General features: G+C 41.3%; 6 protein-coding genes and 1 pseudogene across 6 annotated transcripts; 5 read left to right on the top strand and 2 right to left on the bottom strand.

Moving 5' to 3' along the window:
* The first annotated feature begins 33406 nt into the window (after nt 1–33406).
* On the top strand, nt 33407–33738 carry LOC142456394 (protein kish-A). The gene has a single exon (XM_075557545.1). It carries the CDS (start codon nt 33471–33473, stop codon nt 33687–33689), a length of 219 nt encoding a protein of 72 aa, XP_075413660.1. The 5' UTR covers nt 33407–33470; the 3' UTR covers nt 33690–33738.
* A 15309-nt stretch (nt 33739–49047) lies between these two features.
* Nucleotides 49048–49983, top strand: LOC142456006 (putative G-protein coupled receptor 141). The gene has a single exon (XM_075557321.1). It carries the CDS (start codon nt 49048–49050, stop codon nt 49981–49983), a length of 936 nt encoding a protein of 311 aa, XP_075413436.1.
* Nucleotides 49984–109774: 59791 nt separating this feature from the next.
* Nucleotides 109775–110683, top strand: LOC142456393 (putative G-protein coupled receptor 141). The gene has a single exon (XM_075557544.1). The coding sequence runs from the start codon at nt 109796–109798 to the stop codon at nt 110681–110683; it is 888 nt and encodes a 295-aa protein (XP_075413659.1). The 5' UTR covers nt 109775–109795.
* A 36055-nt stretch (nt 110684–146738) lies between these two features.
* NME8 (NME/NM23 family member 8) lies at nt 146739–203043 on the top strand. Its single transcript, XM_075557320.1, has 15 exons — nt 146739–146771; nt 146855–146912; nt 147099–147205; nt 152284–152355; nt 155853–155969; nt 161623–161689; nt 162434–162507; nt 167479–167571; nt 168823–169010; nt 173293–173468; nt 175216–175360; nt 175964–176071; nt 182675–182826; nt 201498–201642; nt 202812–203043. The coding sequence occupies exons 1-15, from the start codon at nt 146739–146741 to the stop codon at nt 203041–203043; spliced, it is 1767 nt and encodes a 588-aa protein (XP_075413435.1).
* Nucleotides 203044–213174: 10131 nt separating this feature from the next.
* On the bottom strand, nt 213175–224222 carry SFRP4 (secreted frizzled related protein 4). The gene is made up of 6 exons (XM_075558189.1): nt 223609–224222; nt 222107–222187; nt 221947–222012; nt 219277–219475; nt 216844–216907; nt 213175–214834 (listed from the first exon to the last, which is right to left on the bottom strand). The coding sequence occupies exons 1-6, from the start codon at nt 224051–224053 to the stop codon at nt 214589–214591; spliced, it is 1101 nt and encodes a 366-aa protein (XP_075414304.1). The 5' UTR covers nt 224054–224222; the 3' UTR covers nt 213175–214588.
* Nucleotides 224223–226665: 2443 nt separating this feature from the next.
* Nucleotides 226666–228106, bottom strand: LOC142456866 (cyclin-dependent kinase 4-like; annotated as a pseudogene).
* A 3254-nt stretch (nt 228107–231360) lies between these two features.
* Nucleotides 231361–270927, top strand: EPDR1 (ependymin related 1). The gene is made up of 3 exons (XM_075558187.1): nt 231361–232090; nt 268210–268418; nt 269072–270927. Exons 1-3 carry the CDS (start codon nt 231798–231800, stop codon nt 269266–269268), a joined length of 699 nt encoding a protein of 232 aa, XP_075414302.1. The 5' UTR covers nt 231361–231797; the 3' UTR covers nt 269269–270927.
* Nucleotides 270928–288358: the final 17431 nt, after the last annotated feature.

Below are 288358 nucleotides of genomic sequence, written 5' to 3'. Positions count from 1 at the left end.
GTATTATTAGTATTTTTGTCTCTATACTAGTGTATTTTACCCTTACCACCTTAGCACAATTTTGTTTTCTATTGCTTACTGCTGGGTCTCCCAGGTGTGAAACAGGAAGAGTGGATGCATAATGACAATAACAGATAAAAAGGGAGACAGGGCATCCAGGGGTAGGGGTGGCGAAGACAGGGAAGGGAAGGGGATTATGCGAGTAACTAATGAAGACAGTAGCGGGGGCGGGCAGGGGTGGGGGGGAGGCACCAGAACAGGTTGTGACTGCACGAATCATCTTCAAGGCGATTTGACCATGGAGGAGGGGGGTGCTCTAAAATTAATTCTACAATTCTCCACGATATGATTGTAGGATTGAACTATTATATTATATGATATGTAAATTACTTGCAAATAAAACTGGGGGGACAAAAAAGAGTTACTGTCTCAGAAACCCACAGGGCACAGTTCTACCCTGTCCTATAGTATGGCTTTGAATCAGAATTAATAGATGGCAATGAGTTTGGTAGTTTTATTGTAAGCATTTTCAGCATTACTTTTTTTGCTAAAGATAATTTTTATATCGTTTTCCAACTTGTTAGCATGATTAAAAATTATTTTCTTTATTTTTGTTGCCATTGCACAGCAGAACATACACCAATTAAACCAATTTCTACAATTGCTAACATTTGTACAATTCCATGACATCGATTGCATTTTAAAAATAATTTTATGGGGGGTCAGTGAGAGGTTGGAGATAGATGACAGGGCTGCACACTGGCCAGAGGAAGGCCAGGTGGCACAGAGGCCCCTCCTGTCAGTCCCAGGTCTTTCAGCACTAAGTTGAGAGGTTGGAGACAGAGACACAGAACAGAGATAGAATTTAGCCAGGAATGTGAAGTTGAGAAAGATTTTATTGGGGTACATAAAACCCCTGGGAGGGAAGGGAGAGCAGAAAAAGGGACGGAGTGATTTTGAACCCCTGGGCAGGTTCTGAAACCCAATGAGTTAAGTCAGGGAAATCACACCTGGCAGTGAGGCAGTGGGGCATATGCAGAGCTTGAGCCAAGGATGTATGTGCTGGAAAGGAAGGCCTTCTGGTGCTGCAGTTGCAGGGTCTGAGCCAGGATGTGGTCTGAGAGTAAATCCTCCTGGAACACTGAGGGAAGGGGCTGTTCAGACCTGGCCCGGAGAGATAAGCTCCTTAGAATGCTGAACAGTCTAGCTCTAGCCTTGAGAGGTGGGGGTAAGGGACTGCACAGTCCAGCAGGCAATTTTTTGGGAGAGCTAGGGGAGGTGGCTGTATGGTCAGGGCCTGGCAGCATTTCTATACAAAGAAGATAATGAATTTAAAGACTTGGCCAACTGATTAGAAGAGATCCATATTTGCACCCATTCCAAATAAAGATGAATCAACAGAACATTTAACTTATAGAACACATTGCTAATATCACATGCAAATAAAATTTTGCTGAAGATCATCCAAAAATGGTTGCAGCATTCATTGGACCAATAGGTTATGTCATGATAAATGGAACAAAGACTGAAGTTGTGAAAACTTTTGTCTTGCTTGGGTCCACAATCAATGCTCATGGCAGCAGCAGTCAAGAGATCAAAATACCCACTGCTTTAGGTAAATATTCTGCACAAAACTTCTTTAGAGTACTAAGGTGTGCCTGACCCAACCCATGGTTTTCAATGGCTTCATGAGCATGTGAAAGTTAGACCTTCACATATGTATGTGAACAGAAGACCAAAGAATAAACAATGCATTTGAATGAATGGTGCAGGTGAGCAGTATTGAAAGTACTGCCAAAAGCACAAACAAACATGTATTAAAAGAAGTACAGCCAGGATGCTTCTTAAGAGGCAAGGATGGTGAGACTGCATCTCATGTACTTTGGGCGTGTTGTCAGGAGAGACCAGTCCCTGGAGCAGGACATCATCTTTGGTAAAGTACAGGGACAGCAAGAAAGAAGAAGGCCTTCGACGAGATGAACTAACATAGTGGGGGCAGCAATGGGCTCGAGAGTAGGAGCAATTGTGAGGATGGCACTGGGCCATGCGGTGTTTAGTTTTGGACCAATGAGGCTATTTTTTATGAGAGGGTGAGCTTCAAAATGTTCATGGGAAAATTCCATTGACTTTCAGTTCCCTTTCCCTCAAGTTTTTGAAAAGCTCCTTGAATCATTTGAATGCCATCTGATCTTGCAGTCACAGTATGATTAAGCTACTTTTTAGTAAAAAAATGTATCTTGTGCTAAATATGTATATGTGTGCCTGGTAGGTATACACACTCATCTTTCACATGGTACAGGTCAGGGGCATCAATTGTGTTCATTATGTTATGCCTCTATCACCACTATCACATTCCCAATTTTTAAAATCACCTTGCACAGAAGAAGCACCGTGTCCCCTAAGCAATGAATGTCCCTTCCTCATCCTGTCATTTCTATCTGTCCTTGGTAACCACTAAAACATTTTATCTTTGCCTACTCTATATATTTAATATAAGTTGAGTAATACCATTTTGTTCTTTTGTGTCTCATTTATTTCACTCAGCATACTGTTTTCCTTTTCTTAAAAAAAATCATTTTATTGGGGGCTTTTACAACTCTTAGAACAATTCATACATCCATTCATTGTGTCAAACACATTTGTACATTTGTTGCCATCATTGTTCTCAAAACATTTTCTTTCTTTTTGAGCCCGTGGTATCAACTCCTCATTTTCCCTCCCCCTCTCATGAACCCTTGATAATTTGTAAATTTTTTTTCATGTCTTACTCTGACCAATGTCTCCCTTCACCCACTTTTCTGTTGTCCACCCCCCAGGGAGGGGGTTATATGTAATTCATTGTGATTGGTTCCCCTAACTCCCCCACCTTCCCCTTACCCTCTCCTGGTATCTCTATGCTCATAATTGCTCCCGAGGGGTTTATCAGTCCTGGAGTCCCTGTGTTTCCAGTTCCTATCTGTACTAGTGTACATGCTCTGGTCTAGCCGGATTTGTAAGGTGTAATTGGGACCATGATAGTGGGGGGAGGAAGCATTAAAAACCTAGAGGAAAGGTGTATGTTTCAGCGGTGCTATACTGCACCCTGACTGGCTCGTTTCCTCCCCACGACCCCTCTGTAAAGTGATGTCCAGTTGGCTACAGATAGGCTTTGGGTCTCCACTCCGCACTGTCCCTCATTCACAATGATATGAGCTTTTGCCGAACACCTATTCTGAGTGAGGTTTCTGCCTTCAACGTCATTATCATCGGGCCATTAGGAAATACAGGGCAACTCCATTTGGTGGAAAATGAAGAACTAATCTTTAAAATACTGTCATGATTATGAAAATAAGATTCTTTCCATTGGTGGTGAGTCAACCTTGATTCACAATGATGCTCTAGAGTACAATAGAACTGCCCCAGATGGTTTTCAAGGTGGCAGATCTTTATGGAAGTAGACTGTCAAAACTTTTTCCCACAGCGCAGCTGGAGTATTCCTAACTACTGTACCACCACGGCTCTTATGTTATTTTTTTCTCTTTCAGAAAATTTCCAAATCATTAAAAACTATGAAAAAGAAAGAAAAGATATTCATGGTCCACCCACCCAAAGCAACTGTTTTTAGGATACAGTATTGTTATTTTCAGTAAATACATATATTTATTATATCAGTCGTAGAATATAGACATACAGTACTATCTTCACTATCACAGGATTTTTTTACTTCATTTAAAATATCTTTATAATAATAAATAAATAACAAAATAATCGGTTTAATAGTATTGTAGGCTGTATTGTAAAGTTCCCTTGACCCATAGTTAACAAAGGAGCCCAGGTGGTACACTGATTTAAGTAGCTTGCTAACTTAAAGGTCTGCAGTTGAAACTTGCCAGCTACTGGGGGGGTGGAGGAGTGGGTGGAGGAGCACGTGGCAGTCTGCTCCTATGAAGATTGACAGCTTAGGAAACCCCAGGGATTGGTTCTACTCTGTCCTGTAGAGTCAGAATTGAGTAGATGATATCAGGTGTATTGTTAGCAAATGGCTTTGCAAATGTTTTATAAGTTTTTTATATTTTACAAGAGGCTGGGGGAGAAGCAATATAGAGAGGTGGGAGAGATAGGAAGGAAATGACATCCAGCAGCCCAGGAAGGAAACATATGTTTGGAGACTGATTATGGAAGCAATTGTATAATTATATTTGATATGATTGAACTTGGGAATGATATGATATATGTATTAATTTCCAAGTTCAGCAAAAAAAAAAAGGTATAAATCCAGGAATGAGTTCTGGGCTCTCACTAAATCCTGGCTCCAGCTTAAGAACAATTAGTTCTTACAACATGACCCTGCTCAAAACTCTCCACTCTACCCAAAGGCAAGAGTCCCAAACAGTCCTACTAGCAGGCAGAGACCATTGTATCCTTGATTATGCTGGATTGAACTTGATACTTGGCCAGTTGACCTCCCTAATAGACATGACCTGAATTTGTACTGCGTGTAAGTCTCTCTGAGTTATTCCATGACAGAAATTTCTTCCCTGGCTCTTTGAATGTTGATAGGGGTCTTCTCCCATTCTAGCAATATTTGAATTTTTGTCTTTATACTAATATGATTTTATCCTTACCACCTTTGTGTGATTTGCTCTTCGTTGTTTTCTGTGGGGTTTTCCAGCTGTGTAACACAGGAGGAATGGATGTATGATGGTAATAACTGATACAAAGTGTTACAAGGAATGCAGGGGTGAGAGACTGGCAATAGGGAGGGAAAGAGGATTTCAGGAGTAAATATTGGAGGTGGTAGGTGGGAGGGAGCACTAGAACTGATCGCGATTGCACAATTCATTTTTAAGGATATTTAACCATGGGGGCGGGGGAAGCTCTAACATAGATGTGGTAGTGATTATACAATTTCCCTTGATATGATTGAATAATTAAATAATTAAACTATCCCATTATATGATATGTAAATTATGTGCCGAGAAAACTGTTGGAAAAAAGGTGTGTATATTTCCTTGATATTGTTCTTAGTAATTCTTAGAAGACAGGATGCTACTTTAGCATGATTGCCACTTATCAAATTGCCACAAATTGTTCAATTTACTTTTAGAAATGTCATACCAATTTCCACTCAGGGTGGAACAGGGTCACCTCCCTGCCAGCAACGACAATTGTCACAATATTTTAATTTAGTATCTTTAAAGGTAAAAATTATTATTGTTTTTCTAACTTCCACTTATTTGAACTCCATTGATAGGCAGGCTGCTTTACTTGTAAACACAACTCATTGAAGGCATGGATGAAACAACATGTGTGGAGAGCCGTCTAGAACTTGATGCTCCCTTCTCTGGGTAAAGACCACATCGTAGTCACTCACTTCGAATGGATGAGGTAAGTTCTTAAAGGAGAGGCAGGCTTGGGCGTTGTTGTTATCTAGTGTCATTGTATTGGAAGTTCCACAAGAGGATTGCTCTCACAAATAGACATTTATAGTCTCTGGTTCAGGGTGCCAGTGCTAGGGGAAGGCTTCTTCTCTCTGTTGGTAGTCTAGAGGCAAGTCCTCGTCTTCTCTCTGTTGGTAATCTAGAGCCAAGTCCTCATCTTCTCTCTGTTGGTAATCTAGAGCCATGTCCTTGTCTTCTCCCAGTTGGTAATCTAGAGCCAAGTCCTCGTCTTCTCTGTTGGTAATCTAGAGCCAAATCCTCGTCTTCTCTCTGTTGGTAATCTAGAGCCAAGTCCTCGTCTTCTTTCAATAGCCATAGAGTCAGTGTTCCTTGGAGAGCTCCACATGTCTTGTCATCAACCTTCCTGTGGGCCTATGAGTTTCTCAGTACAGGGACCCCAGGCACAAATGGCGCAGTCCTCTCCTGGCTCTCCTTTCTTGGTGTTAGTTGGGTTTCCCTTCTGTGTTCACTTCTCTCTCCTTTTATCTCATGTAAAATAAAAGGTAATCCAGGCCAAGCTCCCAGGGAAACCCCCTTTATCTAAGATCAGGGCTGTGACTTCAATAAGGGTATTGCATTCCACCCTCATCTCCTTACAAACAGGTGACTGATGACACCAGATCACATCGTAGGAGAAGATGATGTAATTCCATTACTGCCAAATGACATCATCACTGCCTAACCACTGATAATCATAGCTAAGTCAAGTGGCTTTATTTCGAGGGGCCAGAATTCAATCCACGACAGGCAAAGCATCACTGAACTGTAATATGTCTTTTGGTTGTCATTTTGCATCTCTTTCTTCCACGTTTGATTGTGGACACTCCTGAATGCCCACTCTGTGTTCAGCATGCGTGCACTAAGCGCTACACACTCAACATTTGTTTCTCAGTGCAAACGCTGTGCACTAGCCCCTCTGAGGAAGATAAAAAACAAGGATAAATTCAAGCAGGAAGCCCTAGAGAAGTAGGTGTTCAATGAAAAAGCCTGTAGGCAACTTTCCTGTGGAGGTGATGAATTCAATCATGCATTAGTTTTCATGACCAGGAAAAGGAGGTTTATTCTTTGTCATTGTTTAATTTAGAAAAATCTTTTCTCCCTTTATTATTTTGCTTTTAGATTGCTAAATAATTAAAAATGAATTTATGGGGAAATTTACACAATGAAATTTCAAGACACAAACCCCTCTTTGCTGTCTATCACCCAGCTGTATAGACTCAGATAAAAACTGGCCCCATCTTATTTGTCCTATCATCATCCCTAGAACTCAATCTTTTAAAAGAAAATCCCAGATATAATATCATTTCACTCATAAACACTTTATTGTGCACTCTTGAAATAACTTAACTGTACAATTACTATATCTCTAAAATATTTCTTTAATATCATCATATAGCCGATTATTATTACTATATAGCCAATGATTTTTTTCCCTCCTGATGATCAAAACTCTATACCTGCAGAAGCAAATTCTAAATATGTCTATGTTTACCTGGTGGTGATCCTGGTACTTTATGGTGAGGATGAGGATGCTTCACCACATGATCTGATGCTCATAATTGTCCTTATATTCTACGACACTCATGGATCAAACAGGAATAACATACAAACAAACAAACAGAAAAGAGGCTAGTGTTATTTGAGATAAAGGCACAGGACCGCAAGGTCTACTGTGACCATGAGAGTTGATATCTCCATTTTGTAGGCAGCTGTGCCAGAGCCAGAGAGGTAGCTCGCTCAAGTGATATAAATCAACTGTTCTTGAGTTTTAACATCATGACCAAGAATCTCCTAGAGAATGTCATCCCCAAACAGAGACTGGTGAGATTCTGATTCAGGAAGCCTGCTTGGGGCCCTGGGAAAGACAAAGCTTCACACACACTGACCACCTGTGAGTAACACAGGTCTTTTTGTTGGAAGCTGCCCTCAACCTGGCGCTGACTTATGGTAGGCATAACAGAACAAACACTATCTGGTCCTGCACAGTGAAAGAGGACTTTCACAGTTATTGACCAATTCATCGTAGTCAGTGGTTTTCAGACTGGTTGTTGCACATAGAAAACTAGGCCTTTCTTCCTAGTTCATCATAGTCCGGCAAATTAGCTGAAACCTGTTCCGCACCATAGTGTCACAAAAATCTCAACTGACAAGTGGGGTGTGTGCACATTGGGTGCATTAGCTGAGACTCAAACCCAGGCTTCCCACAAAGAAGGCACAAATTCTACTAATGAGCCAAGACTATTCCCCAAGCACCAATCTAGCTGTATTTTAATAAAACAACCAGTGTGAAGTACAGATGATCCCACTTTGTGTTACTTGTGAGGATGTGTTGGAAAAATCAAGTCATGAGCCCAGAGTGGGTACACTGTATGGGCTGATGTGGTAATTGACCTGGGGTAATTTCTGGAGAAAACTCACCTACCTCCCAGACCTCCTTGGTGTCTTTAATGTTTCACCACGGACTCATTCCTTTGGATTTACTTCTCCTTTTAAGAAAATTTAAGTCAATTCTAAAATTCTTAAGGTTGATTTAAATTTCATCATGAAACTTTATGCAACTGATGCAAACTTTCTACGACATTCCACAATCTGTTTCTCTCTTGACTTTGACTGTTCCTACTGTGTTTTCTTGAACAGAGCAGTGATCTAGCAGACCAGAGGCAAAATGTAACACCAGAGCCCACTGACTCGCCTACGAAATAGCAGCCCCAAGGTTTGATGAAATGCAGGCAGAAATGGCAGAGGTTTAGAACGCTCAGTCCTGTCTGTATGGTAAAGATAAACAACAGAGACCTCAAAAGGCATAGCAATTGAGGAACTTCAGGGCAAGTGCCACCTTTGACTCTTCCAGTTTCTAGAAGCTTTTTAACTCTCACATGAAACCTGTTCCTCATCTGCTGTCTATTACTCAAATAGTAGTAAAATCTGAAAATTCCAAGAAAATGGAATCTTCCCTAGAGAGAAAGACCAAGGAAAAGAGTGGGTCAGAACTTCCTGGGGACTGAGACACTAGTTGCAATTTGGGGAGAGGGATTGAGATCCTGCCTAAGGTTTCTCTGATACACTGAACTATTCTCAACTCTGTTCCCTAGATTTTCCCGCAGAGAGCTAGATCACGCTGCTCTCGGAAGAAGGGATCGTGGTCTAGCCCTGGCAGTTTAGGGACTCAGAGTATGATCCAGTATGTGTGCGCAGTGAAGTTGGACATAACACAGAGGATTAAGGAAGAAAAGAATATCAGGGCAATATGGTGACCAATTTTGCCTGGCTAGCATTTTACTTTTTGCTGATTCATGGAAGCTAGACTTCTAGTCATTTTCCATATCATCGGCTTCTTTTTCTCCACACAATGAACCAGATCCACTTAAATAAAAAAAAAATCATTGCTTTAAGCAAACTTTGGTGTTTAAAAAATGGCAAAGAATGGTTGCCTTTCTGGTGGAAATGTATCAGCAAATGAGGGCAGTAATTGGAAAAAAAAGATTCCTATAAAAAAGATGTAATTCAGGTAGTTCAAACTCAAAAAACTCACGTTCATCGAATCGATTTTGACTTATAACAATCCTATAGCACAGACTACAACTGTTCCTGTGGGCATCAGGGAATCAGTGTCCTGGGAGTAGAAAGCTTGGTCTCTCTCCCACAGAATAGCTGGCGGTTTCAAACTGCTACTTTGGAGTTAGCAGCCCAGTGCATAATCCACTATGCCACCAGGGCTCTACTGCCAGCGATGCAAAAAGTCATCCTGAAACTCATTTTAATAAGACAGCAATCATTTATCCTCACAGAACTGTGGATTGGTTGAGATTTGACCAACAGGTCTGGGCCCAGCTTGCTACCATGCAGCTGTAGACTGAGAGTGGGTTTTGCTGGGTGCTGCTGCTTTATTCTTAGGTCTCTTATCCTCCCCCTAGCGCTTGGAGCTGGCACAGCATCTTCTCACAGTAATAGCCGCGGGACAGAGAAAGGGTGCAATGATCATCTCTTAAGGCCCACATCTGAAGCTGGCACATGGCCCTTTCACATTATTTGAGTGGCCACAGGAAGTCACACATCATTGTCTTGCCGTTCTAGCTTCTAAGGAACAGTCTAGCTGCAATTCTGCTAAGACAGATTTGTTTGTTCTTTTTGACAGTCCATGGTACTTTCAGTATTCTTTGTCGGCACCATAATTCAAAGGCATCTGCTCGTCTTGGGTCTTCCTTTTTTGCCATCCAACTTGCACATTCATGTGAGACTATTGAACATACTAAGGATTGGATCAGGCACACCTTAGGTCAAGCACCAAGTCAAGACACCAGAAATCTATTCTGCTCCTGTGCTGGGAGGAGCTGTGTGTCAGCTTTCAGCTAAAGGAGACGATCACACGGAGATGTGAAGAGTGAGGCAAAGAATGTTCTTCAACCGCAAAATATCACATATTATCAGTGAGGATAGACATTTGATACATACAAGAAAATTCAGATGAAATACCATATTTTAATATTCTGATGCTAATTTTAACATAGTTTTATTGGCAGGTAATTCAACGTACCATACAATTCATTGGTTTGAGCATACTAAAAAGTGCAAACATCACCACAATCAGTTTTAGAACAGTTCCTTCATTTCTGTACCCATTATGATTAGCTCTGTGTTGTCCTCCACTTCCCTGCTATAACCCTAAGCATCTATCGATCTAGTGACTAACTCTATGGTGTACCCATTCTGGATTTCATATAAAGAAAATCATACCAAAAAGCCAGCAGTAACAACAACAAAATAAAACACAAGAAAACCCCTCATCCAAGAGACAACAGAATATAATAAAACCTGGAACAAATGAAAAATGAATCGAAAGAGAAAACAAATGATAAAATGTTGAATTTTAATCTAATTATACCTGCAGTAGTCCACTTTCCAATGCACTCTACCAGAAGGCAAGACTATTGATGTACCTTGTCAATGGTCTCAAGGAGCTCACTGGAGGCTTAATTTGTATAGGGAATCTGCAGATGGATTTGGGCTTTCATTGTTGTCTATAGCTTTTTGAAAATCAGGTGTCCAGAATGTAAGCTCTAGTACAATTCTCTCCTCTAATCTTGGATTTTATCATTTAGAGTCCTTGGATCACACAGGCTGGTGTGCTTCTTCTCTGTTGACTGGTTGATGCCTCATTCAGATGGCTGCTTGTTTTAAGACAAACTTTTAAAACTCCAGATGCTATTCTTTCGGACAGCTGGGCACAATTTGATTTTACCACCCCACTATAGCACTCACATCTTCAGTGATGCTAAGTTGTAATGCTTTCTTATGGACAAACTGTTAAACACTTGAGCAATGTACATAAGGATTATCTGTTTGGTCTCCCCCCCTCCCCACATTTCTGTTTCTCTTTTGGTGTCTGTTATTGTTGGTGTTAGGTACTGTTGAGTCACTTTCACCCCAGAGTAACCCCATATGCTGGAGTAGGATTGCCACCCAGGTTCTCTAAATTGACATCTTTCCAAGCTGTCCCAGGAGTTCAAACAGACAACCTTTCAGACCTAGTCAAGTGCTTACCTGTTGTACCACCTACATCAGTCTTCTCATTCTTTTTCTGTGTTCCATATGGTTTCAGTGCTGCACTGGCAGGTACTGAGCAATGCCAGATTGACCAATAAGCTACCAAGTATGGGCCTACTTGGATTTGCTTGCTAATTGGTAGTGAACAATTTTACATGTTTTTCATCACATTACAGGTTTTGCTTTTAGCCATGGCTGGCATCTATCTCTCACCCAAGCCCACTACAAATCAAATGCTCTTTTAAAATTCACAATTCCTGACACCCAAACACACTAGAAAATCAAAGGTTCTTTTCAAATTCACAATTCCTGACAGGGAGACACTAAGCAAATTAAGCATGAGCTTAATTGTGCTTATTTATATTAAACAATTTCATATGTTGTTCACCATCTCATAGCTATAAAGTGGCAGAGCTAGGACTGAGTACTCAGTATGTTTTTCTCCTATATCATTTAAATGATTGTTTAATCATAGTAAGTGAAAAATGATATTCTACAATTTTGCTGATGAAACTGATCAGTTAACTCAAACGGTGAATTTTCCTATAAGGTTTTGAAGAGTTCGGAATAGTAATAGATTGGGGTTTCTCATATTATAACAACATAAAGGATAAATTGACAGATAATGGTAACTCTGCTTTTTAGGTATAAAAAATGTGATAGGGCATCTGACCTTCTCTTATTTCATAGTCAAGGCAAATAGTTCAAGGCAAATTCCTATGAAGTAGAGGTCAAATATACCTCACCTCTCCAAACTTTTCACCAATTCTAACATCAGCCATCCCTCCCGTGGCATTCTCTACTTCTCTGCTGGGCTTTATAATGTATTGCAGTAGCGACACAAAACTCACAGACAATATCCATTATTCTAAGATCTATGTGGGAAATAATATGTTACAATTTAGGATAAGGAAAGACTTGGGATGCAATTCTGTGGTCAAGATAAGCTGGCTGTGCCCACAAGCGGTTCTCTTCTTGACCTTCATTCTTTGGGCCTTGTGGACCTGTTGAACTGGACCGGCCTGACATCTGCTGTGCTCAGGCAAGTGTTACAAAACAATTTAGGTTTACCTATAAAATCCCAGAGGTACACTGGTCTTTCAGGAAGCTTCCTGTCTAAGGCCCACAGCTCTCCCACACTCAGTGGATCCGTTCACCCACTGTAACCTGCTTGCTTCTGTGTGAAGCCAATCGCACCACTTCTTCTGGTTTGACTGACACTTTTTTTCCACCACCACTTTCCACTGTCTTGCCTTGTCTCTGGTTATATAGCTCTCTCTCTGTTTCTTGGGTCTAAAAATTTTCAGCTCAGGGACTCTGGGTCTAAAAGATATACTCTGCTGTTTTCTCTTATTCTTGATGATAATGGGATCCCCTTTGTACTTCTGGGGTGGCTCATTTTAAGCCTATTGGGATGGCAGAATTGACCAGTTCCTCATTTTAGGGTTCCATATACCTTATTTATATGGTCCCACCCTGACAAGGGTGCCAGGCGCCACATTTGCATGATTAGCAAGCAGTCCAATCTCTTTACTCAGTCACAAGCACCTGATTTTCAAAATTTTCCCTCATAATTTGGTGAGAATTTCGAGCTTGTGGTTAGAAAGATTGAGATAGTTAGTTTATTGTGCTAGCCTGGCAGATAAACACAAGTGGGATTAATTGAAGGGCAGAGAGATAAATGGCTCCACGAGCCTTGCCTTTCTTCTCTCTCACTCTTTGATCATCAGACAGTGTGTGGCTGCCTTGCTTGTTCTGTGCCTGAATTTATAGACTACACTACCTGTGGGATGCCTAGCCTGTGGACTGTATTGCTGTAAGTTGAGGTCCCTTGAAATTTGCATCTTTTGAGCTGGGGACTGACTGTTGGTGACCTGCCTTGCTATTTGCTACCTGTGCTGGGATAGCCTAGCTGTGTCTACAGAGGACTACCTGGCGGCCCTCAAGACTTGAAGGGCTGCCAATATCTCAAAACTCTCTCTCGGGAGTGAGTTGCACTGAGCCATTTGTACTGCTTTGTAATTTAACTGTTCATTTCTTGTATTATCTATCTATCTATATGTATACAATTTAACAGTTCATTTCTTGTGATATATATATAATTATTAGCAATCTGATTTTGTCTCTCTAGAGAACCCTGTCTAACACAAAGATCATGTAAAAGCAGTCTATTGTACCACATTAGACAATTCAAGTTAAAAATAGTCAAGCTCACATGAATTGATTCAAATAATCTGTATAAAGCAAATTGGAATTTCTTCCATGAAATAGCCTCATTTTCTTTTTTAAAAAGTTGAACAGTTCAGGAATCCATAATCATCAGCTCTATTCTGTCCTGAAAGGTCACTATGCATTAAACAAACAAACAAATTTAAGTAAAGTAAATAGCTGTGAGTGGGTGGGTGGATAAAGAGACCGAGACACATATACTTCTGAGAGGATGTGTTTGCAGTCATCCATTCAAGAGCTTCATTTTCACTAACTACTGTTTTTAACTGAAAGAGATGGTCTGAAAGATAAAGAATTTATTTTCCTTTATGCTTTGATATACCATTTGGGTTTTCACATACCATTTTATAGCAAGCACTGCTATGCTCTGGTTTGTTGCTCTGAAACATAGATAAAGGATGTAAACTGTTATGGATTTTGCAGGGATTTCCCATGAATCTGTCACAAGCACATGGAGCTTTAGACAACCCAATGCTTCCTGATCTGGGTTATCCATATTAAAGTTAGAAAGTGCAGTTTCTTTTATGAGCATTATGTGTCTTTGTCCTGAATTCCTCAAAACACAAGATTATAGTATATAAGCCTCATTGGCTCTGTCCCCCTTTTTAAAAGGAAACTCCTAAATGTGGACGAGAAGAAAGAGAAACACCGTCTCTATACAGCGGCCACCAGCTTCCGGCTGAATGTTTTTTATAACTTCTCTTGTTGCTGTTGTCAAATGCTGCCACATTGTTTCTGACTCACAGGGACCGATGCACGACAGAGCGCCACCCTGCGAGTCCTGCGCCATCCTGACCATCGCCACCTTCTTGCAGCCGTGGCTGCAGCCACTGCGCCATCCGTCCCGTAGAGGGGCTTCCTCTTTCTGGCTGACCCCTGTCTTACCGACATGGTGTTCTCTTCCAGGGACCGATCCCTCCTGGAAGCAGGTCCAAAGCATCTGAAATGAAGTCTCTCCATCTTTCCTTTCAAAGAGTTCTCTGGCTGTACTTTTTCCAAGACCAAGTTGTTCATTTTCTGGAAATCCATGCCATTTTCAATATTCTTTGCCAACATCATAATTCAAATGCATCATCTATTTACCCTTTCTTATTTATAGTTTAGCTTGCTCATCTGCATCAAGCAATTGAAAACACGATGGCCTGGGTCAGGCGCACTTTAGCTTCGAAATGATATTCTTATTGACACTTCAAAGAGATCCTTTGTAGCAGATATGCCTAAATGCCAGAAGCCATTTATTTATTATTTATTTAGGCTGCTGATTCTATGGACATTGAATACAAATAAGTGAAATCCAAGATAATGTTAGTATTTTCTGCATTTATCATGACGTTGCTTATTGGTCCAGTTGTGAGGATTTTCATTTTTTTGTATTGAAGTACAATCCTTACTGCAGGCTACAGTCTTTTGTGTTCATCATTAATTTCTTTAAATCCCCTTCCCTTTCAGTAAGCAAGGGTGTCAGTCCCATATGACAGATGAAGACGCAATGGCATTTTGATTAAAGTCACCCACTTAGAACTCTAGCTTTGTTTTTCATCTATCAGCATTTGATGGTTGAAAATTTGGTAATGAATTTGTCTCGTTTTCATTCATATGTAAACTGAGTTCAAATTCCAGCTTCCTATACATCACTCCGTAAGTGATATTAGTGTTATGGGCTGAGTATTGTCATTCTAATATATTGACTTTTCTTATGTCGTAAATGGTTTCAAGCATTCCTGTATCTGAAATGTATACATACTATTATGTGAAACAAGAGAATTTGCCTTTTTCCAGAGTTCTTTTTAAAAAATTCATTTTATTGGGGGCTCATGCAGCTCTTATCACATCCATACATACATTAATTGTGTAAAGTTCATTTGTACATTCATTGCCCTCATCATTCTCAAAACATTTGCTCTCCACTTAAGGCCATGGCACCAGCTCTTCATTTTTCCCCTCCCTCCCCACTACCTGCCTCTCTCATGAACCCTTGATAATTTATAAATTATTATTTTATCATATCTTACACTGTCCGATATCTCCCTTCACCCACTTTTCTGTTGTCCATCCCCCAGGGAAGGGGTCACATGCACATCCCTGTAATTGGTTGCCCCCCTCCACCCCACCCTGTCCAGTGTTCTGAGAACGACTCCTGGAATTCTCCCTAATTGGACCATCTCAATCCATGGTTCAGTCTTAACTAAGAATTAGGATTTTGACTTGCTGACGTCTCAGTTGGCAACTTAACCTGCTGTGCTGCTCTGGCTCCTTCACAGCAGGCTTTGGAGAGGACAAAAACAAAGTCCAAGGAGGCCAAGCTTGCTGCTTACAATACCATTCAAACTTTTGCATAGATCACAGTCAGACCTTGTCAAGAGCTGTGAGTCAAGCTGAAAAGAATTCTACACAGAGTTCATGTCCTCTCTATTTTATTAAGGTGCAGAGAAGCTAAGTTAAGAACTACAATCCGATTTTGAAATGATGTGACATAAAAGTGGTAAAACTCTGGAGTGGGAAAAGCATTTCTCTTTGGAAGAAATACTTCACGGAGGAGGAGAAAGTTGATTTACAGCATGAAGGTTTACTTAGGATTTTTTTCTGGTCATGCTGAGAGATGAAGATTAGAAAGAGAACTAGTGTCCAATACTTAATAGAAAACATAGGTCCCAAAAGGATGATGACAAAATCCTATTTCATGGTTTTATTGGGGCTCCATCCTTCCAGAAAGGATGGGAGGCAAAGATGAGCAAAGTGTGGACAATAGTGTCATTTTGGGGTGGCCGGAAGTGGGAACTTCTGTGTTCATTTGTAAGGTAGCTCTGTTAGCTCAGAAAATTAGTACACCATGGAAATCATTCTATTTCAGTGTCTATGGTTACCTCGTAAGAATGTCTATTTCTGAATGAAGTTCAACTATACTTATTTATATATGCCTTTTCTTATAAGAAATAGCATGTCATCCCTGAATAAGTGACCCTTAACAACAAAAGCAGTCTTATATACGTTGCTAGAAAAGATATTTGGGAGGTTCCACAACTACTGAACCTAAACTTTCCATGATGAATATGATAAAAATAAGTCAAAACCCTTGTTACCTCTGTTTGCATGTAGATGTTCTTCACTAGGTGTGTCTTGGACTCGGGTTAAGATGTGCTTCATTTCTAAGCACTTCAAAGCCATCGGTTGGAGTGTGGTCCATAAACTGTGCACGAGAAATTACAGGAAGAAGAATGAGCCTTCAAGTCAGCATGAGAGAAAGACTAGATTTCTTTCATTAGTCCAAAATGTATGGTGTCAAACGTATTTAATAAATGTAGATTACATACATCCTTTAAAATTTTTTATTGCATTGGGAGCTCTTACTGCTCTTTTCACAATCCATACATATACCCATTGTGTCAAACACATCTGCACATATGTTGCCATCTTTTTCAGAACATTTTCTTTCTATTTGAGCCCCTGACATCAGCTCCCTCCCGCCCTCCCTCCCCCACCCCATCTCCCCCATGTTCCCTTGATAATTTATCATTCTTTTTTTTCATGTCTTACATACATCCTTTTCTCTATGATCTCCCCTCCCCCTAAAAAGCTGAATTGGAGACCGCTCTGAAAGAGGTAGAGCAATCATTGCAGTATATATGGGGTTTTATAGTTGCTGCTGGGCATCTTCTGATCATACCTGTATAGACTACACTGTTCATTAATACTCCTTTCAACAACTGACATCTGTCCTCAGGGGTTCATATTGTCCCATTGTCGGACATATCTTCCTGAGCCTTATTTCCCACATTCCTCTTTTGCTTGAAAAATCCTTTCTATTCTTTAGTTCCAGTTCCAAAGCCACTTCTTTGAAGCCTTCCTGCATCCTCATGTTATCCAGTGAGGCTTGTCTTCCCATTTCTGGAGTGTTTCTGTGGCGCTATTCAAAAATTAATTACCCAACAAGCAAACTAATTCTGAGCTTACTAGTCTGTAGTGAACAATTAAAGATGTGGTGTTCATTTTTCAGTAAACACAGATTGTAAGTAAGTATAAGGAAGCCTGTGCTTATGGTGCATGCTGGAGATTCACGGATTATAATTTGAAAAGACACTGATGCTGTGGGACTGGGAGACAAACACATGTCAGCCATGTTTATAAGCAGAATCTTTGATGTAGTGGGGGGAAATGTGAACTTGCTCCCTAGGAATTAGTAAGTAAACACAATTAATCTTGTACTTACCTTGCTTATTGTGTAATCTTCCCCTCCACTATCATATTCTACTTCAATGTATTTATACTATGCGCATCAGCATTTTATTAGATTATAAGGTTCATGAGGGCAGGGACCATGTTTCTTTTTTCTTTGTCTTGTTCCTTAATACATTACTACCTTTACATATCACTTGACAAAACATATGCATATGAATATGAAGAGTTGAAATTAATACATAAATCAGGTATTTGCCATCCTGGTCTCAAAGCCTTGCAAATTCAATTTTCTTGAAATACTCCATCGTTAAAGTATTCATAACAGTACCGGAAATTAGCAAACCTTAACTTCAGCAAACATTCAACTAATTTAGGATGCTGTATGTGCCCAGCATAGAACTAGTGATGGATTAAACCCTCATGAAGATCCTAGTCTACTAAAGAAAAAGGTCAGTAAATACATACATTAACATATACATCAAGAGTGAGACCTTATTCAGAAGACTGTTGCTGTTGTTATTGTTAGGTACCATTGAGTCAGTTCCGCTGATTCAGACAAACACAGTGTCCTTCCCCAAGACTCAGATGCTTGAGCCCATTGTTGCGGCTGCTGTGTCAATCCATCTTGTTGAGGACCTTTCTCTTATTCACTGCCCTTGTACTTGACCCATCATGGCCTACTTCTCCAGGACTGGAAGGCTAGCACATGAAGATGTCAGCAATGCGACACGCCCTTGGAGAGTCGCTATTTTGAGAAAGGTCTAAGTAGCTACATGCCCTCAAGGGAAGGCTCTGTTCTTGCCTCTCCCACCTTCTCGTAGCTGTAGGTGTTGCACGATTGGAAATTGTATAACTTCAGTCTCTGCTGTCATCTTCACATGACTTTTAGGCATCTCTCCTCCGGGTATCTCAGGCACTTTATTGAATTCAGAGCCTATCCTGAAAATCCAGGATGACCTCATTATAAGATCCATGACTTAATTATACCTACAAAGATTCTGTTTCCAAGTAAAGTAACATTCACAGCTTTCATAGTTTAGGAGATGGACATACTTCTTGTGAGGACACCATTCAACCTACTCTGCCCAGAAAATAAGAGAAAGGAATTTAATTTCTACATTAATTTGACACAGTGTATTATATCTATAAATAAATGAATACAGTATATTAACAGCAATCCTGTTAATAAGGTTACTGTTGATAGTTGCTAACCTACTTTTAGTAAGCTACAACCAATAATAAAAAGATGAAGAGATACCACCCCAGGGAAAAGAGTTTGGCCAAATCAGTGATGCAGACTTGAAACCACACATGCTTTTCTCCCCATAAGCCAGTCTTTGAACTAGAAAGCTGAATTTCTGTTTTCAGTATTCTATTTTAAGGTTCCTTTAACAGGAGAGCAGAGCAAAACAAACCAAATAAAAATCGCTGTGGTCAGAATCCAAGGAAACCACTGGTGTACATGGTGCCTTGCTTTCAGCCGCAGAGGGGTTAACCTGGAGTCTCAAAAGAAATATTTTTTTATTTCTTGAGGACCAGAAACTCCCAAGGCAGTGCTCATTTGAGCTGGAGGTAAAAGAATCTGGGTGCGCTGAGAAAGGAGAAAGTTGTGCCTGAAAAGGACAGGTCTTCATCTAAGGGTAGTAATTTAGGGCTGGTCATTTTTGTGTCACCCTCAGATTTTCATCAGGCAAATCTGCTCCACCAGACCGTTTTAGAGTATTGAAAAGCTAGGATAAGACTTTGAGACTAAGCTGTGCCTAACCCAAGCCATAGTTGGTTTTGTGTTTTTTCCCCATTGTTTCATATGCATGTGACAATTGGACACTGAATAGGGAAGAGTGGAGAAGAATTGATGCACTTGAACTGTGGTGCTGGAGAAGAATATTCAAAGTACCATGGGCTGCTGAAAGGACCAACTGATCTCTCTTGGAAGAAGTAGGCCAAGAGCGCTCCTTAGAGTCAAGGATGGCAAGACTCCGTGTTTTATATAGTCTGGACATATTGTAAGGAGAGACCCGTCACTCAAAGGGATTTGATGTTTGGAGGGTCAATGAAAAGGGGGAAGGCCCTCAATGAGATGGAGTAACACGTGGTTGCAACAATGGCTCAGGTGTAGCAGCAAGTGCAAGGGTGGCGCAGGCCTGTACGGTGTAGCATTCTGTTTGCACAGGGTCGCTGTGGGTCGTAACTGACTCCATGGCACCTAATGACAACAACAACAACCATCAGATTCCGTTTTCTAAGGAGTTTTCTAGGCCATATTCGGATAGCCGAGGGCGAGGCCTCTTCTTCCGCCATGCATCCGTAGTCGCTTCTTCTAAGGAGAGGGGTGTGGAGGTCTTCTCCTATATTTATTCATAGACAAACGGTCTTCACTCTCCTATCAAGAGGGCTAACATACTTCCAGGAACTTAGCCTCTTTCCTCAATGGTTGAAACGTACCCTCAGCGACGCACATCATTGTTAGCCACGGCTACAGTGGGAACCTTGGAGGCACCTGAATCTATAAGTCATGAAAAACAGGGGCTGTGGTGAATTAGGAAACTGGAGAAATTTCTGGTACTGTTCTAGGAAGTTTTACAGCAAATCACATTAGCCTTGTATGGGGAAGGGGATACACTTTTAAAGGGAAATTATAAAGGAGGAGGAGCATGAGGCTGCATTCCAGACGCCCAGGGACTCCAGTGGAAATAAGGGAAAGGGGAGCAACACTGGAAAATAGAGGCAGGCCAGAGAGAGAAACGGGCCCCCGGGAGCACTAGCTGGAGATAAGTCAATAACCGACAGGCTGGTGGGGATTTGGGATCAAGAGTTTGTAGCAAGTAACTCTTTCAGTTCTTGTGGGGAGCCAGTGTGGGGTTCCCGGAACTGAACTGGAGGCAGTTCAGAGGGAACCAGGAGTAAACCGGGACCCAGAGGAATTGCGTGGCATGGTTTGACCTGGCGTGCCCAGCGAATGTATTTCCGAAGTGGCTCCCTGGATCCAGGGAGTCGAAACTCAGAAAGACCAGCCCCTCTGGTGTCTAGCCCACTGGCCACCAGACCCGGCCTGCTGGCCTGACCCACCTAGGCTGAACGGTTGGAAGTGAAGCAAGGAGTTCACAGAATGAAAAAGAATAAGGAAAGAGCTCAGGAGTCTGTCTTTATGTAAAAAATAAACTTAGGTAATTCAAATTGTAATGCACTTTTGCTGTTTCATACGTTGAAATCAGATGAACTACTTTTCAAATTTATGTTCGTTATTCAGATGCTAAAAAGGCCTGTTTTAGTGACTTCTTCCACACTCCTCCTGTTTTTCTTCTGCCAGTTCAATGAAAAGCATACCTCAGAGAAATTGACTCAGTTCACGACCATTGCAATAAAGGAAATGGGGCAATATAATGAGTCACGTGGAAGTTTTGCTTCTCCAATGCATATAAAATTATGCTTATAATATGTTGCAGTGTTTATGACACACTGCAGCTAAGGATGTCTGGTGGTATTGTGGGTTAAGCACTGGATTGTTAACCACAGATTATCGATTCAAACCCACCAGTGACTCCACAGGAGAAAGATGGGCCGTGTGCTCCAGCAAACGCTGATAGCCCTGAAAATCCAGAGGAGCAAGAGCTGTTGCATTCTCTCGGGTTGCTATGAGATGGAACTGTCTTGGCTACGTGCTTGTTTGTTTGAAATCTTAAATATGTGAGAACATCATGAAAAGTTTAAAATATGAGGGCTTTTCAAACATTTGGGCAAATGGATTGAGAGATAATAGAAATTACAAAGTGGTTTTATTGGCCTATATTTCACATATCATACAATTTAATCTTTCAATCATATTAAGGCGAGTTATACAATCATCGCCACAGTCCAATTTCAGTACTTTTTCTTCTTGTACGCATTGTTATTAGCGCCCCTGGTCCCACAACTTCCCCTGCCCTCCTCCCCAAATTATGAGCATTACCAAAAGGTGACAGAGATGTGAAGTAAGTACATGACTGTGGAAAAGTACACGATACAATTGTTGAGATAAGATTGCCGCAAACCTTCAATGTGTCACAAACAATATCTAGGAGGGACAATAAAGCAAAACACAAGCAAAGCACAACAAAATAAGATATGCCTATAACATTAAATATCTTGATAACTAAGCAAATAACCCCCAAAGGCGAACCTGTTGCCATCAAGTCAATTCTAACTATCTAGTCCCTCTTACAGAGTAGACTTGTCCCATTGGTCTTCATGGGAACGCTTCTACAGGCCCTTCTTCCATAGCACAGCTGAGTGCCTTAGAAACCACTAACGTTTAGGCTAGTCACTGAGCACAGACTGTGTGCAGCTCCCAGGGACCGCTCTGATAACTAACATACTGCCATGGAGTTGTATGTTACAGGAGAACATACATGTACATAATTTGATGTACATAGGAAACTAGATGTGTATAGGGTTTCTGAGGCTGTGAATATTTATGGAAACAGATAGCCGTCTCATCTTTCTCCCACAGAGAATCTTCCTGCCTTGTGGCTAGTAGTCCCAAACCGTCTCAAGGATGCCCCCTGGTCTCCTTTCTTGATCACTCACTCACTCACTCACTGCCATCCAATCGTTCCGACTTAGAGAAACCCTATATACAAGCCACGGAAACATGAACATGGTAGACAAAGAAGGACTAACAGGTTTGTTTTTTTTTCTTATAAGGATAATTGTCACTTCAGGAGAGCAGGCCTGGCCGCAGGAAGGAGATTGTCTCTTTCTGTGGCCGAAGCCCTGGGCTGTGGAAGAGAACAATTGTGCCTTAATCAGACCACAAAGCCCCCCTCCCGCCCCCGTGTTCCCATTCTCCACCCATTAAATGAGAGAAGCTGGGAAAGCTGCTTATGGTTCCTCCCTCCATGTCCCCATCTAATATTTGAGATAAAACCCCCCATGCCATAGGGGGACTCATAGGATGATTTTAAATAATGTACACGACATTTCCTCCACAGTTCCAGCCACTGAGGAGGCATTCAGGACCTGAGAACGCTTGTCATCATCATTTATGCCGGAATAGACATTATTGATGACAAAATATCCACCCACAGGTACCCGAGCATCTGAAGGAAGGAGGATGGGTGGCCACAGTAAGCGCAGGGGATCTCTCAGGAATTTGGGCTTGAGGCACGTCCTACTGCTCTGTGTGAGCTTATTTCACGGATGCCCTTGGAGGTTTGGCGCATGCCAACCAAAGATGTTGCTAAATGCCATTCCCCCCTTAGTAGCAGGGCTCAACATTTTCTGAAATTGTTTTCCGTTTCTGGTGCCCCCTCGTGTTTCATTGGATGTGGCCTCCTGACTTGTCCACAGCTTCCAGTGGGCTCTACAAGAGAGGTCAGTGACTGCCTGATCCGGTTGTGAAGGGGAGGCAAGAACTGAATAGGAAAACACATAGAATTTCTGGAAAAATCTTCTTTCTTGTTTGGCTTAGCTCACTGTGGACTATGACGCATATGGCCCATGCTTCAAAGGGAAGCAAGTCAGGGAAGGACATATTTCCTCCACATTCTCATGTCTCGCTCCTTTCAGAGGTTTGCTCAATTTTGGAACAGTCAGTAAAGGTTGTCCGCTGATTGAAGTAATCTGGATAAAAACTATTAACTGCTGGATTGGAATAGCTTAAACTAGAAAGCAGGAATAGGTTTTGGACTGTAAGTGAATTTTGTACCTGTTGATATAAAACAATCTGGCACTCAGAATCTATATCTACAAATGTTGTACTTCCATGTCTTTCAATACACTATTTTCTTGGAAATCATATACTATGAAAATAACCCAAAATGTGGAAAATTGTAATTCATTTTAAAAAAACAACAAAAAAATGTTTTTACTTATAACAACAGTAAGTTAGAAACATCCAACCACTGATATTTAGTGAAGTAAATTTGGAGACATCCACTTAACGGATGGTATGCCATCATTTGAAATGACAGAAACATCAGGGCAAAGGACTTTGCTATATTACTAGAGAAAAACGTGAATTGAAAATCAAGATGCCGTGTAGTTGTAACTACCAATACTACAGAGGAATGGAAAGACGCCACTGAAAAATAGACTAAATGTGCAAAAGAACAAAAAATTCTGTTTATCTAATTTAATTTTAATTTAGATGTCTTTTTGCAATAATAATTATTATTTAGAACAAGTAACCTTGAGAAAAGAACAGGAAATAAAAACTCAGTAAGTATTCTGAAGAGAAGATGGTAATAGTGAAGATGAATGAACCAATGGATAGTTCATTATAAAAGATTATCTTGGTGGTGAGGGATAGAAGGAATGGCATTTTCAATATTTTTGATAAAACACACTCAGAGTCACTCATAGAAAGTAAAAGTGTAAAAGCTACCTTATATTTTATGATACTCTATTCTTGCTTTATTTTGTGTTTCTGCTTCATTTGGGTTTTACATATTGAATTGAGGAAGTGACTAAAACCAAGCAGTTGCGCTGAGTTGATTCTTATTCATCGTGATTCTTTCTGTGTCAGTGTGAACTGTGCTTCCTAGAATTTGCAATGGCTGGGTTTTCCAAGTAGATCACCAGGCCTTACTTCCTACGCACATCTGGGTGGACTTGAATCCTAAACGTTTGTTGAGCGGTCAAATGTGTTTACTATTTACACCCATTGAGGGCTTACGGGAAGTGGATAGATTTGCTGTAACCTTTCCCATGTGAACCCCGCTTCCTTTATTCATCATTTTACATATTGCTCTGACTTTGGGTGTTGAGCAGACTGCAGTAGGTCAGCCCATGTGGTGAGGGTTGCAAGCAGGCCATTGCAACACTGAGCACATGGGAATTCCAGAAACACTCCCCCAGACTTCACATTTCTTGTGAACAAAGAAAGTACAATCACAGGGCAATGAGTGACTTCTTAGACACAAGATTTTCAGTCAGTGTACAGAGGACCTAGTTCAAAACACACTGTAATACTGAAAGACCTAGCCACCTTGGGAATGAAGCAATCCCCGGGCAGCTGCTTCCTGTGGAGAAAGTGGGTTGTATAATATTGTGCTAAGGCACCCCATGAAATAAGGAGTCTCTTGAGCTATGTGTCCGAAGCTTCTTAGTCTCACCCTCATGGAGCCTGGACCTCAGGTTTCACTTCCCTCAGGGCCAAGCAGAAGTTGTGTTATTACCACATATAATACCAGGAGTACTTTTTCGCTCCTCGTGCAACTGGAGAAATAATAGCTAAATCCTGGATAGGTCTTGGTGGGTTACAGCGAATATCTTGACTTGCAAGGCTACCAACCTAATTGTATTTGAAAATGCCAAAGAAAGCATATTTTAAAAACAATTGTGTTGATAGCCCAAGATATTCACTCCCAACTTCAGGTGCAGGACTTCAAAGGAAGATAACAGTGGGAGAGCACAAATATGAAAAAAAGAAGACATTTTTATTTTTGTATGCTGGTCAGGCATATCATTCTCCCAAATGGATTTTTTAAAAGTTGATATTTCTTTTAAAAATATATTATTATTGCTGTAAAAAAACATAGCTAACAAAACACTTGCCATTTCATCATTTTTCTACATGAATAACGTGGTGATATTTCATTTTTTTAATTTTCCATACTGCTCCTAATAAATCTTCAGACAGATTTTTAAAGCTGCCCTGAGGTGGTCCTTCATGTGGGAGCTGTCATTCCAGAGCCTTCTCTCACTATATTTTGGATAACCTCCTTCTTGCTTTTCCCAGAGTGATTACAGTGCCTGCTCCGGTGGTTTTCAACCAACATCAAAGAATGTCACTTGTTCTAAGGGTGTCTCAAAGGCAGGGAAGTGGGAGAGCCATTTGTAAGTCAGCAAACATTTCTGTCTGCCTCTTGCAAAGGAGGCCGCGTCTTAGTCTCCTAGGGCGATTTTAACAAAAAGCCGCACCAGGGGTGGGTGCAGATCTTTATTTTCTCACATTTCTGGGATCAAAGTCCAAGTCAGGGCCTTTGCCATGTAGATTCCCTCTGTGAGCCTCTTTCTTAGTTTCTGGTAGTTTCCAAAAATCTTGGCATTGCTTTGCTGTGTGTAGATCCACCGGCATCCTGATGGTAAGGCGTCTCTTTGCCCATGGTAAGACACCACTCAGAAGGAATTGGGACTAAGACTCTCCATCCTTTGTCCTGAGTGAAAACAGATGAAGAGCCCTGTCACATTCACAGGTAAGGTACAGGTGCATATCTTTATGGAGAATGTAATTCAGTCAATAACAGGCTGGCAATCAGCCTTCGTTTCTAACTGGTATCTACAAGAAAGACTGCATAAGGTAGATTGAAAACATGACTCTACTCAAAAAGAAAATACATTTCCTTCCACTTCATGGTGATCCCTTGTGTTACAGCGTGGAACCTCTTTGCTGGGTTTCCTTGGCAGGAAGGTTTTATTGAAACAGATGGCCAAGTCTTCCTTCCAAGATGTTACTGATGTGTTCAGCCTGCCAACCTTTTAGATGAGCAGCTAATTGCAAGATTCTCGTGCCATCCGGGAACCTTTTCTGACCCCTGTAAACTGGACCTCTTTGGACCTCAGAGGCCCCCTCTAACACTGCCATGGTGTCAGGGTGGTTTCTAGACTGGACCACGAGATCGGAGATTGAGCCTTGACTGTACAGGGACTAGGATCACTGGGTGCTTGGGGAATTATTTGTGGAGTTTTCAGCCACAATATCTTCTCTTGTAAAGCTTTCAAGTCTCAGAAACCCAAAGGGTCATTTCTATCTTGTCCTTCAGAATTGTTAGGAGTTGAAATCGCCTCGAGCGATAGGTTTTGCTTTGGCACCAGTGTCTAATTATGCTAGTGAGCACGGTCCTCTATTGGGGTGGCAGTGTCTTCTACATTTAATGGATCTGATGCAATAATCTCTACATTTTAGTCTTTATTTTTTAAGTATCTATGTTAAGTACCTATATATAACACAATATTTACCAACTCGACATTTATTGCATGTATAATTCCTGGCACTCATTTTGTTGTAACTGTCCTTTACGTCCATTACCAAATTTTCTATCACTACTAACAGTTACTCAGTGTTTCCTAATCAGCAACTTCCCCTCCCTGCCCTCGTCACCACTAATAAATGCTGGTCTCTATGAATTCGCCTGGTTCAGATAGAGTCTGTCTTTCCATCTCTGCATAGGACTTCCTTCTAACTGGGGAAATCACAGTGCTCAAGGGCCTTCCATTCTTGGGGTCAAAGGTGGGTGTGGAGAATGACAAGGAAAAGGTAAAATAGCAGTGATAAATGCTACCAAGAAAATAGTCCCGGCAGAGATGATTGGGGTGGGGAGGGTTGCCTTCCACCAGATGAGCAGTAAGGAACCTAAGCCAAGGTCCTATCCGCACAGGGTGTGGCAGGAGGAAGTGAATTCAGAGACAGAGTGGGAAGCAAAGGGAAGGGTAAGTGAGGCCACAGAGAGATCAGGTCTTTTACATGGAACGAATCTGAGACAGCCTTGGACTCCCTGTCACTGGCACCACAGTCACCAAGTTGTCTAACCAGGGAACCTGTGAGTAATATTGTACTACTCTGCTCGGTGGCATTCTGCTAGGTTATGTGTGGGACTGCTACATGCCAGGCCAATAGTTCAAAGCACCAGCTCCTCCACGGGAGGAAGATGAGGCTTTTAGAAAGACACTGGGGCAGTTCTACCCTGTCCTGTAGGGTCACTATAAGTCAGAATTGACTTGATGGCAGTGAGTTGGAGGGGTTTTGTTGTTGTTTTAACTCTGATCAGAACGCCTACTCAGCCACATGGCATCCTTGAATTCTGTCTGAGCTTTGTCGATTGTGTTTCTCTCCCACCAACAGCTTTGTTGCGATGTAATTCACACACCAGAAAATCCTGCCTACTAAAGTGTACAAATCATTCCTTCTTAGTACGTATATTCCCAGAGTTGTAAACACAATTTCTCTTTCCTGTAAGTGGAGGAAGGAACATGTACAAATCATTTATATTGATTTTGACTTCAGATAGAGCTGGACTTTTGTTGTTTTATTTTGAATTTTCCTATTTACTTTTTTCCCCTTGATTGCTTTCTGCCTTTGCTTGAATTGATTAGGTTTACTTTGTTTCATTTTCTTCTCATAGATTGTTTACAGTATATCCTATTTTTACTCATGTGATCATTCTTAAATGTTTATCAAAAGGTTAGGTTCATATGTTTTGTTTATCTACAGTTAAAACACACCTTTTATATCCTCCCTAGTAAAATAATAATCATAGCATACAACCTTTCCTTTTTCTTTCCCCCACTGCCAAAATTCACCCCAAAGTGACTATATCTTCCTAAGAGGTTCAGTGATAATTCCTTATCTTTTTATCATTATATTTAATATAAAGATGTTATCATTTGCTGATGGATGTACCTAAAGTATGCACCTTCCAGACTCATCAAATTATTTAGGCATTTAGATTTGTGTGCTGGCTAACATTCTAGATTTACTAATGTTTCAGTCACATTTGACTCACTTCATACATTTGGTGTCCTGTAGCTTCCTTTTTTCATGTTGTTGGAATATACATTGGTACGTCAGGAAGTGCCTGGGAGAGGTAAGCTTTCTGAATATTGTTAGATCTTTCTGGGGACAGACTTACTTCCGTCCTTGGCTCTGCACGAGAAAGAATTCATGCCGAAGCCTGGTTTGTGGTCCAAGTGAGTTTTATGAGAATTAGAAGAAGTTTCAGGTTTACACAGGCACCCGCAGGGCCCCTCACCCCATGCAACCTCCCTAGAAGCTGCTCAGAAAGTCACGCAGTTGGCTCTGGGCTCCTGCCTTTTTTAAGTATTCCGCAGGGAGGTGTGGTGGACCACCCTGATTGACCCCATTGACTGAATTGAATTTACCTGGCCTGGTTGGGCCCATCCAGGTGCAGCGCCCACCCAGGTGTACCTCCCCTTCCTGGCTAGAAACCTGAATCTCTGAGCATGCACACACAGTGTGTCATTCCTTCTTGGCTGTTAGCTGGGACCTCTGACCATGCGCTGCTAAGCTCCCCAGGCCCTAAGCTAAACTACCTAATGATATCAAAAAGTGTTTCCTTGTCTCTCTTTCCCAACTGCTAGGTTGATCTCAACACCATGCTAAACTCAAAATCATCTTTCAAAATCATTAAGATGCCTTTGTTCAGTATCCACTGTACTGAAACTTTGATGCCACGTTATTGATAATGATGTCAAAGATGATCTGTTTTTATCCCTCTTTACCTGGTAGTATTCATTCAACAATTACATTTTTGAGAAGACATCCAGATGCAAGAGCTTCGCATGCAGCGCCGCTGAGGTGTGTGTGCCAGACAAGCAAAGGGTCGAAAGGTCCAGTAGAATTCAACAAGGGGGAGGGATACATTGAAGTCTGGGGTACGTTGGAAATGAAAAGGATTTAGCATTGGATCTACTAAGCGGGGTGTATTTATTAACTATCCATGTGGACATATGTGTCTGTGATTTGGTATTTTGTCCTTTTGCATGTAAATGTGAGTCTTTTCCCATAAATCCCACTCAACATTGACAGAGGTCTTTCTAATAAAAAATTATATTTTACTTATATGTAGAAAGTTTTAAAGAAGATTTATTTGGGTATTCCATCTCCATGACATCTTTAATTGCTTTTTTTCTGTTTAAGTTTTATCACATGATGCTGGAGCTTCTGGATTTGCCCCTAAGAATTTTCTTTTGCTCAAGCCATCCTTGCTTTTGCCCATTTTTGTTCCACCTGGAGGAATTCTTCTGACCATTTTTCAAGCTCATTTAATGTGTGATTAGGTCAATCTTTTATTTGAAAGAGAACTGTAATTGATTCCTCTACACACCGTTCTGTTCTCTTTGAGGCAAATAATCACATTTTAAGCAAATGTCCCCTGGCCTCCCTGTGCTCTTTTAGCAAACCGGCTACTTTGTTAACGATACCTTTGGATGAAGCTTTTGGTCTCTCTCATTAGTCATTTTTGTTTTCCTGAAAATTTCAGACATCATTACTTGTTTTTATCTTTGTAGTTGCTGTGAAGATGTTATCACTTGTTGATGGATGGCCTGAAGCATGCGCCTTCCAGAATTCTGGAAATTCTGGGTGGTACCAACTGTCACTAACTCTAAGAGTATTTAACCTTGATCAATCCGATGTTGTTGGGTTAGGTGCCAGTGGGTCAGGTAGAATTCAGAATTCTCATAGATTACAGAACAAAATGTTATCTGCTCCTGGACTATTTTCATGATCATTGGTACTTTATGTATTTTTTTTAAGTTCCGGTGTCAATTCATCTCCTTGAGGGTGCCCCTCATTTTGCTGCCCCTTTACCAAATGTCATGTCCTTTCTAGTGATTCACCTTTCCTGGTGATTTTTCAAAGGAATTCAGTGCAAGTCAAAGTTGAAGGCTCACCATCCTTCTTTCTGAAGGAATGTCTTAATTATAATTCTGCTAAACTGGGTTTGTTCATATTGGGGGTCCACAGGATACCCAATACTCTCTGTCAACACTATAGTTCAAACACGTCACCTCTTCTCTACCCACGGGCCTTCATAATAGCCAACAAATAAATATCATTTTTCCTACTTTCGTCTGCCCTAATCCATTCTCCATTTTGTTTTAAAGTAAGCTTTGGAAACAAAAATATTAAAGTGTAATTTAATACTCTAAACGTCCATGTTGCTCATAATTTTCAAGATGAGATACAAAATCACCTGAGTAGTAACATGCTGAATATTCAGTGTACCCATTCAACATTGATTCAATGTTCCAGGCACATTAAACTATTGTTATTTCTCTGAGTATTTGTATATTTGCTCTAATTCTGGCCTTTACTGAGGTACAAAATTATAACCAATACATTCCTTCAGAAAAGAGGATGGTGAGCCTTAAACTTTGACTTCTACTGGAATATTTTGAAAACATCATTAGGAAAGTTGATTCACCAGGAAAGAACATAACATTTGGTAAAGGGTCAGCAAAAATGGGGGGCACTCTCAATGTGATGGGTTGACCCACTAACTACAAAAATACACTCTATCTAAGGTGTTTTCTTTGTAAGCAGCATATTGATGTAACTTGTTTTCTTATACAATCTGCTACCCTCTGTCTCTCTCCTTTTAAAAAAAATCATTTTATTAGGGGCTCATACAATGCATCACAATCCATACACACATCCATCGTGTCAAGCACATTCGTACATTTGTTGTCCTCAACATTCTCAAAATATTTGCTTTCTACTTTAGCCCTTGGTTTCAGCTCCTCATTTTTCCCCTCCCTCCTTGCTTCTCACTCCTTCATGAACCCTTGATAATTTATAAAGTATTATTATTTTGTCATATCTGACACTGTCCGACGTCTCCCTTCACTTACTTTTCTGTTGTCCATCTCCCAGAGAGGAGGTTATATGCAGATCCTTATATACCCTCTGTCTCCTGACTGGTGGATTTAACACATTAATATTTGGTGCCATTGTTGAGATGTGTAGATTTATTGCGGTCATTTTAATGTGTGTTTGTTGTTGTGTTACTGATTTCTTTGCCTTTCCAATATTTCTGTGCTGTTTTAATGACTATTGATTTCTGACTAATGACGTCTTCTGTACTGCTCCCAGTTACTGCTTTTGTTGATTACCTATGTGGAGTACTTCCCTTAGTAATTTTTATAATTATTTTTCTTTTTACAAATTGCTTTAATTTCTCTTTGTCTGGAAATACTCCTATTTCTCCCTCATATTTGAGGAATAAATTTGCTGTATATACGATAGTTGATTGGAAGTTTTGTTTGCTTTTGATTATCTCAACATTTACTATGTCATTCCATTTTCTTCTTGTCTGCATGGTTTCTGCAGAAACATATGAACTATGGTATTTCTTTTTTTCCGCCTGTCCCCCGGTATTTCTTACTGGTTTTGCTTTGATTGTTCTTTTTGTCCTAGCTGCGGCCAGGATTCTGTCCTTGCCCTTGATGTTAGTGAGCTTGAAGATGACGTATGCGTGTATGTTTTCCTCTTGGGCTTTATTCTATTCGGGGTTCTTTCAACTTCCTGGATAATCATTTCCTTCTGTTTTATGCTGTTAGGGAAATTTTTCCTCCAGGATTTCTTCTGCTGCTTCATTTGTGGATTTGATTGTTGGTGTGTTTGTTTCTTCCTGCTCAGGAATCCCAGTGTGATATTAATTGTTCCTCTTTACAGTGTCCCATGTAATTCATAGTCCTTCTTCAGACTCCTTTGCTCTTTTTGTTGCTTCTTCTCATATATTGGAGTCCAGAAATTTGTCTTTGTGCTCACTAATTCAGTTTTCCATTATTTCAGTTCTATTATTCTGGACCTTTAAAGTGTTGTCTACTTCTATTATCATATTATTCATCTTCTCGATTTATTGTTAGTGTATGGTTTCTAGTGAGTTTGTTTTTCTCTTTTGTTCTTTCAAACTCTCCATTCCTTGAAAGTTCTGAATATTCTTGTTCTGAATTCTGTTTTACTGGTAGTTGTAGGATATTGTCGTCATCAAAAACATCCTTTGGATCTGAATGTTCTTCACTACTTTGTATCTATTATTATTATTTTAAGTGGACCAAAGTTGATTACAGTCTTCATGGCATCTTGATGAAGTTAATGCAGGCTGAGTACAGGGTGGGGCAGGGCTGCTGAATCCACTACAGTAATTGACCCCATCAAGTAAGAAGGAAGAATGAAGGGGAAGGGGGGGAACTAGAATAAAAAGGAAAAAGAGAAAAGGAGAGAGAGAGAAAAAACAATTTCCAAGAAAATTAAGAATAAAGGATGAGGAGGAAGAGGAGTAGGAGGAGGAGGAAGGAGAAGAGAAGAAGAAGAAGAAGAAGAAGAAGAAGAAGAAGAAGAAGAAGAAGAAGAAGAAGAAGAAGAGGAGGAGGAGGAGGAGGAGGAGGAGGAGAATGGTAATTTGAGGGGGGAAAGGAAAGTATAAAATAGGCTATTGTTTGGAATAAAGAGATAAAGAAGACAAACAAAAGGCTCTGCTGGGTGGAAAACTTCCCATGACCCACAAGCTTGTGACAACCTGTAAACTATCCCTGCCTTGGTTGGTGTCTAGTGTCTTTTAATTCCATTTTCTTCCCCACAAACTTTTTGAAGCCCCTTATATGTATGCCCAAATGTTGCCACTCCATTTTAGTGCTTCATCACTCATTCCATCTCAAATTAATTATTCTCCTATGACATTTTTTACATCTTGAGCATCCTGAGCCATAAGATCTACATCTTAATAAGGACATGGTCTGCTCAACCCTGTTTGGTAGGACTCTAATTGCTACTTTCTGATGCTGGCTCTGTCGTGGATTCCTTATAGATTGCCAGAGACCACTTCCAAATTTCATTTCTTACATCAGGGTAGTAGTCCTTGGGCCATGAGCAATTACAACAATATAACAACAAGGTTGTTAACAAGTCATTAGAAAGAGAATTCTACACATACACACACATAGACACACACACAACTGATTTCCATCAAGTCAGTACTGACCGATAGTGACCCCTCCGTGGGTTTCAAGACTGCAATTGTTTAGGAGAATAGAAAGCCTGATTTTTTAAATTTAAAATTGCCAGTCATGTGGAATACAGCCCAGTGCATAACCACTAAGCCACCACAGCCCTGGAAAGAGAATTGTTGACTTACAAAACACAGCTTTCAGCCAAGTATCAGGAGATTTTCTGTTGTTGAGCAGGAGGTCAGAGAAAATGAATGATGAAATTATGCAGACAAGATGTGAGATTCAGTGGTTCAGTAGGAGTCACAGAACTGCATTGAAAGAGCTCTATGCCCTGTTATACTAGTTGTAATATGAATGCTAACAAGTTCAGACAGCTCCTGGAGGTGATGGAAATCCATGAATTAAAAAAAATCAAGTATGATATAATTTGAACTTCAGTATTGATGCCTAGAACTCTACATCGAGGGTCTAACACAGAGATGGAACAACTTGGAAGTTAGGAGAACATCTCTGAAATAGAAAGAAGTCGGTTTCCTTGTCCGGCCCAACCAGACAGCGGGAGGGAACAAGAAGGGCAGGAGGGGCGTGCACGCCTTTTCCGCCCGGGGCCCGGAAGGGTGATGTGGCTGGGGCTCCGCCGGCCTCACTATGTCTGCCATCTTCAATTTTCAGAGTCTGTTGACTGTAATCTTGCTGCTTATATGTACCTGTGCTTATATTCGATCCTTGGCTCCCAGCGTCCTGGATAGAAATAAAACTGGACTATTGGGTATATTTTGGAAGTGTGCCAGAATTGGTGAACGGAAGAGTCCTTATGTTGCAGTGTGCTGTATTGTGATGGCATTCAGCATCCTGTTCACACAGTAGCTTGGAAAAGTGCCAGAATTTAATTGCCATCAGATTTCAATATGAAAAAGGACTTACTTACAGAAAACAATGGAAAGAATGGTCAACCTTTTTATCTCTGAACATGGAGTGAGATCTATTTCCCGCTGCTGCTTTTCATTTCTATGGTATTGGACCAATGTTCTCTATAAATACGATGCAACCATTTCTTACTCAAAGAGTTTGCTTCTCAAAAAATGGGTATAGCTATGGAGATGTAAAATCACATTTAAGAAGACTGAAGAAGAATCAATGCATTTGAGTTCTGGTGTTGGCGAATATTCAAAGTACTATGGACTGCTAAAAGGACAACCAAATCTGTCTTGGAAGAAGTATGGCCAGAGTGCTCATTAGAGACAAGCATGGCAAGATTTCATCTCACGTACTTTGGACATGTTGTCAGGAGAGACCAGTCCCAGGAGAAGAACATCACTCTTTGTAAAGTGGCGGAGCCACAAAACACAGGAAGGCCCTCAAGGAGTTGGACTGACCCAGTGGCTGCAACAATGGGCTCAGGCATAAGAACAATTGTGAGGATGGTGCAGGACCGGGCAGTGTTTCATTCTTTGCGCACAGGGTCGAGATGGGTCAGAGCCAACTCAACGGTACCTAACAAAGTTGTACAGCTAATTAATGTAATGGCTTTCAATAAATTGCACACCTGTACAAAGTTGAAAAGGCATAAGACGTGTGATAGATATATTTAAAACAATGGCTGGGGCATCAAGAAGTTGCTGCTGCAGCTGCAGGGCTGCTGAGGCTGTCAATAGACAACCAAACACCCCGTGGGACTTAGTTTCCCCGTTTGGAGATCTAGGGTTATGGTTTCAGGAAGCATTCCAGTTACTCAGTCTAATAACCTGTCAAGAACAGAAGTTCTCTCTCCAGTTTCTGTGCAATGCCTGGGATCTGAACACTTACAAATGGCCATTCAAGCGACAATAATTTGCCCAGAGCAAAAGAAGGAGAAGAGGCAAAACTAGGAGGAGAAAACGTTGGAAACTTCCTCCCTGAATGAGTCCTCTGCAGATCAGAACTGTTCCTGAAGGTTTCAATGAACGTTTCTCTAGAAGCATCCTGACCAACTAGGGAAAATACAGATCAGAATTTCACATTCTCCTAGACTCTAGACTATCCCCCAAACTATTGCCCTGAGATCATCTTTTGACCTTAAACCAAAAAGATTCTATGGGGTCTTCTTAAAAGCAAGCAATAGTTTAGCTTACCTAGTGAAGTTTGTCGGCCTTTTGGATTCTACACTTTTGAAATCTATCTGTGTGCAATCACGCTGAGAACAGTAACTTAGAGGATAAGCGAGGAGTCGTGGAAGCAGTGAGTTTCTATTAGTCGAGGGAGGGATCACAGGAAAGGCAGGTGGGAATGGCAGCAGAATCGAACCATGCATTCAGTGTCACGGAACTGTGCGTGTAGAAAATATGAAACTGATATATGTTTTGCTGTATTTTTCAACAACAATAAAAGAAAATGCATGAAATGAAAAAAAAAAGAAATAGAAAGAAGTCTTTAATCTGGGGTATACAGGAAAAAGAAGTGGCCATCATGTCTCAAAATGAGCCTTGAAATATAAGCAGAGTCAGAGTGCAGAGTTTATATAAAATGGCAGGTATTGACACATCCTTTTTTTTTCACAAAGGAGGGTTTTAATTAAAAGACCAATAGAATTGTTTTTAAATGTCTAGGAAATTGTTTTAAATGTCTACTTTATCCATTTATTAAAGAAAACAAGTGTATCTTAAAGAAAGCAGAACTAACACATACAAGCAAATACTAAGGAAATTCAAGGAGCAATAAAATATACAAATACCACCCCACCCCCTCCACACCCTGCCAAGGAATTCACTTCAGAGGACAGCACTGAAGCTACAGCTCAGGGAAAGGGCCATGTCTGATCAGAGCACACAGGGCAAATGAAGGGGGAGGAAGAGAGAGTGGAACATATTCTAGTACACCAAGCCCTGAGAATGATATTCCTGCTAAGAGCAGCCAATGCACAGAGAGGACCACAAGGCCTGCCCCAGTATGAGACACGGCATCCCTCGCTGACCCATAGCCCTACAGGGAACACTGGAGACATAGTGTGGGAATTGCACCCAATCTGATCCCACTACACTGACGCAAAACACTAAGGGCGTGCAACAGAACACCAAGGGGAACAGAACAACAAAGTCCCCAGGGAATACCAAAAATAGACTTTTGGGGGCCAGGGCGTAGCACCACAACACACTCTACTGGAAAACACTCCTAAAGGTCAACCAACAGACCTTGAACAATTTACAGGCTTTTCTCTCTTCTTTTGTCAATGTTTTTTTTTTATTGCTGTTGTTGTTTTTTCTTTTGTTGCTTTGTTTTACTCTCTTTTTTGTGCATATTATTATCTTTGTAGTTCTGTCTAGATGAGATAGGCAGGATAGACAATCTGGAGGAGAAAACAATGGGACAGACAGTTCCAGGGGAAATGGGAGAAGGAGAGGCAGGGGAAAGGAAGTGGGTGTTAGCAAACCCAGAGACAAGAGGAGAACAAGTGATCCAAAATTAGTGGTGAGTAGGGTGTAGGAGGCCTGGTAGGGCTTGATCAAGGGCAATGAAACTGAGAGGAAGCAATGAAGCACAAATGAAGCCTGAGCATGATAGTGGGACAAGAGGAAAGGAAAAGGAACTAGAAGAAAGAACTAAGAGGTAAAGGACATTTAGACAGAGGTCTAAATACAGGTATGCACATATGTAAATATATTCATTTATGACAATGGAGAAATAGATCTATGTGCATAGGTTTAATATTAAGGTAGCAGATGGACATTGGGTCTCTACTCAAATACTCCCTCAAAACAAGAACACTTTGTTCTATTAACCTGGCATTCTATGATGCTCACCTTCCCAACATGATTGCTGAAGACAAAGGTGTGCATAAACAAATGTGGTGAAGAAAACTGATGCCTGGCTTTCAAAAGATATAGTGTCTGGGATCTTAAAGCCTTGAAGATAAACAAGCAGCCATCTAGCTGAGAAGCAACAAGTCCACATGGAGGAAGCACACAAGCCTGCACGATCACAAGGTGTCAAAAGGATCAGGTTTCAGTCATCAAAGAACAAAAAAAATCTATCATTGTGAATGAGGGGGAGTTTGGAGTGGGGATCCTAAGCCCATCTGTAGGCAACTGGACATCCCCTTACAGAAGGGTCTTGGGGAGGAAACGAGCTAGTCAGGGTGCAGTATAACACCGATGAAACATATAACTTTCCCACATGCAAGAAGCACACCAGCCTATGTGATCATGAGGTGTTCAAGGGATCAGTTATAAGTCATCAAAGAAAAAAAATCATATCATTGTGTGCGCACCTCCCCAATACGATCGCTGAAGACAAATGGGTGCATAACCAAATGTGGTGAAGAAAGCTAATGGTGCCCGACTATCAAAAGATATAGCATCTGGGGTCTTAAAGGCTTGAAGGTAAACAAGCGGCCATCTAGTAAGGAACAAAGCCCACATGGAAGAAGCACACCAGCCTGTGTGATCACGAGGTGTCAAAGAAATGAGGTATCAGGCATTAAAGAACAAAAAATCATATCATTGTGAATGAGGAGGAGTGCAGATTGGGGATCCAAAGGCAACTGGATATCCCATTATAGAAAGGTCGCGGGGAGGAGACTAGCCAGTCAGGGTGTGATATAGCAATGATGAAACATACACCTTTCCTCTAGTTCCTAAATGTTTCCTACTACCCCCACCCCCATCATGATCACAATTCTACATGACAAATCTGACTAGACCAGAGGATGTACAATGGTACCGATAGGAACTGGAAATACAGGGAACCCAGGACAGATGATCCCTTCAGGACTAGCGGTGAGAGTGGTGATACGGGGTGGGTGGAGTGAAGGTGAGGTAGACAGGGGCAACCAATTACAGGGATTTACATATAACCTCCTCTCTGGGACAACAGAAAAGTGGATGAAAGGAGATGTTGTACAGTGTAAGATATGACAAAATAATAATTTATAAATTATCAAGGGTTCATGAGAGAGACGGGAGTTGGGAGGGAGGGGAAAATGAGGAGCTGGTGCCAGGGGCTTAGGTGGAGAGCAAATGTTTTGAGAATGATGAGGGTAATGAATGTACAAATGTGCTTTACACAATTGCTGTATGTATGGATTCTGATAATGATCCCCCAATAAAATGATTTTTAAAAAGAGAAAGAAGCATACAAATTTCCTCTAGTTCTTTAATGCTTCCTCCCCATCTCCCACTATCATGATCTCAATGCTACCTTACAAATCCGGCCAGACCAGAGGATGTGCACCTTGTACAGATAAGTGCTGGACATACATGGAATCCAGGACCGATAAACCCCTCAGGACCAATCATGAGAGTAGCGATACCAGGAGGGTAAGGGCAAGGTGGGGGGAGAATGGGGCACTGATCTAAATATAACCCCCTCCCTGGGGGACAGACAACAGAAAAGTGGGTGAAGGTAGACATCAGTCCGTGTAAGACATGAAAAAATAATAATTTACAAATTACCAAGGGTAGGTGGGGGAAGGAGGGAAAAATGATGGACTGATACCAAGGGTGCAAGTAGAGAGCAAATATTTTGAGTTTTGGGTTTTCAGTGGCTGATTCCCTTGGAATGCATAGCCTATTCCTTCTTCGTAGTTTATTCTTTGTCTAAAGGCTATGCTGATTCCTGCCCACTTCAGGTGACCCTGCTGGTATTGGAAATACCATTGATATACCTTTCAATGTCACAGCAACACACAAGCCACCACAGTAGGGCAACCTTGCAAATAAGTGGTAGCAGGGACTGTTCTTAGAAGCAGGTAATTGTCCTGTAGGGAGACCCTGAAAGCACTTCTGAACAGTTCTGGAAGGTTGCGTTCTTGTTCTCTGGTGTGTGCTCAACTTATTGCAATGAGAACAAGTTTTTGGCCTTTGAGTTTTTCATCCCATCTGAAAGTTTGAGATGTCCTCCATTCTTTGCTGACTTCCAACAACAGATATCCAATAACTCAGACACTATTTTGTAGCAGGTGCAAATGAACAAGTTCAGTTTGGTTAAATGCGTGGTGCTACTAATTGCAACTGACATAAACTGCTGTCACAATAAATATGATCTGCAAGATAAACATGACATTGCTGAAATGAAAGCCCAAATAAGAAATTATCTTCAGAATGTCATTATTTTGGTTTGAAACTAGGGCCATAGTTCTTATTATTGCTAAAATAATGGTATTTGTCTCATGTGTCTATATTTTTCTTGACTATCTGAAACTGGGTTATTGGGAATGTGTATAAATGTTGCTGTCACTCACAAAGGTATGGAGATGAATGCTTAGCTCTTCTATTGTGGCAAGTTGGATCTGTCCAGTAAGGGGCTGCAAACCAGTCATATACAAGAGAAAAGTAATAATTTTACTGAATAGAATAAAGGCAAGAAAAGAAATAGAGAGATGTATAATATGTCTGGATCAAATAGATAACAAATGGAAAAGAAAGAATATATCCTAACTCATCAAACTCAGAAATCTGGGACTCCCAGTAGAAACTAGCGGGGAAGCCTGGTGATATAGTGGTTATAGGTTGGCTGCACTACATGCTTAGCAGTTCAAAACCACCAGCCATTGTACAATGATGACATTCAAAAATACATCATTTAAATTCATTTGAATCAATAAAAATAAAGCAGAAAATCCATATGGCTTTAGCTCAGGAAATCCAGGAAGAACATTTACAAGACTTCTATAAAGAGAACTATAAAATATATTGAAACAACTTAGAATTATTGAAATCATCAGTGAAAAAAAAGGGACAAATTTAGAGGCTGCAAAACATAGCATAAATATACAATAAAGTGTCACAAAATCATATAGAACACAGAAGACAAAAAAGATGGTTGAGATTTCCTTAAAAAATAGACACTACTGTACATTTAATCATTTCACTTAAAGAGTGAAAATAGAATGCACACACGGCAAAGAAATTGGAAACAACATATTGGACAAAGGACTAATGTCTAAAATCTATAGATACTTCAACATCTCTATATGAAAAAGTAAAATAATCCAATTTACAATGAGCAAAGTACATGGACAGACAGTTCACTACAGAAGATATTCAGGTGGCCAATAAACATGAAGGCAAAACAAATAACATACGAAGATATGCTTGTGATCATTAGTCATGCAAGGTATGAAAAGCCAAACAATGAGAAAGCATCACCGCTGCATTAACAGGCGTACTAAAACAAAACACAGAGATGACAATTAGTGTTGATGAGGGTATGGCGAAAATGGAACTTCCATACACCGCTTGCTGGAGTGGGGGAGGGGGCAACTGTAAAATGGTACAACCACTGTGTGAAGTTGGAAATAGACATAGCATGACCCAGTAATCCCTCTGTTTGGTATATATCCTGAGAAATAAGAACTATGACAAAAACAGATATATGTATGTGGACACTTGTGTTCATCACAATACTATTTACAATGATAAAAAGATGGAAACAACCTAAATGCCCAGCACTTGAGGAATGTGTAAGCAAACTTTGGTGCATACGCACAAGGAAATACTGTTCAAGATTAAAGAATAATTATGAATTTTGTAACACCTCATAACATGGATGACATTATGGCATTACAGGACATTATGCTGAGTAAAATTAATTAAACACAATAGAAAAAATAATGTTTGCAATTACTGTTATTTTCTTATAACGGTCAAGAAAAGGCTTTCCCACGAAAATAAACATTCTTTGCTGAGCGGGAAGGGAAATGAAAATTTGGGTGAACAGGGAGGCAGCACGGAATGACACTGGGGTTAGGAAGGAATGATGGATGCAGGGTGAGGCGCTGGGATATTTGTAAGAGTTAAAGACAATAAAGGCAAATGCTATTTATACAAACCATTGCACCAGTGGGGGCTCTATGAGCAGATGTTTGGATAGACAAACAGACTGCTCAGGTGGGAGAAAGGGGGGTTATACACACAAATAGCAGTTTGACAGAAGGCATTAGTATATGTATATCTACTTTTTCTGCAAATAAGTCTTCTTGGGCGGAAGCATGCAGGCGGTAAGGTCATGAAAACTCCTGAGACATCAGTGAGCATCTTGAAGGAGCAAGTTGCTAGGCCTGGAAGATCAGGGCTACGGTCTCTGGGGAGAGCATGGTCCATTGGCTTGTTATGGTTTACGAAGACACCAAATATGCTGTCCCTGTGTAGTGAGTAGCGATGGGGGCTTACCAGTTTATGAAACGTTATCTAATGTGCAACTATTGATCTCTCCCTGCCCAGAGGAGTGAAGAGTGACAAAAATCAAAAGACACATGGAACTATTAGTCTGATCGACTAACGGACAACACAAACATCCATCTCCACAACCCATAAACCAAGAGACCGAGAGTGGGTTGGCTCCAAATACCAAGTGCTCTGAAAAGGATTACATGAGAAGGCTCGGAATAGAGTGCAAGAAAAAGGTGCAGCAGAACTCAGAATCCTGAGACCGGGTTTACTAATTGTACAGAGATGGTGAGCCTCACCTTCCATGTCTGAAAATGAACTCACTTCTCATTAGATTAATAAGACACGTCGGATCAAAGGTGGAGTATTTACTCACAGACAGAATTCCGAGAGTTAGGAAAGGAGGAGGCCTGGACACAGGAGACACAGGGAGCAAGTGAGATAAGGGAAGCTACATTGAGGGGACGGCTACTGATGGATTGAATTATAATACGTATGAATTGTTGATTGGGACCTAATGACTTGCTCTGCACACGTTTGTCTAATGCACAACAGAAAGTTTAAAGAGATTAGTTGTTGAGACAAATTTTAAAGGACCTAAATATAGGTTGTGTGCTGCTCATACACCTACTACACAGCATAATGAAAATGAAAAAATTCCAAATATCTTTGATGTAGAGATATTGAAATGTCATCAGCCACCAGAGGGAACTCATATTGTAAAGTATTTCCAGTATTTACTAAAACTGAATATACCAATACCTATGACCATGATTAGTCAACTGCAGGTAAATAGCTGATAAGAATGCATATGGATGTTTAGCGAATATTTGCATAATAATGTCCAGAGTGTCCTAATTTGTAATTGCTTAAAACTGGAAAGAATACAAGTTAGCTGTATTGTTTCCAACAATAAAACAGAAAAATAATGTCATGTTCATACAATGATACAATATGCCACCATGAAAATGAATGAACTACAAGGCATACAAATGAATGCATCTCAAAACATAAAGTTGAATGAAAGAAGACATTCATATATATTATTAAGTGTTTTTAAAAGTTATAATAGACAAATCTACAGTGTTAGCAGACAGAATAGTGATTGCCTTTAACGAAGGGAATACTGACCTCAAAGGGCCCACAAGCTAAAGTTTCAGTTAGAATTGGTTTCTTGATCTGTGGTTGATAACAGATTTTATTACAAGTTTGTTTACTAAAACTTAATGCTTTATATTTGTAATATTTCTTTAAAGATGTTTTAATAAAATATTTACATTCATTTTAGAAACTGCACTAAGTTCTGGAGATACAAAGGAAAATTAAACCTGGGCCAAGCTGATTACAGTCTCATTTGGAAGCCAAGAGTGCCTCTAACGAGTCTACTTCTATGGGATACGAGCCATGATTTAGGTAAGTACAGTGTGTCATGGGGGCAAAAGATAAATCTTACAGAACCTGAATTCAGCCTGGAGATTAGGAAGATTTCCTGGAAGAAGGTTGACTCTAAACTTAGAAATACAAGGAAAAGTCAAAAATTAGTGCTACAAAATGACAGGAACAATCTAGAAATTGCAATTGGCAACTGCAATGAACAAAAAAATCTGCAATAAGCAAAGATATAGAAATGTGCAGCAGTTGTTTTTGACACATCGCCCATCGAGGTATCTTATCTGCACTTATGAAGGCGATGTTTGCATCTTTCTACGCCTTTTCCAAATCGTTCTGCACTCTTTGATTTTCTCCAAGTTAAACAACAATTTTAGCATCCTCAATGGACTCAAATCATGTGCCTTTAAAATATTCTTTGAGCTTTGGGAATCAAAAGCACTTTGAAGAGGTAAGAGCAGAGTGGTAGGACAAACGGAGTCATGTTTGCTAATGAACTTCTCATAGGACAACACTTGGTCCACTCAAAGAGTGAGCAAATACGTTGCCACTATGGAACAAAACCAGCCCCAGGCAGTTCTCAATTGTCCTCAGACTTCTTTCTAATAAGGTCCCTGATTGTGCTGTGCATTAAGAAAAAATATCTATCACGTATCCCTTTGGCATCCCCCCAAATAGGCACCACGATTAAACTGATTCCGCAGATTCTCCTGGAAGCCACTTTTTGGAATCCTTTTTTTCTTTGAAAGTACTGTATCTCAAAGGGACTAAGAAAATGTACAACTGGGAGAACTTGTCAGCAGCCATCTGCTGATCACAGAGACATTTAAAAACACAATGTCTTTGGAAGCAGCCTATGAATGTATGAACTGGAACCCTAGTAGCAAAAGGTTTGGTCTGACCTTCCCAGGAATGATTCAGACATCCCACAATCGTTAGCTGGAGACTAACCCCATCACTACCAAGCTATGTCTGCCTCACGACAATCCTATAGAACAAAGCAGAACCGCACATAGAGCTTCCAGGATAGCAAATCTGTATGACACGTCTTGCTCCTGCGAAGTGCTGGATGCAGCCAGCACATGGGATTTAGGTAACAGCCCATCACTGTAATCAGGGTGCCACAAAGGCGCCTTCTCTTATCAGCCACAGGACCCACTTTAGCCAGCTCGATCAGATGATGTGTATTAAAAGCTAATACAGACGATCTGAGAACATCTGAGCACCATGCTGGGTTCCCACAAATACATAGGTGGGCCTGAGAACAAAAACATCATCGTTGAGTGCCGATTGTGTCTGTGGTAGAGTCCTGCCAGAGTTGTCTGCTTTCATTACTGCCTTACCCAGTGATCCAGTCTCCCTGCCCTCTGATATCCCTTGCATGACTCAGGTTTGCATCCCAGTGCAGCACACTAGCAGAAAGTCGGTCATCTACAAGCATCCTCGCCGGGAAAGGCCTGTACAGGATGGCAGATCAGCAATGGTAAGAATGGCTAGAGAATCCATAGGACCTGCCAAACAAAGTAAAGGGAACAGAGAAAGCCAAGAAATCCTGAAGAAGGTAAAAGCCAAATCAGACTAGATTGGCATAAACCATGTGAGTAGAACCACATCTTGTCATGGGATGCCCTCCTTCTTACATAACAACATAGGCCTCCTGATGTGCTCCTGTAGGATGCAAGATGAGTCTTGGCGCATGCTCCAATTCGGGTGTGCCTTCGTTTCTACAGCTGAAATTCTTTGCAGTAATCTAGTATTCACAAGTCTTAGGACTGTTATTTGAATTAAATGAGGGGAAGATTTTTTAAATCATTTTTTAGGGGCTCATACAACTCTTATCACAACCCATACATACATCAATCTTGTAAAGCACATTTGTACATTCATTGCCCTCATCATTCTCAAAAACATTTGCTCTCCACTTAAGCCCCTGGCATCAGGTCCTCATTTTTTACCCTCCCTCCCCGCTACCCTTTCCCTCAAGAACACTTGATAATTTATAAATTATTATTTTGTCATATCTTGCCCTGTCCGATGTCACTTTTCAGTTGTCTGTCCCACAGGGAGGAGGCCACATGTAGATCCTTGTAATCAGTTCCCCCTTTCCAACCCACCTTCCCTCTACTTTCCCAGTATCGCCACTCACACGTCTGGTCCTGAAGGGATCATCCGCCCTGGATTCCCTGTGTTTCTGGTTCCTATCTGTACCAGTGTCCATCCTCTGGTCTAGCCAGACTTGCAAGATAGAATTAGGATCATGATAGTTGGGGGTTGGGGTGGAAGCATTTAGGAACTAGAGGAAAGTTGTGTTTTGCATCGCTGCTACATCACGCCCTGTCTGTCTTGTCTCCTCCCTGTGACCCTTCTGTAAGGGGATGTCCAGTGGCCTACAAATGGGCTTTGGGTCTCCACTCCACACTACCCCCCTCATTCACTATAGTAAGATTTTTTATTCTGATGATGCCTGATATCTGATCCCTTCAACACCACGTAATCGCACAGGCTGGTGTGCTTCTTCCATGTGGGCTTTGTTGTTTCTGAGCTGGCTGGCTGCTTGTTTACCTTCAAGCCTTTAAGACCCCCGATGCTATATCTTTTGATAGCCGGACACCATCAGCTTTCTTCACCACATTTGCTTATGCACACGTTTGTCTTCAGTGATCGTATCAGGAAGGTGGGCACCCAATGATATGATTTTTAGTTCTTTAATGTCTGATAACTGGTCTCTCCTACACCTTGTGGTCAGGCTGGTGTGCTTTCTCCATGTGGACTTTGATGCTTCTCAGCTAGATGGCCGCTTGTTTACCTTCATAGCTTTTAAGACCCCAGATGCTATTTCTTTTGATAGCTGGGTACCATCAGCTTTCTTCACCACATTTGCTTATGCACCCATTTGTCTTCAGTGATAGTATCATGGAGGTGAGCACACAATGATATGATTTTTTGTTCTTTGATGCCTGATAACTGATCCCTTTGGCACCTTGTGATCACACAGGCTGGTGTGCTTCTTCCATGTGGGCTTTGTTGCTTAAGGGGAAAGATATTTTAACATGTGTTTCTTGTACCTGAAAGACAGAGTTCTTGGGCATGTATAAGAAAGAAAGAAAGAGGATTTGACACAAGGGATATGCCCATTAATTTTCCTTTCCTTCTTTATAGAAGTCAGCACCACAAAGGAATGAAGAGCAGAAATTATGGTAGCACATCGATCTTCGACTCACATGTCAATACAATATAATTTCATGTCTACTTGATGGAACTACATTTCTATAGAGAAAAATAAAAGGCAAGTACAGATATCACACAGCAGATAGAATAAGAATAACCTGTTGCAGAAACTGCTCAGTTAAATGGTTCACAAATTCTTTGAAATTGTATTTCATGCTCACAAAGCAGAAGTTCTCTGGAACCAGGATATTAATATTATTTTTATTTGATATCAGCTTTACCGAGGAGGGAAGGAGCCCTGGGTGTGTAGTGGTTATACACTGAGCTGTTAACCACAAGGTCAGTACTTTGAAACCACCAGCTGGTCTTTAAGAGAAAGATGCAGCTTCTACTCCTGCAGTCCTACCCTGTGGGAATTGACTCCATGGCAGTGAAGTGCTTTCTGTTCTGTTGCTAGTTTTATTAAGGTATAATTTACATGCAAGAAAAATCACCAATTTTGAGTGAGCAATTCCACAAGTTTTGACAAATAACTATAATTATTGGCACCCTTACATAAATCAAAATGTTCCTAAATGCCTTTATAAAATTAATTAATTTATTTTAAAATCATTTTATTGGGGGCTCATACAACTCTTATAATCTATACATTCATCCATTGTGTGAGCACATTTGTACATTTATTGCCCTCATCATTCTCAAAATATTTGTTCTCCATTTAAGCCCCTGGTATCAGCTCCTCTTTTTCCCCCCTTCCTCCCTGCACCCCCTCCCTCATGAACCCTTGATAATTTATAAATTATTATTGTTTTGTCATGTCTTACACTGTCTGACATCTCCCTTCACCCACTTTTCTGTTGTCCATTCCCCAGGGAGAATCTTTAAGTGGATCCTTATAAGCGGTTCCCCCTTTCTACCCCACCTTCCCTCCACCCTCTGATCAATCCTCTCCCCTATCCCCAGAGTTCTGGGTCAACAATTGTCCATTTTTGTCACACTAGTTTTGCCTTTTCTAAACAAACCAAAAACATACAATATGTAGTATTTTCTGTCTGATGTTTTAAATTAATGGGGCAGTGGCATTCATGGGTAGGACTCTTACTTTCCAGGCAAGAGAACCAAGCTTGATTCCTAGCAAATGCACCTCATACACAGCCACCACCATCTTCCCTGTAGAAGCATGTATGTTGTTGTGATACTCAACAGATTTCAGCACAACTTCCAGAGTAAGGTAGACTAGCAACAAAGGCCTGGCTATCTACTTCTGAACAGCAGCTAATAAAAACCCTTCTGATCCCAATTAATCAAATATGCAAAAACACGGGATCCATCACCATTTCATTCCATTGTGCATGGGGCCACCTTGAATTGGGGCTCCAAATAAGGATACTTCAAAGATACTTTCTTCCATAATCATGGCCCCTTATTATCCATATTTAATACTAAAATATACTCTTTATCTGTTGTTTATGTATTATATATCTGCACTTTATATATAAAAAGAATAATATTTTTAACTCATCAAGAACCACTTTTTTAATCCCTTTGGGGATGATAATGCTGCAGTGAAAATATTATTTCCCTGGTGATTTAGTATCCTATTGTCCAAATGATTCCATATAATGCTCTTAAGAGTCAACAATATTGCTATTTGCATTCAGGATGGATTAATTTATATTGTTTGATAATTTTCCATCCTATCGATATCCATAGTGTATCCATTTAGTATGTTGTGGTTGTATGTCCTGATTTGGGCAACTAAAAGTAAAGCTGCTGTGCTAGGCTGGGTTCCCTAGAGAAGCAAAACCAGGGATGCTATTAGTCCTCTAAACTTGTTCTTGCATTTTCAAAAATAATTTGCTTATTTAAATCCCTTTGCATTCTCATATAGTGTTATAAGTTTGTAATTCTCTACTAAGTTGTATGATGGAATTTTTGGGATTGCATTGAATCTATAACTCAAACCCGTGGATAACTAATATTAAACAATATTAAGATATCAAAGGTGTTCATCCTTTCCCTTAAATTCCGGTTGTTAGAGACTCTAGATTCAACTGCATATAGACACCTGGGGGCCAGAGAAGCCTAGTCTGAGAGAACAATTCAACTGAGTGCAGATGGGATGATAACAATCAACTTGGATAAAGAGGGTCCCTATGGGATGTCTGAACAAATGCAAAGGATTAAACAATCTTTGTACTGGAAGGTTCAACTGTTTAGAGGGGCATGGCCAGGGGAAACTTGAATGAAATCCAGGCGTAAGAAGATCTATTAATAGGAACCCTTCCTAGGTCAAATTGCAAGGAGCAATATGAATAAGATCAATTTCCTAGAAAGTGAGTTGGAAGTTATCAAGTGCATTCCAGAAAACTTAACTACAGATCAGACCTTTTAGCCAATGTGGAGAGGCAGAACTACCAACAAAGAAGCAATCCCTTTCATCATAGAATTGAGGTCTAATGGAAAAGAATTCCAGTCAAGGGATGAATACAAACTGACATAAATAAAATAAAAATGAAATAATAAATGGAAAAATTACAAAGATGTTATGATCATTAAATAACGAGTGCAGAATGGCTTATCTGTTCTTCTGCACCAAAGTTTACCCTTCAGTTTCAGTAAGCAGAGTCTGACTAGGTAATTTGCCAAGGTAAATTTTTTGGAGTGATCAAGACACTTCCCTTTCCTGAATTCCCATTCCAATGTGAAGCCCACTTCTGTGCTATTTCTTAAATCTGGTCTCAAAGGAGCCAAATTTGCCGTTGTAATTCGGATCAAGCTGTTTCTCTGAAGACACACCAAGGGTGTGGATGCCTGGGGGTTGAGAGGGGGCGGTGAGTGGATGTGACAGCCATGGAAGGGATTTAAATAGAAAAGTGGTATGACCTGATTAGTATAGGACCAGGAGAAGAACTTAATTAAAGCCACACTGCTAAATGATTGAGTAGAAGAAGATGTTCAAATATATCACCTTTTAAAAGGTTGTTGCTGCTTTAACTTAATTTTCTGACAAACTAATGAGCATCCTAAATGAATTTTGTATGCACCTTCTTAGGTCATTTTTTTCAGTGAGCTGGGATGAGTTGAGGAATTATAATCATACCTGAAAGAAAAGAAAATGTTTTGTGTACTTGCTGTAGCTACGCACCTTCCCAGCCATTCTAGAACGCCCCCGTACTTACTTCAGCGCCAGTGTCCATGCTTCAGTGTCTGATGCTGGACCGTTCTCCTGAGGTTTTATGCAACATGTTTTGTCTATGTACAAATACGTATGATTCTGTGGATGCTTCAAAGGGTCTTTAACCAGTGAAATACTGGTCATCAGATTTATTGTCTTCTAGGATCCAGGGTGCACAAACATGCGCAGGGGATTGTCCTAATTCTTAAAGTGCTCCGTGTGAAATACGTAAAGAAATACATGACCTAGTCACACTATCCGTGAATTCTCCGAAGTTTCTATGAACAAAGCTCGGTGGAATGTTTGTCACTTACTCTGGTGCTTGGTGTCTTCCAGTGGCTGCAGAATCATGAGCTACCCCAGTGTTGCTGGGATCTACAATGGTTCCCGGAACGGCACGTGCAATTCGATATTTACCCCCTGTTTCACACATCTCTACTGCGCAGTGCTTGCTGGAGGACTGCTGGGGGTCATCTCCATTTTGTTCCTGTTGGCGAAAATGAACACCAGATCGGTGACGACCACAGCCGTGGTTAACCTGGTGGTGGTCCACAGTGTTTTCCTCCTGACCGTGCCCTTCCGCTTGGTCTACCTGATCAAGCGGCTTTGGATCTTTGGCTTACCATTCTGCAAGTTCGTGAGTTCCATGCTGCACATCCACATGTACCTCACCTTCTTGTTCTATGTGGTGATTCTGATCATCAGGTACCTCATCTTCTTTAAGCGCAAGGACAAAGTAGAATTCTACAGAAAACTACATGCGGTGGCGGCCAGCACTGCCATGTGGCTGCTGGTGATTGTCTTTGTTGTGCCTCTGGTTGCGTCTAAATATGGGGGTGTGAATGAATATGATGAAAATCACTGTTTTACATTCCACAGAGAACTCTCTCATAAGTCGGTGCAAATCATCAACTACATCATAATCTTCGTGGTCGTGGCCACTGCCATCATTCTCTTGAGCGTCCAGGTCTTCATCATTGCGTCCATGGTGCGGAAGATACGCCACTCCTTGCTATCCCACCAGGAGTTCTGGGCCCAATTGAAAAACCTCTTTTTTATCGGAGTCATCTTTATTTGCTTCCTCCCCTATCAGTTTTATCGGATCTATTACTTACAAGTTGTGACACAATTAAACGACTGTGGCAGTAATGCTACATTTTATAATGAACTCTTCTTGAGTATAACAGCCATTAGCTGTTTCGATTTGTTGCTCTTTGTTTTCGGCGGAAGCCACTGGTTTAAGCAAAAGATTATTAGCCTATGGAACTGTCTTTTGTGCCATTAGCCAAAAACCGGGGTGTGCATAATTACTCTGTTCATATTAGAGGTGGAGATGAAGACAGGGTAGTCAGGCATGGTTATTTCAAGACTTGATCAAGACAGCCCAACAAATGTTCCACTTCACTAACTGCATAAGGAAGCCCACTTAATTTGTTCCCTTTGAGAGAGAGAGAGACAGAGAGAGAGAGGGAGACAGAGAGAGAGAGAGAGAGAGAGAGAGAGAGAGAGAGAGAGAGAGAGAGAGAGAGAGACAGAGAGACAGAGAGACAGAGAGAGAGGGAGAAGGAAAATAATAATTATCACAAATATCATGGAAAGTCACTTATCTAGAAATCAATAGAAACAGAAATCATGGCCTTTTATCATAGCAACTAAGGTTGCTCTTTGAAAGGTTAAATTTATATATATGAGACTTGATTTTCTCAATAGCACCAATTGTACTATTTTGTTTAAAAATCACGTATTTGAATAATAGTAAAGATGTGATTCCCCAAGGGAAATGATGCCCCCCCCCCTTTTCTGTTGTCTGAGAAAAAGGTGTTCCTTGGAAATAGAATTTTATTTAAAAACCTATAGAATTACATTTTACCCTTAAAATGATATGTTAATTAAATAAAAATAACATTAATTCTTTACATATATATCAGATTCATTAATTTGACTACTAATTGACTCTATGAAAAAGTTCATCTTTGAGTACTTGAGCAATGGATGAAAAATATACTTAAAACATAAAATTATAATCTTTTTAATGTGACATAAAATTTAGATTTCCTTGCTAAGTTCTGAGAAGCATTTTTTATCTTTCAATATTTGTTTCATAACTTGTGACATTTGAATTGTTCCACAGTAATTTTCTCCCACATGTATTTCTAGTAATGACTGATGATCCAGGCTCTTCTTACTTTGTACATTCTATTTCCCTCAAAGTTTGAACTTTGTTACACTTGAAGTTTTTCAAAAGACTGATCCAAATTCATGTTTAATACATCAGAAAACCTAAAGCTATTCATGGTGAATTAAAGAACTGAATGAATAAAGGGAACTTTTAAAGTTTTCTGCAGTTGGGTAAATCTACAGTATATAAAAGGTGTTCTAAATCATTTGGTGAGTCTATCAGTTCATCAGATAAATAAGAAATTCCCTGTGAGTTTCTATGCTTATTAAAATAACCGAGTAAAAGAAGCTAAATTTGAGGAAGGTAAAGAAGCATTATATGTATATTAAAAATATGCCAACAAGTCAATTCTGACTCATAAGACCTGGGTACAGGGTTTCCAAGGCTGTCAGTATTTACAGGAGCAGGTGGGTTTGAACTAACAACCTTTCCGTTAGCAGGACAACACTTACCCAACAGTGCCTCCAGAGCTCAGACATGACTTATTTCCTAATTTTTACGACTTCTAATAATTTTATTTGTTATAACTTCTATTCCTTTTGTTAAGTTATGCTTCCTTTATTTCTTATTTGTCATCATCTCACATTTATTTTCTTACTTTTTCTTAGACTCACACCCTTTTAAAAAAGAAAAACAATGAAAGATAGTAAGCTACTTCATTTTAAAAAATTATTTGTGTGAATTTCATCAGTGTTCTCTTTTACTTATTTGCTATCATATTAGATTGTAGATTCCATTACAATCTTTTCCAGATTTCAGTTATGTTTCTTGGAATAATTTTACTTTTTTCCTGTATTATAATAGATCATGGTAACATGTCTACTCCTTGTGAGTCAGTAAGGAATATTATTCAGAATATAAAAATTAAATATTCCACAATATAAAATACCCAATTCTTTAGTAAATACAGAATAGACACCTAGACATTTCAGTTCATCTCTTCTTTGTCCATAATTGATAAGGAAGTTGTCCTTGACAGGGAGTGAGAGTGACATGGTCTCTGGGGTCATTTTGGGCATCACATGACAAGGCAATGCGAGTAGCATTTGGTGCTGGGAGCCAGAGTCCTGGAGGCTACGAGTTGGTAGAAAGGCCTGGTGAAAACTTATGGAGCAACAAAATACGGTCTGATATCCTACTGGAAGACGGATTCCATAGGCTAGAAGGCACTCAAGACACATAGCACACAATAGCTGCAATTGGACACTAATCTACATAGTCCTCTATAAAAATATTTCTACCAAATCTTAGAAACTGTTATTAGCAAGATGGCACTACTCAGATACATCCCAATATGCTAGATATGGAAGAAAAACCTGGAAAGAAAAAATAGGGGAAGAAACTTGGAGCTTTTAGCTGCCGGGGAAAAGACAGAGATGTGAACTGAATGCTACCCTCAGAGGAGAAGCAGGCCAGTGGTTTATTCAAAAGCACCTGTAGGCTCCCCACCCCTTCCCCCAAATAAGAGCTCCACCCACAGCCCAGGGCACTCTCCATCTGCTGATGAGAAAGGCCATACATCTCCTTGCTCCCAACACTCTGCGGGCAAGAGAAGTGTGACCAGTCACTGCCCTCACACACTTAGTGATCACCACTCTCCCATCCCCCTCACACCAACCCTGCACATCACTAGGGCATAGAATAGAGTCTGAGAGGCAGAACAGAGCAGTCGAGAGTGAACTGATACAAGGTATGCCATTGAAACCCACCATGCAAACGCATACTTAGTGTATCCAGTGGCTGATATAAGGGAACCAGAATCACCTCTTATTCCTCACAACTCTCAGGAAACCAGGGGAGGGGTGAACCCCTACTTTGCATCCTCAGAAGTGACTGGTTATCTATATAAAGAAGGGAGCCCTGAAAAGGAAATCAAGAGGAAAATACTATTTGTAATAACCACACAAAAGATGAAATGCTTCAAAATAAACCCTGCTTGATATGAGCCCTCATGACACGATCAGTGAAGATAGGAGTGCATAGCAAAGTGTGGTGAAGAAATCACATGGTGGCTGGCTATCTGGATGGATAGTGACTGGGATCTCGAAGGCTCATATTAATCAACCACCAACTAATTGAGATTTCAGCTAGGTCCACATAGAAGAAGCACACCAGCCTGTGAGATCAAAGCAATCAGAGGGAAGAACTGTACTAGAGCTTAAGTTCTGAGCACTCTATTTGCAGAAGGCTATGACAGTAAAAGTCCCCAATCCACTTGCCAAGCCCCTACTTAATCCAAGCCTCCATTGAACTCCATCAGAAGGACCGTTGTGGAAACCCCACTAAGTTACCTGGATTTCACCTTAAACATACATGTTCCATAGAGTTGGGAGAGATCGAGATGTCCCTTCTGAAAGAAAGATCTTTTCCCCACACCCTCAACTAGAAAATTCTGCTTTGCATTAAAATTCTTTCAATTATACATTTATAATATCCTAATCATTGTTTTCTAAAATTGATTTTCCACCACCCCTTCCATCGTCTCAATTTGTAGGGTAATCTAAAAGCTTATTACTTCTCTTTTAACATCCAGTTCCATGTAAACCATGTACTTTGAATTTTATAGATTTAACCTTTTTTTCCCTGTGAAATTCATGGAAAATGAAATTAAAAGGTGATGGGAAACTTCCAACAATTTTGTGAAGCCCCTTTGTATAAAAAATTTCCCTCGGCCTCATTCGAGGAATTCCCTGGCAGATCAGCCAGGCCTTTATTTTCCCTATCAATTGTTAGTGGCCTGTCCTCGGATGCCCTTTATTACTTGATGGAATTCTGCACTGTCACCGAGTAAATCCTGATTTATAGCAAGCCTATGGGAGAAGTAGAACTGTCTCTATGGGTTTCTTTGGATTTTACAGGAGCAGAACACCTTTTCCTTCTCTTCTGGGGCAACTAGTGGGTTCGAACTGTGGGCCTTGCAGTTAGCAGCCCATGGCTTCTTACACAGACCCACTAGGACGCCTTATGAAAATGATCAGGATCAGTAAAGCCACTAGACTGCCAGGGCTCCCATCTGAAGCTATTAGAGGCTTCAAATAAATATCACGTTAAGTCATTTGATGATCAACCCCAAGCTTCAAGAGCCTGAGTGAGGGCAGTTGAAAAGGTGTGTGGGTCATAGAACGCTCGGCCAATTTCCCTGCAGTCACTTCTGACTCATGACACCTTCTATAGGCTAGAGTAGAATTATGTTCCATGAGCTTTCCAATGCCTGTGACCCTTCAGGAGTAAGTCATCAGGCCTTTCTTCAAAGGCATTGCTGAGTTGACTTGACCCTCTAACCTTTCAGTTAGCATCCAGCACATTACCCATTTGCACTACCCAGGGATCTCATGATTACTGTCAATGAGTAAAGTGACCAAACCTATGTGCTTGGAAGGCCTTTGGGATGAATATGCTGCTATCCTTGTAGGAAAATCATTTCCATCTAATGCCAATTACCTTGCAAGTAACCTACCGGTCTACCAATGTCAGGTGCTGACCCATAGTTAAGTCCTTACTAATTCAGGGAAATGAGGAAAATAGCAATATATAGCAATACAGTGAGTTTTTCATAAAGCAAAACAATTGATACTATATTTGAAATTCATTTAAAAAAGCAATGTGCTATATCATTAAATAATATATATAACAAACTAAGAATATGATATCATTAATAAATCTCCAGGTTATGGTTATGCTAAGAATCACACCGTGATAAGAATGTTCTTGTTATTACTGGTCAGCTTCCACCCCTTGGTCATAGCTGGCCTTTGATCAATCTTGACATATGATTAAGGCAAACATGGTTCTTAATATGCTGCTGCTACCAGTAGGATCATTGATACTCTGTCTCTACTTACCCAACTTAAAAAGAGAGAGAGATTTTTATTTAAGATTAATATTTGTTGTAACCATTCAAACACTCAACACACATCAAACTGTTCTGTAAGTAGTAATTTGTGACACATTTAAAAAAATGAATTTAGTATCTTATGGACTAACCAATGCTAAACATGTCAAAGAAAAGTTGATTCCAGAGGATTTGCTGAATATTTTCCAAAACACTTGACAAAAAATTTTTTTTTGTTTCAGTGCTGGGAATAGTGTTACAGTTAAATTCACAGACAGACATGACTTGCATAGTGCTCATCTTGTAGGGAAAGTCATGCAGAGTTATCTGTAATATGAGTGTTCATATGCTCCACTCAGATTTATTGAGCTACACTAAAATGATCTGAGCAACTATAGTGCATAATACACGGATTTTTTCTTTGAAACTATAAAACATTTTAGGCTATTAAAAGAAAGACACTGATGTAAAATAAAATTTTCCACATTTTTAAGTAAAAAATGCTCCAAAATTAAGATACTGTGAATGTTGGTAGATATACATCTACTCTGTCAGTTTCTGTTTGTTTCCTGGATCCAATATCCCCATATTGGTTCATGAGCCTTGTTTACATTGGTATCTTCAGTCTACGACAGCATTATTTTATATCTTTTTACTGAACCATCCTCATCAGCATGAAACATAGTTAACAACAAGTCAAAATCACTCCCTGTACTCAATAAACCAAAAGACTCAACTTCATTGCTGTCCAGTTTCTTTGCATTCCTAGTGAATCCGTCGGGTTTTCTGACTCTGTTCTGAACAGAAACACGTTGCCACACCTTTCTTTTGTAGTCTGCTTGGTGGCTGTGAAGCACCAACCTATAGGCTAGTAGAAGCCAACGTAACCATTGGCTCCACTCAGACACCTAACCAATGGATTTACAAAGCGGGTGCAAAGGATGCTGACAGAACTAGTGAAACACCAAAATGACTATACATTTTTCTGCAGTTATCGTGGACTGAATTGTGTCCTGCCAAAGTAGATTCTTTGTGTTCCCTACCAAGTAATTGTGTCTCCTACTGACAATAAAACACTTGTGTAGAATGAGGTAGAGTACAAATCTATAAATTATCAAAGGTTCATGAGGGGGGGGGGGAGGGAGGGAAAAATGAGGAGTTGATACCCAGGGCTCAAGTAGAAAGAAAATGTTTTGAAAATGATGATGGCAACAAATGTACAATTGTGCTTGACACAATGGACGGATGTATGGATTGTGATAAGAGTGTATGAGCCCCCAATAAAATGATTTATTAAACAAACAAACACTTGTGTGCATTGAAAGACTTCATCAAGAGATTAATAAGAGAGCCCAGAGACTGGGAAAAGATATTTAGCAATGACATACCAGACAAGGGGCTTTTTACTAAACTCTACAGAATCCTGCAAGGTTACAATAAGAAAAAAAAAAAAAGAATTCTCCACTAAGAAGGTGGGAAAAAGACTTGATCAGAAGATTGACAAGGAAGGAGACCTGAATGGGGGCAATAAACATATGGGAAAATGTTCCCAATCATTAGCCGTTAAGAAACAGACCATGACCAGACATTTCCACTCCAATATTCACCACTGTGCAGTTCATAATCGCAAAGAATTGGAAACAGCCTAAATTCCCGTCAATAGATGAATGGATTAAAAACTGTGCTATATACACACAATGGAGTACTACATATCCCTGAAAAATAGTAATGAAAAAAAATGAAGCACCTCATCTTGTAGAAGGAGTTGGTGATGAAGTTAGCCAAAAGGACGAGTGCAATATGAGTCCAGTGAGGGAAGTTCAAACAGCAAAATTGGTATAGGGAAAATTCATATAACACACACTTCCCAGTTTGAAGCCCAGATAACCTGGCATGAGCCATAGCAAACCCAACAATGTATATGTCATAAAAAAGAAAAAATTATGCAGATAGAACATGTACTGAAAGACATCTTCCCCCTACCCCCCTTTCATATGACTTTAAAACCCACAGAGGTGGGGGAAGAGAAAAGGAAATGGCGTACCAGGGCAGTAATCCACCCAAGGGGAGGGTATTGTCTATGTCTCCACAGGAAAGGGAGACCAAGAGTAGACCACATTCTGGAGTACCAATCCTTAGGGGGGTCATCACTGCTTGGAGCAGCTCGTTCCCAGTGAGGAATTGCAGGGCTGGAATCAGGTCAAGACATGACATCCCTCCCTAAATAACAGTGCTGTTGAGGACAACCCTAAAGATACAGCTCAGGGAGAGTGGTTGGTCTGACCCACCCACATGGAGGCCAACCAAAAGGGGAGTGCATCAAACAAGGCATGGGAGCTGATTTCCCAAAGAGAATTGAGCTTTGTCAGGAAATTGAGACAATTTCCAGGGAGAATAAAGTATTCATTTTTAAAACCTGGTATGTTTTTCAAAAGGTTCACTTCTCCCAAGAGTAAGAATCAAATTTCTTTATCGCTTCTTTCCATATCATCTGGCAGAGTGATCTGCTAGACAGTCAATTAATATTTATAGACCATGAGGATAAGTAAATGTAAAATTAAAAAATATATAGAATTCAACATAAAACCAAACACTAAACAAAGTTTGGCTTAGCAATATCTTTAATGTTTCATAGGAAGTTATTTTATAGCACATATTAGTACATATTTTTGTGAAATCCCATCTTAAATGAAAAGGTGCTGTAGATTGAAGCATGGAAGGTTGCCTCATATTAGCATGTACAAATATGCTTGATACAATTGATGTGTGGATTGCTATAAGAGGTGTAAGAGCCCCAATAAAATGATCTCTAAAAATTTTTTAAGAGAAGTAAAAATTATATATAGGAATAAATATAGATATGTATAAATGTGAATATATAACTATACAAAGATAGGTGTATTTGTCTGTCTGTGTGTGTGTAAATACAACAAAGAAGCTGATGGACTTTAAGCCTCTACTTATATCTTAACTCAGTATAAGAATGGTTTGTTCTAATAATGTGGCACTGTGTGATCCCTTCCCTTCCCTTGTCTCCCTTCCCTTCCCTACATGATCACTGAACACAAAATGGGTTCATAAGCAAATACGGTGAGGAAAGCTGATGGTGCCTGGCTATCAGATGGTTCTGCATCTGGGGTCTTAAAGATATAGCATCTGGGGTGTTAAAGGCTTGAAATTAAACAAGTGGCCATCTAGCTCAGAAGCAACAAAGCCCATATAGAAGAAGCACACCAGCCTGTGTGATCATGAGGTGTTGACTGGAAAGGTATCAGAAGTTCAAAAACAAACCATCAAATTGATGTGAGAAGCATGGAAAAAGTGGAGACCCCAAAACCATCTGTAAGATAATTGAACAGTATTTCACAAACGGGTCACATGGAAGCAATTTTATATCCAGGTATAGCACTGATGACACACCTAACTCTCCTCTAGTTCTTCAGTATTGTCTCCCCTTACTATTACAGTCTTCGTTTTACCTCATGTATCTAGTTAGATCTGTGTATAGTAATTTGAATAATTAAGATTGTTCAATGCATGAAAGCCAAGATAGATAACCCTTCAGAAACACTAATGAGAGCAATAATTCCCCAAGGGTACGGGAAAAGATGGAAAGAGGTAAGGAGGGAAAGGGAAACAGGTAGCAATGAGGAATGTATAAACCCATGTGAGGGGAACGAGTAATAGAATTTTAGATGAATAGATACTTTGGATGGTATAAGATATGGCACAAAATAATAATAATATGATAATAAGGGCTCTGGGGGTAGGGTCAGGGAGGGAGGGGATAAAGGAGAATTGATATCAAAGATTTCAAGAAGAAAATGTTTGAAACTAATGGTGGCAGCAATTGTACAATTATGCTTGATCTAATTGAAATATGGATTGTTATAATAGCTGTAAGAGCTCCCAATAAAATGATTAATAAAAGAAGTAATCTTGTCTCCCTCTTAAAGTAAGAGCCCTAGTGATGTGATGGGTTACAGGATGGGCTGCTAACTATGAGGTCAACATCTTCTCCGGGGGGTGAAGCCCACTATGGATCAGAATCCACTGTGTGAGAAAGATGTGACTTTCTACTCTCATAAAAGCTCAGGGTAGTTAGACTTTGTCTTACAAGGTCACGATGAGTCCAACTTGCCTTAGTGGCAGTATATTTTTGATTTTGGAAAAGAATTGTCAGCTTGACTGTGCCATGATTCTCAGTGGTTTGATAGTTATATGATAATGTTAATGGGAAGTTATGTGATGAAGTAATCACCCCTCGTGATGTGATCAGTCAATAAGTTGTAAGGGGCTGTGGTAGTTACATAATCTCTTGTTCACTGGAGGGTATTAAGAGTGAAGTCTAGCCTGTCAATCAGGTCACAGCCTGATGATGCCTCCTGGTGGGCATGGCCTTCTCGTGAGGATTCTGGGAACTTCCTCTCTCTCTGCCTTGGTCTTCCTGTTGACAAGCCATGAGTGACTTGCTGAGACCAGCAAGAGCTCTCTTTCTCTGCTTCACTTCCCTGTTGACAAACCACTTCACACCACGCTGATGGCAGCCAGAGCCTGGAGGTTCATCCACTGCCATTGGATCCACAAGACTTTTCACCCACTGGCCTGTGATCTTCCTGCAATCGTTGCATGTGACTGTGCATCTGAAGAAGGACGTATGGATTAGTTTTAAGAAGGATTTATGAACTAGCAATAGATTTATGGACTAATATCAGACTTATGGACTCAGTCTGGATTGGGCCTTTCCCCCCCCTTAATATACAATTATTCTTTAATATAAAACTCGTTCTTACACATAGTGTCTCTGGACTTGTTTCTGTAGTCAGACTGAATCTAACATAGGGGCTTAGATGTCACACCCTGACTCAGGTCACAGACCTAAAACTATGTAAGGGGAGTTTTCCTGGGGGTTCCCCTATTATTTTACAAGAAAGAAGGAAGTATAGAAGTAGGACCTGTCTACCACCAAGAAAAAAGACCCAAGAGCAGAGGATGTGTTTGAACCCAGGGTCTCTGTGCTGAGAACCTCCTAGACCCAGAGGAAGACTGGTACTAAGACACATGGAGGTCTCCAAGGAATGCTAAGCCATACTTGTTGAAAGGAGGAGAGGGACCGTCTTTCAGAACTTGCAGAGAGAGAGCGCTCATCTCTGAATGGTTCTCTCAGACTTCCAGGCTCTCAGATTTCTTTATAGTAAATCTGTTTAGTTATAACATTTCTCTTACAGCAATACTAGATAATAAGGACAGTTATGCTTTGGAAGATATTTATTATTTTTATAAAAATACTTCTGTAGTTATGTATTACAATAAAAACATTTTCATAACCCAGCTTGTATATGTTCATATCCTAAAAGGTAAGAACTTTATACTAATTTACTTTTTGTACCTTCCAATGCACTCTGGCCAGAGCTATGATGATTATTTTATTACAAGGACACGGAAAATCATATGGCTTTGTCCTCGTGTGCCACTAGCAAGCTCTGCCGCTCTTGTTGCTTCTGGCACAGAGGCTTGAGTATTGGGTTCCAAACCCATCAGCTGTTCATCTCATGAGGGAAAAGGAGGCAACCTGCTTCTACACTGACGTATTAGAAATCCTAGGGACCAGATCTGCCCTAACATACAGGCTCCCGAGGTGTCAGAACAAACTCAAAGGTAGTGGGATTTTTGTTGTTGCTTGGGTGTTTCTATAGCTGTCAATTTTGGCAAATTTTCTCGTGTTGTAACTAAAATCTTGTGGAAATTAGAACTGATGAACCTATATCAATAATGTTTGGAGGGAATTAAATAGGAACCAAAGGAAAATATGTAGAAATAATATATATATATTTCCATACAATTATTACTAATACTGTAACTCATTGTAGAAAGATTTTGCAAACTAGTTTTATTGTTAGCATTTATATAACATAAGAAATATCATATTCTAGCAATTTATAACAATACATTATTATATGATTAAAATGATGAACATTATGATAATAAATATTAGTAAGGATTGGGAGCAAGTTCACACTGGGGAATGCAGGAGACATCATGATTTACTGCACTGGGTGCCACTGGACCTAACTAAAAAAGGAAGAAAAAGAGAACCAGGTGCTGTGGAGGTAATTTTGACTCCTAGGACCGTATAGGACAGACAGAATGGCCTCAGAGAGTTTCCACGTTTGTAATCTTTACCGAAGTCGACTGCCAAATCTTCCTCCAGCAGAGTAGCCAGTGGGTTTAAATTTCTACCTGTTTTGTTAACAGTCTAGCTACCACTTAACCATTAAACCACAAGTGCATTTACCCGAAGACTTACACAACAATTATACTAATATTGAATCCTTTAATTCCATAATGGTTACAGGCTCTCGATCAATACTATACCCTTATTATTTTCCAATTCCTTTTGTGTCATTTCCTTCAGCCTCTCTTATATTTCCTTCAGCCTCTCTTATATTTCCTTCAGCCTCTCTTATATTTATATTTCAGAGTTCTCTAGTCTCTTGATCTCTGAAGGTCAGACCAGGGTGCAGCTGCCTTAGCCAGTTCTCTGCTTCAGCTTGAAAGGCTCACTTTCAGCAAGACTTCCCTAAGGAGAAGCCACATGGACCTATCCTGATGCAGCCCTGGGTATGTGGAGAACCTTGCCAGCGCTGAGATGCTTACATGTTCACTGATTTGTCTTTCCTCCTGCAGTCAGCATCATTGAATGTGTTTCGTGAAATTGAAAAGGACTTTGAAGATTGGTGTCGGACATATAGGCTAATGTTGAACTTATGGGCTTGGACAGCACTGGGTTGGGATGCTTTTTTAAAAAAAAACATTTTATTAGGGGCTCACACAACTCTTATCACCATCCACACATATACATACATCAGTTGTATAAAGCACATCCGCACATTCCCTGCCCCAATCATTCTCAAAGCATTTGCTCTCCACTTAAGCCCTCTGCATCAGGTCCTCTTTTTTTTTCCCCTCCCTCCCTACTCCCCCCTCCCTCATGTGCCCTTGGTAATCTATACGTTGTTATTTTGTCATATCTTGCCCTATCCGGAGTCTCCCTTCCCCCCCTTCCCTGCCGTCCATCTCCCAGGGAGGAGGTCACCTGCGGATCCCTGTAATCAGCTCCCCATTTCCAACCACTCACCCTCCACTCTCCCAGCATCGCCTCTCACACCCTTGGTCCTAAAATTAAAAAAAAGTATTTTCATTCCTCGTACTCTCAAAATGTAATGTGGATTTCATCTTCTTAAAGTTTTTCTTTCCGTAACTCACTCTTAAGTTCCTTTTCTCCTATATTGTTACTTCATTTTATTTACACTTTTTTTTTCTTTTTTGCTCCCTTTTAGAAAGTTCGTGTTGTCTAAAATTTCTCTGAGACTCATGAAGAACTATGTGAAATCTTCCCTTGTTTAGTTGGGTAATTTCTATGTGGAATTCATGCTCTTCATTTCCATTTTGTTTATATGCCTTCCTTCTAGCTGACTACTTGGTGTTTATGCAAATACTCAGTGCTGCTTTCTTTTCAATTATTACTTATCTTTGAGTGGGGCCATTTATTCTACTGTATTTTTTGCATGCTGGACTGAGCTGAACAAGATAGGTGTCTTGATTGTTTTCCCTTGCTTGACTTCATTGCCAAAGAAGAATTCATTTGTGTTTTGCTTGCTTAAGAATGTTTAGATTTCTTGATATGCATTTGTCCTCTTATGAAATTAACTCTTTCATATTTTGAGGGTATATACCCTCTTAATTTTCAAGCTCTTAACAAAGCTCCTGAAGTCATAGTTTTTCTCTTCCTGGGTTTGTGTGATTCATTCCACAATAGTCATGTCCCCACCAGAGCATAAAATGATGTGTCAGCTTGGTTTCTCCTTCAGTCTCTCCCTCCATGTTATTCAACTGCCTCCTGATTTAAAAACAGTATGAACTGCTTATACAAATCTTTAAGAACCAAGCTCAGAAGTGGTGCTGATCACCTCTTCTCAAGTAGAACTCAGTCTTTTTTTTTTTAATTTTAACAATTTATTAGGGGCTCATACAATTCTTATCACAGTTCATACATATACATACATCAATTGTATAAAGCACATCTGTACAGTCTTTGCCCTAATCATTTTTTTCTCCTCTTTTCTTTTTTTACATTTTATTAGGGACCCATACAACTCTTATCACCATCCACACATATACATACATCAATTGTATAAAGCACATCCATACATTCCCTGCCCCAATCATTCTCAAGGCATTTGCTCTCCACTTAAGCCCCTTGCATCAGGTCCTCTTTTTTTTTCCCCTCCCTCCCCTTTCCCCCCTCCCTCATGTGCCCTTGGTAATTTATACCTCGTTATTTTGTCATATCTAGAACTCAGTCTTATGGCCATACCTAATTACAGAAAACTCTGGAAAACATAGTCCGGTTGTGATCCCAGGAGTCAGGGAGAACATGTCAATAAGTGAGCAGTAACAATCTCTGTCAACGTTTTGTGATTGTCAGGTGCTGTCGAGTCAGTTCCGACGCATCGTGAGCAGACGTCCATTAGAACAAGCATGGGCTGGTCCTGTGACATTCTCATAATTCTGCTACAGTTGAGTCCATTGTGGCCACTGTGTCGGTCCAACTGGTTGAGGGGCTTCCTCTTTTTCACTAACCCTCTACCTTTTAAATTACTGGTTTGAAATTTGTTGTCTATTATGTCTACGATTAATGAGGTGTTTTCTATTATTAAAGAACGATTATGTACTGCTTACACACACGCACACTAATGTAGAATCACAATGTAGACCTTTAAAAGTTATTCCAAATCAAAAGGAAAGTGCAAAGCACAAAAATGAAATGATTTCCCTAAGGTCCCACAGATGGAACATGACATAGATGCGCTTATGTATGGGCCTCTGTGACGGCAAGTCTATGTCCTGCTTATATATCACACAGGTGGGGAAAACGTTCTTGTTACTAAAGAAAAAAGCTCATAATAGAGCCACAAGGAAGCAGAAACCACCTTAAATGACAGTAAGCTGATTTCCCCAACAGAATTGAGCTTTGTCAGGAAATTGAGACAATTGCCAGAGAAAATAAAGTATTCATATTTAAAGCCTAGTATGGTTTCACTTCTCCCAAGAGCAGGAATCAAATTTCCTTACTCCACCTTTCCATATCATCTGCCAGAGTGGTCTGCTAGACAGTCAATTAATATTTATAGACAACGAGGATAAGTAACTGTAAAATTAAAAAATATATAGAATTCAGCATAAAACCAAAAACCAAACAAAGTTTGGCTTAGCAATATCTCTTAAGTGTTTCATAGAAAGTTATTTTATAGCACATGTTAGTACATATTTTGTGAAATCCATCTTAAATTAGATTGAAGCATGGAAGGTCACATCATATTAGTATCTTTTTTAAGGAGACCTGTCCTTGGAATGAAAAAAAGATGTACATGGAAATGACTTAAACCAGTTAAGCATCCTATCAGAAGCTAAATGATGGCAGGTGTGACCTCATTACATTCCCTGCTAAAATATGTTGATAGTTTCCAGGTAGAGGTCGCTGGTTCTTTGAAATTGCTTTCCATGGTGAGTGTGTGTGTGAGTGTGTGTGTGTTTGTATCCTAGGGTCTGGAGTTCATTGTTTTCACTAGATTTTCAGTTTCAGTGGATCAAAATAAGTTTAGAAAGCAGAAATAAATAAGATATAATTAATATTTCCTACTACAGATTTTGCAACTTATTGATCTACTTTTCTAACCTCATTTCTTTTTACTCTATAATTTATTATTGAGCACTGTGAAATTCCTTAAAAACAAGCACACCACATGCTTTGCATATTCTGCCCTCAGTCTATGATGTTACTCTTTATTCCTTGCCAGCAAATTGCTAGCAGTCCTTTAACTTCTGGAAAATAACTCATTCCTACATAAAAGGATTGATCAATTTTTTATCAGGGCAACCTTCATACTTGTTGAATTGTGCAGTACTACAAATAGTACTGTAACACTTTTAATTTAATGGGAAAGTGTCTGTGATGTATTTATTATCAAGGAATATAAATAGGACAAAATATGTACATACAAAGAGTACCTCCCAAAAATCTATGCTTTTTTTTCTTTTAGATGTGAGAGGGCTAGTGCATTTGGAGTCCATTCTATTATATCAGACTGCTAATCAAGCTTTCTATTTAGGGGTTCTGAAAAGATTGCATAATAGTGTGAGGAAAAAGAAAGGCCTGATTTGTGGCAGACGGGATTGGTTTTGCCACAACAATGCACCTGCTCACATAGCCATCTCCGTGTGGCACTTTTGGGCAAAAAAACAGCATGCCTCTCTTGCCCCACACACCTTACTCACCTGACCTCAATCTGTGTGACTTGTTTTTGTTTTCATGAATGAAGAGGGACATGCACAGACAGTGATTTAACAATGTAGACAAGGTGAAGAAAAAACGAGGGAGGTGGTGTCAGCCATCCAAACAGATGACTTTGTAAAATGTTTCCAAGAATGGAATCGCAGATTTGACAGATGTACTGTATACACTCGTGTATAAGCTGAGTTTTTTCAGCACATTTTTGATGTAGTTTTTGTGGTAAAATTAGGTGCCTCGGTTGATATTCAGGTCGGCGTATACTTGAGTATATACGGTATTAAGTGTAATGGAGAGTACTTTGAAGGTGATTGTCAGAGTAGCCAGCCCCTAACAAATCATGACCAGTCCAGTAGGCACGATTGTACAGCTATAATATGTAAAGGTTATAGTAAAGTCATAGAGAATAAAAGAGATAAGAGAAAGAGCAAAATAAAGGGTCAGACACATTTCATGGTAGCATGCTCACCTCAGGCCTTCTTGGTGGTCCATGTGGGGATGCTGGAGGTGGGAGGGCAGGAGAGAGAGGGAGAGGGAGCTGGGAAGGAGGACAGGAAGAGAGGGGACAGGGCCAGAGAGGGGATGAGGGACCAGGGGAGAGGGCGTCTTTATTGTTTTGGGGCTTTTATAGGTAGCCAATAGTCACGCATATTCAGGAGTTACATATGTCACAAGGTGGGCGGTAATCACAGTGAAGTCCCTGAGCTCACAGGTGAGGAAACCTAATACCTGCATTAGAGTAAGGCATGAGGTGGGATGGGTGCCTCTGCAGGAGGAGATGGTCAGGGAATGTCTGCCTCTATGGGGAGACAGAATCAACCATGTGCTCACTCTAAGGCAGCACAGCTGTTGGGGGAGAATCTGCGAGAATGACATTTGTTAGTTTTCTACATTTCCCCCTTTTGTTTTATGTATTAATATAAATCATTTTATTGGGGGGCTCTTACAGCTCTTATAACAATCCATACATTAATTGTATTAAGCACATTTGTACATATGTTGCCATTATAATATTTTTAAAATCATTTTATTGGGGACTCTTACAATTCTTATCGCAATCCATACATACATCCATTGTGTCAAGCACATATGTACATTTGTTGCCATCATCATTCTCAAAACATTTGTCTTCTACTTGAGCCTCTAATATTGGCTGCTCATTTTCCCCCTCCCTCCCCACTCCCCCTCCCTCATGAACCCTTCTTAATTCATAAATTATTATTATTTTGTCATATATTACACAGTCTGACACCCACCCCCGTGCCCTCTTCTCTGCTGTCCATCCCCAAGGAAGGAGGCTATACATAGATTCTTGTACTCGGTTTCCCCTTTCCACCCCACATTCCCTCCACCCTCCAGGCATCGCCACTCTAACTACTAGTCCTGAGGAATCATCTATCCTGGATTCCCTGTGCTTCCAGTTGCTATATGTACCAATGTACATCCTCTGGTCCAGCCAGTTTTGTAAGGTAGAATTAGGATCATGACAGTGTGGGGTGGGAGTGAGGAGGAAGCATTTAAGAACTAGAGGAAAGTTATATGTTTCATCGTTGCTACCCTGAACACTGACTGGCTCATCTCCTCCCCACAACCCTTCAGTAAGGGGATGTCCGGTTGCCTGTTGATGGGCTTTGAGTCTCCGCTCTGCACTCACCCACATTTGCAATGATATGATTTTTTGTTCTTTGATGGTGAGATAGTTTATTGTGCTATACTGGCCGATAAACACAAGTAGGATTAACTGAAGGGCAGAGGGATAAATGGCTCGGTGAGCCTCACCTTGCTTGTTCTGTGCCTCAGTTTAAAGGGGTACACTACATGTGGGATGCCTAGCCTGTGGACTGTGTCACTGTAAGTTTAGGTCCCTTTAAGCCCACACGATTGGAATGTTCATCTCTGGAGCTGGGGACCGACAGTTGATGACAGTTGGGGACCTGCCTTGCTGTTTGCTGCCTGGAGATATATAGCCCAGCTCTCTCTACTGTAGGGAACTGGCAACTGGCGGCTCTCAAAAGGACTGCTAGTGTCTCACTGCTTTATAATTTAACTGTTCATTTCTTATATTATCTATCTGTATATAATTTAATGGTTCATTTCTTGTATTATATATCTATCTTTATAAATATATTTATATATAATTACTAGCAATCTGGTTTGCCTCTCTAGAGAACCCTGTCCAACACAGATGGTGATACCTGATCCCTTCAACAGCTCGTGGTACACAAGCTGGTGTGCTTCTTCCATGTCGGCTTTGTTGATTCTGAGCTAGAATGCCGCTTGTTTATCTTCAAGACTTTAAGACCCCAGATGCTATATCTTTTGATAGCTGGACACCATCAGCTTTCTTCAGCACATTTGCTTATGCACACGTTTGTCTTCAGTGATCATATCAGGAAAGTGGGCACCCACTGATATGATTTTTAGTTCTTTGATGTCTGATAACTGGTACCTTCTACACCTTGTGGTCAGACAGTCTGGTTGTGCTTCTCCCATATGGGCTTTGATGCTTCTCAGCTAGATAGCTGCTTGTTTATCTTCGAGCCTTTAAGACCCCAGATGCTATATCTTTTGATAGCCAGGCACCATCAACTTTCTTCTGCACACGTTTTTCTTCAGCAATCATGTTGGGAAGGTGTGTATCATGGGATGCCAATTTAATAGAACAGCATGCTCTGGCATTGAGTAAGTGCTTGAGTCCAATGTCCATCTGCTGCCTTAATACTAAACCTCTAAATATATGCACGTAGATTTGTTTCCCCACACTCTTCTATAAATATATTTACATATGTATATTCTAGTCTTTAGACCTCTATAAATACCCTTTGCCACTTAGTTCTTTCTTCTATTTCCTTTTACTTTCCTCTTATCCAACCATCATGCTCAGTCTTCATTTGGGTTTCAGTAATTTCTCTCAGTTACATTGCCCTTGCTGAGTCCCTACCAGGTCTCTCACACCCTCCTTGCCCCTGATTTTGGGTCACTTGTTGCTCCCCTGTCCCTGGGTTGGTCAGCACCACCTCTTTACCCTCACCTCCCCCTCTCCCGTGTCCCCTCAGAACCCTTTGTTTTGGTCCCTTTGTTTTCTCCTCCAGACTATTCATCCAGTCTATCTTATCTCAATAGATCTGTAGAGATAATAATATGCACCAAGAATCAAGCCATAGCAAGATAGGCGATGAGTGAGAACACAGCGCTGACAACAAAAAAGGAAACCAATTACCCATAGAAGAATAAATTAATTAAAAGGAAAAATTTTAAAAAGAAAGAAAAACCTATAAATAGATCAAGGTCTGATTTTTTTTATCTCTAGGCATGGCCTTCAGTCAGGTTCGTCCATCATAATTTCTCAAAATTATTTTAAAAAATCATTTTATTGGGGGTTCGTACAACTCTTATCATAATCCATACATCCATCATCCATTGTGTCAAGCACATTTGTACATTTGTTGCCATCATCATTCTCAAAACATTTGCTTTCTACTTGAGCCCTTGGTGTCAACTCCTCTTTTTCCTCCCTCCCCCGCACTCACACCCTCTTGACCCCTTGATAAACTATAAATTATTATTTTTATATCTTACACTATCTGCTTCTCCCTTCACCTATGTTTCTGCGGTTTGACACCTCAAGGAGGGCAGGGGGTGTAATACGTCTATCATTGTCATTTTCAAAACCATCTGTTTGGATGGCTGACAGCACCTCCCTTGTTTTCATTCTTCACCCCCTTTCTCCCCCTTCTCTCCCTACCTTCCCCTACCCTCATGGTACTGCTACTCCCATTGCTGTTTCATGGGTAGTGGGGGTGGGGGGTGGTGGTATCTGTCCTGGATTCTGTCTGTTGAGAGCCCTTATCTGTACCAATATAAAAGCTGCAGTCTAGTTGATTTGTAAGTTAGACCTGGGGTAATGATAGTGGGTTGGGGTCGGGGAGGGTGGAAGCATTAAAGAACCAGAGGAATGTTGTGGGTTTCATGGGTGCTGTACTGCACTCTGACTGACATTCCTTCCTTGTAGCCCTTCTGTGAGGGGATGTCCAATTGTCTACAGATGGGCCTAGGGTCTCCTCTCTGATCCCCCTCATTTGCATCAATATGATTGCATTTTGTGGATCTTCTGATGACTGATCCCATCGACACCTTGTGATCACATTGGCTATTGTGCTTTTTCTATATGGGCATTGTTGCTTCCTTGCTAGATGACCTCTTGTTTAACTTAAGCCTTAAAGACTCCAGACACTATATCTTTTAATAGCTGGGAACCATCAGCTTTCTTCACCTTTGTTTATGACCCATTTTGTCTTCAGCAATCATGTTGGACAGGTGAGCATCACAGAATGCTAGGTTATTAGAACAAATAATTCTTGTGCTGAGGGAAGACTTGAGTAGAGGCCCAAAGTCTATTTGCTACCTTAATAGTTAACATAAAACGCTAGGTACCTTGGCTTATACTCAGGTCGGCTTATATTCGAGTATATATGGTATACATAGATCTATATCCCTATCAACATATATTAATATATTTAGATATATAATGTCTATATTTATACTTCTGTAGATGTTCTTTGCCTCCTAGTTCTCTCCTCTGTTTCCTTTCACTTTTATCCTGTCCCACTATCATGTTCAACCATTATTTGGTTCTCAGTCATTCCTCTTAGCCACACTGTACTTCCTCAAACCCCACCAGGTGTTCTATGCCCGCCTTACCATTAGATCCCTTCATTTCCTTGTCTCTGAGTTTGTTGACTCCCCCTTTCCTTCCCCTGCCTCCTCTTCTCCCATGTCCTCCTAGAACTGTTGGTCATGTTGTTTTCTCCTCAGGATTGCTTATCTTGCCTATCTTACATAGATAGACATAAACAAAAGAGAAGAAAAGGCCTACAAATAGTTGCAGGTCTGTCTGCTGACCCTAATGAAGGCTTTCTGATTGGGTCTGATAAGGTGTCAAGCCCTGCCCGAGTCAGAAGTCTTGTGTTCGATACTCCTCTACTCCTCGGGACTTAATTCCTTTGTTCCCCTCTCTGCTCTGTTGTGCTCCTTTCGTGTCTCACCCCGGTGTTGGTGGTTCAGACTGGGTACAATTCCTGCACGGTGTCTCCAGTAGTGTCTCCCCATTGTGCTGTGGGTCACTGAGCAGATACTGTGTCTCATGGTGGGGCCTGCCCCATGGTCCTCTCTGTGCATTGACTGCTCTGAGCAGGAATGTCATCAAGGAATGCTGTTCTTGAGGCTTGATGGGCTAGGATGCAGTTGTGCAGTTTGTTCTCTCTCTCTCTCTCTCTCTCTCTCTCTCTCTCTCTCTCTCTCTCTCTCTCTCTCTCTCTCTCCCTCCCTCTTAGTTTACTCCTATGTGGTCTGGGCAGACCCACCCCTCTCACTGGGCTCTATCTCCAGTGCTGCCTTCTGTCATGTATTCTTTTGGGGAAAAAGTCTTTGTAGCTAGGATTGGAGCTGGCCCCGCAATGATAAGGTTGTTTTGTCAAAAAAACATATAAATACATGGCTTTGAAAAAAATCCATTTCTTTATTATAGCCCCTCATATACCTTTGCATTGATTCTTACCTGGAAGAGAATGTATTGAGATTCTAGCCATCCATAGCCATAGGCAGCTCTGAAAGCACTATTTTTGTTGTTGTTGATCTTTATTTCTTGTTATTAGTTCCATCGGGTCTCTGATTCATAGTGACTCCATGTTTAACAGAGCCAAAGGCATTCCAGGCCTGTCCCATACTCGGGTCCTTGTTCTCTTTAAGGCCAGCGCTGCAGTCACTGTGTCTGTCTAACTCCTCGACTGCCCCCCTGCTCCCCTTTCACTGACTCTTCACTTCACCAACACTGACATCCTTCCCTGGGGCCTGCCCTCTCCTGATAAAATGTCTGTGTGGGGGACGAAGCCTGGCCGTGCTCAGTTCTAAGGTGCATCCTGACTGAGCTTCCTCCAAGACAGATCTGTTGGGTCTTTGGCGGTCCGGGAACCTGGCCACGTCCTTCACCAAGACCTTGATGCCAACGCATCAGTTCTTCCAGGTCCTCCTTACTGATGGTTCCACTCTCATCTGTGTGTGAGGCTGTTGAGAACACCAGGGCTTGAGTCTGGCTCACCTTCACCCTCACAGTGACAGGGTGGCTCGGTCTTCTGCGCGGGTTTTCCAATGTAGCACCCTGTTTAATTCCTTGACTCTTGCTTACATGAGTATTGATTGCGGATCCAAGCAAAATTTAATCCTTGACCTTTAATCTTTACTCCTTTTATCATTTTATTGTCTATTAGTCCTGTCATGAGAACTTTCTTTCTCTTTACAGTGACTTGCAATTAACATGCATCGTGCAAATTGGAGTTTGCAGTTCATGGTTTCCATCAGCAAGTGCTTATGAACTCTATAATACTAAGTTTCTGTTAGTTAGGTAATATTTTTAAGGTGTAAGAAAGCAAACTGTGTAATCTTTGAGAAGTTAAATTTAACGGAAAATGCCCAGCCCTGGTCAATAGTTTAGAGCAGCAGTTCTCAACCTGTGGGTCCAAACCCCTTTGGGGTTCAAATGACCCTTTCACAGGGGTTGCCTGATTCATAACAGTAGCAAAATGACAGTTATGAAGTAGCGAAAAAATAGTCTTATGGTTGAGGGGTCACCCCCGCATGAGGAACTGTATTGAAGGGTGGAAGCATTAGGAAGGTTGAGAAGTACTGGTTTAGAGTAAGTTGAACTAATACAGATCATGAGGTGATCTCCTCACTCTATTTGTGAAGAGAGATAATTTTTGTGGTTAGGCCTGAGGATGTAATAACAGATAAAGGGAGGGCATAATTTGGAGTAGGAAAATGTGGAGTCACAAGGTCACTGTTGGTGGGGCTGAGGGCAGAGAATGAAGCCTCACAGAGGTCTGAAAGTGTAACTTGATTCCATATTGTTTCTTCCTTTTGATTTTTGCTCCCTTAAATAAAATATCTCCCAAGGGCTTAATTGAGTGTTCTCAGAAAAATGGACAGTAATTGAAATTCTTAAGTTGGAATATTCACGTGAAAGCAAGATAAGAGGATAGGAAGGGAGCCCCTTGTTAGAACAAAGTTCTCTGGGTAAGGTGGCTGTGTTAGTGCGTCCCTTGCTAAGTGTGTGTGTGGGGGGTCATGTTCCCTAGTCATAAGTCTTAAAGCACATGTTCTGATATTCAATCAAAGCTTTCACAGGTGGATGATGGCTCTAAGACTAGGGATGGCAGTACCTTTGTGAAAACCAGATGCAAAGTGGTTGTAGCTATAGACTGTCCACAGTGTTGCCAGGGAACCACCTCATCACATCCTCCCTAGATCTCTGGGCTCCTAGTTGCTCCTCTTCTTTGCACTTCTTTGGAAGAACTTGGTGGACACTATTTTTCTGTTTTCATAAATATCTTCTTTTCCTGCTAGATCACGAACTTCTTAGTGACAGGGACTCTTTCTACCCCTCCCCCAATAGTGTTATTGGCATTTAATTCACATATCATAAATTCAATAGTTCAAACACCTCCAGAAGAGTTGTACAATTATCAGCACAATTGATTTTAGAACCTTTTCTTCAACCTTTCACTCATTGTTATTAGTCCACATTTCCCCCCAACATCCCCTGCCACACCCCCAAGGAACCATTAATCCACTTTCTGTCTCTATAGTTTTACCTATCCTGGATTTCACAGACAGAAAGATATTGTAGGGAAAAAAACTAACAATAACAACAAAGAAAAACAGATAAAAACCTCAATTGAAAAGAAAGCAGAAAATATTAAAAACTAGAACAAACTTAAATGTATCTTAAGGGAGATCAAATCACAGAGCACTGCATTTTAGCCTAACTGCACCTGCAGCATCCGCTTTCCAATGCACTCTGCATGACAGCAAGGCCATTCCCATCCTTAGTCCACAGTCAGAGGGATTCACCAGGGGCTTAATCCACATGCATTTCCCCACCACTTTTTTAAAAAGGGAGATAAAATGATATTGCTTTTTAACCTAAATATGTCTGCCATAATAGATTTTACAAATCTCTGTCTGGTAACATGACTATTCACATCCTTCAACTATGATTGGAGAGCCTTCACCGGAAGCCTAATCTATGTGGGGACCCTGAACGTGAATTTTGAAATTCCACTGTCATCCACAGCCCTCTGCGTGTTGTGAGTTCACAATTTAGGCTCTGATGCATGGCCTCCTTTAGATATGGATTATATTATTTACCATCCTTGGAATACAAAGACTGGTGTGCTGCTTCCATGTGGACTTAATTAATGCTTCTCTCAGATAGCTGCTTTTTGGAAAACTAGCCTTTAAAACCCCAACAATTACACTTTCTTCTTCTGGGCACCGTGTGGTTTCTTTACCACACTTTGCTTTAGCACCCATCTCCGCGGTCCTCTCTTCATGATGATGAGCATCAAATGGGGCGATGGCATAAGGTTTAGTTGTTTTTAGATCAAGGCTAAAATTATTTGCAAGCCCCCAAATCCATTCATGCATCAATGGGTTATATGTCTCTGATTCACCTTAGAGCAGTTATTGTTATGTTATGTTATGTTAGAGAACATTATCAGTTATCTTCCTATGGCATCACTTCCACTGCCATTCTGTTGATGCTGACTCATAGTGACTCTATAGGGTATGGGAGAACTGTCCCTAAGCATCTCAGAGCCTGCAAATCTTCACAGGAATAGAAAGCCTTGTTCCCTGTGGAGCTGTCTGGTTGTTTTGAGCTGCTGAACTTGGGGTTAGCGGCCCAACGTATAACTACAAAGCATGGATAGCATCATTAGTGTAGCCAAAGGTATCGAATTTAAAACACTAAAAAAGTTTTCTTTTGAATACTTGAGAAAAAGAAATGATTTGAGTGTAGGCTAGGGATGAGCTGTGGGACCTCAATCACTGGCTTGTGCAGCTTAAACTCTTATGTGACTGGACACTGTTTACACAAACAACTGGGGCTGGTAATACAGCAAATCTTCCAATACTATTCATTCACAAAAGCAAAACCATGCCTACCAGATTAATGCATGTCAAAATGAAGCAAGAAGCCCCTTAAATAGCAAGCATATCATAGTTCTGGGTCGCCATTTATTGGGTGCCCTTAATGCAAGAGATTCGAACTAAAGTCTGATGAAGACAGGGACCGTTCCCGAGCAATGCCTATTCCAAGGCCCCCAGGACCTGCTGAGCAAGGGTAACTATTAGATATTTCATTTCATTCTTGAGTTTCATAGAGGCACACAGCAGGAACCAGCCATCCAACGTTTACTTGCCTCAACAAAGCCTATGGTTTTCAAAGAAATACAAATTTCCTAACTCTCCAAAAGCCCTAATGAATTGCCCTTACTCCAGCCAAGGGGCTATAACTGTGGGTTTGCAAGTATCCTGTGGAGGGTGGGGAGACCCTGGGGTCTCTCCATTCCCTATTGGCACACTGCAGGCCACTGCGAAGAACAGCACTGGGCCTGAAAATGCACCCACTTACTGGGTGCATTTCTGTCTCCGTGTGATGAAAGTGAGCGAGTGCTCGCTGCAGCACTCCCTTTGTGAGAATAAGTGCAGAAACATGAAACACAGCTCTGATTGTGGTTCACTTCATGCAAGAATGGGTGGTCAGGAAGACAAAGGATGAAATGGGCCAGCTATTTGTAAAAGTAAACTCGTGGCCAGCTTTTTCCGAGACCATTTGACTCAACGCAAGAGCAAACACAATATCTGGCAAAATATTTATTGCAGTTATTGCCTGTGTCTTGAAAAGAATTATATCAGAATCTTAAGCAGTTGGAGTCACAAGGTGCTTGTATTTGTATTGCCGTCATTGTCTGCTCTTCCCCTTGCTAACCACCGAGAAGGGTGGCATTCGTATACCTGATAGACAATAAATATGCCACGGAAAGCTCAAAGCAGCCGTAGATGGTGGGAGTGTGTGTGTGCATTTTCAGTGGTAGTGCTTAATTCTACTCCTTCATCTTGTACAAAGGGAAACCTGTCAGAATAAACAACAAAAACAATGCCCTCTGATCATAGTGGAGGGGTGTTTTGTCTAGTCACTGTTCCCATTTTTGTTTGTTTGTGTTTTATATGACCTTCTGTATATGAAATCCAGATAAACATCTAGGGACAGTGACTGGATTGATAGTTGCTAAAGAGCATGGCCTGGGAGACCAGAGGGAGGTGGGGAGCTAGCAACTATGTGATATGAGATTAAAACATTCTGAAACTGATTGTGTTGATGATTACACAGATCTTTTTAATAGGACTGAACCATTAAATTATATGAGATATAAAGTATATGCCAATGAAACTATTTTATAATGTCAAGATAGATGTAATTAAAAACCAGCATTGAAAATCTTATCTCAAAAATAGGTTTTATGTTTTGGAGAGAGAGAGAGAGAGAGAGAGAGAGAGAGAGAGAGCTTGCTTGCTGGGTGGCTAGAGTGGAGAAGCACAGTACTAAGGGACTTGCTCTCCAACTTCCTTTCAATGGCCTCTGTCAGAGAATATGTGCCAGGTCAAGCACTGAGCCACTCTCATGGAAGAAAACTATGTCATTATCTTTGGCTTACCAAGGGTCAGGGGATTTTAAAATCTAGATGTGTAAACTTGGCTAAAGTTTGATTCTTGTATACCCATTTGAATCTGAAAAAAAAAAGTCACATTGCTTCTCTGAGAGGAAGGGAAATTGTATGTATATATTAGGTTGAACATCAAGAAATAAAAGATATTGATTGGGTTTCAGTGATCAGAAATAAAGCCCCTAAGAGAAAATCCATCATTAGAAGGGAGTTTCAAGATGAGGGAGCTGAAACCTAACACTAGGATCTATTTATTCTCAGAGGAAGAGCATGCGACCAACACATCTGTGACTGTTCTCCTGTCTTCTTCCAGAAAAGCCAAACGTATTGCTATCGAACAGATTTCCAATCTCAGGGATCCTGTAGGACAGAGTCGAACTTGGCCATAGATTTCTCATGACTCTAGTTTTTACAGAACAGAGGGCCACATTTTCTCTTGCAACATGGCTGGCAGCCTCAAACTACTGACCTTTCTGTTTGCAGCCAGGTACTCTAACCGCTCGGCCAGGGTTGTTCTCTTGTGGGAAGATGGTTGCATGTAAACAAATCCAAAGAACTGGTCTTCAAGAGCCCAGAAGAGTTGGGTGTTTTGTTTACTGTTGTTGCTCAGAGCTACCCCAGGCTGAGCATAATAGCAAAGCACCAGATACTTTTCCTTGTTAGCAGAGATAGCTGCAGGATCAGCAGCCATCAACGGCACATTGCGCAAGACTGGTGCAGTGTCCTGGTTTCTAAAAATGGCCAGGCTTTTGTTACCATGGTGATTCCCTGGGCAAGTCGAGCCCTACCCTGGGGCTGTGGGATCAGGATGGGTCTCCATAGCCAGGAAAGCCATCCCTGCCGAGGGCGGAGGCTGTGCCATGTGCCCAGGAGTCAGCCGTGGCTGAGATTTGCCGTGACGGGCACAGCTGGACTCTGTGCTCACTGGACAGGTGACAGCAGCACACAGGGGACAGAAACAACTTATTTAACACAGGGCTATAACCTACTCCAACATACTTGGCTGTTAACCAAAAAGTTGGTGGTTTGAGCCCATTGAAAGGTAGACTGAGGCTGCGGGGCTGGCCCCAATTTCAGCTGTGTGGACCCCCTCCCCAGAAGAATATACTACAGAGAACAGTATGAAAATGCAGCTCGGAGAGAGGGGCGAATTAGCTCAGAGCACGTGGGATCAAACTAAGAGGGAAGCGGGGGGTGGGAGAGGAGAGAACTGCATCCTGGCTTATCAAGCCCCAAGGATGGCATTCCTGCTCAGAGCAGCCAATGCACAGAGTGGACTGTGGGGCCAGCCCCACCATTAGACATGGCATCCCCTCTCTGACCTATAGTACTATGGGGGACACCACTGGAGACACAGTGAGGGAGCTGTGCCTGGTCTGACGCCCCCCACACAGGAGTGAAACACAAAGGCTGTACAACAGAGCAGCAAGGGGAGCAAAGCAATGAAGTCCCCGAGAAATCAGCAAAACCGAGTTCAGGGGCAGGGCTTGGCACCTCATCAGACTTGATCGGAATACATTCATAAAGGTCAACAGACAGACCTGGAACTATTTATAGGCTTCCCCCCCCCCCCCCCCCCCCGCCCCGGTCTGTTGATATAAATAAGATAGGCAGGATAATCAATCCTGAGGAGGAAACAATGGGACCAATGCTTCCGGGGGAATATGGGAGAGGGGGACTTGGGGAAAAAGAAGGGGAAAGCCAGGGACAAAGCCAGGGGCAAGGGAACAAGTGATCTAAATTTGATGGCAAGCAGGGCATAGAATGCTGGGTGGGGTTTGATCATGTGCAAATAGCTGAGACGCATTTCTGAGCTGAGTAAAGGGTCAAGCATGATAGTGGGCCAAGAGGAAAGTAAAGGGAAATAGAGGAAAGACCTAGGAGGCAAAGGACATTTATAACGGTATAAATACAAGCACATAATCATGCAAATATGTTTTTAACTAATGATAGGGACCTAGAGCTATTTACAGTAGAACCCCAGACCTGGACACTAATCCATTCTAGAAAGAGCATTGAGATGCAATGCAGTTGAATTCGGAATCAACTTTTCCCATAAGAAATAACCGAAAATGGATCAATCCACTCTCAACAGCCAAGTTTTTACCCCCACCTTGCCTTTTCAGACAAAACATTACACAAAAATTTCAAAGTGAATATGTTCAGAGTTAAATAATATAATTCGAAATAAGAAATACAGTATTAAAACCTTTTTAACAACGACAGTATGGCCCATACCTTGAGATCCAGGAGGATCTGGATCTGGGGACACAGACGTGGAGAGGAGGGGTGGAGAGAGTCAGTGTTTGGAAGGGAATCTCTTTCCATTAAATCAACTGGTAGCTGCTGCTCAGGTGGTTTTATTTTCTTTCCTTCTTTCACTAGGACCTGGCTGCTTTCTCTAAAAAACAAAAAAAAAAAACAGACAAACAACCTTTTCTAATGTGGTCTGCTGTTGGCGTTTCTGTGATAGGTGGGTTTATTGGGTCAACCTGGCCAATGAACACATGTGGGATTAATTGAAGGGCCAAGAGATAAATGACTCAGCGAGCTTTGCCTTTCTTGCCTTTTGCTTTGATGATCGGACCAGTGTGTGGCAGTCTAAGTTTTTTCTCTGACTCAATTTGCAAGCTACACTACCTGTGGGACAGCTACCCTGTGGACTGTGCCGCTGGAGTTTGAGGTTCCTTCAAGACCTGCTTTGCCACGTTACTGGAGTGTACATTGCTTGAGCTGGGGACAGTCGGACCTTGTCATCTGGCTGACTGTTGGTGTCCTGCCTTGCTGTTTGCTGCATGTGGCCAGATAGCATGAATTGCTCTACAGAGGACTACTCTCAAGACTTGAAGGTCTGTCAGTGAATTAGCTGGCTCATGGAAGTGAGTTGCACTGAGCCATTTGCACTGCACCTTAGATTAATTAACTGTTTATTTATTGTTTTATCTATATCTGTATAAATATATATATATAATCATTAGTGTCCTGGTGTTGTTTCTCTAGAGAGCCCTGTCTAACATAGTTTCCTTAACTGTTTTATAAAAGGTTTTGCCAAATTATCATCAAGAATATCGATTACACAGTTAACCAGTTCCTTATCATAATGATTCTTTTCAAAAAACACTTTTTAGGATCCATGTTTTTTTTTATCTAAAAACGGTACAAAAAGCCATAAAAACTAAGAAAAGTATAGCAATATGCTTGGAACACAGCTGTTAAAGGTTTAAACAACGTGTATTAACAATGCCAACTAATGCCATGTGACCTACTGCTTTTGTTTATAAAAATCAGATAGACATCAGCAGTACTCCCTCAACACAAGAACACTTTGTCCTAATAGCCTGGAATTCTGTGGTGCTCATCTTCCCAACATGATTGCTGAAGACAAAATGGATGTATAAGCAAATGTGGTGAAGAAAGTTGATGGTGCCTGGCTATTAAAAAATATAGCATCTGGGGTCTTAAAGGCTTGAAGATAAACAAGCGGCCATCTACCTGGGAAGTAAAAAGAGCCCACATGGAAGAAGCACGCCATTCTGTGTGTCAACAGGTGTCAACAGGATCAGCTATCAGGCATCAAAAGATCCCCAAAGAAACAATAATATTGAGGTTGTTTAAACCTTTAAGAAACAATAATATTGATGCAAATGAGGAAGGGTAGAGTGGAGGCCCAAAGTTCATCTGTAGACAATAGGACATTCCCTCACAGAAGGGTCACAAGGAAGGGATTAGCCAGGCAAGGTGCAGTATAGCACATATAACATTCCTCTACTTCTTTACTGCTTGCTCCCTGCCACTATCATGACCCCAGCTCTGCCTTATAAATCTGGCTAGACTGGAGCATGTACACAGATACAGATAAGAGCACTCAGCACATAGAATCCAAGACAGGTAAACCCCTCAGAAACAGTAATTGGAATAGCGATACCATGACGGTAGGGGATGATGGGGTGAGAAAGGGGAAACTGATTGCAATGATCAACATATAAACACCCCCCACCCAGGGTTATGAACAACAGAAACATGGGTGAAGGGAGCCAGCATTGATGCAAGATATGAAAATAATAGTAATTTATAATTTATTAAGTGTTCATGAGGATGGGAGAGTGAGAGAGGGAGGGGAAAATGAGGAGCTGATACTAAGGGCTCAAGTAGAAAATGTTTTGAAAAAGATGATGGCAACATATATTAATGTGCTTGACACAATGGATGGATGAATTATTATAAGAGCTGTAAGAGCCCACATAAAATAATTTCCTTTATAAAGGAAAGAAGTATGTACCTACTTTTGAGGGCCCCAAACACAAATCCTCTGAAGCATCGTTCTGCTCAGACACACGAGGGCACCGTGTGTCAGAGTCCGTTCAGAAGTAACTAGGTTTTTGTTGTTAGCGAGACTTAAAATTCCCTACAGAGGGTTTGTTTCAAGGACAAAATCTGGACTTCCTAATGATGTGAGTGTTTAAGGCTGTCATTATCATTTGGACAGTGAGAAAAAAATAATAGTGTCTCTTAATTCAATGAGGACATTGGTGGTCATTAAAAAAAAAGAAGTATTGCAGCATTGGATACTTAAAATTTTTATTATTTTATACAGTTCAAAGTCCAATAGAATGCTTCAGTAGAATGCACACCTGCCTCTCTATGGCTGTCTTCTGTTGCTCCATGTAATTTAGGGAATTGGGTTTGCAGATCCATGGAGCTGGAGCTGAATGTCATAGGGGGCTTACAGCAGAGGGCTATTCCCCTTGGGCATTTATTAACAGATCTGAAAGAACTTTGTGAGGTAGTTAGTTTATTGTGCCAACCTGGCTGATAAACACATGTGAGGTTAATTGAAGGGCAGAGGGATAAATGGCTCGGTGAGCATCGCCTTCGGGTCTCTTGCTTTGTGATGGTCGGACCAGGGTGCAGCTGCCTTAGCCAGTTCCCTGCTTCAGCTGGCAAGGCTTACTTCCTGCAAGACATCCCCAAGGAAAAACCACATGGACCTACCCCGATGAAGCCCTGGGTGCTGGAGCAGCCATGTAGAGACCCCTGCCAATGCTGAGATGCTTACACTTTCACTGATTTGGCTTTCCTCCTGCATTTGGCATTTTTGCGTCTGTGTTGTGAGATGGAGGAGGACTTTGTGGATTTGTATCAGATATATGGGTTAATGTTGGACTTGTGGGCTTGGGCAGCACTTGGTTGGGATGTTTTCTTGATGTCCACTTACCCTTTATATAAAACTCTCTCTCTTATACATATGAGTTTTTGTGGATTTGTTTCTCCAAAGTACCCGGACTAACACACTTTGTAATATGTACTGACAGCTAACTGAGTCCTGAGCATTTCCCACTGACATTACAGATTGTTAACTTCTTTAGTAAACCCTTTAATCATGAGTTTTATATAGCCATTAAAATGGATATTAGATCTTATAGTGGTAAAAACCAAGAACCTCAATTAAGCTCCACACTTCATCTGCAGGCAGCTCTGTGAGTCTGGAAGAGACTCCTATTAGCATCTGACCTATGGGCTTGAGTTGGACTGGGCTGGCCACTTCCTTGATTCAAGCTTCCTTCTTGGTATAAATAAAATTCTTTCTTACACATATACAAGTGTCACTGATTTTGTTTCTCTAGCAAATCCTGCCTAATGCATTAATTGTGTTTATGTAATTATAAAAATGTTGCACTAAAGTATACAATTTCTAAATTGTTTCATTTGTATCTCTATTCATTTAAATGCTTCGTACCTGAGTATTTCTAACTTGCATTACAACCTGTCAGCTTCCTTAATTAGCCCTTAATTATGAATTTGGTTTTGAATTCTGTATATTCATTATAATAGATAGGAGAACCTGGAGAGACAAAACAGAGGTTACTCCCTAAGACAACACTCCCCAACCCCCGTCCCTCACCCCCCACACATATCCCATTTGCACTTTCTTGTCTCTGTATGTAACTTGGTCTTTATGCCATAGAAATTATTTAGTTTAGTATATATCCTGCAGTGATATCCCTCATTAATATGACAAATAAACAACCACCTTCCCAAATTAGATCATATCCACAGGTATAAGGGCAGAGATTCCCACACATATTTCAGTGGGACATAGCTCAATCCATAACATACTCCATCTCTGTGCGATTGACAGTATTTTAAGGTGCTTCAGGGAACATAGCTAGCTTACTGACTAGTTCACAATAAGGTTTTAGAAGAAAAAGAAGGCAGTAATTTTATTTAGTAAGTGAGGGGAAGTTGAAGTGAAATTATCTATGTTCACATAGGTAAAAGTTCCAGAGCTGAGACTCACTCTGTATCACCTGGTTCTGGAAGTAAGGCAGGTGGAAATGGGAAATAGATATGAGGGCTTGTTTTTAATGTGGAAGTCATATTCATCTAAAACCACCTCTGATTCTTTTAAATGATAGGGATTTTGTTCCATCAGATAAAAAGCATGTATTTCCTCTCATTGTCTCCAGGGCCTTCTATGATGATCCCTTTTCAGAACACTCAGAAGTAATAGCTGGGCACTATCTACACTCTTCTGGTCTCCGGTTTGTTGGAGCTGAGCTTCACATGGCCTCTCAGTGCCCTGCATCCATTGTTTCCATGCATCTTTGATTTCCTTCACTCTTCTTTGCTCCAGATGGACCAAAAGTTGCATTGTAGATGACTCCTCGCAAGCTTTTAAAGCCCCAGTCAAATTTTCTAGTTAACAAAGATTGATGGAGCCTGAGATTATGGCCTTTTAATAACTCTTCATGCCTGGAATTGAATTCACCCAACTTTCAGTCAGCTAAAACAGTAGATAGGCTTATAGGGAGGACAATTACATCAGGGAAGTATGAATTCTTCAGAATAGTCAGCCGTACAAGTTCAAAATTACAGCATTTGCTCTGTGATAAGGCAGAAAGACAAATGGAAATGATAAAACATGGGAAGGGAGTGGGATGAGGTGCTGTTCGATCGTAAGGACTGCAATCAATGTCACAAAACAAAAGGGGTATGCATTGTTCAATGGGAAACCAATTTTGTAAAGTTTCACTCAAATTACAATGAAAAGTAAAAATAAACACCACCTCTGAACTCCAGAACAGTGAGTAATATTTTATGGCAGAAATTAAAGATAAGAAAAGGAAGTTCCATTTCTAGTTACTTACTGGCAGGAAAGACTTTAGGGTTTCGATGAATTGAGAAACGGAAATAAGGAAAACATTGTTTTCAGCATCTAGCCCAACACTGTGACTGCTGTCTTATTTCAGATCTTGAACTTATATTGAGTTTTTAATTTCTTTCCTCTGCCTCTAACTGGCCTTGTGGCTGCTTTTAGCTAAGGAGAACAACTTGCAGCAAACAAATGTTTGTTCCCAGATCTATGTGTGTGTATCCACTTACACAGTAAGAATGTTGAAAGAATAAAAGGATATGTCAACTTTATGTCAATGTGCACTGGTGGAAGGATGGAGTCCAACCTGTCCATCAGGCCATCACCTGAGGATGCCTCCGGGGCGGTGTGGCCATTTTATAAGAGAGACTCTGGAGACCCCTCGTCTCTGCCACTTTGCCGTCCTCCTGGCTGGGGCTTCACCAGGACCCTGTGTCTGCCTCCAGGGGTGGCCTACATGGAGTTGCCCACTCTGAGAGCTTCGGTGTCCAGCTCTGTTTCTGTGAACCTTGGATCCACGCAAATCTGCACCAATTGGCCTAGGATCCGCCGGCTTCCCATTGCACCCTTCATTGCCGTCGGCCTGCGGCTACGCCAACACAGAGAGGGCCCCAGCTGGCCCCGGAACGGGGACTTCAGTTGCACTCGGCTGAGATGCCTTCCTGATATAAGATGGTTTCTTGATAGAAAGCGCTTTCCCACACACATATGAGTGTCACTGTTTTTTGTTTCTCTGGACAGGTGGGTGTGGCATAGTAACTGCAACAGTGGAACATGCTGATGATTGTGAGCATAATGGTACAGCAACGTTAGTTAATTTTCTCCCCTTTTTGGTTAGATTTAAGGTAGCCATGAGTCAGAATCAACCTATTAGCATTATCCATCCCCTCCACAAATGAGGTAACTGAAGCCCCAGAGGAGTTGCCCAAGATCACACGGTATGAAGAAACTCATTGTAAATCTGTATTCCTGCTGGGTGCTTTTACACTATAGAGTATAAAATTGTCTAGAGGCATGTCTAATTCAAACAGCGGACAATACATGAAATTATAACATTTATATAAAACTGTGTATTACTTCATATGACTCTCTTAATAAAGGCAACCTACTAAATATAAAACTAAAGGCAACTTAACTGTAAACATATTTAATCATACAGATATAAATGAATCCCACAATTTAGAAACTAAATCTGTCAAGCAATGCGCTTTCTTCTTGACTCAGAAGAGTAAAGTCATTGTAAAGGGAGGTCCTGTTTGCAGAGCACTGGTAGCAGGAATATGGTGGCAACTACCTAACAACAGCTTCCTTCCTCCCATCCCCTCCAAGACACTCGCATGCATACGTCTGAGTCAACAAAGAAAAGTGGACCAATGAGAACTACTGTCTTTTCACAAACAATCTGCCAACGCAATATAATGCACACAAAGAACACATAGGGAATTAATATTAAAATAATTAATAAGAAATGAACTAGTATTAAATTGCAAAAAGCACATAAGGTTTACATAAAAATGCATTCCATCAGAAATTCACTCATTTGCGTGTAATGTGAGCAGTCGTCTTTAGCTGTGCTGAAGAAAAGTGACTGAATATTGGAAAACTATGTTCTCAAGTTTGGACTAGTCACAAACAGTAAGAAAAAGAGTAAAGACTATAGACAGAACACACTTTCAAGTTTAATCGACATGACCGACATTTTCTCTATCACTTTCCTGAAGTCTAGGCAATCAACAAAGTGATCACGCGTTGATGTGTAGGCCGCACTTACTGCCATGATGTAAAGACACTCTCTAGGCCAATTGCAGGCTATCCGCATGATGTCACCGGATCTGAGGTTGGAAAGAGGCCCGCCACTGCACGTTGTAACTCATGTTCATCCGCCGTAGAGCTGCAATCGAGGTAAATATTTCATGAGCATAGATCATACTAGAACAGAAAAGAGTTTGCAATGAGTTTGAAATATTTATTACTCTTGAATTTAATATAATTTACTGCATTGTGAAATCCCATAACTTAATTGAATGACCAGTTAATAAGGAATGTAAATCAGTTTAGTTTCTATAACAATCACACATGAGATTCCAATGAAAGAGTGGGGAGAGGGAATGGAGAAGAGGGGGGAAAGAACTGTTATTGAAATATACATGGGCACGGTATACTCCCTATCCCATCTCGTGTAATCTCTGAAGGATGCATTCTCGTTCCCACTTCAAAAACAAACAAAAGGAGGCCATGGAAGAGCAATTGGCTTTCTCAAAGTGACAGGGAGTGTATCTACCAGTGACATTTAACTCTTTCCACAGCACTGAATGGGGGTAACCAGCTGAGGTAGTGAGTTTATTTTGCCAATCTGACCGATAAACACATGTGGGGTTAATTTAAGGCTGGAGAGTTAATTTAAGGCTGGAGAGTTAAATGGCTTGGTGAACCTTGCCTTTTGAGTTCTCGGGTCTCTTGCTCTCTGATGGTCGGACAGCTGCCTTAGGAGTTCCTTGCTTCAGCTGGCAAGGCTCACTTCCTACAAGACATCCCTTTGGAGAAGCCACATGGACCTACCCAGATGCAGCCCTGGGTGCTGGAGCAGCTGTGTGGAGACCCCTGCCAGCACTGAGATGTTTACACATTCACTGCCTCAGCTTTCCTCTTGCAGTTGGCATCATTGCATGTGTTTTGTGAGATGGAAGAGGGCTTAGTGGATTGGTGTCTGGCATATGGGTTAATGTTGGACCTGTGGGCTTTGGCAGCACTAGATTGGGATGTTTTCTTGATGCATACTTAACCTTTATATAAAACTCTCTCTTATACATGAGTTTCTGTGGATTTGTTTCTTTAAAGTACCCAGACTAACACACCAGCTCCTGTTGATCATGACTGCTTATCTTGGTATTTCATGTGCTGTGTTTAGCTGAAAATTCCTCTGAAATCATCTACTTCTGTGTGGGTAAGAGATCAATTAAAGATCAATCAAATAAGATAAATGGCCAGACCCCCTTCCTCCAACCCTCCTGGAAGTAAGGGCTATGGGAGTGACCAGCAGACATGTCGGTACTTAGACATAAGAGCCAGGGACCCAAAAGCAGGGGGAGTGGTAGATTCTTCCTGGGATACGGTCCCACTACTCTGGTTTGCCAGAGGCTGAGGGGGCTACCGGGATATGGGATTTTTAGTTTGGGGCACAGGGGTACACAATGGTCACCCTGTACTAGGGTGTTGGGATGGCAGCTTCGGCCTCGGAACCCGGGGTCAGTAGGGGCTTCAGAGCAATTTGCAGTATTGGACCTTAAGGTACTGACCTCTGTGACTTCAAGATCAGGTTTTGTGTCCTGATTTTGTCTGTGGTTCTGGCTACCCTTGGTGCCTGGCTATTTTCAGAATGAGTTTTGAACCTCCCCAGGTTTCCTGTGAACAAACCAATATGTGTTTCCTGTGAAGTCTCAGTATTTTCTCTCTGGTTTCAAGTCAGACATTGTTGGCCTCTCTTGCCGGAGAGGAGCTCCTCTGGAGGAGCTCAGAGAGAGCCACCGCTGGCCTCATAATTGCTCCACTTCCTGGCAATGGCTAAGAGCATATTCTTTATCCTGCCTCCCATGCTTAAAGGTATACATGGAAAGCACTTCTTCCTGAGGCACTTCAGGTGCTATTGAACTCAGAGGGAGTTACAAAGCAATCTCTGGGTCTCAGCGGAAGGCACTCAGAGAAAAGATGAAAACTCATCCTGAGGATGTCTAACCAGCTAGATCCTTTTTACCCCCTAGTCAGATAAACCCCAAGCCCTCCATCTACAATCTTAATTAGTGCCCCTGGTCAAAGCTTTGGGTTCTGCTTCATACCCAAACCAAAACCCAAAAGGAAATAGGGGGACTAATCCATCTTAAATGGTTTGGCTTTGGATTGATTCATAAAAGCATTTCATATAGATCCAAAGGCTTAAGTCATGAAAAAAAGCAATCTGGAGCCGATTTATCCTTTTTATCCATCAGGTTGGGATTAAAGGACCCAACGAGCTGAGATTCTAAGTTTGTGTGCGTCATTAGAAATAAAATTCAAGCCACTCATAGGAATGTAGACCCTTGAACGTTAAAAAACAAAAAGGTAGAAAGAAATCAATGAAATGAATATACTTTATTCGACGCTTTAATTGTGGATTTAATATATCTCAGGGTTCCGAAATCCATTCCAATATCTGACAGAACTCGGGAAAGGGCGGACACTCTTGTGGAGGCTGGCAAGTCCCCCAAACGCACGCCAGACATCAACCTGGACCATTTGGCTCTCTCACGTGGCTGCAGGGGCTGATGAACCCAAATGAGTAGATCAGACATCAGGCTGCTGATCACAAGACTGCAGAAGTTAGCGAGTCAAGTTCAAGCAAATGGCCTGGAGGTCTCCCTGATCTTAGCATGTCTCAACAATGCAAAATGGCCCAAAGCAAAAGAAGTCGCTTGGCTGGGCAAAGAGACTCCCATCACTGGGACTTACACCCATGATCAGTATAGTCTGACGCTCTTCTTACTGAACCATTGAAATCCACTGACTATTTTTTTTAATTTGTAAATCATTTGATTGGGGGATCTTACAATCCTTATCACAATCCATGCATCAATTATATCAAGCACATTTGTACATGTGTTGCCATCAGCATTTTCAAAACATTTCTTTCTACTTGAGACCTTAGTATCAGCTCTTGTTCCCTTCCCTGTCTCTGCCCCGACCTACATGACCTCTTGATAAATTATACATTATTATTTTTGTATCTTAAACAGTCTCCTGTATCCTTCACCCACATTTCTGCTGTTTGGCCCTCTGTGTGTGTGGGGGTGGGTGGGTGGGTTATACATTGATCATTGCAATCAATTCCTCCTTTCTCCCTGTTTTCTCTCCCTTTTCTCCCTACCCTCCTGGTATTGCTACTCCCATTATTGTCCCTGAGGGGTTTATCTGGCCTGGATTCCCTGTTGAGAGCTCTTATCCGTACCAGTGTTTATGCTCCACTCTAGCTGGATTCCATCTTTCAAATTGGTCACTTTCAAGAGCTCAATAGTCACATATGCCTAGTTGCTGCTGTCATGGACAGTGCAGGTTCATGAGTGAAACTTGAAAAGTTAAGAACGGGAAGGTGGGTGAGGGGAGACGCTGGGCAGTGTAAGATAAGATAAAATAATTATTTATAAACTACTAAGGGAGCAGGGGGAAGGAGGAAGCAGGGAGGGAGAAGGAGGGGAAAAAAAGGAAATCGAGCTGATTGCAGGAACCCAAGTGGATGGCGAATTTTGAGAATGAAGAGTGCAATGAATGTATAAGGGTGCTTTGCTCAATTGATGTATGTATGGATTGTGATAAGAGTTGTATGCGCCCCAATACAAAGATTAAAAAGAAAAAGAAGAGGTGGACTAACTCTTCTCTGATTCTAATTCCTTCCTTATAGATTATTGAAATGGTTCTTCAGAAACAAATAATTTTGTGATTCTATGTTTTCCTCTCTTTCTGAATGCATTATTTTCTAGCCATCAGAAAATCTATATTTAAATATTCTAAAAGCTATAACTACTTGTTCTATCATTTTCTTATACCTAAAGACTTCTTTTTTTTTTAAATCATCTTATTGGGGGCTCGTACAACTCTTATCACAATCCATATATACATCCATTGTGTCAATCACATTTATACATTTGTTGCCATCATCATTCTCAAAACATTTTCTTTCTACTTGAGTCCTTGGTATCAGCTCCTTATTCCTGCCCCCCACGAACCCTTGATAATTTATAACTTGCTATAATTTTTCATGTCTTACACCGTCCGATGTCTCCCTTCACCCACTTTTCTGTTGTCCACCCCGCCCCCTGGGAGGGGGTTATATGTAGAACATTGTGAGCACTTCCCCTTGCTCTCCTGCTATCTCTACTCTCATTATTAGTCCCAAAGGCTTCTTCTACATTCAAGCTTAAATTTGTTTTTCTATTGACATCATGTTCTGATTTCTCTTTTAATTTTTCCAAAGGAAAGGGAAACAAGAAACATAGAAGTTAATGAAGATACTCTTACTGAATTATTTATTCTTTTAAATAACCTTTAAACATGTACCCCACACAGAAATGGAAAATTGCTGGAATTAAGCAAGGAATCTCTAGGTTTGCAAATTGCATAACTCACAGAACTCATGATGCGTAAGCATTTTCATGGGCATGCAGAAATACATCACTATTTCATTTCATGGAGCCTGTTTTTTATTTGAAGAGTTTTCCAAGAATCATTTCCTCCAAGAAGGAAATAAGTTAGAGGTGACATTTGTGAGGGAAGCCTTGCTCAAATAAAGAAATGAAAAGTGATTAGAAGAAGCATCTTCTGGTTTCAAAAATGGAAGGTGGGGGAAAAAAGCAAGTATGTTAGTCCGGGTAGACTAGAGAAACAAATTCATTGATGCTTATATTTATGTGCAAATGAGAATTTTATATAAAGAAGTCATTATCCATCAATAAAACACCCTAGCCCAGTACAGATCAAGTCTACAAGCTTAATATTATCCCATGAATTACTCTTCTGACTCAAGCAGCACATGCAATGATGCCAAATGCAGGAAAATGGCAGGCTGGTGGGTGGAAAGTCCTGTGGATTCAATGGCAGTGGCAGTATCTCCAGAGCTCTGACTGCCATCAGTGAGGCTCCATGTGGCTTGTCAACAGGAATGTGTATCAGAGAGGGAGTGAGTTCCCAGAATCCTAATGAGAAGGCCATGCCCACGTGGAAGGATCATCAGGCTGTGACCTGAATTTCAGGCTAGACTCCACCCCTTCATTCTTTTATCAAGTTGGCATGAACTTGTGTAAGCACCAGAGCAAGTTTAAAAATAAGGACAATTTTATTTCTCAACACAAGGGAAGACCTATAGGTTTTGCATAGGATGGTCTGGGTGAAGGATTTACTGTTTGGGTGAAGATGAATATAAGTAGGCTAAGCAGTTATTTGATTAATATGTAGGGTTTAGTTATTTGAGTGTAGCTTTACTTCAGTCATTTGATAATTGTAAGATCATAAAGAATTCATGCAGTAAATTCTACATTAATCACTTCTATACGTTGACACGTTCCTGAGAGGACAGGTGGAGGGGTGCATTGCTGCATGCCTATCCAAGAGATCTCCCAGATCCTTTCTGTCTGTCTCCTTCCTTACTACTTATCTAGATTGAGGGTAATAGGCTCAGGGAAGGAAGCTCTTTCTCCAGCCACAAATGTGAACCATGATTGCTCTAAGCCAACTATTATCTCTCTACTCCCCTTTGCATAGGACTGGACATTTAACTCACTCTGCTCAAAGGGATGAGGGGACAGATAGGTGGAGGGGAGGGGAGGGGTTGAGAAGTACTTCATCCCTGATAGCCAGAGACTTCAATAATAAATATATCTCTAAACTAGACCAAGGACACATATAAAAATAGATATACGAACAGAATCTAACTTAAGAACCATGAATTCTTATGAGACGATCCTGCTCTCTACTTGTCCTCATGAAGAGATCACTGAAGAGATGGGTGCTATAGCAAAGCATGGGGAGGAAATCTGATGGTTCCCAGGAATTAGAAAGCATAGTATCATAAGTTTAAAGGCTTTTCTTTAAAGAAGCCACCACCTAAATAAAGAATCAACTAAGTCTTCAGAGAGGAGGCATCCGAGCTTGTGTGGTCCAAGGATGGTAAATAATCAATTACAAAGTCCCTTGGAGAAGGGAATGGAATTCGACCTTAAATTCTAAGCACCTGGTTTGCAGGCTGTCAATGACAATGAAAATCTAAATCCACTAGCAGCATCCCCACGTTGACTAAGCTTCTGAAGAATCTCCTCTGACCATGGACCAGGTATGTGACTCGCCTTGCTATCAGAGTGCACTGGAAAGCGGATTATAGCAGATAGAGTTAAAGTGTTAAATTTTAACACTTTATCGTTTGCTCTCCTTTGTGAGCATCTTAAATTTGCTCTAGTTTTTATTATTTTCTGCTTGCATTTTGATTGAGGTCTTTCCATGTTTTATTTTGTAATTTTGCGGGGTGGGGTACAGTTGTACATTTTAGTTTATGTGAAATCCAGGAGAGGTGGCTCTGGAGAGACAGTAACTGCTATAATAGTTTCTCGGGGTGATGGAGGGAGAGGTTTGGAGCAACTAATAATAATGGGTGGAAACATGGAGAAAAGGTCTAAACTTGATTATGGTGATGATTGCACAATTCTAGAAAAATATATTTAAATTATTGAAGTGTAGGGTCTGGGAATTATATGTCAATAAACGGGGGAAGAATTTAAAAACTAATAAGATAGTTATAAAACAAACAAGAGAGTTTAAGGGATACAATCTCTTTCCTAATCTCTGTGTGATTCTGTGTGAGGTCCTAGAAATTAGAGCGGTAGCAATCAGTGTGTAGCCACGAGAACGAAGGCCACAAGAGTCACAGGAAACCACCGAGTCTGCCGTCTATCACTGCATCCTAAACAATGACCTGCCCTGGAGTCTTCACCCTGGGCTTCTTCTGAAAGGGAGCAAAGAGCTCATTTAACTCAAGGCTCTTGGACTGGTGGTCTGCTAGTATAAAGTGAAATCCCCTGGTTTTATAAATCACAGTGGGCCTGTTCCATATGTGGTGGGTTCCTATGCTCCAGACTCCTCTATGGTTGCATCAGCCTTTAAGGAAGGGCTTCTCTAGAATGAGATTACTCAGGCAGCCCAGGATCAGAACATCAAGAACGACAGGGCTTGTTTTGTCAATGTGTATGATGCAAACAATCCTGTCCAGGTCCTGAGTTAGGTGTTTCCTACCTACCAATCTCTTTCCTGGTCCATGAAACTGTGACTCTGTTTCTGTTTTTCTCTAGAACATCAACTTTATTGCTAGCAATATGGCGCCGAAGTGAACTCTTGGCCTGTTGTGTGCTATTCTTAGCCCTGAAAGGAATAGGGTAGCTTCTACCCTCCTTGGAAGGATTCACTCTGGCCAATTGATAGCCGGGTGGCTGGTTAAAAGTGGAGAAGCCTGGCCTTTCCCACAGGCCACTGGGCAATGGCATGCTAGTAAACGATCTCGGTGTTTCTGATCGTTGAGCCAGACCGAAGCTGAAGACACTGCCTCACCCTCTGACCCTCCCCTTGTTTGACCCTTCCAAGTATGAGCACAATACAAGCTTCACCACCTCTATCTACCTGCAGGAATCCAGGTTAAATCTACCATCTGGCTTTCCTCCTGTTCTTTCATTAGGTTGAACCTGCCTCAGGATGTCCCTTCCTTTGACTTGACATTGGACTGTCCATCTGACCCTATGATACGAAGCCCTTGAATTGAGACAAATTTCTAAGTTCCATCTTGCTTGGCTCCAACTTTTTCCACAGTTTCATAATAGAAGCTAAACTTAAATATACCCTCTCTCATGTGACCGCTATCCATTCATTCACTATAATACAATCAGATTTTTTTAACTCTAAAAAGTTTATAATTAAAAATATATGTATAGATAAATAGATAGCCATAAACCGAGAGAAAATACAGAGCAGGAGCTCAGTGAATACTGTACAATTTTCTTACATAATAAAAATGTTAGGCAGCTTAGCCTGGGGATTGGGAAGTCCATTGACGCATGCCCAGGAGAGCCCGCATAGGACAAAGCTGGATTTTCCCGCTGGTGGGCACGGATGGGGCGTTAAACCTGGAGCAGCCCACCTGGGCCAGGTGATTGCAATTCAGCCAATGCGATCAACCTGTGGTCGTTCACCATGCCTCCCCCGGGAATCCTTAAAAAGGCAGGAACCGAGAGGGAGGGTTTTTTTTTTGGCTTGGCTTGTCTGGTCATCTTCATGGGAGGAAATGTGGGAGAGAGATCCTTGCATGACCCTGAGCAGTCTCTGCCAGGCCGCATGGTCAAAGGAATCCTATGGGTGCCGCGTAAAACCTGAAGCTTCTTTTAACTCTCATTAAATTCACTTGGATCACGAGCCCGGCTCCAGCGTGAATTCTTTCTCCTGTGGAGCCAAGGACCGAGGCTGAAATCCAGCCAGGAGAGAGAGACCTAACACAAATGCATTTGATGTATCTGTCAGTTTTGCTTTTTGGGGTCTCAAAAAAATCTTTTTGTGATCAAAAGAAAGTCTGTCCTACCTCTTTGAAAGCCAGAAGCCCTGCTGGTGGAATGATCAGGTGCTCAGTGGCTAACTAAATGGTTGACAGGTTGAACGCATAAGTGGATCCACAGCAGAAAGACGTGGCAGGCTGCTGTCATAAACAATATGTGTTTCCATTCAAATATATATATGAATTTCCTCAGTAAAATTTCACTCAAACCACAATTAAGAAAAGAAAAGAAAAAAAGGTACCAGTCTTGGAAACCCTATGGGGCGGTTCTTTGTCCTCTTGGGAAGCTAAGAGTTGGTTGGAATTGAGTCCACAGCGGTGGGTTTGTTGTAGTATTTTTTTTAAGGCATTAAAAAATTCACTGGCCTCCCCAAAGTCACACAGGGCCAATCTGAGCCCAAACCCCAGGTATCCCACCTGTCCCCACAGAACAATCCAGGGACCATGTCGCTGTCCTTGGCCACTACAGAAGGCAGTGATGCAATGGGCTGTTAGAGATTTGGCGCCATCAAGAAGGCGCTGTTCTGAGCAGTCAGAGGCAATACACTGCCCCAGGGAAATTAAACCTTGTCTGCCCTGGGGCTGGATGCAGCCATTCTCGTGAATGGGCTTCTCTGCAGCAGCTGCAGGGAAATAGAATCAGCTTTGCTCATCATTGAGTTTGTTAGTCTTTGTGTTCTTCTTCTTCTTTTTTTTAATTTACCAATAATAGGGCAATTAATGTAATTTCCAGAAGGTTTATTTTTAAAGGAGGCTGGTCTGCTGATTTAATTAAACCTGCTTTTCACATTCTGAACAAGGTGTCAGATTTCTCGGGGCAAAATCCTAGAGGACTGGGCCTCTTCTTGAAAAGAGGGTTTATTTTTAAGGGCCTGGTGAGATTTTGAGTAAAAAGTGATTAGCAAAATTGCTTTTCATCCTAAGTAGAGCCTGCAAAAAAAAAAAAAAAAAAAAAAAGGAAGAGCTTGGTGCTCAGTGGTGTAATAAAGACGAAGTAATTATTTTTCTAGTTAGCCAGAAGGAAATGCAAGGCTTCTTTGAAAGCTGAGACAAGCTCCTTAGAAATGGAGATTACAAACTCTCTGCTGGTTATGGCATTTGAGGTCTGTGAACTGTCAGAGAATAACCGAGGTCACCACAGGGTCTATTTTGACTTGAGAACCCCAAACCAATATATCCCAAGATGGGCCTTGTCCAGTTTAATGATCTAACTAAGCAACATGCCACAGCGTAGAACTGTGCACCTTCGAGTTTTTAAGGCTGTGACCTGACGTGCCTTTCTTCCAAGGGACTCATTCAGAAATGAGGCGGAACCCCAAGCCTGTGTGCTCACTTCCTGGGGATTCCTTTAACCTAGATTCTCACCTGATCCGATATCTTTCCCAACACTGCTCTTTGGCTCTGCCCAGCCCTCCCTAAAGAATATAGAAGTATTTTTCTTTTCTTATATATATTTATATATGTATATATACATATGTATATATAAATATAAATAAATAAATATATATATATATATATATATATACACATAAACTTACCTCAGTGGACTCATGTTATACTTGTCCTTTTGTGCTTGGCTCACTTCAGTCAGCATAATTTCCTTCAGTTTTTCCCGTGCGTTGATATGCTTCATGTGTTCATCACTGCTTTTTAGCGATGCGTAGTACTCCATTGTATGTATGTACCACAGTTTTCTAATCCATTCATCTCTTGATGGAAATTTGGGTTGTTTCCAACTCCTTGCAATTGTGAACTGTGCCACAATGAACATTGGAGCACAGATGTCTGGCCATGGTTTGTTTCTTGCCTCTTCTGGGTATATGTCCCGTAGGGGGATTGCTGGGTCATATGGTAGCGCAATTTCCATCTGTTTTGAAAATTGCTAAATCAATTTCCATAGTGGCTGTACATACCTACAGGTCCACCAGCAGTGGATGAGTGTTCCCATATCACCACAGCCCCTCCAACACTTGTTGCTTTCTGATTTTTTGAATTGGGCTATCTTTGAGGATGTTAGGTGGTATCTCATAGTTGTTTTGATTTGCATTTCTCTTATGGCTAATGACCAGGAACATTTTCTCATATGTTTATTGGCCATTCGGATTTCAGACTCTGTGAAACTTCTGTTCAGGTCCTTTGCCCACCTCCTCAGTGGGCAATTAGTTTTCCTCTTATTGTAAGCTTGCAAAGTATTGTAGATTTTAGTAATAAGGCCTTTGTCTAATGTGTCATTGCTAAAGATGCTTTCCCAGTCCGTGGGTAATCTTATTACTCTCTTGGTGAATTCTTTCGATGTACACAGGTGTCTTATCTTCAGTATATCCCACTTCTGAGTAACAGAAATGAGGGTGAAGGGATGCAGTGGATGGTGTAAGATATAAATATGTATATTCATATATATGAATTATATATAATATTATATATTTATAATATATAATTTAAGGGTTCACGAGGGTGGGGGAGGAAGGAAAAAAAGAAGAGCGAATATAAAGTATTCAAGCAAAAAGACAATGTTTTGAAAATGATGATGGCAACATCTGTTTAAATTCACTTCATATAATTGATTTTTGGATTAGTATAATATCTGTAAGAGGCTTCAGTAAAATGACTTTTTAATTAAAAAAAGAATATAGAAGTAAAACCTGACTTGGAAACTGAGGCACTTGGCAACACTGAAATGGCTGCCTGAACTCTAAATCAAAATCTATTTTGAATCCAATTGGAATTTAGCCAAACATATCTGCTTCTGCTGCTCTCAAGAGACAATTCAGCTGACCTTGTAAGCCCCAAAGGAGAAGGACCGGGATTGTACATTTTGGCAAGAATCGTTGGTTAACAGATGCCTTACCAAAAGTGTCTGCCCAGTTTGATGCAAGAAGAATGACTTCGTTACCATGTCCCATGAAGTTAGGCAAGAGTTAGTTATGATAGTATTCAGAAAAATTGCAGTTGAGTGACCCCCTTGTAACCTCTTGTCACATGGTTCCTCATACCTGTGGACACAGTCCTTTGTTAAAATTGCCCTGCCCCAACCCCAATAAAAACTCCACACTCTCCTTGCAAATGGAAATACTAGTTCTTTGGGCACTAATTGACTTCCAATTCACGAATCTCCCTACCTGTTAGTAAAATTCTTTGCTTTCACTTCTAACCGTGTAAGATTATTGCTTCACTACAAACCTCAATGGATAGTTTTCAAACTTTAGTTTATTTTCCTTCTTAGTAATATTACCCAGCAGGGCGCCACCTTCTCAGAATGCCTCTCTTCTTTGGTTTCCTTAACAACAGGTCTCTCTCATGCTCTTGACCTTCACAGTCCCGAGTTGTATACACACCTGCTATTCTGGGCAGTAATTGTTAGTGTCCAAACAAATCTGCAACCTTTGACTATAAATTGAATGAATTGGATCGCAGACATTCGAAATCATGTAATACATTATCTTTAAATAAACACATTATCATTAAAGTAAATATTCTTGCAAAATATTCAAGAGCAGTGCTGCTCTTTCTGTTTTTATGCACCTGAAATGTGGCTATGCAACTGGAAGGCTTGAATTTTTAAAGTGAGTTTAAATTAGCTTTAATACCCAGAGGTAGCTAGAGGCTACTGTACTGGACCATCAGTATAGTATATTAACTGTGGTCCACGAAGCAGCAGTTGAGTATCACATGTGGGCTTGTTAGAAGTGCAGAATCTCAAGCCCCAGATCAGAATCCCTGCATCAGAATCTGCATTTTACTAAGATCCTTAGGGATTGATGAGCACAATCGTGTTTGATATGCATTGTTCTAGAACAGCTGTTCTCAATCTGTGGGTCTCGAGCACTTAGAGGGTGGAATGACCCTTTCACATGGGGTCACTTGATACATAACAGTAGCAAAATTACAGTTATGAAGTAGCAATGAAGATAATTTTATGGTTGGGGTCACCACATGATGAACTGTACTAAAGAGTCGTGGTATTAGGAAGGTTGAGAATCACTGCTCTAGAAGGTTAATTTTTAACACACCAAAGTGACAGATATCTCTGTGTATTCTAGCATGGCTTTGGGAATATAGCCAGAGGGCTATCTTTCTGTGGATTGATACCAAGTCCTCCTGAATACCTTCATCAGGTGCATTGTTAATTAATCATGGTTAAAGTCCCTCTCCTCCTGAATACCTTCATCAGGTGCATTGTTAATTAATCATGGTTAAAGTCCCTCTGGATGTCAAAACACTCAATTCTCATTTCAGAAAGTAGTTGGGTTTAATCTATGGATCTGAGCTACATCTTATTCTTCAATCTAGGGTGTATCATGTGTTCATAAAACTGTCAGTTCTTTCCCTGTACTCTGAAAAAAATGTTATCTTCTTTTAAAAAGGAGTAGAATAAAGAGGAGGAAAACAGTGTTTAAACCACATCTTATGATAACTCCCACAGAGATAAACTTCTTTTATACTGAAATCAGACTGGTCCCCTTAGCTAATCAGGCATCAAAACACAAAATCATATCATTGTAAATGAAGGTGAGTGCGGAGTGGGGACCCAAAGCCCATCTGTAGGCAACTGGATACCCCCTTAGAGAAGGGTCATGGGGAGAAGATGAGCTAGTCAGGGTTCAGGATAGCAATGATGAAACATACAATTTTCCTCTAGTTCTTTAATGCCTCCGCTCCCCTCACTATCATGATCCCAATTTAGCCTTACAAGTCTGACTAGACCAGAGGATGTGCACTGGTACAGATAGGAACTAGAAACACAGGGAATCCAGGACAGATGATCCCTTCAGAAACAGTGGTGAGAGTGGCTATACTGGGAGGGTGGAGGGAAGGTGGGGTAGAAAGAGGGAACCCATTACAAGGATTTACATGTGACCTCCTCCCTGGAGGATGGACAACAGGAAAGTGGGTGAAGGGGGATGTTGGACAGTGTAAGATATGACAAGGTAATAAAAATTTAAAACTTATCAAGGATTCATGAAGGAGGGGGGAATGGGGATGGAGGGGGAAAATGAGGAGCTGATATCAAGAACTCAAGTAGAAAGTAAATGTTTTGTGAATGATGGTGGCAACAAATGTACCAATGTGCTTGACAACGTATGTAGGTATGGATTGTGATCAGGATTGTATGAGCCACCAATAAAATGATTAAAAAATATATCTAGCTATCTGAGGCTCAAAGGACATTTACTGAGGATGGGGTCAGGGGGAAACTATGTTTAGTACAATGTTTCTTCTCATTCTTGAGTACGAATAGTCATGGCGAGATCATTCTAAGACATTAGGAAGACGTGTACTTCTCTATTAAACAGATAAAACACTTTGGGATATGGGGCGGCTCCAAAAGCAATGGACTTGGAGGTAGTGCATGGCAAAAAAAGGGACCAGCAGGTGTCTCAGAACCAGGTCACTGTGTGGTCCCTACTAAGCCTACCTTGCTAGCCTTCAGCTTATTCCTCTGTGAAATAATGTGCTTTGATTTGTTAGCATTTCTTCAAGGTCAATTCCAGTTTCAGATTTTGTGTTCTTGTCCCAGAAAACTTGAGAGGATGATATCTAAAAATGATAAAATAGTTCTCTCCAAAAGAATGTATATTCCACAACAACTTTTTAAAAATCGGACAGATTACACATTCATTTAACAAATATTGATTGAGCATCTAGTCTATGAAAGGCTCCATTGTGGGCACTAGGAAGTAGTATAGCCAGGGTACAACGAAATCCCCTTGCTGTTTTTATCAGGTTGCCTCTGACCTATAGCCACAAAAGAGAGGAACACCCCGGAGAGAGAAACACTGCCCAGTCCTGCACCATCCTCATGATTGTTGCTGTGTTTGAGCCCATTGCTTCAGCCACTGTGTCAATCCATCTTATTAAGAATCTTCTTTTTCTCGTGAACAACCTGCTACTTTACTCAGCATGTAAAGACCCTTTGCTTTCCTGAGCCATCGTACCATTCTCAAAAAATATCCCGAGCAAAATATTACTTCTCATATAAGTTCCCACTCACTCACAGGGCCTGAGATTTAAGTCCCAGATCAATGCCCTATTGGATCACAAAATCATAAGCTAACGGAGGCAGTGCATTTCAGCAGAGAAGGTGGCAAACGATAAATCAGCACCACATGATTTCAAAACCCCAACGACTGCTACTGAGATGATTCTGACACACAGAGACGCATGCAGGGCCTCTGAAGGTGTCAGTCTGTATGGGAGCAGGTAATCTCACCCTTTCTCCCAAGTCTGGATCAACAACATGGTGATCAGCAGCCCAGGAGTGCACAGGACTCATGATTAAGCAATAAAAACTTCAGGGGGGAAATCATAGGCAATGAATTCAAATTGAGCAATATACTGATGTGGTCCCTAGTCAGAGAGCATTCCCTGCAGGAGGTGCCATTAATACTGAGAAGTGACTGACAAAAGGAAGTCTGGCCTATAGAGATGGGTAAAGCGCCCTGTCACAGTTAGTGTTTGTGTCAACTTGGCTGGGCCTGGTTTCTAAGTGGTTGTACAGGTAAGATCTAATAATCTCCCGTGATAGGCTCTGACACAATGAAATTACATCCATAATGGGGCCTGCTATGAGCAGCCAATCTGTTGGGATGCAACATATATTCAAATCACAGCCCTGTCCCAATTACTTTAAAGAGAGTTTGCTCGGTGGCAGGGCCTGCTTCCAATATAAATGGATCCCATGGAAAAACTTGCTGGCCTTTTAAAGGATCATGGTCCTGTCCCAGGATCACTAGCCTTCACTTCCCTGGACGTGAGCCAATGGCTTTACCTGCTGTATTTTGGAGTTGAAAGCATCTGTCGTCTGACTGGTCAAACTTGGGTTTATTTGCCTCTGCTGTCACAAGTCTGTCTTCTTCCTGCCAATCTTGGGTTTTTCAGCCCCAACAGATATGTGAGTCTGGAGAAACTCCCAGCCTAACACCTGCTACGTGCACTGGGAACCTGCTCTGATTTGGACTTGCCCTATTCTGCAACCATGTGAGCTCTTTCCTTCATATGCATTTCTCTATAAGCTTCAGGTTTGGGCTCGCTGCCAAAAACCCAGCTGAAGACAAACCCCAATCAGACAGATCCACAGGTACAAACAGCCTACAGCACAAAGAGCTCACTGCACAGCGAGAAATCCTAAGGTCTGGTGTATGTGCAAGGGATGGCCAAGCAGACAGGGAGGCCACAGAGAGCAGAGGGAGTGATGTTTACTGTGTCAGTAGTTGTGGAGTTCGATGTGACTCATGGCAACTTTATGCACAATAAAGCCAAATGTAGCCCAGTGTTGGGCCATCTTCATTGTGTTTGCGATTCTCAAGTCCATTGTTTGGAGTGTCTTCCCACCCGGGGCTCAGCATCCAGCCCAATATCAAACAATGTGTTACTGTGGCCCATAAGGTGTTCGCTGGCTCATTTTCAGAAATAGATCAAAAGTCGATCTTAGTCTGTAAACTCTGCTAAAAATCCATCCACCACAGGCCAACTTGCTAGCATTTGAACCATTGGTGGCATAGATGTGTCACGCATGTCACCACAGGAAGACAAACTCACAGATATAAGGGAGAGGGCTCGATAGGTCAATAAAAATCTTCTCAACTTTCATCACAGAATTTTTCTGAATGTCTAGTCTCAATCCCTCCTGCTCTACTTAAGTCATTCATGTTTTCTGAAGATGAGAAGACCATTCTGCTAGGATATAATATGTGCTTGTACATATTTACAGTTAAATATTTATTACTCATAACTCTAACGGAATTTTGGGTATCAGCTTTGGTTTCATTATTTGAGACTACATTTGTTAGAAAACCAGTGTCCTAGAGTAGTTCACCTGATTTTTTAAAACAATGGGCTACTTCAGGCATAGTAGTTTGATGCGCTTCCGTTTAGTTGGAGGACTTGATGTCCTTGATGATGAAGACAAATGGCTGCACCCTTCAACAGAGATTGCATCTCATGGTGAAGAAAACCAAAATCCGCACAAATGGACCAATAGATGGCAGCATGATCAAGGGAGAAAAGATTTAAGTGGTCGAGGATTTCATCCTGCTTGCGTCCATAGCCAATGCTCATGGCAGCAAAAGTCAAGTGATATATTGTTTTCAGTAACTGTGCTGCACAAAACCTCTTTTAAAAAGACAAAGGTGTCACTTTGAAGACTAAGGTGCGCCTGACCCAAGCCATGATATTTTCATTCACTTCCCATGCATGTCATAGTTGGGCACTGAATAAATAAGACTAAAGAATTAATGCATTTGAATTATGGTGCTGGCTGAGGATCTTTAAAGTACCATGGATTACCAGGAAAAGCAAATATGTTTTGGAAGAATTACATCCAGAATTCTCCCTGGAAGCAAGGATGGCTAGTCTTCATCTCATGTAGTTTTCACATGGCAGCAGGTGAGCTCAGGCCTTACAGATAATATCTCGGTTAAGTGGAGGGCCAACATCATGCGAGAGGAAGACCCTCGATAGGGCGAAATGACAGTGTGGCTGCAGCAATGGTGTGTTAGTCTGTGTGGACTAGAGAAACAAATCCAGGGACGCTCATGTACGTATAAGGAAGTGCTTCATATAAAATAGCAATTATATATTGAGAAAACATCCCAACCCAGTCCACATCAAGTCCAAAAGTCCGATATGAGCCCACATGTCCAACTCCATTCTATAAATTCATCTTCAGATTCATGCAAAGCATGCAGTGATGACAAATGCAAGATCACAGGCCAGTGTGTGGAAAGTCTTGTGGGTCCAGTGGCAGCTCAGCACTGGCAGGGTTCTCCATGTGTCTCAAGCATAGACCAATGTGTCTTGTCATCAGGAATACCCCACAGGGAGTAAGTGTAGCTGGCTTCCAACGAGCTATTTATCTCCATTGCACCAAATAAAGTCATCAAGCTTCAACCTGATTGACAGGCTAGACGCCGCCCTTGGGCACATTGGCAGGAGATTATGTAACTGCCCCAAATGGGATCGAACATAGCAACGATTATGATGAGGGCTCAGGACTGACCATCGTTTTGCTCTATTGTACTTCGAGTCACTGTGAGTCAGAACAAACCCGAGGGCACCTCACAAGAAGGAAATATTCAGCTATGCTGACCAATGCCATTTTCTGCAGGGGAAGGGCTTTTTGGGCTTCCATCTCATCTATGGACTGAGTTCTAATTGTATGTCTCTGTTAAAGAAAGTTATGTTGAGCCTGAAAGAAAGTGAGGTAAGCAGAGTCTGTCTCTCTTCTCTCTCTCTCTCTCAAAACACACACACACACACACAGTCACCAAAACTCATTGTCCTCATGTCTGTCCCCATCGATGTAAGCCTATAGGATAGAATAAACTACCTCACTGGGCTTCCAGCTGTACTCTTTATGGAAGCAGACAGCGCTTGTTTCTATTTCACAGCAGCTTATATATCAGACAGCTGACAGCCCCCCTGCCCACCCCCCTGCCGAGGGCTTATGCACTGTGCCACCACAGCTCCTGGCAGAAGATAGCAACTAAGAAACCTGTGTATCCGAATGAAGGCAAAGCCCCTAATGTTGCTGTGATTATCTAGGTCTGCTTAGACTTTGGGATCAAACGGGTCACGGAACCTGTCATTTCAGGGTCTTCATAAATGAATTAATTATATATAGCTACTGTGATTACCACAGTAATGTTTATATATATATATAAATATACATATAAATTTATATATATAAATCATTTTATTGGGGGCTTGTACAATGCTTATCATAATCCATACACACATCACTGTGTCAAGTACATTTGTACATTTTGTTGAAGGCCATTAAGCCTCAGCCTTGAAACAGCTGAGAAGTCTCATGACCTATGTGTCAGTGTTTGCTGATTTCTTCTGTGACTTTATGCTTTGAACAGACTGTCAAGGACAAGAACGTATGCAAGGTCTGGGAAAAACAGTTGGTTTGATTTTCTCAAGGATGTCTGGCTTGGCAGAAGATAGAGTTGCGATGTGTATCAAATGTGCTTGCTTAACAATGAGATCATTCACCCCGGGTTGTTTCTGCATGGATAGAAGGAGTGTGTAGAATAAACTCGGGGGCTTCCGTCCATCAGACTGTTGCCCTCCCAATACTTTCTGTCTCTCTTTTTCCCCTCAATCCTCACTCCCCCTTTCAGGACTGTTCCACTCGTTGGCTGGCTTGGCAACATTTGTTGCATCATCATTCTCAAAACATTTGTTTTCTACTTGAGCCCCTAGTATCAGCTCCTCGTTTTCCCCTCCCTTCCCAGCCCCCCATGAACCCGTGATAATTTATAAATTATTATTATTATGTCATGTCTTACACTCTCCGATGTCTCCCTTCACGCACTTTTTTGTTGTCTGTCCCCTAGAGAGGGGGTTATATGTAGATCCTTGTAATCGGTTCCCCCTTTCTACCCCACCCTCCCTCCACCCTCTTGGTATCGCCACTCTCACCACTGGTCCTGAGGGGTTCACCCATCCTGTATTCCCTGTCTTCCCAGTTCCTATCTGCACCAGTGTACATCCTCTGGTCTAGCCAGATTTACAAAGTAGAATTGGGATCATGACAGTTGGGGGTTGGGGTTGGGGAGGAAGCATTAAAGAACTAGAGGAAAGTTGTATGTTTCCTCGGTGCTATACTGCACCCTGACTGGCTCATCAAGCAAGTGGTTTTAAGAAACAGATTTTATCACAGTTTAGAGGGGTTGCTGTTGTTCCGTCCTTAAGCCATTTCCAACTCATAGCAACCCTGTGTACACAGAAGGAAACACTGCCTGGTCCTGCGCCATCTCCACAATTGTTCTTATGTCTGAGCCCATTGCTGCAGCCACGGTGTCAGTCATCCTGCTGAGGGTCTTTTTATGTGCCCCTCCGCTTTACCAAGCCGGATATGTTTTTTCAGGGACTGGTCTCTCCTGACAGCATATCCAAAGTGCACGAAGGCTAGCCATCCTTGTCTCGAAGGAGCATTCCGGCTGTTCGGAAGGGCAGACATTGCAGACCCTTCCTCAACGGAAAGCACCCTTCCTCCGTCCTCTCTCGGGAAGGTCCTCACTCTACCTTCCACCTCTCTGAGGCTTTCCTCGGTTACCTGGAGACCTCCACGTCACCTCGATCTTTCCATCATTCATACTCGTTTTCCTGTGTCTTTTCATTCAGTTTAAGACTTACACTTTTTACTGATATGACCTCATCCATTCAAAAAGAAACCCTATTCCCTACTAGACTTCTACCCACCGTTATAAGGGATTCCAACAAGTGTTCACAGGAGACCCAGCTCAGCCCGTGTCAGAATGTAAGCAGGCTTGATCATTAACCCTCGCAGACACTTGTTTGTGTTTTACTAGTTCCTAAAACTATTTTGTAAGTTCACGTGAGAGCCTGGCTCTTATCTTACATTACTCGATGGGTTTGAGAGGGGTATGATCGGCAACCAGAAAGTTTGTAGATAGGAAAAGGAGTAGATGCAGTTGGAGTGCAGCGGTCCCTATGTTATAGACAGCCCAGGACCCCGAGCTTCATTTGGGGCAGACTTACACACACGTCCTCCATGCAGCCTGCAACTTGTGACAGGTTCGAAACAAGGGACAGCTTAAATTGAGAAGGTTTACAAAGAAGCATTACTACATCAGTCAAGTTATCCACAGACGGGAGGGGAGGATGAGGCTGGGAACACGAAGCTAACTGATAAGTTTGCAGATGGCTGCCTTCTGCAGCTTTAGGCAGGGAGCAGGAGGCAAGTGTCTGTTTACCCCTTGCAGAGACAGGACAGCGATCGCTTCATCAGCAACCATGGCTGAGCCGTCAGCTTTCTCCCATGTGCCATGAGCCATGGAAGGTGGTGGTCCTGTCCTGTTTGCCTAAGGAGTAAATAACCCCCGCCCCCCCACATACACACAGTATTTAAGGTTACTACTTTAACAACTCTAGACTGCACAATGACCACACTTCATTCCTCACTGCTTTGGGAGCACCCGTGAGCCACCAAGGCTCTGTCTCAAATGATTTAGGGAGAAACAAATAAGGGGGTAGGGAGTGTCATCTTCAGTAACATCTGCTTCTGACAAGCCCCGCAAGAGACAGATCCACTTTGTCTTCTGAAAATGAGTTTAAAAGTTGGTGTTAATATTTTAATGTTTGGGGTTGAGGGCTATTATTAAAGATGAAACTTACTTCTGTGGGAGAATGAAAAATAGTTCTATTTGAAGATTGACATCTATCTTTAAAATAGGAGGTGAATATCATGGAGAACAGTGTGAAAACTATTAAGCCATAGATTGTTAATAAGAAGGGGCTTCAAAAAGATCGTGTCAAATGGACTTTCCATGAACTTTTTTGAAGCCCACTTGTATGCCTACCAAAGCTGAGCTCAAGTCTCTGCCAGCAGGGGTCCACAGATATGGACTGGGACTGTGGTCTTCAAAGATACCTTCCTGTTCATAACTCACGACGTTGCCTAGTGATGATTTTCTAAACTCTGTGCTCTGGTAGTTTCATCTAGAAAATGAGAGAATTGGACTATTCTAGACTAGATAACTTCTTTTTAAAAATCATTTTTGGGGGGGCTCTTATCCCAATCCATACGTACATCCATGTGTCAAGCTCATTTGAACATTTGTTGTCATCATCATTCTCAAAACATTTTCTTTCTACTTGAGTCCTTGGTATCAGCTCTTCATTTTCCCCCCTCCCTCCCCACTCACCCCTCCCTCATGAACCCTTGATATTTTATAAGGTATTATTATTTTTTCATGTCTTACACTGATTGATGTCTCCCTTCACCCACTTTTCTATTGTCTGTTCCCCACGGAGGGGATATAGATCTTTGTGATCAGTTCCTCCCTTCTCCCCCACCTTCCCCTTACCCTCCTGATATCACTATTCTCAAAATCAGTCCTGAGGGGTTTATCTGTCCTGGTTTCCCTGTGTTTCCAGCTCTTATCTGTACCAGTGCACATGCTCTGGTCTAGCTGGATTTATCAGATAAAATTAGGGTCACGATAGTGGTGAGGTGGGGGGAGAGAAAGCATTAAAGAACTAGAGGAAAGTTAGATGTTTCAGCACTGCTACTCTGCGTGAAGGCTCGCTTGGATTAAATGACTTCTAAACAGGCCAAATAAGGCTTTGGTTATTGGTAATTTTGCTCTCTCTTTTCTTTTCTTTACGCCCTAGGCACTCCTCATGGAAAAATATCTGAATTCTGAGTGGGGGGGGTGTCTTGTGGAGGGGGGTAATGTAACATGCATGTATTCTTCTAACTGTGCTGTAAATACAATACGCATACATTTTACTATTTTGAAATATTTGTTACCAACATGAGCAATTAATTTGTGTGTAGGCTGTAGTTCCAAATTATAGTTGAGTTTAATTTGACTCTCCCTTGTTACATCTTTTTTTTTTACCACTTAATCGGAAAAGCAAAGCAACCCCCACCCCAAATAGCATGGTTTCTATGGGAACATGCTTTTTCCTATGGATTTCAGGTGTTCCATTTTATCCGAAAAATGAGGACTGTCAGATACTGTGTTCAAATCCAAACTTATAACCCAGATTTTATATTTTGAATTTCTTTGATTGAAGGGCATATTTGTAAATGGGTTAAAAAATTGGATCCATGAAGTTATTTTCCAACCGAGTTCAGTTGGTACACAGTTGCTTTTGATAATCCAAACTGACGTTTTCTCCTTTATGGAGTTTTTCTTGAGACCGTTAAGCATATGGCTGTAGTACACTTAGATTTTGCTGCATTATATCTCTGTGGTCACAAGCACTGTTGGATAATCATGGAGCAGATGGCATAGTTGGAAAAAATCTTCCAATCCCGATGAGAACTTTATCAGTTGATACTGAGTGCAAACCATAATGAGCTTGGATGACGGGCAATCGAGTCTGGGCTTTCGAGCGTACCCAAAGCTGAGTGGTAATGTGATTTGGGGTTCATTTGCTTGCGACTGTTTAAGGCAGTTTGGTCTTGCCATCTTTACATGTTTTAGACTGAATACTTCCTTAAAAATTATGCCTGGTCATCTCATCAGTGTCAAAAAGAATTGTGAAATTAGGCCAGGATGCAAGAATTGACCTAGACAAAAATGTGAGTCCTTTGGTGAGTTTGCATCTCCAGTGGGTCGGAGGAATTATGTCTCCACATGGAAGTGAATAAAGAAAGGGATCCAGAAATGGAAATATTGAGCTGATGTCATTTCAGAAACAGTATTCCCTAGTGTTCTTTTTCTGAGTGTGAAACATCCGGGGTAATACGTAGCAGTAAGACAAAGAGACAATACTTGAAATCCTACGTCACGTTCTTCTTTTCAATAAGAAAAATTTCTGTAAAGTCATTAAGACTGAAAAAGAAAATCTTCCTTTGTAAAAACAATAACGAAACTAGCGTTCAAGATAACTATCTGTGGCCTCTCTGGATGGTTTATCTGGCCCTTCCATCTTCACTGTTGAACAGAGTGAGCTCCGGGCTGTGTAAAGCTTTAAAGATTTCTTCAAGTCATCGTTCAACCACATGACTTGTGGTAGCTGAGTCTTGCTTCCAGAGAACTGACTACCTGACCGGACAAAGTCAACAAATGACCACAGAACACGAGTCTTCTACCAGAAGCCAATCGCAAAAGGAAAAGGCCAAGTAAGTAGTTTGGGGTGGCCATTTGTTTTTAGGAATGGGATTAAGACTGTGGATGGATGGGTTGTCATAAGGATGTGGGGGGAAAGCAAAGGATTCACTTACTATTTTCCTTTTGAATTTAAACCCCACCTCCACCCAACCCCCCTCAAATTTAAATATTCTTAGGTCAATTCTGAGAGACAACTAAAGAATAAACATGGACATTTGTGTTGGTCCATTAAGTGTCTGTGTATCTTGTAGAAGGAAATCACCTGGATGATCTTCATGTGTTGGGAGCGTGGCTAAGGTCTGTACACATGCAATGTGACTTAAATCTTAAAAGCATCTTACACAGTTGATAATAGCAATTTCCAATTTGGCAGTTCTATAGGCCTGCTTAGAATAAAGAAAATACCTCTCCCAGCAGTCGTGCTTCCTGTCTCCAAATTGCACCCTGCCTTTTGAGACTTTTCCACTTTAATTATAAATCTGAACGTTCAGATTTGTATTGTTTTAAAATCATTATGGACTTAAATCTTGTCTGCATTGACTTGAAGGCTACCAAAACCTGAAAATGAAATCATTTTTCATTAATATATTCATATGCAACTCCTTGGTTTCACACCCAAAGCTTGTTGAGCATTACGCCTTTAATATGTATGTATTCTTCTGAGAGTAATGTGTAAGCACACAAAATTTAGATGGTTATGCATGTGGTAATTATATTGAAATGTTCCAGTAAAGTCCTATTTTGATCTTATATTTGTTACAACATGATTTCTTCACAAACCTCAAGTTTTGTTATTCTAAGAGAATACTCTAAGAGCAAGAGAAAGCATTTAAAATATTTAGATTTCCACTATGGAATAAATTCTAACTCATATGTAAATGAATGCATCTGCTTCCTGCCTTGTGGGCTGGAGACACATGAGGAAAAGGGATGTAGACCCTTTTAGAGAAGAGAGTGTGAGCCTCTGTTGGCTTCATACTGTGATGGCAGCACGCGTGCGTGTGTGTGTGTAGAGAGAGAGAGAGAGAAGAGAGTGTGAGCCTCTGTCGGCTTCATACTGTGATGACAGCGTGTATGTGTGTGTGTGTGTGTGTGTGTGTGTGTGTGTGTAGAGAGAGAGAGAGAGAAGAGAGTGTGAGCCTCTGTCGGCTTCATACTGTGGTGACAGCGTGTGTGTGTGTGTGTGTGTGTGTGTGTAGAGAGAGAGAGAAGAGAGTGTGAGCCTCTGTCGGCTTCATACTGTGGTGACAGCGTGTGTGTGTGTGTGTGTGTGTGTGTGTGTAGAGAGAGAGAGAGAGAGAGAGAGAGAGAGAGAGAGAGAGAGAGAGAGAGAGAGAGAGAGAGAGAGAGAGAAGAGAGTGTGAGCCTCTGTCGGCTTCATACTGTGATGATAGCGTGTGTGTGTGTTTTACCGCTGCCTGAGTGTGTGTGTGTTTTACAGCTGCCCCTGTGTGTGTTTGTGTGTGTGTGCAGAGAAGAGAGTGTGAGCCTCTGTTGGCTTGGATTCATACTGTGATGGCAGCGTCTGTGTGTGTGTGTGTGTGTGTGTGTGTGTGTGTGTGTGTGTTTTATAGCTGCCTGGTATTTCGAAGGAGTCTTGGGTGTTAGAATTAGGAAGGAAGGTTAGGGGTGTGTGTGGCTGGCTTCAGTTTCATAGTTCGAGTCCCCTTTGTGTAGTCAAAGGCGGTCAGATGTTGTCCCGAATGTCACCTCTGATCACAGTTGCCTATAACACACTTTCTTTCAATAAACGCACATATTTTATGTGCTTTTTCTACACTCTCCCAAATTGGCTTACCAGGTCATGTGGACTGGTCTGATGCTAAGCCTGGCTTTATTTAAAATTTTATTTTGATCATTGTGAATATAGTCTAGGGCTGCCAGAAAGATATATTAGATCTCATACCTTTGAGACTTTGGCAGCTTTCTAATTTTTATTTCTAAAAATATGTCTATATTATGTTAACGTCTTATTTTCTTGATGGCTGAGTGTCTGCCACTTTCTCAAATCTTAAGTCAGGGGCTCAGAGGTCCTGACCCTGGCATGTGTGCTTAAGCATATCTGGTTGCCCAGTGTGAAATGTTAGATCTAAACAAACTTATTTGGGTTCTTTGAGTACCACTCACCTTGACCTCTTCAATGTGGTTTACAGTGAAACAGAGTCTCTGGTGCACAAGTTGAGGTTTGCCAATACTTGACTGGGATCGCAAAATTGAGTCTTATGAATATACTTTCAATATATGCATCCTGATTATTTTTTTAAAAAACTTATCTTGAAGGTATCTCCTTGGTAAGCTCCGTGTGACAAAACATGGAACCGATCAATAGCACCACCTTGTCAAGCAGCTCCAGGGTAGACCCAGAAGACTGCGGCGTGCCCTGCAGGGTCATTCTGATAGCGCTCTACAGTGTGGTTTTGCTCGGAGGCACTGCGGGAACAATTATGGCGGCAAGGATGATGCTCAAAAGGAAGAGTCAGTCTGTTGTGGCCACGATCATCCTCAACATCATCGTGCTGCACTCCGTTCTCCTCCTCAGTCTTCCCTTCCGCCTCAGCTATTACGTATCTGCTGTCTGGGCCTTTGGATTCTTTACCTGCAGAGTGGTTAGCAGCGTCATCTACGGCCACATGTACTTTACCTTTGTTTTCTATGTGGCTATTGTCATATTCCGCCTGCTCATCTATTTTCAGAAGCTCCAAATGCAACGGCTGCAGAAGTACCATGCGGTCGTTTTGAGCATGGTTATATGGCTGGTGGGGAGCCTCATTTTCCTGCCATTGTTCTTTTTACAGTACGGCACACACCAAGGTGACTCACAGGAGCCACGCTGTTTCGAGTTCTACAAGGACCTCGACCGCAGTGAATTGATTGCTATAAACTATTCTGTGATTGCCATTATGATGACAACGGTTGCGGCCCTCCTGGTAGTGGAGATGGCTGTCATCTTTCAATTGGTAAAGGCCCTTTGGCCTGACATGTGGGCCCATCAAGTGTATAGAGCTCAGATCAAGAGTTTCTTCTTCCTCCTTGTAATATGTGTCTGCTTTATACCACACCATGCATTCCGCATATACTTCATTCAAAACTATTCCAAGAGAGACAATTCTCAGTTAGTTCTTTATAATGAAATTTGTATCGCTCTCACTGCTGTCTGTTGCCTCGATATGCTGTGTTTCGTAGGTGGAGTTATTCATTAAACATCTATCTCCCTTCCTTTGTAATTGGCTTCTTCATTGTTGAGAATTCTTTGGATTCCATTGGAATTTCAATCTCCTTTTTCTTCAACTTCTCTGCTCTTGACGCTCACCAAAATTACCTTTCTATTAATAGTTGATGATTATATCCCTCTCCTTGGAGAACAGTTGCCAGCTCTCCATTCACCATAAAATGCGTTCCATCTCTTTCATGCTGCGCCACCTGGCCTCACTCCTCCCTGCTTGACTCAACCCCGACCACTTTCTTGCGTGTGCTATTGAACCCAATGAGACTCCATTTGGCGTTTCTTATCTAATCTACAGTCTGCTCTCCTTTGGCTCGCTCTCCTCTGAGCGAACACGGCTCGTTCTGATCCTAGACGGTTCTTTCTCTCCCTTTCCAAATGCAGCCATTCTTCAACATCCAGAGAAGCACTATGGGGGAACTCTAGAAAACCCGTACTTTATTCAGCTTCCACTTAAAATAGCTGTCTCTTGAAGACAACAGGCTTTGGCATTTGGAGGAAAGCATGAACTCATATGTAAGAGCCAGGAGAGTTGTTGGAAACATGTGCAACAGTTATTACGCATTGGTGTGATTTGGCTCCGACTGAAACACAGGAGATTCTAAAACACACGGGGTTTCCTTCCGGATCTAGTCTCTCTGACCTTGCTCCATTCAACAGGGGAGCAAGAGATGGGAGCAAATAGCTAGACTGATACTTAAGCTAAGCTTGCCAGGACACATGTGAGCCCCAATTTTGAGATTGTGGACTATTCTTAAGCATTTTTCAAGAACCCGGTATGTGCTCAGTGTTAACTGAACGGTTGGCAGTTCAAACTTTCTGCAGGAGAAAGATGAGTCCGTCTGTTTCCACTAAACTTGCAGCCCTGGAAACCCCATGGAGCAGTTCTACTCTGTCCAGAAGGGTTGCTTTGAGCCTAAATTGATTTTGTTTTGTTTCATATGGTTTTGTTTTGTTTTATACAAGCAAGTAGTATTCCATAAGTAAAATCAATGATGCGATGGATAAACTAAATAAGAACCCAGAAAGTCAACTTACACCCTAATTACTTAATGTAGCATTTGGCTTGCTCTCAGACTTTGCTTATACTAATGCTCCTTTGGAGACTTTATATTTGATGAATCAAAGAACTGAACTATATACCACGTGGGAGAAAGACCCAGTGTCACAGTGGTTCAAGCGATTAATAAAATTCAGCTACTAACCAAAATGTCAGTGGCTCAAATCCACCCGCTTCTCTGTGGAAAAAAGAAGTGTTAGTCTGCTTTCATAGAGATTTATGACTTTAGACATACGATGGGGGCAGTTGTGCTCTGTCTTCTAAGGTCACTATGTGTCAGGATCAACTTGTGGCAATTGGTTTGGGGCCCAGTTAAGATGATAATGTTGTTTACATAAAGGAGTTAGGGAATGATTCAGAATTCTGATTTTAAAACATGAAAGCCCTGTTTGAGACATTTACCATCTTCGAGCTCCAATTTCTTGTGTTATAGGGCTTGGATGCCAAATGACAGCATCACGTGATAGTTAAAATAATAACAGTCTCCTTTCCTAATTCACTAACACCTTTTTGCACAAAAACCTTTCGGTATAACTCCAAACCCCAAACCAACCAACCAAACAAAAATTCCCAAACCAGTTGCCACTAGTCTACTCCAACTCCTGGCGACCCCTGGGTTTCAGAGCAGATCTGCATTCCACGGAGTTCGCAAGGCTGGAAGCTTTTCAAAACAGATCTCCAGGATCCTTTTCCAAGACTCTTCTGAGTGGGCTTGACCCACCAACCCTTCTGGTTAATAACCGAGCATTTATGCATTTTTGCCACTCCAAGAGCCAGCATGGTTCCAAAGCTCCGTAGCATGCGCATCCAGACAGAGAACAGATTTTAGTGGCACAAGATATTGATCACTGCTGATTTAATGTCTATGCCCTTAAATCAAGAAACAAAAGGATGTGCATTCTTTTTTGTCTTAAGGCATTTGTTCGTGTTATTCTGCATCTTGGATTGCTCTACTGTGGAGGTAGCCAATGGCCACATAATAAGCAGCTCAGTGGGGAATGCTATGGGGCCAAATATTGACATATGCCGGCAGGTGTTAGCTTTAAAGTGGATGTCCTGGGACTTACCAATAACTGTGTGAGTGAGCTCAGAAGCATATCCTCTTCCAGTGGAGTCTTATGATGACTGCTGACTCATTAGCTTCTGCCTCGTGATAAACACTGAGTCAGAAGCAATCAGCTTGGCGATTCTTGTATTTCTGATCCACAGAAGCTACAGGCTAATAAACATTTTTTGTTTTACACCACTGAGTTTGGGGACCCATTTTTACTCTGCAGTAGATGAGAGGGTTTTAAAGAGCTAATACAAGTCTGAAACTTCTTAGCATGTTTATCTGCTATAGAGAATACATTTTAGTGGCTCGAGTGATATTGAAAAATCATCGAACAAAATGGACTTGAAAGGTAATGGAATTCCTCCATGAATCTTTTGAAACCTCTTTATATAACAAATAAAATAAGTTAATTCTTTACACCTGTCCAATCCTGTTACATAAGGCAATATTATGCTACATGAAAAAAAATCAAATTAATGACAGACAAAAATGTCCCTCTTCCATAGACTGCAGATGGGACAATCGGAGATCTGTCTCTACTCCATCCCTTCAATAGACTGATGAGTGGTGCTCAGTCTAAACGACTAGATGTTACTCTGGTTGTTTCATCTGGAATTTGGAACATGTTTTCTCAATGATGAAAGGTACAAGTGGCAATTGGGTCTCTACGGACTCTACATTAGTCTTTCTATGATATGTTGATTGAAAATGAGGCTCTGATTGTCACTGAGCCTAAACTAACCTAAGAAAAAGGTTTTATCTTTATTGTCCTCTCCCACTCCTTTACAGTCCTGGAATTTCTTTTCTTACAACCCTTGCATCTGACTTGGCTAAACTGTTTGTCAGTCTCTGCTTGTTCCAATCGGTGGTAATTAATGCCACCTTGTCTGTCTTCTGATTCAATAGGCACTCTCCAAAATCATGCTAGAAGATTGACTCCTATTCCTGAAGCATAGGGGCATGAATATATTATAGTTCTTAGAGATGGAATGGAGGCGAATTGGAGTAGAAATAGCAAAGAGGAGGACCAGAGTGGGGGGGAAGGGAGTTGAGGCCAGGAGGTTATGCAAGAATACTTGGAAAATCATGATTTTCTATAGCCCCTGGGTTCTCCAACTGTAATCTGGGTTTAGCAACATCAGCATCACCAAAGACTTTGTTAGAAATGAAAATTCTAAGAGACCTGCTGATTCAGAAGTTCAGAGTGTGCAACCCAGTAATATGTGTTTAAATAGTCACTTGCCCTCCGAGTGATCCTGATGTAGGCTAAAGTTTGAAGACTACTACTCTCTGTGGAGTTTGAAGAATGTAAATGTGCAGTCATTCTCAAATAATGATCCAATTGAGAAGTGAAATCTACATGGTCTACTCCTCAATTTGAATGAAATTTATGATACGTCTGGCAAGAGAACATCCAGAAAGTAAAATAGTGACAAGTTCCAGGAACAGGCCTTAAAGATGGACATTTTCAGTCTCCTGCCTCTTGGAACACACATTCCTGAAGTTCTAAGCTGCCATAAGAGAAGTTCAAACACCTTCTCGGAGAGAACACCTGGAGAAGAAGCCAAATGAGTCCAGCCTTCCAGGCAAGGAATCAGGTATGCAAATGAAGTATCTTAGGCCCTCTAGAAGGGTCTACCTGCCATGCACGAGCCCAGTTCACACCAGGAAGTGTAAAAAATTCCCCTTCCCACTCTTGCCTAGATTCCTGATCCAGAAAATAGTGGGTTATAAAGAAAGGACAATAGGTCATTCAAACAGTTGGTAATGGTTTACAAATGAAAGTCTCTCTCAATGCTTTCTAATAGAACTATAAATCAAGCCATGAATGTGGGCCACATATGAAATGAACAACTTCCTAGCAACCATAGTCACAAATTAAGAAGAAAGGTAAAATTAATTATAATAACAATAAAGTTTATTTAACTCATTATATCCAACATAGTATCATTTAAATATGTAATCAATATTAAATTGGGATATCTTCTTTTATTCCTATCAAGCTCTATAAAGTTTAGTGTGTATTTTACACTTGCATCACTAAATACATCAATTTATATTCATGGAGCTCTATGTTCTAATTCTGAGTAGTCATATTTCATTAGCTACCTCTGGCTGGTAGCTCCTGCATTAAACAAAGCCAGTCCAGATTCTATAGACATCATCTAAAGGTGTACCTTGTAACATTTTCCACATAGGAAAGTGGCCTTGTGTCTGATATTCAATTTTCCCCTATGTAAAATGGGAAACTCATATAATCTACTTTAGAGTTGGTATGAAAATTGAATAGGATTACATGAAGTATAAATGATGATTTTCAACCTGTAGCAAATAAAGAGCAAGTAAGACTCAATGACTGGAGCGTCGATGTGTTCCTGCCATTGTTGGATATAGTAGGAAGAGAAGAACAAAAGACAGCCCACTGTGTAGACACAGCCCACTGTGTAGACACAGCCCACTGTGTCTTCAAATGTTTCCGGGATGGTTTCGTTTGGGTTCTCCCAACAGAGAGCCTTTCTCTCCTTCAGCTCCTACTGTCCTGCTTTTTTTCCATCTGTTGCCAGCCCTGATCTCAGCTGCTGGTAGCTTCTATGTTAAAAAATATGTACCTGATATACTTAATAAGGAGGCGGCCCCTTCTTAGAGAATGTGCTCAGACAGCATCTTCCTTAAAAGTCTGTCTCTAATGTCCTTGACCTGTACCCCCTCTGCAAAATTGGTTTCAAGGTATCGATATGCTCCCTTCGAACTGAGAACAAGCACTTTAAAGCTGTGACCTAGATATCACTGACTTGGGATTCTAAAACCATACTAGATATTTTTTATTAACTGACTTATTGTTACCAGCCCACGGAACTGAAGGCCACGGCATTCGACTGTCAGACCCCAGTGACAATGCCACAGGTATTCTGCATCCTTCCTATTTCCAGCCCTTCCTGGGTTCCAGGTAAACACAGAACGATCTTCTCTCCAAATTTAAGTGACATTTCCTTAGCTGGACCTCAAAGCCGCTCTGCTTGGGCCCAAGTCTCAAACTGCCCATCCCCCATAATTCTGTTTGATTTTGACCTCCATTTCACATCTAGAATCTCAGTGAGCTTCTTGGCACCTGTATTTCTACATGTTTCTAATCACGTCACCACGCTTTCTCTCGTTTGTGCATTATTTCATTTGTGCCAGCAACTCCATTCTCTGCTCTGTGTCCTCCCCGTCTCTGAGCCCCAGGAAGCTCACCCTTGTGAATAGTTTTATGGACTTCTCTTTGGATGTAGCCTTTAGAAGTACCAGAGACTGATTGGGAAAGGAAAGGACTGCGTTATTTGCTTCTTTTCCTCCCTGCTCTTCACTGCTGTGTCAGTATTGCCAGCTCTTCCACACTATTAACTCTCTTTTTTTTAATCACACTATTAACTCTTGCCAGGAGTCCCAGCTCGTTCTGCGTTTCATGAGTATGCCTCCCCTTTGATGGAACTGAAGCTCATCTGTGCTCGTCTCTGGCTATAGCAACACTCCTCGATGGCTTCTTCATTCCTGCCCGCACCTCTGGAGAGAGTACCTTCACTAACTTGCTTTAGTGTGTCCGTATGACTTACTTTCTAATTCCTACCAAGACACTATGGTTCCATGAAAGTACACCCGCCTTCTTTGAGACAGAGGGAAAAGAAACATAGTCCACTCCCCTCCATCTTCTTAGGCTAGCCCAAATCAGCTTTCTTCTTCCCCTCGACCTAAAAGAAAGGTTTTCATGAAAATCCAAATATTCAAACAAGGTGAATGCAGGCAGGAGGTGAAGGCAGCACCTGTAATATCAGCCAGATAAAGACGTACATCTGACCGTAATGAGGACTTGTCACTTTTCCTCCAAGTGTCCAGTGAGCCAAGCCATAAGGTTTCAGTTTGAGCCAAGCTCCCTTCACACCAGCTCAGGGCAGAAGCAGCGGGAGGTACTGACTTGGTGCCATCGCCTCCTAATCTGAATATTAGCTCCTTTCTAATTAGAAAACAGGAATATAGGGGCAGGTTTTGCTTGCAAAGCTGTACTACAAAAAGTACAATTTTTTTCTGAAGTCTAGGTAACCTTTTCTCAAACTATAAAATGTCGGCTTTAAATCCTCATTTACATATATTTTAATTTATATTATGAGTTATAGTTTTTTTCCTACATACTTTTTTTCCTCTATAGAGACACAGTCAATTGTCCTCCTATCAAGAAACTTCCCGATTCATTCTGGTATTTGAAAGAAATGGGAAAAAATACACAAGCAATTACAGGTAAACATGGCTCTTGAAAGTAGATTTTTTAGTTTTAATTTCCACAAGAATTCTCCACTGGACCTGTCAGATAGAGATATATGAAGGTAAAAAAAATGTAAAAGGGGGCTTCATGAAAAAAGTTCATTCATTTTTCATTCCTTTCTCCACAAAGTTTCAAAAACTCTTGGTATTTGCTTCAGGAAAGATCAACAGCAACAACAAATGCATGACCTGAAGTATAACATAACATAAGATCAGTAGAATAAGCCTACTTAATCAAAATACTATTTTGGACTTTATTTTCTCTAGCGCAGTTGTCTCCACCGTCGTCCACTTTGCCGCTGATTCCATCTGGCGTCGCCTCGTGGGCAGGTACAGAGAGCAGCCCAACATCCCCCCACTCTGCTCCCCCAACCCCACCCCGGGCTCCACGGTCGCCGGAGCAGGGACGGGCGCAATAGTTTATTGAGATATCAGAAAGCATGTGTGTTTTATATTTAAAAAACCAGAATAATTACATTTAACATCATTAAATAAATAAATAATCACTAAATGGGCGTAAAAATAAGTATGTGTTTCCTGAGGATATGTGTGAATATGTTTACTGATAATCTTTTAATATTAAGGCCATGACAATATTCCCTCTCAAAGACTTTCCATTGATGTCAATCTACTCTTTGTTTAGGGAAGAATCTCGGTGGCACATTGTGATGGAGAACACTGGGTGGGAACGTTCAGCTAGCCCAGCTGCAGGAGCAGGATACAATGCTCAGTGTGATCCGGTGGCTACAATTCAGTACTTGCCCTGCTGGATTAAAAGTGTCCCGAGGACTCAAGAAAAGAAAATCTTGGGAAGTATCTTGGGGGAAAGGGGGTTCCTGCAACATATTAAAAATTAGGCATAGTTGTAAGACTTGAAACACTTATTTCACTATAAAGAAACTGCATATCTTCACCACTGGACCAATGAACAATGCCATGATAAGTAGAGAAACTGACATTATCAGAGATTTCATTTATCTTGGACCCACACTCAATGCCCAATTAAAAGCAGCAGTCAAGAAATCAAACGGCACGTAGCATTGGGACAATCAATTAGAAGTGTCCTCTCTAGGCTGTGAAAAAAGCAAAGATGTCCCTTTGAGGAGGAAGGTGCGGTTGATCCAAGCCATAACATTTTCCTTTGCCTTATATGTATGTGAAAGTGGATAATAATTAGAGAAGACTAACGAAAGTTGCTGCACTTGGATTATGGTGTCGGCAAAGAATATTGAACACAGGATGGAAGAACCAAAAACAAACAAACAAACCACTCTTAGAAGAAGGACAGCAAGACTGCTCCTTAGAAGTGAGGAGAGGGAGAACTTTTTCTTCCATACTTTGGATGTGTTGTCAGGAGGGACAGTCTCTGGAGAAGGACCTCATGCTCGATGAAGTGGAGGGTCCGCAAAAAGGAAGACCCTCAACAAAGTAGATCGGCACAGGGGCTGGAACCCCGAGCTCCAGCAGGACGATGGTTATGTGATTAGCCCAGAGTTGGACAGTGTTTCCTTCTGGTGGGCAAGGGGCTGCTATGATTCCTACAGACTTTATGGAACTGAACAAAGACGCCGTAGCAGCACTGGAAAGGGAAAGTGGTTTCTGTGCTTGGTGCTAGTTCTAAGGGTGGAGGCTCAACTAGATCAGGTGCACTTTGCAAGAAAGGTCTCTCCACCTACTTCCCCCATCCCCGAAATCAACCACTGAAAACCCTGACATATGGGATTTCCATGGGAGACTCCACCGCAACCGGGAAGGGCCATGGGGCAGAGAGGGTCAAGGACACTTTGGATGCCAACTATTTCACTAATTCTCATTGAACTTATTTTAAATTTTTCTATAATTGCCTATATATTAATATTAAATGCTTACTAAAGTATCTTATACAATATCCTTGGGGTTTTGGTGCTTTGGGGAAAAGGATGAAGATGGGATTCGTTTGGCAAAGTGGAATAGAGAAAGACTAGGAATCAAAGGACGCACACCAACAATTCAGCTGAATCAGAAGTACAGAGCAAAACGTGTCCAGGAAAGTATCAATCTTGGGGCATTTTGGAATTACGAGGGGGTACCCAAAATAAAACCTTAAAAAAATTTTCAAAGCTATGTATTTAAATATGTTTTTACAAAACAACCTTATCACCTTTAAAGTACTCTCCATTATACTTACTACATTTGTCAAACCTGGAATTCCATTCTTGGAAACATTTTTCAAACTCATCTGTTTAGATGGCTGACAGCACCTCCCCCCCTTTTTTCACCCCTTCTATGTCATCAAATCGCTGTCTTTTCATGTCCCTCTTCATTTTGAGAAATAAAAAGAAGTGGAGCAAGGTCAAGTGAGTAAGGTTCCATGAGGCAAAAGAGACATGCTAATATTTCTGGCCCAAAACAGCCACTGAGATGGCCGCATGAGCAGGTGCATTGTCATGGTGGCAAAACCAGTCCCCCGTCTGCCACAAATCAGGCCTTTTTTGTCACATACTGTTACGCAATCTTTTCAGAACCTCTAAATAGAAATCTTAATTCCAAATGCACTATCCCCCTCACATAACATCCATACCCCCTCATATGTGAAAAGGCACTGAATTCTCAAAAAATACACAGAAAGAGGGCCTGAGTCCTGTTATTTGTCTTTGAAATAAAAGCCTGGCCTCAGAGACCACAGCCCTTAGAGATCAGCAGGTTTCATGTTAACTCTATTCAGACAACAATGAAAACAAATGACTATAACACCTGAAAAGCAAAAAGTACTGGCTTAAGATATTAGAGAAACTATATATATATATATATGATATACATACATCTATCTTTTGGGGGTAAGCTGAAACACATCCTATGTGTTGTCTCCCATTTTTAGACCCAACATGTTTTCTTATGGGTTTTCCATCACTGGTTCCTTGTTTTCTCAAAGGTTCTCTCACTGCTCATTTCTTTTCTTCATTTTCTTCCCCCGACTTTCTGAAATGCCACCTGCAGCACAAATGCTGGCACGTTAGCAGCTCGACTCACAGTTGAGATTCAGGGTGAGTACCAGTATCAGGTTGTCCCTGAGTGGTGATAATGCCTAGTGTACTTGGTTGCTAATGAAAAGTCACATGGTTGGAATCCATCCAGAGGTGCCTAAAAAGAAAGAACTGATCATCTAATTCTGAAGATAAATTCACAGCCATTGAAAACACTGTAAAGCGCAGTTCTATTTTGACACGTGGAGTTGTCATCATGAATCATAGTCGACTTACCAGCCACCGTTAAGTGATTATGTTGTAAAGACATTTGAGGGATGATATGCTCTACTCAGGCCATGCTCCTCAGGATTCTTCAATCAAATGAGCATCGGACACCATTTGGTGAAAACTCATCGGCATAGTTCAGACAGGTTTTAAAAAATTAACATATTTTTGGGTTCTGAATATTCATTAACTGCTAGCCTTGGACAATTGCAGACTCCCTTAGCTTATGTAACTTCCCCCTTCTTTCTTCTGGTCCATATCCTCAGATCACTTATGCATGTATTCCCACCAAACTTTCAGCAATCGCGGATATTTAAAATTAAAACTACGATTGAAACAATACAGGAATACATAGTAGGCATAATTATCAGATAACTGTCAAATTTGTGGTGCATGCCTGAATTATTGCCTTGTTAAACTATTCTTGTGGCAATTTTCCCCTATGTGATTCTCTCTTATATAAGGGGGCTTCACAATTTGTGGAAAAATGGAATGAAAAGGTAATGGAATTTTCCCACTACCTTTTTGAAGTCTTCCTGTACGTATGGCTCCCAAGGCTATCAGACACGAGAACAAGGATTTCATCTTATTTGATTTTATGTTTTTAGTAACTAGTCATAAATAAAACCATTCTTTTAAAATGTCGTTTAATCGGGGGCTCGCACAACTGCTATCACAATCCATCCATCCATCTGTTGTATCAAGCACATTTGTATATTTGTTGCCATCATCATTCTCAAAACATTTCCTTTCTACTTGAGCCTTTGGTATCAGCTCCTCATTTTCCCCCTCCCTCTCCCACCCTCCATCCCTCCTTCCCTCACAAATCCTTGATAATTTATAAATTATTATTTTTTTCATGTCTTACACTGTCCAATGCACATGTCTCCCTGCACCCAATTTTCTGTTGTCCATCCTCCAGGGAAGGGGTTATATATAGATCATTGTGATCAGATCCCCCATTCTGCACCTACCTTTCCCTTATCCTCCTGGTATCACTAATCTAATTATTGGTCCTGAGGGGTTTATCTGTCCTGGTTTCCCTGTGTTTTCAGCACTTATCTGTACCAGTATACATCCTCTGGTCTATCTGGATGTGTAAGGTAGAATTGGGGTCACAATAGTGGTGGGGGGAGGAAGCATTATAGAACTAGAGGGAAGTTGTATGTTTCAACAGTGCTATACTGCACCCTGACTGGCTTGTCTCCTCCCCACAGCCCTCTGTAAGGGGCTGTCCAGTTGTCTACAGATGGGCTTTGGGTCTCTACTCCACACTCCCCCTTATTCACAATGATATGATTTTTTTGTTCTTTGATGCCTGATACCTGATCCTATCGACACCTCGTGATCACACAGGCTGGTGTGCTTCTGCCATGTGGGCTTTATTGTTTCTCAGCTAGATGGCTGCTTGCTTATCTTCAATCCTTTAAAACTCCTGACACTATATCTTTTGATAGCCAGGCACCATCAGCTTTCTTCACCACATTTGCTTATGTACCTGCTTTGTCTTCAGTGATCATGTCAGGAAGATGAGCATCATGGAATGCCAGTTTAAGAGAACAAAAAGTATTCTTGCATTGAGGGAGTACTATACTAAACTTATCTATCTATCTATCTATCCATACATAGATATATTTCCCCATTATAATATATAAATATATTTACATATGTACATGCCTGTATTTAGACCTCTACAAATGCCCTCTGCCTCCTAGTTCTTTCCTCTATTTCCTTTTACTTTCCTCTTGTCCCACTGTCATGGCTAACCTTCATTTGGGTTTCATTAATTCCTCTAGGTTACATTGCCTTTGATCAAGCCCTCCCAGGCCTCCTATACCCTCCTCGCCATCAATTTTGGATCCCTTGTTGTTCTCCTTTCCCTGGGTTTGTTAACACCCACTTCCTTTCCCCCACCTCCCCCTCTCCCATGTCCCCCTGGAATCATTAGTCCAGTTGTTTCCAAGATAAACAATCCTCCAGGTTGTTTATCCTGCCTATCTTATCTAGATAGACTGCAAAGATGATAATATGCACAAAAAAACAAGACAGGGCAAAACAAAGCAACACAAGAAAACAAAACAACAACCTAAACCAACAACAACAAAGAAAAGCCTATAAATAGTTCAAGGTCTGTTTGTTGACTTTTAGGAGTGTTTTCTGGTCGAGTATGATGGGGTGCCATACCTTGGCCCCAAAGCCTATTTTTGGTATTCCCTGGGGACTTTGTTGCTCTGCTCCCCTTGCTGTCCTGTTGCACAGCCTTAGTGTTTTGCCTCTGTGTGTTTGGGTCACATTGGGTGCAGTTCCCATACTATGTCCCCTGTAGTGAGGAACATAGTGTCTCCTAGTGGGGCTGGCCTATGGTCCTCTCTGTTCATTGGCTGCTCTGAGCAGGAATATGGTCCTCAGGGCTCAGTGGGTCAGGATGTGCTCCACTCTCTTCCTCCCCCTTGATTTGCTCCTGTGTGCTCTGATCAGACATGTCCATCTCCCTGAGCTGTAGCTTCAGTGCTGTCCTCTGAAGTGAATTCTTCTCTGGGGAGGGGGAGCTGTCCATGTAGTTGGGATGCGGCCAACCCCTCAGACCTCTCTGTTGAAGCAAACTGTTCTTCAAGCTAACCAAGGATGAAACTAGACACTGGGGCTTGATGATGTGGAGTCTGGGATTCTATTATGGACTAGCAGTCACCCAGGATGGAAGCTGGTTATATAACAAAGAACAAGCCTATGATTTCCTAACACCCAGACAGATATGGGGTTGATGTCAGTGCCTCTCAATCTGAATGATGGTGAACATTGATATTTCAGAGTGAACATTATTGAGTTAGAGACAATAATGAATCTCAGACATTATCCAAATCAAGCAGAAATCTATTTTTGAGATAGGGATCCCTGATGGTTTCATAAGGAGGCCTAGTGAAGCTGTGCAGTAAGCTTAGGGCTGCTACTCACTGCCAGGTCAGCAGTCCAACCCCACCAGCCTCTCTGCGGGACAAAGGTGGGGCTATCTGCTCCATGAAGGACTTACAATCTTGGAAACACAGGATCCCTATGAGTTTGAATTGACTCAATGGCTTGGGTCATTTTCTCTTCCTCTCCACTAGTTATTTTATCACTTAACTTCAAACAAACCTCCATTATAAAAGGTCGTTGTCATATGCTACATGTATGGGAGCTACAAGCTAGATACTCTACTTATCTGTTTTATTAATACTATGCCCAGAATTTTTAATGCTTCAGATTTGGAAAAAAGAATGTCAACTGGATTAGGCAGCCCCAGCTTTTATCCATTCAGGGTCGCACTAGGAAACAGATCACTCAAGAGTCAATGATATCAAGTCAATTCAGACTCATAGCAAGTCTATATGACAGAGTAAAACTGCTCCTTCAAGAATGCCTCATGGTGGTTTCAAACTATTGAGCTCATGGTTAGCAGACCAACTCTTAATGCGCTTTGCTACCAGGGTTCCTGGAAGACAGATGCTGTTATTGTGGCTAGGTGCCCTCCAATTGTTTCTGACTCAGCAATTCTATTTACAACAGCAAGCGATGCCCTTCCTCCCTATCCTCACAATTGTTCTTAATGTTTGAGTCCATTGTTGCAGCCACAGTGTCAATTGATCTGATCAATAGTCCTACTCAAGTAAGTCTAATTCAACAACAGAGGTTTAAATGGGGGACGCATCACAAAATTCTGGGCACATTTTGGGAAGTACAAAAAATAGTGCTGTCCTCCAGGGCAGATAGCAGCACATTCGGCCTTAGTTAACAGCAGCTGAGAGGGGGTCCCAGACCTGGAGGAAGGGGAAAGTTGCAAAGAGGCCTGGCTTAGCCATAAAAGGTGACTGCTTCAGTTTGCATCAGGCTATGGATGACAATGAAAGCTCAAAATCGATTTTCAGAATCCCCAGAGGATTGTGTCTCTATTGAATTCCCTGGGACCATTGACTGGGAACACACCTAGCTTTGCCCTCACACAGAATACATCAGAAATTTAATGAATACGAATATAATTAGGTTAACTTTCAACATCTTATTTGTTTTCCTTTTTGACTCATTTAAAAATTTTTTTCTAGTTTTTATGTTTTCTGCTTTCCTTTTGATGGAAGTTTTTCTCTGCTTTATTTTGTTGTTGTTGTTCAGGGTGAGGGGAGTTGGTATGCTTTTCTTTTTATGAAATCCAGGATAGGTAAATGTGTTCAGACAGATTGACTAGGGAAACAAATCCAGTGGCTCTTATATAAGAGAGAGCTTTATATCAAGAAGTCATTACAGGTGCAGAAGGCATCCCAGCCCACTCCCACTCAAGACCAAAAATCTGATACTAGTCCCTAAGTCCCTCTTCAGACTCAGGGTGCCACATGCACTGATGTGGAATGAAGGAAGAGCACAGGCTTGGCGGGGGTGGAGGTGGGGGTGGGGAGGAGCAGAGTCGTGTGGACCCAGGTCTGTGGAAACATGTCAGGGATCCAGCAGTTCTGAGGGTCAGTGTCAGAGTCTCCACAGGCAGAAAGGCAATGGGAGAGAGACCAGATCCCAATGGGTCACACTCTTGGTCATTAGACTGACTCGAGTGACAAATTTGACTCCACTCCTAGTCAGTAATGTCTTGTTGACATAAAATCATCTAACTACAGCAGCAAATCTAAAAAGATAGTAATCAGATTAATAATGTTTTAGAGTTATGGCAGGGGAGGCTTGGGGAGAAATGGTAAGCTAATAACAATTAGTCCAAAAAATTTTTTTAATCTTCTAAAATTGATTGTGGTGATGATTGTACAACTCTTTTGAATATATCCAACCAATGGATTTCAAGGTAAATGAATTGCATATCAATAAAACTGTTATAAAAAAAGAACAGAAAAAAGCAACACTGCAGCAACTAGGCCCATGGAAAAAATGCCATCATTTCCTTTTCCATCTTTCTAATCTTTTGTAATACTTTCCATCTACATAAGACACCATAAACCACAAGAAAAAGGAACTTTTAGCACCAGCCCCCATGCTCAATATAAATAGAGCTCAATTGTTTAAGAATTCAGTCTATACAAAGCAACAACTCATGGATTGCAGTTTGTAATTGGACTATAATTGAGTAAACTCTTCTCAACAGTACCTTAAATTCTGTGCCATTAGAAAAATATTGGTGCTATCAATGCAACTGCCTTATACTCCAGGGGGGGGGGGTGATTGACAATGTTTTCCCTTTTTGTTTGTTTTTCTGTCATAAAAATTATGATATGACTGATTATGTAAACCAGAGTTGTTCATAACACATAGACATGGGTTCTGGGTTCCCATTTAATTCTAGCCCCAATCCAAGAATCATTAGTTCTTATACCATTGCCCGGCTCAATACTTGCCTTCACGAAGAGATTGCTGAAGATACGGGTGCTATAGCAATGTGTTGTGATGACTTGATAGTGTCCTGCTAGCGATTGGAATAGTGTCTGGGGATTAAAGGCTTGTATTCAAACAAGCAGCCATCTAAGTGAGGAGTCAACCGAGTCCACAGAGAAGAAGCACACCAGCCCGTGTGATCCAAAAATGACAACAACATCCACTAGTGATGAAGAGAAAGGATCAGAGTTTGAAGTGTGAAAGTGCAATTTTGTAGAAGGCTGTGGAGGGCAGTGGAAGTCCAAAATCCGTCTAAAGATAAAGCCCCTGGCCACAGGGGAGGGATGGGAACAGCTTCACTATCAGACAGAGATTCTTGTAAAGTTGATTACGGTGGATTGCACCATGGTATAATATGATGCCTGGTCAGTTGACCTCCTGATGTTCTTTTCTTTCTTACTCTTTGTTTTCATCTTTTTTTCCCTTTCTGTTATTTTGGTTTTTTTGTTAGTTGTCCTTGTTTATGAAGCGCAGGAGTAAATGCATACAGGTAAAAACTCACGACGTGATTTATTGTGGACACAGGGTGGGGAGGGTGAGAGGAATTAGGAAGCAAACAATGAATGCTGAAATGGGGAGGAAGCAATAGAATTGATTGTGATGGAGTATTTAACTCTTTTTAAAGTGACTTAACTATGGAAGTGTATGATATGTGAATTTTATATCAATAAAACTATTTTTAAAGCAAAATAAGCTCATATTTCATATGTATCAGTATGTTAGGGCAGAGGTTGGGATAGAAAAGTAGATGAATCCAAGTGTTAACAAGAGCATTTCTTAAAAATATTAAAAATCCATAATGAAGCAATGTCTTCTATAGCAAAAGCAAAATATAGAACTCAAACTTGTACATTATATGTGGTAAGAAAACAGGAGGTGATAAAGTATGAGCTAACAAATTTTTAAGAAGACCTAAGGAAAAACAAAATATCAAAAATGAAAATCTTATTGCAAACCTAAGAAATAATAAAAATTCTTAAACACATAGGGACAGACAGAGTGGACAACAGAAAAGTGGGTGAAGGGAGATGTTGGAAAATGTAAGATATGACAAAATAATAATAATTTATGAATTATGAAGGGTTCATGAGGGAGGGGGCAGTGGGGAGGGGGCGGAAATGAGGAGCTGATGCCAAGGGCTCAAGTAGAAAGCAAATGTTTTGAGAATGATGATGGCAACAAATGTTCAAATGTGCTTGACACAATGGATGGATGGATGGATTGTGATAAGAATTGTATGAGCTCCCAATAAAATGATTTTTTAAAGAAAGATTAAGAAAGCATAATCTAATGATATGGAAAAAATGTTAAACTATTTTTATAGTTTAAAAAATAGCAAGGGAAAGATGGTTGTAAACATAGAAAATGGAGATCCGCTATACGTACTGGTGTCCACGAAGCAGTATTAATTTTACTTTCATTAAAGATGTCAGGGTTGCTATGGGTCAGAATCAACTTGATAACACTGGTTGAGATACAGAATTAGAAGTTTCCAGTTACTTTCCTCACAGAACTTTAAAGCTGTTGCTTCCCTGTCTTCTCACTTGCATCGCCATGACTCACAGCATTTCTTGTGTTCTCTGACTCTTTTAAAGAGTTCCTCTTGATTCCTGATTGTGAGTGACCCCAGCTAGCTCTGTCTTGGCATTGCCACTTGTATTTTCATTGAACGTCTTGCATCTGTGGACTTGTGGTTCTCCTGAAACTTATAAAGCTTTTGACCATGATATGAGATGTCTTCAAAGAGTTAGTGGAACAATTCTAGCATTTAAAACTCATTTCCCCCCATGACCATTTTGAACCCCCTGCACCTTCAGCACTCTCCCGCTCTTCCTTTGGGGATTCCAAGTGCATGGAGATGAGGAGTAAGTCTTTACTTGAGTCATGGGTACATTTCACACGATTCAAAGGTTACTTCTGTCTCTGTGCTCTTTTCAACACCTTATGTAGCTATGTTCCAGTTTGATAATCTTTACTCCTACATGCTCTGAGCTGCTGTGATTGCCATCTGATTTATTTTCATTTCAGAGAGCATAGATCAGGCGTCCTCCTCAAACTACGGCCCATGGGCCACATGTGGCCCACCGAGGACATGTGTTTGGCCCACCAGGTGTTTTTGCCCATTTCTTTTTTTACTTCAAAATAAGATATGTGCAGTATGCATAGGAATTTGTTCATTGTTTTTTTTTAACTGTACTCCAGCCTTCCAACGGGTCTGAGTGACAGTGAATTGGCCCCCTGTTTAAAAAGTTTGAGGACCCCTGGTACATAGTCTTCATCTCCAATTTGGACCATCTTTCTTGGCAAAAATGATTTGCACTCAGCTACTGACAGAAAGGTTGGCAGTTCAAACCTGTCCAGCAGCACCTCCAAAAAAGAGCTGTCAGTCCTGCTTCTGTAAAGATTACAGCAAAGATTATCCCAGGAAGCTCAGTTCTACTCTGTAACACATGAGGCCACCACGAGACAGAATCAGTTCAATGGCAACGGGGCTTGTTATATTCAAGGATAAGTCAAAACGTGTTGTTGCCTGGGCTCTAGTTTATACATGCATGAGTTTATTCTAAATGAAACATGTTTAAATTTGTTTCAGTGATCAGAGAATGGCTACAGACCAATTCTCTCGGTAATGCGGTCTTCATTTCCTTGTTGTTGTTGTTGTTAGGTGCCTTCAAGGTGATCCAAAGCACAGTGACCCTATGTATAACCGAATGAAATACTGCTTGATCCTGCGCCAATCTCACAACTGCTGTTATGTTTCCCCATTACTGCAGCCATTGTGCCAATCCATCCTGTCCAGTCTTCCGCTTTTTCACTGCCCTTCTACTTTGCCCTTCTACATGCGGTCCTTTTCCCAGGACTGTGCTCCTTTGAAAGCATGTCTAACATACACGAGACAACGTCCTGCCATCCTTACTCCCAAGGAGCATTATGGCTGTACTTCTTTCTAAACAGAATGTTCTGTTCTTCAGGCAGTCCATGGATGGTACTTTCAATATTCTTCACCCAGACCATAATTCAAATTCATTGATTCTTTTTCAGTCTTCTTTATTCACTGTCCAAATGCTGCATGCATATGAGACAGTTAAAAATAGAAAGGCTTGAGTCAGGTGTACCTTAGTCTTCAAGGTGCCATCTTGGTCCTTCAACACTTTCAAAGAGGTCTTGTGCAGCAGATTTACCCCATTCAATGTGTCCTTTGATTTCTTGACTGCTGCTTCCTTGAACATTGACTGGATCCAAGCAAGAAGAAACCCTTGACAACTTCAATCCAGTTGTGTGTATTTTTGCTTTCTAGTCTCCTTGAGGGGACTTTAAAAGAAAAAAAGAGTCCAATCAAAACAGTGACTGCCAATGGCATCTGCTGAGCCAGTTAAATTCCCACAGAAAGACCAACTTAAAAGGTTATGGTGACTATTGGGAGGGGTCCAAAAGGAGTAAGCTTGATAGATTTTTTCCCTTGAGTACATAGTATCATCATAGAGAATTCTTAGAAAGACATTCAAAGAAAATAAAAATCTACATTGGTGAAAAAATGACCAGGAATTTTACAAAGAAGGTTTTCCTTTCTCCATCTTTTTTCATGCACCTGTGCTGTCTCTGAGAGGAGCCAAGGATGTCTTATGTCATTTTTGTTGGGAAACTTTATCCCATCGATTCGATAACCCTGATATTACCCCTTCAGACTTGTTTCTGCTTTCAAACCTGAAAGAAGATTTCAAAGAAACATAATTCAACAGAGTCCTTCTAAAGTATCAAACGGCTGTCCTGACATGGCGGAAATTGAAGGGTGCAGGCTTCTTTGGTGGAAGAATCAACTAGATGGAAAGACTACCTTCAGAAATGTATAGACCGAGGTGGAGGCTATGACAAGAAACAATCACTTCACATTTTGATATTTTCGTTTAATAAATATTTCTATGATTCTGTAGCAAAACTCTTTGACTCATTCTCTTATACGAGTTGACTGCATCTTTTTCCTGAAAAGCAGATGATGAGACTCATCTGTTTTTGAACCACAGACCTGTTGGCTAGCAGTCTAACACCTAACCAGTGTCTCATAAGTGATCAGAATCTGCAATCCTCCTGGTAGGAGCACATGCCATTGTATTAGCATAGTTCCCCCAGCCCTCTCATAATGGTCTGTCTCCAGACTCAGGTATAGTTTCCTCACATTTATAGAATGATCAGTACTCAACTGAATACCTGAAGGTGACCCATTATAAACTTCTGAAAGTCTCTCTCCTTTACATGACCCTGCTCTGAATATTCTAGCTCCCTCTATCTCCTGGAAGTGAGCTCAGCTTGGCCTCCTCCACCAGGGAGTTTTCTTGGCTCTGCCCTGGTTTCTCTCCTGCTATTGCAGAATAAAAACTTACACAAATCAGAAAATCGGGGAAGTGGTAGGGCTCATCTTATTTATTCCTCATTTCTCTTTGATCATGCTCTTCTTTGCCTTGTGGCTTAAAATTATTGATAAATATATCCTGTCAGATGTTACTCTCGGAGGTAGGGCATCATTCTGTTCTTTTTACGCTGTCTTGGCCAGAACCACGGGGATTTAATATATAACAACATGCCACAGGCATTCCGATTCTGTGAGTTGAGCAATTTATCTGAGATAGCATGATTCTAAGATGACCTAAATACCTACATTTGATGTTTTAATCAATGGTGGTTCCTCAAAAAGGCAATTATGGAATTATCTTATGACTCAGCAAACCTAACGCTCGCTATATACCTGGAAGAAGTGAAACCAAAAACACCAACAGAAATCTGTATAATACTGCTCACTGTAGCATTTCACAAAGTAGCCCAAAGAAGGAAGCAATTAAAGTTTCCATTATCAGATGAATGGATAAAGAAAATATGGTAAATACACATAATTGAAGGATACATAGCCACCAGGAGAAATGAAGCCTCAGTGCATGCTACAATGTGGATGAGCCCAGAGAACAGCATGCTGAGTCTATTGCTAAAGGATAAATAGTGTACTATCATCTCACTTATTTGAAATAAGCGAATGTATAGAAATCCATGGTTATTAATGTATGGGTGGGAGGAATGTGAGAGCGAGAGAGCATTTTGCTGGGGGCATTGCATTTGCGAAGATGGTGGGGGAATCATTTGGAAAGACAGTGACGACAGGCTAGCACTGGTGTGGTCACCCCTGTGGGAATGTACTCCACGTCACAGAATTAGACCCTAGAAATGGTTGAATTGGCCAATGTTTTGTTGTGTATGTTCTTGCTACAAATCAAAAATTATGCACAAGCGAAATGCCACTGTCTTTTCAGCCACTTTCGTCCCAGACTGCAAGGTTAGAAGTTGGAGGAGGAGGTGAGGAGTGGTGAGAGGGGCATGTTGGGGTGCATCCCATGTTGGTGTCAGGTGAGGAAGGATTAATGCGGGTGCTAAAGTATGTCAGTGAGTGGAGAAGATGTACTTTTATACCCAGCACCAAATGTGAAAGTTGCTCTTTTTTTTTCTTCTCTCTTTTAACAGTGCTTTGCTTTGATTTCCAAATATTTCTTCCTCACTCAAACTCTATTACTGTGGGCTATTATCAATTCTGGGTCTTAATGCCTCCATATTTAAGATGAGAGACTTTTCCAGTCCCAAGAGCAGCTATTGACTCCAGGAATAGCACTCAAACTGTACCGTGGAGGCTTGAAGGCATGAGGCTAGCTGTGATGTCAACTTAATGAACCTGGGTGAAGGTAGGGGGGAAGCCAATCTGTCAGTCCACTCACAGCATGGTGACAGTTCCTCGGGGATATGCGCTCCTATCAAAGCCTGAGGTCTCTCTTGCCATCTGCTGGGTCTGGATCCTGTTTGGTTTGTAGATTATCTCAGGAGCCATCAGCCGACTGTGACCTTGGATGTGTCTGGCTGACCTCAGATTCATTCGGGTCTTCCAGTGGCCTTCCTGCTTCCTGTTCATCAACTCCTGTGGCTACAAGAGTCAGCAAACACCCCCAGCTTACATCCGACCTACAGAACGGAACCAGCCTGGATTAACCTACTCCTACAACGGTGTAAGCCCTGCATGAGATAGATCTCTTTCCATCATCAAAACATACAAGCGTCACTGGTCTTGCTTCTCTAGAGAACCCAGGCCAATGCAGTTCACAGTGGGTTCCGAACTGGGCTGCTGAAGGAGGTCAACAGTTTAAAACCACCAAGCTCTCTGCTGGGGAAAGAGGAGGCTTTCTGTTCCTGTAAAGAACGACAGTGTCAGAAACCCACAGGACCATTTCCACTCTGTCCTTTAAGGTCAAGATGAGTCAGAGCAGACTCAGCGGCTGCGAGATTAGGGCTTTGGGGCGGGTGCCCAGTTAACCAAGGTTCAGTGATTAAACAAGAGCACCTTCAAAGTAAGCAAACTGTACCTAATCCATCAGGGACTATAATTGAAGGCATTTATAGAACTAAAGGGGCTCTCATTACCTATAGACTCAATGTGAATTGATTGAAAATCGAGGACAACAAACAAAATGTCCATGTGTCCCTGGCTACAGGAGTCTCCAATATAGTTAAGGAGATAAGATATGTGCAGTTGAGACAATTAGCTTAAAAGCCATACTCAATAGTGAATGCTGTTTTCCAATATAAAGTGACTGTGTGTAGTGCAAGCAGGCAATATGAAAAGGATGGAAGGAGGTTGTGTAAGAAAGGTGATGGTATTCTAAAAATTAGACACAAGTAGAATAACTAAAACAAAGCCCACCATCTAAAATATTTTCATGAACCATGGTCCAAATATGCGTCCCAACATCACCAAGTCCCCTGGAAGTTCCTGTGACTCACGAGGACCCCACGGGTGTCAGAGAAGAACTGGGCTCCAGTGGGTTCCCTTCAGATTTTTCAGAGGTAAATCGCCAGGTCTTTTCCTCTGACCCTCCACCGGGGGCGCTCCAACCCCCACTCCTTTGAGTAGGTGAACTATTTGCACGATCCAGGCACACTCTGTTCTTGGTGTTGTTGCTCTTTTGTGCCATCCGGTGTGTTTCAACTCAAAGGGGCCAGGCAACAAGAGAGAACCACCCCATCGGGTTTCCTAGGCTGTAATTTTTATAGGAGCAGACCTTACCGGGTCTTGTCTCCTGACGAGCTCTGGGTAGATCTTCACCTCCAAATTGGACTTCTGTCCTATTGCGCCTCTGGTGACGCTGTTGTTTGGCTTCATCATCAAGAAAATTCTGACTCCTGTGGACATTTCTGATTCTACCTACTTACCTACCTATCTACCTACCAACCTACCTACCTACCTACCTACCAATCTATCAACCTACCTACCTACCAATCTATCAACCTACCTACCTACCAATCTATCAACCTACCTACCTACCAACCAACCTACCCACCTACCTATCTACCTACTACCTTACCCTACCTACCTACCTACCAACCTACCCACCTACCTATCTACCTACTAACCTATCTACCTACTAACCTACCTACCTACTACCCTACCTACCTAGCCACAGCCACAGAGTCAATTCGATTCATGGTGATGTTGAGAGCAGAGCAGGAGTTCATCCAAGGGTTTCCAAGCTGCAACTCTTTGAAGGAGAAGAAACCTCATCTTTGTCCCACTTAGAGTAATAAGATAACTCCCAAGCTCAAGCTCACCATCATCGAGTTGATGCCAACTTACAGTGACCCAGTAGGACAGGGTAGAACTGCCCCGGTGGGTTTTTAAAATGGTAACTTAAAAAAAATCATTTATTGAGGACTCGTACAACTCTTTATCACAATCCATACATCCATTCATTGTGTCAAGCACATTTGTATTTGTTGCCATCATCATTCTCAAAGCATTTTATTTCTACTTGAACCCTTGGTCTCAGCTCCTCATTTTACCCTCCCATCCTCATGAACCTTTGATAATTTATAAATTATTATTATTTTGTCATGTCTTACACTGTCTGACATCTCCCTTCACCCACTTTTCTGTTGTCCGTCCCCCAAGGAGGGGGTGTATGTATATAGGTTCCCCCTTTCTATGAGATTAAAAAGCCTCATCATTCTCCCTCCAAGCATCTGGTGGTTTCAAACTGCAGACGTTGCAGTTAGCCACGCAATGTGTAACTACTACACCACCAGGGCTTCTTAATAATAGAGCAGAAATCTTAAAATCACAGAAGTCAAATTCATGGGCTTATCATTCACTGGCATCCCAATCCTGGGAAGTTTTTCCAGTGAACTAACATGGATGGTCGGGCTCAGTTCTCATGGAAACCACTAGCAGAGGGCTGCAAGTACTGAAGGAAATCTGTAACCATACCAGAGGAATCAAAGTGCAATGTGCGATGGCTTACCAAAAACCTGGCCTGGTGGGACACGGGCGGGCCATTCAGAAAGTCTGGCTGCAAAATCACAGACACCATTCGGAACCCAAACTATTAGGGTGTGAAGTTACTGTTTCTTGACATATCCTCCATCTAAATCTACACACGTCAGAAGGCACTATTTCCATCTCCCAACCCCTTCCCCAAAGGCTGCTGTGCTCTTCGACGGCTGCCACAGCGCTATGTCAAGATATACACGACGCAGGTCGTGCTGCTTTGATGTTGTCTCTGAGATTGGGGACCCAAAAGTCACCTGAAGGGGCAAGATCGGGGCTGTAGGTGAACAGGTTAAGGCTTCCCAACAAAATTCTCAAAGGTCAATCCACGTGACCCTTGAAGAACACACAGGTGCATTACGGCAATGGAGGAAAAAAAGGGTGGGTACCATTTGACTGGCCTTTTCCTCTCCCATGTAGGCTTTCTTAATTTTCTTAAGACTTCTTCCTAGTAAATCCTCATGCTTGTCCTTTGTCCTCTGAGGAAAATCCGCCAAGATTAACTACCCCTTTGGAATACAAAAACAGTCGCCGGATTCTCTCAGTTGACCTGTTTGCCCTGAATTTAACTGACTCAGTAAATCCCTTTGGAAGCCCTCTAAATGCACCTGGTTCTCACCTGGATCATAGTGGTCAGTCCGAGACTTGTCTCCGGTTATGATTAATTCCTTTAAGTCATTGTCCTTTGCTTCCATCTTGCTTAAAAGACTGGTGGAAAGATCCGCTCTTCGAGCTAGTTGAACTCCACGCAGCCCTTTGGCACCCACAGAGCAAAACAAACTTTGCTGAAGGGAAAAAAAGTTGTTTTCCACTGGAATGTGGCGAATCGCATGAGATCCAACTTTAGTCAGCATCACATGCAAGGCCAGTCTACGTTCTTTTCCCACCACGTTCTGGATTTCAGCCAGTTTCTTCATTCACAGGGTTGATTGTCTTCCTTTTCCTCATCCGTCTTTGAGATTTCTGGACCATGATCCATCCAAGAACTGATCTTTTACGTGGGGGCTGGGGCCTCCTTGTGAACTTATTTCAAAACATCAACAATGTGGGGAAATGTCCTCTTGAGTTTTGGTAACACTTTGATAGCAGTTCTTATCTCAAAATAGTTCCGTTCTCCCTGCAGATTGCGTGCGCACACACACACACACACACACACACACACACACACACACACACCTTCCTTTAAAGACACCCTACTGAGACTCAGATAAGTGCTTTCCTGAGAGAGACTTGGCATCACCCACTGACTGCAGACACATATTGAAACGTGTTTTGTTTGGAATAAAACAGTGTCTATAGGAACCGAAACTGTCATAGCCAGACTTTAAAAAAATTAACTATTATAGATCACATTAGCATAAAGAAGAATTTGGAGTTTATTTCTCTGAATGGTTATGATCCACTGTGAATTTGTCACCATTACTCATTGTGAAGAAGAGTGTCTTTCCCTGTAACATCCACAGAGAAATATTATGAATAGTCTTCTTCTACATAATGATAAATGTACAGCAAAAGGAGGACATGCTTCCTGGGTCAGGATGGGTATCAACCACTATCAGTAAGATCTTCCTGAGTGCACCCTGGGACCTGCATCACCAGTCCAGCTCCGCCCACCTCCATTTCCTCAGCAGGATGTCTGGGGCCCTCGCTGTTCATCAGCACTCCAGGAGGTTTCTGCTCCCCATGGATTCTGACTCACTGTGAGATGAGTGCCTGAGTGCCCCCTTCACCCTACCGCTTGGCATAGTTGCTGTGGCTGCTGACACCAAAGTGGCCCCTGTCACTCCCTTGCCATTGGGCATGTCTGCTGCCCCTGCTATCATCTTGCCCTAGACACCCCTGGATTCCTTGATCAGGTTGTTTGTCCCTGGCCTAGATGTCATTCTGCCATTGCTGATAGTGCAATGGTTAGCACATTTGATTTACTAACTGAAAGGTTGGTAGTTCCAATCCACCCAGAGATGTCTTAGAAGAAAGGCAGGTCTAAGGAGTAGAGGAATAGAGATAAGAACTGATGCAAGGGTTTATAGGGGAGGTAGGGGTGGGGTTGGATATAGGGAGCGTTTATAGGGGAGGTAGGGGTGGGGTGGGGGATAGGGTTTATAAGGGAGGGGAGGTTTGGGTGGGGTGGGAGATAGGGAGGGTTCAGGGGTTCAGGGATCAAACACTGTATGTGGGAGGGGGAAGGCAGTACTCCTTAGAACTGACGGTGATTACACAACTAATTTTAAAAGTGATTTAATCATAGGGGGCAGGGGAAGACAATGTTCTAAAATTGATTGTAGCGATGATTGCACAAGTCTTCTTGATATGACTGAACTACTGAATTGTGTAATAATAAATATGGACTAAGGGGCAATAAAACTGTCAAATAAAATGAATGGGAAAATTAAGTAGCAAATTAAATTTTAAAAACTAAACAGAAGAAGGAGGAGGAGGAGGGAGAAGAAGAAGAAGAAGAAGAAGAAGAAGAAGAAGAAGAAGAAGAAGAAGAAGAAGAAGAAGAAGAAGAAGAAGAAGAAGAAGAAGAAGAAGAAGAAGAAGAAGAAATAATGCAGGTCTGGAGATTGCATCCAAGAAATTCTGCCATTGAACCTCCAGGGAGGGGACTCTACATGGACATGCTGGGGTCGCTCCGAGTTGGAACTGACTCAGTGGTAACTGGTGGTGACAGTGGCCATGCTGAATGTACAGACGGAAACAAAATCAATCCAGCACCGTGACCATCGCCATTCATGCTTCCTCCCTGCTCCCTGCTGCTTTGAGGATTATCCTGGTGGGTCTCATTGCCCTGTTCAGTACAGGGAAGGCTCTTCTAAGCTGGAGCTATAATTTGGTTCTTTAGGGAATTCTATTTTAAGGTCCTGACAGATAAAATCCTAAATTCCCTTGTGCAGAATGTTATTTACTTATTTATACTAAACAAGAGAAATATTTTTGAGCCCTGATTTAATTGCAATGGAGAAGTGATTTAAGGACTCAGAAAAGCCGGTTACCACATAAGGGGTTGTTATTACCATACACGAATGAAAACCATGTCAAATGTGGCTGAAAATGCAAAGCAGAAGTCTGAGCATGTTAAGAAGTCTGAGATTTTTAAGAATGACAGGAGCCTCTTGGAATTGGCTTTCAATATTCCTGGAATCTCTCCAAAGGAAGGTTCAGAGGCTGAGCAGGGAAAATTCGTACTGAGCAAGCCATGTCGCCGCAGAAAGGGCAGGGTGGAAAGGGCTCCTGTGACATTCATCAGCTCCTAGGACGTGCTTCATGCGTGTCAGGCTCCCAGGACGTCTTTTCCTCTGCCAGAACTGGAGAAAGTGTCTGAGAACCCGGAGCTGTACAGGACCACTTGGGGAGCCTGACATTCGAGGGCATGGTGAGACATCGTAGATTCCTAGCGCTCTTGTACCCAAAAGACTGAGCGTGGACGGCGCTGAAGTAAAGAACGTATTTTCTCACGGTTCGGCAGAGCAAGACGTCCGAGCTCAGGCCACGGAGCTAGCGGAGAGGGTCCTCTTTTCTGTGTCCTCTGGAGGTGCCCCAGCCCCCCATGCCTCGCTTCTCCTCTCCTTCTCCCTGTGTGGCTGCTGTCTCATCAGCTCTTCTGATAGCTCAGAACTTTCCAGATTGCGGACTCACCCTTCCCGGACATGACCACGTTAACATAACAATAGTATATGAATCTCCTCACAGGGTCTTGTTTACAGGGCCGCATTTAGGAATACAAATTTGGGGGGGGGGTGGACAGGATGCAGTCTAGAGCATGTACCTTACAATCCGAAGTCATTTTAGAACTGGGATATAGATGGTGGTCAGCAGCAGTGATGACGGCGTTTAAGCCCAGAAGATAAGGCCAAAGCCTTTTATATCCTTTCTCCCTCGGATTAATGTGCCTCCTTCCAGTGGGCAAGGGCCGGAGAGCGGCGGAATCTTGGAAGCAGGCTGTTGAGCCTATTAGTATATCCACTATGACTGTGCTGCTTCTCGAAGGCCTCCACAGGAGTATATATTGCCACCTGGTGGACATCTCGAGTACTTACATCGAAATATTATTTATAAAATTCCAGTAGCAAATGAGCTGTATAAAAATATCTAATGAAAATAAATTAAATCAAATCCCAGTAGCAGGAGATAAAAATCTTTGAGCTCTTAAACATTTTAGAGTTTTAGGGGAAATTTTAATAATTTTACTAATAGAGTCCACTTATTCTAACTTCTGGTGAGAAAATCCACTATCAGTTAAATACTAGTCTGGAAAACTTACAGCCCTTAAAATTCTGAAACCATCTTCAGGTTTGTTTCATAAGGAAATAAGTAAAGTGCATCGGAGAATAGAAGCGCCATCACATGTCCACTGCGTGCACTGCTTTCTGTTAAGCATGTACCCTCACTTATTACTATCATGGAAGTGCTATAACAATCCCCATCCATATTAGTCTGGGTACTTTAGACAAACAAATCCACCGAAACTCATATGTCTAAGAGAGAGTTTTATATAAAGGCTAAGTGCACATTGAGAAAACATCCCAACCCAGTGCTGCCCAAGCCCACAAGTCCAATATTAACCCATATGTCTGACACCAATTCACAGTCCTCCTCCATCTCACAAAACACAGGCAGTAATGCCGACTGCAGGAAGAAAGCCAAAGCAGTATCTCAGTGCTGGCAGGGGTCCAGCACCCAGGGCTGCTCCAGCACTCAGGGCTGCATCGGAGTAGGTCCATGCGGCTTCTCTTCGGGGATGTCTTGCAGGAAGTGAGCGTTGTTAATTGAAGCAAGGAAGTGGTTAAGGCAGCTTCACCCTGGTCTGACCATCAGAAAACAAGAGACCCGAGAACTAGAAAGGCGAGGTTCACCAAGCCATTTATCTCTCCTCCCTTCAATTAATCCCACATGTGTTTATCAGCCAGGTTGGCACAATAAACTAACTACCTCATCATCTGAAAGATGGCAAAATTGAGATAAAATTGTTTATAAGATAACTTTTTTAAAGTGTACCCAACATTAACGAGAGGGGCAGGTCTTAAACCCAAATCTTGAGATAACTCTCATATCTATTCACTTTCACATCAAAGACAACGGAGAAAGTATCTTTGAAGGCTAGCGTGTTATGTATTTAATAAAGGGAACACAGGGTAGTGTCACGTGTCTCTGAAAAAAAGTGCCTGTTCTCTTAGAAAGCAGCCAGTCCTCCTAAAGTTTGCGAGCAGTCAGTCATGAGCAAGTAGTGAAGACAACGAGATGAAATAAAATCTCATCTTTATTATTACAAGGGTTGAAGAGCGGTCAGGAAAGAACCCACACGCAAGCAAACCAAACCTATAAAACAGATTTTAAAATGATTTCTTTAGCATTCATGTACTTAAACATATTAAGAATGCCTGAATATTTTGAAGGTCAGCATCCGAAGATTGCAGATACAATTCATAGCTGATTAACTTGTGAACACCAGGTTTGCAGAAGGCTCGGGATGACTGGTGAAGCTCCAGATCCATTCGCAGGGTCCACACCTGGATTCAGCCTCCGGTGAAGCCCCGCTGGCCTGAAATGACAGGGCGAGTGCGCAGCCGGCAGCAGACAGAGAGCATTGCCAAGTCAACCGTGGTGGATGCACTTGGGCCACATCTAATATCTTATTATTTGATCTTTTCACTCATTGTAAAGCTGTTTCCATTAACAACAACAACAGTGAAGGGGAAATACCCGTGGATTAAGTCTATGGTGAGTCCCCTCTGACCTCGAAACAGGGAAGCGAATGGCCTTGCTAACATAAAAATGCATTGAAAAGTGGATTGTTGCAGATTCGGTTAGGTTAAAATTTAGCACCCTATCATTTGATCTTCCTTATGACCTTCTGCATAACCCTGGTGGTGTAGTGGTTGTGCATTGGGCTGTGATTCCCATGGTTTGCAGTTCAAAACCACCAGCAGCTCCGTGGGATGAAGATTAGACTTTCTATTCTGGTAAACAGTTACGTTACAGAAACCCATGAGGGTCGGCATTATTGACTCAATGACAGAGAGTTTGGTTTGTGTTTATGAGCCATTTAAATTTGTTCTAGTTTTTAGGAGTTTCTGCATTCTTTCTATTGAAGTCTTTCTCTGTTTTACTTAGTTGTTCTTGTTAGCTTTTGTTTGTTTCTAATGTTTTTCTATACATGAATTCCTGGATGGGTAAATCTATAAAGACAGTAACTGGATTAATGTTTCCTTGGGGGCATGGCAGAGGAGGTTGGGGAACATGAAAGCTAAACTGAGTAAAAGAATGAAGATACTGTTCTAAAACCGATTGTGGTGGTGGTTGTACAACTCTTCTTGATGTCATTACACTATTGACTTGTATGATCTGTGAATTATATACCAATAAAACTGTTAGGGAAAGAAGAAACTCCTGGCTGATTTGACCCATAATCTTATCACTACTCTAGACTAAACCCTTGTGACCCGATATGTCTGTCCTTTGAGGCGTTTATCTACATTTAAATGAACCCAACATTTATTTTTTAATAACAATTGCATACTTCAAAGGGCCCACCACAGGGGACAGCTAATAAGTATCAAGTATCCAACAACTAATACTACACACTCTGTCAAGTACACATAGGTCCACCAAAATAGCCTATCAGCTGGGCCACTGAACAAGTGTTAGTAGTTATCATAAGATGGAAGTCTTTTTTAAAAGGTGGTAATGTTACAGAATGTATTCTCAATGGCACCAGCATTCAATCAGAAATCAGCATTCATAAAACACATAGAAGAGCCTCAAATCTCTGGAATTACACAAGTCTCTTCTAAAACAGCCACAGGTAAGAGAAGAAACCACAAGGGAAACGAACACATCTCTTGCTGAATGACACACAATATGTATCATAATGTATCCAAATTTGCAGGATGGCAGTAAAACAGTGGCTAGAGAGGCCTGCACAAAGTATATTAGTGAAGAAAAACCTCTGATTCCCGAAGGTCGGGTTGTATGTTCTTCACTGGCGATTTTACCAACAGACTTCCTGTCCTTCCTTGTTGCTGCTGTTGTCGCTGCCATTGTTAACTTGCTTATTCATATGCAGGAAGATTGATCCCGATGTGTTATTTGCCCAATGACAGGCTATTGTTTGCCAAAACCACCCACTTTGCTTGTTGTTTGCATACTTCTATGAGGATCCTAATCAAATGCATGTTGGGAACTAGAGCTGGTGAAGTGGGCAGAAATCTGGTGATCTTGCCAGAGGATGGATCTCCTCCGAGTTGGTCCCTGTGTGGGGCTTCCTGTGAGGTTGTGATCCACTGGGGTCCTGCAGCCAGCTTGGACCAGCTCACGAGAACCATGGCTAAAGCTTCCAGAATGGTGCAAGTTGTTTATTAATCAAAGTTATCATTAAAAACTAAATAATATAATGATTGACTGATTTATATTACAAACAAGGGTAGTATCCCATCATGGTTTCCTTTATTTCTATTGCATTTTGCTCTCTTCTTTGTCCTTGAGAAGAGTTGTGCATATTTATCTTGTTTTAAATTATTTTATTGGGGGCTCGTATCATCACAATCCGTACAGACGTCCATCGCATATCTAGCTTCATGGTGAAAGTATTCTACCTTCCTGTCAGCTTTTGTCTGGTCACATTGTGTTGTTGGTCACTTGAAATCAGGTATGATAGGTGCGTTTACACCGTGGAAATCTGCAAGGGCTACAAACTAGGGCTTGGTTTATTGTTTTGTTGACATTGATGTCAATTAACATGAAAAGAATGCAGTGTTTATGGTTCTTCTGTTGTTAATAGCACAAAAATTTAAAAGAAAACATTCTTGTATTTGAAATCTCGTACTTTTTCAGTAAGAAAGTCATTAATTTCATTGATGAGTGGGTGATGGTAGAACTGGCATCTTGTTCCCCTCGGAGAGAAGTCATTGATGTAAACCAGCATGTCGCCAAATCCCTGTGGGAACTACACACATTCATCAATGGCAGAAATGACTTCTTTGCTAAATCAGACAACAAGCGAGCATTTATTCATATTGTAAACTTGTCAAATCATGATTGAATTGCAACCATAAATTGGTTATGGATAAGAAAGTTTGGTAAAAATCAATGAAAACATGCTATAGCTATCAATTGGTTATATGGAATTTACAATAAGGAGTATCCAATACTTTAAAATGATGTGCTATGTGTGTTCTATGCATCATTTATATCAGCGCACTTTAGAGTGATTTATTATATGCATATATTTTTCCCAGGAGAGGCGGTTGTTAATATTTATGAGCACACATCACTGGTTATGATGCTCAGAATGTCATAAACTCTTTCTTCCACTCTCTGCCACCTGTCTCTCATTCCTGTTGCCATATGTATTAATAACTGCGATTTTCAATAAGTATACCAAGAAATAGAATGCTGGGTAGAAAATAATACTCCAATTGCCTGACAAATGAGTGCCCGGACTGTAGAGGGGGGGTTATTCGTTGGCTTCTTGCAGCTCTCGGGGTTTGCAAGCCAGAGGGCAGTCAGATGGTGTTCGTAGTCTTTCCCTTATTAATTCCAGGCCAGCAGATTTGCTCTGATGCCGATCTTCATAGAACTTCATCCCCAGTTCTGAGCCATCAGTCTTGCAGTTCCCAATAGTTTACAGGAATAGGCCCTCCCCCCACCCCCACCCCCAGTCTAAGTTTCTCATATTGTGACTTTGCATTATTCTCAAGGCCTTGGTTTAGTATTCACGTGGAAAGAGGCTCTCTGCTGCGGTCATCCTCATCATTCAGCTGACGCTTCGGATGGAATTCAAACCGGGCATATCTGACTCAAAGATATTATTAGGTCAAATTAACAAGAGTTGTATACCGTTCTCTTTGGTAAAAGACTACTGTTATCATTAGTCAAATTGATGAACTTTAAGTGATTTCATAAACCATTTGTTTTCTTTACGGTCTCCTTCACTTGCCTGGATAATCCCACCCTAGAGTGCTTGAACTTAAAAATACACATCTTGCTTACTTTTTTTAAGGAGTTCATCAATGTGTCAAGAACATCTATTTTAAAGGCACCCATTTACCAAGCATTCCTTTGCCAGCTTTGTGTAAATAGTGATGATCAGTGTCAGAGAGTGTTTCAAGAAGAAGCTAGTCAAATAAAAATAACTCTGTAACCCATTTTCTCTGCTTTGGGTCCTCATATCTGTGAGGTACGGGGAAGACACAAAGGAGACAGCTGTGTCTACGATCCAAGAAAAAGACTGAGCACCACAGGTGTGTGAGGATGAGAACAGTCTGATCTAGGGAGGAGCCAGGCCTTGCACTTTAGCTTAAAAGATATTTTCAAATATATGCAAGAAAGAAACCTACTGCCCTGGAGTAATATTTTTCATAGGCTATTTGGTTTTTCAAAATTTATTCTGTCCTATGAGAAGTGTATAAATACATTTTCTTATCATCAACATTTCCTAGAACTCATTTGTCCTGAAAGTCAATTTTAAGTAGACACAAATCCAATACTCATCGGGTTTATATTTAAAAGTCTGAACATTCTAACTGCCTTACAAAGCTCATTTTGTCTCGAATTGCCTTGCACGTCTTGGCCAATGGGTGAATGTTTGTTCTCATTAGAGAATATTGAAACTTCTTTGGTTTACAATGGTGCTTTCTCTTAAATATCAAAAGTCTGCTGTGGAGAGTTCGGGAGAGATGTCTGCAGGGACACCTGTGACTTCTCTCAACTTCTCCCTGCAGGTGCATGCCTGCACAGTACATGCTTCGCAGTTAATAATTATCTTTTTCATTTGAAAATATTTCCAGCAGCTACACCTGGGTTGGGATGCAGGAAGCAATTGTTGAATAAAGGGACATGGTGAGCAAGTGCTTCATCATCAGAGTGGATGATTCGACGAGTAGAATTATTTATAGAACGTTTTCTAAATAGAACATGGTCCCATCACATTAGGGCATATACTATTATCCCTGCCCTCCATCGTCTGCTGTCTTTAAAAGGAGTGGTAGGTTGCTATTCGCTGTTATTTTGCCACAGTCTGATTGTCAATAATGGATCCTTGGTTGTTCTTTGGTCCAACCCATGAGTTGGTGTTAAGAAAAAGGGTTTTAGAAGAAAGAGTTTTATGGTATCATTGTTGTTAATATGAGCTCAAAGGGAAGTTTAACTTCCCCAGAGGTTTACCAAATGGCTTTTGGGGGCAGGGGGAGGGGGAAGCTGATGAGCAAAATTGGATTGAAAACATTAAAACTTGCAAAATAGGTTCTAGAAATTGGGAACTATTAGGTCAATGTCAAAAGTTAATAACAAGGAGTACTAGAGTGAATAAAGTGTTCTAAAACTGATTGTGGTAATAATTGTACAACTATTCTTGATGTGATTGAACGACCCCATTTTATGAAATGTGAGTTATATGCCAAAAAAAACTGTTGTTAAAAAAAGAAAAGAAACACCTGTGTCTATTGGATGGACAAACTACTGCAATGTTTGCAGGCTATTCAGTATCAGCATAAACACTAGTAAGGAAGATGAGTTTTATTGTTGGTGATTCGATTTGCTTTCTCTGGGGAACCAGAGATAACGTCAGAGTGGTTGAAGGAAAGATGTCACCTATGTAGAATTGAGGGGCCCTGAGAAGCTTGCTCAAAACAAGGAATTAGATCGTCTCTCTAGTCTAACCTAGATATTAGTAGGGAATCATACCATAATTAAAGAAAACACAAAGCTATCCCAAGGCAAACCCAGCCCTCCACCTTCTCTATCAAAAGAGAAGGCACAGCCCTCTGAAGAAAGGTGAAGCCAGCACAGAGGGCCGGGGTAGCAATGAGGGGAACGAGCTAGACCACTGAAAAAGGGGCGTCAATAAAACGACCTACTCCAGCAAACTAGTAACGTGAAGGAAGTTCCGCTTTAGCCAAACTAATATGCATACCAGCACAGGAGAGGTGTAGCTGAGATGACAAATGAGAGGGTTGAGATCCAGCCAACATGGGTGACTGAGTCAGTGCCGAAAGACGCCCAATCAAAACACGTGGGATAGGGAACAAAATTTCCTAAACATTTCTATTTGACTACTTTTTAATTTAGCTCAAAACTAAGTGAAGAATACACCTAGACAAGAAACACAAAAGAGGAATCAAAGCCTACGGGTAAGAAACTGAAACAAAAATTAATTCCCTGGGCTATTAGGATAGAGAATAAAATCTTAGTAAAACCTCTACCTTCACGGATTTCGAATATCACGGGGTAAGAGTGGCCAGAGTTGAACTTCCACATCTGGATCACTAGAACCCCCCCCCCCCCAAGTCTGGAAGATGCCACCGTCAGGGGCACAGGTGCACATGATTTCTAAGTTTACAAAAGTCAAACAAGCAAATGAAACACTCTGGCCTGTGGTCTAAAGCAGGTAGACGCAGAGATGTAGGCGAAGAGATGGGGTGGGACTGGATTTCCCAGCACCTGAGGAGCAGATGCTTATTGGGGAAATGACCTGCCAAAAAAAAGAGAGTGGAGCAGAGGGGCGACGCGGTCCAGCCAGCACTTGGGGAAGCAGGCGGGAGAACCAAGACGGGTCAGTGGTGCTCTGGGGAGACCAGGAAAAAGTATGGGAGGTGGAATGGAAGTAGGACGTCTTGTCCCTGCAGTGCCGGGGAAGAAGGGCCCAGAAAAACAAAAGGGGGCAACGTGAGGGCCAGCTGCCTTGGTAACCGTCTCGGGTTTTCCTGGAGCGCTGCGCACGAGGTTCTCCCAAGGGGGTGCGCGGCGGGAGGGGTGGCTTTGGGCTCGAGAGCCTGGCGGGGGGTTGGGCAAGAGACGTTGGCACCTTATTCTTGGGCAGCAGAAGCACCCTCCCCAGCCTTCAGCTGGGTCCCCAAGGTAGTGCTGCTTCAGCCTGAGGGAGCTCACCCTGCAGACTCCTCAGGGAGTTGATTTCGATCATCCGTGACTGCCTGTTCGTGGTGTTTGAAGCGCTGCCCTTGTCGCTTTTGAAGGAGACTCCAGCACTGTTTGTCGGGATGTATTCGTGTTGTCCCTGGTCCTCCCTTGGTTTGGTAATGTCTGCCTCGACTCAGTCCTGGCAGACCCGCAGGCAGACCCGCAAGCCGCCCCGGGTCTCCTTAAATAGGGAGGTTGGCCCCATCCACTTACCGCCAATTTTGAAAAGTGTCTGCTGTCTTTTACAACAAGCAGATGCGCTTGTTTTTGAAATCGTGTTTCCTCGGTGTAGGCTGTTCTTAAGAGGGACTAGATGAAGGCCCATGAGGGATGTCATGGGTCATTTAAATGGCAGCAAAATAAAACATAGAGAACACTTCCAACTCCTCCGGGAGAACAAAACTATTCACAAACAAAACAAGACCGCCCCAAAACAAACAAAACAACACTAGCAACTGGTAATATTCTTACCTTACTTCAGGGTTGCGGGGTGAATGAGATGGTGTGATAGGCCCCCATGAAGCAGAGACCCTAGTCCCCCAGTGCCTCAGGTACATCTTCGCAGAGAAGCTGAGGCTCCCCCCCCCACTATCTCGCACAGGAGGGAGCCGCCTAGGGCGCATGAAGATGCTGTGGAAATGCAAAGGAAAAGAAAACACAAGAACGTTCAGTACATTTCCTCTGACATGTTTTCTCTCTTTCTCCTTTCTTTCCTCGGACAGCCACATGGCGAGCAAAAAGCGAGAAGTCCAGCTGCAGGTGGGCCTGCCCTGTTCACAGTTTTGTCTGACTGGGTGTGTCCTTGAACTTGACTGTCCTTTACGGTGCATTCCTTTTTGCAGATGGTCATCAACAGTCAAAGCTTGTGGGATGAGATGTTGCTGAACAAAGGATTGACAGGTATGGGGCTCCCTGGTAGTCAAGCCTTCGGGGCCCAGGAACCCCTCATGCCCCAGAAGAGGGTGAGGTTCCTTCTACGGTGCATGAAACCAGACCATCTCTTCCCTGTCCCCTGCCCCAGAATGAAAGCTTGCTGCTATGACAGGTGCTTGGCTCTGACCCCTTGTACATACTGTCATCTTCTAGTGATTGACGTCTACCAAGCCTGGTGCGGACCTTGCAAAGCCATGCAGCCTCTGTTCAGGAAATTGAAGAATGAGCTGAACGAAGATGAAGTCCTGCATTTTGCTGTTGTAAGGATTTCATCCCCATTAACTTTTGTTTTCTGGTTAAGCTACGTGTCCTTATTAAGGAGCCTCAAATACTCTAGGTATTGGCACAATACAAACAACCTTCAAAATGGATCCTGTTAACTTCACAGTTGAGATGGAATGTGGTCTGAGGTTATTTACCATGATTGTGAATCTTAGAAAAATGTAAAAGTGGATGCTTGTCTTTTGGCTTGTTTTCTTGGACCTCACCAGTGTGTGTCCCTCAGAATAAGGCCTGCATATGGTGACCCAGTGGCTAAGTGCCTGGATGTGAACGGAAAGGTTGGCAGTTCAAATCCACCAGCTTTTCCCTGGGAGAAGCTGCAGCAGCCTGGCTATGCTGCCTCCGTGAGTCAGAAAAGGCTCTAGGGTGGTGGATGTGTCCTTTACTTAATTCCATTGTGCAGGACTGGGGACATTTATCCACTTAGTGATTTTTCCAACGATAGGGATTTTCTCTTCCCTTGTATGTACTACCCAGATGTGTCAAAGGGTTAAGAATGTCACGGCCAACCCAATTAGACTTCATTGTATTGTACTGCTTCTTTGATTTATCCGCATCAAATTATGATTGATTAGAGCTGTGTTGTTCAATATAATGGCCACTGGGCACAAGTTCAAAGAGATGGATTGACCCAGTGACTGCAACTTGGGCTCAAACACAATATCAACCATAAGGGGCGTGCAGGACTGAGCAGTGTTTTCCTCTGCTGCTCACAGAGAGGGTCACTGTGAGTCAGAGTGGGTTCACTAGCGGCAAACTGCAGCAATAGGCACAGATTGTTAGTAAGTGTTTGAGATATGGCTAAGGAAGCTGATGAACTGAACTTTTGATTTTAATTTCAACAATTTAAATTTTAACAATTTTTTAGTGATTGGAAGACTTTAAACTAGAAAAACTTGGGTATGTGAATTGCTGTAATGTTATGAATTTGAATTAAATATTCAGTTTAAGTTTCTTCATCTGAATTGAAATATGCTATAGGTATAATATATTCACATAGGACTTGAAAGACTTCATATAAAAAAAGAATACAAATATCCCATCACTTCATATTTGCATTGAATACACGTTGAAATGGATACTATTTTTAATATATTGGACAAAGTCGTACATTGTTACATTTTTTAGGTATGTTTTCTTACTTTTTGAATGAGAGTGTTTACGGAGAGATATGTGGCTCCCATTAGATTTGTGGTGGACCAAGACCCATTCAAATCAACTGGGCCCAAGATGCAGAAGCAGAAAACTGCTTATCTGCTCATCTTTATTCCTGAACTCTGACACACACAGTCCGTGATACAGATAAGGAACTTCAACCCATTGCATGACCTTTGTTCTGACCCCTCTCCAACTTGATCTTGGGAGGAGTGTGGTTACTGACCTCCATTGTGGTTGACTGTCTACCACCTTCCTGCAGATACATCCTTTACAGACTGTGGTAATGTGCCAAGGCCTCCAAACCACCACTTAGCATGTTTCTATTGTTCAAGAGAGAAGAAAGTAGGTAAATTCATTCATTAATCCTTTTGTGCTGAGCAAAGGGATTCATTCGGGTTGCCTTCTGAGATAAAAGCCTTGATGTTTTCAGCCAGTTCCACTCTGGAGTCAGGGCCACCTGAAAGGAACTGAGCCTAGCCTTGATCACAGGCAGGAACAAAAAGCCAAGTGAACTGAGTATGTGCCTGGAACAAGAGAGCCACAGTCAATAGACCAGGGGTTGAACAAGAGACCAGTTAAAAGAGAGTATCAGAGAGTTCTGTGTAGAGGATCCAAGGCATAAATCTGACTCGAACAGTTAAAACTTTGCTAGCAGATCCCTCCTATGTTGCAGGCTGAACCTGATCTGGTTTCCACAATTTTCTGTATTTTTGGTTTGGTTTTTGTTTGTACATATTAGGGGGTATCTCAGAGGAATTGGGTCCTTGGGGGCCACCCTCTTGAAGTTGTGCTATGTTTTTTTGGGAGAAGGGGGTACAGTGGGGTGTAAGGGGGTAAGGGAGATGAGGTCAAGTTGTCCATGTAGAAAAGAAATGTTTGGAAACTGTGGTAGCAAATGTACAATTCTGCTTGATGTGATTGAACTATGTAATGATATGATGCATGTATTACTTTGCAATTAATAATCTATATGTTTTAAAAGACAATATCAGAAAGGTCTTACAGCTGGCAGATAACATCATGGAGAATCAAGTGTCAGAAAATGATTGTGATTCTAACAATTGAAATTGGGGTGGGGGGTGTTGCCTGGAAATGGTAACACAGCAAGTTCCCAGGTTAGAGGTTGTGGGAATACTCCAGCGTCTAATAGGGAATTGGACTCAATGGGAAGAGGCCAACAAGAGTAAGACAGAGGGCCCTGGGCATGGGCGAGAGATTGTGGGCATGGGAAGGTAGGATAAGAAGTCTTTAAATCAGCAGGAGGTATAACTAGATGTTGTGCACCAGGAAGGTCTATAATTGTTGGGTACTGCCAGGTCATGTCCAGCTCTATGTACAATTTAACCAAATATCACCCAGGCCTGGGCCATCCTCCCAAACGTTGGTTGCTTGTGCTGAAGCCCATTGCTGCAGACACTGAGTCAGTCACTCCATGTCACCAAGGGTCTTCCTCGTTTGCAATGAGCCATTATCAGTACATTATCAAATCCATCTGCTCCCTCTTGGTTACACGAGAGTTTGAGTAAGAATAAACATGAAGGCTGGCTGTGGGTTGGGTGAGATGCTGGAGACTCAGGAGCGAGTGTGTAGTGGGAATCAGCCTGCAGAGTCTGCTGAGCTAGCATTTCAGCAGAGCCCGGAGAAGCTGCTAAAGCTGGCTGTCGGAGGCGTGTTCCTGGGGAGTCCACTGGTACTCGCTTTACTCTCTGCCAGCTCCGGAATTTTCAGACTGTGTTCACCCAGCAATTCCAGGCCAATTAGGCACCTTAGGCCACCTACTTCATCAGGGACTCAGTTCCACTGCTATAGAGCTACCCCAATGAACAGTGCTACGAAAGCCTTTATAACATGTCCGACTGACATGTTGAATTTAACAGGAAACAAACGCATACAGTCTTCCCAAATACTTTCATTTCTGTTATGTTGGAACTCATGGAGCAATAGAAAAATCATATAGGTTGTGCTGTTTTTATATGATACGGTTTTTTCATGAAAGGTGATAGAAATATATATTTATTTTAGTCTCCAAACATGTACTCTAAGTAACAGTTGATGGAGGGGTGCCCTCTGCTGGACATTTTTATTTGTGCAGTTAGCCACAGAGCATGTTTAAATCCAGAATCAAAATTTTCTAGGTCAATTACCTATTTTAAAACATTTTTCCTAAAAAAAAACAACATTTTTCCTGATATGGATATTTATAAAGACTTTTCATACTAACATTAAAAATGACATGTGTACTTCATTGCATAGTTCATCTATATATAAAAATTCAATCCTTGACTCACTTAAACTCACTCACTCACTCTAACTCACTCACTCACTCTAACTCACTCACTCACTCATTCTAACTCACTCACTCAAACTCACTCACTCACTCTAACTCACTCACTCACTCACTCACTCACTCAAACTCACTCACTCACTCATTCTAACTCACTCACTCATTCTAACTCTCTCAAAAAAAATTCAATCCTCTTTACAGTAGCTGTTACTACTAAAATTTTACTTCTTAAATAATATATCTTCTAATATGTGTATCCTCTGGTGTATGATGAGAGTTGACTTTTGACTAAATATACATATATTTATGAAATATGAAGAAAACTAGACTATGATACACACTATTAATATATTTAAATATATTTTAAAATGTATTCTTTGGCTAATCTACTATAATATTATAAATTAGTAAATTTAAGCCCATTTTAATTTTTTTTAAAGCAGAACCTCCCCCCCCACACACACACACCCCATACCCCAACTCTGCCATGTGACCCAACATCTTAAAAGAGCGATAACAGTGCAGCTGATGGGGGTGGGGTGAAGGAGCCTCTGCTGTCTTCCTCCTCACCATCTTCTGTAGCTCATGAGGAACCTCCAGACACGTGAGTCTGTAAACCACTGCTTCAGGTTCCCCAAAACAGTTCTGAGCAGACCCTCCAGCCACGTACTGCCATTGTGGCAGCCAACCGAAGCTATATTAATATGGAGGCTGGCCCTGTTATTTTCTGAAAGGCTTTCTGATCAACTTAATACCACTTGAAGTGTGTGAGAGATTTTTCAAATGATTATAAATAGGTGGAGATCAAAGACTTTTAAATTTCGACCGCCGGTTCCCTCAAGAAGCATTTAGCTAGCTAAGACCAGATATCCTCCAGTCCCTGTGACCCAGGGCGAGCCCGCGGCGAGGGAGAGCTGGGCTCGTCTGATTCTCAGTGGCCATGTTTCAAAGGAGGTTCCCAGGCGTTTCTCCTGAGGCACTTCTGAATGGACTGGAACCACCTTTTGGTGAGCAGCCAGGGCAAGCCAAGGAGCTAGCAGTTTGCACTCCGCAGGGGATGACCTTGGGCCAGGCAGGGGGAAGGAAAGGGAGGGATTGAGCTGAGAGGAGCCAAGGTCCCTTCAGGCACACAAGCTTTCCTGCAAGCGAGGAGAAGGGAGGGACCCCTATCTGAAGGCTGTCAGCACAGAAAGGGATAGGAAGTACCTGGTGTGAGAGCAGAGGGCACTCTGTGGACGGAGAGGGGGGGTTACAGAAAGAGGGACCTCTTGAGAGAAGACTACTGGTGTTGGGTTGGAAAAGCTGGGGCAGGCCTCCTGGTCCAGAAAGGTGGGGTCCCTGAGGATGAGAGAGAAACAGGGGCAAGAAAGGGCAGCTGCGTCGACTGAAGATTGAGTTCCCTAATAAAGAGGGGCAAGGAGAGGAGAGGGTGGGGCCCCAGTGTGAAGGACCCCGTTGATGGCAATTTCATCCTGATAACAACACTTCTGAAGACGTTGAAGAAAGCGTCAATTAAAAGTTGCGTGCGTTGCTACATTTTTTTGAACAGAGCTTCTGTCATGACTTGGGCTGAGTCTTCTGCCTTGTTACAGGAAAGATTCCCATTTTTTCCAGGCAGAAGCCGACAGCATCGTGACCCTGCAGCCGTTTCGGGATAAATGTGAACCTCTTTTTCTCTTTTGTCTTGTGAGTACACTATTTTGCCTTTCATTTGCGTTATCAGATTCCAGTTTACAAGATAAGGACAATTTCAGACTATAAAACGACTAGGAAACTCGTTGCCGAACATTGTAATTGTGCATTTTTGAACCCTATTTTTGCTTGTCTATTAATCTATTTCCTAACTTGACCTCCACAAGCTCAGAATGTGTGGAGGAAATTAGACTATACTACGCACTGCGCAGATGAAGAAAAAGAAAATAGGATGGCATTTACCTTTTTCTAAGGAAACAATCAGATTAATACCATGAGTTAGTATTTACAGTTGTGAAACAGTGAAAATTTGCTGAAAAAAACAAAAGAAGAGACTTAGTCATAAATATTCATGAATACCTATAGAAGAAAAATTTCTGCACCAATAAAAATCATGTTGTGTTAGAGTTCTCTAGAGAAACAAAACCAGAATGCTAATAATTATATATATATATATATACACACAGATAAATATATATAACATAAGAAATAAACAGTTAATTAAATTATAAAGCACTAAAAATGGCTCAGTGCAACTCACTCCTGTGAGACAGTTGTGTGACACTGGCAGTCCTTCAAGTCTTGAGGGCTGCCAGGTAGTCCTCTGTAGAGCAATTCAGGCTATCCGGGCACGGGCAGCAAACAGCAAGGCGGGTCACCAACAGTCAGTCAGATGACAGGGTCGGACAGTCCCCAGCTCAAGAGATGTAAATTCCAATGGTGTGGCAAAGCAGGTCTTGAAGGAACCTCAAATTATAGAGACACAGTCCACAGGTTAGGTGTCCCACAGGTAATGTAGCTTGCAAATTGAGGCGCAAGCAAGGCAGCCACACGCTGGTCTGATGATCAAAGAGCAAGAGAAAAGAAAGGCGAGGCTCACCGAGCCATTTTTCCCTCCTCCTGTCAATTAATCCTACATATTTTTATCGGCCAAGTTGCCCTAATAAACTAACTGCCTCACCTATCAAAGAAGAATATTGAATGACCAACTGATACATTTTATTTAGGAGACATTTATGTTACTCTATGATGGATATGCATTAATTAGAGAGAGAGAGAGAGAGCAATTTGGAAGACAACTCCTTGGCAAACTGACTTGAAGAGCTGCATATGTGTGCCCATTTCAAAGAAAGGTCACCCATTGGGTGGCTCAAAGCATAGGCAATATCGTTGACATCACACACAAGTAAATGTTGCTTAAAATCACTCAGTAATGGTTGCAGCAAGCAGTACATTGACAGGGAACTGCCAGAAGTTCAGGCCAGATTCAGAAGAGGACATGGAACAAGGACATGGAACAACTGCTGATGTCAGATGGATCTTGGATGATTCTAGAGAATAACAAAAAGATATTTAGTTGTGTTTTCTTGACTATGCCAAGGCATTGCATTGTGTAGGCCACAATAATCTATGAATTACCTTGAGAAGAATGGGAATTCCATAACACTTAATTGTGCTCCTGAGGAACCTGCACATGGATCAGAGGCAGTTGTGGGAACAGAGCAAAGGAATGCGGTGTGGTATAAGATCAGGAAAGGTGTGTATCAGGGCTGAATCCTCTCACCATATTTTTGTTCAATCTATATGCTGAACAAATTATCAGACAACCTGTCTTATATGAAGAATTATCAGAGAACCTGCCTTATATGTGGCATCCGGATCAAGGGAAGGCTGATCAATAGGTTGCAAGATGCAGGCGACACAACCTTGCTTCAACAAGCAGAGATCAAAAGACGTGTTGCATTAAGTAAATCTGCTGCATAAGACTTCTTCAGTGTATTGAAGAGCAAGGATGTTCCTTTGAGTACTAAGGAATGCCTGCGCCAAGCCATGGTATTATTCTCCATCGCCTCATATGCATGTGAAAGCTAGACATTGAATAAGGAATACTGAAAAAGAATGGATCCACAATTTAAATTGTGGTGCTGGAGAAGAATATTGAAAATATCACGGACTGCTAAAAGGACAAACAACTGTCTTGGAAGAAGTAAAGCCAGAGTGCTCCTGAGAGGCAAAGATGGCAAGACTTCATCTTATATACTTCAGACATTGTCAGACTAGACCAGTCCCTGGAGAAGGACATCATATTTGGTAAAATAGAAGGGCAACAAAAAAGAGGAAGGCCCTCAATGAGATGGATTGCTACAGTGGCTGCAGCACTGGGCTCATTCACGGAACAATTGTTTGTGAAGGTGGCTTACAGTGTTTCCTTCTGTTGTCTATAGTGTTACTGTGGGTCGAAACTGACTCGATAGTGCCTGTGTTAGTCTGGGTACTTTAGAGAAACAAATCCATAGACACTCATGTGTATGAGAGTTTTATATAAAGGGTAAGTGCACATAAAGAAAACATGCCAACCCAGTGCTACCCAAGCCCACAAGTCCAACATTAACCCATATGTCCGACACCAATCCACAAAGTCCTCCTCCATCTCACCAAACACACACTATGAGGCCGACTGCAGGAGGAAAGCCAAATCAGTGAGTATGTAAGCATCTCAGCGCTGGCAGGGGTCTCCACATGGCTGCTACAGCACCCAGGGCTGCATCGGGGTAGGTCCATGTGGCTTCTCCTCAGGGATGTCTTACAGGAAGTGAGCCTTGCCAGTTGTAGCAGGGAACTGTCTAAAGCAGCTGCACCCTGTTCTGACCATCAGAAAGCAAGAGACCTGAGAACTAGAAAGGCAAGATTCACCGAGCCATTTATCCCTCTGCCCTTCAATTACACCCACCTATGTTTATTGGCCAGGTTGGCACAATAAACTTTAACTATCTCAATCCACCCTTTGTCAACTGGTCACCTATAGATAATACTTTAGCCTCACAATTGCAATTAAGCAACACCTACACCTTAATCCTATAATCCTGTGAATATGTTCCCCCACCCATGAAAGTTTGTAAGCCAACCACTTCTTGCCTTTATTCCCCCAAATTTTGGGTATCAAATTTAGTGCCTAACCACACTCTATCTATACTTTGGTAGAGTTAGAAGTATAGGTGGTAAAGGTAAAGGTAGAGGTGATAGTAGAGGTAGATGTAGAGGTGGCAGAGATAGTGGTGGTAGATGTAGGGATGGTAGAGGTAGAGGTACAGGGGCAGAGGTGGTAGAGGTAGAGGTAAGTGCGGTGGAGGTAGATCTGGTAGATTTAGAGGTGGTAGTAGAGGTAGAGGTGGTAGAGCGAGAGGTACAGGGGCAGAGGTGGTGGAGGTAGAGGTAAATGCGGTGGAGGTAGAGCTGGTAGATTTAGAGGTGGTAGTAGAGGTAGAGGTGGTAGAGCGAGAGGTAGAAGTAGAGGTAGAGGTGTTAGAGCGAATTGTCATGTCTGTCTTCTCAGGACCCTTCTGGTAACTGACCTTCATGCTCCACTAATGACAGGAACTGAAAGAGAATTGGGTGGGGGAAAGTGAAGAGTGACTTAGTTCAGCTTCAGGGTTAATTTTTAATTTATATTGAAAATGAATGTTCTCCTCATGTTTTATTTTCCCTCATAGAATGGGAAAATTATTTCAAAAGTGACGGGGGCAAATGCACCACTTGTTAACGGAAAAGTTATTCAGCTCATTGAAGAGGAAAGGAAAATTGCAGCCGGAGAAATGGTTCGCCCACAGGTAGTACTTTCAATGAAGAATCAATTTAATTTTTAAAATGTGTCACATTTTCCTCTTTTTTCTCTGAAGCATTTCCCCTAATTCTATAGCTATTTATATGTCTACGTGCAGCCTCTGTGGGGAAGCGTTTTGGCAACTGGAATCAAAAGTCTTAAAACACATATATATCCTTGGACTCTGAACTTAGACTCTAATAATTAACTTTAAAAAAACAATGGCACAACTATAGATCAAGAATGGTTTATTGTCATGCTATCTACATCACTGAAATATCTGGAATCATGCTAAATATCCTGCAGCAGTGAATCAATTCCACAAAATGTCCGTAATAGATGGCATACATTATGCAAATCTCTAAGGTGGGCTGTTGCCCAGTGGGTGCTGGCTTTTTTATTCGTAGGCCTGGAAAGGGGCCAGGATAGAATGATGAGTGGAAATAAATATCCTTTCAAAGGAGACTAATGGTAGATAAGATATTATGCGTATGTGTGTGTCGAATACATTACCTGTAAGGTGATATGGTTCTCTGTGTACAAAGAAATAAAGCATTTGAAAACAAGGACGTGGGCCACAAAGCATGTGGAGATATGGCTACAATAGCGTTAAAACACAAGTCACATAAGAAAGAAAAATCCTAATCATAGTCAGAGAAGCAGGAGAGACCGATGTCATTAAAAAACAAGAACTTAGAGAAAATATGATATTAAGAAAAAAGATAAAGAGGAATCAAGTAGTAGAGCAAAGACATTCCCGCACAGAAGCCTCACACAGGAGTGCCGATTCATCCAGGGTGCAGTACCGCACCTCCAAACCCCGCAACATTCCTCTGGGTTTCTAAGGCTTCCTCCTCCCACCCCCATAACCCCAGTTCTACCGCACAAATCCTCCTAAACTTTAATATGTGCATTGGTATAGCTAAGCGCTTTCGACACATGGATTGCAGGACAGATAAGCCCCTCAGAAGCAGTAAGGGGAGCAGCTATACCATGAGGGTAGGGGGAGGATAGGGCGGAAAGGAAGAAAGAAGGAACCAATAGCAATGATACATGTATAACACCGCCTCCCTCCCAGCGATGGACGCATAACAGAAATGTGGGTGGAGGGATACAGCGGATGGTGTAAGATATGAATATAGATGTAATTTATTAACAGTTCACCAGGGTGGGGGAGGGAGGGACAAGAGGGGCTGTTATCAAAGGGCTCCAGTAGAAAGATAATGTCTTGAAAACAATAATCGCAATATATGTTCAAGTTCGCTTGATATCAGTGCTTTATGGATTGCTATAATATCTCTAAGAGCCCCTAATAAAATTTATTTTAATTGACCTATAAAGAAAAAGAAAGAAGGAAAAATATAGAGTTATGTCTGTGTAAGTATTTGCTAATCCAAAAAGGTATCACTTCAAGTCAGGAAAGGATAAGACACTCAATAAACAGGTTACAAATATTGAGTTACTTATTCATACAAATAATATGCATAACTCCCTCATGTGATACACCTAAAAGGTTTCATATGAGTGAAAGGATTAAATATAAAGCAATATGCCATGAGACTATTTAACAAAAATATTGCCAAACTTTTATATTGTCAGAGGTTTAGGAAAGCCTTCTAAGCATAGAACAAACTAGAGAAATCAATAATAATAATAAAAACCTGAGAGGTTTAATTTTTTTAGCACTTTCAAATTTTCTCTTAAAATTAAATTGGAAGCCATACAATGAGAAAAATGGCTGGACTACAATGTGCATACTAATACTCATAATCTGATTTTTTAATAAAGGCTAACCCACTGGCATTCTTATGACTACACACCGTACAAAGTAACTTAGGAAAAAGATAAACATTCCAACAGGAACGTGGCACATGATGGATAGGAGAATTTACATGTATGAAAATTATTTTTTTCATTCAAGACTTTTTATTCTTTTTTACTTTTCCAAGTGTTCTTGTTTCCCAGGGAAATTTGTTTTCATTCTAACCTCTGATTCCTCTTCTAGAAATCATCATAGCTGGCAATTCTTGAGTATATTCTATTGATAAGTCTGCAAATAGATATTTACTTATCACAGCTGTGTTATTACTACAAATGATTAAATGAGGCTTTAAGAAACTTTGTCTTGTCTCCAGAAATAAGCTTATTAGTGAAACTGGAATTTGAAGTGAGGCAGGTTGAATCCTAAATAACTGCTTCGTGATTGCCCTATTCCACTGAGCGTCCTTGATGTGTTCATCTGCTGGATGGTTTTAGTGTTGTTCTCATTGTTTTGCTCCTCTTGCAGAATGAAACTTATTTTTAATTGATAGCTATATGCATATGAGGAATTTATGGATATTGTATGATTCTATTTTGTTGAATAACCATACTATTTAAAATTTATTTTTATTTAGTTATTTAAATCATTTTATCGGGGGCTCTTGCAACTCTTGTTATAAACCATACATCAATTGTATCCAACATAGTTGCACATATATTCCATCATTCTTTTCTAGACATTTCTTTTCCATTGAGCCCTTGGGATCAGCTCCCCTTTTTTATCCCTCTCCCCACCAACCCTCGTGGTCCCCTGATAGATTGTAGATCATTAATTATTTTTAAATCTCACTCCAACTGCTGTCTCCCTTCCCCTCTGGTTTCTGTTGTTTTTCCCCCTGACTGGGGTGTGTGTGGCTATATGCCATTCATTGAGATTCCATTTTGTTGAATCATCATAGTATTTTTTAATAAATCATTTTATTGAGGGTTCTTACAGCTCTTATAACAAACCATACAACAATTTTATCAAGCACATATGTACATATGTTGCCAACATCATTTTGAAAACATTTTCTTTCTACTTGGGCCCTTGGTATCAGCACCTCTTTTTCCCCCTCTCTCCCCCTCTCCCTTGCTTGTAACCCCTTGATAAATTATAAATTATTATTCTTTTCATATCTTACACCATCCACTGACTTCCTTCACTCATTTTTCTGTTATTTGTCCCTTTCAGGGGTGTGGGTGGGGGTGCGGGTTATACATAGATCATTATGATTGATTTCCCCTTTCTCCTCCTTCTTCCCCCACTTGCCCCCAACTCTCATGTCATCACTCTTCCCATTATTGTTCCCGAGGGGTTTATCTGTCCTGGATTCCATGTGTGGAGAGCTCTTATCTGTACCAGTGTGCATGCTCTGGTCTAGCCAGATTTGTAAGGAAGAACTTGCCTAATGAAATTGCCTAGCACAGCCCTGCCCAATGGTGACAGAATGCGAGCCAGAACCAGAATATATCCTGTAATTTAACATTCCCTAGTTGCCATAGTAAAAATAGTACAAAGACACAAATGAAATTGACTGAAGAATATAGATGAGTCAAGCAATATACTCAAAATTTAAATTTGAGTGTTCATTTAAATATGCACTCAATGTAAAAAATAAAATATTAATAGTTTGGGGTTTTGGCCTTTTTCATACTAAATTTGTAAAATCTGCTGCATATTCTATGCTGATTAAAAACAATAACAGCAACAACAAAACCCTAACTTCCGTCAAGTCAGTTCTGACTCATAACACGTCTTAGGTCAGACCAACCTCATTTTAAGAGTTCAAGCAAACTTATTTGGTCAGTGACTGATGTACTAGCCAGGACAGCGCCAACAAATTAAAAGCATGCTTAATTTGAGGTTACACCTAATACATGTAATCATTTGTGATTATAATAAAAACAAACATTTTTAGCAGAGTGATTACCATTTTTTCTTCTTGGGGGTATCTATTACATCGAGAATCTGAATTTATGCATTTTCATATCAAAGTCATGCATAAAACTGCTCCATTCGCTCACAATATCATGGCATCACATTCAAGGCATCCCTGGAAGTTAACCCTCACGCTCCCTGGTGTTCTACTCTTGGTAGAATATTGGCTATTGGTTTGAAAAGCATGTTTTCAATGTTAAGAAGGTATCTCCTGTTTCTAATTTACACGAGTTATTGTCCAGGATGGATCTTGAAATTTAGTAAATACCATTTTGAACTTTAACATGATAATAAAGTGTTCCCTAAACCAAATAAATTATTATCAAGTCGACTGACCTCTGGGGAGTTTATTCGTCATCTGGTGTATCTGTTACAGAAGTAACCACAACGGGATAACTTGGAGAAGAGGGACTGATTTTCTCACAGTTTAGGAGGCTCGAAGTTCAAATTCTGAGCACTAGCTCTAGGCAAGGCTTTCTTTCTCTGCTGGCTCTCAGGGAAAGGCCCTTACATCTTTCTCACAATCATGGGCCTGGGGTCCCTTGGAGATCTCTAAGTGTTCTGGTATCACTCTTCCTTTGAATCTAAGAGGTTCTCAGCACAGAAATCCCATCTTCAAAGGAACCATTACTCTCCCAGCTCTTCATTATTTGTGGTAGTAAGCCCCTCCTAGTCTCTTCTATAAGATGAGATGTGGTACAAACCACACCCCATGGAAGCCCCCCATTAGGGCTGTGACATGAGTAAAAGGTTGCATATCACACCCTAATCCTTTCACAACTCATTGGCTGATCACAGCAGATCATATTATGGGGATCTGATTACATTCTGACATAACTGTCAAATTCAATCATTACATAACTTCCAAACATCTTGATGAGCCAAGTTGACACAATTTTAGGAGAATCCAATTCAATCCATGATATGGTATGTCGAAGTAGAACTATACTCCATACGGTTTTCAGTGATTAAAGTTTGGAAGTAAATTGCCAGGATTTTCTTCCAAATCATCTGTTTACTTATTTGTAAAATTAACTTATTTGTTAATTTCCTCTTCCTTTTTTTAAAAACATTTTATTAGGGACTCATACAACTCTTATCACAATCCATACATATACATACATCAATTGTATAAAGCACATCCGTACATTCTTTGCCCTAATCATTTTCAAAGCATTTGCTCTCCACTTAAGCCCTTTGCATCAGGTCCTCTTTTTTTTTCTCCTTCCCCTGCTCCCCCCTCCCTAATTTCCTCTTGCTTATTTTCCTCTTGGAGCACTTCTCTTTTAAAAATATACTTACATATAATTTACATATCATACAATTCAATGCCTTGATCATAGTGAAAGGAGTTGTGAAATCATCACTATAATCGATTATAGAAAATTACTTCATTTTATACACATTATTGTTTGCTTGCCCCTTTCCCCAACCTCCCCTGCCATAACCCTAAGAAACTATGAATTCAGTTATTGGCTCTATACATTTACCTATACTAGATTACAAATTTTAAAAACATACTTAAACATAATAATAAAAGCAAAATAAAACAGAGGAAACCTCAATTGTAAACTAGAACAAATTAAAAATGGGTCAAACAAGAAAACATGATAAATTAATGTTACATTTTAACCTAACTATACCTGCCTGAATCCTCTTGCGGTGCTCTCTCTCTGAGAGCAAGGTTGTTCACATCCCTGGTCCATGATCAGAGGGGATTCCCCAGAGACTTAGTCCACATGCACTGTTCACAATATTCCACGGGAAAGCTGCTGGGGGCGAGGCAGGTGCACAGGGAGGAAGCTCATTTCCATTTTACCTTGTATGTCCTGCCTGATACATATTTACTATAATCAAAACTTCTAAAAACTCTTATGTTAAAACATAATTGTGTTTTCCTTGACTTTCTTTTCAATAGCACAATGAAATTATGCTGGTAGACTCCGAGGCAGAAGATGCTGTAGAACCACAAGATGAAAGTGAAGGTAGATTAATTTGATTTTAAAATAATGGCAAGATTTTCTGCACATTGATGTTCACTACTGTATTTTTGACCCAGCGAAACTGATAATGCTCTCATCAGGGAACTGTCCAGATAAATTATGGTCAGAGTATACTTTTATGACTAATCTGGACAGTGGTTCTTATTTCATCCTGAATTATTCAAAAGTTTGTTCAGATAACTTCTTCCATGACAATGCATGCTACTGGTTACTCTGCAGCAAACTCTTGGGTGCTTTCGCTGCGATTGTGGGTGTTGGTTTGCTTTGTGGAGGAAGGGAAGACAAGGGAGCATGCCCAGTAAACTGTCTTGAACTAAAAGCTTATCACATGGGTGCACATCAATCTGAAGATGACGAATTAGCCAGTTTGTGACATTTCCTTGCACAATGGAGTGTTAACTCCTCATTTTTGGAAATGATGAGCTAGCTGGATTGTGAGTGGGAATGCTTTTAGTTAAACTCTCATGAAAACCAACCAGTGTCTGCTTACTAAACTTTTTCATTTTTGACTAAAACCTCTTGTGAATTTTTGCCCTGTGCACAAATATAGAAACTTTGCTTGGATTCTCAGTAGCAAATCTTTGGTAGTTGAAATGCCATCATAAGACAGAAACCACCAGTGGATCAAAATTCACCGGGCATTAAAGATTTACCATTCTAATGGCTAAACTGTTCATTATCCTGCATTCCTATCAAGAATATGGAATCCTTCTATCTTTTCCCCAGAGGAACAGTACACTATTGTGATCATCAAACCAGATGCTGTGGCCAGTAGAAAAAATGAAGAAATTAAGATAAAAGTAAGCAATCTTTTTTTTTTTTTTAGTAAGCAATCTTGGGTGGTGGTGGCTTGAATTTTCCCCCCACAATCTGGAAATGAACTTGGATGTCACTGGAGACTCCACGTCCACTGAGCCCAACAGTTAGATCCAAGGGGTAAGGAACCTGGAGAGATTTTCCCCCATGGAGCAATTTTTACTTTGTTTTATTTTATTTTTTTATTTCAGTCCTTTTTTTCCTGTTAAACTCCGCCATTTTTTGCCCCCACCCCAATCCAGCCCTCTCCTCTCCCTTTTCCCACCGCAGTCTCTGGCCTCCCCACAGTCACCAAAGTCCTGTCTTTGGATGTTGAGACCATGTTTCTTCTTCTTGGGTTTTCCTCATTGCAGGGGCCATATTGATCATTGTAAGATTGGGTTTGCTAAGCGTAATGTTCTCCAGTTCTGTCCATGGCTTGTGGTGTCGACAAGAGCTGTTGTTGCCAGCACGTGTTTATCCGCTCCTCTGCAGTTGGGCTTTCCGTTGTTTCTGTTTTTTCTCTTGTGGAAACTGTTGCAATAAACGTAGGTGTACATAAGTCTGCCCGTGTTCCAGTCTTGGTTTCCTTAGAGTTTGTCCTCGGTGGAGAGGTGGCTGGGTCATAAGGGCCTTGGGTTTGCATTTGTGTGAGGACAGGCCGTACTCGCTTGCACAGTGGTGGTGCAATGTTACAGCCCACCAGCCAGTCAAAGCGTTCCCACTTCTCCACAGCCTCTCCGGCATTTGTTATTGTCTGTTTCATTGAATTTTGCCAACAGTGTGGGTGTAAGGGGATATCTCGTTGTTGTTTTCAGCAATGATTTGAATTAATTGCTGGGCTCTGGGTGCCACTAAGTCAATGCTAACTTGTGACAAGGCACGTATATCAGAAAGGAGCTGGCGAATGTTTTGGAAACAGGTTTCCAAGCCTTTCATTCAAGGTGCCCACCTTTCAGTCAGTAACCAATCCCATTAACTATTAAAACCACCCAAACCAAAAGCCAAACGCACTGTCATCAAGCTGATCCGAGCTCATGGTGACCCCATGCAGGGTTTCTGAAACTAAATCTTCACTAGAGCTGATAGCCTCCGCTTTCTGCCTCAGAGTGGCTGATGGATTAGAACCCCCCGTCTTTTGAGTAATAGCATAACCCCTGAGCCATTCTACCAGCAAGGCTCCCCTGCACCACTAAGTAGCTCTTAATTGTCAATTTGGAGACAAGTTTATCATTTAAAGTCAAACGTAACAAAGCGCCAGTGCTAAATAACGTAAACATTTAGAATGTTTTCCATCTGTCTAAATGGCTCCATCTATTCACGCACCTTTATTTAAGAAATCCTGCCAGTCCTCTACCACTATTAGATATAAATTGTAAAAGTTTTGTATTTTATATTATCTTAAATTACATACATTTAATGTTTAATTATTAGCAAAGCAATCCTATTAATAGTTCACTTAGCTTGTTTTTTCTCTGTTGTTACAAATATGTAGATACATGATAGCTTAAGGAAGCACTTAATGTGTTGCCTTGAAGCCAAAGTCTTTTTTTTCAAAGGGAAAATATTATTCTAAGTCAGTTTCTGTAAAGAGGGAGATAGTAACTATTTTAGACTTTGCAGAATATATTGTCTTTGCTGCTTACTTCCAACATAATATCAAGAAACGGGATAGGGAGTGAGTAGTGGGGACCCAAAGCCATTCTGTAGACTATTGGACATCCCCTTACAGTAGGGTCACATGGAGGAGACAGTCAGGGTGCAGTATAGTGCCGATTAAACATATAGCTTTCCTCTAGTTCGTTAATGCTTCCTCCCCGCTCTGCCCATCATGACCCTAATTCTACCTTGCAATAAGGCTAGACCAGAGCATGTAAATGGGTACAGATAAGAGCTGGAAACACAGGGCATCCAGAACAGATAAACAATCCCTTTGGGACCAATATTGAGAGTAGCCATACCAGGAGGGTCAGGGGAGGGAGGGGGGAAGAAAGAGGAAACCAATCACATTAATCTAATTATAACCCTCTCCCAGGGGGCTGGACAACAGAAAAGTGGGTAAAGGGATATATCGGTTAGTGCAAGACATGAAAAAATAACAATAATTTATCAATTATCAAGGGGAAGGGAGGAGAAAAAGGAGGAGTTGATACCAAGGGCTCAAACAGAAAGAAAATGCCTTGAAAATGATGATGGCTACAAATGTGCTTGACACAATGAATGGATGGATGGATTGTGACAAGAGTTGTATGAGCCCCTAATATAATGATTTATTTTTAAAAAAAGCTTCCATAGGCAATATATAAATAAATGGCCCAGTTGCATTCCAATAAAACTTTACTTATAAAAATAGGTGGTGAGTTGTACGTAGTCTGTGGAAGGGCTGTAGATCCCTTGAGAAATTGGTCATGAATTTCACTCTGCACTCCGGGAAAATATTCAACAGAATTTCAACTGTCTTCTTTACGGAAGTGGAAAAACTAATTTTCAACTTTATATGAAAGAAGTCCCCTAAATCTGTATCCTGATCTCAAAATTTATTTTATAGCTAGAGTAATCAAAACAATCTGTCACTGGAATACTAATAGACATCTATATGTATAGGATAGAATTGATAATCCAGAAATAAATCTATACATTTATATTTTAAAAATCAATTGATATTTTGACAAGGTTATTAAAATAAGGAAAGAAGAGTCTTTTCAATAAGTGATGTTGAGAAAATTGGATGCAGAAAGATGAAAGAGGATTGATGCTTTATACAATGTTATACAAATATCAGAATGGACTTAAGACCTAATAATTAAGACTAACACCATAAAATTCTTAAAAGCTAATTCAGAGAGCAGACTGTCCATTCTAACTTCTAACAAAGTCTAATATTTAAAATATAATAACAAAAGCACAAACAGCAAAACATAAAATAAGTAGAACCTCATAACAATTATATACTTTTGGTTATTAAAAGATTTTACAAAAATAAGTGAAGACAAGTTACCCTTTGAGAGAATATTTTCACAAAACATATATCTGATAATAATCTATTAGCTAAATGTGTCTAAAACTTCAACAATCTAACAACAAAACTCAAAAAATGGACAAAGGACTTGGGTAGAAATTTCACCAAAAAAGGTTATTCATGAAAATATATTTATTTTTGCCATCATAGAATGGAAATCAAAATGACAATGAGATACAATTTCTCTCCCACTCTAGTGGCTAAAATTTAAAAATTTGTCTGAAAATAACAAATACTGGTGAGTGTGGTCAGATTGGAACTCTTATTCATTGCTTGTGTGAATGCAAAATGGTTTAGCCTTTCAATTTGGTACAGTTATTGTGGAAAACATGGTGATGGTTCTTTAAAAAACTAAAAGTAGGATGATCATATAACTGAACAATTCTACTAGTAGGAACAAGAGCAATAGATTTGATAATAGCAACACAAAAACCATCTGCACACTGGTGTTCATTGTAGCCTTATTCACAACCATTCAATGTGGAAAAAACTTAAGGCCCCATCAACAGATAAATGGGTAAAAAATGTATAATATATATGAGGGGGCCTAAAAACACTTCTTGATAATTTCTATTGTTTCATAATTCCATTTTTTGAAGTCTATTCATATACCATGGAGTAACACTCAGAGAAATGAAGTCCTGATTTAGGCTACAGTGTAGCTGGAGCTTGGAGACTTTGCTGAGTGAAATATGTCCATAACAAAAGGAAAAATATTGCACCGTTATATAAAAAAGAAAGGAGTGGGCAAATGTGTGAGGAAAAAATTTTTTTATGATCACTAGTTTTGGGAGGAGGAGTAAAAGGCATTGTTTATTGAATATTATGTTTCAATTCACTTGATGTTGATGGTAAAATTGCATTGATTAATGAGAAGAGTTGTGCAACCTACTGGAATAATTGGTGTCAGTAGGTTGTGCATCTGTAACTGGTTGACTTAGTAAAAGTTGTATAATACATATATTTATAACAACAAAAAACAAACAAACAAAATAGATGTGTTTATAACAACAGCAGTAAAAGTGCAGCAGCTGTTGTTATTTATGTTCAACCAAATACCCGATGAGATTTGTTTTCATAGTTTCAGGTTTCAGGGGGTTTACCATTATGGTTTCATGAAACATCTCAGTTAATCCATGCGGAGTGCTTTTATCCTATCTCCTAGTGGGCTATGTCATGTCTGGAATCTTATCAGCTTGCACACAGCCATTTGCGCCACACAGCCAGTCTTTACTCACCTCGAGCAACAGAGGAAGCGGGGGAGTAAGAAACAGGCAGAATCGATGAAAAGGACTCCCAATTACACCTATGAACAAATCTCTCTTTTTCCCTAAGGCCAGAAGTGCTTTGATGAGTGAGTGCTTTGATCTTAGATTCTCGAGAAGAGTTCTGATTATAAGAATAAAAATGCAAGAGAGAATTTAAAATTTCCATGGAATCCAGTCTTCTGGGGTCATTGAGGCTAGACACATCTCAAACTACTACCCTGAGGTGTTATTTAAAAGAAAACATATCTTGTAAATGCAAGATATTCTAGAGTATATGCTATAGTTCTAACAAACTGAGGACTTTAAAAACAAAGAAATTTAAAATAATTTTGAAAATAGTAGTTTAAATGGTGCTTGAAATTTTATGTTTGGGGGAGCGATTCAGAATGTTGTGTTTCTCCTTGGAATCCAGCTGACTTAGTACGATTTAGAGGCTGTCCACATAAAACATAGAAATGTTGTTAAGCCTCTTCCAAAAGCCTTGAAAATCCATGTTCCTGGATGGCATGAAGCAGGTCTTTTTTGTTTATATGTTTTTAAGCAGTTTAAAAAAATTTGTGGATCATGCTGAAGTCTTTACTTGAAAATTATTCAAAGCTGGGAGGTTTGTTAAGCACAGGAAGTAACTGTCTTGTCTTGCATGTGGCCCCACAACACTTCCGGATCTGACCGTAACTCTTCAACTGAAGATTACAGAGGCAGGATTTGTCATAGAAGTAGATGATAGGAGATGGCTCAGCCAAGAATTTGTTAGAGACTTCTACAGCCAAATGGCAGATGAGGTAAGAAAGTTTAAAAAAAAAAAAAAGGTATGTTTTTCAAATACCACAAGCTTTAGATGTCCATTATAGAAAAATCAGTGAGTCTGACCAATCAAATAAATTACAAGTGTCCTTGGTGATGTCAGTAACACGATGATGCTAATGGAAGTTGTCATAGCAACCCCATGGGCAAAACACTGCCTGGTCCTGCCCCGGCCTCATCATTATTTGGTGGGATGATCTCTTTATTTCAAGATGTCCAAGTCTTTCTGGAAATTAATACCCAAGCCTTCCCTATATATTTATGTCCTAGGTTGAAGATTCCTTGTTGTAAGCTGCAGAGAAAAACTTTATCCTTTATCAACTCAAAGGTCTTTGTCACAGCCATTTTCTTTCATTCTTCTTCACTTATGTAATACAGGTAGTAGTGTGTATTGAGAAGTGGACGGACTTAGTACACAAGAAATATAGCTTCTAGAAATGCCTGTCCCATATAGAAGGCTCTTGATGCATATGCTACTTAAATTTAAATGAGTAAGATGAGATAATATCACAAATTCAGTGTCTTAATTACAGGAACTACATTTCAAGTGTTCTCTAGTTGTAACAACATGGCTACCATGTTGTTCAGGCCCAGAAAAGCATGTGCCTAAAAGCTCTATGGGACAGCACTTCCTAGAACTAAATGCATAACTCACAACAATCTCTCTTGACCAGGCCTTCTGGCCAGTTCATTCCAGTTCAATCCTTTGAATTTACATTTCTTCCTCAGATATGCTGAATCACAATCTAGATGATTCTGAATTAGGATTCCCCAGGTGAATCTTAATCTGATTGAGCATATCGGAGGTGATAAGGCAAGTTCACAAACTAGAATAAAACAAGTCAAAGCCCTCATCCTGGCCCTGGCTTCCATACGTGTAACAAGAAAGGATTGGGCCAGCTGTGTCAGCATCTGGGAACTTTTTAGAAACTCAGTTTCTGAGGTCTACTCAAACTGAGTGAGTCAGAACTGGTGAGATCAAGCTTAAGTGATCAGTTTAAAGGGCTGCAGATGACTTGGATGAACAGTTCGAGAACCACGCTGTTAGACTCTCATTATGCTCAATCCTGGCTATATGTGAGCCTTTGACCTTCAAATACTCTGAAGGATAACGTCTTGCCTCGTATCATGAAAGGGTACATTTCATTTGACTCAGATAATACTACTAATTCAGTTCACCCAGCCGAGGAAATGGAAGTCAATCAACAATTTATCTTTCTATTTTGTAGCCTGAATTTGAAGATTACGTCACATTTATGACAACTGCTTTGAGCAATATACTAGTTATTTCTCAAGGGAATCAACAGACTTTCTTTGAAGAGGCTGAAGCAGAGATCCAATCTGAAGAATCAAATGAAGACAGCCCTGAAGTCAAAGAAAGTGTGGCATTTGAGAAGATAAATAAGGAACAGGACAGGTAACTCAAGGCTCAGAAATGTAATGTTTATCATGTGGCATTGAGTAGTGAACTATAAAGCCCAAATCTTGAAATCCGAAATCAAAGTACTTTTATTATGAAGTCCAAATATGTTTTACAGCCAACTGGATAATTTTGTGCATTCAGCAAGGCTGGGGGTTCCCTGAAAATATGTGTGAAGAGGATTAAAGTATGTCCCCTGCTTGGGGGAGCATTTCTAGAGGGAAGCACACTAGTCTGGCATTATAGTCCAGAGCTGGAGGAGTTAATCGGGCTCATTCATAATCTTTCTCATCCCAATCCCACTGTCACCATCCTTGGGCTCTACCCAGCATCGTCTGCAGCTTTACGTAGGACAGTTTAGCAAACAATCAAGGAAAAAAACAAATGCACTGCCATCAAGTCAATTCTGTCTCCTAGTGACGTGATGTGGAGTCTCCCAGGCTGGAAATCTTTACACAAGAAGGCAGTCTCATCTTTCCCCTGTGTTGCTGCCGACAAGTTTGAACTGCCAACTTGTGGTTGTCAGCCAAGTGCTTTATGCACTAAGTGATTTCACTTGTTTTGATCTCTGTTTAATTAACCTCATCAGTGGCCACATCTCGGCATGAGGTTTTGCATCTCTTGTTATGGATGTGGGGCACAGGTGCAATGCACATCCGCCAACATCTTTTAGAACCTAGAACCCCCCCTCCCCTCCAAAAAAGACGATAATTCACATGAGTAATTTACGCATTTCTTTGCTTTTACTCTTTATTGCCACCCTCTTCGCCTACTTCAAAGCATCCTCCCTCTCCAGGGTTTGGTGGGAGTGCAGGGAAGGAAGTTAGCAGAACAGCACGTTGACAGGTGCTACTAGTGTACCCTTTCATAAACATGATGGAATCTCTTGGTGGTGCACATGGCTAAGCACTTGGGTGATTGAAACACACCCAGAAGCACCACAGAAGAAAGTCCTGGCAATCAACTTCTGGAAGATGATTGCCATTGAAGTCTAATAGAGTGCACTTTACTCTTAATTGTGTTAGTTATATTTGACAGCAGCTGGCTCCATGGACATGAACTCTATCCAGGCTGGCAGACTCCCAGGTCTTTGTCAAGTCGGTTATCTTGCAGAGATAAAGGCTCCCAGTTTATGAACCCAGGTGGCATGTGGTGGTGGTTCTTGGGTGTTCTCCCTGCTATTGAAGGCCTATCTCTTCCACTACTTAGTGTCTCAACAAAAGACTGGAGAAAATGATGTAGTGTTTCCTCTGGCAGGGGATTAGTGTATATCTGGAGGAAAGATCTGAGCCCAGGAGACAAGAACCTGAGGCCATACCACAAGCCCTAGGAAGAGATACCACAGACATGTGAGGTCCAAGGGAAAGCTTGACATTGTACTTCACTGGCTGGGCCTTCCTGATCCCAGAAATGGCAAGAGAGAGGGTAATGGTATTACTGAATCTTCTGTCCTTGAAGTTCTCTACCCTAGGCTTTTCCTAGTTGTTCAGAGAAATGACAGTCTGTTGGCTTCTAAAGCACATCACATAGCCTAGAGAAGCACACAGTCACCTGGCCGTCTGTCAACAGGTGTTCCACCACTTAATACTCCAATAACAAGCCTGAAATTCCAATGAGCCAACACAGAAAAATACTACCCATCTATAGGAGCCTAGCACCAGAGAAATATGTGCACAGAAATCAAATACATGTCCAGTGAATGAGAACGGTGAGAAACAGATGGATTTGTAAATGATGATGATGGTACTTGAGATACAAGTTCAGCACACTCACAGCTTGTTTTTTAATTTGAATTATTCAAACTCTGATTGTTGTTGCTAGGGGACATGAGTTGTCTCTGACCCCTAGCAACACTATGCTCAATAGAACAAAACACTGCATGGTCCTGCGCCACCCTCGTAATTGTTCCTATGCCTGAGCCCATTGATGAAGCCACTGTGTCCGTCCATCTCGTTGAGGGACTTCCTCTTTTTCACCGCCCTTCCACTTTAGCAAACATGGTGTCCTTCACCAGAGACTGGTCTCTCCTGACAACGTGTCCAAAGTATGTTAGATGAAGTCTTGCCATTTTTGCCTCTAAGGATCACTCTGGCCGTAGTTCTTCCAATACTCTTCAATGGATGAAATTTGCTTAAGATCATCCAAAATTACGATTACAGTCAGAGATTCAGAAGCGAGTTAGAACCTCAGATAGTCACTTGAGACTTGAATGAATGGTGTGGAAACTCAGATGTGATAAATAGCTCAAAGTATAGACTAAAAATGAGGAGAAGTCAGGATAGAGGCAGTGAGCAACCTGGGGAATGTCACTAACATCTACTGAAAGGATCCCAGGAGGACCAGTGGTTTTAGAGACTGATGAGGGCATTTCTACTCCATTCTGAGAGTAGAATCCACTCGGCAATGAGTTCTGAGTTTTGGAGAAAGACTAGATAATGTTAAAAACAAACACTGAACTCAATTGAAGACCACGAAAGCAATAATGGATTTAGACGAGAATCCTCAAAGCCTACTAAAACCAGATGTAAAAATATTTACACCATTTCAAATAATGTTAGTGTCACCCATATTGGGGGGACTGGACATTTTGTACCTTCTACAACATCACATATGTAATATCCCTATCAACAATTCACTATTTTCATCTCATCTTGAGGAGACAATTGGGTACATCCCAGAGGAAGTAAATACTCACTGCCAGCGAGTGAAGTTCAACTCACAGGTAGCCTAGAAGACAAAATTCAACTTCTCTTGTGGGTTTCCAAAACTGTAACTCTTCATGGAAATAGAAAGCCTCATATTTCGTTCATGGGGCAGCTAGTGGCTTCAAACTTGTGACCTTGTGGTTGGTAGTAGCACAATGTGTAACCCACTAAGTCACCAGGGCTCCTATCCCAGGTGAAGGACACTACAAAATATCTGGCTTAGTGCCCGCAAAGATACCAGTAGCATGAAAGAAAAAGAACAAAACTGAGATTAAAGGAAGCAAAGACATAGGAGAGCTGAGTGCAGGGTGTGATCCTGGATTAAGAGTTCAAAAATAGAAAGTTATTAGACAGAATTTGTGAAATTGGTGATATTTGAATATGAATGGTTTTAGAGACAGTTTATACCCATCTGAAATTTTCTGAACTGCTTGCATTTAAGGGTGAATGGCTAAAATGACTCCAATTTAATCTCAAATAGTTTTGTTCTCCAACACACACACACACACACAGAAGAGAGAAAAGAGCAGCGACAGAGAGAATGGGAAAAATGACAAAATGTAAACAGTTGACTGTTGGGAGTCCATTGTCTAGGTTTTGCAGCTTTTGGATCAATTACAAGTTTTTCAAAAATAAAATTTTTAAAACATGTTCTCATCTATACTACGTTTGCAAGAAACACAGAAAGTAAAATGAAAATAAAGAGATATCAGGAAACCAAATACCCAAAGATCATAGAAATACTAGACTAGAAAGTTAAGAATTAAACCTGATGAAGACGAACACAATGAAACAAGATGTAGTAATTTAATCTAAGTATAATTGAGAATACATAAAGTTGTATTTAAAAATAAGGAGAAATTTGGGAGGCATATCTACATACTGCTAGTACATGGGCATAAAAGCATATAGTAATGAAAGGTTTGCATTTCATAAACTGCATTTAATTAATGATGTGTAATATATGCTATACAAATATAGATACAATCTTAAGACTTTAAAATAAAAAGGGCACTTCTCTGTACATGGGACAGCTGTAAAAAATGGATGATTACTATGTTCACAAAGCAAATCTTATCAAGGCTTTTTTTTAAAGAAAAAAAGTTATTCTAATATTTACTAATCAGAATCCAATAAAATTTGAAATAAGTAATTTTTAGAGATTTGAAAATATTTAATGGGTTTGTACAACTCAAAATAACTCTTGGTTCAAAGAAACAAAATAATAAAAAAATTAAACTATTTATGAAGCCCCCCAAAAAAGAAACAAAGATATTTAATTTCAAATAAAAACTTTAAATCAAAATTTTTCTTTATTTAGTCTCTCAGAAAGTAAAAAATTGGTGATGCTATTTGTAATTAATATTTATATAAATTGATTCAATTAAATGTGTTGAATTAAATACCATATTCTCCAACATGATAAATATATACAAGTTGACTTGAAATTCACATTTTGCTTATTTCTTTTAATCTCCAACTTATTTATTAATTAATATGTTTTAAGTTTCATTAGTTTTGTTTATTAAACTTCAGGTTATAATAATCTTACATTATATTTTGAATTTTGACAGTTTAAAAGAATATTTGGAAAAACAACAAATATCTGAATTTTGTGATGTTGAATATGATTTAATTAATGTTCACAAGGCTATCAATACCTTATTTCCTGATTTTAAAAAAATGAAAAACATGAAATTGGAAAGGATACTAGCATTAATTAGACCAGACCTCTTTAGAGAAAATAAAGGTAAGAAAGCATAAGTCAATTATTTTGTATATGCAATTTAAATTAATGCTAGTTTAAATACATTAAATGGGATTTTTCAAAAATGGAAAACAAATGGCCTGAAATAATTTAGTGAATGTGAATTTACCAGTTTCTTAGTACAACGGAAAAGCATATGTGTGGTTAAAAGATTTTTACAAAACATTTTCTAGCCTGTGAATTTATTAGGTAGATATTAACATTAGAGGAATTATTTTATAATATTGAAAATTAGAAGCAGAGAAAGATGGGGCCTTCTGCCCCCAAGTCCTGGTAGTGCAGGGGTTACAGTTTGGGCGACAGCAAGGTCCATAGTTTGAAACCAGCAACCTCTCTGCGGGGACAGCCAGGGCTTTCTCCCCTACTGACGAGTTACCGTCTAGACGCCTAGAGAGCAGTTGTCCCTTGTCTTACAGGGTCCCTGTGAGCCACAGTGACGTTTGCTATTTTGAGAGAGTGACAACCTTGAAACCTCACAGGAGCAGTTATCAGTAACACCCCTCCCAAATTGATTGTTTTTTATGTTTAGCAGATTTTTATTTCTTTTCCCTAGCTCGAACCCAGCCCGTTCTAATTTCTGATACTTCTGTTGTAATGTGTTTTGAGGTTTTAATCCACAGATGGCTGTCAGTTTGGGAATGCATTTTAACTTGATAAGGTTTGACACTTTTCATTTTGTTTGTGGACAGATTTCCAACAGACGCCTTTGGATGCCTTCATGTTTTCCACAGTCCTCAAAAGTCTCACTTTCCACCATTTAACTGCAAAATTAGAGTCCATCTTTGAGTTATCTGAAGATAATTAAACACATGCTTCAAAAGAATGTACTTTGTTTTTCGCTCTCTTTGCCATGATGTATCTATTTTCTTTATAGAAAGAAAGCTTGTGTGACAGTGTAGACGTGGTTAAATGAGCCTCACCCTCAAACTTGGAGACTTTGTCCAAAAGCAGAAAGCAGAGGTGCTTGGGGGCAGAGGCGTTCTCCCCCAAAACCTCTCCCAGAAGCACCCTCAGCACCTTTCTTAGAGCTCATTGACTCCATCTGGCCAACACTGCCACACTGTCCAAGAGGGATGATGGGAAGGGAATCTTGGATTGTCTGGCCTCCTATAATGGGAAGCAGGCAAGAGAGGAAAGGTTTGAAAACTTTGCGGAAGGTCTTTTGCATATTTAACCAATTCATATCTCCTCAAGGAAGGCCAAGAGAATAAAGCATATTAAATATACAAGTTTATGTATAAAACTTGCATAATTGTGTAGATTGGTATTTTGGTTACTCGAAATCCTACTAGTGCAGTAATTAATGTTCTTGACTGCTAATTAAAACAGCAGTTCAAACTCACTAGCTGCTCCACGGGAGAAAGATGCGGCAGTTTGGTTTGGGGAAGATTCACAGCTTCGGAAACTTGCTGGGAGCAATTGAAGGAGATCTTGTCATTATGAGTCAGAATGTACTCAGTGGCAGTGGATTTGGTTTGGGTTTAGCAAATATCATCTTCAGGTATACAGGTGTGAGTATACACAAAAAATAATTCTATGTGATGAAAACTTTAAAATAACATTAGAATTGGAAATGCTAACAAGTATTGTTTACCTTAACTTGAAACCAGCTATTTTTACATTTAAATGAGGACAAGAATATATTACGTTCATGATAATAGATTATAGACTGTAAATGTAGCCAATAACTTATAAGTTTGCATTTTACGGTGGGACTTTTTCTATTTAGACAATGTCTTGGAAACTATTGAAAATGAAGGCTTTAAAATGCTAATGGAAAGAGAAATAGTATTATCAACCGAAGAAGCACAAACCCTCTGCAAGGAATGCGAAAATGAAGACTACTATGAGGCGCTGATAACAAACATGACCAGGTGAAGTGGAGATCAGGTCTTTAACGGGGACTTTTCTGTTTAGCTTCTCACATCTGTGGACATGTCCTGGGTTTAGTTCTCTACCAAGCCCAATCCCATCCTGCTTCTCTGCTCAAATGTCTGGCTTGTGTAGTACTCCTGGATTGGCACTGGGACAGTGGGAAGACCCTACATGAAGTAAGCGGAGCCCAGTTGTACTGAATGGGAGAGATCCAGGCTCTGCTGCATTATAAAATCTGAGCAGAGAACTGAGGGACTTTGATGTTTCTAAAGTTTCTGGTGCTTCCAGAAGAATCCCTGCAATAGCAGCTGAATCAGAAATCCAGCAAGGACGAATCAATCAATCAACAGGAGCAAGGGAACAACGTAGAAGCCACTTACCAAACACAATGTCCCTCACTTGGCTTTCTTCCCTGACTGCCATCCTTCTACAAATACATCCTTACAATGATACCAGTAGAAGTTCATTGAGACACCTAAACGAAGGGATTATTTTTATATACTTTAAGCTACTTAGCAAAACAATGTGTATTAACTCTATATCATTAGTACGGAATCATATTTCCATGAACTTTTTGTTGTAATTTTTCCCTCTTTGAACAGTGATACATCTCTAGCCCTTGTTTTACTCAGAGACAACGGCTTGAAACACTGGAAAGATTTACTTGGACCAAAGTTGGTTGAAGAAGCCATAGAACAAGCTCCAGAGAGGTAGGATGGATACTCTATATCCCCCATTCTATCCGTGGGCTTGATTTACGTTTATGTTGGGGGTATGGACTGTAGCATGTACATTTTGTTAATGGATCTTTTTAGGGAAGGAGTGGACTGCTTATGACTAGATACTGTGCCCAATGTCAATGTAAATAATGCAAGGTCTTAAAAAAAAAGATGGTGGGATGCTTGGTTTGGGGCTCGAATGGATGTGAAGGTTATTCTTGTGAAGAGCCATCGAGTCATTACCAGTTCATGATAAAGCAAAGTACAACAGAAGGAAACAATGCCCCACTCTGCTCTCCTCACAATCCTGTGTTGAGTCCAGTGTTGCAACACCGGCATCGATCCACTCATTGAGGGCCTTCTCTTCCTTGCTGACCTCCTACTGGACCAAGCATAATGTCCTTTTTCTAGTGACCCCCTGATGTCAGTAATATTTTATAAAAATAATGAAGTTTTACACACAAACATTATAGGTAATCATTTTGAGGTCACCTATTGGGACAGTGCACCCCTGTGTGATCCACACCCCTCAGGCACCACTAGTAATGCCACTGTTGTCCAGTACCATCTGTATCACCCTTGCCTCTTCTGACAAAGTGAAGCTGGAGGCTCTTCTTGCTGATGCACTGATGTATGCCAAAGGTTCCCGAGTATTGGATCCAGTGTTAATGACTTGGTGTCTTTGGGGTTAAGTGCCTTCAAGTTGTTTGCCACTGATATCGATCCCATATACGACAGAATGAAGCTCTGCTCAGTTTTTTGCCATCCTCAAAATTGTTCTTGTGTTTGAGTCCATTGTTTCAGCCACTGAGCTAATTAAAGTTTATTGTGCCGACCTGACTGATAAACGCATATGCGGTTAATTGGAGAGATAAATGGCTCGGTGAGCCTCACATTTCTAGTTACCGGGTCTCTTGCTTTGTGATGGCCGGACCAGGGTGCGGCTGCCTTAGCCAGTTCCTGCTTCAGCTTGCAAGGCTCACTTCCTGCAAGTCATCCCTGAGGAGAAGCCACATGGACCTACCCCGATGCAGCCCTGGGTGCTGGAGCAGCTGTGTGGCGACCCCTGCCAGCACTGAGATGCTTACACGCTCACTGATTCAGCTTTCCTCCTGCAGTCGGCATCATTGTATGTGTTTGGTGAGATGGAGGAGGGCTTTGTGGATTGGTGATGGACATATGAGCTAATGTTGAACTTGTGGGCTTGGGCAGCACTGGGTTGGGATGATTTCTTGATGTGCACTTACCCTTTATATAAAACTCTCTCTTATACCTGAGTGTCTGTGGATTTGTTTCTCTAAAGTACCCAGACTAACACAGCCACTGTGTCAACCCATCGTGTTAAGGGTCTTCCTCTCTCTTTTGCTGCCCCTTTACTTTATCAAAAATGACTTCAGGGACTTGTTGGTCTCTCCTGACCACATGTCCAAAGTGAAGTGAAGTGAAGTCTCACTGTCCTTGCTCTGGGAGCATCCAGGCTGTACTTCTGCCTGCACAGGGTGGCTTGTTCTTTTGGAACGTCTCCTTATGTTCAATATCCTTTGCCAGCACAGTAACTAAATGCATCAATTCTGTTTTCGTTTCCTTTTTCAATGTCTAGCTTTCGCATGCATATGAGACAACGGAAAATTCCTGGATTAGGTCAGGCAAACATGATTCTGAGAACAACACCCTTGCTTTCAACACTGTCAAGCGATTTTGTGCAGCAGATTTACCCAAAGCAATGCATAATTTGATCTCTTGCCTGCTGCTTCCATGAGCATTGATTGTGGTTTCGAGCAAGGCGTAATCATTGATAACTTCAATTTTTTCCTATTTGTCATGCTGTTACCTATTGGCTCAGTTGTGGATATTTTGCTCTTCTTTACTTTGAGTCTTTATCCACAATGCAGCCTGTCATTCTTGCTCTTGATCAGCAAGTGCTTCAAGTCCTCCTCACTCTCAGCAAGCAAGAATGTGTCATCTGCATCTCACAGGTTGTTAATACACCTATATCCAGTCCTGATGACACATTCTTCTTCATATAAGCCAGCTTCTCTCATTATTTCCTCAGCACACAGATTGAATAAGTATGGTGAGAGGATACAGCCCTGATGCACACCTTCCCAGAGTTAAACCATGTGATAGTCCTTGGTGCCGTTTGCACAACCCCCTCTTGATCCATGTTCAGGTTCCACATGAACACAATGAAGAGTCTGGAACTGCCATTATTCTTAAAGTTATCTATAGTTCCATAATTTGTTATGGTACGCACAGTGGAATGCCTTGGCATAGTCAATATATCAGAGGAAAACATCTTTGTGATAGTCTGTCCTGTCAGCCATGCCATGAGCCACCTGACTTCAGTAATGACATCCCTTATTCCACATGCTCTTCTGAATCAGGTCTGGACTTCTGGCAGCTCCCTGTCCATGTACTGTTGCAACCATTGTTGGATGATCTTCAGAAAAATTTTACTAACATAATATTAATGATATTATTTTGTAATAGTGCATGCTACAGTGTTACAGTTCTTTGAATGGGCACAAATGTGGACCTCTTCCAGTCAGTTAGTCAAGTGGCTCTCTTCCACATTTCTTGGCATTGACAGGTTAGTGCTTCCAATGCTTCATCCACTTGTGATATATTTCTATTATTATTCCCTCAATTTTTGCATCTGTGCTTTTCATGATTGCCTTCAGTGGACTTCTATTAAGACCACGGGGACTTGATCATATGCTACCTCTTGGAATGGCTGAATGTCAATTTGTTCTTTCACAACTAGTGACTCTGTGCATTCTTTTTATTTTCTTTATATGTGTGCTATATCATTAGCTATTTTGACCACAGAATCATTCAGTATTACTACTCAAGGCTTGAAATGTTTTCTTTAGTTCTTTCAGTTTAAGATATGCTGCGTGTGTGCTTTTTTTTTTAGTTTTCCAGCTCTAGGTCACTGCACATTTAATATGTCACTTTGTCTTCTCAAGCTGCCCTTCGAAATTTCTTCACCTCTTTGACTTCACCATTTCTTCCATTTTCTTAGCTACTCCACGATTCAGAACAACTTTCAGAGTACCTTCTGGTATCAATTTTGTCTTTTCTTTCTGTCTGTCTTTTTGATGATGTTTTGTTTTCTTCGTGCATGATGTCATCTAACAACTCATCAGAGCTTCTGCCACTAGCATTCAGTCTGTCAAATCTGCTCTCGAGAGGCTTTCAAATTCTGTAGGACAGCCTCAAGGTTGTATTTGTGCTCTCGTGAACTTGTTTTCATTTTCATCAGCTTCAACCTGAGTTTACATACGAGCTTGATCTGTTAAGCAGTCGGCCAGTTGGTGGCACTTGGCTTGGTTCTAGCTGCAGACATAGAGCTTATCCATCATCTCTTCCCACGGTCGTCTTTTTCCCCCCGTTTATTCTATCTGAAAAAATTCACCTGTATAGTCACCTATTGTGTTGTTTAAAAAAGATATTTGAGATGAGGAAGTCACCGGTCTTCCACAATTCTATCATGGAATCTCCTGCTTCTTTTCCATCACCAAGATCACATGTTCCAACAGCATTTCAATCACCAATAGTTACCAACCCATCTACATTGTATGTTTGATCAATTTTAGACTGTAGACCTTGGTTGATTTGCTCAATTTGTGTATCACTGGCTTTAATGGTTGGTGCAAACATTTGAATAATAATTGCATTGACTGAATTTCCTTTTATGCAGAAAGATAGTATCCTATTACAGACACCATTAGACTCCAAGATAAATCTTAAAATGTCCTCTTTGACAATGAATGCAAAATCATCGTTCTTGAATGTGTCATTCGCAGCAGAGTAAATCATATGATTTTCAGATTCAAATGGGCATTGCAAGTCCACTTCAGCTCACTGATATCGATCTTTATGTTTCCATTTCATTGTTGTAGATTTCTGATTTTCCCAACAGAATAATCAAATTATAAAACATCACTATTATGCATGCAAGCAAATTTTTGCATGCAAGTAAAATTGTGCTGAAGATGACCCAACAATGGTGTAGCAATACATTGCCAGAGAGTTGCCAGAGATTTGGGCTAGATTTAAAAGAGGACATGGAACAAGCGATATTACTACAGATGTCAGATGAATCTTAGATGAAAGCAGAGAATAGTACAGATATTGACCCATGTTTTACTGATTGTGCCAAGGCATTCAACTATGCGGATCATAACATACTACAGATAGACTTGATAAGAAGGAGAATTCCAGAACTCTTCATTGTGTTCATGCGGAACTTGTACGTGGATCAAGAGGGAGTTATACAAACAGAACAAGGGCTTAACATCCGGAAAATGTACATCTGGGTTGTAGCCTCTTAACATATTTATTAAATCTGTATGTTGAGGAAATAATCAGAGAAACTGGATTATATGAAGAAGAGTGTAACCCCAGGATTGGAGATAGATTTATTAACAACCTGTGATATACAGATTACAAAACCTATTTTTGCTGAAGGTGAGGAGGACTTGATGCACTTGCTGATAAAAATAAAAAATTTCAGCCTTCATTATGGATTAGCTTTCAATGGAAAGAAGAGTAACATCTTCACAACTGGACCAATAGCCAATGTCATGACAAATGGAGAAAAGATTACAGTTGTCAAGGATATAGTCTTGCTTGGATCCACAAACAATGATTTTGGAAGCAGCAGTCAAGAGATCAAAATACTTGGTGCACTGGATAATTCTACCGAACAAGATATCTTTAAAGTGTTCGAAAGCAAAGATAGTAATTTGAATACTAAAGTAACATCTCCCCCAAGCCATGGCATTTTCCATTGCCTCATGTACATGTGAAATTTGGACATTGAATAAAGAAGACTGAAGAAGAATGGATACATTTGAATTGTGATGGTGAAGAATATTGAAAGTACCATGGACTGCCAAAAGAACAAACAAATCTGCCTTGGGAGAAGTACTTCCAGAGCGCTCCTTAGAGAGCAAGGATATTGTGTCTTACATGCTTTAGACATGTTGTCAGGACGTTATGCTCAGTAAAGCCGGGGTGCAAAGGAAGAGTGGACGGCCCTCAAGCAGATGGACTGACGTAGTGGCTGCAATAATGGGCTCAAGTGTTAGAACAATTTTGAGACAGAACAGGACTGGGCAATGTTTTGCTGTGTTGTGTGTTGGGTCGCTTTTGGTCAGAAGGAGCTCAACAGCACCTAACAACAACAATAATTTTCCTATATTAAGTCTTCCGTGATATTTTGAGTGCTTTTCATCCAGAGGGGCTCATTTTTCTGGCATTATCTCTGACAATGTTCTGCTTCTAGTTATTAGGACTTCAATATCTGACCATGTTTTGCTATTGTCTATAGTTTTTAGATGGCTAATTTCTCCGAAATTTCTTGGGGTATAGTTAAATATGAAAGACTTAAGGGTGAAAGAAAGGGAAGAATACTTATTGAAAGCTTAACTTGAGTCATATATTTCTGATGAAGTTTTGATAATCACCTTTGAAAAAAAATATTTTTTAAATTTATATTTGAAAGAAAGAAAATCCATTGCTGTCCAACTCATAGGGATCCTAGAGGTATAGAACAGACGGAGTGGAGCTGCTCCTGGGATTCCCATGGCTATAACCTCTGCCAAAGCAGACCGTTGTATCTTCCTTCTGCAGTCAGATTGGTAGATTGGAACCAGTGGCGCCTTGGTTAGCAATCAAGCACACCACTAGGGCTCCTTTTGGGGACAGCTAAAGAGGACATAGAAGTTACATAATCACTCCATATCATAGAGTGAAGAAGTAGTGCGAGCATCATTAGATTTTCTCCTTATGTAGATCATTAATTTCTTCTTTTTAGACATGTTTATTGATGTAGACCTCACATATCATACAATTTAAAAGTTCAATCATATTAAAAAGCATCAGGAAATCATGACCAAGTCAATTTTAGAATATTTTCTTTTTTCTTTTACTCATTGTTATTATCTCCCCTACTCCCACCACCCTCCCTTCCATAACCTTAAGGAACTACTAATCCAGTTGCTGTCTTTATATATATACTTATTCTAGATTTCAGACACAGAAAAATATATAACAAAACAGAAAAACAAAACCCCCAAAGCAACAATAACAAAATAAAACTGAGTAAAACTTCAGTCAGGAAGAAATCAGAAGATATTAAAACCCAGAACAAATTTAAAATGGGCCCAAAACAGATAAAATGATAAGGTTTTACATTTTAACCATGCTACATCTGCAGTAATCCATTTCCCATCATCCTCTATGGTAGCACGGTTTTTTACATCCTTGGTTTATTGTCAGAGGTGATTCACTGGAACATTAATCCAAGTGGGGACCTTGAACATCGATTTGGGGCATTCACTGTCATCCACAGCCTTCTCTAAACCATATGTTCAGAACTTAAGCTCTAGTCCGTCTGTATTGTATTTTATATTTGCAATCCTTGGAGAGTGCAGGTTGGTGGACCTTTTCCATGTGTACTTAGCTGACACCTCACTTTGATGGATACTGTCTTTAGACCAGCCTTCAAGACCTCAGGTGCTATTTTGTTAGCCTTTTATTGTTTGTTATAATAGCATTTTTTAACTTGACTTTTTCCCCTCAAAGTTTATGTGCAAGATTTGCAAAAGAAAGCTTGCCTATCAACCAATTGTATGGAAGTGACTCATTGGAAGTTGCTGAAAAGGAAATACAGTATTTTTTTCCTCCCCAGAACACTTTTGCAATGATTAAACCTCATGTAGACTATGAAAAGAAAGGTAAGTATGGAAAAATAAAAGCCAATGTAGACATTTATTTTTCTGCAAATATGTTTGAAATTTTACAAATTATAGAAGTTCAGAGAATAATTGCTAACTTTTGCCATAAGAGCTCCTTCTTTCTCTCCTCTGTCTCTTCTCACTCCGCTGCCACCATCCAGCTCACTAATCTTCCTTTATTCAGAATTGGTTACTAAATTTTGTTGAAGTATTTTTCAGACTGGATAAAGATTATATTTTGTTTGATTACTTCCTTCTATGGATATATGTAATGGGATCACAAATCCTAAAATTTGTTACTGTTATTTCTATCTTACACTGTCCATTGTCTCCCTTCACCCACATTTCTGTTATTTGTCCTCTTGGGGAGGACCATATATCTAATATTGTGATGGGTTCCCCTTTCTCCCCCTTCCCCCTCCCCTCCCACCTCCTACCCTCTTGATATCGCTACTCCCATTACTGTTCCTAAATCCCACATGTTCAGAGGTCTTATCTATACCAATATGTGTTTTCCATTCTAGCCAGATTTGTAAGTTAGAACTGGGTCATGGTAGTGGGATGGAGGAAGTATTCAGGAACTAGAGGAGTGATGTGTGATTCATTGGTGCTTTACTAAATTTTGTTTGAATCATCCCTTCCATGTATCACTTCTGTGTGGAGGGTGGGGTGGGGGGAATATTTAATTGTCTGCAGGTGGGCTTTGGGTCTCCATTCCATTCCCCCTCTTTTGCATTGATATAACTATTTGCTTTGGATCTTGTGATACCCAATGCCTGATCCTGTTGATATCTCATGATCACACAGGCTGAGAAGCTTCTTCTATATGGTCTTACTTTCATCCCTGTTAGATAGACACTTGTTTTACTTTAAGCTTTTAAGACCCCAGACACTATATCTTTTGATAGCTGGAGCACCATGCACTCTCTTCACCACATTTGCTTATACACCCATTTTGTCTTCACCGATCCTATCAGGAAGGTGAAATTAAAAGACTGCCAGGTTATCAGAACAAAGTGTTCTTATGTTAAGGGAGGCCTTGAGTAGAAGCCCAAAGTCTGTCTGCCATCTTAATACTTACCATATAAATATATGTACATTGGCCTCTATCCCTTTCATTATAAATTAATATATTTACATATATACATGCCTATAGCAATACCTCCATAAATAGCTTTTGCCTCCTATTTCTTTCCTCCATTTCCTTTCACCTTCCTCCTGTCTCACTATCATACTCACCCTCCATTTGGCTTTCAACATTTCCTCTCAGATATATTGCTCTTGATCAAGCCCTCCACCCCCCTTGGCATTACACACCATCCTCACCATCAATTTTAGTTCTCTTGTTGTTCCTTTATCTCTGAGTTTGTTGGTTCCCTACTCTCACTCCTCTTTTCCCATGTCCCCCTGGGACAACCAGTCCCATATTTTTTTCCTCATAATTGTTCATCCTGTCTATTTTGTATATATAGACACACAGTGAAAGAAAAAGAAATTTTAAACATAATAAAACAAACAAAACAAACCGGAACAAGAGAGGGAAAAAAATCACTAATAGATAGTTCCAGGTCTGTCTGCTGACCCTTTTCGATCAAGTCTGATGAGGTGCCATGCCCTGTCTCCCTAGTCAGAAATCTATTTTCAGGATTCCTTGGGGACTTGGTTACTTTTCCTAGGAGATATCTTTTAAAACTGTAGACACCATGGGAAACAGCTTCCTTCCCTCTGAATATCTTTGGAACTTTAATTTACTCATCTAGCTCCAAAATGTAACTTGAGAAAATTCTATTACTACTCTGGATAAGATAACCAGCAATTATAAATATCATCCAATTACCAGGTGAATTTTAAATTAACTATGAATGACAAATGTTGTAGAAAATTCAATTACCTTAAGACATGTGTTGGATTGTATTTGTTTAGTGTAATAAAAGGTGATGTTTCTTTCAGCTTTTGCAAAATTGTTAGCATATTGCCTGCAGTATGCACCATATTTTGGCTTACTATTTGCTTAATAATAAAACTAGTTTCTTTGTCATTTACTTCTGTGCAGAAGTTGTCTAGATTTCCTGTATATTTTGTTTTGTTATTTCCCCAAGGTACATTAATATGAAAAAAATACATTAATGATTTTTCTCATATTCAGCTATTCTTGAATTCGATCTAAACACCATTTAGTTTAGACATACGTTTATTTGTTTGTTTGTTTATTTATCTAGCTATCATTTATTTATTTATTTTTGCCGAGACTTTAAAAGTGAGCTATACTTATAGTTTTCATCTTTTGTGCAATTCTACCAGGTTTATATAATATCATGAAATATCATTAAAATGCAAATGTCTTATTTTTCAATATTCTCAAAGAATTTAAGCAGAATTGAGCTTGATATTTGATAGTTCAGTAGAATTTTTCTGTAAAAACATATGAATTGCTGCTTCTTTTACTTTTAACTGATTAATTTATTTTCTACTCCTCTATCTTTCATTTTTCCCTCTACCATGGTCCCCTTGTAACTATTAAAGCCTGCTTCTTTGGGTGTGAAAATCACTTCTTTTGATTTTTTAAAAAGAATAGTCTCATACAGTATTTGTCTTTATTCAATTACACAGTGGTTTTAAAATAAATGTTATTCAATTTCAATGTTTTGATTTTTTTTCCTTTCTGTTTGTACTATTGGTTGGTAATTTTATTGCATTTGGGATCTGAAAAGATAGCTTGTAGTATCTTATTGTTTTTAAATTGGTTGACACTAAACTTACTTTGTGGACTAACATAATTTATTCTAGATTATATTCCATGTACACTGCAAAAGAATGTATATTGTGTTGCTGTTGGTGAAGTGTTTTAGATGTCTGTCTGAGAAATCAGGCTGGTTGATTGTGTTGTTTAGTTCTTCTGTACCTTTGTTCATTTCTATCCCAGTCAATCTGTCTCCTAATATTACTGCAAAACTTTCTATTTGCCTCTTCACCTCTATAAGAGGGGAGTTAATATACTTTGAGAATCTTTCATTGAGTGCATAGATTTTTATTTTGGTAATATATTCATGTTCAGTTGTGGCTTTAATCTTTATCCAATAGCTTTTTCATTTCTTGTGACAGCTTTTACTTTGATGTCAATTTTGTCGGAAATTAATGTTGTTAGTCCTACATTTTAAAAACCACTCTTTGCACTCACTGCCATCAATTCAATCTGACTCATAGTGACCATGAAAGGCAGGGCAGAACTACCCTTGTGGGTTTCTGAAACTAACCCTTGACGGCAGCAGAAAGTCTCATCTTTTTCCTGTGGAGCGACTGGTGGTTTTGAATTGCTGACTTCAGTTAGCAATGCAACACATAACTGGTTTTTTTCCCCCCATTCTCTGATTTTTGCTTGCTTTTGTCTTTGTGTCTAAGATGTGTTTCTTTTAAGCAGCATATTAATGATTCCTGCTTTGCTATCCATTCTACTAGTCACTGTCTCTTAAGTGGTGACTTTAATCCATTTGCACTCAATGTTGTTATTTATAGATATGACTTTATTGCTGCAGTTTTTGGCAGTGTTGCTTTCTTTGTTCATAAATTTCTATTAGTGGGTTATTTTGTCTTTTTTTCTTTGCTTTTTGGGGGGGTTTAGTTTATGATTTAGTAGGCTTTCTGGTCTTCCTATGTGTTAGGCTGAGTTGACTAGATAAACAAATCTAGAGACACTCATATATGTATAACAAAGAGCTTTATATCAAGGAATAATTAGATATCAAACAAATATCCCATCCCAGTCCAGATCAAGTCGATAAGTCTTATACTAGTCCATAAATCCCTCTTCAGACTCATGAAACCGCACAACGATGCAGAATGCAGGAACATCACCAGCCAGTGGGTGCCATGGCCCAAAGATCCAATGGCAGTGGCTCTGGCAGCTCCCTGAGTGACTTGATAACAACGAGGTGAAGACAGGGAGAGAGAGGAGGTTCTCAGGATCCAGGCCACACCCACAAGAGGCACCATCTAGCTGTGACTTGATTGACAGGTTAGACTCCACCTATATCTTCTTATAGGTGCCAGATTAGTCCCAAGACATAACTATCACATCCTCATTTTAATTTAATTGAAGTTTTACCATTTTCTCTGAGGTTTATTTGTTTTTATTTTTTCCAAGTTTAAGGCAGTTCTTTTATCTCTTTTGAACTATGCAACTTCTTCTCTATTTAAGTGTATTTTATCTTCTATTACTGTATTGTTTTATTCATTGTAGGATGTTACTTCTAGTTCCCTATTTTTAATCTTATAAATGTGTTTTACTTTGTGTATTATTTGAGTGGTGGTTTTTTTCCCCCTCAATGGTGGTCCATATGTTAACCTTTAGTTGCTGTCTGTTGTTGGTTCTTTGTCCAAAGAATACCTTTAGGACTTTTTGTAAACTTGGTCTTGTTTTTATAAACGTCTTAGTTGGCAATTCCCTTTTACTTCAAGGTTTTATATATGTTGTTCCATTCCTCTTGCCTGCAAGTTTGCTAATATAAAATGCAAGTTTATTCTTTTTTTAAAAAAACATTTTATTAGGGGCTCATACAACTATTATCACCATCCATACATATACATACATCAATTGTATAAAGCACATCCTCACATTCCCTGCCCCACTCATTCTCAAAGCATTTGCTCTCCATTTAAGCCCTTTGCATCAGGTCCTCTATTTTTTCCCCTCCCACCCCACTCCCCCCTCCCTCATGTGCCCTTGGTAATTTATACATCGTTATTTTGTCATATCTTGCCCTATCCGGAGTCTCCCTTCCCCCCCTTCTCTGCCGTCCATCTCCCAGGGAGGAGGTCACATGTGGATCCTTGTAATCAGTTCCCCCTTTCCAACCCACTCACCCTACACTCTCCCAGCATCACCCCTCATACCCTTGGTCCTGAAGGTATCATCCACCCTGGATTCCCTGTGCCTCCAGCCCCCATATGTACCAGTGTGCAACCTCTGCCCTATCCAGTCCTGCAAGGTAGAATTTGGATCATGGTAGTTGGGGGGAGGAAGCATCCAGGATCTGGGGGAAAGCTGTGTTCTTCATCGGTACTACCTCGCACCCTGGCTGACCCATCTCCTCTCCTAAACCCCTCTATGAGGGGATCTCCAGTGGCTGACACTTGGGCCTTGGGTCTCCACTCTGCACTTCCCCCTTCATTCAATATGGTATATATATACATACACACATATATACACACACACATATATATACATATAAACATACATATATCTTTTTTTTTTTTTGCATGATGCCTTATACCTGGTCCCTTTGGCACCTCGTGATCGCACTGGCTGGTGTGCTTCTTCCATGTGGGCTTTTTTGCTTCTGAGCTAGATAGCTGCTTGTTCACCTTCAAGCCTTTAAGACCCCAGACACTATCTCTGTTGATAGCCGGCACCATCAGCTTTCTTCACCACATTTGCTTATGCACACATTTGTCTTCAGCGATCCTATCATGGAGGTGTGCAGTCAATGATATGATTTTTTGTTCTTTGATGCCTGATAACTGATCCTTTCGGGACCACTCTCGATCACACAGGCTGGTGTGTTCTTCCATGTGGGCTTTGTTGCTTCTGAGCTAGATGGCCGCTTGTTTATCTTCAAGCCTTATTGGTTCACCTTTATAGGTATAATTTTTCTTTTTTACAAGTTGTTCTAAGGATTCTTTCATTTTCCTTGAGGTTAGAAAGTTTGTCTATGATAGACAGTTGTGTTTTTCTTTGAGCATCATTTGTACTTGGGGTTTGTTCGACTACTTTTGTGGTTATTTTCTCTTTGGGCTTAAAGTAAGCAAAAATTTCTTTGAACATCCCTTGAAATATTTATCAATTGTAAGTTTTACCTTCTGATTGTTTTTGTTGTTAAGTGACATCAAGTCAGTGCCAATTCACTGTTAAGTTATGTAAAACAGAACAAAACACTACAGTGTTGTGCTTTCTTCAGAACTCTTATGTTTAGCCCATTGTTGCAGCCACTGTATAGATGTCTTGTTGAGGATCTTCCTCTGTCTTGGTGGTGCTGCACTTTGATGTCCTTCTACATGGACTAGTCTCTCCTGACAATATATGCAAAATATGTGAGATGAAGTCTCACAATCCTTGCTTCTAAGAAGCATTATGGCTGTATTTCTTCCAAAACAATTTTGCTTGTTCTTTTAGTAGTCCATGGTACTTTCAATATTCTTTGCCAGCACTGTAATTTGAATGCTTCAATTTTTCTTCTGTTTTCTTTATTCAATGTCCAACTTTCACATGTATATGAAGTAATTGAAAATACCATGGCTTGGTTCAGATGTTCCTTAGTCTCTAAGTTACATCCTTGCTCTTCAGCACTTGAAAGAGGTCTTGTCCAGCAGTTTTATCCAGTGCAATGTTCTCTTTGATCTCCTGACTGTTGCTTCCATGAGCATGGATTGTGAATACAAGCAAGCCAATATCCTTAACAACTTCAATCTGTTTTTCTATTGGTCTTCTATTGGTCCAATTGTGAGGATGTTGGTCTTCATATTGAGTTGCAATCCACACTGAAGGCTACAATCCTTTATCCTCATCAGTAAGAACATCAATAAGAACTTCTCGCTTTTAGCAAGCAAGGTTGTGTCATCTGCATATCAAAGACTGATAGGTCCAATCCTAGTGAGGCATTCTTCTTCATATAATCCAACTTCTTTGGTTATTTTCTCAACATAAACTCATATAATTTTGGTGAGAAGATATAACCCTGATGGACACCTTCCCTGATCTTAAACCAGACAGTTGTTCTACTTGCATGACTGGCTCTTGATTGATGTACAGGTTCTGTATGAATAAAATGAAATGTTCTGAAAGCCCCATTCTTCTAAAAGCTACCTATAGTTTGTTATGATCCACGGTGGAATCCTTTGCATAGTCAATAAAACACAGCTAACCATCTTTCTGGTCATCTCTGCTTTCAGCCAAGATCCATTTGATATCAGCAACGTCTTTTTTTAATCCAGTCTGAATTTCTGGCAGCTCTCTGTCAGTATACTGCTGCATTGTTTGGGGGTGTTTTCAGCAAAATGTCCCTTGATTGTGCTATTGATGACATTATTCTATAATCTGTACATTCTTTCAGGTTACCCACATTTCTTATCATAGAAGTGTGAGTGCTTCCAATTTTTTTCAGCTTGTTGAGATACTTTAATTGGTAGTCTATTAGGTTCTGGAGCCTTGCTTTTGGCTAATGCTTTCAATGCAGAAGTTGCTTCCTCTTTGTTTCCAATGTTAGCATTCCAACCAGAAAGAATTATCAATGCATTTGATTTCAAGTTTGATTAATTTTAGATTGAGCACAGTGGTAGAATTACTCAATTTCTGCATCACACGCTTAGAGGTTGGTACATAAATTTGAATAATAGTTATATTGACTGGATTTCCTTGTGTGTGAATGAAGATGATCCTTTTACAGATAGCATTGTACTTCAAGATAAATCTTGAAAGTCCATTTTGAAGATGAATATGATTCCATTCCTCTTGAAAATGTCATTTTAGGCATAGTAAACCATATGGTTTTATAATTCACAATGGCCAGTCCCAGACCATCTCAATTCACTAATGCTTAGAATACTGGTCTTTATGCATTTCATTTTTTGTAACTCCCAGATTTCCTAGATTCACCCTTTTTACATTCCAAGTTCTGATTATCAGTGGGTTTGTTCAGCTGCTTCTTCTTATCTTGGTCGTCACCCACCAGGAAATGGGGGTCTGGAAGGCTTGACCCCCATGGGTTTTACTCCATCCACATCATTCTAGTCAACTCTGCTTTGAGAATGGAGCCCTGGTATTTTAGAGGTTACGCATCGGACTGTGATCTGCGTGGTTGACAGATCAAAACCACCAGCATTTCTGCGGCAGAAAGGCAGAGCTTTCTACTCCCATAAACAGTTACCAGCCTCAGAAACCCACAGGGGTTCACAGTGCAGATTGACTCTATGGCAGTGAATCTCTTCCTCAGTCCTGTTTTGAGGGCCTTCTGACCTGACGGGCTCATCTTCTGGCACTATTTCTGACAATGTTTTGCTTCTTTTCATGAGGTTTTCAGTGTCTAACAAGGTGTCAATGTTATCTATAAGATTTTTAGTGGCTAATTCCACAGAAGTAGATAGCTGCTTCCTTCTTTCCAGTCTATTCTTCAAGTCTGGTAGCTCTGCTAAAATGGCTTACTTTGTGTGAGCCTGCTGGTATTTGAAATGCTGGTGACATAGCTTCCATCAACACACACACCGCCACAGTATGACAAGCTGACAGGCAAATGGAGGTTCCTTTTGCTAGTGTCCCACAAAATTCCTAGATTTTCTTCAGATGTATTTGTTCTTTTTATAGATTGTTCTTGCAGTTTGGCCTTTAGATATTTGGCTTCAAGCTCACTGATTTGGGCTTCCATTGCTTCATTACTACTCCTTTGATCTCTCAGAGCTTCATCTATTTCTAATGTCTAGTGTTTGTATTATAGATTTATATTTAGAGTGGTTGAATTATTCCTGCTTTTTCATTTGTTTTGTCAGATTGCTCTTGTAAGGTTATTCTGAAAATTTCTATAATCTCTTCCATTGTTTTTTGCTTGCTTTCCTGTAACTCTTTCAATATTTTCTCCCCTCCATCCATCGAAAGCAGATTGGCATCACTCTTCTGAACTCCTTCCTTGATGGCTCCAATATATTTTCTGCAACTGGAAATTCTTCATTTTGTGTCGACCCCTCATTTGTGACATCCCTGCTTGCTTTCTCATGTGCACTGAAATTACCTGCTGTTTCCAAGAGGTGGTGTTGTGTTTGTTTTTCTCTGTTGGTCAGTTGGTCTTGGATTGGATAATATTCCCTGAGTAGTACTGTTTGTAGCTGTTGAACATTCAAATACTGCTAGGTCATGCTGATTCTGAGAAGGGATTGATGACAAACAGTAGTTGGCTTCTATTTTTTGTCAAATTCCCAGTCTTGAGGTTAGTTGGCCAAAGCAATTGCGTCCCAAGACTAATTGGTGAAAAAGAGTGAGAAAAGACCACATCCAACAAGCCCAGCCTCCTCTCTCACCATGAATCCATCTCTATCCCAATACATAGATGGGAGCATGTGTCCTCACTCAAGGTTAATGTGAGAGCAGGGCTCAAGATCAAATTAAAATGTCCTTCACTGACAGGAAACCAGTGCATAGGTCTTTTTCAACCTTAGAGCTCAGGGAGTTGATGAGTTTCAGCTTCTCTTTCATTGACTTCATTTGTGTAGGTTTAGTCAAATTCTCCATAGCCATGGGCTCACCCTCTCAATTAAGTAGGCAGAAGGGTGCTTCTGTCTTGGTATCCAACAGGTAAGAAAACCGGCTTTCACCCCAAACCTGAGCACTGGGGGAGGGATTGCCTGGTGGTAATTTATCAGACTCACAAGAATAAGCCCAGTCTCTGGGTATCCTTAAGCAAACTTTTCCACTCCAAATGGGAAATCTGTGTCTGATTCAGGCATCTCTCCTACCTGGGAGATTCAGAACACTGAACCTCTATTTCTTAGTGTGTGTTTTTAAAATTTAATGGAGTCAAATTATCACAGTATTCTTTGACTCTTTTTTGTAACTTTCATCTGGTTCTGCTGTAATACCACCCACCTAACTTTTTATTTGTGTTTTTACCTTTTATCTTGCTTTTTACTCTTTAACTTTGCTATTAGTTTGTTGATATTATTGATCCTTTCAAAGAGCAAAACTTTTGCCTTGATTCTTTCTATTGGATTTTCCTTTTCCATTTCTCTCAATTCTGCTCTAAACTTTACAACTTGTTTCTTCTAGTGACTAGGGTTTCCCCGTGGTTCTAGTCTGAACAGTCTTTTTCTGTCTCAAAGCTTTTGTATGCTTGAATGTTTTGATTTCTTTTTTTACGATCATTTTATTGGGGCTCTTATAACTTTTATAACAATCTATACATCAATTATATCACATATATTTTTACATATGTTGCCATCATCAATTTCTATACATTTACTTTCTATTTGAGCCCTTGACATCAGCTCTTCATTTTCCCCTCCTTCTCCCAGCCTTGTGAACCCTGGATAATTTATAAATTGCTATTATTTCCATATCTTACACTGATCGCTCTCTACCTTCACCCACGTTTCTGTTGTTTGTCCCCTTCAGGAGGTGGGGTTTGGGGGTGGTGTTTATGCTTTCATCACTGCAATCAGTTCCTCCTTTCTCATCCTGCTTTCCCCCTACCCTGTTGGTATCTCTACTCCCATTTCTGCTCTGGGGTTTATCTGACCTGGATTCTATGTGTCATGAGCTATTATCTGTACCAGTGTGTATGTTCCAGTCTAACCAGAACTGAGGTAAGACTGGAGTCATGATAGTGATGGCTGAGAGAGCCTCAAAGAACCAGAGGGATATTGTGTGTTTAATCACTGCTATACTACATCCTGGTTGACTCATACCTTCCTTGTGAACCTTCTGTGAGGGGATTTCCATCGTCTACAGATGGGTTTGGGGTTTCTGCTCCAACCCCCCTTTTCCCCAACAATATGTTTTATTTGTTTGGGGTTTTCTGATATCTGTTACCTGATCCCTTTTGCTTCTTGCTTCTTAGTTTGCTTTGTTGCTTCTCTGCCAGATGGCTGCTTGTTTAGCATCCAGCCTTTAAGACCCAAGATGCTTTTAATAGCCAGGCACCATTAGCTGTCTTCGCCACATTTGCTTATGTACCCATTTTGTCTTTAGTAGTTGTGGCAGGAGGGTGAGACTCACAGCATGCTAGGTTGCGAGAACAAAGTGTTCTAGCTTTGAGAGAAGGCTTGAGCAGAGGCAAAAGTCCATCTACTTCCTCAATGTATTGTTATACAAATATAAAGTGCCTTGGGTAAGATTGATATAGTTAGTCTATTGAGTCTTCCAATCCATGAACACAGGATATTCTCTCTTATGCTCTGGAATAATTTGTGGAGGATTAGAATCAGCTCTTCCCTGAATGGTTGGTAGAATTCTCCTGTAAAGCCATCTGTCTAGGAGCCTTTATTATTGGTAGTTTCTAATAACCATATCTATTTCTTCTTTTGCTATAGGTCTGTTGAGGTTCTTGACCTCTATCTGGGATAATCTAGGGACAGGTTGTTTTTCTGAGTATTTGTCCATGTCTTCCATGTTGTTGAATTCATTAAAATCCTGACTTTCATAGTACTTTGTAATTATCTTTTAAATCTCATTGGGGTCCATTATGGTTTCCCCAGCTTCAACCCTCATATTGGCTATTGATTTTTGATCCTTCCTTTCCTTGGTTAGGTTACCAGTGGTCTATGCATTCTATTGATCCTTTCAAAGAACCAGCTTTTTAAAAAATATCATTTTTTTGAGGGCGCATACAACTCATCATAATCCATACATACATCAATCATGTAAAGCACATTTGTACATTCATTGCCCTCATCATTCTCAAAACATTTGCTCTCCAGTTAAATCCCTGGCATCAGCTCCTCATTTTTCCCTCCCTCCTCACTTACTCTCCCTCATGAACTCTTGATAATTTATAAATTATTATTTTGTCATATCTTGTGCTGTCCATCTCCCTTCACTCACTTTTCTGTTGTCTGTCCCCCAGGGAGGAGGTTATATGTAGATCTTTGTAATCAGCTCCCCCTTTCTAACCCACCCTCCCTAAGAACCAGCTTTTTTTTGGCTGCATTGATTTTTTTGCATTGTTCTATTTTCTTCCCACTCACTTAACTCTCCCCTGATTTTTATTATTTCTTTTCTTTTGCTATTGGAGGGATTGTTCTGTTGACTCTTTTCTAGTTCCTAGAAGTTTTGTGATAGCTATCAATCACAAGTCTCTCTTCCATTTTCACATATGCATTAATCACTATCAAACTTCCTCTGATGACTGTTTTTGCTGCATCCCATAGATTTTGGCACGTTGTATTCTCAGTAATTTCTGGAAACTGCCTAATTTTCTCTTTAATCTGGGCTACTACCAATTCATGTCACAGAAGATTGTTATTCATCCTCCAATTGTTTGCCCTCGTTTTTCTGTTTTTTCCTGGTCATCTACCTTTCTCTGATAGTGGTGTGTAAAGTAACTGATTATTATTGTTGAGTCTGTGATTTCTTTTTTCATCTTTTGAATAGTTTGATGAATTTATCAGATCTCTCGTTAGGTGCTTATTTATTATGCTCACTGGCTTTGGTCCACTGATCCTGTAACCATTACATAGTGCCCATCCTTGTTTCTTGTTATTATTTGCATATGAGGTCAATTTTGTCAGAGATTAAGATTGCAATCCCTGTTTTTATTTTTAGCTTGACGTTTGCCTGGTATATTTTCTGCCAACCTTTTATTCTTAGTCTATTTTTGTCTGCATGCCTAAGATCTGTCTCTATGTTTTCTGAGCCATTCTGTTAAACTTTGTCTTTTAATGGGCGAATTCAGGTCGTTGACATTCAGCGTTATTGCCACTATCTGTGGCTTCATTGCTGTCATCTTGTACCTTTTGTGTTGGCTGTTTTCCTATTTCCCTTCTTAGCATTGTGCTATGTTTATGTGGTATGTGTGTGGGGGGGCGGGGGGCAGGGGTGTTTCATTCTTTCCTTCCTTTCCTTCTGAGGCAATGCTATCTTCGTAGTTGTTTTCAGTGCATTGAGTTCTGGATGGAGTTTTACTATTTGGCAGTCTCCTGCTTGTGCTTGGTGGATGTTGGTCCTCTGACCACAGTGAGTTGGCATGGATTTTCCAAAGGGTTGGGTGTCTTATGGTATATTCTTTGAGCTTTTCCTTGTCCGGGAAGACTCTTATTTCACTGTCTATCTTGATTGTTTTTCTTGATTGGCAGGGTAGAGGGTTTTCGGGTTGGAATTCTTTTCTTTCAGTTTTTGGAAGACATTACTCCATTGTCTCTTCCTCTTCATGGTACTTACTGATAGGTCTGAGCATATTTGTATCTGAACACCATGGTACATGACACCCTTTTTTTCTTCTTGCTACTCTTAAAATTTTCTCTTTTTCCTCAAAGTTGGATAATTTAGCTATTATGTGCCTTAATGAGTTCTTCCTGGGTTTTAGTCTAATTGATGTCCTCCTGGATTCCTGTATGAGTGTGATTCTCATACATTAAGGAGGGGTAGTTTTCTTCCAGGAATTCCCTCACTAGTTTAACTGTTGATTTCTTTATTGTGTCTTATTTTGGTAAACTCATTGTTCAAATATTGTTCTTTTTCATAGCATGCGTTATTGTTCTTAGTTTTTTTCCTTCTCCCTCTCTGATTGTCTTACTTGTTGAAGTCTGCCTGATTGGTACATTCTCCAGCTCTTCTAGTCTGTTAGTGATGTCCCTTATCTTGCTTTTTGCTTCTGTTATATCATCCATTATTTTTTATATTTCCCTTTGGTGAATGGACTCCATCCCCTCTGTCGTGGACTTAATTTCCTCTATCATTGTGTCCTTATTCTGCGTTGCTTTCCTCATATCTTGTATTACTCTGAGAAGAATTCTGAAGATTTATTTTTTTGCCAGATCAATGTCTGTTTCTTCTATAAGCCCTGTTAACTTTAGGAATTTGTTCCCTGTTGCATTTTGTTTTTCTTGTTGAGGATGTTGAACTAGGTTGCTGTCTGCGTGTTGTTTTGGAGGAACTCAATGCCATATTCATGGAAGACTGAGGGGCCTGAACTCTCTCTATGTGAGACAAGTGAAAGTGGTTTTGGGGACTAATATGGTGGTGGCTTTGACTACTAAGTAGGTGAGGTACCACGGCGACTCAGTGGCCAGCAGCAGTGCCGGACCTCAGTAGGTGGCCTGAGCTCAGCAACTATAGGTATGCCACTGGGCTGGTTGGGGTATAGTGTGGTACAGGCTTGGTCTGGACTGTGTGGCCACTATTTACAATCTTTCAAAGACTCTCTGTGGAGACCAAAACTGGTAGAACCAGTTTTTGTCTTAGGCTGTGGCTTTCAACTCTCTTTTTTGTTTGTTTGTTTGTTTGTTTGTTAAGGTTTAAATCCTAGGCTGTGGTCTGGGAATCTGATTCTGCTTATCTTGTTATGTTAATGAACCAGATTTCTGGTGGCTTACATTCAAAGTTACACAAAGGAACACAAACTTATAATTGAAAGCCTTTATTTATTTTTATAATGGGCTTGTGAGGTACCCTGATATCAGAGATGTGCTGCACCATCCCCCAGGAAAGGGAGGCCAGATGAGCCCAGTGGGTTTGGGGCTGACTGGATCTGAATTCTCACTCTCAGCTCTCTTGCCCGGTCCTGCAGGCTGTGATACAGGGATCTGTATTCTGTTATGGGTAAATATCCCAGAGGCTCTTAAATTGCTGCAAATTAGTCTCTAATTATCTATCGTTAGCCATGCTGGTAGGCACAGAGCTTGGGAGAGTGGGGAAAGAGGATATCTGATGTAGTCACTCTGTTCCTGTCTGGGGATGAGAGTTGCAAAGCCAAGAATGCAGGATCAGGGAGGATAACAGAGAATCAGACTCCAGGTGTGAGCTCGGATTTGGGTGCAGGAAGGGGTGGTAAACACTATCCTGCTAGACTGGACAGATGCAGTGAATTTAGAGCATTTCATCAAGTTCTTGAATCATTCCGTGGGCAAAAATCACACGGGGTCTCTGAACCACAGACCCTAGTACACTGAATCTTTTTTTATCACCCCGCTTCCCAATATTGCCTTCCTTGCCCCTTATTTTTCTGACCTAACAACAGGAGTATTGAGTGGGTGTTTCTACCTGAATGGCTTCTTTCTTGACTCCTTCCGCCTTTTTTGTTTTCATTCTTGTTTAGGTCTATTTTTTTAAGTTATAGCTCTGAATTTTTATATCATCCAATGGTTTATAAGAAACTTGTTATTCAGTTCCCTTATCTTAATTTTTCCATTTTCTTGTTCAATTTTTTGGCTTCTACTTTCTACCATTGTGATCAGAGAAAAAGCTTTGTATTATTTTGAATTTTATTGAGATTTGCTTTCTGTCCTAAAATGTAATCTATTCTGGAGAATGATCCATGTGCATTGGGAAAGAATGTAACCTCTCTTTTTCTTCTGTTGGGCAGAGAGCTTTGAATATGTTTATGAGCTTGAATTGCTTGGATGCTATTAAAATTGTCTGGGTCTTTAATAAACTTTGTTTCTAGTTGTTCTGTCCTTCAATATTAGATTTTTGCCATATAATTTGGAGCCCTGTTATTAGATGTAAGTACACTTGTCATGGTTAAGTCCTCTTTATGTACTAACCCTTTGAATCATTGTATAATGTATTTCCTCCCCCATTTGTATGTTTACTTGTTGTACTGTGGTGGTTTATCTATTGTTATAATGCTAAAAGCTATTATGCCAGCATTTGAGATCCCATCAGGGTCAGTGAGCAGGATTCAGTAGAGTTCATAGAATAAGAGAAGACTAAAAAATAATAGGTGGTCTACTTGTGAGGTATTAGTCATTGAAAACCTTATGAATAGCAGCTGATCAAATATCTGATATCGTGCTGGAAGTTGAGACCTAAAGTTGGAAAGTATTCATAATACAACTTGTGAAGCATTGCCTCCTCCAAGTGAAGTAACCCTTAGTAACATCGATGGAGCAGTGCTGTGGGGGCCATGGTTTGTTGATTGTACATAATTTGGGAAGCAAAGAAGCATCTGTAAACATTCATTAATAATTGTGACATGGGTTGCATAAATTATTAATCTAGAAATTAGAAATTGTCAAAAATTAAATGGGACACATAGAGATTTTTATTCAATGCATTAGTGAGCTGAAATGAATTGGTATCAACCATTTTGAATTTAACAAACATGAGCTTATTTTGCCGGGACTGACAAAAATAAGAGGAATAAATATATCATCCAAAAACTATATCAAGATATTCCTTGAAAAAAAAAGAGGACCTGATGCAAAGGGCTTAAGTGGAGAGCAAATGCCTTGAGAATGATTGGGGCAAGGAATGTGCGGATGTGCTTTATACAATTGATGTATATATATATGTATGGATTGTAATAAGAGGTGTATGAGCCCCTAATAAAATGTAAAAAAAGAAAAGAAAAAAAGAGAAAGAAAATGATTAGGGAAAAGAATGTACAGATGTGTTTTATACAATTGATGTATGTATATGTATGGATTGTGATAAGAGTTGTATGAGCCCCTAATAAAATGTTTTTTAAAAAAAAAAGATCTGTAAGAGCCCAAATAAAATGATATATTAAAAAAAGAAGAAAAAAAAAGATATTCCTTGAAATGCAATGCTGCCCATGATAGTATAATATCTTTATGTCTCCGAGGAAGACAAATTAATACAATTTTTTTGCCTGTGACACTTAGAAATTTTAGTGCATGTAAAGCTTTTCCCAGAAAATTGGGGCTGCATTAGAAATGGCTGGAAGGTTCAACCATCATGCACTGGTCACATCATTTAACCTCCAAGTCTCCGAATACTCCACGACCCACGGCCACATCACGGAAAAAACGGAGGCTCCCTCATTTGGTCCATATCTTCTCCAGCAATCACTGCTCCCCTCCTCAAAGGGCCCCCCTAATATGGACTCTCCTCATCCCACTGCCCAGTTCACATACATGCCATTTCCGACACCACAGATAGACACCTCATGTCTGACGGGCCTACCCCTCCCCAATTACTAATCCCCAAGATCACTCCATCCTAGACTGCCAGACCGGACACCCACTTCGCTACCCGTGACTCCACAGCTCCCACGGCGGCGGTGGATGACAGAGAGCATGCCCTCGTGGACCTCCGTTCCTCGTTACCCATCCCGCCCATCGACCATCACTACCACACCTGTTCCCCTCCGACACATGGCTCCGTTATCAGGCCCCAAAACGTCCACTCCGGCTCAGTCCTGGAAAGCCGTCACATAATGGGGAACTTACACACTCCCCCTCAGAGAGCCGACCGCGCTGCTCCTGCGCCTGCGCTGTTCCGGACTCTCAAATAAAAACAATTTTTATCTAATCACTAAATTCAAAGATAAAGAAATTGAAGAATTCTACCATTCTTTGCAGTCTGAATTGATCAATCATCTATAATTACCAATGATTGGAATGTGAAAGTTAAAAATATAAAAGGATCAACAGTTGGAAAAATACCACCTTGATGATAGAAATGAAGCTGAAGATTACATGATAGAATTTCAGAAGATCAATGACATCTTCATTGCAAATGCCTTTTTTCCAACTGCACAAATGGTTTACTACATGTGTGGACTTCACTAGGTAGAATACACAGGAGTCACATTGACTATATATATCTCTGAAGGAAAATTATTTAGAATCCTAGTATCAGCCCAAACAAGGTCAGAGCATAGTGGAACAGACTATCAATTGCTCATATGAAAATTTAAAGAAGAAAAAATTTAAAATAAACCTATGGGAGCCAAAATCCAACCTTGATCATACCCCACCTGAAGAATAGATTTAATCCATGAACACTGATGATCAAAGAAGAGACAAGTTAGGGAGTGACATAAAATATATCATACATGAAGAAAGAAAGGTCATTAAAAATATAAGAAAGAAAGACCAAAGTGGTTGTCAGAAAAGATTCTGAAACTTGCTCTTAAATGTAAAGCAGCTAGAGCAAATGGAAGAAATCATGATGATTAAGTAAATCAACTGTCTCTGATTTAAAAACAAGTCGGAATGTAGGCACGCATCTCTGATCATGGGTCCAATAGAGCAGGTAGGACATATTGTTGGCTATCCAAAGATGTTGGAATTAGTGTTATCATTTGCCAGTGGATAAGGTGGCAGGTGTGACAGGCATGGCTGGGAAGGCTCGCTGGCTTCCAAGTGATAGGACAAAACAGGAAGGCGGGAGTTGAGGTGGAGTAAAGAAAAGGAGAAAATAAAAGGAAATTGGCAGAGCACTGGTACAAATACAAATCACCGAACATGGTTTCCATAGGATCACTGACAGTGGAGGCAAAGGGTAATACATTTTAATGTCAATATTTTCTTAACTGCATGGGATGACTCTTGGTCTGCTTCCTACATTTCTCAAAGTCACTTTAACTCTATGCACTTCTAAGAGTCTGTCTAAATTAGGAAAATTTTCTAAATAACTTTACAATGACTTTCAGGTTTCTAATGACTTATAGTTAATGTTAGTGGTCCTCCTAATGGTAAATATCTCTCTAATTTCTTTTTATGAGTGTTCATACAAATATTTTTGAAAGTTTGATAGTGACTCATACTCAGGCAAGTTGAGGGCATCACAGAAACATGCAAAGCATCAGCCTAGCGATTCCATGTTGGTAAGGTTCTGACACAATTTCTGTGATTGAATTTATTTAACAACATCTGTCTTGCTCAGAAAGAAGAGTCATGGTCAGCTCTGCACTCGAATCAAAATCTGGCAGAAATCCCTTGATATTTGTAGCATGGGGACGACAGCACACCTTCATCCCTTGTAGCAGAGTAGGTGCCCTCACAGTACAAACTGCCGTTGGCGCCCACTAGATATTTCAAGTAGTCTCTGGAAGGTTGGGCTTCAGAGTTTGACCATCTCTATCAACAAATTAACCTTCTGATCATAATTTATGGTTTGAAAACTAAATTTAGCATAGTTTGTTCTTAAGTTAGTTATTCCAATCTACTAGAGTATAAAGCAAAAGTGGTGTCAATCTGCACAATTATAAAGTATCTGTTTTCTCTAGATGAGATCTTGAAGATTATTAAGGATGCTGGGTTTGAGGTGACACGAATAAAGGAAATACCCATAATGCAGGACATAGCAGAATGCATTTACATAAGTATAAGAGCAAAAGACTTCTATAAAAGTGTATTGGAAATGTTATGTGAGTAAGTTTCTGACTTAATTTTTCGCATTTTTAAGGTAATCTATTATACAAATGTTGAAAAGTACATAAAATAAGAAACAAATTTCTCATATACTCTCACTTATGAAGGGATAACCTCTAAATCTATTTTCTAAATGTCAGGGGTTAATTTATTTTCTATCTCCTTCTTTCCTCTCCTCTCTTTTTCTTCTCTCCTTCTCCTTCTGATGTCTATCCTGGCTTATTTCCTTCTATTGTCTTTTCTATCTATGCTTTATGACACCTTTTGAATTCTGGAACATTTAACAATGTGTCTAGAGAGATAAAATTGATAGAGTTCAGACAAAAGATTGTAGAGAAAGAAAAAAATATCTAATAATGCTTTAAGCTTTGAATGCAAGTAGTGATTAGATATGATAACCAGAAAGATGGAACTTTTCAGTAACTGCAGAGAACTTAGGGGAATAAAAAAGAAACAATCATCTTCATGTCCACTGTATGATGCGGTCCACAGAAAGCAAAATTTAGTGTTTTAAATATTTATTAAGGTTGTCCCATGGAAAGGAAGCAAAATAAGCAGGATTAGGAATAGGGGGGAATCAATCTGCAAAGCAGCCCAGAACCATCCTCACTGACCAGAACTAGATCGGTCCTTCAGAATTGTCCTGCCTTTGGCTGAAATGGTCAGACCTTCATACTCTTTAATAAATCAGGTAGACCACCCTGCCAAAGAGAGTGACCTTGAGCATGTTACTCTCTGCAACAGAGGCCATCACGATAGCTCATAGTTGATGGACAACCATTTCACCAAGCCCTTCTTTCAAGGGAGGTCAAAGGGGTTGGAAGACAATATCTAAATCATCTATTTATGCTTTCCCCAACTTTAATCGACAAGTTATTCTTCCCCAAGTTGAAAAATAGTAAGCTTTCTTTGACAAGTTATTCCCTAGAACCATGGCACTCTTCCATATAGCATCCTTAAAGCACAATATATTAGAAGAGGAAGAAGTGGAATTAAAATAAAAAGAGAGAGAGGGAAGGAAGAAGAAAAACAAAGAAATCAGAAGATGATACAAAGTTGGGTAAATAAAAAGGAGACCTCTGGTAAAGTTGTGGCACTACCATTAGCCACATATGCAATCTCTGAAATTATAAATAGCCCAAATATTCTGAAAGCATCTTTCCTTGCAGAGGTCCAAGTGTGGTCATGATCTTGACCAGGTGGAATGCTATTTCTGATTGGAGAAAACTCATGGGGCCCTCAGATCCAGAAGAGGCAAAACTACTGTCCCCAGAATCAATACGAGCCCAATATGGGATCAATGTTTTGTACAATGCGGTTCATGGCTCATCAAATGCCTTTATAGCACAAGAGGTCATTAAAAAACTGTTTGCTGAGATTGAACTTGAGGTACTTGAGTAAAACTAAGGTATGGTGCTTCTTTTATCATTTTATTCTTTTTTTTCTCGGGGCTTGGTCTAGGAAAAAGCTGGGTTGGGAAGACCAGAACTTTCCTATATTCCTGAATTCAGTATTCCTTTCCTGCAGAAACACTGTTATTTCATAGCAGATTCTAAGCCTAAATGCTGAACTCTGGAACAGGGGAATCCGGTTACATGGAGGCAGGGAGAGGCATCCAGGTCATGAATGGAGGCAGTGGGTGCTTGTGAGATAGACACAACTGAGTTTGAAGACCTTGGCCTCAAGACATTTGTTTCACTGACCATGTCACCGTCTCTGGCACTCCTACCTCTTAAATGGTCAAAATCTCATTCATTAACCTGAACCTGGTGCTCTATCAACAGCCTGTGTATAATCTATGATAAGGTGATAAAATAAGAAGGACTTTTGGTGGTATAAATTGTCTGCACTCAGCTACTTATCTAAAGGTTGTCAGTTGAAATGCACTCAGTGGCGCTGTGATAGAAAGGCCTGGTAACCTCCTCCAAAGAACATAGCCTAGGAAACCCGACGGTGCACTTCCGCTCAGCAACAAATAATGCTGCTATGAGTCGGAATCTACTCAACATCAACCTTTTTTCAATGTTAGAGAATATCATGAACCACAGATAAAAGACAATAATGTATAGTTCTTGCCAAAGGTGCCCTTAGTAAGTAAGTGCACACACACACACACACACACACTCACAACTATCAAGTCTATTCCAGCTCCTAGTGCCCCTATAGAGAGAAGAGTAGAGCTGACCTTTAGAGTTTCCAAGGTTGTGTATATTAACAGGAACAAAAAGTCTTGTGGTTCTCCTCCATGTAGCTACGATTATATGCAAGAGCCTAGCCACTGTGGAAGATGGTGTGTGAAGTGGCTGACTTTTCCCCCATCAGACCCCTTTCTTCTTCAGTTTCATAGGCAAGTGTTGAAAGAGCATGCTCACAGTGGTCTACTGTACGGCTCTACTTGCTGACTTACATGTGGCTGCAGAAATGCTACTGTGTGGAACGTTTGTCCTCACGGTGAATCCTGTCCTCACCTGGCTACGTCCCACTGAAAATCAGCCCTAGAGCCCAAGGACAAAACAGTGTGAAATGTTTCTTCCTCAGAGGGCTGATATTGTGCTTCTCTGTCAGCCTGTCGCCAGTCCTTTGTTCAGCTTCAGTTAGAGCTGAGCTGTGGTCCAGGACTGTATGTGCAGTCCCTCCACTAAAAGAAAAGTGATACTTGATTCAGTGGCTTAAGCATTAGGACTCTGCAAGGTTTGCTGTTCAAATCCTCTAGCCACTCTCAGGAGAAAACTGAGAAAATGTGTCTGCTTCTGTAAAGATTTACAACCTCCGAATCCCTGTGGAGTGGCTCTACTCTGCTTTTTAGGTGTCTGTGAGTCAGAATTGACTAAATAGCAATGGGATTTTTAGTTTGGTTTGTATATTCAAAAGAATATATAGGTAATCCTAACACCAAGAGACTTAAATTAAAACAAGTCATTCATAAAGTTTCTTGAAGAGGTAGCAGTGAATTCTACCCCCTAAAATAAATAAATGAATAAATAAATGAATAAATAAATGAATAAATAAATGAATAAATAAAACAAGTAAGTAAAATGAATAAATAAAATAGAGCAACAACAACAAATTCCTAAACATCTACAATATCCTCAGAGACTCACGGTGGACGTCTCTGCTACTGTTTTCCTTGTCCCTGTCCCTTCCTTCCTCCCCATGATATCCAACAAATACAGACACAGTTTCGTTGGCTTTCCCACATTCTGCTCCTCTTCCTGGCTATTGGCTTAACCAGCAATTCTGGATCTCAAACATGGTGGGTGGGTGGTGGGGAATTATGGTGACTCACCATTTAATATTTTACCTTGCCAAAGAATTTGGTTATTTGGTCACTGGTAAATGCTTATTTAGATATAGCTAACTTGTTGAATTATATACTGCATATCTGGAATCTGTTCATAAAACTCCAATATGGAAAATCACTACTGCTCTTTTAAAATAGAGTGTAGCATGCAATTGACTTCACTGAATGTCTTTCCTCTTTTCTCAGAACTTTGTGAAGATAATACAAGCATTCATGCCACCAAGGAATCATGTGATACAGCTTCCTTGTTTTACCTCAAGGTGAAAAACACCTGGCTCAGCATAACAATAAAATTGTTGCCCCCAAATCAATCTGAGAAATCTGTTATTACCCTATCTTCCAGAAAGGAGTGTGGAGAATGTGTAGAAGCAAACATAAGCTATAAAATAAGTGGGCAGCAACATGTGATGGGGGAAGGGAATAGATGAGCAAATGAAGCCGGGAGTGGGTTACATGCAACCTGAACACTAGCCACCGCCCACAGCCATCAAGCTGATTCAGACTCATGGGTTTCAGAGAGTGTTAATCTTCGTGGGAACAGACCTGATGGGCCCTGTTGTACCCTTTAGAGGTTGAACAAAATTTTGACTCCGAATTTTCCAGCAGAAATTTTGGTAAAGTGACGTATAAATTTACACAAATTGCTACGTAACTGTGAGTTATGCACCTAACTCACTGCTTGTAAGGTAATTTGGATCTCTCCAGGGATGGGAGATCATATCAATCCAAAGTTTTAGGGTTAGTTTTCATTGTTTGCCCTCCGCCCCTATGATATAATTCAGAAGCTCAGCTGGCATTGTGGTTATGCATTGGCCTGCTAACCCAAGGTCAGCTGTTCGAAACCACCAGCTGCTCCCAAGAAGAAAAACAAGGCTTTCTACTCCCATAAAGAGCTACATTCCTGGAAAGCCATAGGCAGTTCTCCCCTGTCCTATAGGATCACTAATTGGCAGCATTGACTCCATGGCAGTGAGATTTTGAGGATGTAATTTGAATAATTTTTTTCTTGCAGTGATACATTTTTTATTAATAAAATTAGTTGTCATCAATTCTGGTACATGGTGGCCTCAAATGTAACAGACCAGAACTGTCCTCTAGAGTTTTCAGTGACCAATTTTTCTTTTTTAAAAACAACACACAGTTATGATCTCACATCTTAGTCCACAAAATTACATCTTTGCTCTCTTGCACTGCACATCTGTGCAGTGGATTTTCCCAGAGCAATCAATATCTCATTTGAGTTCTTGACTGATACTTCCCTGAGCACTGATTGTGGATCAGATGAAATGAGAATTTTGGCATCATACTTTTTTCCTGTTTATCATAGTCATGCTTACCATTCTAGTTGTGTGTGTTTGTGTTTTCTTTATATTGAGATAAAATCCACACCGAATGCTGCAGTCTTTGATTTTCATCACCAAGTGGGCGAAGTCCTCCTTGCTTTCAGCAAGCAGGGTGATATCATGTGTACATCAAAGGTTGTTAATACATTTTCCTAGAATCCTTATGCTATGTTCTTCATCCTAGAGGCCAGGTTCTTGGATTAGTTACATAGTATATAATCCTAATAGTTACAGTGAAAGCATACAGCCTATTGCATACCTTTTCTGATTGTAAACCCTGCAGTATCTACTTGTTCTGTTTGAACAACTGCCTCTTGGCCTGTGTGTAGGTTCCACATGAGCACAACATTCCAGTGTTCTGGAATTCCCATGCTCTTCAGTGGTATTGCACCCAACCAAATGCCTGTGCACAGTCTCTGAGGCACAAGTCAACATCTCTGGCATTGTACATTTTCAGTCAAGATCTATCTGACGCACAGCAATAATTTCACATCATCTTCTCCAGCTAATTTAAGTTTCTGGCAGCTCTCTGTGTCTGAAACGGTTCTTAATTATATCCTGAAAAATATTAATGATATTGTACCATAATTCCCACATTCCGTTGGATTACCTTTATTGGGAAAGGACACAAAAATGGATCTCTCTATGCATATCCACTGCAGAAAATGGACAGATAGCCTCCACTGTACTAGATTCTCTTATATGGTCTTCTTCTTGGACTCTCTTGGTACCTTTGTTCTCACTGGAGTGGATTCCCTGGTGCAGATGCTTGACTGAACTGTGTCTGAACTTGCTCAATCCTTGGCTGGTACTTTGGATGACCTCCCAAACCTATTTTAATGCCTTCAATGGAAGGAGACAATTGACTCAGCAGCTCTGCATATGATTAATAACTGCTGAAATGTTTCAATGACATAATAAATATGCAAAATTATTAGAAAATTACAAATGTCAACAGATTTTTTAAATCCACCAGTTTGAATCAACAATGATATTTTTTATCATCCTGTGATGGAATTTTATTCATAATACCATTATTTGTTTAACCTTAGTTACTTATAACTCAGTATTTTTAATAGTTTTACTGGCATCTTACTCACACAGCATACAATTCAACTATTCAATCATATTAAGAAGAGCTGCACAATCATCACCACTGTACCTCAATATTAATACTCAAGTTTTTATAATTTTATGATGCTCAGGAACTTTTCTCTGATTATGAGTCATCTCTGTTAGTTGAACTCATTTGCTAATTGTGTATGCTTTTTTCTGCTTTTCTTTCTTTATAAAAATTTTATTGGGGCTCATAGGGCTCTTATGACAATACATACACACATCCATTGTGTCAGGCGCATTTGTACATTTGCTGCCATCATCATTTTCAAAACATTTTCTGTTTGAGCCCTTGGCATCAGCTCCTCCTTTTTCACCTTTCCTCCCACTCTCCCTCCCTCATGAACCCATGATAATTTATAAATTGTTATTTTCATGTCATACACTGACGGATGTCTCCCTTCATCAGTTTTTCCATTGTCTTTCCCCCAGGGAGGGGGTTATATGTAGATCATTGTGACCGGTTCCCCTTTTCTCCCCCCACCTTTCCCTTACCCTCCTGGTAACTACTCTCATTGTTGATCCTGAGGGGGTTTATTTGTCCTGGATTCCCCGTGTTTACAGCTCTTATCTGTACAGTGTACACAGCTCTTATCTGTACCGGTATACATGCTATGGTTTAGCCGGATTTGTAAGGTAGAATTGGGATCATGATAGTCGGGAATAGGAAGTATTAAAGAACTAGAGGAAAGTTGTATGTTTCCGCAGTGCTATACTGCACCCTGACTGGCTCATCTCTTCCTTGTGACCCTTCTATAAGGGGATGTCCACTTGTCTACAGATGGGCTTTGGGTCTCCACTCTGCACTTCTCCTCATTCACATTGATATGATATTTTGTTCTGGGTCTTTGATGTCTGATACCTGATTCCATCAACACCTCATGATCACACAGGCTGGTGTGCTTCTTCCATGTGGATTTTATTGCTTCTCGGCTAGATGGCCACTTGTTTGTCTTGTTTTTTTCTGCTTTTCACAGCATGCCATTAAAGTTATTTAAGCTTACCATTAAAAAGGTGATCTTTATCTAGATATTACAATGAATTAGTTTAGAATCATTGCTTTCCTGTAAATATCACAGCTAAATATAGTTAGGAGGCATTGGCGGGCTACCATGAAGAATACCTGGGTACAATGCCCGGCCAACACACTTCATTTGCAGATGCCATCTCTCTGCCAGCGAGGTTGGCATGCTGCTGTGATGCTGAACAAGGTTCATCAGCAATTCTATATTAAGACATTCTAGGAGGAGACGCCTGGCGACCTGCTTCTGAAAAATAGCAAGTGGAGTGAAGCAGGACAGGGCAGCATTGTGCGTGGGGTCCCCATTAGTCACGGGCTAACCAAATAGCAGCTAATAGCATAACAGCAAACATATTAGGTGTATAAAGCCTGAACTTGTAAACAGATTAACACACATATTATCAATGCAATGATTCCCATATTTATGTTTACATGACTTAAAACCCTATTATAGTCTCGTGTGCTTACTCTTCTCAACATACACTAATAAAATCTTTGGAAGGAGTCACACCAAATGCTACCTGCAGTTATTTTCACATGTCGTTTTTATTTTGTCTTGACTTATATGTCTCATCGAAGAGTATTTCCATGGCCATCTTAACGTTCAGCCTCTACCTTGTGTACTGACGTAGCTGTCCTATCATGGTGCACTATTCATCTGAAGCAGGTTGGCCCGCTGAATAACATTGTTACTTGGCAGTGAGGTCATAAGTTGACAATTAACTTGAAATTGTTTTGTTTTTTTGTTAAACCCTTGTGTCGAGGGCTGACTTTCAATAGATAGCAGCGAGGGAGCTTTTCTGCTACGTACGAAACCCCGACCCAGAAGCAGGTCATCTACGAATGGTTTAGCACCAGGCTCCCCATGAACGTGCGCTGCGTGACGGGCGAGGGGGTGGCTGCCTTTCTGGCTGCGCCCCTAACTTGAAATTTTTATTGGCATGTCTTTCCATACGACATAATACATCTCTCAGAGCAGAAATACCTTTCAAAATTAGTTTTTACTTTTGGAAATATCGTCGGTCTTAAGATGCATTCTGTGACAAACAGAAGCAGCAATGTGTTTGTTCATGATTCCTCAAGCCAACCAAACCCACTTCCATCAAATTGATTCCAACTCATCGTGACCCTCTGGGAGGCCCTGCTCCACAGCGTTTCCAAGGCTGTGAATCTTTCCGGGAGCAGACTGCCAGGTTTCTCCTGCTGAGCAGCTGGTGGGCCCAACCACCAACCTTACCTGTCAGCAGCTGCACTCTTAACCACTGCACGACCAAGGTCCGTATGGTCACAAATGAACATGCCCTCTAAGCCACAGCTTCATGTTTCAGAAAACTCAGCATACGTTGGTCTGAGAACTTTGGGCCCGTGGGACTCCTCAACTCCTTCCCTCAATCCTCACAGACACCAGATAGCTGCTCAGACCAGCTCTCTCCAGCTCTTGTGCTTCCGCGGCTTGCTTGCCAGATGGCTTCTCACAGTCCACCTAATGTTTCCATTCCATGATTCCAAAGGACCTTTTGTTGTTGCTGTTGTTGGTTTTTGAACTGATGATAATATCAGCTCGAGAATTGTGCTAACATTCACTTTCACTCAGGGATTAATCCACCCAACAGAAACACTCAAGCTAACTGAAATAGAGAGAATGCAATGGACCTTGTTGTTGGACCAAACAAGTGTGGTCACGCTGAATAGGATTAGAACTGGAACGGAAGAAAGTAGGACATTTACGTCCTCGTGCGTCTTCAACGAAGGCTGGATGGCGAGCAAACCCTTTGGCATTTGTGTTAAACCCTCTGTCTAGCTCAGTAGTTATATTTTAAAATTTGATTCGTGAAAAATATTGAAGATTTGGCATAGCCTTTCCTCAACAGTCAGTTTGTGTCTCTCTATCATTTATCACATGTAGAGACTAACCCTGCCAGAATGACTATATTGAAAAACACTGATCCCCAAATCCCCCCATCTAAAGCACTCAGCGGCTCATTCCCCAGCTGTCGGAGTGTGGGCCCTGTTGTCGGGGATGACTCACAGACAAAGAGAGAAGCTTTGCTCAAGATCACGGCCGTAACTAAGAAGGATAAAATTCACTGGGGTAGGCAGCCATCTTGACCAGGAAGTTATGCTTTCATACCCTCATTGCCCAAGAATTCTAGAGAACAACCGACAGTGTTTAGGAAGCTTCTTTGTTAGGCATACTCCTTGGTCCAAAGAAAGGAAGTATCTTGGGGAACCAACTAAGACATTTCTGCATGTATTTAGCTATTAAGATGTATACTGATGTTCCAGTAGAAACAAATTAAATGTCGTCTAACATAGCGCTTTTTGAGTAATGTGTACCATTTGTTATCAATGAACCCGTATCACCTTTATTCAGGTGAACAGTCTTTTCAATAAAGGGTCAAGGGAAGATAGCTGGTTTCTATGTGCACACTATTTTTTTTCAAATTATATAAGTGTGCAGAAAAAAGCTAGAAATAGGATACAGAAGTACTAACAGTGATGGTCTCTGCGTAGTGAGGAGTTTAATTCGGTAGGACTTTATTTCTACTATTTTTTATTTCATGCATTTAGTTAATGCTTTGTAGGGAGCATATGCTTACCATATTATTAAAAGAGAAACAACATTGTTTTAAAATAAGAAACATTTCCAGTTGTCCTTCAATTATGAAATTTGTTGATTAAAAAAATCACAAGATTTTATTTGTTCTGATTATAATAACCTGACTCTTAAACAGTGCCTGATTCAGAGACAGAAGCTCCATCATTCTTCTTAAAATAATTATGTGGAGAAGATGTCTGTGAAGTGAGAGAAATGATTGTGCCGGCATCCACTCAAAGGCCACCCCCGTACTTGCTGCATCGCCCTTAGTCTGGACTGACGTTCAACTTGAGCTTTTCACAGAAACAACCAAACCGAGGTCTTGGCTTGGTTTTGAGAAATTAATCAAACTGGTAAATGTGCCTAATTCACTTATATTTTTCATGTAGTATTCAATGCCTAATTTTAGAGCAGTCTTCAAAGTAAACCGTGATTACACTTGTAAGTTCATCTCTTAATTAATTCAGTTTTCTGTTAATTAAAAAAAAGGGGTTTTTTTATTTTAAAAAGTAGTTTTCCTGAATTTCCAGGATAGCTCTAAAGAGGTAAACGGGTAAAGATGTCTTTACACATCCTTGTTTCAAGCTGTTTTGAATACTGTGCTAAATACTTGTCTGACCTTCCTTAGGGGTAAAGGATATTTGGCTTTTATACAGCAGGACCGTGTGCGAAGGTTCTTAGTTTAGGACCCTGTGTAGATCCAGCTACTGGGCTCAGTTAAGCTTTCAGGAGGAGGTGAGCACAGGTACCAAGATCTGCACTAGCACTCTTGCCCTCCTGCGCCCCTGGCTTCATCCTGCATCTCACTTACATTTCCCAATGGCTTAAAAGACAAAATTAAATCAGTTGTTTAATGATTTTGTATCAATGCACCATGTAGCTTGCAACTTCTCTGGGAAGAAAAGGCTGTGGGGTAAAAGCTGTGGTAAAACCTGCAGGAGAAATGCCTCCTAACCTTTGAGATCATTTTGGCTCCAGGCTCCAAGCTAGTACGTGGTGGCAGTAAGACAGCAGGTCTTGCCGTCACAAGCCTCCCACCACTGTTCCCGTGGCACCAGCTATCTATCAGCAGAGAGAAAATTCCCTTAGGTCTGATCATCAAGATACACAGGTACCTTGACACGGGTGAGGGTGCATTGGGTAAATCTGAACAAGAACTCTTCAGTGTTAAAAAGCCAGGCTATTACCTTGAGAACTAAGGTATGCCTGACCCAAGCCATCGAATTTTCCCCTTGCCTCATGTGCATGTAGAAGTAGGACATTGGATAAGGAAAATGGAGGACAAATGGATGCATTTGAACTATGGAGTCAGTGAAGAGTATTGAAAGGACCATGACTGCCAAAAGAACAAGCAAACCTGTCCTGGAAGAAGTACAGCCAGAATGCTCCTTATTGCCAAGGATGTTCTTAGGACACGTTATCAGGAGATATTAGTCCCAGGCGAAGGATAACAAGCTTGGTTCTGTGGGGGGTAGTGGAAAGAGGAAAAGAGGAAGGGCCTTCGCGGGATGCATGGGCACAGCGGCTGAAACAGCGGGATGCATGGGCACAGCGGCTGAAACAGCGGGATGCATGGGCACAGCGGCTGAAACAATGGCCTCAAACATAGGAACAATTGCGAAGATGGCGCAGGTGCTTCCTTCTGTTGTACCCGGAGTCAGAATGAGTCTGAGCCGACCCAAGGACACCTAACAACGACACGTGGTGTTCTGAGAAGGAGCCCTGGCGGCACTGTCGGGTACGCATTGAACTGCCAACTACAAGGTCTATGGTTCAAAACCACCATGTACTTTGAAGACAAACGATGAAGCTACATGCTCCCATGAAGATCTAGAGCTTCACAAACAATATATAGGGTTGCTACGAGCCAGAAACAATTGGATCACAGTGAGTGGACTTTTTAAGATGTCCTGGAAGTGAGCCAGACATATCCTGTGTCCAATTATAGCTGTAAAAGACTTTAAAGTTTGATTAATTGGTACTTGTTATAAATTGAATTGCGTGTCACCAAAAGATGTGTAGGAATCCTAACCTTTATCCATGTGGAAGCAATCCTCTGGGAATTGGCTTTTCTCTGTTATAATGATGAAGCCCTACCAGTGTAGGCTCTCCCCCAACCTATCCACTTCTAAGATATTTAAAGAAAAAACTAGACACAAGAGGAACTTACCCAACATAGATCCCCACATTTATTTGACCTCCTGGCTCCTTTTCAGGAAGGAAAAAGAAGCCCGATGTCCCCCTGGCAATTGGAAACGTCTATACTGTAGCCTATAACCCAGGATCAAGTGTAAGTATTCGAAGCCCCTTCCCTCTCCCCGGCATTCCAGCAGCGACCAGGGCATGCATGGCATTGTTCACTTTGGGAAACACTGTTACAGAGGAGGACAGACACTATTGATGGAAATGGAGGCAGCTGATTCTGCAACCCAGGAAGTTCAGGGATTGCTGGCTACTAGAAGTTGAACTAGTCAAAGGAGGTCCTCCCTCTAGACCGCATACACTGAACTTGGACTTTCAGACTTTTGAACTATGAGAAAATACATTTCTTGATTAAAGCCACCACTGGTGTCCTTTCTGTCCCATCGGCACTAGAAAACAAAACTCATTGGTGTTGCGTTGATACTGACCCCGAGCTGCTGTCTAGGACAGTGTAGAACAGCAGCTCAATAGAGTTTCTGAGGTTTCCGTCTTTGTGAGAGAAGACTGTCTTATCTTCCACAGAGTGGTTGCTGGGTTTAATTGTGGATCATGAGGTTAGCAGCCCAACGCTTAACCAACTATGCCACCAAGGCAAAGGCAGCACCTCAATCGTCATGAGAAAAGCCAATGCATTGTTGATGATGCCACATCAAGAGTACTGTGAGAGCCTCTTCACTGATAGGCGTTAACCAGAGAACCAGGCTCAGACACTGTCTGCCTCTTCTTTTTATTTATTATTATTTCCTTCTTCAAGGTGTCTAGCTAAAAACAGAGCAGAAAGTCTTCTTTGTCCGAACAGATTACAATTTTTCAAATCCTACTTTTCTAGTTTTTCCTACCATCCCCTCGCATCATACACATCTTCCTAACGACACAGAGATCTTTTAAACAATCGTGGCTCCTGCATTCTTCCTTAGAAGCATCACATTTGCAATTGCATTTGAAAAATGTAGCCAACATCCTAGCAACCGAGGTCAGGCTGAAATTACGCACACACACACACACACACACACACACACACACAGCGTTTTGACATTGGGTGTTTCTTTTGCACTGACACACTCGGTCCAATTCTAAGAACAGAATCGCATGTTCCCTGCATTCACTGAGTGGGCACACATGTGAGACGTCTTCAACCAGCTTTCATCTACCTGCTCTACTCAAGTGCAAGCCTACCCCTATAGCCTGTGGTGGCTTAAAAAGAAAAATGAGGCATATCATTCGGAAAAATGCTGCAAGACGTGTCTATGTAGGGTATTGCAGTGTGTTTTTAAGGCAAGGGGGTGGGTGTCCTGACACAGGTTGCCCCTGGGCAATGCCTGGCGTGGTCCTCTAATGGGGTCTTCGTCCTGAAAGGACTCAGCTCACACTCTTTTCGGGTTTGTCCTCTTTGGGTCCCTCCTGGCACTCGGAGTCTTCTTGGTGCTAACCGGTCGGGGAACGGGCTTTCCCTTTGGTTTGGGTGGGTTACTGCGACTAGTGCGTCCAGCTATCCGCTTCTTGTCCTGAACTGTTCTCCGCTGCCCTGGAGCTGCTTTCTGCGGTTCCTGAATTGATCTCTGCTGTTCCTGAATTGAGCGCTGGTGTTCTTTCAGCCTCTCTTCCCACTGCTGGGAGACAATGCATAAGGGTGACTGTCAAATGCATCTTACTCCTTTATGCTGTCAACATGCTATCAAAGTTCATGCATTTATTTCCTTATGGACATAAATAAATAACGGCAATAGGCACTCTGTATTATGTCCACCAGCGGACCTGTATGTCCACTATAGAGACCTGCACATTAGGATACAAAAGCTAGGCCACTCTTATTTCCAGTAGGTCCATCTCTGGTGGACAAGTTTCAGCTGAACTCCCAGACTAAGAGAGTGTAGAGAAAAGGTCTGGCGATGTACTTCTAGTAATTAACCGAAGGGAGCCCTAATATAGGGTAAACAAACAGCCTCACATGCGCCCTCCATCCGTGGCCTCGCCCAAAACTCCCCCTTCCATTCAAGTCATGGAGCCGGCGCTAACCACTGAGCCCATGCTATCACCAAAGCCATTTTGAGGCAGGGATCATGGGGTGGCCTTAAAGAAGGAGATCTCAGTGTACCGCTCCAGGCCGTCTTCACCAACCACCCGCCCTTTCTGCACCTTCCCCAAACCCAAACCAATTTCACTGTGGTCTAATCAGTTCTGGCTTACAGTGATCCTATAGGGCAGGGTAGAATTTCCTTCGTGGATTTCTAAGACTGTAGATCTTTACGGGAGTAAAAATCCTGATCTTTCTCTCATGGAGAGGCTGGTAATTTTGAAATGCTGACCTCCTGGTTTGTGACACAACTTTTAATCCACTGTACCACCAGGGATGCCTTGCTTGCTCAGAGAGCAGTGTGGACCAAATCCTAACCCTGCAGCTGCACAGGGTGACAAACCGTACAGTACCCCTGGGAGTAATCTTCTCATAAATTATATCGTCCATGTCACCCCAGTGACTTCCAATTCTGTTCTTCAGGCTCTCAGCATCTAGTAACTGGGAAGGACAGTTTAGTTTCTGTTCAGGGCATCTCCTGACACCTATCAATCAAAATAGAATATTGTCTGACAAAGTGCTGGAAGATGAGACCACTAGATTGGAAGGCACTCAAAATATATACGGCTGCAATAATGGACTTGAGGTTACCAATGCTCATGACGATGTCTCGTTTTGTTAAATACGGGGCTGCTGTGGGGCAGGGTTGATGCAACAGCAGCTAACAGCATCTCCCCTGCCCTAAACGTTTTCACTGAGGCAGCTCCCCAGAACCCAGACAGTAACAATACCTTTCGTGAACTTGAAAACACAAGTTCTCCTGAATGTACCTAAGCATACATTATGGAGAAGACATGATTTAAATTTTCAAACACATAAGGAGGTTTCTTTAATCCCTGTGTAATTTTAAATCTCTGGATTCCTACAGTAAAATGACTAATATCATAGAGTTACCACTAAAATCATGAATTTGGCCCTAAGATAATTAGTTTTTGTATGTTATTTACATTTACAAATATCTAAAAATTATTTTAGAGGCAGTTAAAGATAGCTTTGTGTAGTGAGGGGATGTGTTTTTAAGTAGGTAGTTAATCCCTAAAGATATGTCTGTTTTAGTCTTCAAGCCAAACTCACTGCCATTGTCAATTCTGACACACGGTCACCCTGACAGGGGAGGGTAGAACTGTCCCTGTGAGTTTCCAAGGCTGTCACTCTTTACAGGAGTAGAAAGTCTCCTCTTTCTCCCAAGGAGTAGCTGGTGGCTTTGTACTGCTGATATTCTGGTTACAATCTGACTGTTTGATGTAAAAGTGAAATGTTAGCAATAATGAAAATAAAATCTATGTTAATGGGGAAATAGACTGTAGACCAGTATTTAATGCAACCAAATCACATCTGAAGTTCAATGACAGCAGCTGTGATAAAAAATACCAAGTAAGAAAAGCTATATACTCTTCTCAATTACCCAGTCAAAAGTCAAGTACAATTGAGCTTGCTGGCTGCAAGGATAATTTGGATATGGTGGAATGCAACGGATCCGTACACTCTGTGGAATTTCTCTCATGCCCTTGGGTCCACATTCACAGTGTTGCTCGTTACACTTACTATGGATCTTTTACTGAGTTGATCTCTCCATTTTTCAACTAGGCAATTTTCAAGAAGCATCATCCTAAAAAACAAAACAAAAACAACCCCACAAAGGAATGAGTCCATATAAGTCCTTGATTATAAAAATCTAAAAATCAGTGTTCAATGTAAAAAAATAAAATATCTTCAATAATCTAATCCCACAATGTGGATGAACACCATCTATATTTTAGTGATGTTTTCATTCATTCTTCTTTGTACTTACACATTTTGTGCCATATTTTACACTTGAATAATGATGTATATTTTATCTTAAAATTGTTATGCACCTTCACTGATATAACATTTAAAAAATTATAACTGCAATAACCATATAATTTTTAAAGAAAACTATGAATGGCTATCTGTTTACACATTTCTCTTTGTCTTTGGTTGTTACTAGTACTATCTTGAATATTTGTATAGATACTGTTTGTGAACTGTCTTATTATTTCTCAACACATATTTCTGAAAGTGAAATGATTGGGTCAAAGGGTATGTTTGTCTTTAAGGTTTTCATAGCAGAGGGGGAAATCGTTTTCCACATGGTGGTACTCTCATCCTATTTATTAATATTAAAAATCAGTTAAAATGGGATTTTGTTTTCATTTGGATTTGAATGCGAAGGAGGTTATGTTTTTAAATATTTATTTACTATTAGTCTTTCTGCTAAATCTTGTCTCTGGATTTTATGCTCATCTACTTCTATAGGATTGTTGTAAAGTCTTATTAATCTGTTTGGACTCCTTACAGTGTGAGGTTATTATTACCCATTCATCATATCTTTTTCATCAGACTTTATTTGGATCTTTACATACACAGTAATAGGTGGTTCAATCTGTGTATGGAGCCTTTCCCCTATCATCAGTTGCATTAATCTTATGTAATGCATGGTGGGGCTTCCAAAAGTTCATGGAACAATTCTATTATCTTTTCATTTTGTTTTCCCATGAACTTTATTTGAAGCCCCTCACAGTTTCCCATTCAGGTATCACCTATGTATTGCTCTAATTTTATCTCTTCGCTTATTTTCTAATAAATATTCTCAACACCATTCATTCACTAATATAACAAATCCTGACATGCATTTTGATCTGCTTCTAAATGTTTTCCTCCCTTTTGTATGGATGTCTCTTTTCTTGTACCACACAGTTTTAGCCCTATAGCTTTCCACCCAGTTTGCAGGCTTCATAGAGCAGCTTCCTGCTCATTTCCCTTAGTTTCACAATTCCCTTTCCATGCCCTATTCACTTCTTCTTCCAAATGACCGACGTGAGGCAACACTCAATTCACAAAACAAATTTTTTACTGTGATTTTCATCACAGTTGCATTAAGCCTGGATGCTAAATTGGAAAAGATGCTATGAAAGTTCCTACTTAATTTATTTTTCATCCATTGGTCTATCCAACCAGAATGTAAAGATTGGCTGCCAGGTGCATCTCCAGAACTCCATTGCTCATGGCAGTGGCTACAAACCCGTAAGGGACTTTAATCATGTGGCAGTAGATGGCCAGGTCAGCAGACTTTTCTTTAGCTGTAATACTAGACGGATTTAAACCACCAACCTTCTGGTTAGTAGGCAAACTGCAAAGAGTTTGCACTTCCCTGCGGCCTCCATTAAAAAAATTAATAAAGCCAGTATCTGCCATGTAAAGACTGATTTGCACAGGATTGTTTTTACTGAAGGAATTTTCCTGAGCACATTCACCCTTCGCTTATCCACGTATAAGGTTTCAAAGATCATTATGCTGAAGCAGCTGTATGGAAGTTTTTGCAATAGATTCCCCCTTCCCATCGCCCCTGCCCATCAGTTGCCCCTGGAGCATCTCCGGATGTGTGTGATGCAGTACAGTCCTGTCCACTTCCCCACCCCATCTTCCTCACTACCAAGGAGCTCGCTAGAGTGGAAGGCAGGGTGGTTGGGTGTTGGTATGAGAGTATCATATCAAATGAGAGTAGATATGTACTTTTTTGAAGTCACTTAGTGACTTCTGAACTGGATTCATAAAGTTTTCACTCAAACACTCATGTTTCTATTTATCCTTAATTCTATGAGCACAGGTAGCCCTTGGGTGGAACCAATGGTTAGGTGTTCAATGACTAGCTAAAGCATTGCTGGGTTGAACCCCCACAGAGTTACCATGGAGGAGAGGCCTGCCAATTCCCTTGCCAAGGGTCACAGCCTTGAAAACTTCCCAGAGTGCAATTCTCTTCTGCCACACAGGGGTTTGTTATGAACTGGAATTGACGGAGGGCAACTCAGAACAGTACATCATTAATACAGATGATAAATGATACCCTGTTGTGGGCATCTCCTACAGGTGCTTCTTCTTAAGGAAATTTGGCATCGTACTTTAAGTCATGAATGCTCCCTGAGACTCATTTTGATAAGCAGCGAACTGAGCGCCTACCTTGAGCGCCACTCGTAACACATGATAAGAACATCTTGGTGGGGCAGAATGTGAGGGCACTGGCAGGAAGAATTGGTCATGAGCAGGACTTGAGTTCGAGGGATGGGGGATGAGGATTTAAAGATCTCTTTCACGTCCACGATGGTTGTTACTTCGTTACAGCCGCTCCGCTGCACACCTTTTATTTTTGCGTGAATAGCTGCAATTTAAAAATTCAGCCTAAGTGTCGTTGAAGGCTTTGGAGGAAAACTAGAAAGGGCAAATTCACATCAACTGCTAAGCATCTACTAAAGAATCAGTCCTGTAATTATGGTCATGTCCAAACGGCCCAAAGGAAGGCAAAAAAGCACACACAATCACATGTTGGGTGATGGAAGGCCTCCCAGATGTCCACGTTGCCTGAAAAGCGCCGCATCATACTGAGATGTAAAAAAGTGAATCCACATGAAGGTGTTAGTAAGGCTCTGCCACCTGGTCAGCAATTGCTCTGTGTGGGGGTGCAGGCTGGATTTAAAGAGAGGGTCTCATCGATTCTTTTCAGTTCTGAAATGCTATGTTATTAATTCTCAAATTAGGCATTTGCTTTTGGGGGGTTTGTTTTTGACAAAACGTATCAGAAAATTGAGTCACACAGAATGGCAAGAAAATATTCACAGATATCTATGTTTTATTTCTTACAGTCTGCCTTGTGATCAGGGAGCATGGTGATGTAGTGAGTTATGAATTGGGATCTTAACTGCGAGGTCAGCAGTTTTAGCCCACTAGCTGATCTACAGGACAAAGATGAGGCATTCTACTCTAGTAAAGATGTACAGCCTCAGAATCCCAAAGGAGACAGTTTACTCTGTCTGATAGGGTCGCTGTCAGTTGGAATTGACTTTATGGAAGTGAGATCTTGCAAGGATTTTAAGTGAGAGTCATATATTCTCAAATTCAGAAGTCATCTGAAAACTTATATAGTTCAACTCCTCTATCTTACAGAAAAGCGATTGGAGTCATAATGGCCCAAATGGCGCACATATATTGCATTGGACTAGAAACCTAAAGGCTGATGGTTCAAATCCACCCAGTTGCCATGAAAGAAAGGCCTGGTGATCTGCTTTTCTAGAGATGACAGCCCCCCAAGCCCCTCTATGGAGCAGTTCAACTCTGTAACCCAGGGCATGGCCACAAGTCAGAACCAACTGGACTCCAATAGGTTTGCTGTTGTTCTGTAAGAGTCATCACAGTTTTAAAGTGAAAGGAGTCTCTGAGATTAGTGAGATCTATTTTTTAATTTCATAAGTTTTCAAAATGAGACGGAAGGGAAATAGAGGTTAGATGTGATATTACAGATAACACACGTTCTGATGACTCCTTCTCACAGAGTTCAAATCAACCTAATGTGCATCTGCCTGGGATTCCATCCTCAGATGCTGGTTTGTGAAGGAGCCAGAGGGTTTGATTGCCAAGGTCGTTTCTGAGAGAATGACATAGGGAATGCTATGCCAGTGTAACTGAGTAGTCACTAAGGCTGGATCTTGGCAGATGAGGAAGTGAGTTGATAAGATTAAGTTATCTAAATAGAACAAGATAATATATAAAAGACGTTTAAAAACAAACCACAAGAACAAAAGGCTTGCAACAAAATAAAGAATTTTTGCTTGGACAACACACGATGGCTGTCTATAAATGCTCAAATTTGGCAGTCTACCTAAGAAATCTTTCTCAAAGTTTTACATTGCTGTGACCTTTCCACGCTCATGTGTGACTTATACTCTAAAGTAGATGTCCTTATTGATGTAATTTTATTGCTATAATTTATTGTAGTCATGGAAGTAATTTTTATTGATGTAATTAGCAGTGTGACTATGAAAAACCACGTTATCAAATAAATATAGGAATCTAAATTGGCAAAGAAAATGAATGTTTTCCCTCAACTATTTTTTGTTTTTTTCAACAGATATAACTTAAGAGACAAAATAAAATTATAAAATGGAAAAATGGATATTTTAAAAGAACCTACTCTTGTTAAATTTACCTTTGGATGATAGTAGTAGAACTATATGTATATTTTAATGTATTTACTTTATCATGATTGACGTTTGCACTTTTTCTTTGAAGAAAGTGCTGAATGATGCCTTCAAATAAGTGAAGAGGGCTTTTAATCTTTGCCAATACTGCAGTCCTAAAATTTCATGATTATCATATTTACCCCCAATTTCTCTAAGATGTCTACTCTTTGTAGCTGCTTATATGTAACAACTACTACAACAAAAAATGGGCAAGTCTTAATTACCTGATCTCAGATGATCAAACTCATGGACTAGAGGACGCCCTGCAGCAATGAAACCAATGAGAGAGGAAATCCAGTGCTTTGCCCCACCTAAGTGGAGCTTCTCATCAGGACAAGTAGGATCGTGATGTCCAACTTTCCATCTGATCCACCTGGCTGTTCTAACTGACTTAGTTTTCACTTGATTTACCCAGGAGGGAAAACGAAAGAGAGCATTTTTATACCTGTTGTTATTGTGTCATCTAAAACCCACCTCATTCATTTAATCGGAAAAATCTCCAACCTCTGCTTTTACTTCATGACTAACAGACCTGGTCTTAGCAGGAGTGGCCAACCCACCTGCGGTTCCGGCAGTGCCCGGTCTCAAAAGTGAGGGGCTGCCTCCGAGCACTTACCATAGCTGTAGTTCTTACTGAGATAAGTCCCCAGAGTCGGCTTCACCTTCTTGCACTTGCACCTGTCTAAAGAAGGCGGAAGAGAACAGCACAAGTGAAATGGGGATCTGCAGTCACTGTAGGGAGAAGCAGGGGCTATGTTGCAGAAATAAGAACTTACCAGGGCTTAGGTGTTTGCAGTCAACGTCAAGAGGCCTTTCCGGAACCATCATGTCTGAGGTGATGTCTATCCACTTCACATCTGAAACACACAGAGGGTCGAATGGACAGGCAGCATGGGTCAGTGTTTTTTTCTGCTAACACAATTGGGGTAAGACCATTCTGAAGGCAAAAACCTAGCCCAGAGAAAACTCCCTTCCATGGAGTCAATGCTAACTCATGGGGACCCCACAGCACAGGGTAGACGGTCCCTGTGAGCCTCTGAGACTGTAAGCTGATTACAGGAGTAGAAAGCCCTGTCTTTCTCTCTCGGAGACATGGGTGGTTTCAAACTGCTGAACTTCTGTACCGTATCCCAGTAGAGCAGTCATAAAAACCAAAACTGTCTTGTGATTGCTGACTAATTGTTTTATAAAGACATCTGGGCTTAGACTAGAAAACCTCCGGGCCGAGACTGCCTGCTCAGTAGAAATGATCTTGGCAGACAGAGACGGCCGTAGTGGATGGTTTCAGTCACTCCCTCCGCAAATTCATTTTAAAATGTTGCTTTTTCCAAGTGGATGGTTTACACGAGCCAAAATCACCCAGATATTCCCAAATGCCCCGCTCACATTTCACTGCGGAGAAGCAGTTATAACCAAAGACAAGCAAAACCCTCTCTATCATTTACATAATTAAAACAACAAATACATCTTCTCTAAAAGCCTGGGCTAGAGAGAAGTTTCAATTTTCTTCTTCCCTTAATTGCCACCTTCCCTCATGTTCTGAGGTCTGACTTCAAAACACTACTCTACAGCAACCCCACAGTCTCCGGAAACGTGGGATAACCTGAGGGCGAGAGAGCCTAGGATAGACAAGGAAATGCAAAAACATAGTTTTAGATTTCATTTCAAAAAGTGGATGTAAAGTCCTTCCCCCCTCCCCTTGAAGTACAGCAAAAAAAAAAAAAAAAACCGATCCAAGGGAAGAGAAGGCAGCAGGAAGCCCAGATGAGTCTAAGATGCCACAGATGTCGCCTCTTCTAATCCGGACCGATGAAATAGACACCTCCGTTTAACAGCAAGTCATGCGGGGCATAAGGATGTCGCCTCTTGTGTCTCGAAGTAGCACTAGCAGAGCACAGTGGCCTCTGCCTGGTGCCATTCATACTGAGGAATCATTGTGCCGGGGCCTGTGAAGTCCCTATACCAGACAGCACGCAAGAAATACGATGCACGTTTGCTGCTGCTGCTGCTGTTTCCACTACGATCTGATTACTGTCCATGAAACGTCTCCAATGACACTTTTTGTGAGAAACAGCCCTCCCCTTACCCCCCCCCCCCCACCGGCTTATCTTTGGGGAAAGCCAATTCAGCTAGAGTTCAAATCTCTCTCCACCCCCAGCTAACTCCTCCGGAATCACCAGCAGCAGGACGGAGGCCACCCTCTGAGGGGTGTCCGTGGTGCTTCCTGGGGCACAGCCCCACTGCCCCCTCGGTCCCCAGCCTCCCTCCTCTCGCTCACCCTCCGGCAGGTCAGTGACGATGGCCTCGGGGGAGATGCACACTCCTCGGTCGTACACGGGCAGCTCGTCACAGGCCAGGCTCTCGGGCCAGCTGTGGTTGTACATCTTCATGAGGGGCTCGCAGTCATCACGCGCGCGCTGGCAAAGGGACTTGCACGGCCTGATGGGGTCATGCAGGAACTCCAGGGTGCAGATGGGTGCGTACATGGCGCAGAGGAAGAAGCGCAGCACGGCGCTGCAGTTGGCCCCCACCAGCTCCTCGTACTGCTCGATGGCCAGGATGGCGTTCTCCTGCGTGCTGTGGTGCAGGTGGTTGGGCATCCGCGTGAGGTTCCAGGGCATGTGCCGGCACATGGGGATGCGCACCGCCTCGCAGGGCGCGCCGCGCACGCCCAGCGCCAGGCGCAGCCCCAGGCCCACCGCCGCCAGCACCGACAGCAGCATGGCCCCGGCAGAGAGGGTCCCTCGCGTCCCGCCTTGTCGCTGGTGTTTTTCGGGGAGCGTCCCCAACGCTCGTGGATCTCGAGCGTCCTGCGCACGGCGCCAGAGCCGTGCCAGGTCCTGGGCTCCCGGCCGCCAACTCCTGCAGGCGGCTCCTGTCCAGGACCCCGCAGCTCCCAGCGCAGTCCGCCCTGGCCATTGCGGGACCCTATTTATCCTGACACCTCCCCTGACGTGGGCTTGTGGCTCGGATCGCCCCTTGGCGGCGGCCGGCGCGCGGCGGGGCTCCCCCTCGCTGGCTGGCCCACCCCCAGCCCCCTCCTGGCAGGAGCGGTGACATCATCTCCTCCAGTCTGCTTTCTCCCGAGGTCCTGCCTTTTGAGTCTGGCCAGTCCCTTCTCTTCCGACCAAGAGAAAGAGTCTTCTGGCAGTCGTTTTGGCCGCGCGATCCAGGAGGGCGCAGGAGAGGCGATCAAGGGAAGGACAAAAGGCTCCCTGGAGTCAGAGCTGAGCGTGCCTCATCCTCTGCCTGCAGAGTCCCTTAGAGTTGGAGGAAAGGACAAGTTGGAAACCAACCCTGACTGCTGCCCTGGAGTCCAGTTCAACTCGCGATGCCCATGGCTGGTCACTCGTGGGGACTAGAAAGACAGGGCTTTCTAGTTCCAGTCTCCGAAACTCACAGGGGCAGGTCTGCTCTGTCCTACAGGATCACTCTGAGTCGGCATTTACTCGATTGCAGGGAGGGAGGAAAGAATGCAGTGAATATTGGAATACAGGAACATATTATTTGTTGTTGTTGTCACCAGTAGATTTTTAATTTTTGTTCAATTTCTCTCAGAATGGCACTTGGTTTGTTCCTGCTCCAGGAATTCAGCAGAGTGCCTTGAAAGTGTAACACTATCTTTAGTTAGAGAAATGTTTTCTATCTATCAATATTTCCCTTTGCCTTTTCTAGCCCCTATTCCCATCTACTACGGATCCTGGTAACACTGTAGTGTAGCCATTGGATTGCTAACTGCAAGGTTGGTGGGTCAAGCTCCCCAGCCACATTCTCTCCAAATGTTAATCTTTAGCAGCAGAGTTTAGTTTGAAGTCTGTGTTTAATGAAGACAGCTTCTTTCCCTCCAAAGCTTAGACCCACAGAAGTTAGTGTGGTTTTGACCTTGACCAAGATTGAAAGTTGAACTAGTGCAAGATGCAGCTGTCTGCTCCCTTAAAGATTTGCAGTTTCAGAAACCCGGTATGTCAGAACTCACTTGATAGCAGTGGGCTTGGGTTTTGTTTATATTCCCTTCTCCAGTATGAAAATCAAGACATGTTTTGGCCACCACAATTAGAAAGCTTCCCTTCCCACTTCCCACTTCATGCCAAGATATCAGATTTTTTTGTGCTTGGCGACTGTTATTTGAAATGAGTAAGCATGAAAAACAAGTATATATATATGTTGGCATTCTCTTTTGTCTTTGAAAGAGGAAAGGGAGTCTTAGTGGCACTACAGTCTATTACTAATGTAAAGGTTGTCAGTTCCAACCCACTGACCAGAGAAAGCTGTGGAAATCTGCTTCCATAAAGACTTGGAAATCCTGTGGGGCAGTTCTATTCTGTCCTCTAGGGTCGCTATGCATCAGAATGGATTTGACAGCAGTGGGTTGAGGTAGGATTAGGAAGAGATGATGAAATTAATGACTGGATCAGCTAGTCACAAAAGGAAGGTTTACTGTTGTTAGTATACAGCAATTTCTCAGAAGGTAACATTTCCGGTCTCTGCTATTTTTCCAGGGCATTAGCAATATGGAAACATGCTCTGCAAATGTTAATCTTGAAAAGTATAGTTTAGTTTGAAACCTGCATTTAAGAAGGACAGCATTCTCCCTCCAAAGCTTAAACCCACAGAAGTTAGTGTGGTTTTGATCTTGACCAGGACTGAAGTTTGAAATAGTGCAACAAGCAACAAAACAATTGATTTGTACCGAGCATTCATAATGGGCTAAACAGAGTGCTAAGTTAGGCTAACTGCATTATGTGACCTTTTGGGGACCTGTGAATTAAACATGGGGCCACCACAAGTTAAAAAGATAAATGCATACACCCAGAGAGGATTCGTCCAAAGAGTTAAATCCCATTTAGGGAAAGCCCAGAGCATCCGGTCACAACCAGCACAATCTAGAGAGGCATTTCAATTTTCTATTGAGCAGATCAGGAGTTCCTGGGTGATGCAAAAAGGTAAGTGACCAACTATAGGCCAAAGCTTAGAGGTTCAAGAACACATCTAGGGAAACTTGAAAGACAGGACTGGAAATCTGCTCCCCAGAGGTCACACTTGGAAAACGCTGAGTAGTAGTAGTTTGACTGTGCTCATGTGAAGTGGCTGGGGGCTGGAATCAACTGGATGGCAACTGACAACAGGCTCTAAAGATGCCAAATCAAACAAGTGGGTATTATGGCATCTGGGTGATCATCTCAAGCCATTTCCAAGAGGATATGCCAAGACATGTAAAACCCTAGTTTAGTAAAACTTACTTTAACCCAAGTTCCTACAAGGGGCAAAATACTGTTCTGGGAAGGAGCTCAACTAAGTACTCTTTTACTAAGAGCTTTTTTTTTTTTTTTAAAGACCGCACTTCCTTGTTTGTTTTTTTCCTGTATAAAAAAGGAGCCCATTATATCAAAGTAGGTAAGAGGGGAAGACAATACAGACCCCCTTGGGGTAGGAAAATTGGCAGGGAGGAGGTAGAAAGGAGAGGGAAATGCCTCAAAAGTAGGGGAAGAGGTGTATCATTAAGGCAGCAAAATATTCTCTGTAAAAAGATGAGGGAAGGGGTATACAAAGCCTCAGAGATGAAGGCAGAGGCTAAGGCACAAAATGCCTCCTCAGTGAGGAGGGGGATCCTCTTCACTCAAGTGTCCAGAGGAAGGAAATGGTAGGTTCTCTCCCTTCTCTGGGCCCTGGTCCCGGTTCAGCCACTCCAATGCCTGATCCTTCTCCCTTATATAGATAAGGGTGCTGCAGGGCCCGGAAGGCAGAGATTCGCTTTTGTGGGTTAAAAATCAGCATTTCCAGCAGCAGCTGTGCTCTGGATTCCTCCACCTCAGGGACCACCGACTGCATGGGCGGGGCCCTTTGGGGGAAAAGGCTCCCCGGGGGAGAGAGACATCTCAGGGCCAGTCTTCCTCTGGGGGCAAGCCGATCAGGTCAAAAATTTTGCCTAACTGGTCAGCTTCCGAGTTTCCACAGAAGAGAAGCTTCCGACGAAACATCTCTGCAAAGATACAGCCAACACTCCACATGTCCACAGGTGTTGCATATGCAGATTGCAGAAGAACTTCAGGAGCCCTGTACCAGAGTGTAACAACCACAGGTGTAAGGGCCATCTGGTAGCTGTAGATTCTGGCCAAGCCAAAGTCGGCCAGCTTGACCGTCCCATTACTTGTCACCAGAATGTCCTCCGGTTTCAGGTCCCGGTGAACGATGCAATTGGCATGCAGGAAATCAAGGCCTCTTAGAAACTGTCGCATCAGATCCTTGATGGTCTCCACTGGCAAGCCTGGTGAGGGGGCTTTATCTAAGTATGTCCGTAGGTCTTGGTCCACATGTTCGAACACCAGCGTCACTTTGGTTTCCCGGTCAGTTCGTGCTGTGGCACAGACGTCCATCAGCCGGACAACATTGGGATGGTCGAATGCCTCCAGCCGTCTCAGTAGGGCCACCTCCCGAACAGTGCTGACAGGAAGGCCGCCGCCAGTGCCTTCTCCATTGGGGACTCTCACACTCTTGAGGGCCACAAAGTGGCCGCTGTGGGGATCACGGGCCTTGTACACCGTGCCATAGGCGCCCACACCAATCTCGGCCACTGGCTCATAGCGAGAGGTGGCCATTCTCGGATCAGAGGAGAGTAGGCTTTGTAAAAGCAGCTCCAGGATCCCCCTCCCTCCAGGGTCTTCCATGGGCTGGTCCCGCGGAGAACAATGACCAATTCCTCCAGCCACGTGAGGCTGTCTCAGTCCACAGCGAGAGCTGGGGGCGGCCCGTTAGCGGGCCCTCGGAGTCCAGTCCCGCGGCGCCATACGCGCGGTCCCCACAGCTGGACGCGGAGGGCCTGACCATAGACGCAGGCCGCCTGCTAGAGCGGCCCCCTCGCCCCCACCCTCACCATGTGACCTGCTGCCAGAGAGGCCACTAAGAGCTTATTGAGGCAACTTTGCAGTCCGCCATTTAAACCTGCCACATTTGTTTAGCTGTCCAGTTAATGTCCAGCAAATGTCCAGTTAATGGATTGCATGTGTTTCTGGATATTCTGCCAGCAGAGCTTTCAAGAGAAAAGTGGGTAGAAGCTAAGAGCCTGCCTTTGTAAAGCATTTTCCACACCAGGTTAGAGCCATTGGCAGTCCATCAGGGTCCCCACAAAGGGGAGGAGCAGTTTGGAGTTCATCAGGAGATTCTTATTCACTGGTCTCCTGTCTCATGCACTTTGAAGAGGCTCTGTTTCTAGAATATTCTGCTTTGTCACTCAGACCATTATATGTATCAGCCAAACGTTTATTTAGCCAAAGAAGTTCTAATGGTCAGTACCTTCTCTTTGGTGTCTCCTAGGCTCCTCAAATATATATTTTTTTATCTGTCCATCCATGGCTGTCTGGATTTTTGACAACTCCATCTTCAGCCCTATTCTCTCCACTTCCTGTTATTTCAGATTTTTTAGCTCAACATTGACACTTGGGCCTGATAATGTATGAGTGTGTGCGCAGGGTGCTGGGGTAGTGGTCCTGCCAAGTGAGTTATAGGCATTGCTGTTTCACCTCCCATCTCTCCCCCAGATGTGAACATCCAAGGTGTCTCCAGATATTGGCAGATACTTGTCCCTTTGGGAGAAAAATTACTCTGAGTGGAGAATCCCTCCTCTGTTCTGAAGCCTTGCTTCACTACCATGTCCATGACTATGACTTCCAAATCCAAACCTCTAGACCACTTTTTAAAAAACTGTCTTTTGAAAGCGTTAATCCAGCTATTCTTACGTATATCCACCTGCCATGTTTACGGATCCTTGGTCATACAGTGCTTGAATCACTTGACTGCTAACTCGAAGGTCAGAGGTTCAAACCTATCAGCTGCTGGGGGAAGAAAATGTGGCAGTCTGCTACGGCAAAGATTTACAGCTCGAGGGCCCTCTGGGGGCTGTTCTACTCTGTCCTATAGGGTTGTTTGACCTGGACTTGATGTACCAGTGGTGCCTTTGGAGCCTGTGTTTATCTTTAACTGAAACACAGATCGATTCCAACCGAATTCATTCTGATAACCACATGTGTGACATAGCAGAACTTAGGTCCCCAGGGCCTTCTTGGCTATCATTTTAACAGAAGCAGATTTCCAGGCTTTGCTTCCACGCTACTGAGTGGGTTTGAAAGCTCACTATTCCGGCTAGCTGAGCACATGTTGTTTGTCCCATCTAGGCACCCACCTCAAACACTGCAATTCCTAAGCAGAGTATAGCTTCTTTCCTTCCTTAGTCAGGACTGAACTTCCCAAGTCACAAACTGAAATGTCTCCCTCTAAGGATAATTCTCTCTCTGCGGATCAAAATTCATTCCCATGCTCTTCTTTGCCACTGTACAGAACCTGATGGAGATGTGGGTTAAGCACTGGCTGTTCGTCTCAAAGGAGTCATGAGTTGGGCTGAGATCCCCATGGTCGGCAGTTTGAAACCACAAGCAGCTCTGAGAGAGGAAAGACTGGGTTTTCTACTCCTGGAAGCTGTTCCAGTCTCAGAAACTCATTGGAGGTCATTATATGAGTCAGCATTGTCCAGATGGCAGTAAGTTTTGAAAGTTAAACTCAAGATAAAACTATTCACTTCCATCTTGTTGATTCTGATTCATAGCCACCCTACAGGACATTGTAGAACTGTCTCGGTGGGGGTGGGGTGGGGCTGGTCTGGGACTGTAAATCTTCATAGGATCAGAAAACCTCATGTTTCTCTCAAGGAGTGGCTGGTGGTTTCAAACTGCTGACCTTGTGATTAGCCACCCATTTAGTAACCCACTACACAAGGGGGTGTTAAATCAGTCAACTGCTCTGCAGGCTGTTTGTCTACAAGGCTGTTTGCTCCCGGAAAGATTTACAGTTTTGGAAACCCTACATAGTGTTGCTATGAGGTGAAATAGACTAGCTGGCCATGGGTTTGTTTGTTTGTTTGTTTGTTTTGGGGATCCTCACCCCTCTCACTACAGCTGCCTTCACTCAGATAGCTAGTTAGCCTTGTCTGGTTTTATCAACAGATGGTGGACTGCTGGTTTTCACCCTGATGTTAGAGTGAGCTTCCTGTGGCATATGGCTGATGTAGCCTCTGGGGCTCAAATGGATCAATAGGCTTCACTGCCCCGGTTTCACTCACAAAGTACTTAAGAGGGCTTTCAAGACCTCAATGATCTGGTCCCAGATGGCTCTGCAGCCTCGCCCTAGAACACATCTCCATATCCTTTATCCAGGGACTCTTCCTCCCCCTTCCCCTGCCTCCTCCTGCTTCATCCTTGAAACTCGCTTCAATGAAAAGGACTAGTGTTTAATGTTTCTTCTTTTCCTTCTTGATTCAGATCCTAAAATTGCACCAACATAACATGAGCATTCACTTTCTGCTTAAAGATGTAAAACTCAGACATAGAAAACTCCCAAACTAAACTCACTGTCATTAAGCCCAAGGTGACTCATAAAGACCCTATAGACCAAGGGAGAACTGCCCCTGGGGGTTTCTGAGACTGTAATGCTCTTTATTGGAGTAAGAAAACCTCATCCTCCTTCCATATAAGCTGTAGGCTCCTGGTATTGCTGAGGAACAGAGAGGAGCAGTGTCTTGGGAGTACCATGTTTGTTTTTAAAATCATTTTATTGGGGGCCCTTACAGGTCTTATCACAATCCATACTTCCATCAATTGTATCAAGCTCATTTGTACATTTGTTGCCCTCATCATTTTCAAAACATTTTCTATCTACTTGAACCCTTGGTATCAGCTCCTCACTTTCCCCCTCCCTTATGAACCCTTGATAATTTATCATTTTATTCCATGTCTTATGCCAATTGCTGTCTCCCTTCACCCATTTTCCTGTTGTGTGTCCCCCTGGGTGGGGGCTTATATAACCCTTTCTGGTAGGGAGTGCCGCTTTGAGGTGGGCTTGTGGGTTTCAGAGTCCTATGCCCTTCCCCTATCTCCCAGAGGGCACTAGAGGCCGAGGCTGGGAAGTGGCCATCATGAATGGTTGGTATCATTTCTTCCTGCTTCCACTTTCAATTAGCACGCAGAAGACTGCAAGTTTGGGAAGAAGGCACAGACCATACAGCAGCGCTGCTCTCTGAACCCGGACCTCGAGATTCTCGCCCAGCGTGTGAATACCTGCCCAACACTGCAGTTCCTGGGCAAACACCGCCCTTCTCGGCACTCTCCTCGCCGCCCCTTTAAAACTCGGTGCCCTTCAGAATGCAAGGGGCATCCTTGCCACTGCACTTCCTGTTGGCAGCAGAGAGTACACACAGAAGCGGTTGCAGGCAGCTGCCAAGGCAGAAATAGCTTCCAGGCGATTCCGCGGCGCTTCCCGGGCTGCAGTCCCGGCAGGCGCTGGGCCTCTGGTGTTCTGATCCCCACAGCTGCCGGGGCGCTGCTGGCACCGGAATCCACGGGGCCCAAACCCTGCGGTGAGCCCAGGGCGGAGGCCAAGACAAGCCGGGGCTTCATTAGGGTCCCACTGAGCGAGCCAGAGATGCGAGCTGACACTGGCCTCTGCGTGGCCCGGAGGTCCCTGGCGGCCTGGCTGCTGGGTGGCCTCTGGGTCTGGACGCTCTGCGGCCTTGGCCAGCTGGGGGCGGCGTGGCCTGGGGCCGGGGGCTCCCCTGGGGTCCCGCGGCCTTGCCAGGCGCCGCAACAGTGGGAGGGGCGCCAGGTTCTGTACCTGCAGAGCAGCGGCCGCAACAGCCGTGCCCTGGTCTCCTACGACGCGGTCAACCAGAGGGTCAGGGTGCTGGACGAGAGGAAGGCGCTCATCCCCTGCAAGAGGTATGCACGCACGCACGCATGCGGACGGAGGGGGGGACCCCGGGTGGGCGGGGCGGGGTTGCAGGCAGGGGGCGCGGGGATCTGGGTCCCTTTCCAGCCTCTGAGCTAGCAGTGGGTGTCCGGGTGCCTCCCAGCTCCACCCTGCTCCCAAAGAAGCTTGTGTAGTCACATAGGGCAGCTGGGTCAGGCGCTAGGGAGGAGGACTTAGCTCACCAAGGGTGGCCAGCTGGCGGGCCCTGGGTGGGACAGTGACCTCAAGGACCTCGGGAACTGAAAGGTGACTTGGTAGGGCGTTCCCACTGGAGGCCCGCCAGCCAGGCCTGCTGAGTCAGGCAGCTGCAGCCAGAGCCCCCTTCAGGTAGGGCGTGTCTCATCCACTATCTTGTCTCTTCCAGGACCAACTGCCAGGGGGGCACGCTGATTTTTTTTTTGAGACTAAGTTGTGTGTACATTAGCTTGTTAAAATAATACAACACCCAAGGTGTGGGAAATCGATAATGGAAAAAAGAGTACCCGCAAACCCATCATTCCCCATGTTGCAACGGTTAGCGTTTTGGTCTACTCTCTTAAAGTTTTACAAGCAAGATTTACACACTGCGATCAAAAAGCACACGCATGGGTTTCTTGTCTCCATTTCAATTAACATGTTCCCTCCCATGCTGTTATTTTCCACCTCATTAAGCTGACTCCGTACCCTTTTACTGACTGCGCGGCTATTAGATAGAGGGGTTGTGAAACTTTCTGATTTTAGCCGTCTGGTATGATAATTCATCTTTACTCGCTTCTTGTGACAGGGACACCCTCTTGTACCTGACCTGATCAGGATCTGAATTCTATTCTGGGATCACCACGTGCCTCTTTCACCTCTTTCAACACACTGCTGTTTTTTTTCTGTGTATTCTGCTCAGGGCTATGTAGGTCTCTTTCTGGTATTTGCATCATTATGGGATGTGATATGCATGCACATGGTGGATGGTTCCAGTGGCTGGTAAATTCTCTGGTCAAAGGGCCCCGTTCAAATTTCTAGAACAAAGCAAATCTTGATAATGTCATTCCATCTAACAGCCTTTGTTGAAGTATTAGGCAGCTTGAAGAAAGTATGGATACAGGGAACCTTCTAAAGCGTAGATTGAAGAGTGCAGGGTCATGAAAGCCACCCATAGGTGCTCAGGAAGCACTAAGGAATAGGATCCTCTGGATGAACTTTGAATATGTACATGGCTTCAGATAAATATCCTTAAAGAGCATTGTCATAGTAACTGGCAACGCCTGAGAGCATTTCATATATAAGGCATGTTGCTGGGGGGACTTTATGCACACTGTACCATTTAGTTTGCACAGCAAAACACAAATGTTTGATGTATTAATTTTATATAAAAACACTATATTCTTTAGAGACATTGAATCAGTGAACCAGCATTCTCAGCTCATTCTCACACAGTTGGAATTTGAGGGAGCTAGGCTCGTTTGACACCCGTGATACCTAACATCCATACCCACTCATGCATTTCTGCATTTATTCATTCAGATCCGGCACTGGGTATGGACAAGTGGGCCCTAGCGCTCAGTAAGGTCATAATGGAGAGGTTGTGGTTAGTTACCATCATATTGGCTTCAACTCATGGCCATCCCATGAGCCATCAGAAAAAAAAATGCTCCCTAATCCTTCACCACCGACAACATTGACTGGGGATCAGACATTGTTTTGTTGTGATTCACAGGATTTTCATTGGCTAACGAATTATATTACTAAGCCTTTCTACCTCGTCTGCCTTAGTCTGGAAGCTCAGCTGAATCCTTCTCAGTATCATAGCAACATGCAAGCCACTATGATATGACACACTGAGCGACAGGTGATGGCTGCACATGAGGTGTCTTGGCCAGGATTCAAACCTCAATCTCCAACACGGGAGGCCAGAATTCTACTGCCGAATCACCGATGTACCTAAGTAACCAACCCCCATACAATGTGATGAAGGGTGAGCTGGGAGGTGAGAGTATCTTTGATGGGCACTTAATCCAAGCTTCTTGGCAGGTGTGTCCCAGAGCAACTGGTTGAATTGACCAGAGGAAGTGTTGAGGAAAGGATTGTCCAGGAAGATGTGGGTGTCTCCTTGGCCTGTATGTGTGCCATCTTGGCCTGATTGCGCCATCCTGAGACCCACCGGCCAATCATTGTTAGGCTTTTTAAACAGTGACATGTCGTGGCTGAACTATACATATGAAAGTCATCTAAACCCATTGTGGAGAATAGAGGGAACAAAGTGGAAGCAAAAATATGACGTAGGAGACTTGTGGAAAAATGGGTTGTGGCGATGGAAATAGTGAGAAGGGACACATTAAGGAAACAGAGAAATGTAATTCAGGGATGCATACATGATTAGATGAGTGTGGCATGGGTGATAAGGGCGAGGGGAGTATCAAGGCAGATGCCCCGTTTTGGGATCCTGGAGGGAAGAACGTGGCTAGTGTGGTGGAGATAGTAATGCAGTCGCCGAGAGAGGGCTTGACGGGCTCCGCTTTGAATGAAGTCACTACACGACTTTTTGTGTCTATGTGTGAAGAGTAATGTTGAAGATGCAATGGAAAGGTTCAGCGCATACTAATGAGCAGCTACACATGGTTAGGAGAAAATGAAGGGCATATCCACCCCCAAATAGCATTTTGTCCAATTAAAATTTGTAAAACTCTTTCAGGGAACTCACAGTGATTATAGAAATAAGAGACCTGTGATCTACTAAGGAGATTGGTCTTTTTCTTACTAAAGGCTAATTCCACGGAGATTGAGGGTGACTTTACTACCTTCAGGAAGAAGAGTCCTGACCTGAGTGGAGTTCATTCTGTGGACCAAGGACCAAGGTCTCTGTGTTGAGGTTCTCCTAAACCCAGGAGAAAGAGGCAGCTGCAGGGAGCCTGCCCAACTCATGGAGTGAGAACCTAGTGCCTTTGGGGGGGCGGCAGGGGGTGGGGGAGTGGGGGTGTAGAGAGAGGGCTTGAGGACAGAGCTAAAAGTGCTATAACACTTGCCTGGCTGGGGCTGAGTCCCAAATGTGCCCTGTGCAGGGATAGCCTCCGAGGATCCTGTGCAGAGGTCTTCTTGCAGCAGAACTGTACTGGATATCCCGTGACAGACAGCTGAGGGTGGAGCGAAAAGAGCCACAGCACGTCGTCTTGCAGGGCAATCAGCCTGAGCGCGTCCTATGCAGGGTCTATGCTTCCCTGCCTGCACTGTGGGCATCTGAGTCCTGTATGACAAGAGAGCCTCGCAAGCTTGGCTAGCGTGATGGGAGCTGGCAGCAGAAACTGAAACCAACCCTCTCGACAGGGCCGAGAGGTTTTACGCCAGGGTCTTTCAGCTGGTAGAAAGGTCCATTGAGGCCCAATGACAGAGCAGAAGTCTTTAGAGCGTAGCTACCCTGACTAGTGTGTTGGCAGTCGTCAGAGATAGCAATGGCATGAAGATAATATCTGACAGGAACAACGATGCGCCTGCCAAGGGACAGAAAAACGGACCTGGCTCATTTGGGGATTTGTTCTTATTGTTAAGTACTAGTGTTCTATAAGTCATAATAATGACTTTCGCTTTACCAACACCGTGCATGTATCTCAGGAGTCCTGTTTGAACACAGACGAATGATTAGTTAGAATACTGGGAGTATGTGTCTCATTCCTAGTGGTGTAATGGCTGCCTGGAAGTGTGATGTATAATCTGTCTGCGTGCGCAATGCTTATAGAATCCATTAAAGATTTATGAGACTCAGTTCCCTTCTCTACAAAATGGAACTCCTTATAATGCCTGTGTTGAATGGTTGTGGAAACGAAATGGCTTCAAGTATATGAAGCACAAAGTCCAGTGTCTAGCATATAGAAGCTGATCAGCACATGGCAGCTTCTGACCCCATGATCATCATCATCATCATCACCATCCTGGTGAACTTACACTGACCCAGAGGATCACTGTCAGGGCTCTAAGCCCAGAAGCTTGGTCCATAAGCTCACACAAGGGAGTGCCCTTCCTTTGGGAATAGACTTATAGTAAACCACCTTAAAGACTGATATCAGCGTTTCAGTGAGTTCGTGAGCTGGCATCGGGACCAGAACTCTCAAGTTCTAGGCTATTTTCTACCTGTAGACAGACATATGTGGGGAGCCATATTATAATCAGGATGTCGTTGAACTAGGAAGGTGTTGGACAATTCAAATTCACTGAACAAACAGCTAATGCTTTCCCACTGTAGGCTAGACAGTATGCTCATGTTTCCATCATGACTAAGGCAGGTCAAATCAGGGTACTGTCTCATGGTACTAAACTAGGGGAAAGTGTTTCATTAGAAACCCCTTTGGTTACACATTGGGCTGCTGTCCGATGGGGCTGCAGTTTGAAACCACCATCCGCTCTTCGGGAGCAAGATGGGGCTTTCTACTCTGGTAAAGAGTTACAGTCTCGAAAATGTATAAGGGCAGTTCTGTCCTATCCTATGGGGTCGCTGTGGGCTGGCATTGTTGACTCAGTGGCAATGACTTTGGAGTTTCTATGCTGCACCAACTCCACTGGGTCGCACTTATTCCATCCTGAACATAACCACCCTCCTTTTTCTATGACTCTGTGATTGATTAATATAGTCTATAGATATGTACGTTATACTTTTGGGGGGCCATAGCTGCACCTGCTGGCCTAGAATCTCTTTTCCCCCTTATAGTGATTTCTCATTTCTCTGCCCTAATGAATTAAGTGTTGGTTTTACAGTTTAACTTTTAGAAGTAAACTTTATTCCTCTTCTTTCTAATGTCTTGGCGAAACTCTGACTCACAATTCCATCTCTGGCCCAAAGCCAAATGTAGAAAAGAATGGTTTGGACATAAATTCATTTTAAGCTCTTTGAGTCATTGGATAAAATTCAAAAACTTTTTTCAGGTACTAGCAATTTGGCTCAGAAACCAGATATTATTAGAGGAAAATGTGGATGGGTTGTCTCTTCATATTTATTAGTAAGTTGAGAACTAAGTTTTAGAATTGGATCAACTTCTTAAGATTGTAATTTTGCATCCTGATAGTTATGGAAAATCTCACTGATAGTTACTGTAGAATGACTAGGATTTTCCAGGCTCTCTTTCCCCTGAGATGATGGAAATGATTAAAAAAAAAAACTTTATAAGCTTCAGATAAGACAAGTCTTAGCAGAGAATGGGAAATATTAGTAATTGATACTATTTTGTTTTCAACTGTCTTTCCTGACTCTTTGATTAAAGTCAGAAGTTTTACTTTTGGAAGACTGAAGACAAAGCAGGAAGATTAATTTCATATTTCAGTCAACATGTTGACCTTTATAGGAGAAGCATGGATAGTGAGACCTCATTCTGCTTACTTTGGACTTGCTATCAGGAGAAATCCATCCCTGGAGAATGACATCATACTTCGTAAAGGGTCAGCAAATAAAGAGGAAAACCTTCAACTAGATGGATTGACACAGAGGTGGCAACAAACTTTTCCTTATAGATTGGGAAAGGTGATTCAAAATGGAATTATGATACTGGAATTTCCCCAGGACTTTTGTGAAACGTCCCCCATCTAAACCCTAAAATCTCCCTGGGTTGGAATCCACTGGAGGACATTCACTAATAAGCAGCAATGTAGATGCTGTGTGAACTTGGTCCGGTCACCACTGATTGACTGGTCCTTCGGACTAAACAGTAGATGAGGTTCTGTGACTAATAAAATATGGATGTAGAGTGAGCACAGATGAATGAAGAGAATTTTCATTTGTAAATCTGAGGTCACATCTCAGAAATCTGGCCAAGCCTATGTATTCGAGAATTTTAATTTGTACGCATTAAGAGGTGGGAAAATATTTAAGTAGAGGGTGGATTCTTATTTAAGTTCTAATTAATGCCTGTCACAATTTTACTATAGGATATTATATCTTGGAGAACAGAATTGCATTTCTAGTGGATTGGCTGGGTCAGTTAAAGTTAAGACAGTCAATTCAGAAAGTTTGACAATTGTTTGGTTTACATTTTTTTGTTGTTGTTTTTTGATACCAAAGGGGAATTCTTGAATTTCTGTAAGTACACAGGAAGATCACAATAGTTTATTTTGAAGAAGTGAAAAAAAATTGAAAACTGCATTGGTGAGAAAAAGGCCAGGGCAGTGCACTGAAAGACCGGTCTCTATCACAACTCTTTTGAGAGTAGCAAGGGTTTTCCTATGACAAATTCTTTTTCTTGTTTTGTAAACTCCTTATTGTGAATTGGGTGAAGGTTTATAGAGATAGACAATTTTCCATTCAACCATTCATATACATTTTTTGGTAATGCTACTGATTGCAAGCTCCATAATGTAACATGGCTTATCCGATGTTCTTCCTGTCTTTCCCATTTCCATTACTCCTTCCTTCCTATGCCTTCTTAATTTTGATCTTGAATAGATGCTGCCCTTTTTATCTCAAATGGTTGGTTATTCTAAGATGTGCATATTTTCCTAGCATTCTTGCTTTCCTTATAGACCTGTCTACTGTTTGACTGAAAATTGAGCCATAAGGGTGAGTTAACTTCCAGACTTGAGAGGTGACCTAAAGCTATAGTGTTGGGGATTCCACCAGTCTCAGTTCAACAACTAAGCCTGGTTTCTTTTATACTCGTATCGCCACTGATAGATGAGGTGCTGGTTAAAGGAGAGGCTCTGGGTGATCGTATGTGTGAGATTTTCCAGCAGTTTTGCCAGGATGACAAGTATAGGGAAGCTGGTTGGCTGGTCCTCCTTACAATGGAAACTGATTAAGGCGAGGGATGGTCTCAGAACCTCAGAAGTGCACCTCAAGTGCCGACTAACAGACTTAAAAGTTTCCACCTGTGCTACAAAGGAGAGCCTTCTCTCTTCTAGTAATAGAGCTGACATTGCTGAGAACCAGGTCCAGAGTCTCATTATGCGAGTGGTTGAATTACAATGTCAGCTGAATTGCAGATCTGGTACTAAGATGAGGGCATTGATAGGAAAAAGTTGGGACCCTGAAACATGGGATGGAAACATATGGGCTGATGATCCAGCACAAGAGGATATTGAGCCCCTAGAAATGATTAAGCCATCCCACTCTTGGTACCAATTATGTGAGACAGGATTTTCTAGAGAAACAAAACCAGGACACTAATAATTATATATATATAGATAGATAACATAAGAAATGAACAGTTAATTAATCTATAAATCAGTCCAAATGGCTCAGTGCAACTCATTTCCATGAGACAGCTAATACATTGGCAATCCGGGTAGTCCTCTGTAGAGCAAGTCAGGCTATCTGTCCACAGGCAGCAAACAGCAAGGCAGATAACCAACAGTCAGCCAGATGACAGGGTCCAACAGTCCCCAGCTCAAGAGATGTATATTCCAGTAGTGTGGTGAAGCAGGTCTTGAAGGAATCCCAAAGTACAGTAACACAGTCCACGGGTTAGGTGTCCCATAGGTAGTGTAGCTTGCAAATTGAGGCACAGAACAATCAAGGCAGCCACACACTGGTCCAATGATCAAAGAGCAAGAGACGAGAGGCGAGGTTCCCCAATCCATTTATCTCTCCACCCTTCAGTTAATCCACATGTGTTCATTAGCTATGTTGACACAATAAACCTTAACTCTCTCACCTAGCACTATTGTTTCCATTATAGACCTGCCTATTGTTTGCCTGTAAATCGAGCCATAGGGGTGAGTTAACTTCCAGACTTGAAAGGTGACTTAAAGCTATACTTTGGGGATTGCACCAGTCTCAGGCCAACAATAAATCCTGGTCTCTTTTATGCTTTTGAATTTTGCTCAAAGTTGTTCTTGTATTCTGTACAGGACCTTCCATTGTGACACTATCTAGTTCTTCACCATCTCAGGACAATGGAGACTGATTTTCACATGGTCTACTAGGCCATTGGAATATCTGTTTCCAAAGAATTCTGATTTTACTAGCCAACACATTGTTGTTGTTGTTTTTGCCTCCAATGTTAGACTTGTTTCTGGGTATATTTGACCTGCTGATTCCCAAATTTTCCCCTATCAGTTTTAGTTTTTGCGATCTCAACCTATGCCACATACCACTCTTCACTCTGCTTGCCCATTAAAAAAAAGCAGGATAGTTAAATGTAGTGTGCATTAGCTTGTGTTATATGAAATATTTAGGTCAAGTCTACATCGACTCAATGGCAGTGAGTTTGGTTATACCTCACATGATGGCCTCTGATCCAAAGATCTATTTGAACTGTTCAAATTACATGAACTTGGAATTTTCTCCAAGTATCATTTCACCTTTATTAGGAACTGAATAGCAGGAAAATCAAATTTGTTATCTTAAAAGGGACCAGAAATAAGTTACGGTGCAATACGTACTGAGCCCTCATGACGGAGTGCGTTCTGTTTTGGGATCCTGCCCACAAGGATGCTCTGAGAGAGACAGATGAGACTGTCTGCTCCCAGAAGGATTTATAGCCTCAGAACCTGCAGGAGTGCTTCCACTCTGTCCTATGAATCATAACAGACAGACTGGTAGTGAGTTTGGTACAATAACTAGATTCAGATATTCTGAAACCCCAATTAGGTCTATCCGAGTTCCGATCCCTTTATTAAAATTGAAATATCACGGTCTTGTTACAAGATGGCACTACTTATCCCTCTGTGCACAGAAACCCTTAAAAGAAAAGTTTGACTTTTTCTCATAAAGAAGCTTGAAGTTAACCTCACTTCTGAAACATTTAACATTACTTACCCATTGGTTTCTATGTATTAAAATATTTTATAAAATGCTTACTGTATAATTTGAAGAAGAAAAATTAATATCTTCAATATATCTATGAAATGTGCTCTATGAAGTCTGACATTTTCAATACATAAATTGTCCCCATACTTTCAACATATGTGCTTTTTCGATTTTTTTCTATTATTTTACTCTCTTTTCCAGCTGTATTCTGCCTTTTTAGTACCCAACTTGCAGTCTCTGTATATATTATACAGCCTTCCATACTAAAAAGAAAAACCCACAGCCATTTAATCGATTGTAGCTTATGATGACCCTCTAGGACAGAGAAAAATTTCCCCTTCATGTTTCCAAACATTTAAATCTTTTAAAAGCTGTAAAGGGACTAGTGGATTTGAACCACTAACCTTTTGATTGGCTGCTCAATTCATAACCAATTTGCCACCATTGTCCATAAGCAGTATAACTTGGAAGTCCCTTAAGATTTACTTCTTTTCCTAATACTTCTTTTGTTGTTGTTTTTTTGGCCTATCCTGTATTTTGTGGGTGTGAAGTCCTCTCCTGTTTAAAATTAGGAGATAAATTAATAAGTTAGTGTAAGTTAATTGCTAAAAATATAGTGAAACACTGTATGTAAGAAACTAGAGCAAATGCAATCTATCCAATGTAAATTTCTGAATCTGTGCCCCAAATAACCCCAGGAAGTGGCGTAAAAACCAAAGCACCAAGAAAAAATGTTTTGTCAGACTGCGTTTTCTTTATTATCCTTCACTCTGAACAGGAAGGTACCGATAGTTGTACCTTAGACCAAACTCTTTAAGATCCTAGTTACTACTCACCACAAGAGGTGTCCTGTGGCAGTTAGATTTTAAGTCAACTTGATGTACCTGCGTAAAGGTAGTGATGGAGTTCAATTTACCAGTCAGGTCACGGACTTACGGCACCTCCTTGGGGGTTTGGTCTTTTATGAGAGATGCTATGGAGAACATCTCTTTCTTGCCCTTCTTCTTTCTATTTGACTGGGTTCTGTGCCTCAAATCCACCCTGGGACCTGTTAGTGCCCTGCCACATTCCTGCGAACCTTGGATCCATGCAACATTGCATCCATTGACCTGTGATTCCCACTTAGCCTTCCTGCTTCGTCTGCCAGCAGAGGGAGGGCCTACAGCTAGTATCTGACCCATGGACTAAGCTGAGCTTCTTTCTTGATTTAAAAATCTTTCATGATATAAAATTCCATTTTATACATATATGAGTCACTGGGTTTATTTCTCTAGAAAACTCCAACTAATTCATGCCTTATGAGAATTTCACTGGGAAACTTTGCACACCTCTCCACTGTCCTCACCACTCACAGCTCTGTTCTTGCCCCTTCGGTCTTTTTATTGTCCCCCAAACTATTAAAAAGTTGTTTTGGTTTCCTCAAGATTCCCAAATTCCTGTGTTGAGGTGGTGTAAATAAAACAATGTGGAATTCTCCAGGGAAGGAATAGACATGGAAACACTGCCTTGAAAAGTGTGTAGAACTAGGATAGAGGCTATGCCCATAAATGATAGCTTCAAATTTTGATGTTTTTGTTTAATAAAGATTTAAAAAATGATTTTGTAGCAATACTTTTCTATTTACTCCCATGTACATGATTAAACATTGCCCAGTCTTGTGTCATAATTGTGGGCATGTTTGAGTCCATTATTCAGCTATTGTGTCACTCATCTTTTTAAGGAAACATAGAAGTATCTATACAGATACCTCCAATTATAATTCAGTACGAAAAATTCTCATCTTCTCACTTACATTTTTGTAACTCCTTCCCAGCCAGCAGCGGAGAACAACAGACTTTCATTATTCAGTTGTTATAGATAACTGAGCTTCCATGATGTCCCTACTGTCTGGTTACCCATCACACCACCACCCCTCCCCGGATTCTCATACCTTGTTCCAGGACTGCTCTCTGCATTGATATCATCTTCACTCGCCTCGGGCTCCCCTCTTGAGGCCATGCCAAGCAGAAGCCTACTTTGCACAGCTCTACCTAATGGCTTCTGTCTAACTTTTCATCAAGAGAAAGGAGCGGCTGGGCTACATATATATATATATATATATTCATGCACATGTATATCTGTGCATACATATACATATTTCTGGTTAGATCTCTTAGAATATTTAACATCCTAAAGGTTTATTTTAAACCCTCAATGTGAATCTTGGGAGATCAGAGTTGTAAATATAATGTGAAGTGCTCCACTATTTGATTTTACTTTGGAAGGTCATGGGTTTGACATGGATCGACTTTCAAAATTTCAAGGGAATACCTCTTCTTGTGTCTATACTGCTTCCTCTTGTTTTTTGTACTGGCGAGAGCTAGCATTTTATTTTATACCTGTGGGATTCGGAGTGTTTGTGATTTCTTAACCCTCAGAGAACAAACCAGGTTGATTTTTCAATACCGAGTTTATCTTCAAGAAAAAGATTTTCTTGGATACACATAAAGTTTTCTTTAAGAATCTTAACCTAATAGATCTATGAACTGTGTTTCAGAGAGTGATCCTCGAATGGAGAGGTGGAAAGGGGCAGTAATAAAGGTAGTGAAGCAGAGAAGTGACAAAGAAGATCGACTAAAAAGAGGAAGGATGTTGTCAGGCTATAGGCCTAATGTAGAAATGGAAGCCAGAGGTCATTCTCACACTGCTTTGAAAAGAGTTTTACTCCTCTCCAATAACCTTGAACTGTTCCTTCTTGATTCTGACCTTAAAGATGATTAGAGGTGGTCAAGGGAAAAGTGCCCAAGGATCTGAAAATGTTCCACAAATTAGTGGTTTGTTTTTCCTGGAATAAATGCAACAGTTTTATATTTCTCATTTCCAGTAAAAATTTTTCAATTCTCCCTTTAGGGTTTATTTTATTTTACCCATCTTTAAAAAACATATTTCTTGATCTTGCTATCTAACACCTCATTCTGCCCTTTCATTTATAGTAAATCATTGCTAATTCTAGCTTTTGTATTCAAAGGCTGTTCTGAACCCACTTTAACCAACATCTGACCCCCACAAAGGAAACTGCTCTGGTCAAGAGCAATGAACTTCACATTACTAATCAATGGATCTTCTTCTTTTATTTAATCAGCCCTAATATAACTGTTGGTCATTTCCCCCCATCTTCATATCTCTCCTCAGCTGGCTTTCAGGGCACTACACTCCTCTGATTTAACTTCTTCCTACCTCGTTCATTTCCTTGCCTTCTTCGTCTCCTTGGCTAGTTCGCCTTTTCTCTTGAAGCAATGATAGTGGGGTGTTCCAGAGCTCTGGCTTCCAGTCTGTCACGTTCTCTTCTGTCAAGACTCACTCTCTTGGGGATCTCATGAAGGCCATGGCTTTAAATGTCACTTCTTCACCGAAGATTCCAAATGTATATCGCCAGCCCACACCTTGGTGCTGAATCTAGACTCATATCCAGTTGCTCATGTGATCATTCATTTGGGCGTCTAATGCTGTTATCTGTCATTGAGTTGATCAACTCATGGTGACCCCATGCACAATGGAACAAAATGTTGTGGCTGTCATGCCTACAATCAGTTGTAGCTAGGACTAGTATGATCTATAACGGTGGTTTATCGCTAGAAGCAACACTGAAACCTGTTCAACATCTTAGTAAAACTTAGTCTTCCATTGACAGATGGCTGATAGTCATATATAAAATGCATTGGTCAAGGATTGAACCCGGGTCGTTATGACTTGGGTTGTGTCCAAAAAAAAAATATGTGCTGTAGATTTAGATTCTTTGCTTCTAGTTACAATTCCAGTTGGAAATGGGTTGTCTTTATTATGTTAATGAGGAAGGCTTGGTATAGGATATATCTTCAGCTGATCTCTTTTGACATCACAAAGGCTAAAACAGACAAACTAGCAAGCAATTGGTGATGGGGGAGAACGACGTTAAGTCATATCTGCCCCCTTCTTTTAGATTAAAGCAAGACAAATCAGCTTACTACTGTGCTCCAAACTTTCCAATGCCTCTCCATCTCTTTCAGAGTAAATGACTTTTCAGGGGCACACGCTATGAATCTCATTTCTCAACCACCTTTGACCTTACTCTAACCTTGATATCCCTCCAGTACACTATGTATACTTAGCTTCCTGGTATCTTCATGTTATTCACTCTTCTTGGGAAGTCTTTCCTCCAGAAAGACACATGGTCTTCTTCCAATGTCACTCTCTGTCACTCATGACGCCTCTCTTAGCCACTCTATTTTAGAGTTTATTCCCCTTCAAACAATCCATGCTGCCTTATCTTTAAAGGCACCTACTACTACCTAACACGCTTTATGTGGGTCACGGTGGGACTGGGCATATTTTGTTTTTTTTACATGGGGTCACCATGAATTAAAGATATTGGTGGGTTAGTGTAGTCTTACCTTCTATTCATGCTTGATTCTTGGCCAATGAACTTCATGCCTAGGTGCCATTTGTCTATCAGGGGAGTCTTCACAGTGCTGTGATGTTGAATGGGTTTCAGTAGAGTTTCACAAAGAGGAGAGGACATGGATGCCACATCTGAACTTGTCCTGCTTCCACAGAGAGAAAGAGACTCCCAGCCTACACCATCCCAAGGCCAGTTGTCACAAAGCAGAGGTCACACATGCTGACACCAACCATCCCTCCACAGAACTACCCTTCTCTGCTGGATCTGATAATCTAGTACAATGGCCACTGAGACAATACTCGTACTTATGGGATTTATTGGGGGAAGTTAACAGGTTACCACAATCCAGGATCAAGGAACATGGATGATATCTAATTAATGATTTTGTCCACAGCAGCATCTCTGACCTCAGCTATTAGTCAAGTATCTCTCTGGTCCTCAGCCTCCCATTCAAGTGGCCACTTGGCCTCTGCTTCTGTCACTCTGCCTGGAGGTCTCCGTGGGAGGGCTTCTCTGATCTGCTGCTTCTGGTGCCTCTGCCTCTCAAGGCAGGGGTCTGGCATGCACATGCACTGCATCAGTGACTAGTCTGTCTTTATGCCTCAGAATTTTCTCTCTCTGCTCCAGAGATGGCTCATTCTTCAATGCTCAGTGAAATGGCTAACCTAACGAATCCCCTCTATTAGTGTTTCACAGTCCCTTCTTGCATGGTGCTGCCCAGTCATTTGGTGGGAGTTACAGTGATAATGGGTAGGAGAGCCACAAGTGTAGTATATTTCCCATCACCACACCTGACTCAGAAAGGCCTGGTGATCTACTTCCAGAAAGAAGCAGTGAGAACTCTATGAATCACAATAGTCTAATCTTTAATCCATCATGGGAATGACACAAGTCCAAGCATTATTTCATTTTGTTGTGCATTGAGATAGTTAGTTTATTGTGCCAGCCTGACCGATAAGCACATGTGGGATTAATTGAAGGGCAGAGAGATAAATGGCTTGGCAAGCCTCATCTTTTTTGTCTCTCGCTCTTTGATCATCAGACCAGTGTGTGACTGCCTTGCTTGTTCTGTGCCTCAATTTGCAAGCTACACTACCTGTGGGATGCCTATCCTGTGAACTGTGTCACCGTAATTTGAGGCCCCTTAAAGAGCTGCCTCACCAGAGAATTGGAATGTACATCTCTGGAGTTGCGGACTGACTGTTGGTGACATGTCTTGCTGTTTGCTGCCTGTGCCGGGATAGCCTGAATCTCTCTACAGAGGACTACCTGGTGGCCCTCAAGACTTGAAGGACTGCCAGTGTCTCACAACTCTCTCATGGGAGTGAGTTGCACTGAGCCATTTTTACTGCTTTATAATTTAACTGTTCATTTCTTATATTATCTATCTGTCTGTATATAATTTAACAGTTCATTTCTTGTGTTATATATCTATCTTTATATATATATATATATAAAATTATCAGCAACCTTGTTTTATATCTCTAGAGAACCCTGTTGAGGGCAAACTCGTGATAACCGCTTACAAAATCAATCATGCTGTGAATAATTTTTCTAAGTCTGGTTCCTCAGCACCCACCTCATTAGCCCTCAGTCAAATTAGTGTCTCCATTTTCTTTAATTTCTCTTTATTACTGTGCCTCCAGCAACTTAGAACAGGACCTGATTAAATTTTTAATGATTTAATCAAGAGTGAATATTAATAGTAACATATTCATTATAGAAGAATATCTGCAATACAGATAAACAAAGAGAAAAAGTAAAAATATTTATAACTTTCCAAGTGTTAAAGGAAACTTTCATTAATATATCCTATATGTCCTAGGAGCGTTTTAAACATACAACAAGTTAGTATAGTACATGCTACATCTCATAAAAGGCTTTTCCCCACACAATGCCTTTTCTCCACATACGTTGTATGAATCCATCCCCACTGATTATTAGTCTACTTCTGTCGTCTTTGATGTGGAACAAAGATGAGATGGTGTGCTCCCTTAAAGATTTACAGTCTCGGAATCCCTATATATGGTGGCTCGGAGTCATCAAGGATCCCTGGTGTTAAACGGATTTCTTCTTGGGCTGCTACCTGCAAGGTCAGCAGTTCAAAACCACCAGCTGCTCCTCTGGAGAAAGATGGGGCTGTAAGTGTTATAGTCTCAGAAACCCACAGGGAAGTTCTACTCTCGCCTTCAGGATATTTTTGACTCCACATTGAGTAAGTTTGAGACTTTTATGGGGCAGCAGGGACTTAATAGCAGTGGATTCGGTTTTGAGTTGTGTTCTTCTCGCTAAAAGAACAGATTGATGAATGCGACGCCCTCTTATGGGACAATTATGCTTCTCCTCCCATTTTTCCCTCATGCCAATAATGTACGATGTGAAGCTTTGTATTTGTGTGTGATTATATGAAGAGGCTTCAAAAGTTTTTGGAACATTTAATTAAAAGACAATAGAATTTCCCCCACATACCTTTTAAAGACACACCCCCCAGTATGTATACCACCTTTAAATTTATTTGCGGAAAAACTCTTTGATGTGTTCTTTTCGGTTCAAAGTCTGAAGGTATCTTTAATCCATGTGAGGACTTTTTGTCTGGTTATTGGTTCATTTAACTTTTATATTTCCTTTTGAGGCAACTTTGGTTTTTCATATTTTCTTAGAAAATATTCCATCTCATCAACAGCTTAATATTTATCATTCTAAGATTGTCCCTGGTATTCTCTTGATTTTGAATGAACTTTACCTCATCTTTTAACAACCTTTTCAAATTCTCATAATTTGTTATGTGTATTTTCTATCATTTTTAAGTAATTAGATGTGATCATTTTTAAGCCATAGATCAATAGATTTCTGGTGTAAATTTATTATCGATTTCTATTTTGCATCATATATCTCATTTGTAAACAATAATTAAATTATTGTGTATACCCATTTTTGTACCCAGTAGTCAGGTCCCCCTAGAAGGACATCTGACACACCTCCAAAGAGTGGATTCCTCAGTTCCCTTTCATCTCTAAGCCATTTCCCTGCTCCTTCCCCACCACCCTGTCCTGGAGGTGGCTCTTGATCCTCCATCTCCATGGAGAATTTTCCTTAATACAGGATCTGTGCTGCTTGAGCCTCTCTGATCCTTCAGAAACATAGGGGAAATGTCTTAGAAGCTTTGGAGCGGATGCATCCACCCACCCCCCAAAACTGTATTTTGAAACAACCTTGCATTCACCATATCCATCCTAGTTTCCAAACTATTTATAGTCATCATTTTGATTCAAGAAGGCCTCCCACTTCCAGAAGAAACACTGGGAACCACAGCAGAACCCAGCAACTGGTATGACGCTTCAGTGGATATTAAGTCCTTCACCAACACTGTGAGTTGATAGAACCATGCTAACGTATGAGGCATACACGGTTCCACATGTATGCCTCCTATGTCCTGTCATACTTGTGACAGATGTCACATGAGAACAAGCAATGTTGACGCCATTGACCCTGTTCCATCATCCCTCCCTGTTGCCAGCATCTTTCTTGCAACTTCAGGGGTATTTCAGGGCAGCACATTCTCTGACTGAACTTGGAGGGTGTTCTGGAGCATCTTCAGGGGCAGGTTGATGGCTCTTTATACTCGGAGAGCTCCACGCTGGACCTTTTCTGAAAAAGCTAACTGCAGCCACAACAGAAGCTCCCTTCTGGGCAGTGACAAAGCCCCCAAAGCACTGTGTCCTTTTTCTTCCTGGGGCAGCTTCCTTCTATTATTTGGGGCCAAAGTTCCCCAGAAAGGAGAGGGCATCCCCTTTGGGGTCTGATACTTCTCCAGAAGACATGATGACCTCAGTCATCCTTAAGGAGTGAGAGAATGAAGCATGGAAACCAACTCTTCTGATGTCAGAACACGCTTTATTTTGTAATGCACATGAATTTATTTAGTTCCCATTTAGTATGTGCAAAGAATTTAGTGCTTTGACGGCTTATGATCTTTCACCAGACTGACTCACGCCACAAAAAGGTCAGCTTCTCCCCTTGTTAAAATGCAGAGGAATTTTTATAGTGCGTGTTGGTAAAACTTTTATGTAGCTGTGCCATGAAGTCTTTTGTTAGAAAAAGAAAGAAGCACAACTGTTTTATTCCTTTTATCATTCACTGCAACTTTTTTTCACACCGATTGTCTCATTTACTTGAACCGTCTATCCCCTCTCTATAGTTTCTAATTGAATGCTCACTTCTCCACCCTAGGATAATTGGCTTTACCCATCTTCCACTGGGATTGCTATTTTAAAAATCATGCTTTTCATTAGAAAGCAATCATGCTGTGTCTTCATCATTCCTTTTTCCTAAATGCAGTGCTGTTTGAAATCTCAGTAAAGAAAAATAAGCAGTCGATCTGAGAATCCTGGAGTCTTCATGTTAGCTCAGAGCACGTGGGCTTACACTTGCTTTCATTGTGGTCAGGAATTTATATATTTTCATTGACACGCTGGCTGTGTGGGCCTGTTTTTGTCACCTTCACTCTCCCCTGAGCCCCTGCTTACAGTTCTAGAAATCACTATGCATCGTGGCCATCGGACTCACAGTTTCCATGGGGCTGGATCTTTTAGTGCTCGTTCACCAAAAGCCAGAAGACCCCGGGCAGGGCCAAGCGTTAATGTGTTCGGCAACTGACCATGAGGTTGGAGTTTGGAGTCGAGTGAGAGATTCCTCAGACGGAAAGTCCCCGGTGACCTGCTTCTGAACAGTCACCCACTGCAAACCCTGCAGAACCCACTTCTCCTCCGACTTCCGTGGGGTAGCCATCAGTGGAACTGGCCCGAGTGGCGCTGGCTTAGGACAGAGGGCAGCTTTAACTGCTGTCTCGCGAGCTACATTTCCCTTCTTCAATCAGAATTGAAGGAGTAGATGGCCACACGGGGTCAACATCCATCCAGATGGCTTTCTAGAGGGGAAAAAACTCCCCTCCGCGCTTCAATCGTTCTTTCTGGCATTTGTGCTGGTATCCAAGTAGTGAGGGCTCATCCCCTTTCAGCTTCTTAAGTGGCACCCCTAATTTTTCTTTAATTTTACTTTGCCTCTGGCTGCATTCTCAAGTAATTTAATTTTCCTTTTGTTATATGTGTTTGGCGCCAGCCTACACAATGTGCTTGCTTCTATCACAACAATTTTGAAATAGCGTTTTGCTTTTTATGTCTCATAATTGCCAGAGGGTGTAACTCAAACTTAGTACACGCCAGAATGGCAAGTGGCCGCAGCTCAATTCTTCCTCCTGAGAGTCAGAAACCTGGCGTGTATGACTGATCTTTTATATTGCAGATTAAAGAAATTCAAAGTTTGTCCAAAATCTTCCATAAAAGCCAAAGTCCTATTGTAATCACAGTATAATATTTATCTACTCCCTTTTCTGCAATTTTATATCTCTTGGATGGCCCACAGTGTCTATGTGGTCTCGGAGAATGATTCTTCGCCTTAAACAAGAGTCGTGGTGCTTAGAGAATTGAAATGGGTCTTGTAGGAGATTTGCGGGAGGGTCACCATGAATCAGAATCAAGTAGATGGCCTTGGCGTAGTGGTTTCTGACTTGGCTTCTAAGCACAAGGTCAGCAGTTCGAAACTGCCAAGCTACTCAGAGGGAGAGAGACACAGGTTTCTATTTCTGTAGAAAGTTGCAGCTTCAGGGACCCCGAAGGGCACTTCTACCCTGTCCTGCAGGGCCACTCTATGAGTCAGAATTTTCTCAATGACAGTGAATTTGGTTTAATTTTTGGAATAGGAGATCATTTGGGGTCCAAATTCTGGTACTATTATATACCATTCGCCATGCTCTGAGGTTCATATCTATCTTAAAAAAAAAAGTCAAATGATGCCAGCCAGTTGAATGGGCCAGTATGGACTTCCTGGGTGAACCAAGCATAACTTGGTTGACGACTAACAGAAACGTTAGACGTTCAAGTCACCCAGAGGCACATCAGAAGAAAGGCCGGGAAGTTTACTCCTGAAAAACTCAGCCATTGACAGCCTATCTCACCTAAGACACAACAAAATAGTACAATAAAATATTGTAACGAAACAAATGAGAACCATGCAGACACAGTTCTACTCTGACACACACGCACACGGCTTGCCATGACTTGGAGTTAATGCCACACCTATTGGTGCTGGTTAAGCTCTGCCTTAGACATTTTCATTTTTTAAAAACATTTTATTAGGGGCTCATACAACTCTTATCACAATCCATACATATATATACATCAATTGTATAAAGCACATCTGTACATTCTTTGCCCTAATCATTTTCTTTTTTTTCTCTCTTTTCTTTTTTTACATTTTATTAGGGGCTCATACAACTCTTACCACAATCCATACATATACATACATCAATTGTATAATGCACATCTGCACATTCCCTGCCCCAATCATTCTCATAGCATTTGCTCTCCACTTAAGCCCTTTGCATCGTGTCCTCTTTTTTTTCCTCTCCCTCCCCGGGCCCCCTCCCTCATGTGCCCTTGGTAATTTATACATTGTTATTTTGTCATATCCTGCCCTAGCTGGAGTCTCCCTTCCCCCCCTTCTCTGCCGTGCATCTCCCAGGGAGGAGGTCACATGTGGATCCTTGTAATCAGTTCGCCCTTTCCAACCCATACACCCTCCACTCTCCCAGCATCGCCCCTCATACCCTTGGTCCTGAAGGTATCATCCACCCTGGATTCCCTGTGCCTCCAGCCCTCATATGTACCAGTGTACAACCTCTGCCCTATCCAGCTCTGCAAGGTAGAATTCGGATCATGGTATTTGGGGGGAGGAAGCATCCAGGATCTGGCAGAAAGCTGTGTTCTTCATCGGTACTACCTCGCACCCTGACTGACCCATCTCCTCTCCTAAACCCCTCTATGAGGGGATCTCCAGTGACTGCCTTAGACATTTTCATGTTTCCCTTGTTTCCATTCAGGACAGGAAAAACAATGACCATGGTTGTAAAGGCAGTAGCTAGTCAAGCTCATCTATGCTGCGCCCAGACTCTGGTATTTCAGATACCTGGAGAAGTCAAGGATAGGCCTGCTGATCCTTCAAGGAAAGGCTGTCCTCCAGTTGTAAATAATAAAAGAGATGGTGGGTGTGACCTTCTCTGACTTCCCAAAACAAAACAAATTTAAAAAGCTCATTGTCATCAAGTCCATGCAGACTCAACAAACCTAGAGGACAGAGTAGAACTGGCCCTTTGAGTTTCCGAGACCATAACTGTTTCCTGGAACAGAAAGCCCCACCTTTTGCCCAAGGAGCAGCTGGGGGTTTCAAACTGCCAACATTATGGGCCGAAGCCCAGTGGGAAGCCGCTATACCACCAGGGAAAGGAAACTCAAAGTCAGCATCAGCCCGAGACTGGTTGCTGTGAGGCAAGGGTAACTTCACCCTCCAACCTTTGCTAATCCTGACACGGACTGCCCCTCCCAAGGCATTCATTTCTCTGCTGGGTTTGCTAGTCCTTCGTATTGCCCACCCAGAACTAACTCACAGGAAATGCTTGTGATTATGATATTCATCAGAGAACTTTACAATTCAGGATCAGAATGTTCTTCCAATCACGAATGCTTCTTTTCAGTGGTGCCCACCCGCTTACCTCTCCTTGGTCCTCAGCCCCTCAGCCACAGGCCCCTTGGTCTCTGCCCTGCTTGCGCAAGTGTCACAAAACTCCTTCAGTGCTGCCGATATAGGTCCAAAGGGCATGCCACTCCCATAAGCCGCAGGCTGAAGGCATCCAGCTAGAGGCTCTGAAGGTCCACAAACCCAGTTCCCCATCCCGCCCCCCCCCCATGCCTTGAGGCAATTCACTCTGAAAATGAACTTCCTGCTGGAAGGCCCTTAGTGTAACTTCTGCCTCGGCTGGGAAGCCCAACTCTCTGTCTCCTGCTCTGGCTCTTCCTGCTGCTGTCTCTGCCACCAATGCCCCTCTGAGGAGCCTCTGTGTCACAGCTCGGGCTCTTGCATTGAGACATTTCAGCACACAGGAATCTAGAGGTCCAGAGAATGCCCTTGACTCCTGGCTTTTTTTCCCCCAGTTGGCAGTGAGATTCCTCCATGCCCCCTTCTGATGTGGCTCATTGGAAAGCCAGCGCATTGGCAAAATGGACCAATCCCCATAGAAGAGTTTCAGATACCCTCTTTTCATGGTCTCACCCTGTCCTTGGGTGGTAGCTACAAGAACGATGGCTAAAAGGGCCCGTATTAAACAGCTCACTCCCCTAGAATAGGTTTGAATCAACAGTTTTACCATGAAGCAGGCTTTCACGTCCACCCTTCTTGGAAGGCTGGCAGATGGTTGCAAGATGGCTCACTGACTTGTGGCCCCATTTGAGACTGGCCACCTAAGCTTCTGGAAGTTGGGCATTGAATAAGAAAGACCAAAGAAGAATTGCTGCATTTGAATTATGGTGCTGGTGAAGAAAATTGAAAGTACCTTGGACTGCCAAAAGAAAGCAGGGATTTGTCTTGCTTTAGCCAGAATATGCCTTCCAGGCAAGGATGGTGAGACTTGGCATCACATACTCTGGGCATGTTATTGGAGACCAATCCCTGGGGAAGGACACCATGCTCAGGGAAGTGGAGGGGCACTGAAAAGCAGGAAGGTCCTCGACAAGTGTCTGCAACAATGGGCTCAAGCAGGCACGATGGTGAGGCTGGCGCAGGACCGGGCAGTGTTTCGTTATCTTAGACATAGGAAAATCCAGAGCTGCAACAAGAAAACGACTGGAACTAATAGAAAATTCAACTACGCGGCAGAGGACAAGAGCAACATATAAAAATAAGTCCAAATCTTCTACACTAACAAAGAAAACTGTGAAAAAGGAAATCGGGAAAGCAACGTCATTTACAAGAGTAGTCACTGAGAACATGGGGTAGTTAAGAGTAAACAAACCAGGGACATGAAAGACCGATACAAAGAAAACTGCGAAACATTACCACAAGCAGCCAAAATAAGATCTACAAAAAATGGAAGCATATACTATGCTGATATACAGAAAGATTTAACATTGGGAATGTCCATACTGCCTAACATGACCCATAGATATATTCCAGTTCAAATTCCATCATCATCCATTAAACACAAGTTGGAAGACTAATCGGCAGTTTTATATGGAAAGGAAGGAGACCTTGGATAAGCAAAATTCTACTAAAGAAGAACAAAGTAGGAAGCCTCAGGTTCCCTAATCTCAAAAGCTACAGTAGTCAAAGCAGTCTAGTAATGGTCCAGGGACAGACACACAGACCAACTTGAACCCCAGAAATAAATCCAGAGGATCTTTGACAGCAGGAAAAGCCCAGTAAGGGGACGAAGAGATGGCGTCTTTAACAAATGGGACTGGAGAAAACTGGGTATGCATTTGCCGAAAAATGAAATGGGATCCTCATTGTTCACCACATACAAAAGCAAATTCAAGATGGATCAAAGACTTCAATGGAAAACCTAAAATTATAAAGATCATAAAAAATAAAGGCAAACCTAGGCGCCTTAATATAATGTATACTACTGAAAAGATACAGAAAACCAAGGACAAACTAGGTGATTGAGAAATCCTAAAGATGAAACATTTATGTGTATTGAAAAACTTTAACAAAATAATACAGAGTACTCGTAGACTAGGAAGAATTTTTAAAAAATGATTCTTAGTAGGGGCTCTTACAGCATTTACAACATTCCATACATCAATTGTATCAAGCTTATTTGTACATAAGTTGCCATCAAAATGCCATCCAGAACATTTTCTACTTGATCCCTTGGAATAAGCTCCTGATTTTCTCCCTCCGTTCTTCACCCTCCCATCCTCGTGAATCCTTGATCAATTGTATATTATTATTATTTTGTATCTTACACTGTCCATTGTCTCCCTTGACTCATGTTGCTGTTATTCATCACCCTCGAGGTGGGGGCTATATATCCAACTTTGTGGTTGGTCCCCCCTTTCTTTTCCTTCCCCCTCCCTGACCATCATGATATCGGTATTCCCACAACTGTTGGGAAGAAATGTTTGGCAGCAACCTATCAAACAAGGAATTTATCTCCAGAATCTACAGGAAATTCCAATACCTCAACAACAGACAGACAAACAATTCAATTAAAATGGACAGGGAACTTGAACAAACTCTTCACACAAAAATGTAAAATAAAATTTAAAAAACATTAAGGTAGAAAAACCAGCGTTGCCATGTGAGAAAAACACCAACCAACCAGCTTTGCCATGTGTGCAAAAACCTGGTGATCTGTTCTCATGAAGATTTAAAACTTGCAAACCTATGGTACTATTTTATGTTTCATGGGGCTCCCAGGACTCAGCATTATCTCAATAACAAACAACAGCATACCTAGAAATCACGAGTATTTAAAGTCTTAATAAGAGAATTCAGTACCGCAATTGGATACATAGATAGATAGATGATAGATAGATAGATAGATAGATAGACAGACAGATTTTGAAGTCAGAATTATTGTCATAATTTCAACAAACCTGAAGTGGGTAGCTCCCAAAACTATTGAAACTTTGTAACAAGTTTATGGGAAGGCTACCTACAGCACAGAAAACAATAGTTTTTAGATGATTCAAGTGTTTATCAAAGGGCAGAAGACATCAAAGAAGAGCCAGGAGAAAGAAGACCATCAACCTCGATCAATGAAGATGGCTAGCTAAAGCCCAGAACCTGGTGGAAGAAGACTGTAGAATTCCCAGTGACCGAGTAGCTACTGGATCTCACGAGGTTTGGCATTTCCAGTTTTAAGTGAATATCTTTCAGTCAGACAGGTGCCTAAAGTGTCCCTCTAAAATCAGCTAGCTCAGAAGTGATCTTTCCATGAGCCTTTTCACAAGGTCAAAGCTAAAGAGGATGAGTGTATGGAACAAATGATCACTGCAGATTTATCGAAACAACACAGCAAGCAAGGTCTAATCTAAACAGGGGCTTCCTAGGGGATCTATTGGACCAGTTAGAATCAAGATGGAGAGATTAGCTGAGAAAATTGTAGCAACTGATTTCTTTTGGGGGGGGGGTGTCTTAAAGGTGTAATCTTGATCGATTTATTCTAAAGAAGTTTGGGGAACACTGAAAGAGCTACCTGTGAGAAAAAGAACGAATGTTAAAGCCAAGGAAGTGCTTCCTTTCGTGACAATGGCCTGCCCGCTCTTACAGGACTGTTCTCTGAAATTTTGTTGGGAGCCCTTACCTCGTCCATCCTATGGCTCTGACCTGGCTCCTTCAGACTCTTTTGTTGCCCAAACTCAAACAACATTTTAAAAGAACACGATTTGAGTCCCTTGAGGATTACAACTGCTGTTTTGCTGTGGTGTAAACTAAAGAGGGTAGAATGCTTTGAGGAGGCCTTAGAGAGATGGACACACAGGCTTCAGAAGTGTTACAGACCTAAATGGAGGTGATGCTAGTAAGCAATAGCTTTGTATATTGATAATTTTGTTTGATAAAGATTTCTATGATTTTATAGCAATCGTTTTGACTTACTCTTGTAGAATTATTGCGCGTGATGTTTGAAAGCATTACTGATTCTCAATCCCAATGAGTTCTGCTATTAGGACAAAAAAGCATGCAGTGAAGTCTTAAACATTACTCAGCAGTTCTATTTTAATAATTTAAATCATTTTGGAAAATGATTGAAGGGTAAAGCAGATAAGTAAATTTGTTAATGTTAGGAATCGTGGTATTCTAAAAGACAAAGAATAAAAGTGTTAAATAAAAAATGATAGAGTGATGTTCCTGAGTAGAGCAGCCAGTCCACAGAGAGAACAACATGGCTGGCCCCACTATGAGACATGATGCCCCTCAGTGACTAAGGGCGATACAGGGGACAGCACCGGAGACACAGTGTGGGAATTGCACCTGACCTGATCCCACCACACCGAGGCAAATCACTGGGGGAGTGCAGCGGAACAGCAAGGGAATGGAGTGGCAAGGTCCCCAGGGAATGCTGAAAGTGGACTTCGGGGCCAGGGCGTGGTGCCCCAACAGACTGGACTGGAAAACGCTCCTAAGGGCCAGCAAACGATCCCTGAACTAACTACAAGCTTTTCTCTTGTGAACTGTTTTATTCTGTTCTTTGTCAGTGGTTTGTTTTTGTTGTTTTGTTGTCTGGTTGTATACTGTTGCTTTGTTTTCCTTTGTCTTGTTTTCGTGCATGTTAGTGACTCCACAGGTCTGTCTGAATAGGACAGGCTGGATGAACTATCTGGAGGAAAAACAACGGGACCGACAGTTTTGGGGGGACTTGGGGTGGGGGGGTAGGGGGGGTAAGGAAGTGGTGTTAACAAACCCAGGGACAAGGGAAAAACATGGGACCCCAAATGGTAGAGAAGTGGGAGTGGCAGGCCTGGTGGGAAATGATCAAGGGTAAGGTTGCTTAGAGAAGAGGTATACGCTAGCCCAGGTGGCGATGAAGCATGGTAGTGGGGCAGGAGGAAAGTCAAGGGAGATGGAGGAAAGAGCTAGGAGTCAAAGGGCATTCATGGAGGTCTAGACAAAGATATGTACATGCAAATATATATAGGAGGATGGGGAAATAGATCTATGTGTTTATACTTATAGGTCAAGTATTAAGGTGGCGGAAGGACCTTGGGCCTCTACTCAAACACTCCCTCAATGCATGAATACCTTCTTTTATTAAATTGGAACTCTATGATGCTCACTCTCTCGACACAACGGCTGGAGACAAAGTGTGTGAACAAGTAAATGTGGTGAAGAAAGCTGATGGTGCCCGGCTATCAAAAGATATAGTGACTGGGGTCTTAAAGGCTTGAAGATAAACAAGCGGCCATCTAGCTCAGAAGCAACAAAGTCCACATGGAAGAACACACCAGCCTGAGTGAGCGAGTGGTCCCAAAGGGATCAGTTACCAGGCATCAAAGAACAAAAAATCATATCATTGACTGCACACCTCCATGATAGGATCGCTGAAGACAAATGGGTGCACAAGCAAATGTGGTGAAGAAAGCTGATGGTGCCCGGCTATCAAAAGAGATAGTGTCTGGGGTCTTAAAGGCTTGAAGGTGAACAAGCGGCCATCTCGCTCAAAAGCAAATAAGCCCACATGGAAGAAGCACACCGGCCAGTGCGATCACGAGGTGCCCAAGGGACCAGGTATAAGGCATCATGCAAAAAAAAAAAAAGATATAAGTGTGTGTATGTATGTGTATATATGTGTATATGTATAGATGTATATATATATATGTATATATATATCATATTAAATGAAGGGGGAAGTGCAGAATGGAGACCCAAGGCCCAAGTGTCGGCCAATGGAGATCCCCTCATAGAGGGGTTTAGGAGAGGAGATGGGTTAATTAGGGTGTGAGGTAGTATCGATGAAGAACACAGCTTTCCCCCGGATCCTGGATGCTTCCTCCCCCCAACTACCATGATCCGAATTCTACCTTGCAGGGCTGGATAGGACAGAGGCTGTACACTGGTGCATATGAGGGTTGGAGGTACAGGGAATCCAGGGTGGATGATACCTTCAGGACCAAGGGTGTGAGGGACGATGCTGGGAGAGTGGAGGGTGAGTGGGTTGGAAAGGGGGAACTGATTACAAGGATCCACATGTGACCTCTTCCCTGGGAGAGGGACAGCAGAGAAGGGGGGAAGGGAGACTCCGGATAGGACAAGAAATGACAAAACAACGAAGTATAAATTACCAAGGGCATGTGAGGGAGGGGGGAATGGGGAGGGAGGAGGGGAACAAAAAGAGGACCTGATGCAAGGGGCTTAAGTGGAGAGCAAATGCCTTGAGAATGATTGGGGCAGGGAATGTATGGATGTGCTTTATACAATTGATGTATGTATATGTATGGATTGTGGTAAGAGTTGTATGAGTCCCTAATAAAATGTAAAAGAAGAAAAGAGAAAAAAATGATTAGGGCAAAGACTGTACAGATGTACTTTATACAATTGATGTATGTATATATATGAACTGTGAAAAGAATTGTATGAGCCCCAATAAATTGTTAAAATTTAAAAAAAAGAGCCCCCAATAAAATGATTAAGAAAAAAAATGATAGAGTGAAACCCTGTAATGTTATATGTAAATTAGAAATAGCATTATAAATTCATAATTTTAAAAAATTGTAGCAAGTTCTGTCCCCTGAGTGTTTCCCAGAATAAGTCATGACACCCAGTAACGATAAACCCACCTCATGCCAAATTCTAGTTTCTGTATTCTCACTAATAGCAACCAGTGATCCCAAGAGAACATTATTTCAGATCTAAAACAGGGAAGGTACAAAATGAGTGGAAGAAAGCTTGTCATCCCCGGCGGTCAGTGTAAGACATGAACAATTTTTTTTATTAATTATCAAGGAATCGAGGGAGAGGGAGGGCGGGGGAGGGAAGGTGGAAAATGAAGAGCTGATATCAAGAGCTCAAGTAGAAAGTGTTTTGAAAATGATGATGGCAACAAATGTGCTTGACACAATGGATGGATGGATGGATGGGTGGATGGATGGAGTGTGATAAGAGTTGTACGAGGCCCCAATAAACTGATTTTTAAAAAAATAAGAGAGCTTGTCATCCCAGAAAGTCCTCAAAGTTTAGTGGGATTATGCCAAATGGCACAGATTCTAGCTCTAAGAAGTTCCTACTGACTGAATTTGAAACAATTTATGTATTTAAAAAATAACTTTAATTAATTCTAGTGCATTGAATAAGCAAAACCCCATAATTTCAGAATGAAATTTAAGGAGAAAAGACATTGGTTATAACAATGGAGTTAACTATTATTCTAACTCCTTACTTTGAAAATTGATGAGGAACTGGTATTAAGCTTTCACTCTGGTTTTCTATTATGCACTGTGGTTTACCCCATTTAATGGAAGCATAACTCTATAGAAGAAAGTCAAGTGAAAAATTCAGATGGAATAATAAGAAGACAATGAGCCCTCTTGACTCCTCCGTGATTACTGGGTCCCAGAATGTGATTTTGCCTTGAAGAATTAGGTGACAATTATTGGGAATAAGGATATTGCGAGGGTGACAAAAATATCACTCACAGATTATCTGCTAGTTATAAAGGAAAGCACTTTTATACTTAGACAGCTTGTCACCATGCAACATAGTGATAAAAGCTCGTAGTAAAAATAGCGGGCCAGGGCTGCTTCTTTCTTCAGGTGTGCTGCCAGGTGAATAACCTACCCTCACCAGGATAGCATCTTTCTCCCAAAGATCTTTAACCTAAGTCTAATCAAGACCTTAGACATCTTGAACAAATCATTGGAATGAAAGGAGATAGAACAGGAAGTTAAATGGTAACACGGAGGAAATTTCTGAAAGCAATCCAGACTGTGGGATCTCTGAAAACCCCTCTAAGTGTCTGAGCTGTGCCTAGGAACAGAGGAAGGAAGTGGGGTGCGGGGAGGAGCACCACCTTTCTGGAGTTTAAACCAAAAAGAGAAGAAAAGAAGCGTAGTGCTTCAGCCTGGATTGGACACTGGCTCTAAAAACCAGCTGTTAAATGGATTTTTGGGGTCAACTGAACGTGGGCTATATATTAGATGACATTAGGGAATTGTTTTTTCATTTTAATTCTCATAGGTGTGCTAATGTTATTGTGGTCATATTCAAAGCATCCTTGTTTTTAAGGACATATTAGAAAGTGGATTAAAGAAATAAGGTGAAATGTAAATGATTGTTGACTGCAGTGGTGTATATATAAATGTGCTTATTGGACCATTCTCTCAGGTAGCCTGCATGTTTAAAAATTTGGCAATAAAAAATTAGAACCATGATCTCATGGAGGCCTGGTTATCTAATGTGGAAGGATAATAGGACAAAATTGTTTAATTTTAAATACGAATTTTAAACTCTTGAATCAATAAGTAAAATAAAATGCCATGTAGAAAACAGACAAATAATATATCCTCATTTTACTAGAACAGATATGGACATTTCCAAGCATGTACTTGTTGGAAGAGATATTTGGAAGAATGTCTAATTAGCTACACATGCAGAGTTATTTCTGGAAGTTAAGAATGGGCAAATTCTATTTCCTGTTTAATTTTTACTTTGATCATTTTTGTTTTTATACGTTGAAAAATAGTCAGTTTAAAAAGATAATTAACCTATTTTTAAAAGAATACTTTTGTAGGAGTCCAGTGTTGTGGAGAGTCTAGGGTGGGTAAAGAAAAATCTACTCCATCCACCAAATCCACTCCAGCTCAGCTCCCTGTCTTCAGTGGAGTCTGACTCAGGGAGACCTTGTAAAACAAGGCAGAACTGCTCTGTGAGGTTTCTAAGGCTTCACATTCTTATAGGAGCTGACAGCCTCATCTTTCTCCCACGGACAAGCTGGGGGATTCCAACCATGGATTTTGTGGTTAACTGCCCAGAGCACAGCCCACTATGCTAAGAGGGTTCCCTGATTCTGACCAACTTCCTCATGGTAGTAAATCAGAATCTGGCCCCCGCAGCCCATTTCCTTCTTACCCAGTGGGAAAGAGGATATTGTTGTTGTTATTGACAAAATCCTCAGGTTCCACTAGCTACTTCTAAAATATTTTTTGGTTTTGAAAAGTCATGTTGTTAAAAATTAAGCTGCAGATTCAAGTTCATAATGGCCTAATGTTTAGGAAAAAGAATTTCAAAAATCAGTAGAAATTATCGCTATAAGCTGAGAATTTTGTCAATAACAACAGCAACAACAACAAAACTCTTCATTCCCCCAGTGTAAGAGGCAAATGGGCTGCTGGGGCCAGATTCTGATTGATGGCTACCATGGAGAATTTGGCCCTGTGAACCTTTGACGGGGTCTCAGGAGACTGACCTCACAGGGGAGGCCGGGGGCTGGGCCTTTGTGGGAACTCTCACCATCCCCATCCTGGAAATTATGTTTCCATTGGGGTCTGGCCAGTGTGTTGGCCAGTTACATAAGTCTGCTTTTGTTGTCCCAGGGATGCACCCCTCTGCCTGCTACTACTGCTGATTCCATCTCCCCACCTGGCTTGACTGTCCCCCAAGGGTGGGGCCTGGCCACCAGTGCTCTTGTCTCTCTCCTTCAGAGTCCAGCTTTGAGACTCTGTCTTTGGGATCTAGTTTCTGTTCAAGGTTCTCTGGTCTTTGGGTCTATGGGGAATGAACCCACAGCATCCTGGGCTAATGACTCATTTCAACCTTGGCTGATCTCTGCATTTTGACCTTCTGTCCCTATTAAACTCCAGATCCAGTGTCTTATTTGTGATTGAGAACCTGAAATCTTAAGCATTACCATGCTCACAGAAGCCAGAATTATTAAAATGCTCTTTTCCAAAATTTCTCATTGAACAGTACTTAGGACATTTATATCCACATCAATATCTGAAACAAAAACAATTCGTATACTTCTACTTGATTTCTTATTAACTTATTATTTTTATCTTAAGGTAGAATCAACTTACCCTCAAGATCAAGTTACGCTCTCTCTCTTTTTATGAGCCAGTATTTCAAACACAAAGGAAAGAACAGCGTATGCCATAACAAACTCTAGCAGCCAGACCACCCAAATTTAATACATGTTTTCCTTTTGGAATGATTTCTCAGCTCTAGCGTTGTCTTTTTAAAGTTCAAGTTGATATCTACATCTGTCACATCTGGCACTTGCATCCTGGAAGGCTGGCTCAGCTCCTTTCCCATGCTCTCTCTCCTTCCCAAGCAGGTGATTGGCCAGGTCTCTGTGAACCCAGGTTGGGCCCTGAGTCCTGCAGGTTCTCCTAGGACAAGCGCATGGACGGCCAGTTCCCAAGATTCCAGGAGGAGCAGTGGAATTCTCAGCAGTATTAGAAACAATTCTCATCACGTGTACCACAAAATCAAAAGCAAAAACAAGTGTTCTTTGTTAGGAATTCTATAAGAATTATACATACATTGGTGGCACAAGTTTTGGGGTTTTTTTTTAAAAGATCATTTTATTTGGGACTCTTACAACTTTTATAACAATCCACACATCAATTTTATCAAGCATGTTTGTACATATGTTGCCATCATAATTTTCTAAAGATTTACTTTCTATTTGAGCCCTTGCTATCAGCTCCTCTCCCCCTGCCCCTTATGGCCACTTGATAAAGTATAAATTATTATTATTTTCACATCTTACACTAACCGTTGTCTCCCTTCACCCACATTTCTGTTGTTCATCCTTCTCAGGAAGGGGGTGGGGGATGTTATGTGGGGATCATTACAATTAGTTCCCCTTTCCTCACCTCCTCTGGCCACCTCCCCCTACCCTCCAGGAATCGATACTCCCATTTCTGGTCCTGAGGGGTTTATCTAACCTGGATTCCACTTGTCCTGAGCTCTTATCTGTACCAGTGCACATGCTCCCGGTCTAGCCAGAACTGAAGGCAGGACTGGTGTCATGATTGTGGGGGGTGGGGGTGGGGAGAGCCTCAAAGAACCAGAGGAATATTGTGTGTTTCATTGGTACTACACTGCACCCTGGTTGACTCTTCCCCTTCCTTAGAACTCTTCTGTGAGGGGATATCATATTGTCTACAGATGGGTTTGGGGTCTCTGCTCCAACCTCTCTCACTCTCAACAATATGTTCTTGTTTTGTTTTGTTTTGGGCCTTATGGTGCCTGCTACCTGATTCCGTCGACACCTGGTGTGCTTCTTCCACGTGGGCTTGTTGCTTCTCTGCTAGATGGCTGCTTGTTCAACTTCAAGCCTTTAAGACCCCAGACACTATACCTTTTGATAGCTTGGCACCATCAGCTTTCTTCACTGCATTTGCTTATGCACCCCTTTTGTCTTCAGCGATTGTGTTGGGAGGGTGAGCATCACAGAATCCTGGATTGTTAGAACAAAGTGTTCTTGTGTTGACAGAAGGCTTGAGCAGCGGCCGAAGTCCATTCATTTCCTCATTGTACTGCCATATAAATATATGTACATAGACAAATATCTATATTTTTATGAATTAATATAATTACATAAGTGCACACCTATGTTTATACCTCTATTCTTAATTTTGCTTCCTATATCTTTCCTGTTTCCTTTTACCTTTCTCTTGTCCCACCACCATACTCCCCCTTCTTCTGCCTCTTAGTAATTCCTCTCAGCTAGATTGCTATTGCGCTAACACTCCCAGGATCTCTACGTCCTCCTCGTTGTTGATTTTAATTCCCTAGTTGTTCCCCTGTTTCTGGTGTTTGCCATCCCATTGATTTCTCCTCAGGTTTGCTTCCCATGACTATCTTATATAGGTAGACAAGCCAACAATAATAAAGACAAAACCAAAAGAGACTGAATAAAAAGAGAAAAAAAGTATAGCCCCCAAACCCCTGAAAAAGCATACACAATTCCAAGTCTGTCTGTCGACCTTTATGACTATCTCCCCGTGGTCCTGGGAACTGTCCCTCCTAGTCTGACATCTTTTTATGGGGCTCCTCCGAGGCTTTGTGGCTTTGCTGCAGTATACTCCAGTAAAGATTACAGCTTAGGAAACCCTGTGGGGAAGTTCTACTCTTATCAAATTCAGTTACCATGTATCAGAATCAACTAGAAAGCACACCAAATCAAACACCTCCAAACCAATGTCATCTAGTTGTACTGTCTCATAGTAACCCTAAATCAGGTTTCCTAGGCTGTAAACCTTTAAAGAAGCAGGTGGCCTCAACTTCCTTCCTTGAAGGAGCTAATGGACTTGAACTTTATGGTCAGCAGTTCAATGCTTACCCAACATCACTACCAGGGCTCCTTGGCCAGGAGAGAACAGCAACAAGGTAATAATAAATCTATAGAGTACTGGGGTGGTGCAAACGGTTAATCAGAAATGCCACCCAGACATGTCTCCAAAGAAAGGCCTGGCATCTACTTCCAACAAAATCAGTCACTGGAAATCCTGAGAAGCACAGTTCTCTCAAGCACATGGGGTTGACATGACTTGGAATTGAAGCAATAGAAACTGATTGATTAAATTATCTATGTAGAGGTAGAGACCTCCAGGCACCAGGCTTCAGAAAACAAATGAATCCAGGAAATGAGTAACTATTGGACTCATAGCTTGCTCTTGTTTTTGCCTCTCTCTTCACTATTTTCTCTTACCCCGTTTACTTGTAAAATAGCCACGTAAGACCGCAGTGTTTACCTAGCGTCTCCAACCCAGGAAGAGACTGACTAGCTGGCCTTCCTTCAAAATTGCACATTTCTTTCCTGCCCAATCACACACTCCCAGCGAAGAGAATCTGATTGTCTTACACTGGGCCAGATGTCCGCCTCTAGTCCAGTAAGCTCTGGGAGGATGACAAGGTCAGTATTGTACACATAGCTTCCAGTGCCCATGACTGTGGCCCGGTGGGTTTGGGAGTGCAACTGTGTGTGGCTGCATAGCCTATAAAGTAGCATCATTACAGTTTGCCAAGCTGAGAACTAGAGTTTCGGCAAAAGCTGGGAAGGACCATCGAGCCCAGGCCCTAGATAGCAATGGGGAAAGCATCAGCCAATGCTAATGAAGGTAGTGTGGGTGCTGGAGGAAAAAAGGGGGAAGACCATGATCTCTGTGATGATGCGCTAGAGAGGTTGCATGCATGGCCCACTATCTTGAAAGTATCGCAGAGCACGATGTGTGCACTGACAAAGATTCCACAATGACATGGATACAGATTTCGTTTACAGGTATTGACAAATGGCTTAGGTTCTGAAAGTCCACCGGAATGTTTCTGTCATTGCAAATATTTTCCCCGACTGCAGGCAAGAAAACAGTAGCAATCCAGCCCAAACCACTTCTGCGAGCCCTACCTGTATAGTGCAAGAGGTTGGCTTGGAGTTTGAGCATTAGCTCTCTCAGAAGATGCACACTTACTTTATTTCTTCTTCTCTTTTACTCCCTCTCACTTGAATGTTATGCTTTCAATCCAACTCAAATCATGTTTCAAGTAAGGAGACTATATCTCACTATAGAAAATCAGATCATGCTTATATTTCCCATAAGATTTTTAAAAGTACTATTGTGACCATAAACTCCATGCCACTGAGTCAATTCTGACTTATGGTGACCCTGTAAGACACAGTTTTGTAGGCTCTAAAACTATAGCTCTTTACCAGAGTAGAAAGCCTCATCTTTCATCCACAGAGTGGCTGGTGGTTTTGAACTGCTGACTTTTTGGATAGTAGCCTGGCAGCTGAAAGCTTGAGCCACTATGCCACTTGAGGCTTGGGTCAGCAGTTGGAAACCATCAGCTGCTCCAAGGGAGGCAAAAATGAGGTTTTCTATTCCCATTGAAAGTTCCCATTTTGACTAGCTGGTGCACACTCCCGGGCTCAGCTTCTTCTTGGTTTTAATTTCATTCTGCAAGCAGGGTTCACACGTGATCACCAAAGGAATGTAAGAGTTTACAGACAAACTCAGCTAAGCAAAGCCATTTGCTCCCCATCCCTCAGCCCTCTAACTTTGGTAGTTGCAGCCTCTGTAAGGGAGGAGCCGATTCTCACCAAAACCCTTTATGACGATAAGTCACTAGTGGCAATGTAGTGTGGTGCCTGGTCCTGTCCAGTCCTCAGTGGGCTTCTTGCTTATCCTAGACTCATGATGCTGGCCTCAGGGGGTTGTGATCCACAGGTTTTTATTGGCTGATGTTCAGAATAAGCCCATGAGGCCTTTCTTCCTAGTCCATCTGAGTCCAGAAGTTCTGCCAAAAAAGTGTTCAGCATCATCCCAACACACAAGCCTCCACTGACATTAGCCAGACCTAACCAATCCCACTCTCATCAAGTTGATTCTGACTCTTAGAAGTCCTGTGTGAGGTGCCTGAGACTGTACATCATTACAGGAGCAGAAAGCCGTATCGTTCTCCCATGGAGTGAAAGGTTTGAAACGCCATCATTTCAGTTAGCAGGCCGGTGCCTAGCCCACAGCGGTACCCTCCTACATAGATGGGGAGAATTTGATCACCGATCACCAATGCCCCAAACTCCTGGCCATATATTCCTCTTTTTATATCTTACGCACCAGGTCTGACATATAGGAGCTACTGGGTAAATATTGAGTGGGTATGAGATTCTGACCTCTCTGTTTTGGTTCCTCACATTGAACTTGTTCACGTACTCTTATTTTATAAATACACTAGGGGCTGCCTAACAAAAGCAGAAACTGGATTCACTGCCAGCGAGGTGATCCTTGCTCACGGCAGCCATACAGGACAGGGTAGAGCTGCCCCTGTGAGTCCTGGAGATGGTAACTCTTCATGGGAGTAGAAAGCCCTGTCTTTCTCCCGCAGAGTGCCTGGGGTCTTCCCACCATTGACCTCACAGGTAGCAGTCCAATGCATCACCTACATGCCACCAGAGCTCCTGGATGACCTAATAAATAAACAGAAAAATAACACTTATTTGAAAAATTATTTATATCAAAGGCCTTTGGCCAACCCTGCGACCAGACGAACTCAATGGAACCACGCTGCTACCACTCCCCAACCACTCTGAAAAGGACCACAGTGGGAGGTCCTGGAGAGAGAGGGAGAATAAAATGGGACAAATCTCAAAATCATAAACTCATGCGAGGCTCACTGGTCTCAGAGAGGCTGGTGGAACCCCCATTGCAATGGCTTTTAGTCACCCTTCAAACCTGGAAATGAAGTAACCCCATAGCTCAAATTTTAACCAAATGATAAAAGATCCTGTAAGACAAACAAACATTAACACCAGGAAGGTACACTCATGGGAAAAACCAATCATAGGAGATCAAAGGGGAAGCATTTGCCCACGGGTAAAGCTCAGAAGACAGGAAAGGGTAGGAAAGGACAATGAAGGGACGGTAACCACAGGGAAGAAATGAAAAGAAAACAGGTGCATTCTGGCGACTGCAATTAAAACAGCATAGTATGAATTTTTGAATTAAAAACCAATTTGCTCTGTAAGCTTTCACTCAAATCACAATTTAAAAAATGTAAAAAGTCTTTGGCCTTTGTTTTGAAAAGGGCCTTCTTGATGATTGTCCTGTAAAAGCATGATTCTCTTTTCACCTCTCTTTCAGATTATTTGAATACATTCTCCTCTATAAGGATGGGGTGATGTTTCAGATTGAACAAGCTACCAAGCAATGCTCAAAGATTGCCCTGACCAACCCCTGGGATCCTCTTGACATTCCGCAGAACTCCACCTTTGAAGATCAGTATTCCATCGGGGGACCCCAGGAGCAGATAATGGTCCAAGAGTGGTCGGATCGGAAATCAGCAAGAGCATGTAAGGACGTCTTTGGGGATTAAATTTTTTTTAAAGTTTAAGCATCTGTAAGGCAGGGAAATATATGTAGTGAATTAACTTGTTTAAACCGCACTTGGGTCTCTGGGTGGCACAAATGCTTCAGGACTCCACATTTATGAGCTGGAAGGTTGGCAGTTCAAACTCATCAAGAGGTGCCCTGGAAGAAAGCACTAGGGACCTACTCCCAACAGATCCCAGCGTCAAGGTCCCTGTGCAGCGATTCTGCTCTGTACCATGGGTTTCCACGGGCTTGAGCTGATGGCAACCGAGAAAAATGACAGCACCGCACATGTAAGGCCCCACGTGTATTCGTGTTGCTAAGGGCGGCACACTCACATTCTCTTTGAAACGCCAAATCTTCTAGGGCCACGTTGGCTTTTATTGGCTTACACTTGGTTGTGATCGGTGACATGAAAAGCATTTCTCTAACTGGTGCCTTCTTTTCCTCCCAACATCATTGCCTCAAGTTGCAGCAACCAGACCAGTAGCCACAGTCTGGGTGCCAGATCAGCCTGTGTTTGAGCATAAATATGAAGCTGTTCTCGCTCGGCTGCTCGTACTCCTACCCCAAGAATGTTGTCAAATTTTGTCCATTTTTGACATTAAAAAGTCCATTTTGTTTCCCCTTCCAGATGAAACCTGGATTGGCATTTATACTGCCAAGGATTGTTACCCTGTGCAGGAAACCTTCACCCAAAATTACAGTGTGATATTGTCCACGAGATTCTTCGACATACAGCTGGGAATTAAAGATCCCTCCGTGTTCACGCCACCAAGCACCTGCCAGACGGCCCAGCCAGAGAGGATGAGTGAGGACTGCTCCCCGTGACCGGTGCTTGCAGAAGCAACAGCATCAGGGGCACACAGTGATCTTAGCCGGACACTGCTGTGTGAGACTTGAGGAGATGAGGATCATCATTGGAAAGAAATAAGAATAATTTTAGTGAGTTGGATAATTCAGGGTTCTTGTATGTGTGATTTGGACTGCTCCAACTCTACTACAAAATGAAATGGGAGAACCTACACTAATATGTACTGAATAGACTGTTGGTATAGATACTTCTGATGTATAGAAAGCCAAATGAGTTTGGTTTTATATGCGTGTGCAGGTCTATAGTAAAAGCACTGACATTCAAAAGGAGTGAAAGACCACAGTGTCTTACTACAGAGGAGTTATCTATGATCAGTGTTGCTGAGAAGTGATGGCATATGATGATATTAAAAGCATAATTCTGGTCAGCTTTTTACGTTAAAATTCTTTAGAGGCAGACACAAAACAAACATGTTGCTGACAAGGAAATTCTAACTCAAGGCAACCCCGGGTGTGTCAGAGGAGACCCCTCAGAGGGCAAAGTCTTTGAGAGTGATTCCTTTGTTGAGAGTAGATCTTCAGCCCTTTCTCCCGTGGCTCCTCTAGTTGGCCTCATATCTCCATCTTTCAGCATCTAGACTCATTAGCCACGCTATAGATAGTGGCCCCTTTAGTTTCTGTGCCCAGGGGGATAACTCCACTGCCACCGAACCCCATCCCTATATGCTCTCTTGAACTCTTTCAAAATCCCTTCTGGTCACATGAACTTTATGGACATAGCCCAAGTGAGATGTTCAAGGGGGAGATATATAGAATTTTCAAAATTCTCTTGAAGTCATGATCCCTGTAAGAAGATGTTTTAATCAAAAGCGTTTGGAAAAAGCTCCATGTTTACAGCTAGATAAGAATGGCCCACATGTGCTTTGTTTTTTCTATGCAAGAGTATTTCTATACTATGTGTGCTGAGGCATCAAAAACTTGGCAGAAAACCCAGAGCAAGAGGTAGATTTTAAGGAAAGAGGTAGACTTTAACTGAACTGGGAGCCTGGAGACCGCCTATCCTAATTCCAGGATAAGAATCCTCTGACAGTCTTGGAGTTAACTAAGTGCACTATGCTTTCCTTCACCTTAGCAGTCTCTGTATCCGGCTGGCTTCTGCTTACTTCCCTGCTCAGCTCACATTGGACCTTCTGTGGGAGCTCTTCCCAAACCTGCAGGTGGAGCACCTTGCATATGCTTTGCTCACAATGTTTATTATATGATAAGATAATGTCTCACTAAGTGAACACTCAGCCCTCATTACCTTGGCATTGAGCTTTGTGAGTACATGTACCATGTTCTGTTTACTTTTATATCTCCTGCACCAATCAAGTGCCTGGCACATAATGCCCCGAATATTTGTAGAGTGTAGAATGCCTCTCTGTAGTCTGTAGTTACCTCATCTGTTCATAGGAGGAGTAGATTTGCTGGTCTTGGAATGAACTCGATGGCAATGAGCTTCGTTTTGGGCAGGAGGGACAAGAACACACACTGTTGGCTGGTGCACAATCGGGCAGTATCTCCTTCTGTTGTACGTAGGGTTGCGATGCATGTGGGCGGCAGCTCGATGGCACCTAACCACTGAAACAAGAATAACGAGGACTCTTCCCTTAATAAACATTGCAATCTTCTAAAGGCTTCTTTGTGTCGTATCTGATCATTGAACTTCTTAATTACATGGAGAAAAGTGTGACACCTGCATAACATAAAGAATCAATATTTATTACTCATTATTTATAGATATTATTTCAATAAATCAATTGCATTTCAAAGCCTTACAATTTTTATTGTGAATTGGGTAAAGGTTTACAGAGTGAATCCTTAGTTTTCCATGCAACAACTCACACACACTTTGTTTCGCTGCATCCATTGCTATCTGCTCTTTGTACCATCACTTGCCGTGATTTTCCCTCTGTTCCCTGCTTCTATTAGTCCATCTTTCCCAACCGATGAACTTTGTACTTAAGTAAATGCCACCCCTTCCCTCAAACAAATGTTTGATTGTTCTAACTTATGACCTTCGCAGTGATTGTTCCCCTAGAGAGTCTATTGTCTGACTAAGAATGGAGCACTGGATGTAAGTTCAGTACCATATCTGAAGGGGAACTAAGGGCTTGACCTTGCCTTTATCCAAATAATTCTTACTACTGCCTCTTCATCACCTCCTCAGCCACCACCAAGATCCAGCCTAGTATTTGCAAGATGGAAAAAAAATTAGAACATTTTCTTCATCCCATTAGTTTTAGCTTCCTATTACTCCTCAATCTCCCCTGCCAAAACCCTAAAGAAGTAATGTCATCTTTCTTGTAAGAAGTGACTTGTAGGTTTTAAGCACTAATGTTGTGGTTAGCTGTTCAATACTTAACTAACAGGCCCACCAGGGTTCCATGGGGGGTAGAAAGTGCTCAGTAAATTTGTTTATAATTAACTCAGTGAATGAATTCACTGCTACTGAGTTAATTTGCACTCATTCTGCCCTATAGAACAGCGTAGAAATGTCTCTTTAGATTTCTGTATATGGAAAATTAGATCCAGGGCAGTACTTAAATCTTGGAATGTGTCAGGGGAAGCCAGCCCCTAACACATCATTACGGGTCCGGTAGATGCAATTGTACAGCGATAAAAAGTTAAGATCATAGTAAAGTTGTAGAGAGCATGAGAGATAGAAGTATTGTAATAAATGGAGTCAGACACGATTCATGGTAGCGTGGTCACCTCTGCCCCGCATGATAGTCCACGTGGAGGGAGAGAGAGAGATCTAATGCTAGCCCAGAACTTTTATATTCTCTGGGGACGTGCAAGCCCCCTAATTACAGGTGAGGACATACTTCACTGGAAGGGGCTGTCCTATGGGTAATACAGTAATGAGAGGGGGGTGGTCTAGGGTCATACACACAATAGGAAGGGGAGGGATTGGGGTTATACATGTGACAAGATGGGAAGATCCTAGATTTAGGATGGTGGCTTAACTTTGACCTATTCCCTAGATCTCCATAGGAACCATTATCTGTAGGGTGTAAACCCCACCTTCCGGAGCCAAATAGATGTCTGCAGGTGCCCATTGTCTTTTACAGCAGGGAGTGGGGCCCACTGCAGTCTGGCAACTGGGAGGATGGCTGTGGGCCTCCCCCACAGGAGTGGAGTCAACCATGGTGATGTGAGTCGGATGAAACCTCTGGGAGTGGAACCTTCAGGATTTTTATTTGCTGGTGGGGCACAACTCGAGGTAAGATGAACCAGATATAAAAATATGCTAATGATTAGAACTTGGAATGTGCAATGTATGAATATAGGAAAACTGGAAGTCATCAAAGGTGAAATAGAACACATAAAGATCAATATATTTGGGCACGGGTGAGCAGAAATTGAATGATACTGGCTATTTTGAATCAGAAAATCATATACTTATAGTTTGACTGGCACAATCAAGAAGAATGGAACAGCATTCATTGTCAAAAAGAATACTTCAAAATCAGCCTTGAAGTACAATGCTATCTGTGATAGGACTATATGTATCAACCCTCAATGAAAACAATCAATACAACTATTATTCAAATATATGCACCAACCACAATGAAATTGTAACAGTGTATCAACATCTTCAGTCAAAAATTGATCAGAAGTGCAATCAAGATGCATTGATAGTTATTGGCAATAAGAATGCAAACACTGGAAATGAAGAGGAAGGAGCAAGAGCTAAAGAAAGTGGTGTTGGTAAAGAAATGAAGCTGGAGATCACATGACAGAATTTTTCAAAACCAAAGATTTGTTCATAGAAAATACCTTTTTCAACAACACAAAAAGGTAACTGTACAAATGGGCTTCTCCAGATGGAATAGACAGAAATCAAATTGATTGCATCTGTTGGAAGAGAAGATGGAGAAGCTCCATAGCAGCAGCTAAAACCATGACAGGGGCTGTCTGTGGATCATATGTAAGTTCAGGTTAAAGCTGAAAAAAATTAAACCAAGTCCATGCAAGCCAAAATGCTACCTGGAGTCTATCCCACATGAATTTTAAGGTCATCTCAAGAACAGATTTGCTGCACTGAACACTAATCACAGAAGACCTGATGAGATGAGGTATAGGAGGACATCAAGACCATAAGCCATGAAAATAGGAAAAGGTCATCCACAAGGCAGGAAAGAAAAAAATTAAAGTGTATGTCAGAAGTTATTATATACTATTAGGTGCCATCCAGTCTGTTCTGATTCATAGCTATTCTATATACAACAGAACAGAACGTTACTCAATGCTGCACCATCTTCACAGTTGTCCTTGTGAGGCCCATCATTGCAGCCACTGTATCAGTCCATCTCCTTGAAAGCCTTCTTTTTCCCCCCGGTCTTTCCAGTTTACCAGGCAGGATGTCCTTCCCCAGGGACTGATCTCTTGACATCATGCCCAGGGTATGTAAGAGAAAGCCTTGTTGTCCTTGTTCCTAAGGAGCATCCTGGCCGTACTTCTTGCAATACAGATGGGTTTATCCTTTTAGCAGTCCATGGCACTTTCGATACTCTTCCCAGTACCATAATTTAAATGCATCCATTCATCTTAGGTTTTCTGTAGTCAATGTCAAACTTTCATATGCATATGAGACAATTGAAAATACCATGGCTAGGTCAGGTACACATTAGTCCTCAAGGCAACATTCCTGTTTTCAATGCTCTAAAGAGGCCTTTTATAGGTAGATTTACTTAATGTAATGTGTCTTTGGAGCTCTTGACTGCTGATTCATGGGCATTGATTATGGATCCAAGCAAGACAAAAATCCTTGAGAATTTCAACCATTTCTCCACTTATTAGATAATCCATATTGAAGGTTGGGATCCTAGATTTTCATTAGCAAGTGCTTCAAGACCTCTTCACTTCAAGCAAACAAGGCTGTGTTATCTGCATGTCAAAGTTGCTAATAAGTCTGCCTCCACAAAGGGCGTTTATAGAGCTCTAAATACAATCATTTATATATGTAAATATATTTATATATAATGATATGGAAATAGATCTATGTGCATATATTTGTAGGGTTAGTATTAAGGTAGCAGACTGACATTTGGCCTCTACTCAAGTACTCCCTCAATGCAAGAACACTTCATTCTATTAACCTGGCATTCCATGATGCTCACCTTCCTGACATGATCACTGAAGACAGAGGATGCATAAGCAAATGTGGTGAAGAAAGCTGATGGTGCCTGGCTATCAAAAGATATAGTATCTGGGGTCTTAAAGGCTTGGAGATAAACAAGCTGCCATCTAGTTGAGAAGCAACTTAGTCCACATGGAAGAAGCACACCAGCCTGTGTGATCACAAGGTGTCAATAGAATCAGGTATCAGGCATCAAAGAACAAAAATCATATCATTGTGAATGAGAGGGAATGCAGATTGGAGACCCTAGCCCATCTATAGGCAACCGCACATCCCCTTACAGAAGGGTTGCGGGGAGGAGACGAGCCTGTCAGGGTGCAGTGTATCAACGATGAAACCTACAACTTTCCTCTAGTTCTTTAATGCTTCTTCCCACCCCTCTTCACTATCATGATCCCAATTCTACCTTAGAAATCTGGCTAGACCAGAGGATGTACGCTGGTAGAGATAGAAACTGGAAAGACAGGGAATCCTGGACAGATAAATAAACCCCTCAGGACCAATAATGAGAGTAGTGATACCAGGAAGGTAAAGGGAAAGTGAGTTATAAAGGGGGGAAATGATCACAAGTATCTACATATAACTCCCTCCCAAGGGGACTGACAACAGAAAAGTGTGTGGAGGGAGACGTTAGACAGTGTAAAACATGACAAAATAATAATAATTTATAAATTATCAAGGTTTCACCAAGGAGGGAAGGTGGGAGGGAGGGAGAAATATGAGGAGCTGATACCAAGGGCTCAAGTAGAAAGCAAATGTTTTGAGAATGATGAGGGCAACAAATGTACAAATGTGCTTGAAACAATGGATGTATGTATGGATTGTGATAAGAGTTGTAGAAGCCCCCAACAAAATTATTTTTAAAAAGAAAAAAAAAATCTGCCTCCAATCCTGATGCCATAGTCTCCTTCATATAACCTCCCTTCTCTGGTTATTTGCTCAGCATACAAAGTGACGAAGTATGGTGAGAGGCTGTAACCCACACACGTACCTTTCCCGATTTTAAACCATGCAGCTTTCACTTGTCCTGTTTGCACAAGTGCCTCTCGATCCATCCACAAGTTCCACATGAGCACAGTCAAGTGTTCTTGAATTCCATTCTTACCAAGATTATCCACAGGGTTGTTGTTTTTTTAATGATCTTAGTCAATAAAACACAAATAAACATCTTTCTGGTATTCTCTGCTTTCAGTCAAGACATATTTGACATCACCAAAGATATCCCTTGCAAAGTCGAAAGAGACTCGGAAATTCGCTCTCCATTATAGTATATCTAGAGAAAATGGAAGAAATGATGAAGTCAAAGAGATGAGTGTAAAACTTCAAGGGGCTGATCAAGAAGATAAAGTCAATTATTATAACAAAGTATACAAAGACCTCAGTTAGAAAACCAGAAAGTAAGAACATGCTCAGCATATCTCTTTTCAAAACAAGTCACTTTATTGGGGGACTCTTACAACCCTTATAACTCTCTATACAACTGCCATCGGAGTCTGAGAAGTGAGTCCTGAGCTACCTCTGGGTGGCAAGCAGGTTTCCTTTTTTCATAAATCTTATATAAAAAGTCCCTAGCAAATACTATAATCAAAACTAAGAGGGGACTTGTACCTACAAATGAAGAAGAAAGTCTGGTGTCTTGTTTCTCTGAAAGCATGCATTTACTGATAATGGACATGACTGGAAGTGCTAGGTCTCATTTTCTGGTTCATATGTCCCTAAATTTTGTTACTTTGGAACATATTATTTCCATCTTTCCTCATTCCAAACTTCTAATGTCCGTGCAAGCACTTGGATGTCCTTCTACTCTCTGCCTTCAATTGTGCCAAACTAGGAAAGGTCCATAGATAGCCCAAAGAATCAACAAATTTGTCTTGGACAAAGCACAGCCAGCATGCTCCGTAGAAGCAATGATGGAGAGACTTTGTCTCACATACTTTGGACATGTTATTAATAGCAACCAACCCCTTAAAAATGATATTAAACAGCAAAGTGGAAGGGCAGCCAAAAAGAGGAAGGCCCTTGAGCAGATAGATGGATACCACAGCTCCACCAATGAACCCAAATAGGAACAGTTTTGATGGAGGTACAGGACCAGGCAGGCGTTCATTCTGTTGTACTGGGTTTTGTCCTGTGCGTCATTGGCTATTCATTGAAACAGACTTGATGGCACCTAAGCATAACATCAAAAACAACAGGAAAGGTCAATCTCTGTGATCACTTTGGATTATAATGGGGCTGACCTTTCTGTCCCCAAATATGCTATTATCCTGTGACTTTGTTCAAACACTTGACTAATTGAAATAGTGTTCCATTTTCTAAACTTGGAACATATTCCAAAACGTTTTAAATACTTCCAGAATATCCAAAAGGTTCAGTTTCTAAGGTGATTTCCCATGAAATATCCATGATATGCTCATAATTTCTCACCCAAGATAAATTCTATACCATTTAAATGTTCTATATAATACTTTTTTATGGATCTCCTTTATAAAAGACACTCTCTCAATTCTGCTTATATCATTTTAGTGTGCTTTTCAATTTCCAAGTATGTATATTTTGGCTTCTCCTTTTCCCATCTACAGAAAGTACCTTCATTGAATGCCCTGGTATTTGTTTGGGCCAAAATAACTTACGTTAAACAGAATGAGAAAAGACTTACAGAAATGCAGAAGTGATTCAAAGTCCTTCTAGTTACATGATTCTTTAAAATACAACCTTAATTTTGATTAGGAATATTCTAATAGGAAAATTATTTTCTTTTGAAACATCCATAAGTATAAGAATCATTAACATAGAATGTGTTTTGTTGCGTTCAAGCAGAAGGATGAGTTCAGTCCCATGGTCTAGATTTTGCTGTGCATTTGCTTTAGTGAGAGTGATGTTCACTTTTTGATATCCCAATTTGTAATTCATGTACTTTCCATTAAAACAAAAATGAATGTATTTCCAATAACCATTTTATATTTAATGTCAGGAAAAGTAATGTAACCCTGGCAATTAAAGAATGGGTTATAACTATCCTATAATTTTGGAATAATTTGTGGTGAATGCGACATGCTCAGTGTTTAAGTAATCTGAGTATGTGTGTGCTATGCTGTGGTTGTGGTTATATCATCCCCAATGGCGTGTAGTTTGTTTTAGCACACATCATTCAAAGCACATAGCTAAGTGTTCATTCCTTCCATAATTTTATATTCTAAAAAATTAGAATAATTGTTTAGCAAACTACATGTTCGTTTTAATGAAACATGACAGGTATTATAATTTTTACTTCAGGACTGTGGCTCAATAAAGAAAAGCATCAAATCAAACAAATAATACAGTGTTTTCAAAAAGTTCATGGTCAATGTGTAATATGAAAAAAAAAATTCATGAATCGAAAATGTTTTACACCAAAATAAACTTGTACTATCTTGTTAATACATATCTAAATAAGATCTAGTTTGCAGCACTAAAATGGATACGACGTGAGTGTTAAAAGGCCATGTCTCCAGCTATAAGAACAAACAGAAAAATTCAAGCCTTGAGTTGCAACTGGAGGGAATAGATGCGTAAAATATTAAATGACATAGAAAACATCATTTGAAATGAAAAGAATAAAAAGTCACTTTATCAAAAAGAACTTATCAGCATTCAATCATTTCAAAAGGTAATATATGATCAAGACCAGATAGCATTAAAGAAAGTAGTCCAAGTTTCACTGAAGGTATTATCAAAAATCAGACTTCCAGAATTGATGGCATTCAAATTGAAGTGGTTCAACAAACTGAAATATCATTAATATCACATGCAAGTACAATTTGGCTGACGATCATCCAGCAATGACTGCAGCAGTATATCAACAGAGAGATGCCCAAAATTCATACTGAATCTAGAAGAGAATGTGGCATGAGGGATATGACTGCTGACAACAAATGGATTATGGTTGCAAACAGAGAATGCGAGGATTTATATAGAAGGTCATTATGAGTTACAGCCAACTAGGTGGTACCAAACTACAGGAACATGTGATTTTGAAAATGCTCTCTTCCCTCTTGCTATTCTCAACTGCTTTACTTTCTGAAGTTAGTTAGAAGTGCTCTCTATTTCCTAGATAAAAAGAGAGGGAAATAATTTAAGTAATGCATATAGTTCAGATAATAAAAGAATGATTATGTCTTCTATTTTCAGTGTGTGCTCACAGAATGAGGATGAGTAAACTTTCCTCAGATTTCTGTCACATATGATCATTATGATATCCAAACTAATTGCCATTGAGTCAATGCTGACTCTCAGTGGCCCCCTGAAAGTTTCTAGGATTGTAACTGTTTATGGGAGTAGAAAGACCAGTCTTTCTTCCCGGAGCTGCTGGTGGTTTTGAACTGCCAACCAAGTGGATTTCACTCCAATGTGTAACCACAATACCCCCAGGCTTCCCATGTCCAACCACTTCTGTTTAAAAAAACAAACAAGTTTTCCTATACTTTTTCCATTTAGATGACCCATATGTCTTTAGGAGAATGATCAACAACCCATTTACTTAATGAAATCAGAACATAAATGGGCTATTAAATGTCCTCAAAGCCAGAAATACAGTAAGCTACTGTAATGGAAAGAAAAAGGAAAATGAGCTAAGTAGAGAGTTAAGCCACTTGAAAAGGAAGACTGAAAATTCAGGGCTAAACATCTGGAGAAATCATAAGGTCCATTAAAGCAAGATTGCCATTGGAATTCATTCTCAGCAAGGCACAATCTGAATGGGCTTCAAATGAAGGAATACTGGAATGTTATTATTTTGTCTGAAGACAAAGTCTTTTAGCAGTTTTGTTTATATGGCGTTTTCTTAGGGATGTAAGACCAAAGACTCAGCAGTGTTTGTCTAGCTGTGTCTTCGGGAGAAAAATAACTAAATCTGGCAGACATACCAAGAATGTTGGCAACAACGATGAGATTAGCGTGATACATTGTTACTTCAACCAAGATCCGGAAATATCTAAATTTTATTTTACTCTACTTGACAAGTATCATAGAGGAACAAGTTCAGAAGATAGAGCCAAGCAAATCATCACCATCATTTAGCTGGGGCTTTGGATCCAATACTTAGTAGATCTCTGGTGAATTAGACCAGACCAAGTAGAGGACACAGGGGTCGACACATTCACAGGTCAAAGCAGGCTCAATTATGCATCTGTTCATTTGACCACAAGTACATCTCGCCACTCTCAGGTCAGCAGGTGGGCTCCCTTAAGCCACAAAAGACAAGGAGGAAGAAAATATTTTCCATGATGCCTCGCTTGCTTTCTGCAGGCTTGGTGGTCAGAGCAGAGGTCAATCTGAAGGAAGAGAAAATTTTAAAAATATATATCAAAATTTGACCAGGCATTTGTGTCAGAGGGGATAAAGACCAGACTCTGTATTCCCATAGTTACAGTCTCAGAAACCACAAGGGCAGTTCCACCTGTCCTAGAATGTCACCATGAGCCAGCATCCACTTGATAGCCTTTAGTGATTAGTGAGTGAGTGAGTCAGTGAAAGAGAATGCAATAAATTTTGTTGTCTGGAATAATTATCCATCAAGACTTTCTGAATTTCCTGCTGATTAAAATAATATGTTATCGTTAGTAAGTGCCCTAAATGGCAGAGTTACATAGTTCACTCACTGGGATGATTAAATGCACTACATTAAAATAATGTCTTCTTAGTCTGGTTTATATCTTAACTAAATGTGTACCAGTCCCTAAGGGAGGCTGTCATATCAAAAGAGTGAGGGCGAGCTTGGAAAACATACCTAGCTAACATTTTGAGGGCCTGTTACTCACTCAGTGACCTTGGTTAAGCAATTTAAACTCTCTATGATGCTGTCTCTTCCCCACTTCCTTCTTGAAAGGGGTCTTGTTAGAATTAAATGAAATAACATTTACAAATTATGTAATGTCCAGACCCGTGGGAACTACAATGCGGACCCTGGAGGAGGGAGTGGGAATTGGGGGGACAAGAGACACGAGAAATGGAGACAAGATAAGTAGCCAGATCAAGTCTCGCTTATTGAGTAAAAGGCTACAGCTTATATAGGCCAGGGAAAGGGAAACAAACCACAGGTGTTTCCCTGAGAATAAATGGGGGAAGCAAGCCGCAGGTGTTTCCCTGAGAACAATGACCACAGAAAAAACGGTTCCTGTGGAAAGTTACAGAGCTCAGGCAATAAAGATCAAGAAAATGGCCGGACCTCATAGCTCCGGACAGGCAAGGCTCTGACTGAGCCTCATGGCCCCCAATAATGTAACACAGGCTTTGTGAGTAACAGGCCCTCAAAATGCTAGATGCTTCCTAACTTTGGTTCCTTTTCTATGATTCTCTCACAAATCTTTCATGGATCAACACAATTAAAGTTCATGACTATACAATTTCTAAGAGTTAGACCTGGGTCACATTAACCCATAGAGAGAATGCTCTTTATGAGACTCCCCTTGACTTATCAACTTGCTTGCTTTCTGAATTATATCCCCACTTCCTTCATTACTGTACATCCATAGACAGAAATACACACCCACTCACAACTGCATTCAAGGTACCAACAGGAATTATAAACGCCGAGCTTAACAAAAAAGTGACAGGAACTTTCTTTTAACAAATATGTCTCAGGCAAGCCTTGCCATTTTTCACCCAACAGATTAGGAATAGAATTAAAGAAGTAGTATAACCTCCCTCATGGTGTGTTGTCCTTCTCAGCTGTGGTGGAATTGACTCTGAGTCATGGTAACTTTATGTTCAATAGAAAAACACTAGTTCTATGTGACCCTCACAATTGCCACCACACTAAAGACCTTCATTATGGTGCTTATGCTGATCCCTCACATCAGGAATCCTTGCCTCTATCAAAGGGATCACGGATAAGCACATATTTTGTCAGTTTCTCTACTTAGTGCTTCATTCTCGTCATCTTATTTAGTAGTATCTGCAACAATCTTTGAAGCAGATACTACTAATATTATTATTCCCATGTCACAGATGAGAAGTCTAAAATGTATATTAAGTGTCCTTGGCTTGGGAAGATAACAACTTTACACTATGATTTTACTATGAGATGTCTGCATTATTCATAAAATTCATGTTTATTAACAATGATAAAACTAGATAAATACATAAAGCCACAAATATATAAATCACATTTGAATAACATGATTTGAAAATAAAAATATTTCAGAATCATAGGAAGCAGTGCTTCTGGACTTTTGTGTTATATTGGCATGTACCTTTACACACACACACACACACACTCAACACCAATGCCTGTACATAAACACACAAGAGATACGTAGTCACAGTGTCCCTGACAACAAGGAGTATCTGCTAACCTTTGGAAGCATTACCACTAGCAACCTGGCAGGATAGGTGTGCACGGATTATGACCATTACATCTCTAGGTTTTGAAGAGTAACAAGGGCAAGTAGAAATAAAGTTGTGAAATATTTTCTTTAACTGATACTACTCTGCCAATAAGTCTAATGTCATCAGTCTGAAAAACAGTGGCGTTCTTGCCCTCTGTAAGAACGTGTTTTCTGGGACTGCCTTTCTTTTCTTTCTAACTGACTCTTAAATTAGCACTTCTTTTTCTTCCAAGAAAAATGCATTCCAGAAGTAGCCAAGAATGAACAGGAAGGCATTGTTAATGGATATGTTAAATGCTCCAACAAAGGACTGACCCCAACTGTTGTACTTTTCAAGCTAAAGTAGTATCACCTGTTCCGAATTATCAGAAATTCTTTCAATTCATTAAGTAGTACTGAGAGTTTTCTTTGTGAAATATATAAGAATAATATTTATAAAACTATGTGAGATATATTCTAACAAATACATAAATGTAATAAATATATATGATTATATGTATATATGCTCTGAACTAATGAAAATTTTAAACTAAGTTTTGAATTTAACTACAAAATAATACATAAAGATCTCCCTCTCTCTCTTTTTAATCAGGGAAATTTAAGGGTTCAATGTTTCTAATTACAGGCCTAATAAGATTTTCATCACAATTTGTAAAAGTAATTTCAAAGTTCACGTGAAAAATAAATTATTGAGATGAAAAGTAAAGAATGACCAGCTGAGGATTATCTCTATGAGCTAGTGACAGAGAGTGCAGAGCTCAGTACAAGTCAGACAGATTCCAGAATTCATAGATAAACCATGCGATATACGGGATTGAAATACACATATGAATTTTAAATGTCATGTGGTTTATTTACTAATAAGTATTAGGAAAATTATCCAATTCTTTAGAAAGAAAATCTAATAGTAACTTTATCCTGCCATGCACTGAAATAAATTGTAGCTCATTAAAGACATTAGCTATAAAAACTACATAAAAACATTCCAGGACCTTGAACTACTGGAAAGATGGTGAGTGAGTAACACATACCAGAGGGACTCTGTGGGAATCAGCTCAGGAGAGTTAATCAGAGGGAAATTCAACACTGCTGGGTTACAGGAGGATCATCATAAAGATAAAGAGGCACAGATCCACTAGATTTAGAGGGGCTGGGGGCTTTTGGTTTAACACAGTGAAGGCTGGCTAGGATTTGACCTTAGCCCTGCCACGGTCTCTGGTGGAGCCAGGATAATTTGGAGCCAGGGCAGGGGCTTTATCTCAATATAGCCACAGCTTTCCATAACCCTGGGGCAGGGATTAAACTCCTCCAGGCCCAAGTTCAGGAATCAGGGCTCAGCTATATTGTTACTTTTGATTCTCTCACTTCTCTCTGTCCCACCACGGTCTCTGCAGACTTAGTCTTCTAGGGTTTTTCCCTTTTCCTTTTTACTATTTTTCTTCTACTCTTCCCTTTTCACACACACCCCACTGCTGATCTCCAGACCACTTCCCTTAGTCTAGGGCATTCATGCTTGCCCTCCACCCACCAGGGAGTGCTCCACTCTCTGCGGCATAACCTGAGGCTGGGGAAGCCCGCCCGCCCTCCACCAGTGGATACACCACCCAAATCCTTCCAAGTAAATTTCAACTGATGCAGTACTTAGTGCTTCAGGGAAAATCCTGCTTGGGAGCTCCTATCTGTCCTCTGTGGTGCCATGTGACTGAGGGAACTTCCTCCCACCTGCCATACTATCTAAAACAGCATGGCCAACACTCGACAGCCTTCCACATTGCTGTGGGAATCTCTGCCTGATCTCCATGCGAGCTACCTCACCAGGGCAATTCTGTCTACCATTTACGGTGCTCTCCATCAAAGTGGGCAACTCACCATCCTTCTATGGCACTCCCATTGCAGTGGGCACCCATGCACACCCTCTACGGTGTCCCAAGCTGCCGTGGGTCATGCCATCATGGCTCTGGTGAGATGACCCTGTACATCACCATCCTCATGAATCCACAAGAACCCAACCAGCGTCCCCTGAGAGGACCATCCAACTTTCCCTCAAAATAACAGAATACTGGTTGACTAGGGAAAGAGTGGAGCCACAGGATGATAAAGTGGTAGGCTAATTCCTTAGTGAAATTAGCTGCAGGCAGTTTGAAGAAGCATTCATACCAATCTCCCAGAGTGAGCTGTTGTTCTTTGACTCCCTGGAAAATGTAAACTGGGTCCTCTAAAACAACACAACACAAACAGCAATCAGGCCCAACGATCTCAATGAGTAAACAGGGGAAACAAAAGGAAAAAGCAGAAGATTTCCTGAACCTAACAACATTCATAGAAGAAGCAGACTTAATCTGCCACAGAAAGAAATTTTAAAATGCTAATTGGAGTCATATAAGATATAAGGGAAACAATACAGAAAAAAAGGATGAAATGATAGAGGAGATAAAGGCCATTACCAAATGGAAATACAAGAGCTTAGGGACGAGATAACAAAAACCCATAACAGACTTACGGACTTCGCCAATCGACTGTAGGAGGCAGTGAATCGCACCAGTGACCTAGAGGACAGCTAAGCAGACTTTCAGAAACGTGAACAAAAATCTAATATGATCATCAGAGAAAGTGAAGAAAACCTGAGAGCTAAGTCTGATGGTATGAAGAGAACAACATCAGAACAATTGGATTACTGGAGAAAGATACAAGACAGATGTCATCTACAACAGTAGTGAGAGAATACATGGAGGAAAGCTTCACCAGCTTAATGAATGAAGACCAGGCAACCATTCAGGAGGCTGAAAGAACACTAGCTAAACTTAACCCCAAGAAGTCACCAAGGCACATAACAGTTAAACTATCCAACTTTGAGGAAAAGGAGAAAATCATGAGAGCAGCTTGGGAAAAACAAGCAATCACATATAAAGGTTCCCAAATAAGAATATGCTCAGACCTATCAGCGGACACTATGAAGAAGAGGAGAGAATAGAGTAACATATTCCAAATTTGAAGGAAAATAACACAAACCCAAGACTACTCTACCCAGCCAAATTATTGAACAAGATAGATGGAGAAGTAAAAGTCTTTCAGACAAGGAAAAACTCAAAGAATATGTTAGAAGAAACCCAGCCTTAGAAAACATTCTTGCCAACTCAGCGTGGGCAGAAGAAAAGCACTCACCAAGCATAAATAAGAGACCATCACATAGATCAACCCCACCCAGAGGGCAACAAAGAGAAAACAGCCCCCAAGATAGCATTAGCTTAAGGGTAGAAAGAAGTCAAGAATGATACACACACCAACACACACTTGCACAACACAATGATAAGAAAGGGAGGTATGAAAACAGCCAACACAAAAGGTATAGGATATCATAGAGTCCACAGATGGAGATAATAAACCTGAATATCAGTGACCTGAACTCAGGTATTAGAAGAGTATGGCTAGCAGACTGGCTTACAAAACACAACCCAGCAATCTGCTGCCTATAGGAGACACATCTCAAAACTATAGACAAAAACAGGCTGAGGATCAAAGGCTGGAGAAAGGCACACCAACCAAGCAGTAATTAAAAAAAAAAAAAAAGCAGGAGTTGCAAACCTAATCTCGGATAAAATTTGCCTCAAAGTGAAAGCCACTAAAAAAGAAAAGGAGGGACACTATGTAATGCTCAAGGGAACGGTATTCAAAGAACCTGTAAGCATTTTAAACATATATTCCTCGAATGAGAGACCCGCTGAATACATCAAATGATCCAAAAGATGATAAAAGAGATCACAGCCTCAACAATTATAGTAGGTGACTTCAATTTACCACTCTCTGAAAAAGATAGATACAGGGAAAAAAAACTCAACAAGGAGGCTAGAGATCTAAATACTACAATTAGACAATTTGACATGATAGATAATTATAGAGCTTTTCATCCAAATATAAAAATTCTCATTATTTTCAAGCCCACATAGCACATATTTGAAGACAGATCACATTCTGGGGCATAAGGCGAACCTGCATAAATTCAAAAACATTGATATCATATAACCTCTCTCTGACCACTGCACCATAAGACTGGAAATCAATAAAAGGTAGATGAAGAAAACAAGAGCAAATAATTGGAGGATGAATACCCTCTATTGCAAAAGGAGTGTATACTGGCCCAGATCAGAGATGAAATTATGAATTTTCTTGAAACCTATGAAAATGAGAACACAACGTACTAAAACTTATGGGACACAGCAGAAGCAGTTAGCAGCGGAAGTTTCATAGCAATACATGCACACATGGAAAAGGAAGAGAGACTTACGATTGATATGGTGGCAAAAGATTTACAGCAACTAGAGCAGAGTCAGCAGGACAATCCTACTAATAGCAAATAGAAGAAATAATAAAAAAATCAAGGCAGAGATCCAGGAGAGGGAAAATAAGAAAACTATTGGAAAAATTAATCCTGCTAAAAGTTGGTTCTTTGAAAGGATGAACAGTATAGACAGATCACTGGAAAACATAACCAAAGAAAGGAGGGAACAAATTTCAATAGCAAGAATGAGGGATGAAATAGGGGACATAACAACAGACCCTAATGAAATTAAAAGGATAATTAAACAGTACTATGAAGGACTGTACTCCAATGAATTCAACAACTTGGAAGACATGGACAAATTCTTGGAAAACAATCTCTCCCCAGATTATCCCTGAGGGACATCTAGAATCTCAACAGACCCATAGCAATAGAAGAAATAGAAAAGGTTATCAAGGAATTACCACCAAAAAAATTCCCTACATCAGATGGCTTCACTGGAGAATTCTACCAAGCATTCAGGGAAGAACTGACACAAATCCTACACAAACTCTTCCAGAACATAGGAAAAGATGGCAAACTCCCAAACTCCTTCTATGAAGCTTGTATAACTCTGATACCAAAACCAGGCAGGGATCCCACAAGAATTGAGAACTACAGACTAATATCCTTAATGAACATTGATGCAAAAATCCTTTACAAAATACTGGCCAATAGAATACAAAAGTATGTAAAACAAATAATTCACCATGACCAAGTGGGATTCATACCAGGGATGTAGGGATGGTTCAACATATGAAAGACTGTACCCTCTCTTATTTAACATTGGGCTGGAGGTTTTAGCTAACAGCATAAGGCAAATAAAAGACATCAAAGGTATTTGTCTGGGGAAGGAAGAGTGAAACTCTTTGTAGATGATATGATTTTATATATGGAAAATCCCAAAAACTCCACAAGAGGAATACTGGAAGCAATAGAGGAGTTTGGCAGAGTGGCAGGATAGAAGATCAACAAATAGAAGTCCATCAGACTGCTATACACATCCAATAAGACCACAGAAGAGGAGTCAAAAAGGTAGTACCCTTCACAATAGCCAAGCACAAATTGAAATATCTAGGGATATACTTGACTAAAACAACAAAAAATCTATTATATGAAGAAAACTACAAAACACTATTACAGGAAACTAAGAGTGACCTCAACAAATGGAAGAATATCCCATGCTCGTGGATTGGAAGACTCAATAAAGTAAAGATGTCAGTTCTGCCCAAGGCACTATATAAGTTTAATGCAATCCGATACAGTTACCCTCATTTCTATTCAAATAAATGGAAAAACTGATTACCAACTCCATATGGAGAGGGAAGAAGCCTAGAATTAGCAGAGAACTCCTCAAGAAAAAGGGCACAGTGGGAGGGTTTGCTTTACCTGACTTTAGCATATATTATACAGCCACAGTTGTCAAAACTGCATGATACTGGTATAATAACAGATACTCAGACCAATGGAAAAGAACAGAAAACCCAGAAATAAAATCATCAGCATACAGACAAATGATCTTTGATATGGGCCCTAAAATATCCAATGGGAAGCAGATGCCCTCTTCAACAAGTAATAAGAGAGCCCACGGACTGGGAAAACATCTTGAGCAATTACACAACAAACAAAGGCCTTAATACTAAAATCTACAATACTCTGCTAGTTTCCAAAAAGTAAAAAAACAAACAAACTAATTGCCCATTGAGGAGATCACAATTCTACCTTTCAATTCGGGCTAGATCAGAAGATGTACACTGGTACAGATAGGAACTGGAAACACAGGGAATCCAGGACAGATGACCCATTCACAACCAGTGCCGAGAGTGGCGATAATTGGAGGGTGGAGAGAAGGTGGGGTAGGAAGGGGGAACCAATTACAAGGATCTACATATAATCTCCTACCTGGAGGATGGGTAACAGAAAAGTGGGTGGAGGGAGACGTTGGACAATGTAAGATATGACAAAATAATAATAATTGATAAATGATCAAGGGTTCGTGAAAGAGCAGGGAGGGGGGAGTAGGGAGGGAAGGGGAAAAAGGAGGAGCTGCTACCAAGGGCTGAAGTAGAAAGAAAAAATGTTTTAAGAATGAGGAGGACAATGAATATACAAATGTGCTCGACACAATAAGTATGGATGGTGATAAAAGTTGTATGAGCCCCAAATAAAATGATTTTTAAAAAAAGCATTCCAGGATTGTTTCAAGTCTATGAAAATAAAATGCAGGCAAACATTTCCTGG

The sequence above is a fragment of the Tenrec ecaudatus genome, chromosome 9 (assembly GCF_050624435.1).
Source record: "Tenrec ecaudatus isolate mTenEca1 chromosome 9, mTenEca1.hap1, whole genome shotgun sequence".
NCBI classification, from domain to species: Eukaryota; Metazoa; Chordata; class Mammalia; order Afrosoricida; family Tenrecidae; genus Tenrec; species Tenrec ecaudatus.
Note: the sequence above shows the minus strand (reverse complement) of the source record. Positions and strands in the feature narration are given on the sequence as shown.

What these genes read in the sequence shown, in the direction of transcription:
- SFRP4 (XM_075558189.1), bottom strand. Translation starts at nt 224,053, where the DNA reads ATGCTGCTGTCGGTGCTGGCGGCGGTGGGCCTGGGGCTGCGCCTGGCG. An exon ending in CGTCACTGACCTGCCGGAGG is followed by an intron (nt 222,188 to 223,608) that starts GTGAGCGAGAGG and finishes TGTGTGTTTCAG; the next exon opens with ATGTGAAGTGGATAGACATC. An exon ending in AACTCAGTAAAAGATCCATA is followed by an intron (nt 214,835 to 216,843) that starts GTAAGTGTAACG and finishes ATTGTCTCCCAG; the next exon opens with CAGTGGGAAGAGAGGCTGAA.
- NME8 (XM_075557320.1), top strand. Translation starts at nt 146,739, where the DNA reads ATGGCGAGCAAAAAGCGAGAAGTCCAGCTGCAG. An exon ending in GCTGAACAAAGGATTGACAG is followed by an intron (nt 146,913 to 147,098) that starts GTATGGGGCTCC and finishes GTCATCTTCTAG; the next exon opens with TGATTGACGTCTACCAAGCC. An exon ending in ATAGAACAAGCTCCAGAGAG is followed by an intron (nt 176,072 to 182,674) that starts GTAGGATGGATA and finishes TTCCCCTCAAAG; the next exon opens with TTTATGTGCAAGATTTGCAA.
- EPDR1 (XM_075558187.1), top strand. Translation starts at nt 231,798, where the DNA reads ATGCGAGCTGACACTGGCCTCTGCGTGGCCCGGAGGTCCCTGGCGGCC. An exon ending in GCGCTCATCCCCTGCAAGAG is followed by an intron (nt 232,091 to 268,209) that starts GTATGCACGCAC and finishes CCTCTCTTTCAG; the next exon opens with ATTATTTGAATACATTCTCC. An exon ending in TCGGAAATCAGCAAGAGCAT is followed by an intron (nt 268,419 to 269,071) that starts GTAAGGACGTCT and finishes TTCCCCTTCCAG; the next exon opens with ATGAAACCTGGATTGGCATT.
- LOC142456393 (XM_075557544.1), top strand. Translation starts at nt 109,796, where the DNA reads ATGGAACCGATCAATAGCACCACCTTGTCAAGCAGCTCCAGGGTAGAC.
- LOC142456394 (XM_075557545.1), top strand. Translation starts at nt 33,471, where the DNA reads ATGTCTGCCATCTTCAATTTTCAGAGTCTGTTGACTGTAATCTTGCTG.
- LOC142456006 (XM_075557321.1), top strand. Translation starts at nt 49,048, where the DNA reads ATGAGCTACCCCAGTGTTGCTGGGATCTACAATGGTTCCCGGAACGGC.